The 260,649-nt window shown below is 42.4% G+C and overlaps 2 protein-coding genes across 4 annotated transcripts; both read right to left on the bottom strand.

The window, feature by feature from the left end:
• Positions 1 to 61,755: 61,755 nt before the first annotated feature.
• Positions 61,756 to 251,777, bottom strand: TMEM131L (transmembrane 131 like). Of its 3 annotated transcripts, none has more exons than XM_073605325.1 (35): positions 251,554 to 251,777; positions 249,215 to 249,285; positions 214,903 to 214,946; positions 199,449 to 199,511; positions 196,670 to 196,793; positions 180,845 to 180,961; positions 179,844 to 179,954; positions 177,933 to 178,013; positions 177,699 to 177,840; positions 175,322 to 175,377; positions 171,013 to 171,118; positions 167,995 to 168,100; positions 159,893 to 160,046; positions 156,168 to 156,335; positions 153,804 to 153,873; positions 149,058 to 149,178; positions 147,953 to 148,073; positions 145,065 to 145,174; positions 144,857 to 144,929; positions 143,886 to 144,010; positions 138,505 to 138,647; positions 138,237 to 138,423; positions 135,664 to 135,849; positions 134,978 to 135,127; positions 123,531 to 124,162; positions 110,254 to 110,402; positions 106,746 to 106,870; positions 104,526 to 104,683; positions 101,002 to 101,184; positions 100,408 to 100,486; positions 91,762 to 91,844; positions 89,701 to 89,821; positions 75,941 to 76,029; positions 63,095 to 63,264; positions 61,756 to 62,269 (listed from the first exon to the last, which is right to left on the bottom strand). In XM_073605325.1, the coding sequence occupies exons 1-35, from the start codon at positions 251,669 to 251,671 to the stop codon at positions 61,994 to 61,996; spliced, it is 4,812 nt and encodes a 1,603-aa protein (XP_073461426.1). In that variant the 5' UTR covers positions 251,672 to 251,777; the 3' UTR covers positions 61,756 to 61,993. The 3 variants fall into 3 exon arrangements, with proteins under 3 accessions (XP_073461426.1, XP_073461418.1, XP_073461434.1); XM_073605317.1 differs by having other exon boundaries at positions 61,760 to 62,269; positions 106,746 to 106,873; positions 251,554 to 251,776; XM_073605333.1 differs by lacking the exon at positions 180,845 to 180,961 and having other exon boundaries at positions 61,760 to 62,269; positions 106,746 to 106,873; positions 251,554 to 251,776.
• Positions 79,629 to 82,985, bottom strand: LOC141112476 (uncharacterized). Its single transcript, XM_073605343.1, has 3 exons — positions 82,275 to 82,985; positions 80,450 to 80,609; positions 79,629 to 80,361 (listed from the first exon to the last, which is right to left on the bottom strand). The coding sequence occupies exons 1-3, from the start codon at positions 82,642 to 82,644 to the stop codon at positions 80,223 to 80,225; spliced, it is 669 nt and encodes a 222-aa protein (XP_073461444.1). The 5' UTR covers positions 82,645 to 82,985; the 3' UTR covers positions 79,629 to 80,222.
• Positions 251,778 to 260,649: the final 8,872 nt, after the last annotated feature.

The raw sequence follows: 260,649 nt of genomic DNA, 5'->3' as shown, positions 1-260,649 counted from the left end.
ACAAAGTTAATTGCATCTGAGACAGTTACAGGTTATTACACTCCAAGAATAATCTTCAGCATCTACTTTATCTAACACTGGTTTATTTAACTGTTGGATTACAACTTATTATTTGTAAACAGCTAGCAGAAGACAGAAGACAAAGAAAAGACTGCCTCTTTTATTGCAGGGTCTTGCATCCTAATTTCTGGTTAATAGAGAGTTTACACTCTAAAGCAGGGGGAGCTCCCTAGGGATTGCATTTTGTTCTGTGTTTAATAACGTTGTCTTCTTGTGGTCACAAGGGCGCACTGGAAGTGGGAAGGTGCCCAGAAGTAAGGTATTTCCTATTCTATCATTAGTCCCACTTGGAGACGCACTACCCAAAGACCGTGTCATATAATTGATGTGTACCAATTATTGTGTGTACTTATTGGGCTGTTACACTATGTTTGTGTGACAGACCAAATATTGTAATATTACTTTTATACCACTTTAAAGTAAAGTTATGGTTCTGGTTGAGTACAACTTGTGTGGAGTGTTATTCCTTTTCTCGCAGGTGGAACATCGGGTACCCAGGTAATAACAAAGGTATACTGTTATTATATCGTACATTGTGGGGTTATCCTTTATTATTAGCTCCACACTAACACTGCACCACAGCTGTGTCAAGGGGATTGAGTCAAGTTATAGGGGGTGTAAAAACAGAGTACAGGCCCAATCAAAATAACAGCAGCTCCTTCGGGGGTCAGTGCTACAAAAGCAAATTTTTTTCTCAGTTTAGGCCAATATGTATTCTACATATTTTTGGTAATAAAAATCGCAATAAGCGTATATTGATTGGTTTGCACAAAAGTTATAGCGTCTACAAAATAGAGGATAGATTTATGGCATTTTTATTTTTTTATTTATTTTTTACTAGTAATGGCGGGGATCTGCGATTTTATCGTGACTGCGACTTTATGGCGGACACATCGGACATTTTGACATAAAAAATGCACTAATTACTTTATAAATGTCACTGGCAGGGAAGGGGTTAACACTAGGGGGCGATCAAGGGGTTAACTCCGTTCCCTGACTGTGTGTTCTAACTGTAAGGGGATGGGACTGACTATAGGAGATGACAGATCGTGGTTCCTAGCTATTAGGAACTCACGATCTGCATCTCCTCTCCTCACAGAACAGGGATTTGTGTGTTTACACACACACGTCCCTATTCTGCCTCTCGTGCCTGTGACTGCTCGTGGACGGCGGTCACGAGCATCGCCCCCCCCCCCCCCCCGCAGTGCAGCGGGCGCATGCACGTACCTCCGGTGCACCTGATATACTTAAAGGAGCCGACATACAGCTACGATGGTTCACGGGATCGTGCCGACCTGCCGCAGTATAATGACGGCGGCTGGTCAGCAAGAGGTTACAGTAATTTACTATACTTTCAAAAACTGTACTCAAGCAGGGGGCTTAATAGACAAATTACTGAAGTTTGAAGTTTATAACTTCCAACCAGTAATTTCACAGTAAAAAGTTAAATAATTTATTATCTTATAACATATAGCATAATAATATATGACTTAGCTGGTACCTTTTCAGCAGCAGCAGATTCTCATTCTCCCTCTTAACCATGTGAGAAAAACATGGGATTGTGGATAAATCTTATACCTATAAACACATGTTTTATCCTTGTAGTGAAGAGGGCTGGGCTGGAAGGGAGTATTTGTCTTTTAGACACATTCCCCCTTGTATGACACTGCAGTGAGAGGCGTGCCTCCACTGCAGCATTTTTAGTGGACAGCTTGGGCTAATGGTACTTTTCCATTGGTCCAAGACTCCAAGCTGTCCATTGAGCTCAGTGCCTCTGACAAGAAGTGAGAGGCACTGTGAGCTCATCCTCTCAGTCTGCTGCAGAGTGTGCCAACTTGTATTTAAACTGGCCGCTCTGTATGTAGCTTCTGACAGGCTGCACAAGGAGCCCAGTATCTCAGGAACGATAGGTCATAGGAGCCCCAGTTGTGGGGTAGGACTTCAGCTACCTACCCCCAGATTTGGTGTCTCTGTGACCCCAGGTCGCTAAGCTATGATCCTCGAAGTCGATCGTTTTTTTTTTTTTTTTTTTTTATGTATGTAGCACTCTAAAGTTTAGGCAGGGTTGCTATCAAATTTAGTTGGTGGGCGGTAGTTGCCTTGGCCAATCATTAGGATGTTCTTTGGTCCCTTGGCCTGCTGGGAGAGCCTATTTATTTGGGTGGAGTCAGGTGATCGGGGCTCTGTGCCACCTGGGCGGCTGTCTGAGTGGATGTGTGTTGTACTGCCCCAGGCTGCTAGGCCAGAAGCCTGAGGCCTATCCCAGGGCCATCTGGCTGCTAGGCTGTCTGAGGCCTATCCAGAAGCAGGAGAGCAGCGTAGGGTTGGGACTGCTGGCTTGCAGTCCAACCAGAAGTTGTGGTTCAGCCGGACAGGGAACCAGCTGTGGTCGGAGGTAGAAGGGGAACCTGTCGCCACTATGGGACCATCCACCTTGTTGATAGGAGGTGATAGGGAGAGAAGGCTACTGGGTGGATTTTTAGATTAAAAACTAGATCGCCTTGGGGGTCTGGATTTGCACTTACATTAAGCATGCCTCTCCGCAGAGCCTCCTCTCTCCTCTCTCTTTCTCTCTTTTCCTCCTCTGGTGTCTTTTTTCACATACCTGGATTATTGGTTTTTTTTTTTACTTTTTTGTATTTAATGTTTTTTGTATCTCATGGTGTGTTTTAATCATGTATATGTGCATGAGTGTATGCACGAGTGTGTGCACACATGTACTTATTATCACTATAAGGTGTGTGAGAAATAGTGGCATACATATGGATCACCTAATATGCAGTATAGCTGATTCCCCTTTTTTGGATAATTGCCTGCAGTCAATTAAGACAATTAATGGGTGGAGCCAGTGATCCTTAAAGCTACTATTTATTTCACAGTTTCTGTAATGTCTGTAATGTGGTTATGACTAAGGCCTCATAGGCTGAAACGCATCAACTGTTCTCATTTGCGTTTGGTCACTGTGGCTTGTCAATAAATATTACACTTTTTAAGAGCAATCACCGGAGTGCGGATCATCTTTTCCTCATTTCCCTACTCAGCCAGCGACTGTGGATCGAGCACCCAGGATCTCTGCCTTCTATGTGATGTATGGGTAGTAGCACTGACTTTTTTGTTTATATCCACCTTGTTACCAGAGACCACCGCGAGTAAGCTGAATTCAGTACCAGAGCAGTCTTCTCACCAGCTGGGGACTGTGAAGAAGTGGGAAAGCTTCAGTGAGTGCCAAGCCAGGGACCCAGTGGAACAGCAGAGGTGACACTTGCTGAGTTTCAGTGGGTGCCAAGCCAGGGACCTAACGGGTCAGCGGGGGTGATGCTTGAAGAGTATCTGTTAGTGCCAAGCCAGGGACCCAGCAGGGAAGTGGTGGTGACACTTGAGGAAGATACTGAGTGCTAAAAGTGGAAGAGCTCAAGGGATCCAGTGGCAATTGGATCCGAAGTCCAGTGAAAGACTGGGAGTTCGTGGAGTGGAGATCCACAGTGAGTGATTGTGGAGTAAACAGAGAACTTTTTGTGATGCCAATAGTTGAATATACTACTGTAAGTAACTACAAGACTGTTGCCATAGGAGACAGCGGTCCTACCTATACAGAAGTGGTATCCGGCTAGATGCCTTCCACTGTATAGCTGTCTACCTATAGAAGTCTCGGAGTCGGCCAATTATCATTGCATTCACTTAAGTATGTCCTGGCCCAAACCCGCTCTCCCACAGTTCTGTTTTCTATTTCTTTTGCATTCAAAAAGTGTCTGACTCTGGAGGTCACCATTAGGCTTTTGGAGGTCCAGGACTTTGCTACATGTTCATGGCAGGTGAGGCTCTGCCTTACCTGCCTCCCCTGACTACACGTCCCTGGCGTTTATGCAGTATAAACAGTTTTTACCAAGGGTATGGGAGTACCACAACATCAGCTGTAAAATTTTACCTTGCAGTGGGTCCTCCATTCACTCTGTCAAGAATGCTAATGTAGACTCATCCACCCTACTAACCACTCATTGTCCGCCATCCCTCTGAGCCAATCTCTCCACTGGCTTCTGCTTGCCCAATTAATAAAATGCAAAATACTTACTCAGTCCTGATCTACATCACTAACCTGGTCTCTAAAGATCAGCCAAACTGTACTCTCTGTTCCTTCTGTCATGCTCACCTCTGGGATTTTTCCATAGTCCCAGCCTCTGAAGCTCCCTACACCAATCTGTCCAGCTCTGCTGGCGAGACCTGAAATTCATCTTTTCAGGAAAGCCTATCCCACTTCAACCTTACAACTGAACGTTTTTTTCTTCATGAGCCTATGCCTCCACAGTTATTACTTTTTGTACTATTTGCCCCTCCCTTTTAAATTGTAAATCATCATGAGCAGGGCCCTCCTAATCCTCTTGTCTTGAATTGTAGTGTAATTGTAGTGGCTCCCCGTATATTGTAAAGCATTGGTGCTATATACTGTAAGTCCCATATACTGCAATTATAATAATTACCTGACAACATTTTTTTTAATGTTATTTTTTAAATTTTTTTAGACCTGACTAAAACATATAGACCAATATATACACTAATCCAATCCTCAATATATATTTTATAATCCTGTGCTCTACCATCCTGCTGGGACAGACTCAGAAAAAGTGGAAATTTGCATTTGGTTTCTAAGACTCCTATGTACAAGAAAGTATGCATGTACATACTGTTGACACAGCACCATTGTACCCAAACAACCATACTTCCTAGGACAGAATTGACCACTATGTTTTACTGGAATTTTACAATAGTGTAAGTTCTACAGTTAAGTTAGTTTGCATTGTTTAGAATATGTGTGACCTGCTAGCAATATACAGTACATACCTTATGCTGTTGTGCAACATGAGCCAGATTATAGTTCTTAGGTTTAATATTATTTGGGGAGATAACATTCATGAAACAAGGTAACGTGTGAAAGGGCAGATGGAAAAATTCTACTTTTCTATATAATCCACCACCACCAAGAGATCGAAATCTGCTTACCAGATGTCTCAGAAGAGTCTGGTCATCTTCATGGATATTCTGGAAAGTGAATCCATGGAAAGACACTCTCCCTTCTCCAGATGACTCCTCAACACTATCCGCCACAACGAATCAGTGCATGCAGGTAAATACCCAAATACCCAAAATAAGAGAATTATATGCTCCACATAGTGAGAAAACAGTATGCATGTATTTTAGAACCCACTCACAAGAATTAGATAGTAAACATGCTAACGAAAATGAACCAGAAGTACGCCAGTAACGTGATCTGCACGTTTGGATGTTTTCTTACAGCGCTGTTTACTATTCTATTCTGGTGAGTGCACTTTTTGATTAGCATGTAGCTTTTAAAGTAGCAATAGGTGAATGTCTCTGTGTAGTAGCTGTAAAGGCAAAGGCTGTCTTTAGTCAATATTCAGCAGTGGTGGTGCTCCATGGACAGAAATGTGCACTCTCTAGTGCCCCTCAAAGCAAAAAAAAGCTATGTCCTGCACAGCTGGGGAAAATGCCGCTGTTTTCCCTCCTCCCCCTCCTCCCAGCAATAACCTTTCTGGGGAAAATAGTTCAAAATCTAGTGATCACCACAGCATAGTCTCTTCTCCAGACTACAGTTCTCACAATGTCTTGCTGCCTGATTCAGTTTATTGAACCCCCAGTGCTGCCAACCCCCCAAAGTGAAACGTATTGACAGGACGCCCAAAATTTACAAACATCACTCATTTTTTACTGACCAAAAAAAAAATCATGACATTTGCTGACAGAGCCACATTTTTTACTGACATGTCAAAAAAGTACATAAAATGGCTGTTTTAAGTGTAAAACAGTGCAAATAACAATATTTAATCTACACACATGTAGCTAGTGCTATTAGCAATATGTTTAAGTTATAAGAAAAGTCCAAAAAACCTATTTGTCCATTTACATGAAGGTCAGGTTAATATAACCCAGCCAACACAGAGTTCCCCCTTACAGTGCAATTGGAACTCTGATGTAAAGGGAAACTCTGATATAAGGTGGTCTATGGTCACCCCCTTATTTCAGAGTCCACAACATTCCCCTTTACATCAGATTTCCTACTTACATCAGGCTCTGCAGCATTGCCCTTTACATCAGAATTCCCCTTTACATCAGGGTCTGCAGAGTCCCCCCTGGCACTGTACAGGGGAATCTTGAAGAAACTGATGTAAGGGGGAACACTGGGAACTCTGATGGTGGGGGGGGGGGGTCTCTGCAGACATGATACAAGAGAGGGTCAGAGACTGCAGACCTGATACAGGAGATGGTCAGAGACTGCACACATGATACAAGAGATAGTCAACGACTGTGAATATGATATACGAGATGGTCAGAGATTGTGGACATGATATAAGAGATGGTCAGAGACTACTGACATAATACAGGAGATGGTCAGAGACTGCAGACATACTACAGGAGATAGTCAGAGATTGCAGACATAATACAAGAGATTACAGACAGACATGATACAGGAGATGGTCAGAGATTGTCAGGTGGGATCCTGTATGGCATGCACAGCTGCTGGGCAGAGGAAGAGTGGGGGTCAGCAAAGTGCTCCTTGATGGTACTAGGCGGTTTGGACTTAGTAAAGGAAGGTCTTTTCGGGGTGACAGTGGACTCACCCTGAGATGTATTTTTGTTTGCACATAGAGCCACTGCTCAACCATCTTTAGTGCCTTCTGGGGTTCCTTTGGGGACTGATCTGCCGGCAGTTTGGGTGCAGTGTGCCCAATTTTCATTATGGCAAGTAAGAGGGGATGGCCTCAGGATGCTGCGGGTGGTAGCAGGGAGCATATCAGGTATGCTGTGCCGGCAGAATCAGAGAAAATGACTAACTGTCAGGTCACCTGAGGCCTGGTGAGAGATGCACACTGTTGGGGTCAGTAGTGCACCACTAAGGTAGTGGACCCTATGGCTGACTGCTGCAGATGGAGCTTTGGGTGGTTCAGGAAAGCAGGTCCTCTGGAGCACTAACACGGATCACACTGGGAGTTAGAGCATTAGATTCCCCAGGGTGCGGAATCTAAGAGCCAGCACGTGTTCACCAGGGCCCCTAATGGTGGGGATGGACTTCGCTGCAACTGGCTCCAGGTCGCGGCCCCCAGGGTCTCCCAGCTCACGCTCACGGTAAGGCTACTGGTGGATAGAAAGGAAGCAGCAGACTGGGACAACAAGGTATAGTCTGGAGATAAGCCAAAAGGTCAGGGCAATGAGCAGACAGGGATAGTTAAAGAACATGCCAAAGGTCAGGGTATGAAGCAGACAAGGATAGTCAAGAACAAGCCAAGGACAGTAAACAGAATCAGACGTAGAGCACACGGCAAGAAGCACACAGGAAACCAAACATACAATATTGCTCGGGCAAGGCAGGCTTGGAGAATACAGTGTTAAATAGTGTATTCTGTAGAGGCTGGGGTGGAACCACACTGAGGGAAGATTACTTAACCATGCAGGTATGAGCGTGCAGGCTGATATGCAGACCAGACGTAAGCAGACAGACAGAGCATGAAAGTATTACTGCAGATTCATAACACCAGCGAGGCAGCTCTGGCAGTTCACCACTCACATCCCCACAGCCGGACACACCTCCTGCAGTCAATTGTAAAAGCTGCCAAAATCACTGCTCATGCGCGCCCAGCCCAGCCCAGCCCTTCACCTCCCTCCTCATCTGAGGCTCTGAGTGCTGCCAAGCCCAGTTGACTTTGGAACTGCGCATGCACAGTTCAGAAGCTGGCCCTGGCCAAATTTTTTTTTTGTGGGGGGCGGCTGTCTGAAACAGACATTTACAGAAAGTCTATTAATCGGTTGAAATTTACAAACTGTCAGTAAATTTACGGACGCTTGGCAACCCTGCTCCCTCCTCTTGCTGAAAGAGCTGATAACCAGTTCAGCACTGCAGCAGCTGCAGCCAGTGTTTCTCTCTTTCCATTTTTAGCCAAGCACCTGGGTACACACACAACTTCTCCAAATTTCTTGGAGTGAAATCAGACTTGTTAGACAAACACAATAGCTTGGAAACTGTTCCAAAGGCAAACCTGCAGCAGTTATCTTCACCCTGCTGTCATTTTCTCTAATTATTCTGAGAGGGGTATGCCACCCAATATATCAGAAGCATGGATAATCTCCTGATGTTTTTTTTTTTTGACTGCTCCCTATGTACATGTCCTGAAAGGGAGCAGTAGGCAAATACAATATCATTTAAGGCTGAAGGGGATTTCCTTTTGATTCTTCCTTGTACCCCAAAAAATCTGCAAATGCCATCACATTTAAATATGTAGTAATCAGTGACAAACACGTATATGGTAGAGACTACATTATCTCTTTAGGCCACAAAGCACTTTAGGAGACATCGATTTAACATCACAAAGAGCCAACAGGGCTACACGTCTCAGTGTGCTCAATGTGACATGCAGCACTCAAGGGCTCTCTGAGCCGAGAATTTAACCCAAATCCCACCTACATGATGGACCGGTGTTCTGCCATATAGTGTCCTCGTATCAGATAGTGTCCGCCTCGTGCGCCTGCGCAGTACGGAGGAGCAGGAGATGCCGAAAATGCCCGAAGTTGATCAGCTGACCATCAGCTGTACACGGCGCTCGGGCACCTGTTAGCGATGGCAGTGTAAGAGGGCCCCTCGCGGGCTCGCTTCGCTCGCCACGCTTCGGGCACGGCCTCGCTGCGCTCGGCAAATATTTATTCTAACTCTATGTCCACTTGGATAGTAGGGAATGATCCTGGACATAGGGTAAGAATAAATGCGCAGGCGCCGTGTACAGCTGACGATCAGCTGTTGAACTTCGGAGACTTTCGGAGTCTCTTTTGTCCTCCGTACTGCGCCTGCGCAGTACAGGGAGGACACTATATGATAGGGGACTGAATTCGATAAGACACCGGCATTCACTCTTCAGTTTCTAGACTCAGTCTGGGAGGTCACCTGCATACTTCTCAAGATCCATTACCTTTAGAATCCTGTAACTACATGGCAGCGCCTAGAGGCAGGAAGACACATCAACCTTTTTGGTGCAACCACCGTTATGTGGTTGTTTCAAACCTCACCCTTTTCTGTCAATACACATAATCCCCAAACTCCCCTCTCCCAGGCTCTCACTACTAAGCTTCCTTGCTGAAATAACTGGACATACTCCTTGTCTGGATGCAATAAAGCTTATACTGAAACACTAGGAATGCATCAACATAACAGGACTTGATCAACAGGTTATGTATGTTCTCAGACTCACAAAACTTGGCATGCACAACCAGCACTCTGCCACCACATCCAGCAGCCAGGTGCTCTCCCACTTGTTCAGCAGTACTTGTTCTCAGTAAGGAGCTGGTTATAGCCTTGATCTTTCTTTCTGTATTTGAAGAAGATAAGCTGTCCCTGGGGGGAACATCAGTGCCATGTTCTCTGAGGACCAGCAAACAACATCACTCTGTCTCTCACATGGTGGACTTTGATTTTCTGGGACCCAAGACAACACAGTACTGGTAGAAGCAGCAGTTTTAGGTAGTGATGATCTGCATCAATATGAAGGTTCTTTGATCCCATTGGGAAAGGGAGCCTTGACTGCAGGGAGCATGGCTCTGTTACTGGGCGTGGACAGGATTATGAACGTGAGCATTCTAAGATGATTGGCTATTTGGACTCGGGTGAGGGGGTGGAGTCTGAACTCTAGAAAGGTCTACTCTGAGGTAAATTCCTCACTTACCAGTTGAAGAGCAAGGAAGAACAGTTGCCCGCCCACCCACCCCATTCCCTCATATTCAGGTTGGTTGTCCCAGCTTCCTTTGGTGGTTTGGACCTTGCCAGCTTTAAATGTTTCCTTTAATGGGCTATGCCCTTGAGTGAAATTCTGTCAGTCTAATGTCTATCCAGAACTTATGGTAAGGACAGGCCTTTTAGACTAGGTCAAATGAAGGTTCAAGAGTGCTCACAGTACGGCTATGACTGACACTTGCTAAAATATTTACGTTGGAATATGATATGATATGCTGAAAATTAAATAAAGCTGTGGCCTTGCCCTTTGCAACTTAACCTATCATGTGTTGTTTATTGGGCAAGGTTTTTGGTCGATATGGTTGATTTATGGCTTCAAACCTATGTTCCTCAGCAGTCAAGACTGCAACAGTCTGTTTTAATTTAGGAGTGACTGGAAGGCTCACTTCAGCAACTTGAATTTAGTAACAGACAAAAGTTTCCACAACTGAATGCCAGAAGCAGCCAAGCCCACAGGCAGATCTGGCACTGGATTTGCAAGGGAAGGCATGGTGTCACAACCTCTGCAGTCTGTGACATAGTGCCAGAGAAGACTCCAAGGACTAACACTACTACAGGCAACACACTGCATGTGTCAGCATTATCAATTTGGTGTGCTGCAGACAGACCCCAACCTGCTAGTGGACAGTGTGCCAGGGACATCCGGAACAGTGAGACGGACCCCCCTGGTTGCAGCTGCAAGTGCAGTAAGCAATGTACAGGCTTAAGGTAGGAGGATTGTTTTGAGTACTCATGGGAAACTGGGAAGCTGATAGCTTGTAGATAACGCTGGAGGGTCAAGCAGTGTGAGGTGACAAACTGTGACTGTAGGCAGGAAGTACGAATGGATTTGGGTTCAAATTTCCTCACTACTTTCGTAGCAAAAGCAGCAGTGAGAAGATGCTTTCTCAACACTGTCTGGTATTGCTAGCCTCATTACCAGTGGAGTGATGTAAGCACTCCACAGTCCCACAGTGTACAGGGAAGCTGCAAGAAAGTGAAGAGACCTCCTGCAGCTACATGGAGCTAATTCTTGATTGAAGAGAAAAAAGTTGCTAAAAAAATAGGTTGAAGTAGAAATGTAGGCACATCTTAAAAAGCATACCTACAAAAATAGCTCCTTATATCCCAGGTGCCTGCCCTAAGAGCTTCAGGGAGTGTGGCCAGGAGGGCACAGAATATCACATATGGTGGACATGCTTGATAGTTAAAGTGATTCTAAACCTATTTTTTTTTTTAATAAACATGTTATAGTCACCTACCCTATGCAATAGTTTTGCACACAGCAGCCCTGGTCCTCCTCTTATGGGATCCCCCACCAACTCTCCTGACTCCTCCTCTTTGGTGAGTGCCCAATTGGAAGCTGCTTCCTATGGGGGAACTCATGCAGGTTCAGTCATGAACCACACTGCCTGCATCCATAGACACAGACCACATAGCTCGGCCCCACCCTCCACTCCGTCGTCACGGGATTTGATTGACAGCACCAGGAGCCAATGGCTGCCACTGCTATCAGTCTGCCCTCTAATGAGGATTAGTGCAGAGAGAGCCTCTGCTCTTGGTCACAGCGCTGGATCGAGATCGGGTTCAGGTAAGTATAAGGGGGGTTGGGGGGGACCCTGGATGCAGAAGGCTTAAGGCCTTAAAGTAGAACTATAGAGCAAGGGAGGGTTATAATAACCACTGTCAGAATTTTTTTCGCCATCGGTGTGCCCTTTGCAGAGGTTTGCCTTCAATTTCTGTGCCATAGTCAATCAGTTAGTGAGAGGAAATCCCTGCAAATGAAGGGAATCCCCTTGGGGCCCCCCAGGTCACCAGAACTAGCGTCCCTATTGAAAGATTTCTGCGATATTACTTTTCTGGGGACAACTCAAAATTTGGGATTTTCTTTTACTTTCACTTTCAATGATAAAGGTAAACAGGAAAAAATCTCCTAAACGGGGCACAGACAGCAATAAAAACTAACAAGCATTCTAATCCCTCTGCACCAGGGTTAGGCAACCTTTTGAGCACAGTGTGCCGAAAAATATTTTCAAAGACTGCCGATTTTATAACAAAAAAATGTCAACTTCACACTCAGTCACAAAAAGGATTTTTTATAAAGTAAATGCTGTAAACTACTTGAGTAATAGTGAGAAATTAACATCCTGCACTCACGCCTCAGATCAGCCCCAACTCCTGCAACTCCATACTTCAGATCAGCCCCAATTCATTCACATTCACACCTTAGATCACTGTCCCCCCTGCAAATCTATTTCACCACTGTACCCCCCTGCTCATCTGTCCCACCACTGTAACCCCCTGCACATCTGCCCCACCACTGGAACCCCCTGCACATCTGCCCCACCACTGTACCACCCTGCACATCTGCCCCACCTCTGTACCCCCTGCTCTTCTGTCCCACCACTATAACCCCCTGCTCATCTGCCCCCAATGTTCCCCCTTTCTCATCTGCCCCACCACTGTACCTCCCTGCACATCTTCTCCACCGCAGTACCCCCATGCTCTTCTGTCTCACCACTGAACCATCTTCTCATCTGTCCTAACTCTGAACTTATCTGCTCATCTGCCCCACCACTGTAACCCCCTTTCTCATCGGCCCCACCAATGTACCTCTTGCACATCTGCCCCACCACTGCACCTCCTGCACATCTGTCCCACCTCTGTTCCCCCTGCTCATCTGTCCCACCAATGTACCTCCTTTCTCCTCTGTCCCACCTCTGTACCCCCTGCTCTTCTGCCCAACCACTCTAACCCCCTGCTCATCTGTCCCACCAATGCACCTCCTTTCACATCTGCCCCACCGATGTACCCCCCATGCTCTTCTGTCCCACCTCTGAACCCCCTTCTCATCTGCTCCAACACTGAACCCCCCTGCTCATCTTTCCCACCACTGTAACCCCCTTCTCATCTGGCCCAACACTGAACCCCCCTGCTCATTTGTCCCACCACTGAACCCCCTTCTCATCTGCCCCTGAACCCCCCGCTTCTCGTCTGTCCCACCACTGTAACCCCCTGCTCATCTGCCCCATCACTGTACCCCCCTGCTTTTCTGTCCCACCACTGAACCCCCTTATGATCCCTCCCACTACTGTACCTCCTGCACATCTGCCCCACCACTGTACCCCCTTGCTTTTCTGTCCCACCACTGTAACCCCCTGCACATCTGCCCCACCACTGTAACCCCCTGCACATCTGCCCCACCACTGTACCACCCTGCACATCTGCCCCACCTCTGTACCCCCTGCTCTTCTGTCCCACCACTGTAACCCCTGCTCATCTGCCCCACCAATGCACCTCCTTTCACATCTGCCCCACCGCTGTACCCCCCATGCTCTTCTGTCCCACCGCTGAACCCCCTTCTCATCTGCCCCAACACTGAACCCCCCTGCTCATCTTTCCCACCACTGTAACCCCCTTCTCATCTGGCCCAACACTGAACCCCCCTGCTCATTTGTCCCACCACTGAACCCCCTTCTCATCTGCCCCTGAACCCCCGATTCTCGTCTGTCGCACCACTGTAACCCACTGCTCATCTGCCCCATCACTGTACCCCCTGCTATTCTGTCCCATCACTGTAACCCTGCTGCTCCTCTGTCCCATCAATGTAATCCTTTTATCATCTGCCCCACCACTGTACCTCCCTGCACATCTGCTCCACCAATGTATCCCCCATGCTCTTTTGTCTCACTACTGAATCACCTTCTCATCAGTCCTTAAACTGAACACCTCTGCTCACCTGTCCCACCACTGTAACCCGCTTTCTCATCTGCCCCACCAATGTACCCACTGCTCTTCTGCCCCACCTCTGTTCCCCCTGCTCATCTGTCCCACCAATACACCTCCTTTCACATCTGCCTCACTTCTCTACCCTCCCTGCTTATCTATCCCACCACTGAACCCCCTTCTCATCTGCCCCAGCACTGAACCCACCTGCTCATCTGTCCCACCACTGTAACCCCCTTCTCAGTTGGCCCAGTACTGAACCCCCTGCTCATCTGCCCCATCACTGTACCTCCCTGCTCTTCTGTCCCACTGCTGAAGCCCCTTCTCGTCTCTTCCACCATTGTACCTCCCTGCACATCTGCTCCACCACTGTACCCTCTTCTCATCTATGATATACGTGATATGCAGAGTGTTGAAAGGAAGCAGAGATGAGACACATCTACGTGTCCTGACACACTCATCCTGCTGATCCACCTCTTGCATCCAGCCCACATGCTTGTATGTGATGTATGTGATGTCACATACAAGCATCTGAAATGGATGCGCAATGATGAGCTCAGGTCAGGGGTATTTTCTGAAAGCAGTGGGCCTGTGTGCAGGCCTCCGCAGCTGAGAAAAAGTACGGCGCTCTGCGCCGCAGCAAAAGTTGGGTGTGATTTTCATTGCACTGAATACTGGCTGAGGCTTAAAGGTACACAGAGTGCTGGGGTTCATTGGTAAGTGACACAAAGGTTCAGGAATAATTTCAATAAAGTTCCCAGAAGCTCAACAGTAATTCCACAAACTGTCACTTGATTGTGGTTTTCTCAATCACAGTGAAATCCCTTCTTTCTGAGATTGGTAGTGGCAACCAAGTGAGTCATCTTCTTCCAGCTGGTGGGTAAGGCTAGCAGGAATGTGATTGGCTGTGGCCAATGAGAGTCCTCCTGGAAACAGTGAACCCCCCCCCCCCCCCCCAGCAGAATTGCACCCAATTTCTTCCCCATCACAAAAGCTGACGATCGCAGCTACAGCTAAGTTAGAGAACCAATTTTTCCCATCTTTTACAATGTGTGGGGGTGCAGTGCCTCCCCCTTAGTGCAGGTGCGGCGTGAGGAATTCTGAAATTGGAATGCATTAGTATCTCACTGACACTTCCCTGCGCTGCTCTGCTGATGGGGAGGGAGTCTAGTGCCGGAAAAAGAGGCTTTGAGTGCTGGGGGTTGCCTACCCCTGCTCTGCACTCTACAACAACTAAAATAAAAAAAAAATCCTTTAGTTATACTTTAAGGACTCTTTCACATGGGCGGCTGTTCTGCCTATGGTAAAAGCATGTTTTGTTATTTTGACATTCGAAGACTCCTCAAAAAAAACCTCAAAAATCTGAAATAAAAACTAATAATAACTTAACTACTACTAACCATTAAATTATAGGTATTGGAATTTTCTTTCAAACTTGGCTGTTAGTGAACGTAACGAATACAAATTTATCCAAAGTTACGAATTATCTGTAATAAAGAATGCCATATCTAAATGAATGGAACGTAACAAATTAATAATAATAAATAACAATAATAATAATAAAAACATATTATTATTTATTATTATTTAGTTTGGTTCCATTTGTTTAGATGCAGCATTCTTTATTTTGGATAATTCGTAACTTCAGCTTCGTAACTTCAACTTTAGTTAAAAAAATCTCCCTGGGGGGGGGGGGCAGGAGGCGGAGCCTAGCAGAGCAGACATGCATTGTTAGAGCTCCACACCGCTGAGGAGAGAAGAGAAGGACAAAGCGGAGCCTGCAGGCTCAAAAGGTATCCATTTGAACCTTTTTGCCCCAGGGAACAAACTGTGAAAGTTTGGGCAGGAAATATGGTACTGGGAGGAAACCGTGCCAGAAATAAAAATCACCTCACAAAGAGCTCACAGGCACTCACTGCAGCTGAAGCAGCTCCAGTCACCTCACAAGATACAGCATCAGGGCGCTCTCACAGACAGAAAATGTCACAGCAAGACTCTCCATTTGAGTCAGATACAGAACAAATCCTCTCACAAACTTCTCCACAAGCCTCCTCAGTATCCCCAGTAATATTATTACAATTTGAAAAGATGCTTCATAAGGCTTTAAAACAAACCTCAGACCAAATAACAAAAAGCCTAACCAAAGAAATAAGAGAGCTGGGAAACCGCACCGCAGCCTTAGAAATAAAAATGGATGAAATTGAAATTACAACCCAAGAAAATATAACAGAATTGGAACAATTAAAAAAAGAGAATTTAATACTTCAAACTAAGCTCGAAGATTACGAAAATAGAGCCAGACGTTCAAACTTGCGCATAAGGGGAATACCTGAAACTGTGACAGACCTGCAATCTACTATTACTGCTCTATTACAAAAACTAAAGCCAGATATCCCTATTGAACGTTTAGAACTGGACAGAGTACACAGAGCCCTCACAGCCAAAAAGAGAGATGGTCCCCCACGTGATATAATCACAAAATTTCATTATTACAGAACGAAGGAACAAATACTAATTGCTGCAAGAGAAAAAAAGGAACTTAATTTTCAAGGACACAATTATCAAATTTTTGCTGACCTATCCCAACTTACTATTACTAAAAGACGATCCATGAAACCCCAACTAATGGAACTGCAACGCCACAACATTATGTATCAATGGGGCTTCCCCTTTTCAGTCAGATTTAACTACCAAGGTACAATTTACAGAAGCAGATCAGCAGATGAACTACAACAAACCCTTTTAAAATTAAATCTGACAGAACCCACAAGCAGCAACACTCTCACACGCAGAAGAATGGCGTCATCTTCACCTTCAGGCAGCACCCAGAAAATTTCAGAACAAAATGGGAATCATCATTCTCACAAAAGAGGCCGTTATGCCACATCATCCATGGACCAAGAAGATTCAATGGACTGACATCCTAATTCCTGATATCTCTTCATTTATTATACCAAGAGATGGTTCTCTATAAAAAACCTATATTTATAACTGAATGTAACTGCATTCTGATAGTCACACACTGTGTGGGATCATGTTACATTCCAGTTATATTTCTTATTACTTCTGATTCATATAGCCTTAGAATATATAAGTGAAATAAGGAAATTCTTGTTCAGTTATATATTATCAGGTAATAACAATAGATTTATTACTTTTTAGGACAAATATGTTCAATAATCCAGAAGTAATGGAAGCTTTTTCTTTCTTTTCTTAAAACAAATATATTATTACCTAACTAGTTCGTAGAATTATGTTTTTGTTTATTCTAATCTGAAGCAATACAACCTCAATTTTACGAGTTAACATATCTAAACAGTTACATATGAATAAAATATGTAATTGTTTACTCTAAAATGGTTAAAATCCCAAAATAATTCAAACTATCTTCATCAATACCAAAGTTATTAACAGTACCTTTCTAACTGAATTATTTAGCCTAGGGCAAGACTAACCATATACAACCACCCTGGAATAAATAATTTCAACAAAAACTATATTCTGCACTCCAATTAATGAAACATCATTTTGATGTCTTTTGACATAGCACTTCTCTCCTGTAAGCGGAAGATCCGTGTACCCCCATTAGCCCTCCTCATTCTCCCAACCATATTATGTGGGAGTGTGACGAAGGCACTTATTCCCCTGAGAGAGATATTTATTCTCTTTCACGGGTAAATTGTGATTACTTGCAAAAAATAATTTATACAATGTATCATCTAATCTCATATGTTTTTTGTTTACTCTTTACTCCAGAATTCACTGGTTTCTTTTCTATCTATTCATCTCTTCAGTCCACACAGGTTGATCTGCGCAGTCAGCTCTGCATAACAAAAAGTAAGTCAAAACTATTTGATCTATTGCCATGGCACTACTGAATATACTTTCCCTGAATGTTCAGGGAATAAATGTCCCTCAAAAAAGGACCAAAGCCTTCCTTACTTTCCATAACAAGAAAGCTCACATAGTATGCCTCCAAGAAACACACTTCACCAAAGATTCTACTCCAAAATATATTTCTCCTTTTTATCAACAAATTTACACGGCTTCTGCCTGTACCAAGCAAAGGGGAACTCTAATTGCATTTCACCGATCCACACCATTCACCTTATCATCAGAAATTAAAGACCCAGAAGGTAGATACCTGATACTCATGGGTTATATAATGGATACAGCAATCACGGTGATTTCCTACTACGCTCCTAACAAACAACCTACACCATTCCTCTCACATATATTACAAGTGATTAATACACACAAAATAGGAACAGTGATAATGTGTGGGGATTCGAACCAGGTCCTCCTCCCATTTCTAGATAAATCACCTTTTACACCATCCAAAATAACCTCTAGATTACCTTTTTCTCAACTTCTTTCCAAATACAATCTGGTAGATTCGTGGAGAGAAAGTAACCCAATGAAAAAGAAATTCACTTATTTCTCACACCCTCATCAAACCTTCACCAGAATAGATCATATTTTTCTAACAATAGGAATGATACCAGAAATTATTGCATCAGATATAATTCCGATTCCGTGGTCTGACCATAATGCAGTATACACTACTATAGCCTCAGCCATACCAAAAGCGCATGACCCAACGTGGTACTTACCGGACATAATGCTCAAACACCCACTACATCAGATGGCCATTGAACAAGCTTTAAAGGAATACATATCAATTAATAATACAACAGACATCTCCCCAATAACACTGTGGGAAGCTCATAAGCCTGTCTTGCGTGGTACAATACAAAGACAAATGGCACTATTTAAACGGGAACGCAAAAATCTAGCAAAAAAACTAGAACTCAATTTTAATGCAGGCTACATATCATTTCAAGATAATCCATCTCAGAGTACAAAATCTCATCTGGAAAAATCTAGATTGGAATACGATCTATTTCTCACTGAATCAGTTGATAAATCCCTCAAACGCTCCAAACACAATTTCTACATGAATACAAACAAACCAGGTACATATTTGGCTCGGGCATTAAATTCAACTAACAAATCTTTCAAACCAATACGTTTGAAATTATCAAAAAATGTTTACACTTGTAATCCAGTTAAAATAGTCCATAAATTTCACTCACATCTCGCAACTTTATACAAGACAAACAATGAATTTAATCCTACAGAAGCTGAATCCTTCTTCTCAAAAATAACCTTACCTGAGTTATCTCAGAATCAAAAAAGCAGTTTGGATGAGCCTATAACTATAGATGAAGTTGCTAACGCCATAAAAGACCTAAAACTTAACAAAAGACCAGGCCCAGACGGCTACTCGGCTTTATACTATAAAACATTCTCAGAAATACTCTCTCCCATTCTCACTGAAACTTTTAACAAACTTCTAGATGGACATTCTTTTCGGCAAGAAACACTAATGGCAATTGTTTGTATGATCCCAAAACCCCTTTCTGATGATACTTCCTGTGTGAATTATAGGCCTATCTCACTGTTAAACCTCGATATTAAATTATTAGCAAAAATAATAGCAAAACGCCTCAATAGCATTATAGGAAAATTAATACATAGAGATCAAGTAGGCTTCATGCCAAATAGACAGGCAGGCGATAATATACGCAGGGCAGTGTTATTGGCACATATTGCTAAAAAACGGAAAATCCCTTTATGTTTTCTATCTCTCGATATTAAGAGGGCATTTGACACAGTATCCTGGCAATATATGCAATATTCATTACAAAAATGGGGTTTTGGACCCCACTTTTTAACATGGATCAAAGCATTATATAATAAACCCAAAGCCTATATAAAATATGCTGGATACAAATCTGAAGCCTTTAATATCGAAAGAGGTACCCGACAGGGTTGCCCATTATCTCCCTTATTATTTGCCCTTATACTCGAACCCATGGCCCAATACATCAGAACAAACCAAACTATAACTGGCATTGAAGTAGGAGGTATTACACACAAATTATGTATATTTGCAGATGATATATTACTTTTTCTATCATCACCACAGGTCTCTGGTCCTAACTTAATACCAGCTCTTGATGGATTTGCAACCCTATCCGGCCTTATGATTAATCCTAAGAAATGCCTAGTGCTTAATATTTCTCTCACAAACATGGAATTGATCCCGGCTAGGGCTGCACTCCCATTCACATGGGCAGAAAAATCAATCCCATATCTTGGAATTCATTTAACAGCATCTCATTCTGACTTATTCTCAACCAATTATCCTCCTGTATTAAGACAGATCACAAATCTAATAAAACAATGGTCGCAACTTCCTTTATCCTGGATAGGGAAGATTAATGCAATCAAAATGACTATTCTACCCAAATTGCTTTATCTATTCAGAGTCCTCCCTATTCCAATTCCTTCCTATTTTTTGAGAATAGTACAAAAAAGAGCAACTTCGTTTATATAGGGCTCTTCTAAACCACGTATACCTATACACACACTACATCTTCCCAAAAATAAAGGAGGCCTGGGATACCCTAATTTTACTAACTACTACAGAGCAGCACATTTGGCCAGTCTGTCCAAATACCATGCAAAACAGGAAATCCCATTATGGGTATTTATAGAGGCTTCAGAAAATGACCCTCTATTAATATCAAATTTATTATGGCTTGATCCTAAAGACCGCTTTAAAATTCATAATCCCATAACTAAACACTTCTTATCTCTCTGGGATAAACTAAAAACCAAATATCAGTTACAATCTCCACACAATCCTCTCCTTTCTTTTATCAGAAATCCGGCCTTTTATCCGGCATGGATCTACCCAAATTCTTTTAAAGCTTGGACAACATCAGGCATTCAGACACTAAATGACTTCATAGCATCTAAATCATTCCTTTCATTCCCATCGCTTAGAGAAAAATATGATCTACCAAACTCTGAGATATTTAGATATCTCCAAATCAAAAATTTCTATACACCATTCCTAAAGGGGGATACACCATTATCCCAATTATCCATTTTTGAATCAATCTGTACAAAAGATCCATTTGCTAAAGGTACAATTTCATCACTTTATAATCAATTATATGGAGTAGCAAATCTTAATAGACCCTCTTACGTTCAGAGGTGGGAGGAGGACCTGGGACGAACTTTAGAAGACACCGACTGGTCTAACATATGGCTCACATCTAAGTCATCTTCACCCAACATCTTAGCACTGGAGACAAATTATAAAGTCCTAACTCGCTGGTACCTTGTACCCGCTAGAGTGGCAAAATATTCACCTAATACCTCAACTCTTTGTTTTCGAGGATGCCCAGAAATAGGCACATATTTACACATATGGTGGACGTGCCCAGTAATCCAAACCTTCTGGAAGGAAGTCTTCGTGATTGCATCTAAAATATTTAAAAAAATAATACAACCAGATCCATATTTAACTTTGCTTAATCTAAAACCGGAATGGTTAACACTCTCTCAATTCAAACTTATGATCCAACTAATAACGGCTGCAAAACAAACAGTGGCCAAGGCATGGAAATCTCCTACATTGGTACTAGCAGAAACAATTCACAGAATGAATAATACAATGTCCCATGCTAAGATGGTAGCCATCGATCAAAATCAAATTCCAAAATTTGAAAAACTTTGGCATCCTTGGATAAAACAACAGTTCCTGTCAAACTTCAATGACTCTGTCCTGTTGCCATGGTAACAGATTAAATGACTTACAGAGACACCCATTCTAAGGCTTCAAAGAGAACTAAAAAGAATAATAAACTGACGAGCGGGACAACCTTGTGGACCATACCTCTACCTTTCAACCCTTTTTCTTCTTTCTCTTTCCTTTTCTCCACCTTACGATTAAAGCTCATTATCAGAATTTATTTGACCTATATACACTCTACTTGTAAACAATATGTATAGTAGGTATAAATAATTTAAATACCTACAAAAGTAACTAAGGAAATGATATATATCTTTAATTTAGGTTTACGTGAACCCAATGTTTAATATTTGAAATTTCATGATATTTACCTATATAAACCCTACTGTAAAACAATGAGCTTACTTTATAGATCCTTGTAAACTTACTTTATGTATCTTTATAACATTGTATACTCAATAAACTTCTTTTGACAAGGAAAAAAATCTCCCTGGTAAGCCTTATTTAGCCAACCAATAGAGGATGCACCTAGACATACTAAACAATTGATCTCCTTTATATTCCTAGCTGCTAGGATAGCAATCGCTTGATCATGGAGGTCTTCAACTATCCTGTTCGCAATGATAAACACAAAACTATCATAGATCATAATGGTAAATAAAAATTGTAAACTATCAGCCACTCTAAATGACAAATTGCTTTTATTTGAAAAGACCTTTTCTCGCATTTGTTTACAACATGTAACATGCAAAAGCATACAGTGGGGACGGAAAGTATTCAGACCCCCTTAAATTTTTCACTCATTGTTATATTGCAGCCATTTGCTAAAATCATTTAAGTTCATTTTTTTCCTCATTAATGTACACACAGCACCCCATATTGACAGAGAAACACAGAATTGTTGACTATTTTGCAGATTTATTAAAAAAGAAAAACTGAAATATCACATGGTCCTAAGTATTCAGACCCTTTGCTGTGACACTCATATATTTAACTCAGGTGCAGTCCATTTCTTCTGATCATCCTTGAGATGGTTCTACACCTTCATTTGAGTCCAGCTGTGTTTGATTATACTGATTGGACTTGATTAGGAAAGCCACACACCTGTCTATATAAGACCTTACAGCTTACAGTGCATGTTAGAGCAAATGAGAATCATGAGGTCAAAGGAACTGCCTGAAGAGCTCAGAGACAGAATTGTGGCAAGGCACTGATTTGGCCAAGCTTACAAAAAAATTTCTGCTGCACTTAAGGCTCCTAAGAGGACAGTGGCCTCCATATTCCTTAAATGGAAGACGTTTGGGACGACCAGAGCTGGCCGTCCGGCCAAACTGAGCTATCGGGGGAGAAGAGCCTTGGTGAGAGAGGTAAAGAAGAACCCAAAGATCACTGTGGCTGAGCTCCAAAGATGCAGTCGGGAGATGGGAGAAAGTTGTAGAAAGTCAACCATCACTGCAGCCCTCCACCAGTCGTGGCTTTATGGGAGAGTGGCCCGACGGAAGCCTCTCCTTAGTGCAAGACACATAAAAACACGCATGGAGTTTGCTAAAAAACACCTGAAGGACTCCAAGATGGTGAGAAATAAGATTCTTTGGTCTGATGAGACCAAGATAGAACTTTTTGGCCTTAATTCTAAGAGGTATGTGTGGAGAAAACCAGGCACTGCTCATCACCTGTCCAATACAGTCCCAACAGTGAATGAAGCATGGTGGTGGCAGCATCATGCTGTGGGGGTGTTTTTCAGCTGCGGGGACAGGGCGACTGGTTGCAATCGAGGGAAAGATGAATGCGACCAAGTACAGGGATATCCTGGACGAAAACCTTCTCCAGAGTGCTCAGGACCTCAGACTGAGCCGAAGGTTTACCTTCCAACAAGACAATGACCCTAAGCACACAGCTAAAATAACGAAGGAGTGGCTTCACAACAACTCCGTGACTGTTCTTGAATGGCCCAGCCAGAGCCCTGACTTAAAACCCAATTGAGCATCTCTGGAGAGACCTAAAAATGGCTGTCCATCAACGTTTACCATCCAACCTGACAGAACTGGAGAGGATCTGCAAGGAGAAATGGCAGAGGATCCCCAAATCCAGGTGTGAAAAACTTGTTGCATCTTTCCCAAAAAGACTCATGGCTGTATTAGATCAAAAGGGTGCTTCTACTAAATACCGAGCAAAGGGTCTGAATACTTAGGACCATGTAACATTTCAGTTTTTCTTTTTTAATAAATCTGCAAAAATGTCAACAATTCTGTGTTTTTCTGTCAATATGGGGTGCTGTGTGTACATTATTGAGGAAAAAAATGAACTTAAATGATTTTAGCAAATGGCTGCAATATAACAAAGAGTGAAAAATTTAAGGGGGTCTGAATACTTTCCGTCCCCACTGTATATGTCATATTTTGTATATGAACCTTTGTTTTCAAATCAATAAAAAATTATTGAAAATTAAAAAAAATCGCATTCTAATGCAACATAATGCAAATGCCATGTTAGCAACTGTCTATATCACTAATCAAAATTAGTTATACTGTAATTATAGGGAAAAAAGTGCTCTGCTCCAAGGCTGTCTTCACATCCTTCAATCAACTGACCACTGTACTGCACTTCCTCCAAGATATTCTGTGGTCGCAGTTTGCATCCACTGTAGACTTTAGGACTATAGTATGACACGATGCTGTGTGCTGTCATCAGCGAAGCACTTCCTCTTCTAAATTGAGCAGACATTACCCCCATGATCCCAGCCTGCATACAACTACCAGAAATGCTCCATTTGCAGGAAATGACTGTGGTTTGTGAATGTGGTTTCCCTAATCATTCATACAACCAATTTATTTGTCCTAGGACTTTAGATGAGGCACAACACATACGATAAATGCAGGATCGTTTTTAAGGCAGGGCAAAAGGGGCAGTTGCCCTGGGCCACATCATTGTTATGGGGCCCAAAGCAGCTGCCTCATACTTGCCAACTATCCCAGTTTAAATTCCCTTATCCCATGAAGTTTTAGTCCCGTGCTGTGTCCCGATATCTCAGTGTAAAGTGATGGTCTGTGAAAATCCACCCTCACAGTGGTGGTCATTGTAAATTCCCCATTACATTGGTAGAATCCCCCACTATATACTTGCCAACGGTTTCCAGCTTTGCTCTACATGATTCAAAATTTGCTACAGTGTACTGCCTCCTAACTAATCCCATCCCCACCACTGCCACTGATCCCCAATCAACCCCCCAGCATTGCCACTGATCCCGGGAGCCTAGGATCCTTAGGAGTTTTCTGTCTATTGATGGGTCCCCTCACCTCCCCAGTCCATGGTGTGCAGGCAGTGAGGAGATGATGTGCTGTAACCTTTAGCAACCAATCAGTGAGCAGTAATGCTGTGCACTAACCTCTTGCAATCAATCATTGAGCGGCAAGGATATGCAGTAACCACTAGGAACCTATCAGTGAGCAGTAATAATGTGCAGTAACATCTAACAACCAATTAGTGAGTGGTATAGATGTCCAGTAACCTCTAGCAATCAATCAGTGAGCAGTATTGATGTACAGTAATTTCCAGCAACCAATTAGTGAGTGGTATAGATGTCCAGTAACCTCTAGCAATCAATCAGTGAGCAGTATTGATGTACAGTAATCTCTAGCAACCAATCAACAAGCAGAAGTCATGTGCTGTAACCTCTAGAAAATAAACAGTGAGCCATATTGTGTGCTGTAAGCTCTAGCAGCCAGTCAGTGAGCAGCAATGATACACTATAACCTCTGGCAACCAATCGCAATCGCTGCCTGATCTGATTCAGTAAACTGATTTTGAGTCTAGCTGCTATTTATTGTATGCCTCAAAGCATGTGGATTAGCGAAATTGCATGGAAGAGGGGGCCCAAGAAAATGTTTGCCCAGGGTCCAGTCAATAAAGACGGCCCTGGATAAATGAATAACTAGTTTCCAACATTGTTGTTTAATAAATAAATAAATATTGCCTACAAAATTAGGATAAAATGCAGTGGTATTGCACATAGTGCTCCCTTCTCAAGGTAAAAAAATGTTTTGACTTTAGAACCACTTTAAAAAAAGGTCTGTTTACTCTGTAACTCATGCAAAAATGTGCACACACTCAAGTGAATTAATCTAAGCAAAGACTCATCCGCGTCTTCGCCCTGCTCTTCTTAAAGCCCAAGTTTAGGTACAAAAAAAAAAAAAAACAGCAAAAGGGATGTTATTTATATTTAATATAAAAGTGTCCCTTGAGCTGCTGATGGCTGAGACAGGCACTTATAAAGAGCGCCAACTATGCCTACCCTTTCTGTCCCCCCCTCTAGAAGCTGTTCTACAGATTTCATGAATAAAAAACACTAAGTGGACAGTGGGTGAATTAATAAATAAATAGTCCTTTCCCACCATTCATAGAAAAAACTTTTGTTCATGGAAGCTATTGTACCACTTCTATGAATGGAGAAGGGGGTCTGAAAGGACAGGCATAGTCTGTACTCTTAAAGGAGTGCCTGTTGCAGATCAGTTGCCTCTATCAACCCCCACGGCACCAGATAAAAACTCCTGTGGGGTATGGGAGGGGGCAAAGGACTTTGGATTTTTTGACACCTGACACCAGTACAAGAGACCCTTTGCACTAACCACTTGCCGACCGCCTAACGCAGATATACTGCGGCAGAATGGCACGGGCAGGCAAAATCACGTACCTGGTACGTGATCTGCCTCCCGTGGGCGGGGGGTCCGATCGGACCCCCCCCGGTGCCCGAGGTGGTTGGCTTCTGTCTGGCAGCAATCAGAGGTGAGGGGGAGACCATCCATTCGAGGCCCCCCCCTCGCGATCGCTCCCAGCCAATCAGATTCTTCCTCTGCCTCTGTATAGTAAACAGAGGCAGAGGAAATTATGTCATCTCTCCTCGGCTCGGTATTTTCCGTTCCGGCGCCGAGGAGAGAAGACATCCGAGTGAGTGTAAACACATACACACACAGTAGAACATGCCAGGCATACATTACACCCCCATCACCCCCGATCACCCCCTAATCACCCCCCCACCCCCCCACACTGACACCAAGCAGTTTTTTTTTTCTGATTACTGCATTGGTGTCAGTTTGTGACAGTTCGTGTGGTAGGGCAGTTAGTATTAGCCCCCTTTAGGTCTAGGGTACCCCCCTAACCAAGTTTTAACCCCTTGATCACCCCCTGTCGCCAGTGTCACTAAGCGATCATTTTTCTGATCGCTGTATTAGTGTCACTGGTGATGCTAGTTAGGGAGGTAAATATTTAGGTTCGCCGTCAGCGTTTTATAGCGTCAGGGACCCACATATACTACCAAATAAAGGTTTTAACCCCTTGATTGCCCCCTAGTTAACCCTTTCACCACTGATCACCGTATAACCGTTACGGGTGACACTGGTTAGTTTGTTTATTTTTTATAGTGTCAGGGCACCCGCTGTTTATTACCGAATAAAGGTTTAGCCCCCTGATCGCCCGGCGGTGATATAAGTTATGTTTTAGGGTCAGATATGGTCTGCATCGCCCCAGGCAGCGTCAGGTTAGCGCCAGTACCGCTAACACCCACGCACGCACCGTACACCTCCCTTAGTGGTATAGTATCTGAACAGATCAATATCTGATCCGATCAGATCTATATTAGCGTCCCCAGCAGTTTAGGGTTCCCAAAAACGCAGTGTTAGCGGGATCAGCCCAGATACCTGCTAGCACCTGCGTTTTGCCCCTCCGCCCGGCCCAGCCCAGCCCACCCAAGTGCAGTATCGATCGATCACTGTCACTTACAAAACACTAAACGCATAACTGCAGCATTCGCAGAGTCAGGCCTGATCCCTGCGATCGCTAACAGTTTTTTTGGTAGCGTTTTGGTGAACTGGTAAGCACCAGCGGCCTAGTACACCCCGGTCGTAGTCAAACCAGAACTGCAGTAACATTTGGTGACGTGGCGAGTCCCATAAGCGCAGTTCAAGCTGGTGAGGTGGCAAGCACAAGTAGTGTCCCGCTGCCACCAAGAAGAAGACAAACACAGGCCCGTCGTGCCCATAGTGCCCTTCCTGCTGCATTCGCCAATCCTAATAATTGGGAACCCACCGCTTCTGCAGCGCCCGTACTTCCCCCATTCACATCCCCAACCAAATGCAGTCAGCTGCATGAGAGGCATTTTCTTTATGTCCTCCCGAGTACCCCTACCCAACGAACCCCCCCAAAAAGATGTCGTGTCTGCAGCAAGCGTGGATATAGGCGTGACACCCACTATTATTGTCCCTCCTGTCCGGACAATCCTGGTCTTTGCATTGGTGAATGTTTTGAACGCTACCATTCACTAGTTGAGTATTAGCGTAGGGTACAGCATTGCACAGACTAGGCACACTTTCACAGGGTCTCCCAGGATGCCATTGCATTTTGAGAGACCCGAACCTGGAACCGGTTACAGTTATAAAAGTTACAGTTACAAAAAAAAGTGTAAAAAAAAACCACAAAAAAATATATATATAAAAAAAAAAAAAAATAGTTGTTGTTTTATTATTCTCTCTATCTCTATTCTCTCTCTATTGTTCTGCTCTTTTTTACTGTATTCTATTCTGCAATGTTTTATTGTTATGTTTTATCATGTTTGCTTTTCAGGTATGCAATTTTTTATACTTTACCGTTTACTGTGTTTTATTGTTAACCATATTTTTGTCTTCAGGTACGCCATTCACGACTTTGAGTGGTTATACCAGAATGATGCCTGCAGGTTTAGGTATCATCTTGGTATCATTCTTTTCAGCCAGCGGTCAGCTTTCATGTAAAAGCAATCTTAGCGGCTAATTAGCCTCTAGACTACTTTTACAAGCAGTGGGAGGGAATGCCCCCCCACCGTCTTCCGTGTTTTTCTCTGGCTCTCCTGTCTCAACAGGGAACCTGAGAATGCAGCCGGTGATTCAGCCAGCTAACCATAGAGCTGATCAGAGACCAGAGTGGCTCCAAACATCTCTATGGCCTAAGAAACCGGAAGCTACGAGCATTTCATGACTTAGATTTCGCCGGATGTAAACAGCGCCATTGGGAAATTGGGAAAGCATTTTATCACACCGATCTTGGTGTGGTCAGATGCTTTGAGGGCAGAGAATTTTTTCAAAAAAGAGTACCTGTCACTACCTATTGCTATCATAGGGGATATTTACATTCCCTGAGATAACAATAAAAATGATAAAAAAAAAAAAAAAAGGAAAGGAACAGTTTAAAAATAAGATAAAAAAGCAAAAAAATAATAAAGAAAAAAAAAAAAAAAAAAAAAAAGCACCCCTGTCCCCCCCTGCTCTCGCGCTAAGGCAAACACAAGTGTCGGTCTGGCGTCAAATGTAAACAGCAATTGCACCATGCATGTGAGGTATCACCACGAAGGTCAGATTGAGGGCAGTAATTTTAGCGTAGACCTCCTCTGTAAATCTAAAGTGGTAACGTGTAAAGGCTTTTAAAGTCTTTTAAAAATGTATTTAGTTTGTCGCCACTGCACGTTTGTGCGCAATTTTAAAGCACGTCATATTTGGTATCCATGTACTCGGCCTAAGATCATCTTTTTTATTTCATCAAACATTTGGGCAATATAGTGTGTTTTAGTGAATAAAAATGTAAAAAAGTGTGTTTTTTCCCCAAAAAATGCGTTTGAAAAATCTCTGTGCAAATACTGTGTGAAAAAAAAAATGAAGCACCCACCATTTTAATTTGTAGGGCATTTGCTTTAAAAAAATAAATAATATTTGGGGGTTCAAAGTAATTTTCTTGCAAAAAAAAAAAATTTTTTCATGTAAACAAAAAGTGTCAGAAAGGGCTTTGTCTTCAAGTGGTTAGAAGAGTGGGTGATGTGTGACATAAGCTTCTAAATGTTGTGCATAAAATGCCAGGACAGTTCAAAATCCCCCCAAAATGACGCCATTTTGGAAAGTAGACACCCCAAGCTATTTGCTGAGAGGCATGTGGAGTCCATGGAATATTTTATATTGTGACACAAGTTGCGGGAAAAAGACACATTTTTTTTTTTTGCACAAAGTCACTAAATGATATATTGCTCAAACATGCCATGGGAATATGTGAAATTACATCCCAAAATACATTCTGTTGCTTCTCCTGAGTATGGGGATACCACATGTGTGAGACTTTTTGGGAGCCTAGCCGCGTACGGGACCCCGAAAACCAAGCACTGCCTTCAGGCTTTCTAAGGGCATAAATTTTTGATTTCACTCTTCACTGCCTATCACAGTTTTGGAGGCCATGGAATGCCTAGGTGGCACAAACCCCCCCAAATGACCCTATTTTGGGAAGTAGACACCCCAAGCTATTTGCTGAGAGGTATAGTGAGTATTTTGCAGACCTCACTTTTTGTCACAAAGTTTTGAAAATTGAAAAAAGAAAAAAAAAATGTTTTTCTTGTCTTTCTTCATTTTCAAAAACAAATGAGAGCTGCAAAATACTCACCATGCCTCTCAGCAAATAGCTTGGGGTGTCTACTTTCCAAAATGGGGTCATTTGGGGGGGGTTTATGCCCTTAGAAATCCTGAAGGCGGTGATTGGTTTTCGGGGCCCCGTACGCGGCTAGGCTTCCAAAAAGTCCCACACATGTGGTATCCCCATACTCAGGAGAAGCAGCTAAATGTATTTTGGGGTGCAATTCCACATATGCCCATGGCCTGAGTGAGCAATATATCATTTAGTGACAACTTTGTGCAAAAAAAAAAAAAAAAAGTGTCACTTTCCCGAAACTTGTGTCAAAATATAAAATATTCCATGCACTCAACATGCCTCTCAGCAAATAGCTTGGGGTGTCTACTTTCCAAAATGGGGTCATTTGGGGGGGTTTTGTGCCATCTGGGCATTTTATGGCCTTCAAAACTGTGATAGGTAGTGAGGAGTGAAATAAAAAATGTACGCCCTTAGAAATCCTGAAGGCAGTGATTGGTTTTCGGGGCCCCGTACGCGGCTAGGCTCCCAAAAAGTCCCACACATGTGGTATCCCCGTACTGGGGAGAAGCAGCAGAATGTATTTTGGGGTGCAATTCCACATATGCCCCTGGCCTGTGTGAGCAATATATCATTTAGTGACAACTTTTTGTAAATTTTTTTTTTGTCATTATTCAATCACTTGGGACAAAAAAAATTAATATTCAATGAGCTCAACGTGCCTCTCAGCAATTTCCTTGGGGTGTCTACTTTCTAAAATGGGGTCATTTGTGGGGGTTTTGTACTGCCCTGCCATTTTAGCACCTCAAGAAATGACATAGGCAGTCATAAACTAAAAGCTGTGTAAATTCCAGAAAATGTACCCTAGTTTGTAGACGCTATAACCTTTGCGCAAACCAATAAATATACGCTTATTGACATTTTTTTTACCAAAGACATGTGGCCGAATACATTTTGGCCTAAATGTATGACTAAAATTGGGTTTATTGGATTTTTTTATAACAAAAAGTAGAAAATATCATTTTTTTTCAAAATATTCGGTCTTTTTCCGTTTATAGCGCAAAAAATAAAAACCGCAGGGGTGATCAAATACCATCAAAAGAAAGCTCTATTTGTGGGAAGAAAAGGACGCAAATTTCATTTGGGTACAGCATTGCATGACCACGCAATTAGCAGTTAAAGCGACGCAGTGCCAAATTGGAAAAGTGCTCTGGTCAGGAAGGAGGTAAATCCTTCCGGGGCTGAAGTGGTTAAATGTAAGTAACTTTACCTTGTGCTATCTTTTTGGTTTTCTTTAAACGTTGGTTTTAAGGTACAGTCACAGACAGGGAGTCTAAAAGGATACAAATTCTGTGATATGCAGTTTATAGCCGTGGCCAAAAGTTTTGAGAATGACACAAATATTGATTTTCCAAAAGTCTGCTGCTTCAGTGTTTTTAGATCTTTTTGTCAGATGTTACTATGGTATACTGAATTATAATTACAAGCATGTCATGAGTGTCAAAGGCTTTTACTGACAATGGCATTGTTTATGCAAAGAGTCAATATTTGCAGGGTTTACTCTTCTTTTTCAAGACTTCTGCAATTCGCCCTGGCATGCTGTCAATCAACTTCTGGGCCACCTCCTAACTGATGGCAGCCCATTCTTGCATAATCAATGCTTGGAGTTTGTCAAGATTTGTGTTTTTTTTTTTTTGTTCACCCGCCTCTTGAGGATTGACCAAAAGTTCTCAATGGGATTAAGGTCTGGGAAGTTTCCTGGCCATGGACCCAAAAATTGAACTTAGTCTTATCGGTAACTTGTTTTCCAGAAGTCTTTCAGGACAGCACCTGAGAGATAGTGACTCCTCCCACCGGACCACAGGAAACACCTTCTTCCTCCAGAACTTTAAAGGGAGGCACCACCCTACCACACCTCAGTTGTAGAAGAGAACCTCTGGCCCTGGTTGAAACACATAAGTCCTGCCTTCCACCCAGAACTAGGCTGTCTCCTGATCGCCGCTCTACACACGACGGCAGCTTCAGAGCGCTGCGTACTACAGAGAGCTGTGTACTACAGAGAGCTGAGTACAGTAGGATCTTCAAACTATGTTCTACACTGGAATGGACTGCTGTAATGTACAGTAAGGATCCAGTGCAGGGTTGTCCACAGACATAGGAGAGCTGTCAATCGTACTGTCAAGATCTGTCCAATGACTTTTCCTGCTGATTGTTCTGCCGGTGATGCCCATGACTGTCATAAACACGAGGGCTTGTTCACACCAGATTCCTTCAGTGAGTGCTTCTCTCCAGACTGACACGCTGAGACCGCCTCCTGTCGAAACGAGGATCCAGACGCCATCATCCACCTGTCCCTGCAAAGGGCTGTATCTGCACGCTCACAAGATCTTGCTATTAAGGAGGTCCACCTGGTAAGGGTCCATCCTTATTATCCCTTGAAGTCACCGGTTGTTGAGATTCTCCTTCACACTTCTCTCTCCCTCCTCATCTACATGGGCTGTGCTAAACGAACTGTGGATACGTGATCCCCCCTCATGGTGTATCTTCACTGAACTTTTTATGAATGGACACAATTCACTTTCACTACCTCTATTTGTTTACTATTTATTAGTTACTTATGAAAATTTTTTTTTGAGTTATCATATATTTGATCATTTTGGAGCAAGATCACTGAATTCATATTCATTTGTGTTTTTCACTATTTACTTATATGTGTTTTTATAATTTATTCACAAGTTTTTTTTTTGGTATCCGATAATATTATTGGCAATTAACATACTTACCTTAGATTGATTAAATCATCCATCTAGATATAATTTATTCACACATATCAGCCATTGGATTGCAAGCGCACTTAGCATATTCTTCCTAGTTTATTACACCGATATTAGTGTTTTTTTGATGCAGCTGCAATTTAAGGTGTTTTAATAGCTCTTTAGCACGGTTTCTTTTTTCTTTATATCAATGGGATTAAGGTCTGGGAAGTTTCTTGGCCATGGACCCAAAAATTCAACTTACTGGTAATTTGTTTTCCAGAAGTCTTTCAGGACAGCACCTGAGAGATAGTGACTCCTCCCACCAGACCACAGGAAACACCTTCTTCCTCCAGAACTTTAAAGGGAGGCACCACCCTACCACACCTCAGTTGTAGAAATGAACCTCTGGCCCTGGTTGGAACACATAAGCACATACGTTAGTCACAGCATAGTACATCAAATTAATAGGGCGGATCGTTGCTGTCCTGAAAAACTTCTGGAAAACAAGTTACCGGTAAGACTAACTTGAATTTTCCCAAGGCGTCTCTCAGTACAGCACCTGAGAGGATAACAGAGACTTACACCCTTAGGGCAGACAACAGCCTGCAGGACCTTCCCGCCAAACGCCTGGTCGCTGGCAAATGTGAGATCCAGTCTGTAATGTCGCACAAAGGTGCGGAAACTTGACCAAGTTGCCACCTTGCAAATTTGTTCAGGGGTGGCACCAGCTCTTTCTGCCCAAGTGGCTGCAAGCACTCTGGTTGAGTGTGCACGAATTCTATCTGGTGGAGAGAACCCTGCAAGCGAGTATGCTTTCAAGATGGATAATTTCAGCCATCTGGCTAATGAACCTTTAGAAGCTTGGCAACCTTTCTTGTTGCCCAAAAAAAGGACAAATAATGAGTCTGTACGTCTAAAGTCCTTTGTAATTTCTAGAAAGCGTAACAAAATCCTTTTGACATCTAACATATGAAAAAAGGTCTCCTTCTCCCCCAATGGGTTAGCACAGAAGGTTGGGAGCACAATGTCTTGTGAGCGATTAGGTATTGAAGCTACCTCTGGTAAGAACTTTGGGTCTGTCTTAAATATAACTCTATCTGGAAACACTGACAGGTAAGGTTCCCTAATTGACAGAGCGTGTAGCTCACTGATCCTGCGTGCTGAGGTAATGGCGATTAGGAACATAGCTTTAAGAGTGAGAGATCTGAGTGACGCTTCCTCCAGAGGTTCAAATGGACTCCTTGTTAGGGATTGCAGGACTACTGACAAGTCCCACTTAAGGAAATTCCTGACCGGTGCTGGCCTTGATCTTGCAAGAGCTTTAAAAAATCTGACTACCAAAGGTTCAGAAGCCACAGATCTTTCTAAGAACACTGCTAGCGTAGCAACCTTTACTTTCAAGGTACTGACTGCTAGTCCCCTATCTGCTTCATCTTGTAAGAACTCCAAGATGGAAACCAGGCTCCTTGGGTCTTGGGCAGATGAATCACACCATGAATTATAGACCTTCTAAACTTTAGTATAGATGGTCCTTGTTACCTTTTTTCTACTTGATAGTAATGGTGTAATCAGACGGTCAGATTAGAAGCTGCTCCTCAGATACCAGGCTGCGAGAGAAAGGCTGGCCACTTCTGGATGATTTACTGGACCCTGGATTAGCAGATCCTGGCTGACAGGTAGATGCCAACAAGGCTTGATTGCCATTCCCAGAAAGGTTGAGAAGCAGGCCCTTTTTGGCCAAAACTAGTAATTAGGATGACTGGTACCTTTTCCCATTGAATCTTCCTTAATACCAGTGGGATTAACTGGGGGGAAAGCGTAGCAAAGGTGAAATCTCCATGAATGCGCCACAGCGTCTATCCCTAGCGATCCGTCGTGATTGTTTAACCATTTCAGCCCCGGAAGGATTCACCCCCTTCCTGACCAGAGCACTTTTTGCGATTCGGCAGTGCGTCGCTTTAACTGACAATTGCGCGGTCGTGCGACGTGGCTCCGAAACAAAATTGATGTCCTTTTTTTTCCACAAATAGAGCTTTCTTTTGGTGCTATTAGATCACCTCTGCGATTTTTATTTTTTGCGCTATAAACAAAATAAGAGCGACAATTCTGAAAAAAACGCATTATTTTTTACTTTTTGCTATAATAAATATCCCCAAAAAATATATTAAAAAAATGTTTTTTTCCTCAGTTTAGGCCGATACGTATTCTTCTACATATTTTTGGTAAAAAAAAATCGCAATAAGCATTTATTGATTGGTTTGCGCAAAAGTTATAGTGTTTACAAAATAGGGGATAGTTTTATGGCCATTTTATTAATATTTTTTTTTTTTTACTAGTAATGGCGGCGATCAGTGATTTTTATTGTGACTGCAACATTATGGCGGACACATCGGACATTTTTGACACATTTTTGGGACCATTGTCATTTATACAGCAATCAGTGCTATAAAAATGCACTGATTCCTGTGTAAATGACACTGGCAGTGAAGGGGTTAACCACTAGGGGGCGGGGAGGGGTTAAGTATGTCCTAGGGGAGTGATTCTAACTGTAGGGGGATGGGCTGTGTGTGTCACTACACTGATCTCTGCTCCGATGACAGGGAGCAGAGATCCAGTGACACTGTCACTAGGCAGAATGGGGAGATGCTGTTTACATCTCCCCGTTCGTCCTCTCCGCGAGGCGATCGCGGGTATGCCCGCGGCGTTCGAGTCTGCGGGACCCGCGACCCGACTCACGGAGATCGCCGACAGCGCGCGCACGCGCACACGGTGGCTGATTCAAAGTAACGTACGGGTACGTTACTTTGCGCAGCTATGCCATTCTGCCGACGTATATCTACAGGAGCCGGTCGGGAACCGGTTAAGGAAAAGAACTGAGGAACCTGTGCATTCTCCTTTGAGGCAAACAGGTCCACCTCTGCTATCCCCACATACTGGCAATGTTTGCGAAGATCTGCGGATTCAGAGACCACTCTGCTTCCCGAATGGGGCACCTGCTCAGGAAATCCGCCACTCTGTTCAGGGTCACCTTTAAGTGGATTGCTGACAGGGATAGCAAGTGCTTCTCTGCCCACAGAAGGATTTCCGTTACCAGAGCTTGTGAGATCTGCTCCTTGTGCCCCCCTTTAGATGTTTAGATAAGCCACAGCTGTGGCGTTGTCCATTAACACTTGAAGGGGATAAAACCGGAGATCCTGCGCGAATACTACCAGAGATATAGCGATCGCCTTCGGTTCTCTCCAATTTAAGGACCTTGTCGCCTCCTCCTTGGACCAACTTCCTTGAGTGAAGTTCTTCTTTAGGTGGGCCCCCCATCCCCAGGAGCTGGCATCTGTCTTCAGTCTTCTTTCGACTGGAAAGGAATGGACTTTCGACTGGAATCTAGACCCCTTGATAGGGTCTCCTGACTATTCCACCACCATAGTGACCTCTTTACCATGGTTGGAATCTTCACCTCCGTGTCCAGGGGTCTTAAGCCGTGGTCCCATGACCTCAGGAGAAAAGATTGTAGACACCTGAAGTGCAGTCTTGCCCACTGAATAGCTGGCATTGTTGAGGTCAGTACCCCTAATGCTGACATAACTTATTATGTCTTATTGTTATTGGCTGGTTGGTCTGCAGCATAGACACAGTGCACTGGACCTTGTCCTTTTTCTCTGGGGGGAGAAAAATCTTCTGTTCTGTTGATTTGATAGCCTAGAAAGCAAATCTCCTGTGACGGATTTAGGGAGGATTTCTGAAGATTTAGAATCCATCTTAGAGTTTCCAGATGGTTGCGTGCTTTGGTTAAGTTGTCCTGCAACTTCTCCCCTGAGGGGGCGAAGAATAGTAGGTAGTCTAAATAGGGAATCACTGCAATTCCCTGAAGTTGAAGCGGGGCTAGAGCTTCCGCCATCACCTTGGTAAAGATCCGAGGTGAGGATGACAGCCGAAAGGCAAGACCCTGAACTGCAGATGATGAATCACGCCTTCCCTCTTTACCGCCAGCCTGAGATACTTCTGGGATACTTCTGAGATACTTCTGGGGACTGGAGTGAGATTGGGATATCTAACCTTAGGCATACATGTGGTCCTGCAGCATCAGTTCCTTTTTTTCTTCACTTAGGCCAAGGGTAACATGTATGGCTCTAAGAAGCCCATCAACTTCTTCCAGGGATAGTTTAAACTTGGAGGGGGCCACTTCAACCCCTTTACCCTCCTCCTCCTCCGAACTGTCAATGGAAGGTGCAGGGGATTGTTTTTCCCTGGTAGAAGGACCTTCTGACAGAGTCTCTAACACCGGCATGGGCAGTGAACCCTGAGGGCTGACTAGCAGCCGGACTAACTAATGAGTCACAGAATGTCTGAATCGTAGCATATAGTTCCTTCTTTACTGAGGCAACCAAATCATCACAAATGGAAGCAGATTCCTCTTTAACTACTTGGCGCCGGTGCTATAGCCAAAAGACGGCTGTAGCGTGGGCCTTAATTGCTGGGAGGGCTTCCATGGATGTCCTCTCGAGCAAGCGCCAACTGCGCGACCCTGCGGATCGCACGCGGCACGCTCTGTGATTATCGAGTCTGTGAGACTCGGCTGATCACAGGCCCGAGTAAGGGGTTGATCCCAGCCCCTTACCACGTGATCAGCTGTCAGCCAGTGAGGGAAAAAAAAAGCCGATCACCGGCTTCTGTCAGAGGGACATTGGTCCCTCACTCAGAAAGCCACGGCTGTGCCCACCAGTGCCACCTGCCAGTGCCCACTGTGCCACCTACCAGTACCCACCAGTGCCCACAATGCCAACTACCAGTGCCCACAGTGCCACCCAGCAATGCCCACCAGTGCTGCCAATCAATGCCCATCATTGTCTAATAATCAGTGCCACAGATCAGTGCTGCCTATCAGTGTCACCTACCAGTGCCCATCAGTGCCACCCATCAGTGCCACCTATCAGTGCCAACCATCAGTGCCACCTATTGTCGCCTCATCAGTGCTTATCAGTGCCACCTATCAGTGCCCATTAGTGCCGCCTTATCAGTGCCTATCAGTGCCCATCAGTGCCGCCTATCAGTGTTCATCAGCGCAGCCTATCAGTGTCCATCAGTGCAGTCTCATCAGCGCACATCAGTGAAGGAAAAAAATTACCTGTTTTCAAAATTTTATAACAAACTATGAAACAGTTTTGGGTTTTTTTTCATAATTTCGGTCTCTTTTTGTTTTATTTAGCAAAAAATAAAAAACCCAGCAGCAATTAAATACCACCAAAAGAAAGCTCTATATGTGTGAAAAAAATTCTATAAAATTTCATTTGGGTAAACTGTAGCATGACCGCGCAATTGTCATTCAAAGAGTGACAGCGCTAAAAGCTGAAAATTGGTCTGGGCAGGAAGGGGGTTTAAGTGCCCAGTACAAAGTGGAAAAATGCTGCGCTAAACCCAAAATAATAAGATAAAAACAACAAAAGCAGCTGACACACAAACAAACCAAGTCAACTAGAAATTTAAAACACATAAACTGCAGCGCTAAGAATGTCTAATATATGCTAGATAAAGGAGAATGTGAGTAAACATCACCATGTCAAACATGTACTCAATAAACATATAAAAAAAAAAAAGTGAAAAATAAATAAATCAGCATTGAAATGTGAAAAGACAACAATATGTGATCAAAGTGTCTATAGTGAAATATGGAACAGCAAATAATGAGAGTCCATAGGATAAATAGTAAAGGGGTATCTTCTCCAATGGGAGGATAGCAATAGACACCAAACGGCATGTAGATTCTTTAAATGCAGGGGCGACAGTGGACACCAAAGGCATACAGATGTTTGATAGAAGTAAATGGATACCCTTACCGGATCCGTAGGACGCAGATACTTTATAGCAGTGCGTCAAAAAAGGCATCGGGAGAATCTCCCGTGATGTCCAATCGGACGGTGTCTTGTGGGCCACGGGCACAGATGGAAGATGGTGATCACAGGCAGGAGTTGGACGACTGTCGCTCACGTTTCCAATTCCAGAGTAGAATGATCCAGAGATGGCGATTTAATAAGGAGCTGTGGGAAAAGAAAAAAGGAAGCTCCACATGGTGCAGGTAAAAAAAAAAAATGGGATTTATTGTATAAACACCATATACGGTTAAAAAGTGATCACAAACAGATAAAAATGGCAATGTGGGAAGCTGAAATGCTAGCCCTACGCGTTTCGACTGAACAGTCTACAACAGGGGCATGGGGGGGGTATGCCTTTGGTGTCCACTGTCGCCCCTGCATTTAAAGAATCTACACGCCATTTGGTGTCTATTGCTATCCTCCCATTGGAGAAGATACCCCTTTACTATTTATCCTATGGACTGTCATTATTTGCTGTTCCATATTTCACTATAGACACTTTGATCACATATTGTTGTCTTTTCACATTTCAACGCTGATTTATTTATTTTTCACTTTTTTTATATGTTTATTGAGTACATGTTAGACATGGTGATGTTTACACACATTCTCCTTTATCTAGCATATGTTAGACATTCTTAGCGCTGCACTTTATGTGTGTTAAGTGCCCAGTAAGCAAGTGGTTAACTAAAGAAGTGATGCAAGTACTGCATAAGGTTTTTTTCCAATTTTCTCCCATCTTGGCCTTGCATGACGGCATCTCTTTTTGCCTGGATCAGAGCTTTTGGCCTGAGAGAGAAAAAGACAAAAAGGGAAAAAAAAACAGGGGACCCTTATTGAGACCCAGTCTCTGCTTGCGGACCACCCAACAAGGTGCAATAGGGGGAAAATATAGCCTCCAGTACCCAGACAGGTCCTCCCCACCAGGGGGAAAAGAAAAGAGAGACCGGAAACCCCAGGTAAAGGAAATGGGCAGACTTAATCCACTGCCCCCTACCTGAGCCTTACTGGTGCCTGTACTTGTCCCCACCGCTGCAGACGTCGCGTCATCCATAGCGGGTGTGTAGCGCTCCGCTCGTGGGCGTCAGCTTCTGCCCTGCCTTCTCCCCATGTATGCCGCTGGAAATGACGTCAGGCGCTGACCCGTGACCTGCTAATAAGAAGTGTGAATTCCTCTCGGCCAATGCAAAATGGCGGTGGTGCAAGCGGCCACCGGATCTACTGCGGCTCTCCCTGAGCACCTAGGGGGTAAGAGGAGCCCAAACCTACCGCTACCAAAGCCCTGGTAAGATGGGAGGGCTGAAAATCTCTTAGAAAGGAGGAAAAAAACATTGTCTCTCAGAAGCACCCAAGAGATCCTGCCTCCCCTCTAAAAGATGTTCCCTCCAGGCTGGAGGAAACACAAAAACTGAGGTGTGGTAGGGTGGTGCCTCCCTTTAAAGTTCTGGAGGATGAAGGATTTCCTGTGGTCCGGTGGGAGGCGTCACTATCTCTCAGGTGCTGTCCTGAAAGACGCCTTGGGAAATTTCGATGTTTTGTTCTCCAAGCCACTTAGTTATCACTTTTGCCTTATGGCAAGGTGCTCCATCGTGCTGGAAAAGGCATTGTTTGTCAAACTGTTCTTGAATGGTTGGGAGAAGTTGCTCTCGGAGGATGTTTTTGTACCATTCTTTATTTATGGCTGTGTTCTTAGGCAAAATTGTGAGTGAGCCTACTCCTTTGGCTGACAAGCAACCCCATACATGAATTGTCTCAGGATGCTTTACTGTTGGAATGGCACAGGACTCATGGTAGCGCTTTTCTTTTCTTCTCCGGACAGTTTTTGCCGGATGCGCCAAACAATCAGAAAGGAGATTCATCAGAGAAAATAACTTAACCCCAGTCCTCAGCAGTCCAATCCCTGTACCTTTTGCAGAATATCAGTCTGTCCCTGATGTTTTTCCTGAAGAGAAGTGGCTTCTTTGCTGCACTTCTTGACACCAGGCCATCCTCCAAAAGTCTTCACCTCACTGTGCGTGCCAAATGCACTCACACCTGCCTGCTGCCATTCCCGAGCAAGCTCTGCACTAGTGGTGTCCCAATCCTGCAGCTGAATCAGCTATTGGTGACAGTCCTGGTGCTTGCTGGACTTTCTTGGACACACTGAAGCCTTTTTTTTTATACAAATGCAGTGGAAATTATTTTTTTATGGGATTCATTTCATTGTCACGGCAAAGAGGGACTTTGCAATTCATTTCAATTCATCTGATCACTCCTAACATACTGGAGTATATGCAAATTGCCATAATAAAAATCAAGGCAGCAGACTTTGTGAAAATGTATATTTGTGTCATTCTGAAAACTTTTGGCTATGGCTGTACAGGTCTTTTTTGTCTAACATAAGCATGAACACACAGTGCAGCCACTTAACAAGTAACAGGAAATTAGCTAGTTTCTGTGCATCTAGTTCCTCCTGTGCCATGTTTGTTGTTAATTATAGCTTAGTGTGCCTTATGAAAAATTCAGCACCAATATGTATTTCAGCTTAGTCATAAATGTGTCCCTTGCAGATGCTAGGATATACTTCTTTTTAGGAAGAAAATCATCAAATCAAGTAATCTGACTAGGAGCAGTAAGGCATCTTCTAAATGATGCTACAATTGGTAAGATTGAATATTCATTGCTAGAATACATGAGGAACATTCCCTAGTTAGGGTTGCAGCAGTTACTACCTACAACAACCTAGGAAAATGTAGAAAGTAGTTAAGTGAACCACTTTCTCTTTGAAACTTATCTCAGGTCTTTTCCTTACAGACAGCACATAATTTAACCTTGTATTTCATAATCAAGGAATGATTACAATAGCAGTGATCCAGGCTGCATGGGATCCAGGTTTAAGAGCTTTAGGACCCCCCCCCCCCAACTGTTGGAAGTGCAACAGCATGTACTATGCACTCCAAACTGTAGATGGAGGTTTAGTGATCTACCAGCAGACATCTGTGTGATTATATATGCTTGTATATTCTGCACAAGGACATTTTTTTTTCTTCTTTCTCTCTGCTCTCATCTGTAAAGCCGATTTCTACATTTCTCAAGATCTCAGTGCCTCCTCTTATCACATAACCAACATCAACAAGGTTGGATTTCCTTTTCATTTCCCTTTAACTGAAAATTGCACGGTCATGCAATGCTGTACAAAAACGAAATTTGCGTCCTTTTTTTCCCACAAATAGAGCTTTCTTATGGTGGTATTTGATCACCTCTGCGTTTTTTTTTTTTACGCTATAAACAAAAAAAATACTGACAATTTTGAAAAAAAAAAAACAATATTTTTTACTTTTTGCTATAATACATATCCCCCAAATTTAAAAAAAAAAACAAATTTCTTCATCAGTTTAGGCCAATAAATATTCTTCCACATATTTTTGGTAAAAAAAAAAATCGCATAAGCGTATATTGATTGGTTTGCGCAAAAGTTAGTGTCTACAAACTATGGGAAAAGTTTATGGCATTTTTATTATTATTATTTTTTTTTTTTTACTAGTAATGGCGGTGATCTGCGATTTTTAGCGGTACTGCGACATTGCGACGGTCAGATCGGACACTTTTGACACATTTTTGGGACCACTGACATTTATACAGCGATCAGTGCTATAAAAATGCACTGAATACTGTGAAAATGTCACTGGTAGGGAAGGGGTTAACACTAGGTGTTGTACACAAGTTGATCTATCGATCAACTTGTGTACAACCAGCCTGTTGTTTTTTAAATCTAAATGATTATAGCCGACAACACTAATAAATGTGTTCTAATGGCAGAAGGCTCACTACTGGCAGAACACAATAACACTAAGGGAGGGATTTCCTCATCAACACTGACTGTGTTGATGGGGGAAACAAGCAATTTGGTGGAAGGAAAGAAAATTGCATAATCCATGGTCTGCCTTAAGCTGGCCATAGATGGTTCGAATCTAGGCCAACTCAGCAGGAACCAACCAAGATTTGAACCATGTATGGGCAGACTGAATGTACCCAAGTAACCAGCCTGCCGGATTTTACATGTGATTATGGCAAATTGCTGCTACAGGTGGGAAAACACAACGGCTCTTCAGGCAGAAAATATCTCCGTCTATGGCTGGCTTTACTCTACTCCACTCTTTTAGGGCTTTACTCTATACATTATTACAAGAAAAAAAAGTGTGTTTTGTGCTCTGCCCCAATGAAGAGGTTTGTTAACACCCAGTAGAGCCACATACATTTGTTAGTGGAGTATGGGATGGCCAAAACTCATGTCTGCTTCTATTGCTGTCTGCCTCGCCATTGGATATTTTCTCTTATTATAGCCTGAAGTCGGAGAGGAGGGGCTGATGATGATGATGATGATGATGATGCTGAAGACCAAGCAAGGCTATTTAAAGGGACCTGCAGCACAAGGATTAAATTGAGCCTTATGTGTAAGCATTAAACACAAGCATTCTATGGGAGTATGGGTCTATAATGAAGGTGAGCGGTCAGTCTGCACAGAGGTGGAGCTCAACACGGTGTGATTAACACAATAAGGTGGACTGGCACACTGCATCACTTATATTGTTTGCATCTATGACTAATAAGGATCACGGAGCATCTACCATATTGATTTGTGGACAAATTTGATATTCACATTATATTTACATCAAATGAATTATAGGTTTCTTCACTTAAAGCACTGGGACTTTATTTAATGGAATAATAATGGGGCTTCAGTACTTTTTAGCTAGTTATCTATTCAGATGTTGGCAGCAGCTCACATTTTTCTCCTAGGTATTAAAGAGTTGGCAGCGCATAAGTATTGTTTGCTTTGTATACATAAAGTCACACACTTCTTCCTACCTGGAAGTACTGGGTATTTATACTCCCAAAAGTTAAGAGAGCATCTATAAAACAAAGGAAAGCCGAGCTGCTTGCTCTACAAAGTTTTGCTTTCTGCATACTAAATAAGTCATTATTAAACTAAAAATAATTTACAACATGTAAACCTATTTTGTGGTAAAATCAGTTTTACATGCTTATAGATATGTTTCAGTATCTGTGCTTCTTACTGCTTATACAACCAAATGTTCTGCATAAGATGATGAAATTATAGCCTTTATAAAATGACAATAAGCCAGGCTATGAAACACAAAGGGTGTTTTTCTTTCAGCAATTTGAAAGGGTACAGGAACAGTTCCTTCGTGCACATCCGTTTTAATGTGGTTTTATGAACCATGAAAACACTTCCTCATCTGAAATCTCAGTAGAAAACCAAAATCTTATTTGCATTAATTGTATAATGTGTATGTACACTTCAGGTAAACCTATTACAAAGAGGTTATGTGTGGGAATTTCTCTTGACATGGAGGGTATTGCCATAGTTGCCAACAGTCCCGATTTTCCCGGGACAATCCCGATTTTGGGACCCTCGTCCCGATTTAATCTTGTTCCGATTGTTTTCACGGGATTATGGGTTTGTACCGAGAAAATCGGGAATGTTTTGTGAAAAAACGGCAACGGCTCCACAAAAATGGCCGCTGTGGCCTCCACGAGTGTATTTCCCCCTTGTGTTCAGTGCAGGGGAGAGGGGCAGCCAATCGGCTTCTCTCTTCAGTGTACAAATAGAAAATTCTATTGTACACTAAAGCCTATTGGCTACAGGAATTGGCGACCCCTCCCCCCTTTCCACTGAACACAAGGAAATGTTCAGCCACCGCCGCCAACCCTCTGCTCTGCCCCGTGTGTCACAGTGTCCCAGAGCGCCACTGATGGAGGATGGAGCGGGGCTCGCTGGCTGCAGGTGTCCCACTGTCCCAGTGCAATCATGGTCGTGGCTCCCCCCTTGCAATGAGCAGGGACACAGTCACGGACACCCTGATGGAAGGACTGGGGCTCCGCTGGCTGGGGAAAGTGCGCTGAGGGTCTTGGCTCCCCGTCCCCCCGTGTCACCACCATACCTGCAACCCCCTCCCTCCGTGTCACCACCATACCTGCACCCCCCCTCTCCCCTGTGTCACCACCATACCCGATTCCCCCCCTCCCCCCCATGTCACCACCATACCTGCACCCCGCTCTCCCCCCTGTCACCACCATACCTGATTCCCCCCTCCCCCCGTGTCACCACCATACCTGCAACCCCCTCCCCCCATGTCACCACCATACCTGCACCCCCTCCCCTCATGTTACCACCATACCTGCACCCCCTCCCCCCATGTCACCACCATACCTGCAACCCCCTCCCCCCATGTCACCACCATACCTGCACCCCCTCCCCCCATGTTACCACCATACCTGCAACCCCCTCCCCCCATGTCACCACCATACCTGCACCCCCTCCCCCCATGTTACCACCATACCTGCAACCCCCTCCCCATGTCACCACCATATTTGCACCCCCCTCCCCCCATGTCACCACCATACCTGCACCCCCCTCTCCCCTCCCTCCCCCGTGTCACCACGATACCTGCTTCCCCTCCTCACCCCCGTGTCACCACGATGCCTGCTTCCACCCCTCCCACCACCATACCTGCAACCCCCTCCCCCCGTGTCACCACCATACCTACAACCCCCTCCCCCCGTGTCACCACCATACCTGCTTCCCCCCTCCCCCCATGTCACCACCATACCTGCTTCCCCCTCCCCCCATGTCACCACCATACCTGCTTCCCCCCCTCCTTCCGTGTCACCACCATACCTGTTCCCCCCCCTCCCTCCCGTGTCACCACCATACCTGCTTCCCCCTCCCCCCGTGTCACCACCATACCTGCTTCCCCCCTCCCCCCCGTGTCACCACCATACCTGCTTCCCCCCTCCCCCGTGTCACCACCATACCTGCACCCCCTCCTCCCCATGTCAACATCATGCCTGCACTCGCCCCCCCCAAGGTCACCACCATGCCTGCACCCCCTCCAGCCTACTCACCACCATGCCTCCACCCTTCCCCAAGTCAGCCTGTAACACCCCAAGTCACCATGCCTCCACCCACATACCTCTCCCCCCTTGTCACCACTCTTGAGATGTAGCTAGACTGCAGCCAACACTCCATCTGCAGCTAACACTCCGCTGGGGACACCTGATGTAAGAGGTACTGTACTGGGGACACCTGATGTAAGAGGCACTGTACTGGGACCACCTGATGTAAGAGGCACTGTACTGGGGACACCTGATGTAAGAGGCACTGTCCTGGGGACACCTGATGTAAGAGGCACTGTCCTGGGGACACCTGATGTAAGAGGCACTGTCCTGGGGACACCTGATGTAAGAGGCACTGTCCTGGGGACACCTGATGTAAGAGGCACTGTCTTGGGGACACCTGATGTAAGAGGCACTGTCCTGGGGACACCTGATGTAAGAGGCACTGTCCTGGGGACACCTGATGTAAGAGGTACTGTCCTGGGGACACCTTATGTAAGGAGGCACTCTGCTGGGGGCACCTGATGTAAGGACAGACTCTGCGGGGGGCACCTGATGTAAGGACGGACTCTGCTGGGGGCACCTGATGTAAGGACGGACTCTGCTGGGGGCACCTGATGACATCTAGTGGCAGGTGACATGCTCAGGGGTCCCACTGATTCTACATTATGGTGAGTTGAATGATTTCATTCTATATTACAATGTAATAATAGAAATAATGCACTTCAATCATCCTGACACCATAACAACCATGGTGTCGGGATGATTGAAGCGCTAACACCAGGTGTTTGGAGTATCTTTATCTGCTGATTGTTAAACTCTGGAATACACATTACTATTGTGGTGTAGGATCTGGGTCTGCTGTCCCTCCATCCCTCTCCCTCTACCCCCCTTTCCCTCTCCATCCATCATTCATCCCAGACTCTAACCACACCCCTTTTTGAGCCATGCCCATTTAAGCCACGCCCACTATTTTGCGTAAACCATGACCATTTTTTGGCACGGCGCATTTTCCCCCTATGCCACGCCTACAAAATGCATGCCCCGCCCCCTAATTATAGTGTGACTCCGCCTACAGCCAAAAAAGTGTCCCTGTCATGTGACCAGCTCTTCCCCCAATCATTGAGTTCTTGCTGCTTCAAGCAGAGAGAACTCCATGGGATACAGTCAGCTCAATATAATTGCCTGTGTTCTGTCAGAATCGGCGACCCGTCGGGTTAGGCAACGAAAGTGACATTCCGTCACTTGCGCATGCATCCACCACTACCAGTTTGGCTAATCTGACAGAACAACTGCAGTCAGAAGAAGTGGCAGCGGACATCTTACTACACCCAGCTACATCTTGAATTTCACAGTAATTTTAGCAATAAAGTGAACGTATATAAATAAATATATATATAGTATATTGACATCTGTGATGCTGTTTTGATGTTACATTGTGAAAGCAGCTGGATGCCAGAAGTAGGAAGGTGGCGGAGGCCATGTTGGTACACCCCTCACTGCTCAGCGCTAAGCCTTTAGGTTTACAAAATTAAACATCTAAAGAGCATCACAGATATTAATATACTATATTTATTTATATACACTCACTTTATTGTTAAAATTACTCTGCAATTAACGACATAGCTAGGTGTAGTAAGATGTCCAGCTGACAGAACGTCACTTCTGTTACCTAAACTGATGGGTTGCCGATTCTGATGGAACACCTGCCTTTTATGAAAGGGGTGCAAAATGTAGGCTGTGGTATTGAAGAGTACTGCAGAGTATAACAGAGGGCCCCTCCTGCATGTCTTGGACCTCCATGGCAGATAGTTACATAGTTAGTCAGGTTGAAAAAAGACACAAGTCTATCAAGTTCAACCAAAAAATTATAATCCCATATACACAAACCTACACCCACAGTTGATCCAGAGGAAGGCAAAAAAAACCCCCCAGCAAAGCATGATCTAATTTGCTACAGCAGCAGAAAAAATTCCTTCCTGATCCCCCGAGAGGCAATTGGATTTTCCCTGGATCAACTTTACCTATAAATGTACATTTTCACAGCTCTAATGCCCCGTACACACGGTCGGACTTTGTTCGGACATTCCGACAACAAAATCCTAGGATTTTTTCCGACGGATGTTGGCTCAAACTTGTCTTGCATACACACGGTCACACAAAGTTGTCGGAAAATCCGATCGTTCTAAACGCGGTGACGTAAAACACGTACGTCGGGACTATAAACGGGGCAGTGGCCAATAGCTTTCATCTCTTTATTTATTCTGAGCATGCGTGGCACTTTGTCCGTCGGATTTGTGTACACACGATCGGAATTTCCGACAACGGATTTTGTTGTCGGAAAATTTTATCTCCTGCTCTCCAACTTTGTGTGTTGGAAAATCCGATGGAAAATGTCCGATGGAGCCCACACACGGTCGGAATTTCCGACAACACGCTCCGATCGGACATTTTCCATTGGAAAATCCAACCGTGTGTACGGGGCATTACTGTGACGAAACCTTTCCGTATTTGGAGATGAAATCTTTTTTCCTCTAGACGTAAAGAGTGCCCCCTAGTCCTCTGTGATAACTCAACCCCAAGTTCACGATATGGACCACCTATGTATTTGTACATGTTGATCATATCCCCCATTAATCTCCTCTTCTCAAGAGGGAAGAGATTCAGTTCCTCCATGCCTCTTATCAGTCCGGTTGCCCTTCTATGCACTTTCTCTAGTTCCCCCGATATCCTTTTTGAGAACTGGTGCCCAAAACTGAACTGCATATTCCAGATGAGGTCTTACTAATGATTTGTACAAAGGCAAAATTATATCTTTCTCACTGGAGTCCATACCTCTCTTAATACAAGAAAGGACTTTGCTCGCTTTGGAAACCACAGCTTGGCATTGCATACTATTATATGATCTATCAAAAACCCCAGATCCTTCTCCACTATTGATTCCCCCAGTATGTATGATGCATGCATATTCTTAGTCCCCAAGTGCATAAATGTACATTTATCAACATTAAGCCCGGGTTCACACCTATGCGAATTAGATGTGTGTTTCCGCACATCTAATTCGCACAGCAGGAGAATGTGACTGGCTCCCTATGGAGCCGGTTCACATATCTCTAGGGGCGACTGCGGAGCGCACTGCACAAAAACGCTGTGCATCTTTGGCTCCGTTTCAGGGCCGAATTCAGGCATAGAATCGGCCCTTATTCGTCCCTGAAACGGGGAACAGGGACGCACAGCGCTCCTGTGCGATCCGCAGCCCGATATAGTGTGAACCCGGGCTCAACCTCATTTGCCACTTAGTTGTCCAATTAGACAGTACATTGAGGTCGGCTTGTAAATTGGAGACATCCTGTAAGGACGTTATTCCATTGCATAGCAATGACAGAAATGTTATTTTTAATCCCAGACCCTATATCATTTATAAACATGTTAAAAAGTAAGGGTCCCAGCACTGAACCTTGGGGTACACCACTGATAACCTTAGACCATTCAGAGTAAGAATCATTAACCACTACTCTCTGAATTCTGTCAGTTAGCCAGTTTTCTATCCATTTACAAATTGATCTTTCGAAGCCTGTAGACTTTACCTTACACATTAGCCATGTGTGGGGAACTGTGTCAAACGCTTTTGCAAAGTCCAGGTAAACCAAGTCCACAGCCACCCCTCTATCCATGGTTTTACTTACCTCCTCATAAAAAGAAATCAGGTTTGTTTGACAACTCTGTCTTTCATGAATCCATGCGGTTTGTTGCTTAAAATATTTTTCCCAACAAGAACTCCTCTATGTGGTCTTTTACTAAACTCCCCAGTATCTTCCCGAATATAGAAGTTAAACTAACAGGTCTATAGTTACTTGGTAAAGACATTGATCCCTTTTTAAATATGGCCACCACATTGGCCCTGCGCCAATCCAGTGATACCATTCCAGTTATTAACGAGTCCCTAAAAATTTGAAACAATGGCCTTGAGATGACAGAGCTCAATGTCAGAATGGAGAGTGGTGGGAGATCAGCAAATGTCCATTTGCTGATCTTTCCCTGTGAAGAATTACCCGGAAACTGCTCAGCTTTTTGGGTTCAGAACTATGAACCTTCATCCTCCTGGGCAGGGAAGAAGCTGGTCGAGCAGTCTGTGCATGGTCAGCTTCAAAAGAGTGAAGAGGTGACATTAGAAATCTAGTAGATCTTTACATTCTCCTTAATGAGTACCTTTCATCTGCATTTTGCCATCACTGGAAGCCCCTGATCTCCCCTGTGAAAAAAACCTGGAAGTCCTCAGCTCTCAGTACTTTTTGGTTCTAAAAGTTTAACTCCAGCCTCCCTGGCCAGGAAACAAGCTGATTGAGCATGGTTTTTGCAGAGTCAGATTCAAAAGAGTGCAGAGGGATATTAGGGGTCTAATGAGAAAAAACATTAAAGAGAACCTGCCACCTGCAATATGCTATCATCTAGGGAGCATATAAGCCCTCTAGTTAACAGCAATAAAGTTAAATAAAAAAAAAAACAAAACAAAACAAAAAAAACCCAGCAACTTTAAAAACGAAAGTTAAATAAAAACTATTTTTTTATTTTTAAAAGCCCACCACTCCCACATCCATAGACAGGAAGGTCCACGTGTTTTCTGCATATGCCTTCGAAAACGATTACTGTGCAAAACAGACATGTTGTAGGGTTGTGTACGCCATATTTAATATTTCTAGAGCTATAATTCACTGTTACCACTAAAGTCTTTTAAAGCATTGCCTAGGAACAATTTTAGATACTGTTTTTTTTTTCTTTTGCCATTTCAGGGGCACTCGTAGTTTTAAGGCTTAATTTATTTGCCATCTATTTACATGACGGAAGCTCATCTTTTTTTTTAATCAATAATGTTTATTCAATTTTGAATATACAAAAGGGTGAACAGTATTTAACATACGAAGCTCATCTTTTATATGTGCACTAATATTAAGTGTATTTTTTTTTTTTTACTGGAAAAGGCCATGTGTTTTCTGTCCCTCAGGCACATAGTTCGTAAACAAGAAACCCGAAGGACAGCACTGAAAGGCAAAAGATATAATAAAAAAAATTATATACAGATACCAGATAGGGTGGAAATCTCCTGGAAGACTATCGGAAACAGTCACTAGTAAGTCTAACTACTTTTTCCAGTGGTCTTCCAGGACAGCCCTTGAGAGGATAAATGAGCCTCAAGAACTGGGGGGACCACAGCTTGGAGTACCTTCCTTCCAAAAGCTTGACCCTGGCTAGACAAGAGATTGAGCCCATAATGGCGAACAAATATAGAGAAGTAGGATTCTAAAATTGCAATTCTAATCCACTGGGCCAAGACAGATTTGGAGGCCTGCTTGCCCTTGTGGGTACCTTGATATAGAACAAATAAAGCATCTGAAAAAGTCCTTAGTAGCCGACAGGTAGGACAAAAAACACCTACGAACATTTTAAAGATTGAGCTTTTATTCTTTATCATTTGAAGGCCTGTTACAGAATGAGGAGAGCACAATATCTTGTGATGTGTGAACTGCCGAGACCTTTGGAAGAAAACCTGGATCCATTTTCAGAATTACTCAATCTTCTAGGACCATCAAAAAAATGTTCTTGGATGGTGCCTGCATTTCCCTTATTCTGCAAACTGACGTAATCGCCAATAAAAATACAGATTTTAGCATTAATCTCAAAGAAGCTCCTGGAAAGGTTCAAAGGGAGACTCTATGATAGCTCGTAGGACTAGCAGACTAGCGACAAGTCCCAAATAGGAGACTTCCTCTCCTTGATTGGTCTTTTCCTGGATAAAGCTTTACAAAATCTGGAAACAAGAGCATCCTCATGGAGAGGCCTTTGCAGAAATACAATAAGGGTTGCTATCAAGACCTTAAGCGTGCTCAAAGACAGCTCTTTGTCTGCCCCTGTCTGTGTAAAATCCAGGCTGGAGACCATATTAAATTGAGAGCTTCCCATTTCCAGATATCCAGGAATTAAACTTCTTCCATATTTACTGATAAATAGCTCTTGTAACTGGCTTGTGACTCTGCAGGAGTGTACCTATTTTCCCCAATAACCCTTTAGCCCTCAGGGTGTTTTTCTGTAACCAGGCAGCTAATTTCAGTGTCTGTAAACAAGGATGCAACACTAGACCTTTAGACATCAGATCCCATCTGGTAGGAAGAATGTACAGCGGGGCCATGGCTAGAGAGTAGTGCAAAGAAAGCCATGCCTTCTTCAACCAGTATGGGGTAATCAATTGTGGAGTCGTGTCTTCCTAAAGAAACATTTGCAAAACACTTGGAATTAGATGGATTGGAGGGAGTGGGGTGTGGCATGAACAGACACGCTGACTGAGCATGCTGCTCAGTGATCCCCAGGCTCCAGAAAGATAGGCTGTGGTGTTCAGCAGGCTCCAGACCGGCTAAAGCATGTCCTTACACCACCGTACAGCTGCACTTTTGCCTGGTGGTGGTTAAAAGAGCCAGGCTAAGGGGTTTAGAGTTTACCTCTTTGCGCAGTGTGGATCCTGGGAGCGCAATTAAAAGAACCCCGGTCCAGGAGGGAAGGAAGTTCGACTCCCCTGATATATGGGGGGGGGGGGGGTGTACAGAGAGGGCCAGATGCGATCCCTCCGTACAGGGCCAAGGAGTGACAGGCTTTAAAAGGGGTGTTGCAGCACATGGCAATAGCCAAATACCTCTGAGCCCAAAGCAGAGAGCTGTACAACCCTGGAAAGGGATCTCCCAGGAGAAGGGAGAGACACCTCGGTTTATGCAGGTGAAACGGAGTGTCCAGAAGGGGAGTGTATTGGAGGGGATCCGAGTCTTCAGGAGATGGAAGGAATCCCTGGAAGTTGAAAGTCGTGGTACTACAAAACCCAGCAGTGAATCAGCAAAGGACTTGTGATGAATCCAGAGACGCCCTCTACAGGGCAGGTGCAGTATGTTAACCTTTTGTATGGTGATCTTAATAGTGAACTAAGTGCATCTCAATCAGAGTTAATAGTGGATTGGGACTAAAGAGAACATTTGAGAGCTCTTCCTACAAAGAAAGACATTCAATTACTTATAACCGCTGTTGAATCATCCTGCAAACAGGCTGTGGGGGGGGGTAAGGGAGGACATAGGGGCACTGAGTAGAGGAAATGGAGATGGGCCAGGATGATATTAGACAAGGAGTGGCTGATATCCAAGATATGACAAAACATCATGAGGAAGTGTTGAATTCTCTGTTAGATCAAATGGATAATCAAGAAAATAGAAATCGTAGGCAAAATATACATATAAGGGGCCTGCCTGAAATAAAACAACATTTTGAATTGCTTCCAAAGGTGATCAGTCTGTTCCAGTTAATTCTGGGGCCATCTGCACCAGGTAAAATTGAAATAGACAGAGTCCATCGTGCCCTCGCCCCTACCCCCCCAAAATGCAGAAAAACCAAGAGATGTCATTTGTAAACTACATAGATATCCAGTGAAAGAAGCCATCATGAAAGCAGCCCACAGTAAATCCACGGTTGATTTTGAAGGTGCACAAATAGCCTTATTTCCAGATTTATCACATAGAACTCTTATACAACGAAGAATGATTAAACCCTTGTTGGAAGTTCTACAAGCAGCTGAGATATCCCTTTAAGGTTGTAGCAACCCGGAATGGGAAAACAGCAACACTTAAAACGAAAAATGACTTGCAACACTTCACAGAGGTGCTGGAGCTCCCCCTGGTGGACTTTCCGGATTGGAGCTTGAATAACTATAATGACCAGAACAATGGCAACAAGTGCCAGTTAAAGGTGGATGGAAAATTGATGTGGATGTTGATAAGACAGGACTAATCCTGTCATAGAAAGATATTCCTGAGTAGTAGTGTAAAGTGAAAAAGGCTAAGAGGATAGGAGCAGATTGCCTAGAGTTGACTGGGGGGGGGTGTTTTGGGTGGTGGGAGGTTGTTTTTTCCCCTCTGTTCCCTCTTAATCCCTTTTATTAACCCCCCTTTTTTTTGGGGGGGGGGGATGTTGTTTTTCCCTCTGTCCTCTCTTAGCCCCCTCCCCTCCCAAATATTTTTTGTTTTCTCCCCTTTGGTGGGAATTTTTGAGGCAATATGCTGAAAAACCGAAAAAAAAAAATTATATGAAAATATAAACGGAAGCCCAGGGTTCACGAGGTTCCCTGTGCCTATTTTTTATTTCATCTTTTCCCCAAGAGGTCGGTCCCCAGACAAGGGATTTTGTTTTCTGACAAGAGGTGGAGAGGGGCTCCGGGCACAGGTGGTGCACCTCTGCCCGGACACACCCTCCCTTTAGGGGGATGTGCCACAGAGAGTGGCATAGTAGGTTATGGTTTTTAGATGTTTTTTTTTTTTTTCGCCTCATCCTTCCTCTTATCAGATGCATCCAAGGCGAGAGAGCTCAGAAGGCCGGACGTAGACACCGATTGGGCACAGAAGTATAATAAGAGACTCATGGGAGCAATGAGAGAATGGCAGGTAGAGTGAAGATTGTATCATATAATGTGAGAGGGCTCTGTTCGATTGGTAAGAGGGGCCGCCTCTGGCATGAACCGCATGAAGGCAGAGATAATTTTTTTTTGTAAGAGATGCACTTCGTGGCAGGGTCGACCCCACGTATGCCTTTTTCCATATGTTCAACGGTTTCATGCACCTTCACCCATTCCTAGTAAGGATGAGCTCCGGCGTGTTCGCACACTCCACGTGCCAAGCCCTCCAGGAAGTCGTTTCGGCTCTGCGCTAATCACAGGCAGTGAGACATTTCCCGATCTCTGCAGCCGCACATCGGGAAAATGTCTCACTGTGATTAGTGCAGCACCGTGCCAACTTCCTGGCTGGCTCGGCACGTGGAGTGTGCGAACACGCCAGAGCGCATCCTTAATTCCTAGGGCTACAGGAGTTACAATAGCTAAACACAAACATTGTCCCCTAGTACTTACAGAAATACAAGTAGATCCTGAGGGCCGCTTTCTTTTTGTTAAAGGAAAGATCCAGGGCTAGTGTTATACCCTAGCTCCTATTTATGCCCCCAACAGCCATACTGTTAAATTTCTAAAACTTTGGATATCCTGGGGAAGTTTCGGGAAGGTCTATTGGTTATTGGAGGGGATTTTAACATTACCTTGGACCCTAGTCTAGACATCTCTTCGGGAAAAACCTTTGTGTCTCATAAGGTGTTAAGATATGTTAAACAGCGCCTTTGCTCTCTGCATTTGGTGGACAGTTGGAGGGTACTGCATGAGCGAGACAGGGACTTCAGTTATTACTCCAAGATACACAATGTATATTCAAGGATTGATATGTTGGTAATCGATTAATTTTATCTGAATTATGTAAATTCATCAACTATTGAGTCAATCACCATGTCAGACCACGCTCCAATAAGTTTAACGATATGTCCGGCATCGATTGGGCGCCTGGAAAGAACATGGCGATTGAATGACTATATTTTGGATGATAAAGAGAATGTGGAATCCTTGTCCCGCACATTAGCATTATATTTTGAGACCAATATATCAGAGGTGGGGTCTGACAAGTCGTATGGGAAGCCCACAAGGCGGTCATCATAGGGGAGTTCATTTCAATGGGTTTGTGTATTAAAAAAGAGACAGAAGGAAATGGTCGGGCTCTTAGAGGAAATACATAAACCCATTTAAAACCTGGGGACGCGCAGAGACTGGAGAAACTATGGGCAGACTTAAAACAGCTTCTGGATCGAAAAGTTCAAAATAAATATAGATACTTTGCCCACCGATTCTATGAACAGGGGAATAAGGGTGGGAAACTATTGGCTAGGCAACTAAAGAAACAACAGGATTCACGCCATGTTCACACTATAAAGACAGGCGTTAAGCAGATAGTGGACTCCTAAGCAATAGCAGCTGAGTTTCATCGCTTTTATGCGTCTCTATATAACAGACTCAGTTCCTGTAAAGGTGGAGGAGGGTGGATGTTTGGATAGAATTCAGGAATATCCTGAGGCCTCAGGGCTAAAGACCATTCCATCTGTGGCCTTGGAGGAAGTGGAAAAAGCAATCTCCATTGAAGTACTGGGCGGAGCGATAGCGGGTTTTCCATCAGGTAAAAGCCCGGGACCTGATGGTTTCACAAATATGTATTATAAAAAGTTTTCCTAAATCCTGTTGGTTCTTCTTTGCAGATACCTTAACTCTATCTCGGTCTCTAACCTGTTGCCTCCAGAGGCACTGTTGGCTTATGTGACGGTTCTCCTGAAGGTAGGGAAAGACCCTCAGTGCTGTGCCAGCTACAGACCCATCTCCCTTCTTAACCCTGGCTAAAATTGTGGACCTAAGGTTACAAGAACATATAGTTAAATTGATTCACCCAGATCAAACAGGTTTTATGAAGGGCCGAGAGGCTAGAGATACTACTATTCAGGCCCTGCATGTATTGCATTGGATGCATAATGGACCGAACCAGACCCCGAGTGTAGTAATTTCAATGGATGCTGAAAAAGCATTGGATAGGGTGGGGTGGGAGGTTATGGTCGGAGTTTTGAGGGAGATGGGTCTGAGAGCGCGGATGATGGGATGGGCGATGGCACTGTATGTAGATCCTAGAGCAAGGGTTAAAGTTAATCCGATTATTTTGAGATACGGAGTGGGACTAGGCAGGGATGCTGTCCCTGTCCCCATTGTTATTTTCTATGGTGCTGGAGCCCTTCCTGCGCACGATTAGGGGAAATAGGAAGATTGAGGGGATTTGTATTGGATCAACGGAACATAAGATCTCAGCTTACACAGATGATCTACTGTTGTACCTCTCTTCTCCTTAAGTCTTTGATGGAATGGATGTTGGAAATAGACAGGTTTGGCCTTATATCTAATTTTAAAATAAATATTGAGAAATCAGTGTTGATGCCGAGCCACCAAGACAACCTTGCAACAATCTTTTCCTTTTGTTTGGTGCCTTAATTCTATATTCTATTTAGGGATCTATATCTCTTCAGATATAAAGTGCCTATATGATTTAAACTATGGACCCTTGATGGTATCCATAATAAAAGACTTGCAAAAGTGGAGAAGTTATACTCCTATTTACGTTTTACATACCGTATCCATAACACTCCCACAGACATTCTCTAAATAAATACGAAGGGCTTTTATGACCTTTGTGTGGGGAAATAAACATCCCAGGTTGGCACACGAGATTTTGAGGAGACCAAAATTGGAGGGTGGGGTGGGACTCCCGCATATAGCGTTTTATTACAGAGCCATGGCCCTGGTTCCTATAATGGGGTTGTTGGAATATGCATCACCACTGACGAAGACAACACTATCCATTTGGGATAGAATGAACAGTATGGGAAAGTTTGCCCCCCCCCCCCCCCCCCCCCCCCCTAATATCCCCTAGAACACCACTGGAAGGATTTCCCTGTTCTCCATTCTTTCCTAAAACTAGGTGCCCTCTTAAAATCCTCTATGAATTCCAACATTAGCTGGTGAAACATTCCACCTCTGCTGAAAAACTCCTAACTGATACTCACACTTTTAGACAAGGCTTCTCTATCAAAATGTTATGTCACCCAACAACCAAGCTTGAAGCAGATATAACGGTTCCAGAAATCCTGCAAGTTATTCAACAACTGACAGTACATAAACCAGGGATCCTCAAACTACGGCCCTCCAGCTGTTGTGGAACTACACATCCCATGAGGCATTGTAAAACTGTCATTCACAGACATGACTGGGCATGATGGGAATTGTAGTTCTTGAACAACTGGAGGGCCATAGTTTGAAGACCCTTGACATAAACGGTCAGGCCCTGATGGTTTTTCACCACTGTTCTATAAAATGTTAGCCAACATAGTGGTCCCACTCCTCATGAACATGTTTACCAAATTAAACAATACGGTAATCATTCGCTGGCCATGCTAAAGCCCAGCCCTCAAATTTTCCACTCGCCTACTCGCATTTTCGAGTGGAAAGTGAGGGCTGGCGAGCGTGAGCTGCCTGGGAGCAGGGGAGCGAGCACTGCCGGCATGCAGGGTTGAGTGGAAGCCATTCTCCCAGTGATCGTAGAGGGGAAGAGAGAGGAGAGCAGGCGGTCGGATTATCAGAGAGCAGGGACATCGCTGTAACAGCTTACATTTCAACTGCCGTTAGATCCCGCAGCTCCCAGTCACATACAGCCCTGCCTCCTGGCCCTGGTACTTTGATAGACAGATCACCCGTCCAATCCTGGGACGTGTGGCGTATATCAAATCGCCAGGCCAGGAGGCAGAGCTGTATGTGACTGTGAGAGGTGGGAACTAATGGCAATTGAAATGTAAGTTGTTACAGCAATGTCCCCACTCTCTGATAATCCGGCCGCCTGGTCTCCTCTCTCTTCCCCTGCACAGGTAGGCTGCATTGATGGATACAGGATGGCGGTATTGTTGGGCATGGGTGAAGCGGCATTGATGGATACAGGTAAGCTGCAAATTAATTCTGCATAAAACATTTGTCATTTCATGAGATAATTTATGAGGGCATGTTTAGGGGCGGGGCAACTGGTGGCGAGTAACCCTTGAGGCCTAGTAGCTCAGGACTTGAAATTTTGAGCCCTGCTGAAGCCAATATAGTTATGCTCCCGCAACCAGCTAACTTTCGCCCTCATTGTTGAGCATTAAAATATTAACCAAACTCCTGGCTAAACAACTGAACTCCTTGCTCATTCACAGAGGCCAGGTAGTCTTTATTCCTCATCGTCAGGCAGCTTATAAAATTGGACATGTTTCTTCTCAACTTAGCCAAGCAGAGATCATAGCAGATGAAGCAACTTTGCGGATATGCTTAAAACATTCAATACTTTGTCACAGACATATCTGCACACTGCTTTAAACCAATGGGGCCTCAGTAATGCTTTTCTGAAATGGGTCAACGCTTCATACGACACCCCATCAAATATCATCGAGCCTCCTCCTTTTCCAATTTGTTGTTAGATATGCCACTTTTTATTCTTGCATAAAGAGCCACTTGCCACACATACAGCCATGAGCAAAAATATTGGCACTGTCAGATAATGCACCACTTCGCCCAGAAAATTGTTGCAATTACAAATGTTTATTTTTTTTCTTTGTACTGGTACGACACAAAAAGTGGAGAAACAAAAAGCCAAATCTCATACATTCCAAGCAAAAATTCCAAAAATGGTCAAAATTATTGGCACCCTCAAATTTAGTATGTGGTAGCACACATTTGGGAAAAATAACTGAAATCAATAGTTTCCTGTAACCATCAATGAGTTTCTTACACCACTCTTCTTTTGCCAACAGCTCCAGGTCTCAGATTGGAAGGGTTCCTTTTCCCAACTGCTGTTTTGAGATGTCTCCACAGGTGCTCTATGGGATTTAGATCTGGACTCATTGCTGGCCAGTTCAGTACCCTCCAGCGTTTTGTCTTAAACCATTTCTAGGTGCTTTTTCTCTTCTGGTTTGGAGGACCCATGACGCTATCGCTGGTAGAGCTTGCATGCCTTTGTTATGGTCTACTTCCTTTAAGACATACAAGGAACCTACTACATCCCACTGTAGGTGAGAGGGCTTCTCATCATACATCCAGTCTCTGAAGATGTAAAGGGACTTTTTACCTGGGATTTTAGGACATACCTGTGATTTAAATTCACTTGTCAGTATTTTAATAAAAATGTCAGAAGGTGTTGCACTAGGCTGATGCTTTGCGGCCACAGCAGGAAGTATATCCCATCGTATTTGGCAGCACTACGAACCACAAAATGCGACCCAATTGCTTGTGGTTGTGGCACAGTGGTGAGCATTTAGGGGTTAAAACAGGCAGTAAGAGGGCAACACATTGCCTCCTCACTGCCTGTCAAATGCCTCTGAAAAGCAATCCACGCTTTCCTTGACACTAGTGTAAACAAGCCCTGAAAATACAGTCCCTGCTAGCTTAGAAAAGCAGTTCTGATCAAACAGAGTTTAGGGGCCAGGATTAACCCCTTTATGACCCCCTAACACATATATGTGGTGTCCAGGAAGCGGGCTTTAAATCAGACTGCTGCATATATGTCTGTGCTGAAAGCTTGCTTGAGTACGTTAAGAAAAAAAAGATTAACTAAGTCAATGCTTTGCCTAACTTAGTGAGTGCCAGTGTCAGCGTAAATATCAGTTATTGGCAGTGTGTCAGTGTAATTGTGTTAGTGTGTTTTAGCTAAGAAAAAAAGGTTTTATATTTAGTGTCAGTGTGTATAGGTAGGACAAAAAAAACAAAATATGTACTGTACTACTGTTTCCTGGCCTTACTACACAAAGAACAAATTATACACACATTTAGTATCCTCACGAGTAAAAATTATTTTGAAGATTTTTTGGTGGTGGTACATGCTAATGGATTTTAAATATTAAGCTACATTAGAAATTTTTTTTTTTTTTTTACTATTTTGGCCCAGTTTTCATTTGAATAAAAATAAATAAATCAGGATTTATCCATTAAAATTTCCCACCAAATGAAAGCCCAACTTGTCCTGAAAAAGCAAGGTATAATCCACCCAGATACACTAATTAGTTGAAATATGTAGTTTTTCTAACATGTCAAAGTTGCAAAGCTGGGCTTGGGTGTTCAGATTTGTTTTGACCCTGGTCAAGAAGGGGTTAAACTTAACATACACAGTATAAACATACAATCACAACCACATACATACATATAGCCTTTTAAAAAAAAATACAGATTTACTTACCTGGCTGATCCAGATGCCTTTTCCGCTTGATTGCTTTTCACTTTTCAATACACATTTAGCACCCGCATTACCGAGTGACATGTTTGTTTAACCCTTTCATGACTAAGTCTATTTTTGAAATTTGGTGTTTACAAGTTAAAATCCGTATTTTTTGCTAGAAAATTACTTAGAACCCCCAAACATTATGTATATTTTTTTAGCAGAGAATCTAGAGAATAAAATGGAGATTGTTGCAATATTTTATATCACACAGTATTTGTGCAGCGGTGTTTTAAACGCAAATTTTTGGAAAAGGGACACTTTCATGAATTTTAAAAAATCCAAACAGTATAGTTACCCCAATTTTTTTGTATAATGTGAAAGATGATGTTACGCCAAGTAAATAGATACCAAACATGTCACGCTTTATAATTGCACACACTCGTGGAATGGCGACAAACTATGGTACCTAAGAATTTCCATATGCGATGCCTTAAATTTTTTTTTATGGTTACCAGGTTAGAGTTACAGAGGAGGTCTAGTGCTAGAATTATTGCTCTCGCTCTGACGATCGCGGCGATATGTCACATGTGTGATTTGAACACCGTTTACATATGCGGGCGCGACTTCCGTATGCGTTTTCTTTGCTGTGCGAGCTCGCGGGGACGGGGCGCTTTAAAAAAAAAATTTTTTTCTTATTTTTAAATTCATAAATTGTGTTTAAAAAAAAAAAAATGTTTTGATGACTTTTATTGCTGTCACAAGGAATGTAAACATCCCTTGTGACAGTAATAGGTGGTGATAGGTACTCTTTATGGAGAGATCGGGGGTCTAAAAGACCCCCCATCCCTCCTTTACACTTCAAAGCATTCAGATCGCCGAAAACGGCGATTCTGAATACTGTGTACTTTTTAAAAACCGGCGCCATTGGCAGCCGAGTAAACGGGAAGTGACGTCATGACGTCGCTTCCGCGTTTACAATTTGAAGGCTGGAACGAAGCCGCCCACAGCTTCGTTCCAGCCCGCCCAGAGCCGCCGGAGGCATCGGATTGGTCACCGAGCCTCCGGATCGACCGGGAGGCCCGGTAAGAGCGGCGGGAGGGGGGGACGTCCCCTCCCGCTGCTCCGGTATAACAGCTGAGCGGCTTTTAGCCGCATCGGTTGTTATACACGGATAGCCGACTCCAAACAGCGGTACTGGGATGATGCCTGCAGCTGCGGGCATCATCCCGGTATAACCCCCGAAAGCCGAGTACGCATATCTGCGTACGGTCGGCGGGAAGGGGATTTATACATGGCTGCATGCTAGAGAGAGGTGGAGCATGTCATGACTCAGGAAGAAGCCTCCCCCATTCACCGCTCTGTACATTACTGATTCCCCGATTCGAGCTTCCACTCTGCTGACATACAGTTTGTTACTTCTCTGCCATTTTCTAACCATTAGAGTGGAGGCAAGCACCAAATTGTGTCGGCAGAGTGGAAGCTTGATCAGAGCAACAGTATGCCTTTCTCAACTAGGATGCTGCAGTACCCCTGATGAACTCAGAGGGCACCCTCAGTTGAGAAAGGCTAGGAAAGTGATGGTGAACCTTGGCACCCCAGATGTTTTGGAACTACATTTCCCACTATGCTCATGCACTCTGCAGTGTAGTCGATCATCATGGGAAATGTAGTTCCAAAACATCTATGGTGCCAAGGTTTGCCATCACTGGGCTAGGCTATTTATTAGAAGTGTTAAAATCCTGAGTATTTTAGCCTCCCTAGTATATTCAGAGTAGTGCTGCTATAAGCCATCAGTATTTTTATTAGAGGCATTTTATGAATCAAATGATCAGAGCACTTTAAGGTACTAGCAGACACATACCTTCTGGTGAGTGTGCTTTTTCTAGTTGCTAACTTTGTTAATACTTATAGCTCTAGTATCAAGCTTTTTGCTGTCAAGGTCCATTTACACTTTAGTGGTCTGTTGCAGCGTGCTAATATGCATTGCATTATGGTAAGCCATTTATTATAATGATGTAGTATACAGTTTCAGAAATACAAAAAAACAAACAGGGTCAGTAAAAAAAAAAAAAAAAAAAAAAAAAAAATTTATTATCCATATAAAAAGTGCCAAAATATTCACCAACATTGTATCCTATTCCAACGACTTGCTCACTCTAGTGACCAAAAACCGCACATACAACTAATCACATTGCTTTGCACGCATATCCTGTTCACATATTCCCACAGTAGCCAGAGTCCCTTGACACTGGATATGTTGCATTTCTGTTAGCAGATGTCCAAATGTCCAGATTCATATAGGCATGGAAAGGATTGAATCTTGAAGAATACTCCTGCTTGCACATCATGGAGTGACTTCCAATATGGTCAGAATGTGGAGGGGAGCTGCTAACAGGGCAGAAGCCATCAAATACATCATTCTGTGGAGCCCAGATGGATCCAAACAGTCCAGACATGGGAGACAAACTTCTAGTGCTGGAGAGGTATGGCTGTAAATACATAACAAATATCAAAAGCTAAGCCAGAGAAGACCTTTGCTGGTTAAAAAAAAAAAAAAAAATATGTCCGACATTCTGCCCGTGTGTTTGTCGGTCTGTCCGACCGACTCCTGATCATTGGAGTGTTCTGGCGGGGGATCATCCCCCTGTCAGAACACAACAGCTCAGCGGGGGGGGGTGATCACTGAACTAACCTCGCATGGTTAAAAAAAACTGTAGTGTGTACCCGGCTTAGGGTTAAGCCTGGTTCACAACGCTGACAGATCGCCATACATCCACACAAGCGATGTTGATGCAGTGATCCCCCCCCCCCGCTGTGCCTTTGTATTCTGATAGTTGTACTCTCCCCCTTCCCTGATCAGATACTTGTTTTCCAGCATGTCCCTTCGACAAAAGTGAGACATTATAGCAGCTTCTGTCGGACAAAACGCTGTAAATACTGACCGAATGTTTTGGGCCCCTATTTACCCAGCATTAGCCTGCGTCTCTTGACCCCAGACACACACACACTTGTTATCTAGTTTTTATAAAATCTGAGAATGTTTTAATTGCATTTCTATTGATACAAAAGTGACTGTTGCTGACTTCTATTGTAACAGACCGTTTTCCTCTTGAAATAAAGAATAAAAAAAGAAAAAAAACAAAAAATTGCAAAAATGAACACAGGTATTTGTTACTAAAATGTTGTCAGTGAAAACAAAAAAAATGTTAACATCCTGTAGTGAAATTACAAATTAATAAAAAATAAAATGTTACATAGGGGGTTCACATACAAGGTAAACAGCATAAAACTGTATTCTAGTGGCATTTACTTACAGAAGTGCTAACATAACTTGCTGGTTCCCAGGAGTTTGGCATGGAAGGTGCAGGTGGAGGGGGTGGTGGAGCTTCTGGTGGGTTTATGTTCCAAGTAGACTGACAATGATCAATGAAAGCTGGATTCTGGACTTCAGGGCATGAAAAGCCATTGTGGTAGTTCATGTTTTCTGGAAGAACAGCACAGTATTGACATACTCTGAATATTTTAAAGTTAAAAAAGTGGATTGTACGAAACTGAGATAAGAGAATAATAGCTCAGACAGTACAATGGCGAAATTCACCCACAATTACTCAAAGATCTTACAAGGCAATGCATTTTGTCTTAAATGGTATTAACCTTTTAATGGATTACTTAAGAGCCAGGATTCAACAATCTGTAGATTGAGGTTTTCAAGCATGGGTCTCACAAATGACAGCTAGCACTCTGTTATCCAGCTGCCAGCTGTCAGACTGGACTATGGTTCCCAATCATGCGATTACCATGGCAGCTATGACAGCTATTTGATAGTAAAGCAAACCTCTCCAAACTACTGTTATCACTGTAATTCCTTCTGTGTGCACAGAAAAAAAAAAAAGAAATCTGTTGAGAACCTTAATTTACACATTGCTATATATGTCCCATAGTTGGGAGCTCAGCTTAGGGTTGGAGACCAAACTTTATATGTGCCTTGACATGCATTTGCAAATGTAAGCTACAATAAATAGGATTTTTGTAGTCCGCAGAAAAAATCCTTTGCTTGGAGCCCATTTAAGTTGTAAACCCTTACATATACCCGGCAAAGTGGTTGGCTTCAGATGATACCCAGAGATGAAACAGATTCACCTACGCAAGTTGTACCTGTTTATCTTAAGTATTCTCTTCTCTATATCAGTTCAAAGTCCAGAATTTATAAAGCTCAGCTGAGAGGTCAGAAAAACGTGGGCAGAGGGCTGAAGAGTTCAGTGAGGAGAGCGCTTCTGCAGGAGATCCTTTCCCTGTCACCATTTTTCTCTTGGTTTCAGGCCAACTTGTCAGAAGCAACTCATGCAGATAGAAGGGGGACGAGGTAGCAGACAGAAATGACACTTAGTGATCCTAATAAAGACAAGTACACACTACAGAGGGATATGCTTAGTTCATTTTTCATGTCTGAGGTCTGCAACCACTTTAAGGGACCACTGAAATCTTTATGCTTTTCGTTTATACTGCACCCTACAGGAGAAATGGACAGTAGCAAAAAAACAAAAACAAAACACACCACCAAAACTTTTAGCCAGCACAGAATAATCTCACCTACTACCAGCATGAGTGTTTTCTTGCCATGTAGTACAGAGAGCATGAACATAAATACAAGCTAGGACTTGTGTGCCTCAACAAACGCCAAGAAGGGGGCTTTACTTTGAACACAAAACTCCCAACTTCATTCTCATCCATAGAGGGACACAGCAATTCTTTGACATCCAAAAGTAGTCCAACACAGCAAAACGCTAAGATGCCCAACAAATGTCAGAAAATTGAGGAGTTGACTGAAGCAGACATCAGATGCCCAAGACGTCTGCTCAAGCTTGGAGAACATGTGAACAGAAGGTCACGCGATATTCTTCCAATCAGGGAAACACAGTTGTTTGATGCCTAAAAGCGCTTGCAGGTCAAGTAGGTTAGAACCTAATCCTGGAAACCATAAGCATTGATGATGTTTTGCCTTAGACAGTTTTCTGGCAGGAGAAACCAAAGCTCCCTTCCAGAGTCCCTCTGGTATGACAAAAAGAGAATCAGTCTTTTGAAAGAAGCAGTAGCTGAGATAGTGACTGTCACAGCCCAACACACATCACGACAATGGAAAGAGTTTGCCTTTTGGTGAACTGGAACCAGACAGAGGGACGTAAGAACAATGTCCTGGTTGAGGTGAAAGGCATGACCTACCTTAGGCAAGAAGGAAGTCCTGGGCCTCAAAAACCACCTAGTCCCTAAGCAAACAACTAAGTTTGAAAAACTAGTTTTAGAAAGGAGCACATCGCACTGATAAGAGCTAAAATGTTCTTAATTTGAGAGTAATAGAAGTTAAGTCCTCAAGGGTAAGTTCATCAGTCAAGGATTGGGTCAATTCAGTTTTTGCACCTAATGACTCAGAAGCTTTCAAAGTCTGTGAGTAAATCAGATAAAGAATCTGCAGTGCAAGGCGCAGGAACCTGCTTGTGTCTTCTACAATCAGAGTCGGCAAATAATTAGGTAATTTGGGTCAAAGACTTGAACGACTGTAGTTAAAACCTCAGCTGAAAAGGTTAAGAAACTGGCCACACCCAACGAAGCTAAAGAGGACCCATAGCTGTTAGTAGAATGAGAGCTGGGGGCACCTGGTACAGTATCAGATATGTAGCTGTAAAGCAACATAAGGCTCAGGGTATGATGCAAGGCCTCAGGCACTCACAAAACCCAGATAGCTGCTAGCAGATGAAGGTGAGATAGCCGCAAGTGACCAAAGTCACTAGTTGGGCAGCAGGAACAGCTTGAAGTTCTATGTGGCTCTTCACAAGAAGGAACACCAGTGAGAAGACCCTTCAAGGCTGTAAGAAGAAAAAGCATGCGGTGCACATAACACTCCTTCCAGCTGATAACTTTAGCACTCAGTCCCACAGTGTAAACCCTCTTCTGGGGTGGAAAATGCTACTCAATAAGTGAGTCTTCAGAGGCAGGACAAGCACTGTAGAAATGTTAGTGGCTGTGGACCTGGAAAGAGCACTGAAGACCAGATGCAGAACTCCACAAGGCAGGCAGGGGACAGCTGCACCACATAAATTATATGGAGAAAAGGGGCTGACAAAAGAACGTTAGCCTTTACAGCAGCACAAGACACTAGAAAAAAGAAAAAAAAAAAACCCTGAGGCATGCTGGTAGAAGAGGTCATCATGGGATGGCCTACAATTTTTTTTTGTCGATTGGCAGTAACCAAACCACCTGTATAATCTGAAGTTTAAAGACTTCCTCTATACTTCATTGGACAAGAAAGAAAGCCCCTTTTTTTTGATGAAGTGATTCCATCAGCAATTTGATCCACAGACAGTAAGTTTTTCATTAACAACTTGGCCCTTTTATCCCTATACCCTCTCGAGTCTCAAAGCATATAGGTGGTCTCAGTTCCATTCGTTCTACCTTTTAACGCTTGAAGCCTACCCTCAACGTTTTTACCACTTTTATCAGGACAGGTGAGGCTTGAATTTGGTAGCAAATTTGGATACATATATTCTATTTCCTTTTTTCTTATTAGTAAAAAAATGAGAAAAAGCATTTTCCTGCAATTTTTCCCAAAACAACGTTTACATAACTTGTACAACCCCACATTTTTGCCACAAAATATAAATAAAAAAAATCTGCTGATTAAATTTTGACTTTAGATGCTATGCTGTGGCACATGCAGCAAGAAAAAAAACTATATCTATAAATTAATACTCTAACATTATAAGATTAAGGCCCCATACACACTATTAGATTTTCTGCTGATTTTTGTCTTCAGATTTACCAAAACCATGTAGTGCAAGGGCCTGCCTGATTGCATACAAATTGAAACTCTTAAGGTTTGACCTCATATTATATGGTTATGGTAAATCTGAAGACAAAAATCTGCAGAAAATCCAATAGTGTATATGGTGTCTAAGTGTGGTTGACAGGGACACAAATTAGTATAAAGGCAACTTTTTCAAAGGTGTAACCATTGCTAAAAATTTGAACAACACTGTGTTTACTTATGTGAGTATTTAAAGGTCATGCAGTGACACAAATGTCATCTAGATCATTTGGGATCATAGTTGGGACCTGATTCTTAAAGTATAACTAAAGTTAAAGTGAAAAAAAACAAACATTTTTTTAATCAGCCTCACTGTGGGGAGATTTCCAATAACTTCCTGTTTTGGCTATGGGAGAGGAAGTGAAGGGAAATCTTCCTAATGGGACACAGATAGCAAAAATAGCACAAAAAAAAAAATGACAGGGGTTATAAACCTCTCTTACTCTATATAAGATGGCCCATAAATGCCTCTATGCTGGTATTGGAAGTAAACATTAGCTTTTGGGCTTAGGCTTTATAGCTACACTTACAGCTGTCACGCCTCTGAAAAGTGATCCGCCGAGGCGTTTAACAGGTGGGGAGGAGGCAATATGTCAGTTCTTCACAGCCTGTTTCAATCTCGTAAATGCTGCACCACAACCACATGCATTGCAACCAACTGCAGTGTGGCCCCACTCAATTGAATAGTCAACGTTGTTGAATGCAGCTGGTTGGACGGCAGTAAAAGAGTAGCTCAACCATATGTTTTTACCACCTTCAACTGCAAGCGCAAACTAGCCTTTAGTGCTGGATGCCAGCTGTCAAGGACAGATAGTGGTTCTAGTCTGCACTCCCACAGGGGCCCGCAGAGACCAGGTCCCATTTTAACTGCTTGCCGACCAGCCGCTGCTGGTCGGCAGATTGGCACGGCTGGGCAAAAACGACGTTGCCTTATGTCGCTTAGCCTTTTGGCCACTAGGGGCGCGGGCCTGGAGCTGATGCAAGTGCCAGTGATCGCTCCAGCGATCGCTCGTGACAGAGCGAGAACCGGAATCTGTGTGTGTAAACGCACAGATCCCGGTTCTTTCAGGGGAGGAGACAGATCGCGTGCTCATACTATGTATGAACACCGATCTCTCTCTCCTCCTAGACAGTCCCATCCCCCCACAGTTAGAAACACACATAGGGAATACAGTTAACCCCTTGATCGCCCCCTAGTCTTAACCCCTTCCCTGCCAGTGACATTTACACAGTAATCAGTGCATTTTTATAGCACTGATCGCTGTATAATTGTCAATTGTTTCAAAAATGTGTCAAAAGTGTCTGATGTGTCAAAAGTGTCCGACATAATGTCGCAGTTACGATAAAAATCGCAGATCGCCACCATTACTAGTAAAAAAAAATAAAAAATGCCATAAATCTATCCCCTATTTTGTAGACGCTATAACTTTTGCGCAAACCAATTAATATACGCTTATTGCGTTTTTTTTTAACAAAAATATGTAGAAGAATACATATCAGGCTATACTGAGGAAAATATTTGTTTTTTTGATTTAAAATGTGGGATATTTATTACAGCAAAAAGTAAAAGATATTTTTTTTTCAAAATTGTCGCTCTTTTGTTTATAGTGCAAAAAATAAAAACCGCAGAGGCAATCAAATACCACCAAAAGAAAGCTCTATTTGTGGGAAAAAAAGAGCGTCAATTTTGTTTGGGTACAGCATCACATGGCCGCGCAATTGTCAGTTAAAGCGACGCAGTGCCGAATCGCAAAAAATGGCCTGGTCATTGAGCAGCCAAATCTTCCGGGGCTGAAGCGGTTAAAACAGACCTGGGACAACTATCCGCTATCCCAGTGCGGTTTTAAACGACACTGGGGACTCAAGTGTTTAACATACAGAAGGAACAGCCAGACAATAAATATCTCATTCTTGCCATAACCATAATGAAAACCCGATCATTTTCTAAACAAGTATTTCAAAACCATGTCAGAAAATCAAGCATGAACAAACAACCAATATTAACTGTGGAATTGCTGCCCCGAATGTCATGCAAACGTAGTTCTACTTCTTGTGAAATAGGAGGAAGGCAACAGTTTCATTTCTCAATCCAGTTTGTTTGTTAGAGGGAAAGTTTAGTATAGTTTCAGTAAAAACATATTGTGAATATTATAGAACATTTACACTGTTGCATGACTGCTCTTAAATTTTTCTGCTGTATTACACAGAAATGTACAGATTAGCCACCTGAAGCTGTGCATTCCACTACAATCTCTTTGCCTCCCCCTACTTAACAACTACTGAGATATTAGCAGCAGGAGCGCATGGTTTTTAATGAAATGGCAGTATCACAGATTTGTATTGGCATATGGCTTTCTCCATGCACAGTGAGGGAAAAAAGTATTTGATCCCCCTGCTGGTTTTGTACATTTGCCCACTGACAAAATGATCAGTCTATAACTTTAATGGTAGGTTTATTTTTAAGTGAGAGACAGAACAAAAATATCTAGAAAAATGCATTTCAAAAGTTATAAATTGATTTGCATTTTAATGTGCAAAATAAGTATTTGATCCCCTATCAATCAGCAAGATTTCTGGCTCCCAGGTGTCTTCTATACAGGTAACGAGCTGAGATTAGGAGCACTCTCTTAAAGGGAGTGCTCCTAATTTCAGCTTGTTACCTGTATAAAAAGACACCTGTCCACAGAAGCAATCATTTAGATTCCAAATTCTCCACCATGGCCAAGACCAAAGAGCTGTCCAGGGATGTCAGGGACAAGATTGTAGACCTACACAAGGCTGGAATGAGCTACAAGACCACCACCAAGCAGCTTGGTTAGAGGGTGACAACAGTTAGTGCGATTATTCATAGTTAGTTACTTAGTTAGTAAAGTTGAAAAAAGACACCAGTCCATCCAGTTCAACCTGAGTACACACTCACATTGGTCCCTACCCTCAAGGAGCCCACAATCCAAGGTCCCCAACTTACATTCATATACTAGGGCCAATATTTGGACAGAAGCCAATTAACCTACCAGCATGTCTTTGGAGTGTGGGAGGAAACCGGAGTACCCGGAGGCACAGGGAGAACATGCAAACTCCAGGCAGGTAGTGTAGGTGGGATTTGAACCAGCGAGCCTTTTTACTGCTAGGCGAGAGTGCTACCCACTACGCCACTGTGTCTCCCCAAATATTCGCAAATGGAAGAAACTCAAAATAACGTTCAATCTCCCTAGGTCTGGGGGCTCCATGCACAATCTCACCTCATAGTTTCAATAATCATGAGAATGGTGAGGACACAGCCCAAAACTACATGGGAGAATCTTGTCAATGATCTTGAGGCAGCTGGGACCATAGTCACCAAGAGAACAAATCGGTAACACACTACGCTAGTACTGAAATCCTACAGCGTCTGCAAAATTCCCCTGCTCAAGAAAGCACATGTACAGCCCCATTTAAAGTTTGCTGAATGATTCAGAGGAGAACTGGGTGAGAGTATTGTGGTCAGATGAGACCAAAATCAAGCTCATTGGCATCAACTCAACTCGCCGTGTTTGGAGGAGGAGGAATATGACACCATCCCCACCATCAAACATGGAGGTGGAAACATTATACTTTGGGGGGGTTTTTCTGCTAAAGGGGACAGGACAACCTCACCGCATCAAAGGGACGATGGATGAGGCCATGTACCATCAAAATCTTGAGTGAGAACCTCCTTCCCTTAGCCAGAGCATTGAAAATGGGTCATGGATGGGTATTCCAGCTTTGACAATGACCCAAAACACACGGCCAAGGCAACAAGAAGCAGCACATTAAGGTCCTGGAGTGGCCTAGCCAGTCTCCATACCATAATCCCATAGAAAATATGTATAGGGAGCTGAAGGTTCGAGTTACCATACGTCAGCCTTGAAACCTTAATGACTTGGATAGGATATGCAAAGAGGAGTGGGACAAAATCCCTCCTGAGATATGTGCAAACCTGGTGGCCAACTACAAGAAACGTCTGACCTCTTGGATTGCCAACAAGGGTTTTGCCTAAGTACTAAGTCAAGTTTTGCGAAGGGGTCAAATACTTATTTTACTCATTAAAATGCAAATCAATTTATACTATTTTGAAATGCATTTTTCTGGATTTTTTTGTTATTCCGTCTCTTACTGTTAAAATAGACCTACCATTAAAATTATAGGCTGATCATTCTTTGTCAGTGGAAAAACATACAAAATCAGTAGGGGATAAAATACTTTTTTCCCTCACTGTAGAATATATGGCATTGCAAGGGACATCACAGGACTCATATACATGACTACATGGAATAGGCTGCCACCTTCAGGGGAATAGGCCCTGGCCAAAGAAGCAAAAATCCTAGTTGAGGCATAACCCCTCCCTGTTTGGCTAAGCCTCAGTTTTGTAGCAAGCAATTCGCAAGACAGACAGAAGGGGAGGGAACTCTGTGCCCTGTGATGTATTCCAAGAAAAAGATTTCAAAGGAAAACCAAAATAAGTAATGTAATTGTACATCATAATGTCCTAAAGCCTTAAACTTGAAGGGTGGAAAGCCTTGAACTTGAAGGGTGGGAAGCCTTGAACTTGAAGGGTGGGAAGCCTTGAACTTGAAGGGTGGGAAGCCTTGAACTTGAAGGGTGGGAAGCCTTGAACTTGAAGGGTGGGAAGCCTTGAACTTGAGGGGTGGGAAGCCTTGAACTTGAAGGGTGGAAAGCCTTGAACTTGAAGGGTGGGAAGCCTTGAACTTGAAGGGTGGGAAGCCTTGAACTTGAAGGGCGGGAAGCCTTGAACTTGAAGGGCGGGAAGCCTTGAACTTGAAGGGCGGGAAGCCTTGAACTTGAAGGGCGGGAAGCCTTGAACGTGGAGGGTGGGAAGACTTGAACTTGAAGGGTGGGAAGACTTGAACTTGAAGGGTGGGAAGACTTGAACTTGAAGGGTGGTAAGCCTTGAGCTTGAAGGGTGGAAAGCCTTGAACTTGAAGGGTGGAAAGCCTTGAACTTGAAGGGTGGGCAACATAGCAACAAGGCCTAACACAACCAAGACACAAAACAGAAAATAGGGAACCACACTACAAAGGAATCACAGATCTATCTCTCCCTTGCTGACAGAGTGACGGGCTGCCTTGTTTACATAGGCAGACAGCCATTCTGTTTCTCCAGAAAGCGATTGCGGGTGGCTGGACCCGCTGATCGACTCCCACCGTGTCTAATCACAGCGGGAGTGCGGCTTCGTGGCATGTGTGCGCCCTGGAGCCAATTGAGGAAATCGTGTACAGGTACGAGTTCACTGCTGACGTTGTGATGACCCCTAGTGGATGCTGATGTGGGTTCCTGTTGCCAGTGCTAATGTGTATCTGCGAGCTATGATCCTCTGTAGTGGAGGATCGTGGCTTTTTGGTAAGGAGTGACCCCTTCTGTTCTTGGTGGTGGATTCCTTCCCGTTTTTCACAGATGAACATTTGTCAATCACTTGGACTTTCATTTTCATTTTTATATTGGTGGTTTAGGGCTACCTCTTTCACTGCAGTCTAAGATATAATTTTTTGGACTATTAAGTAGTTTTCAAGAGGGTTTATTTATTTTCATTCAGATTTTGTCACTGCTTAATTTATGTAACACTTTTCACTTATTTAGCGCGATTCTTTTTTCTTTTTATTAACAATTGGTGTTTTATTGTTAGAATTGCTGCTTTATTCACTAATTTTTTGTCATATCCCAATATCATATAGCGCAGTTTTTCTCTCTTTTTTCTAAACCACACTACAAGGCCGTCTGCAAACCTACCATCCAAAACAGGAGTACGCAGAAGCATTAACATCTACCTGAGTCAATAGCTAGTCTGCCAAGAGATTTACAGTGTCACCATAACACATTCTTCAATACTATCCACCTTTATCCAGTGCAAGAGATGAGGAAAACAGGCTGAAGTGGAGGAAAGGCAATAGTGATCCCAAGGAGTCATCAAGGCATCAACTGCAAATGTCTGAGGATACCTGGTATTGGACACAATCCTGTCCAGTTTGTTGTTGAATCTGAACACCAAGAGATGCACAACTGGCATTACCCAGCGCAAAAAAATCTCACCTCTAGGGTGGAAGGCCCATTCTCACACAGTCAGCTGCTGATGAACTCCTTGGGAGTCAGGTGCACTGGCAGAACTAAGGACTCCAGAGGTTGGCCCACAACAGAAAATTACGATGCAGGTCCCTTAAAGTGATTTCAAAGTGTCTCTCTCTTTTTTTTTTAATAACATGTTATACTTACCTGCTCTGTGCTGTGGTTTTGCACAGAGCAGCCCAGATCCTCCTCTGCACGGTCCCTCTTCGGCGCTCCTGGCACCTAAGTCCTGTAGAGTGCCCCCACAGCAAGCAGCTTGCTATGGGGGCACCCGAGCCGAGCTACAGCTCCGTGAGTCCATTCAGACATGGAGCTGCTGTTCGGCCCCACCCCCTCTCTCTCTCCTGATTGGCTAACTGCCTCTGGGTGTCATGCTTGTGGCTGTCAGAGTTTTGCTATGCCTCATGGGACTTGTAGTTCTGCAACAGCTGGAGGTCCGCTAATTGCATATCCCTGTTCTAGACATTTGACATAATTTTCTGAGCAGATATATCCCTGAGCAGCAGGTCATTCAGGTACTCCACAATAGGGATACCTTAGGTCTTCAAAAAAACAAGAACTGGAGCCAACACCTTGGTAAACACCTGGGGGGCTGTGTAAAGTCCAAAAGGTAGCACCACAAACCGGTAGTGGCAATCCCCCTATGTGAGTCGGAGAAATCGCTGTTGAGGCTAAAAAGTTGGGATGTGTAGATAGACCACTGATGCAAGGAAGTTCTCCTGATTAAGCAAGGCAATCAATGACCAGGTGGATGACTTCTGGAATTTTTTGTACCTTTAGGAATTGGTTTAGACAATTAAGGTCCGGATTTGGCTGAATGTCTCCATTTGGCTGGGGAACCATGAACAGGTTGAAACTAAAGCTGTGAGACCTTCTCCTCAGCCAGCATAGGTGAAACGACTCCCTGGGAACAGCTGTCTTTACAGGGGCACAAAGAAAATTGCTTTGTGTGTTTGTGTGTGCATCTGAAGATACCCTTGAGTGCATAATATGTGGAGGAGGAAAGCAGTGAAAACCCAGCTTGTAAAAAAATCCACCTCTGACCCATAAGGGGTGTAAGGAACAGGCCAGGATTTATAGGAATAATGCCCATGAAGTATCTTCAGAAACACAGGGAGGCACATCCATCATCTAAGGACACAAGCTAAAAACCTTGGCTTAGCTGAGCTGAGAGGGGATGTGCCTGGGTGGAGATTCCTGACTTTTTTAGCCAATGTTCATTCACCTAAAGGTGGCTGCATAACCCAATTAGTCATGAATATGGACCCCTCTGTGTCCTGTGACATACAATTAAGACATAACTTTTGTAATAAACGTTTTAATTAAGCATTAAGTTAAAAAACCATCTGTGTGTAGCAGCCCCCCTCATACTTACCCGAGTCCCTTCTCTCTGCGGTAATGTCCACGAGTGTCTTAGCTGTCCCAGACACTCCTCCTGATTGATTGACACACAGCAGCGGTGCAATTGGCTCCCGCGGCTGTCACTCAAAATCAGTCAGCCAATCAGGGGAGAGGGAGCAGGGCCAGTTCGGGACTCCGTGTCTGAATGGATACACAGAGCTCTGACTCGGCTCAGGTGCCCCCATAGAAAGCTGCTGGCTGAGGGGGAACTCACCAGAGGGAGGGAGGGGCCAGGAGAGAAAAAGAGGGACCCGAGCTGCTCTGTACAAAACCAACTGCACAGAGGAGGGAAGTATAACATGTTTGTTATTTAAAAAAACAAAAAAACAAAAAAAAAAAACAAAAAAACATAAGCCTTTACAATTGCTTTAACTCTGCAGTGGAAATGTATGTTGTGTTAATAGATGTTTGCTATACTGGAAATATGTTCCTGATTACTGTAATATTTATACTTTTATTATTGCCAGGAAGTATAGATCTGCTATACTCCAGAACTGTGACACTCATATAGCCACTCTCACTTTACTTCTGTACCTCTTAACACTCAAAGTGGTTGTACACAATGTACAACCACTTTTTACTATAGGTAAGCCTATATTATTGCGATGCATAGCAGCCCATTATGCTTTACCTTTGCAGGGAAATAAAGAGGAAGTAAAACTCACCAGGGTTTACTTCCTCTTTAACTGATATTTACACTGCAGATACACTACGGACCATGTTCTTGTGCGATTCAGGCATGAATTGTCCCTAACTGCTGTGGTTACTGGGCTTTTCACAACCAACATTGCACTTTGCAATGCCCTCTATTCTTTGTGATGTTTGTTTGTATCATGTTCTATCCTTGTGGAGTTTGTAGCCTAAAACAAGTCAGTTGCTATGTTTTGCATTTTAACAAAAAAAAAAAAAAAACACATACATCTTTACTGTTTTACCTCTCTAAGGCTGGCCGTACATGGTCGAATTTCAAAAGAATTTTCTTTTGAAAGTCAGAAAATTTGTGCGTTTTGTGATCCGATGGCGCCACCATTGATTTCGAAATTCGGCCAAACAAGCCTTCAACTTCACCTCAAGTTGCTACAGAAAAGGAATTTCGTGGCTGGGAATCTTCTTTTCTTTACGGGAATTTTCTTTTCTTGCACATGCGCATTTCTTTTTCGATTACATTTCTCGCACGATTCTCCCATCATTGATTAGAAAATAGTTTGTTTTTCCAAAAATTTCCAACATATCCGATTACTCAAATTTAATTGCTGCACGAAAATCGGCTGTTGCTGCAGCCCACTAATGGTGCAAAATATGAACGAAAATTCTTAGATAAGATTTTCAAAAGAAAATTCTTTCGAAATTTGACCCATGTATGGCCTGCCTAAGGCTTTGCAATTCTGGTCAGCTAATCTTATGATTTACATGTCTTTTCCACAGTGCACAGCCAGACAAGTGACACACTTATTTACTGGTTCAGCATTGTTACTCCCTGTCACCTCTCCACCTGCGGCCTGATTATTCCAATCAGCATCATAATCTATGTGCTAGAAGTTGACTCAGGAAACATTAATGGTAAACCAGAAGTAGCATAGTGGTCTTCTTGATTAGCAGATGTATGCTTTAAGCAAAAATGGCTGATCAAAGTTCCAAATAATTGGCAGGTACAACAGTAAAACATATGTACTGTATCTGAATTTAGCTCTCTACTTGAACTCTGCATAAATAAAACATTACTTTTCCAGTATAACAAAAAAAATAAACAAGCAAATCTTCCATTGTACATAGCATTGCTGACATAGGACAGAGGCATTACCTTCACTATAAGAGTTAAACTCATTTAACTCCAAGGAACCATACATGCCAGAAAACTGACCATCACGTGTTGAATTCCAATTGATGAAGCTGAAACACACAAAATAGTTACATTCAAACAGGAACTTATTACGCAGAAGATCAAATGAGCAAAGGGACACTTTTAGAAAAATAGCAAACAAAAATGATCAGGTGCAATTCATTCTGGGAGTTCAACCCCATCCATGCCAATATCTGTTAATTTGCTTACTAATTTCGGATACACATTAAAGTAACTTTATGTCAGTGCTACTGTATACTTTCTAGTCACCAAGCATTATATTGTCAGATAATCTATGTTGGGAGGTTGGCAACATTTTCCACATTGACGCATGGTTCACATATATGCAGGTCCAGTTTCGGTGCAGAGTCCAGGGCGGTTTCTATTCAGATTTAGGTGCAATTCAGGACATGCACCGCAGCCGACCCGCATATACAGTGGGGACGTAAAGTATTCAGAACCCCTTAAATTTTTCACTCTTTGTTATATTGCAGCCATTTGCTAAAATCATTTAAATTCATTTTTTTTCCTCATTAATGTACACACAGAACCCCATATTGACAGAAAAACACAGACTTGTTGACATTTTTGCAGATTTATTAACCACTTAAGGACCAGCCTCGTTTTGGATTTTAGGTGTTTACATGTTTAAAACAGGTTTTTCTGCTAGAAAATTACTTAGAACCCCCAAACATTATATATGGTTTTTCTTCTAACACCCTAGAGAATACAATGGCGGTCATTGCAATACTTTTTTTTGCACCGTATTTGCGCAGCGGTCTTATAAGCGCACTTTTTTTGGAAAAAATTCACTTTTTTGAAAAAAAAAATAAAACAACAGTAAAATTATCCCAATTTTTTTTTATATTGTGAAATATAATGTTACGCCAAGTAAATTGATACCCAACATGTCATGCTTGAAAATTGCGCCCGCTCGTGGAATGGCGTCAAACTTTTACCCTCAAAAATCTCCATAGGCGACGTTTAAAAAATTCTACAGGTTGCATATTTTGCGCTACAGAGGAGGTCTACGGCTAGAATTATTGCTCTCGCTCTACCGGTCGCTGTGATACCTCACATGTGTGGTTTGACCACTGTTTTCATATGCGGTCGCTACTCGCGTATGCGTTCGCTTCTGCGTGCGAGCTCGTCGGGACAGGGGCGTTTTAAAAAATTTTTTTTTTATTTTTATTATTTATTTTTATACTGTTTAAAAAAAAAAAAAAATGTGTCACCTTTATTCCTATTACAAGGAATGTAAACATCCCTTGTAATAGAAAAAAAGCATGGCAGGACCTTTTAAATATGACAGCCACTTTAAGGTCTCTCCAGAGATGCTCAATTGGGTTTAAGTCAGGGCTCTGGCTGGGCCATTCAAGAACAGTCAGAGAGTTGTTGTGAAGGCACTCCTTCGTTATTTTAGCTGTGTGCTTAGGGTCATTGTCTTGTTGGAAGGTAAACCTTCAGCCCAGTCTGAGGTCCTGAGCACTCTGGAGAAGGTTTTCGTCCAGGACATCCCTGTACTTGCAACCAGTCATCCTGTCCCTGCAGCTGAAAAACAACCCCACAGCATGATGCTGCCACCACCATGCTTCACTGTTGGGACTGTATTGGACAGGTGATGAGCAGTGCCTGGTTTTCTCCACACATACCACTTAGAATTAAGGCCAAAAAGTTCTATCTTGGTCTCATCAGACCAAAGAATCTTATTTCTCACCATCTTGGAGGTGTTTTTTTTAGCAACTCCATGCGGGTTTTCATGTGTCTTGCACTGAGGAGAGGCTTCCGTCGGGCCACTCTGCCATAAAGCCCCGACTGGTGGAGGGCTGCAGTGATGGTTGACTTTCTACAACTTTCTCCCATCTCCCGACTGCATCTCTGGAGCTCAGCCACAGTTATCTTTGGGTTCTTCTTTACCTCTCTCACCAAGGCTCTTCTCGCCGGATGGCCAGCTCTAGGAAGGGTTCTGGTCGTCCCAAACGTCTTCCATTTAAGGATTATGGAGGCCACTGTCCTCTTAGGAACCTTAAGTGCAGCAGAAATTTTTTTGTAACCTTGGCCAGATCTGTGCCTTGCCACAATTCTCTGAGCTCTTCAGGCAGTTCCTTTGACCTCATGATTCTCATTTGCTCTGACATAAACTGTGAGCTGTAAGGCCCGATTCACACATGAGCAACACGACTTCAACGCGACTTGTAACAATTTACAACATGACTTCAAGTCGCCCTCAGTATAGGCGACTTTGCCTGTGTCCAATCATAGCTAATCAGCTTTTGTGACATAATTCTTGTTCCTGTTCTCTTCCTGTTTCAAAGTCCCCTATTAAACCGAGGAGAATGTTGTCTTTGCGTTCTTTAATGAGAGCTGTCATAACAGCTGGTGTAGCAGTGTTGGTGGAAGAGGAGGAGGAAGAAAGGAAGCAGAGGATAAGGATGAGAAGAAGACGTCGATATTGGATACATCCAATGATCGTAAACAGAGATACCAGAGGCCAGTTCTGGGCCATGTTCGAAAATTTGCGTGGTTATGATGACAAGTTTTTTAATTATACCAGGATATCTATCGCAAGGTAAGTAAAATGTGATATGTGGATATGCAAAAAAAACAAAGGTTTAATAGTTCTTTACATAATTTTGCAAAAGGTTAATATATATATATAATAATTAAATAATATATAATGTTCTCATTCAAAAAGATTTGCTGATGTGGCTGCACTGATGGGCATTAATGGACACAGATAAAGGCACAGATAAGGCGACACTGATAGTAATAGATAAGGTAGCACTGATGGGCACTGATAAGACGGCACTGATGGTTGGCATTAATGGGTGTCACTGATGGGCAGTGATAGGTGGCTGTCACAGAAGTTCAATGATAGGCGGTACTGGGAGGTGACACTGTAGGCACGGATGGGTAGTACTGTGGTCACTGGTATGTGGCGCTGATGGGCACTGGTTAACTACACTTTGATTTATATATTTGTTTTATACTCCAAGATAAAGTATTTCTGAGCCCCCTTTTAGATATCTGTTTTTTTATCATTGACCCTAGAGAATAGGGCATATTCAATTACCATCTTTTTTTGTTAACAGTTTTGACGAATTGCTTGGTCTGCTTTCCATCCATCTGAAGCGACAGAACACATCATGGAGGAGGAGTATCTCACCTACTGAAAGACTGATTATTACACTAAGGTAATCTATATTTAATTGGATGCACAAAAGTAGCTGTGCTTCTCCAATGGGTCACATGAGTGCAATTCTTTTGCACTCCTGTGACCCCTTTTCAGCATACAGTGGTCAGAAGTCGGCTCGGCGCTGACATCACCAAGATCAGTTCAGGCAGCGCATTATGTTGACTGCTAAACTTATTTATCCACCAGCTGCCTGAACTCCTCTTATCAAGCCGCTCAATGCTACTCCACAGTTCAGCGCTCCTCGGAGTCTGGAGGAGTAGAGCTGGAGTGAAATTCAGCAACTCTCTGCTAAGGGAGAGTAGAGAACAGAGCTATCGACAATGTTTGCTGACTCAGTTCTGTGTGAAGAAGCGGCAGTGGACAGATGCAACATTGGTGCGATGCTGCATCCACCTAGCTAATTATCATTCTTCACAAAAACAAAAATGAACAAATGTAACACACAAACATACATAAATTTCGTAAAACATTTTAATATAAACATAATCAAAGAATAAGCCCAAACATTAGATCTATTTTGTAAAATTTAATTTTGATTCATAATTGTTGATATGAAGGTACATATTCGGAATAGGAGGTGGCACTGCTGGTGGAAGGGCTTTGGGATGGTGCACCAAGGGTGGAGGGAATCGGGGACGGTGAAGGATACGGGATTGGTGGACGGGAAAAATTTTGCATATTGCCATACTCATCCGAGTATGGCCTGAATTGAGATGGATAGTACTGTTGGCTTCTGGGTGGTGGAGGGTTGGAGTAATAATAAGGACCGGATGTGGTGGCGGTCCAAAATTTGGGGAGGAGGCAATAGATTGCTCATTTAGTAGATCCATCACCGCTTTCTTTGCGTTATGTCTGTCTTCTGGTATTTTCTTAAGCATTCCAGCCACCATGAGCCCGAAAGCATGCTCTTCAGAATCCAGATCGTCTAATTTTTGATTTAACCGATCCATGAGGTCTGCGAATCTCTGCATGTTGTCAACACGCCTGCCACGTGGTCTAGCAGTGCGTGTTGACCTTGCTTGCAGTGGCTCAGGCCTTTGGACTTGACTAGGGCCAGCTGTCTCCTGTGTATCCAATGTTCATCTCCTGGGTCATTTTTTCATCCAATGAGCAATGTTCCTGCGAGCCTTGAGGTTCCGGAGGTGCCTCCTGACCTTCCTGAGCCACTTGCCAACTGGATTGTGTTCTGTAATAAAGATATAATACTGTCAGGCACAACCTTCTTTATATAACTGTATTGTAGCACTTTTATAATATGAAATATGTTATCTCACTCTGTCAGCTCCATGCTCGGTCTCAAAAATTCCAGCTCCTCTGCATGGACATAGGGTACCACCCTTTTACTGCCTGATCCACTTCTGGCCTCCAGGATTTTGCGTAAATAACGCTTATAGCAGACTCTCAGGCCCTTCCATCTAACTTGTATTGCTGAAACTGCAAAAAAGAAATAGAAAAATAACCAATTATGTATTTTGTCTTTCAGGTACCTTGCAACCGGTCATTCTCTAGTTAGCCTACATTATCAGTTCTTGGTGGGCAGGTCGACAATCAGTTACATTATCCGAGAAACCTGCCAAATCATATGGGACGTGCTGAACCCAATTGTTATGAAGAGACCGACACAAGAGAAATGGCAGGATATTGCAAGAGTATTTTGGAGTCGTTGCAATTTCCCAAATTGCATTGGAGCCATAGATGGCAAGCACATACATGTCATTAAGCCTGTTGGTAGTGGAAGTATGTACTTCAATTATAAAAAATATTGCTCTTTTGTACTACTTGCCGTGGCAGATGCAAACTACTGCTTCAGCTATATAGATATCGGATCATATGGAAGTAGCTGCGATTCCCGTATTTTTATAAATTCATCTCTTGGTCAAATGCTAAGAAATAATCAGCTACATATTCCTGACAACTATCCACTTCCTGGCACTAGTGAACCCCCACTACCCTATGTGTTTATAGCTGATGAGGCTTTTGCATTGGGGCAACACCTAATGAGGCCTTACTCGAACAGGAATCGGAGTACACCAAAGAAAGTCTTCAATTACCGTCTCACAAGGGCAAGAAGGGTGGTTGAGTGCACCTTTGGAACTCTGGCTTATAAATGGCGTGTGTTACACACGCCTATTGCCTTAAACCTCGAGAACGCAATTATTGCTGTCAAAGCAGCATGTGTGCTCCATAATTTTGTTCGGGTATGTGATGGGTACTGTTTTGAGGATTCCCTAATGCATGACCTTGAGAGTGCACACCTCAGTGCTACTAGGGGATCTAGCGATGGTAACAGTGTTCGAGAGGCATTTACTTCATACTTTGTTTCACCGGCTGGTGAAGTAGAATGGCAAATGGATGCTATTTAATAAACCAATTACTCAGTTATTTTAATATATATTTTTCTGATCTTGCTGTTTGTTGAAAGCCTGTATAGGTATTGAGTTTAATTTTGTAATAATTTTGTAATACTTTACTATACTGTGGATAATGTATCGCATACTATTAGTTGGTTTCATATAAATAAACTGTTATAATAAAATAAATCATACTTTGTTTTGGGCTGTATTGATATTGATCATTCATTATGACATGTATGACATGTGTTACCCGATGAATATAGTCACACGACAAGGCATACACCATGATTTGGCTATGTTTCCACTTGTGCGACTTTTCATGCGATTTGGGCCAGAAAAGTCGAATGTCATGTGGTACCCGATGAATATAGTCACACGACAAGGCATACACCATGATTTGGCTATGTTTCCACTTGTGCGACTTTTCATGCGATTTGGGCCAGAAAAGTTGTATGTCATGTGGTACCACAGTTGTTCTCCATGAATTGCAATGAGCACCGTGCATATCTGTGCGACCTCAAATCACAGCGACTTAAAATTATGTCCCTGCACTACTGCGATTTGAGGTGCAACGTTACACAGATATTGCTTCAGGTCGCAGTAACGAAACAAAAATTGATGGAAATGCGCGCATGTTTGGGGACACAATAGTGGAAACATAGTCGTCCATATTCGTCAATAGTATGGAATGTTTAATTGCACAACACCTGCATAATTAACAGACATATGAAAATTGTTAACTTACGTTTTTCACTATGTTGGCTGTTGGTCATCATGTCCCAATCTTCAAAGGACCCACGGCAGATCTCCAGCCACGCATTGTCCTTCTTGATTTGATCTCTATATGTGGGATCGTCTTTGTCATAGAGACATGGGCGCTGTCTCACAAGCCTTATCAGACATTCGTTATCAATTGGCTCGCGGTGAACCACCTCCCTTCTGCTCACTGACATTCTGCTCAATACTACTGTCGGCAAGACACAATGGTGACAATGACATGTGACAGAGTGATGGAGGAAGGAAGGGAGGGAGGGGGCAGCATGAGCTTTTTTTTTTCTATTTCCTGTCAAGTCGCTTGCATATAGATGGGGATCCGACTTGCAGGCGACTTCCATTGAGTTGAATGGGTACAAGTCACCTACAAGTCGGATAGAAGTAGTACAGGAACCTTTTCTGAAGTCGGAGCGACTTCAGTAGCGTCAATTAAGACTCTCCCATTGACTACAATGCTAATCTTAATGCAAAGCGACTTGGGGCGACTTGAGGGCTCACAAGTCGGATCCCAAGTCGTTGTAGTGTGAACCGACCCTAAGGCTGGGTTCACACTGGTGCGACACGACAGCCGTCCTACTTTGGATCCGACTTTGCCCTGCGACATGAAGCCGGCATGTGTCCGACTTTCAATGAACGGGGATCCGACTTGGATCCCCGCCAATGCCGGCACTGTGTTTGGTATGAATCTTTAGGGGGGAACTCCGCGCCAAATTTTAAATAAAAAACCGGCATGGGTTCCCCCTCCAAGAGCATACCAGGCCCTTGGGTCTGGTATGGACCTTGAGGGGAACCCCCTACGCCGATAAAAACGGCGTGGGGGTCCCCCCCAATCCATACCAGACCCTTATCCGAGCACGCAGCCCGGCCGGACAGGAATGGGGGTGGGGACGAGCGAGCGCCCCCCCCCTCCTGAACCGTACCAGGCCGCATGCCCTCAACATGGGGGGTGGTGCCTTGGGGGAGGGGGGCGCGCTGCGGCCCCCCCACCCCAAAGCACCTTGTCCCCATGTCGATGAGGACAAGGGCCTCTTCCCGACAACCCTGGCCGTTGGTTGTCGGGGTCTGCGGGCGGGGGGCTTATCGGAATCCGGGAGCCCCCTTTAATAAGGGAGCCCCCAGATCCCGGCCCCCCACCCTATGTGAATGAGTATGGGGTACAGCGTACCCCTACCCATTCACCTAGGAAAAAAGTGTCAATTTAAAAAAAAACACTACACAGATTTTTAAAGCATTTTATTAGACAGCTCCGGGGGTCTTCTTCCGACTTCGGGGGTCTCTCCGGTTCTTCTCCACGCTCTCCGGATCTTCTGCCGGGCTCCTCCGCTCTCTTCTGCTCTTTTGCCGCTCTTTTGCTAAAGCGGAGGAGCCCGGTCTTCGGTCTTCTGCCTTCCACCTTCTGCCTTCTGCCCTCTTCTCCTGATGTTGACACGACGCTCTCTGGGGCTAGAATGCTCTCTGTGCGCTCTGCTCTGACTTATATAGGCGGTGACCCCGCCCCCTTATGCCGTCACAGTCCCTGGGCATGCTGGGACTGTGACGTTTTAGGGGGCGTGGTCATCGGGTGATGACCACGCCCCCTAAAACGTCACAGTCCCAGCATGCCCAGGGACTGTGACGGCATAAGGGGGCGGGGTCACCGCCTATATAAGTCAGAGCAGAGCGCACAGAGAGCATTCTAGCCCCAGAGAGCGTCGTGTCAACATCAGGAGAAGAGGGCAGAAGGCAGAAGATTGAAGACCGAAGACCGGGCTCCTCCGCTTTAGCAAAAGAGCGGCAAAAGAGCAGAAGAGAGCGGAGGAGCCCGGCAGAAGATCCGGAGAGCGTGGAGAAGAACCGGAGAGACCCCCGAAGTCGGAAGAAGACCCCCGGAGCTGTCTAATAAAATGCTTTAAAAATCTGTGTAGTGTTTTTTTTTAAATTGACACTTTTTTCCTAGGTGAATGGGTAGGGGTACGCTGTACCCCATACTCATTCACATAGGGTGGGGGGCCGGGATCTGGGGGCTCCCTTATTAAAGGGGGCTCCCGGATTCCGATAAGCCCCCCGCCCGCAGACCCCGACAACCAACGGCCAGGGTTGTCGGGAAGAGGCCCTTGTCCTCATCAACATGGGGACAAGGTGCTTTGGGGTGGGGGGGCCGCAGCGCGCCCCCTCCCCCAAAGCACCAACCCCCCATGTTGAGGGCATGCGGCCTGGTACGGTTCAGGAGGGGGGGGGGGGCGCTCGCTCGTCCCCACCCCCATTCCTGTCCGGCCGGGCTGCGTGCTCGGATAAGGGTCTGGTATGGATTGGGGGGGACCCCCACGCCGTTTTTATCGGCGTAGGGGGTTCCCCTCAAGGTCCATACCAGACCCAAGGGCCTGGTATGCTCTTGGAGGGGGAACCCATGCCGGTTTTTTATTTAAAATTTGGCGCGGAGTTCCCCCTCAAGAACATCTGAGCACAAGTCGCGTGCCAAAGTCGGATCATGCAAGACGGCAATCCGACTTTGATCCGACTTCAATGATAGTCAATAGGCTGAAGTAGGATCAAAGTCGGACCAAAGTAGTACAGGGAGCATTTCTAAAGTCGGAACGACTTGTGTCGGACCAGTTAGGACGGCTCCCATAGGGAAACATTAAATTTCACACGTCATGCGACATGAGCTCCCAATGTCGGAGCGTTTGTCGGACCAGTGTGAACCCAGCCTAAGGCCTTCTATAGACAGGTGTGTGGCTTTCCTAATCAAGTCCAATCAGTATAATCAAACACAGCTGCACTCAAATGAAGGTGTAGAACCATCTCAAGGATGATCAGAAGAAATGGACAGCTCCTGAGTTAAATATATGAGTGTCACAGCAAAGGGTCTGCATACTTAGGACCAGGTGATATTTCAGTTTTTCTTTTTTAATAAATCAGCAAAAATGTCAACAATTCTGTGTTTTTCTGTCAATATGGGGTGCTGTGTGTACATTAATGAAGAAAAAAAATGAACTTAAATGATTTTAGCAAATGGCTGCAATATAACAAAGAGTGAAAAATTTAAGGGAGTCTGAATTTTTTCCGTTCCCACTGTATGTGAACCGGCTCCATTGAAAGGTGGTTCACATGTTATGTGAATCGGATACTGTTCAAAACCCAGCGGGTTGAACGAAAAAAAAAAACGAGTGGTGGCTTTACAGGTACTATAGCACTAAAAATAGCGCCTCTCCTTTCACTCCCGTGTGAAAGCCTGAGTGCTGGAGCGGTGCGCTTGCAGGATGGTAAAGAAAAGTCCTGCAAGCAGCATCTTTGCAGCACTGTGGGAGCGGTGTACACACCTCAGATAAGCCCCGATTTCTGATTTCTAAGGTCTGATTGTAGAACGATTTGCTCCACACAAAACAAACAGGTTTTTCAATGCTTTTAGCTCATGTTCACAAATGAAGGGAGAAGATAATAGAGGCAGTTCATCTTTCAGAAATATACACAAGTCCCATTCATCACCTTTATAGCTAAAAACTTTTGCAATTAAAGGATTTACAACAAATTTCACTCTTTTACGGCCTAGAAAAGCCCTTTGTTACTCTCAGGAAACATGGGCAATAACTGATAACTACTAAGATATAGAAAGAAAGGACTGTAGGCCTTGGGCCTAGGGACTTTAGAGGTGTTGATATCAGAAAATTTTTATATATATGTACACTGGTTCACAACCATGTTAGGATAAAAAACAGATTTTTATTACAATTAATATAAAAAAGGCCTAACCACGGGCCAATACATATATAACAATTTCCAGAAAATACATAAAGTGCTACTGTATTTTATGATGCAAATACCAATTTCTTCCCGACATGTTTCGCTCAAATCGAGCTTCCTCAGGGGATTGTGTGGTATTAATTATAAAACTGAAAATTACATAAACAAAGAAAAATCATCAATACACAAATATATATAATTAAATATTAAACAGATTACATAGTCAAAACAATATAACAAAATTCCAAAATATCAAATCAATAATATAAAGTAAAGTCAATATACATTATTATTATCTCAAGTTGTTAAACTAATATTTAATGAAGGAAAAAAAAAAAAAAAAAAAAAAAAAAGGGGGGGGGGGGGGAAGGAGGAAAAAGGGAAAGGGGATATTCATAAACCCTTACCTGGGAGCGATATATTTTTATTTATAAAAGAGGAAAACTGAAGTTTTGCCAGATATGTTGGTAAATTTTTACTCCTAGGCTAACCTCCCGCTCATTAGGATACCTGGATCGCTAGTTTGCTTGCAGAGGTGATATATATATATATAGTCGAAACTTTTTATATATAAAAATTAATAATAGTGTCCTAGTAGAGAGAGACAGGACATATGTGGTTAGTAAAAATTGTTAAATATTTAAAATAAAAAACTAGTTAATTATGTATAGTCAAAAAATGCTGCTGCATTTGAAAACAACCAATATTATTTCTATAACTCATACCTGGAAGTATTTTAAAGGGTAGAATCAATTTTAAAGGTAAGGAACATCCTGGGTGTTTATTGGGACAGGAGCACCAGCCATAGGATGTAATACAGAGAGGAAGGGAACCTTCAATATAGAAGAGAGATGGGGATCATCTGGAAAGGAAGGGTTAAATCAGCCTTAGCCTGTATCCAACACAACTATCATGAAGTAAAAAAAGATATGCTTAATGTTAAAATTGCCTTGTGCCAAAGTTAGGCAAAAAGAAAGTGCATACAAAAATCCTATAGTTGTGAATAAAGAGGAGTTGCCTACCTTGTACATATGTTAGAGGAGTTCAATAGAGTGGAGGAGAGATACTTCCCTCCTTCCTCCGTAATGTCCGGCAGAATAGTGACAGGGAGTAAGAGATCTCCCTGTTTAAATATCATTCTCCGGAGCGGACAGCGTCTGACGTCACTATCGCTCCCAGGTAAGGGTTTATGAATATCCCCTTTCCCTTTTTCCTCCTTCCCCCCCCCCCCCCTTTTTTTTTTTTTTTTTTTTTTTTTTTTTTTTTTTTTTTCCTTCATTAAATATTAGTTTAACAACTTGAGATAATAATAATGTATATTGACTTTACTTTATATTATTGATTTGATATTTTGGAATTTTGTTATATTGTTTTGACTATGTAATCTGTTTAATATTTAATTATATATATTTGTGTATTGATGATTTTTCTTTGTTTATGTAATTTTCAGTTTTATAATTAATACCACACAATCCCCTGAGGAAGCTCGATTTGAGCGAAACATGTCGGGAAGAAATTGGTATTTGCATCATAAAATACAGTAGCACTTTATGTATTTTCTGGAAATTGTTATATATGTATTGGCCCGTGGTTAGGCCTTTTTTATATTAATTGTAATAAAAATCTGTTTTTTATCCTAACATGGTTGTGAACCAGTGTATATATATATAAAAATTTTCTGATATCAACACCTCTAAAGTCCCTAGGCCCAAGGCCTACAGTCCTTTCTTTCTATATCTCTATATATGGGATGTGGTGTTTTATATTTTGGTCTTTCCTGTCTCTATTTTTCACTATGTAATTCTTCAGGTGTTATCCACCTACCTCTCAATTTGAAACAGGAATTGCCAAATTTATTGCTATATTTTCAACCCAAGCGGTAATTGGTTGTTTAATATTGATTATTGTTAATTGTCATTTCATAAGTGAATATCTATTTGTGTTTTTTTTTTTTTTTTTTTTTTTTTGTTTCAGCATGGCAAACTACTGTGGTAATGCATTCGAAGGGTTTATGGAACAAATTCATAAATCACAAAATCTTACAGGAGGTGGTCTTACTATGGACCGTTTTTTTCTCAGACTCCAGAGAATGTTAGAAAAGAAAGCCAGAATACATTGGAACAAATGGTACTTTTCCAGATATATAGAAGAGAAGGTCGCCCCGTGGGGGCTTAGAATTCAGATCTTCCCCACTATTAATAACATGGGACAAGACTTTAAACATAAATGGGAGGAGAACCTTCAAAATTGCTCCCTTATAATGATGGAACTACTATGTGAACATTTTGGCTCTGAACTAACCTCTCTGGACAAAGAGATTGAAAGGCTCTATAGGGACAATGATTCTATTGTCTCTAGTGAGCTTTTCCCTGATCGAGAAACTATGTGGGAAGTATCTCTCCTCCACTCTATTGAACTCCTCTAACATATGTACAAGGTAGGCAACTCCTCTTTATTCACAACTATAGGATTTTTGTATGCACTTTCTTTTTGCCTAACTTTGGCACAAGGCAATTTTAACATTAAGCATATCTTTTTTTACTTCATGATAGTTGTGTTGGATACAGGCTAAGGCTGATTTAACCCTTCCTTTCCAGATGATCCCCATCTCTCTTCTATATTGAAGGTTCCCTTCCTCTCTGTATTACATCCTATGGCTGGTGCTCCTGTCCCAATAAACACCCAGGATGTTCCTTACCTTTAAAATTGATTCTACCCTTTAAAATACTTCCAGGTATGAGTTATAGAAATAATATTGGTTGTTTTCAAATGCAGCAGCATTTTTTGACTATACATAATTAACTAGTTTTTTATTTTAAATATTTAACAATTTTTACTAACCACATATGTCCTGTCTCTCTCTACTAGGACACTATTATTAATTTTTATATATAAAAAGTTTCGACTATATATATATATATCACCTCTGCAAGCAAACTAGCGATCCAGGTATCCTAATGAGCGGGAGGTTAGCCTAGGAGTAAAAATTTACCAACATATCTGGCAAAACTTCAGTTTTCCTCTTTTATAAATAAAAATATATCGCTCCCAGGTAAGGGTTTATGAATATCCCCTTTCCCTTTTTCCTCCTTCCCCCCCCCCCTTTTTTTTTTTTTTTTTTTTTTTTCCTTCATTAAATATTAGTTTAACAACTTGAGATAATAATAATGTATATTGACTTTACTTTATATTATTGATTTGATATTTTGGAATTTTGTTATATTGTTTTGACTATGTAATCTGTTTAATATTTAATTATATATATTTGTGTATTGATGATTTTTCTTTGTTTATGTAATTTTCAGTTTTATAATTAATACCACACAATCCCCTGAGGAAGCTCGATTTGAGCGAAACATGTCGGGAAGAAATTGGTATTTGCATCATAAAATACAGTAGCACTTTATGTATTTTCTGGAAATTGTTATATATGTATTGGCCCGTGGTTAGGCCTTTTTTATATTAATTGTAATAAAAATCTGTTTTTTATCCTAACATGGTTGTGAACCAGTGTATATATATATAAAAATTTTCTGATATCAACACCTCTAAAGTCCCTAGGCCCAAGGCCTACAGTCCTTTCTTTCTATATCTCTATATATGGGATGTGGTGTTTTATATTTTGGTCTTTCCTGTCTCTATTTTTCACTATGATAACTACTAAGAATGACATGTACCTGTTCTGTACTGGTGGTGGATCCTGTGCTACACATGTCACTGTGTTCTCAAGATTGTAGTTGAGATCATTGGTTAGGCACACAGACTGTGCAGGCCATACATCTTCCTGCCTATATAAACCTACAGAGACAGGAGGTAGAGGAGGTAAGAGGAAGCCAAAACTCATTAGAAGTCTGAAACCAATAATTTGTTGCAAATGTTACCCTACAATTATACACAGTGTACCATTATTTAGATTTTGAACACATTAAATTACAAAATTAGTAAAAGGCTAGAATTCTATAAATAAAGTAAAAAAAGAAAATTTGATCTGTAACATCTCTACAGCTAGTTGGGGGGAAAAAATTAGCACATTAGTTAAAAGGACAAATTTTATATTCCTCCATATTAGTCTCCAAATTAGACCGTGTCAATTAAGCCACCAGAAGACACAAGCGACCGTCACCCCCCTTCCCGAAAAAGGAATATTCTAAGGCTTCCCCATACAGCCAAGCTAGGGCTCTAACAGCACTAGAAGGCTGCAAAGGGGCAGGAATTGGGGAGTAAACCTTGCTGGGAGGGGGGGGGGGGGGGGAGCAGCTATCAGAAAACATAGCTCCTGAATTAATACTAAAGTCAATTTTTTTTTCTAGAAAGTGATTAGAACCGTTAGGTTATTATTGTTGTCTGTGCCCCTGTTAGCGAGATCCACCTTCTCTATTTTTCCTGTTTACTATTATCATCAAAAGTGAAATAAAACGCCAAATTTTGGCCTGACACCAGAAGAGTACCGTATTTATCGGCGTATAACACGCACCCCAATTTAGGAGGGAATTTTAAGGAAAAAAAACTTTTAGGAGGGAAGTTGAAGGGAAAAAAACTTACATTTAAATGCCCTTCATTGCAGCCTTGTCAGTGCAGCCATGTCAGTGCAGCCATGTCAGTGCAGCCATGTCAGTGCAGCCATGTCAGTGCAGCCATGTCAGTGCAGCCATGTCAGTGCAGCCATGTCAGTGCAGCCTTCCCCAGTGCAGCCTTCCCCAGTGCAGCCTTCCCCAGTGCAGCCTTCCCCAGTGCAGCCTTCCCCAGTGCAGCCTTCCCCAGTGCAGCCTTCCCCAGTGCAGCCTTCCCCAGTGCAGCCTTCCCCAGTGCAGCCTTCCCCAGTGCAGCCTTGTCAGTGCAGCCTTGTCAGTGCAGCCTTGTCAGTGCAGCCTTCCCCAGTGCAGCCTTGTCAGTGCAGCCTTGTCAGTGCAGCCTTCCCCAGTGCAGCCTCGTCAGTGCAGCCCTCCCCAGTGCAGCCTTGTCAGTGCAGCCCTCCCCAGTGCAGCCTTGTCAGTGCAGCCCTCCCCAGTGCAGCCTTGTCAGTGCAGCCCTCCCCAGTGCAGCCTTGCCCCAGTGCAGCCTTGCCCCAGTGCAGCCTGGGATCCCCTGTCCCTGCTTCCAGGGCTTCAAAATCGCGGTCCGCGATTTGAAAATGGCGCCGCCGGCGCCGAAGTACACAGAGCCGGTCCTCGGCTCTTTCCGGCGGCTCTCGTTTACTTTCGGCTCCACTCATAGTCCCGAGCGGAGCTATCCGAGTAGGTTCGGATAGCTCCGCTCGGGACTACGAGTGGGGCCGAAAGTAAACGAGAGCCGCCGGAAAGAGCCGAGGACCGGCTCTGTGTACTTCGGCTCCGGCGGCGCCATTTTCAAATCGCGGTCCACGATTTTGAAATTTGGACAGCTCGGGATCGGCGTATAACACGCACCTGCGACTTTCCCCTGATTTTAAGGGGAAAAAAGTGCGTGTTATACACCGATAAATACGGTAATTGAGGAGAAAACTTCCAATGGGGACACTGGTTATGGTGACCCTGGTAAAACCCTGGGATTCCCTCACTTTGAAGGGATTACCTCTAATCTTCTGTTTTGGCTATGGGACAAGAAGTGAAGGAGAATCACCCTTAAGGAACACAGATGGCAAAAAAAATGACAGGTGTTATAACCCTCCCTTACTCTATCAAAAAGGGAAAACAAGTTTTGCTTTTCATTACACTTTAATAATAATAAAAATATATATATTTTTACAAAGTTCACTGTACCTTTAGTTTTTTCAGTATCTGAGCCCTCAGAAAAGGGTGAAGACAAGATATCTGGATAGTGGGAGATGGTGTTTATGTCTGAACTGCAATGATAAGCACACAAGATGTTTCAAATCAATTATAAAGACCTGAGTTCTTCATTTTCTTTAGTTTACAATAGAGCTGCACGAATAATTGTTAAGAATCGTTATCGCGATTTTTTCCCCGTTGCGACCTTGAAAAAAGTATTTCCCGATTCTTTCTATGCAGAGAATTCTCTCCGTTCTTCTAAAGCCGACAGCCGTCAAAACAAAGGAAAAAAAAAAAAAAAAAAAAAAAAAAAAGAAAAACAGGCAGTCTGGCAAGAATCACAACATTCTTTAGCAGTGAAACTTAAGTATAAACATTGTAACAATTTGTCCTTTAGATCAAAGGAATACACTTTGGTGTGAAAATGAGGAAAGTTTAACCACTTAAACACAAAACCTTTTTCTGACATTTGTTGGTTTCAAGTTAGAATCATTTTTTTTGCTAGAAAATTACTTAGAACCCCCAAACATTACATACATATTTTTTAGTAGAGACCCTAGAGAATAAAATGGTGGTTGTTGCAATTCTTTATGTCACACTGTATTTGCGCAGCAGTCGTTCAAATGCAATTTGTTGGGAAAAAATTACACTTTAATGAATTAAAATAAAAAAAACTAACCAGTAAAATTAGCCCAATTTTTTTTGTATGATGTGAAAGATTTTACGCTGCGAGAATCATGATCTTTTTATTCTAAGCAAAAAAATCACGACTCTCATTTTGGCCAGAATCCTGCAGCTCTAGTTTACAAGTTAAAGTGGATGTAAACCCTCACATATTGTAAACCCAGTGAAGTGAACAGCCTCTGATGATACACAGGGATGAAACAAATCTCCCTACATAAGTTTTACATGTATATCTGCTGTCGTCAGCTTTATATATTCTTTAGAAAGTTCACATTGTGTTACAGATTTTCTCTTCCTGTTCAACACTGAGTGTGAAGTCTGGGCATACAGCCAAGACAGCTGATTGGAGGAAAGGCACACAAGTAAAGCTGTCTGCTAATCTACAGTGGGGACGGAAAGTATTCAGACCCCCTTAAATTTTTCACTCCAAGTATATATACTACAGTATAATCAAACACAGCTGGACTCAAATGAAGGCATAGAACCATCTCAAGGATGATCAGAAGAAATGGACAGCACCTGTTAAATATATGAGTGTCACAGCAAAGGGTCTGAATACTTAGGACCATGTGATATTTCAGTTTTTCTTTTTTAATAAATCTGCAAAAATGTCAACAATTCTGTGTTTTTCTGTCAATATGGGTTGCTGTGTGTACATTAATGAGGAAAAAAATGAACTTAAATGATTTTAGCAAACGGCTGCAATATAACAAAGAGTGAAAAATTTAAGGGGGTCTGAATACTTTCTATCCCCACTGTATTTACATTATCTCACAAAAGTGAGTACACCCCTCACATTTTTGAAAATATCTTATTATATCTTTTCATGTGACAACACTGAAGAAATGACACTTTGCTACAATGTAAAGTAGTGAGTGTACAGCTTGTATAACAGTGTAAATTTGCTGTCCCCTCAAAATAACTCAACACAGCCATTAATGTCTAACCCGCTGGCAACACCCCTAAGTGAAAATGTCCAAATTGGGCCAAATTAGCCATTTTCCCTCCCCTGTGTCATGTGACTCGTTAGTGTTACAAGGTTTCAGGTGTGAATAGGGAGCAGTGTATTAAATTTGGTGTTATTGCTCTTACTCTCTCATACTGGTTAAGTTCAACATGGCACCTCATGGCAAAGAACTCTCTGAGAATCTGGAAAAAAAAAAAAAGAATTGTTGCTCTACATAAAAATGGCCTAGGCTATAAGAAGATTGCCAAGACACCGAAACTGAGCTGCAGCATGGTGGCCAAGACCATATAGCGGTTTAACAGGACAGGTTCCACTCAGTACAGGCCTCGCCATGGTCGACCAAAGAAGTTGGGTGCACGTGCTCAGGGTCATATCCAGAGGTTGTCTTTGGAAAATAAACGTATGAGTGCTGCCAGCATTGCTGCAGAGGTTGAAGGGGTGGGGGGTTAGCCTATCAGTGCTCAGATCATATGCCGCACACTGCATTAAATTGGTCTGCATGGCTGTCATCCCAGAAGGGAGCCTCTTCTAAAGATGATGCACAAGAAAGCTCACAAACAGTTTGCTGAAGACAAACAGACTAAGGACATGGATTACTGGAACCATGTCCTGTGGTCTGATGAGACCAAGATAAACTTATTTGGTTCAGATGGTGTCAAGTGTGTGTGGCAGCAACCAGGTGAGCAGTATAAAGACAAGTGTGTCTTGCTTATAGCCAAGCATGGTGGTGGGAGTGTCATGGTCTGGGGCTGCAAGAGTGCTGCTGGAACTGGGGAGCTACAGTTCATTGAGGGAACCATGAATGCCAACATGTATTATGACATACTGCCGCAGGGCAGTATTCCAACATGATAACTACCACAAACACACCTCCAAGACGACCACTGCCTTGCTAAAGAAACTGAGGGTAAAGGTGATGGACTGGCCAAGCATGTCTCCAGACCTAAATCCTAATGAGCATCTGTGGGGCATCCTCAAACGGAAGGTGGAGGAGTGCAAGGTCTCTAACTTCCATCAGCTCTGTCATGTTGTCATGGAGGAGTGGAAGAGGACTCCATTGGCAACCTGTGAAGCTCTGGTGAACTCTATGCCCAAGAGGGTTAAGGCAGTGCTGGAAAATAATGGTGGCCACACAAAATATTGACACTTTGGGCCCAATTTGGACATTTTCACTTAGGGGTGTACTCACTTTTGTTGCCAGCGGTTTAGACATTAATGGCAGTGTGTTGAGTTATTTTGAGGGGACAGCAAATTTACACTGTTATACAAGTTGTACACTCACTATTTTACATTGTAGCAAAGTATCATTTCTTTAGTGTTGTCACATCAAAAGATATAATAAAAAATGTGAGGGGCGTACTCACTATTGTGAGATACTGTATAGCAACTTCCCACACACAAATTTCAAGCTGCTTTTCTCTCCTGTGCTGGAGAACTTGCCAGAAGTTATCAGGCTGACAACAGAGCTACAGAGCAGGAGAAAGCCATAGGACTCAGTGCTTTGAAGAGAGATAAGAAAACACTGCAGATATAAGTGCCCAGCTCAAGTTTCATGAATCGGGTTTACATCCACTTTAACCACTTACCGACCAGCTCACGCACATTTACATTGGCAAGTTGGCTCATTCCCGCGAATCGACGTATGGGTATGTTGGCTCCTTTAAGAGCCATATAGCAGGCGCGGGACCCGATGTGCATGGGCACGAGAACCAGAACGGGGATCTGTGTATGTAAACACCTAAATCCCTGTTCTGACAGGAGAGGAGAAACGATCTGCTGTTCCTACTAATCAGGAACAGCGATCTGTCTCCTCCTCTAGCAAGTCCCATCCTCCCACAGTTAGAAACACACATGAGGGAACACATTTAACCCCTTAATCGCCCCCTAGTGTTAACCCCTTCCATACCAATTACAGTAATCAGTGGCTATTTTTAGCGCTGATCGCTGTATAAATATCAATGGTCCTAAAAAAGCCTCAAAAGTGTCCAATCTTTCCGTCGCAATGTTGCAGTCCCGCTAAAAATCACTGATCGCCGCCATTACTATTAAAAAAAATTTAAATGCCATAAATCTATCCTCTATTTTGTAGACGCTATAACTTTTGCGCAAACCAATCAATATACGCTTATTGTGATTTTTTTACCACAAATATGTAGAAGAATATATAAATTGGCCTAAACTGATGAATTTTTTTTATTTTATTATTTTTGGAAAATTTATTATAGCAAAAGTATTTTTTTTTTTCAAAATTGTCGGTCTTTTTTTTAATCTATAAAGCAAAAAAAAAAAAAAAAAAAAAACACGGAGGTGATCAAATACCACCAAAAGAAAGCTCTATTTGTGGGGAAAAAAGGACATCAATTTTATTTGCAATTGTCCGTTAAAGCAACACAGTGTCGTATCGCAAAAAATGGCCTGGTCATTAAGGGGAAAATCTTCTGGGGCTGAAGTGGTTAGGGAGAAAGTGATGGCCACTGTATAAAATAGTTCAGTGACTCATTTAAATAGCACATATCCCTAAAAACACCAATGCATTTTACCAAAGAGCGTCGGTCTTCTGTGCCAACTATAAATCTGCTTTTTCAAATCTTCTACGCTAGCAAGATATTCCTGGCCAACTGATTTCAGGGGGGAAATAAGAAGCTCAGTCCGGATAAATATTCTATTTCAAGTGTTAACATTTTAAAAATCTTTAACGGTTTTCCCAGCAGGTTATTAATTTTCTCTCCTCAATACCCTTTTAATTAAACAGGAGAAGAAGCATGACAGCTGAAATAAATTAATCTGGGATGTCTGCTACACATATACAGTTGTGGTGAGCCGCGAGATCACTTTTAATCGGTGGCGGGAGAGGGCCCCCCACCACCACCGCGATACGGTGCCCTGCGCCGCTTACCGGAGCCGTCGGCAGCGGCGGAGGCGATTGCGTTCCTTTCCCTAGATGTGCATGGAGATGAATGAGGGGAAGATGCCACCCCCCCCCCGTCTCCATGACACTGCAGGGTGGAAGCGACGTTAAAGCCACATTTTTTCAATGTCATTTTTTTAAATGACTGTTTTTTTTTGTTTTTTTTTATTGCATTTAAGTCCAAATATGAGATTTGAGGACTTTTTGACCCCAGATCTCATATTTAAGAGGACCTGGCATGCTTTTTTCTATTACAAGGGATGTTTACACTCCTTGTAATAGGAATAAAAGTGACACAATTTTTTTTTTAAACAGTGTAAAAATAAATAAAATCAAGTAAAATAAATAAGAAAAATAAAATTATAATTTTTTTTTTTAAAACGCCCCGTCCCGACGAGCTCGCGGGCAGAGACAACAGTGGTCAAACCACACATGTGAGGTATCGCCGCGATCGTTACAGCAAAAGCAATAATTCTAGCCCTAGACCTCCTCTAACACAAAACATGCAACCTGTAGAATTTTTTAAACGTCACCTATGGAGATTTTTGAGGGTAAAAGTTTGACGCATTCCACGAGTGGGCGCAATTTTGAAGCGTGACATGTTGGGTATCAAATTACTCTGTGTAACATTATCTTTTACAATATAAAAAAATTGGGCTAACTTTACTGTTGTTTAATTTTTGTATTAAAAAAAAAAAGTGATTTTTGTTCCCAAAAAAAGCGCGCTTGTAAGACCGCTGCGCTAATATGGTGTGAAAAAAAGTATTGCAATGACCGCCATTTTATTCTCTAGGGTGTTAGAAAAAAACAGTATATAATGTTTGGGGGTTCTAAGTAATTTAAAACGAGGCTGGTCTTTAAATGGTTAAGATTAGAGACATATGGATCCAGCAAAGGCATACTCCCTTTTTTATTGAACTTGCTTCTCCATAGGATACTGCTGAGCAAACCTTTTTGGTGAAATGAATATCTTGTCAGGGTGAGCCAGATTCACATAGAAAACATTGTTTAAATGAAGATGTACAGGAAAGAATTGAGGATGTTGGTGGACGCCATGATCCAAATCCTGTAAGCTTTGAAGTTGAGGACTCGGAAGTAGTAGCTTTAAATTAGACCGGACTACTTACGCGAGGATATGCAAAGGCCTTTTGGGTCGGGGATAAACTTCCACTTGCAACCAAGGCAACCAAATTGGCAAATTCTGGAAAACGGATGCTATGAACCAGCGAGAGAAGATTAGAATTCCTCCCTTATCACAAAGGGAACTGGAGTAAGGTGCTCCGGAAGTAACGGAGATACAAGAGAGTTGGATGGAGGCCGAGCTGCAGGGAACACACTCACCCCAGGAGGTTCATTGCATGGGACTGCTTCCAGGTTCCTCCCTACTCAAAGAAAGCATTTGGAACACCTCACCCCCTACATCCTGACCCCTTTGCTGTCAAAGAGACATGCCCTGCTGGGAACGATGGACCAAGTCAGCCAAGAACGCACCGTGCCACCAGAAAAGGCAAAAAAAGGTATCAGTAGAGACTACCCCAGAGCACTCAACATTCCATGCAGCAAGCTTCACCCATCACAGGGGGCAATGGAACTTCAGGGACTGCACTACGCAGCTGGGGTACATTACTGTGGATCTGTACAGTACCCTACCAGTCCACAAGGCAATATACCGTTCCACAGGGTTCAGTGATGACTGACATTACAAGCCATCCCCTTGGGCCCAAAACTGGTTGGGTACCATTCCTCTTAGCATAGAAAAGATGTGCGAAATGGATCCAAAAAAAAAAAAAAAGTCTGTCTTCTAATGGAACACATGCAACCATTGAGAAGCTAGCAATTTTTCATGCAGTGACTGCACAGACATAACCCCTTACCTAAGACACTAGAGAAAAAAAAAAAAAAAATCTGAAGCCTTGTCTAGTTGTAAGGGGTTATGCTTAGGAGGGAATTGCCTGTCTTTTTTGCCAGTGTCCAATCATCTGAAGATTGCAGCAAAAATCTCATAATGGATATGAAGATTGCCCTGTGGTCCTGGGGTGTATGTTAAAAGAAAGGAATTTTGACTTACCTGTAAATTACATATCAGAGAGTCCAGTACAGGACACAAGCAGCATATTCATACAGGTTATAAGCATGTACCTTCAGGTGACTGGGCACTGGCAAAGCTTTAGAGGACACGCCTTCTGGTCGTCTCCCCTATAACTGTACCCCACTCTGTGAGAGTCCCTAGTTTTTTTAGCAAGTAATTGAGAGTAAACAAAGGAAAGGGTACTCTGTGTCCTGTTTTGTACTCCAAAACATAGAGTTTACGGGCAGAGTATTTATACAGGTACAAACAGGGCCATGGATAAATCCATGGAAAAAAACAAGCTTAACTTACCACCAGCCTGCAGACAACCAAATAACCTGTCTAACAGTATGCGTTAAAAGCAGGGGTTTAGTCTGCACACATTTGCAAATGCATGCGCATTAAGCTTGTTTTTTTCCATGGATTTATCCATGGCCCTGTTTGTACCTGTTGTTAGCCTTCCAATGCTTTTTACTGCGATAACCAGCTATAGATGTGAGCAAGTGGCGTTTTTTGTATCACTGGCGTATTTATACACCATGGAACATCCCCAAGGAATGAATAAGAGTAGTGAGTAACAATGAGGCAAACAGAAGTGCTCCAACAGGCTCAGCAACAAAGGTCAGAAGGCCCAACCCCCGACTGCTGCAAGAACATTTCGGCCATAACCTGCATCAGCAGAAAATTAGGATGTCTATCTGGTAAAACGTCTAAAAAGCATGAACAGAAGACAAAGTGGCAGGCTTACGCAACTGAGCTCCCGTGTGAGGTCCTGAAGACAGGAACCAATCCATCTACTGGAGCTGTAGCTTTAAGATATACGCTAATGGCTCTTATTAGGATACCACCTTCAGGAGAAAAGATGGTCTTGGGCGTAGAACAACCTTGTCATTGTTAATTTTTAGGAAAGGCCATTTACAGGAAATGGCCATCAGTTCAGAAACACATTTGGCAGACGTGAAAATCTACTTTGTACTAGAGATCTCTACAGCAGTAGTGGTCAACTTTGATATGGGGGGGGCCTCAATTGCGGCCCCCAACATCAAAGGGTCACACACAAAACATGAAATTAGGTTCCACTGGGTTCGTTTGGTGCAAATAAAAACACAGATTTATTCTCCTGCTCTATTTTCTTTAGCAAATGAAGTAGGATATGCACTGGAGGGAAGGGGTAAGATAGTCTGAACTGTGACCAGGAGATTATTAAGGCATCAGGGGCTAGAGGATCGTGGTTCTGGCAAAAAGGTAGTTTGTTGTTCGATCTGGAGGCTAGGATAACCACATCTGTAATCCCCCATTTTTGGCCTATCAGAGTAAAGGCATCTGGATGGCTCATTCCCTGATATAGGCAATGGCGGCTAAATCCCCTTTCCAGTTGTTTACTCCTGGAATATGGTTCACAGAAATTGCTGGACAGTGGGTTTCTGTCCGTAAGATGATCTGGTTCACTTTTTTCTCAATGCAGCCAGACTCCTGGTGCTCCCTTGATGGTTAATGTAAGCCACTCCCTGTGGCCTTTGGAAAAAATAATAAACTAGTTAAGTCAAGGTTGATTTTCTTCAAAAAGGAGAAAAAGTCCAACACCTTTAGACAATGTATGATTAGGACAGTGTTATATTGGCTTCATACGTGCAACAAAAAAAACACAAAAAAAACAAACACTACTGAAAAAAAAATTGACACAAACTTATTGGCTGATGACTTCTTGGGCGCTCTATCTGTTTGGATTATTATCAGTTAGATTGTTCTCAGCTATCACTGAGGGCTACTGAACCACGCCCCTCTATTTTAATAAAAGTGGGGTGGAGTACTGTAGTCCTTTCTAGCTTCTGTTTTAATAGATACAGTAGGGTGGGCAAGTGCTGTCATCCTAGACTTCTAGTGTGTTATTGGCAGAATCGTCAAATAATAACAAGAAAAAGCATTAAAAATATAAAACTAATGTCACCACCAAATCTAAAGGCTAGTAAAGTACAATATACATCATTTTTGTTTCGATGAAAGTCTTACCTTGTGTTACAAATGTTGTGCGACAGATTTAAAGCAATAGGGCTCTCTGCAGGAAAACTACTGTGTGACATGTTTTCTCCTAAAAATAAAAAAACAGTATAAGAAAGGTATGCAAAATAACCATATGCAATTTCCATGCTAACCACAAGCCCTGAAAATGAATTCATTTTTGAATAATAAAACCTTTTTCTTAGTCGCTAGAGTAGGATGTCTAATATTGGAATCAGTACAAAATTTTGAGTCCTAACTAAAGCCAGTTAGAGCTAGAACTGGCAAGGCAGACAAATCTGTACTTGATCTGATTACATCGGAATTTGGATGAGTTGGTCTAAATAAAAAAAAAAAAAATAGACAAACCTGACCATATCAATCTAACCATAAACAGATCTACAAACATTACTTTTAAGCTTCCTGGCTTGTTTTATTTTTTGCTATATATAACCTGGCTTTTTAGTAATGTAAGGCAATGTGGCTACAAATGACCAAATCAAAACCACATTTGTGTAGCAGAAGTATAGTACAATATATTTGTTATATACAGACATGAAAAACTGATTCGATGTTTGACAGTGTTAAATAGGGATAGTCACTTACTCTGTGGGAGGTAGAACCTGTTGGGTATGACAGTTTTCTTGTCTCCATCAGAACTACTAGCACTGCTCCAGCTTCCCCAGCTGCCTCGGCTAGCCCGCACACTGCCGCGAGAACTGCCACATTCAGAGCTAGAGTCAGAAGAAAACTTCTCAACAGATTTCTTTTTGAGAATCTGATAGCATTCTGAAAAGGAGTATATATACACGTCAGACATAAAAACAGAAGATAGTATGTTGCAATAAACTGAAATTATCACTGTGAAAAATTTAACAGTCAAAAAAAAAAAAACAAAAAAAAAAAAAAAAAAACAGTTTCAGACAGTTATATGGGCCACTGCTAACCTACAGTGCCTTGAAAAAGTAATCACACCCCTTGAAATTTTACCACATTTTGTCATGTTACAACTAAAAACATAAATGTATTTTATTGGGATTTTATGTGATAGACCAACACAAAGTGGCACATAATTGTGAAGTGGATGGAAAGTGATAAATGGTTTTCTAAATTTTTTAGAAATAAATAGCCGAAAAGTGTGGCGTCCTTTGTATTCAGCCCCCTTTACTCTGATGCCCCTAACTAAACTCTAGTGAATTGCCTTCAGGAGTCACCTAATGAGTAAATAAAGTCCACCTGTGTGTAATTTAATCCTAGTATAAATACACAGCTGTTCTGTGAAGCCCTCAGAGGTTTGTTAGAGAACCATAGTGAACAGACAGCATCATGAAGGCCAAGGAACACACCAGACAGGTCAGGGATAAAGTTGTGGAGAAGTTTAAAGCAGTGTTACGTTATAAAAAAAAAATATATCCCAAGCTTTGAACATCTCACGGAGCACTGTTCAATCCATCATCCAAAAATGGAAAGAGTATGGCACAATTGTAAACCTACCAAGACCTGGACGTCCACCTAAACTGACAGGCCGGGCAAGGAGAGCATTAATCAGACAAGCAGCCAAGGTAACTCTGGAGGAACTGCAGAGATCCACAGCTCAGGTGGGAGAATCTGTCAACCGGACAACTATTGGTCGTGCACTCCACAAATCTGGCCTTCATGGAGGAGTGGCAAAAAGAATGCCATCGTTGAAAGAAAGCCATAAGAAGTCCTGTTTACAGTTTGATAGAAGACACGAGCAGGACACAGCAAACATGTAGAAGAAGGTGCTCTGGTAAGATGAGGCCAAAATTTAACTTTTTGGCCTAAAAGCAAAATGCTACGTGTGGCGGAAAACTAACACTGCACAACACCCTGAACACACCATCCTCACCGTGAAACATGGTGGTAGCAGCATCATGTTCTTGGGGATGCTTTTCTTCAGCAGGAACAAGGAAACTGGTCAGAGTTGATGGGAAGATGGATGGAGCCAAATACAGGGCAATCTTGCGAGAATTATGTGTCACTTTGTGTTGGTCTATCACATAAAATCCCAATAAAATACATTTACGTTTTTGGTTGTAACATGACAAAATGTGGAAAATTTCAAGGGGTGTGAATACTTTTTCAAGGTACTGTATAAATGCTTTTCTGTGCAGTCATTGGTTCTATCACTCTCTGCTGAAGCATTAGGACTGCTTTACGGCTAAAATTATATTTTTCTGGAGGATCAACACTGTTTCCTGACACATTTGAAATTTTTTTGCAGTCTAAACATTTATGTCACCAACCAGCAGTTTTTACAGATCATATATCACTGATCAGTGCTGAATTATAAACGTGGAAGAACCTATGGGTGAATCTGGCAATATAATAGTGGAGGGCACTGTGAATGTTAACCATTCACATTTTTTATCCAGTCAATTTAAGGGTTAAAGTTATGGATGAATATCAAAAGTTAGTAGAACAAGATCTTACTAGGCTGGCTTCACGTGCATCTGTGCTTGGTTCCATTGCCAAGGACAATTTGTCTCCTGAGAACAGGAGACCCTTATGAAGTTAAGTAAAGATCCCGATATTGTTATAAAAGGTTCAGATAAGGTGGACTCATAGTTGTTCAGGGTGCTTTGGCATACAAAAAGGAAGCCCTGCGTCAACTGTATAATGATGTCCCCTATGAAAAACTAAAAAGTAACCCAACAAAACTATATAAAGGAAGATTGACAGCCTTAATAGAGAAAGGAGTTAAGATTGGGGTTTCCAATAAGGAAGAAGGTGAGATCCTAGTACCCCAATTTCCAGTTATGGCAGTTTTCTACCACCTGCCTAAAACCCACAAAGGTCTTAACCCCCTAGTGGGTGGACCTAAATGAGAGATTGGGCCAATGGGTGGATACTCAGTTATAACCCTTGGTTAGCGAGTTACCCGGTTTTTAAGGGACACTAAACAGTTACTAGATATATTGAAAATTGTAAATGGGGGGGGGGGGGGGGGGACGACGACGACTATATCTGGGTGACGTGTGATGCGGCTAACTTTTACTAATGCATACCCAATGCTTTAGGATTGGAGGCCAACACATTCTATTTAGATAGATACAGTGGTCGTCAATGCGTTCAGAAGGAATATATTTTTAATTGTTTGGGTTACTTGCTTGCACATCATATTTTTCCAATTTGATGGAGAATTCTTTTGCCAGAGACGTGGAGCGTTTATTGTCGCTAGATTTTTTCCCTCTCTCACCAACCTAATTATGGGTTGGTGGGAGAGGGTGCATATTTATGGTGGAGGGAATCCTTTTAGGTCCCAGATAAAGTGGTTTTGTTGCTATAGAGATGACTGAAATTAAGAACAGGGACGCACCGGACCTCTGCTGTGAGCCGCTCCGCACAGCAATGTGAACCAAGCCTCAAACATTGACATTATCATGTTTTTATATATTTTTTCACTATCCTTTTTATTTATAATATATATAAGCTGTATGTAAACGAGTGAGCTACCAAACATACAGTTCTGGCTGCGACTTGAATAAGGCGTCTACTATCTCCCTACATCTACCTTGCTGTTTTGGCCACTGGAAATACAGGCACAGTTGATAGATGTAATTGTACACATTGGATTATACTTTGTATGTGGAACTATGAGGTAGTATGTTAGGAAGTTTTTTCAGACACAGGATGATGAGATTGTACAATGTATGTGGTTTTAGAACCAATCAACCCTATTGCTTGGATACTCCATATGCCCCTTTTTTGTATGGGAGGAGTCCTCTCATCAGGTGAAATCAGGCTCATTGTTATACAGATAGTATAGAATTGGTATGTCTGTCCTGGGGATAGGAGTAAGCGCTAGTTGTAGCGTGAAACGTGTGAACGTTCAGCTGTACCCCACATGGTCTGTGATGATTTTATGGTACATGCAATGAAGGTTGAAGTAGTGCAGCGGATTCCAGATTATTTTCTTCTCTTACAGATCATATAGGAGATCTAAAAGACTGCAGGTAACCTGTGTTAATGACAGGTGTTTAAAATACAGGCCAAGTTCAAAATCTCAGCTTGTATGCAAAGAAAATGAATTGCATATAAAAAGGACCTCACAGTTTAAAACCTCTTTGCAATATCCAATTGGTGTTCCTATTTAGCAGACAAGATACCTGTATCTCCACGTGGTGGCATTCGGCTGTTTTTTGATTCTATCCTGCAGACGTCACCATTTGGCAATGCACTCCAGGTTTTCCCTCTGTTTGTAGCTCTCGACTCCGGTCTGTCCACATCTTGATAGCTGTGTTTCAAAGTACTTTGTTCTGCAACTCTGGTAATTTTAAAGAAAAACAGACAACGCTCTTAAGTTATTTAAAGTCAGAACATTCCCATCTTGAACCAGTTTATTAGAACCTATTACTTCAATCTTGCCCAGCCACTGTCTCCCCACTTGCTCTTTATTTTACCTGCCTTCGTATAATGGTATGGTTAGTCACTTTAAAGAGGCTCTTCCATAGCACTTTACAGAAGGCTATATAAAATAGATGCATACGTAGCTAATATAGAACATACCAGTAGTGGTATGACAGCCCTGCCCAATACAGCTTACTGCCCAAAGAAGCAGTGAACGACATACAAAAGACACATCATATTATATGAACATGGTTTTAGTTTTAGATACAGTGCAGACAATTTAAAATGTACCCCCCAAAAAAAAGATAATCTGCCATGCAACTGGTAGAAGCCTGAGTGAAGAGTTAAGCCGGCCATAGACGGGTTGAATCTTGACCAGTTCAGCAAGAAATGGCCGAGATTCAAACAGTGTATGGGCAGGCTGAATGTACCAAGCTGATCGATTGTTCAGCTTGGGTACAACCAGCCTACCTGATTCACTTGCGATTATAACTAGTGTCTTCTCCCGGGGGGGCATGACTTCCCCCACCGGGAGAAGATAAATACTCTATAGGAGGGATTCCCCTGTCAGCACTGTCTGTGTTGACGGGGGAATTGTGCTAATCGTGCGAAATTCTCATCGCCTATGGCCTCCCTTAAAGTGTTTCAATGAGTCTAGGAAGATACCTACAGCTCTGCCTCCCTTTTTCACTGCCCTAAACAGAAGTGCCCAAGTAACTGTATTATTAAACCTGCTGGGATTACGAAGATCCCTTGGTGGTGGACCATTTATACTGTATTAGTAAATGCGCTGCAGTCAGGAAAGACTTAGTCCTGGAAAGGGTGCTAGAGAGGAGAGGAGTCAGGCTGTTGAAATGCTTACCATTTGTTTAGTCACACAACAGATCCTGACTACCTCAAATGAAGACAGTTTTTGGAGAAAGTAAAGAGCAGCAACTGACCACATGCTCTGACTTTTATCCCCACGGTAAAACTGCCTTTAGGATTTATCAACTACATTGTAAGGGACTACTTAAACAATCCATTCAATGTATATCCAGGTTAGTAAATATAAAAGGAGATTGGACTTAGACAGTAAAATGTGTGTCTAGCTGAAAGAATGAAAAAGTCCAGCAACACTAGAAATGTGTTAGCCGGAGGCTTGCTGGCACAAACCCTATATATGAAGTTGTATCATTTGTACAGGTAGTATTATAAACTTAACACAGTGGGAGAAAGGACAAATATATAGTTTGCTTTAAAGGGAATCCATAAAAAAACTGCCACTCAGCAGCAAATATGATACTCTTCATTACACTGCAAATCACATGTACATGAAAACCCAGGTTGTATTGTGTGTACACTGCATGCATTTTTAAAGGTAGTGATGCAACCCATCAGTTTAAGAATGTATCCACAAAAAAGAAATAAGACTGACTTAAAGAGGAACGTCACTCTCTCAAATCATTAATATTTGTAATCCTTATGCTGCTAGCATTAGTATGAAAATAGATAGGAAAGTATGTTATATTAACTTGTTTTAATCTTTTATTTACATTTCTTCAGTTACTTCCTAGTTTCCATGGATAGGCAACAATTGTCATACATCCCAGGAGTCTTAAGGATGGTGTTTGCTGAGCTTAACACACCCCCCTGCTTGTATGACTGAGCTAAGGGCAGATATATTCCAGGAAGCAAATGCTACATGAATCATTTGCCCTTACTCAAAATGACTGCAGCCAGAAATGCTAGGGGATGTTTTTCAAAGTAATTTCTCATTAAAATAAAGCATGGGGACATGGATGGATGGATGGGGGCGTTTGCATTGAATAACAAAAATGTATAAAATAGGGTATTTTTGGTTGTGGTGCTCAGATGCAGTGTAGAGCCACTTTAAAATCAATACAGTTTCCCTTTAAGTTTAATACTGGGAATGCCCTTGAGACCAGAAAGGAAAATCATTATGGTATAAAAGTCTATAGATAGGAAGAAACAGGTACCTTGCAGGGAAGACACTGTTCTTCTTTTTATTTTTTCTAGCACACGTCCTGTTTTTATTCCAATTTAAATTTGCAAACACACCATCCCTTTTCTCGGATGGGTTTTTCCGCCGAAACTGCTCCTCCTGCTGGAAGATATAAAACACCCTCTATATAAATTGACATATAATGTATACAGTAGTCATCGCTAAAACAAAAAATTAATACTATACTGTATGCACTGTTCAGAGAAGATTACTTGAAGTGGTTGGAAAGCCTTGCACATAAATAGTCCCACGCAGTATAAAAGTGATTGATGTGCTCCAAAATACAAAAATCGATGTTTTTATACCTTTAATTTGGGCGATTTATTGCCTGTCCCAAGACCACAATCCTCTTCCCTTCTGGGCCTGAGAGCAGGAAGGGGGTGCATACAGCATTATGGGAAGTTGCATAACAAAAAATAATTAAAGCAAATTCTTTCCCTGCAGTCCGTTCAGATCACAGGAAGGCATACTGCTGGCAAACACAAGGAGTGGATAATGGCAAAAAAAAAAAAAAAAACACCCCCAAAAAAACCCATCTGTATCTAACATGTCTCAGACAAGCAGTACCAAAAGCATGTTCATAAACAAAGAGGGGTGGGATCGGTGTCCCTCAATGGCCTGAAAAAAAAAAGCAGATATTCCAATTCTTTCTCGTACAGAGACACAGAAAGTCCTTTATATTGTCAGGAAGTTAAACAAAACACAACTGGAGACTGCCTGCAGCCCAAATTCCACCTGAAACAAACATTGGATGAGGCTGAAGCTGCTGCCTGATATGGAAACCTAACACAACTAGAGTGAGGACACAGAAAATTAACCTAGTGCCCCAGAAAAAAGGGTCACAAAACAAGAGAGGAATAACCACGGAAGAAGCACCAATCCTTCAGTGAAAAGTTGACAACCTTAACCCACCAAAGGGTGGAACAATAACAAATTCCAGTTAGGGAAGAAAAAAAAAATAGCCAACAAGGTTAACAAGGAAAGGAAACAAGGTCCCTGGTAGAAACAAGATATCGGACCTGAAAAAAAAAAATCCTTGTAAGGGCAAGACCAGCTGTCCTACCATGAAGACTCCAAGCCTTTACTCACCTGACCCTATAAAAAGGTCAAGAAATGAGAACTCCATACCTCATGATATTGTCAGAACAAGATGAAAAGTGAAGATGAAAAGAAGAAATGAGCTAGAAACTACAGGTATTCCTCACTTAACGATCAGGTTCCGTTCCAACGTGTATAACTGATGAATAGTGTGAACAAGAATTCTGAATCCAGAAAAGAGAGATTTAATCCCATTCAAGTTGGAACAACTGATGGGGTAAGGTGCAACAGCAACACCCTAACATGAGTAGGCAAGAGAAGAGCTATAACCCAAACATAGATTAGTGAGATGTGTTATAACCCTGATGAAGGGGAGGATGAGCTAGACAACCTCACAAGTATGCAAGAGGCATCTCTGGGGCAAGCCCTAATAAGGATCCAGCTGAAAGAATATATCTTGCCTTTCCTAGACATTAAGAGTCAGCAAGTTGGGAAGGGCTTGCTTCCTGAGGATTGCCCTTAGAGTGATCAGCTTGGGTAAGACTTTTACCTACGATATTATCCATAACAGGAATCAAAAAGTATTGAAAGATAAGTGCTGTGCTATAAACATAAAAAACAATATACAGTACATAAAGCACTCAGCCCAACATATATGGTATTATGCTATTACAACCATGCATGTGAAACCATTTATTGTTTTTTAGGTTTATATTTCAGCATTTATCTATATATACATTTTCGATCACTTACACAAACAGATGGTGCATGTAGCTGCAATAACTGAAGTTGTGCAAAGTATTTTTTCACACATAACTGGAATCAGACCATCTCTGATCATTCCATCAGGGACTGACCAATACTTCTTGGCAGTGAAGACGCAGCAGTGTCTAGTGGTGTCCGAACCAGGTGACCTGACCAAAGAAGGATCCCAAAAAGTAGAATGTACCACCCGTTTTGGAATTCTAGAACGTGGCCCCAAAGACAATGATTCTCTTATGAGAAGAAAACCCCAAAGATGGGGAGAGAAGTTTTTGTCAAACATCTGATGGGGAAATTGAGTGATCAGGCCACAAACTATCCAATCCCTAGGAGTAGACACATATGCTTGTTCTGACCCCAACAGCAGAGTAAGATACTGAGGTGGACAAAGAGGAGATGGAAGACAAGGAAGTGACTCAACAACCAAAAGAGGGTTGCCCTCATTAACCAATGCTCCAAAAGAGGAGAGACTGGTATATACCTGTCTGATGACAAGGGGTTTGGGGGAACCATGTTGTGGGCCCCTCAATCAAGGAGCTATGCTAATTACTGTCGCCTACAGGTGAAGGCAATTTCCAACACAGAAACCTGATAAAAGCAAGACCCTTCTGGATTTTGCGTGCGTATAGCCCCTTGAGAGCTCACAAAGAGTGCTCTCTTCACAGAGGTCGTCACCCTCCCACATGAGGGGATGCCAAGAAAAGAGACAAATAAGTGCCCACCAGGTGTGCAGGGGCCACAATGAGGATAAAAAAAAATTAAGGGTTGACGACAGGCAAAGTTGGTCCTAGATGACTGGGTAGGTCAGGGGTTCCTATGGTAAAAGGATGGACGGACTCTGAGGTGTACAGTTATCACTCATGACCTTGCATGCCTCAAGTAAAGAGAATTTTTCAGGAGGGCAAGTGTAATGGCCAGGATGGGACATAGCATGAGAGAATGAATTAGCACAGAAAACAGAGGCTTAGCCTCTAGGTTGAGGAGGCCCCGAGGGGCAAGGGCATTAATCTGTGCAGTGGACAAGAGCGTGAGTAGCTGAAGCTGCCAGGGGTAAGGGGCTATCCTTACATTCTGAAGAGGTGCTCTCTGCACCCAAATGCCTGAAGATCCACTACCTATGGACCTGCAAGGATTAACAAACATCCCACAACTTCTTGCTTTTAGCTTTGTGGAATAGATATGTCTAGATGCAGAAACAGAAGGATGAGATTGTCTCTTCCTTGGACTTCTCATGCCAAGGCAAGTCTGTCCCTCTGTCAGAGTACAAAGTACACAGTGGGATAGATCCCTGCATTATCATCGCTTGTGTGGATGTGGGGATCTGTCAGGTTTTTTTTTTCGATCAACCCACTGGTTTAACAAAAAAACCTAAAAACAAAAAAAAAACAAAACAAAACAAAAATGGTTTTCCCAGCTTTAACATCTGCGGTCAGTATCTGTGAGGAATTTGGCCAAGTAGTGGCCCCTGAGGAGAAGGCAGGGGACTCTGGCTTACCAAAAAGAACTGACCTGGATTCTAATAAGGTAACCCTATAACCACAGAGTCACAGGATTCCAGTTTTCAGATGTCACTTGAGGCCGATTCTAATTTTGCACAGCAGATTTCGTTTTATCAAGGTTAAAGAGAATCTTCAACTACAGGACAACATAAAAAAACAAAAAAACAAAAAAAACAAACATACCTTGATTGGAGACACATCTGGTTTACCACAGGTCTTCTCCCGTATACTGTTTTGAGGATTCTTTTCTGCAGAAGCTTTTCTGTCTGTGGACTTTTTGGGTGTTTCAACACATTCCTTGTGTGCTGTGGGGGAAATACGATGCTTGTTTCCTGTAAGAAGCCATAAAGTGGATAATACCACAAATTTGTAAGATCTACAAACAGAATAATTAACCCAGGGTATAAAATCTCCATAAATACCAAAATGGTCTTTTTCTTACCACCTAGAGCTTGAAGCCCAAATTCTTGGGCTTAAATTAAGGTGGCTAACCTAATCAGATTTCTTTTAAGCTCAAGACCAATAGAAGTCCACAGTAGGTGAAAGGTTGTAGCGATATCTGGTCGCATTCTAACCTACTTTTGATTTAACAGAGAGCATTCGGCGCAGTACAAATCCCATATCAAAATCAAAAATCAAATAAACTCCAGACAAGTAGCTAAACACTGATGAAACACACATATAGAACTTGTTTTAAGTATTTGTATTTCTGTTTATTGATTCTTGAGATATACACAGATACCACAAAACAGTCTTGAAACTCGATTGTTCTTACAACAGCAGACCGATGAGCTAATTTCTTTCACTTCGTTCTCTCCTACTGTCAGTATGACCCCGGTTAGCGCATCACTACTGTACACAGTAGAGACAAAAGGGACAATAAATTGAACCACAGCATCCAGCAAGGAACCAAGTAACTAACACATCATCTGGTAGCAGGTCAGATAATAAAGGTTCTTCAGCCACCGTAGTTGGAGAACAAAGATAAATAGTGCAGGTGGCAGGATAGGCAAGTTTTAAAGATGTATTAAACCAAAAATATAATATTGCAGCTTACCAATAATTAGATGTTATAGCTGCATTTGTTTTCTTTTTTTGCAGGCCTTTTTTCCCTCTGTTTTCACCTGTGATCTAGCCAGTAACACACCTCCTGTATTAAAGTGCCCCCACTCTGGATGAAGGAGCAACAAAGACACCTTTGGACTGCAGCAATGTCAGTCTTTGGGGAGGGGAGTGTTAGATCTACTAGCAGATTTAGATTCACTAAACAAATTAAAGCCAAACTCCAGATAACACTTTATAAGCAGATACAGCAACTGTTTGTTCCTTTTGGGATAAAAGTTTTACATAAATAATAGCTGATCATTGTAAGCATCCATTAGTGGTAAACGATTTGCCTCAAACCTCTAATTGCTACAACGGCTGTTGAAAAATAGCAGACTTATCGGCTGGATCACCAAGCTGCAATATAATAAATGTTTGCTTTTGGGTTTAATACCACTTTAACTTTTCCTTCCAGGCAGTGCTTTTTTTTTTTTTTAACTAGCGACAGAATCAATTTAAGCGGATTATAAGCTAGTTACAAAAATATATTCTATTCTTAAACACTGAAGGTAATAAGCAATGGGTGTTTCTTAACAATCTGACCATGTGTAGCACCCTCTACCAATAGGTAGGTGCTATTAATAGAAATTTTACTAGGAGACAGTCAGCACAGGCAAATTTAGGCAGGCCTATGCTGCAAGCTAGGCCTGCCTGTTTTGATCTGGGGGCTGGGAGTTGTTAGAGTAGAAGTGGGTGTGGCCATCTGTGCTCTTGTTCTGAGGCGCCTCCCCTGCTTCCAGGGAGAATGTTCTGGAAGAGGGGTAGGGCCTGGGACTGGAGTGGTAGGCAGCTCATGTGGGAGCCCTGACCAATCCCCAACTGGAATTGGCAGTGGACGGGCCTCCTATATAAGCTGAGGTAACATGCCACTGCGGGGAGTTGTCAGCTGGGTGAAGAAGTGGAGAATGGAATACTAGACAGCAGAAGAAGGGCACCACCATCAGGTGGGGTGGGTGTGTGCGCAGATTGCAGGAGGAGGCCCAGGGAGAACTTCACCTTTACATGGTCACTGGCGATGTCCTTATCGTTACACGGTGATCGATAAGGAACTCCTGGAGCAGAGGGGCAGGTGAAGCTGTCGGAATGTATAGTCTGGTCAAGTTCTCCATCAAGGACTCAGGGCAGAGAAAGGTCGGTGAGTGTTCCACAATGGAGAGCTGGATGCGCCAGGAAGTCTGTGAGGGAACTTTGTTTTTACACGGTCATTAGCAAAGTCCTCGTCATTACACGGTCAATGATGAGGAGTCCTGGATCAAAGGAGAGACTGTGGTGATATGTGTCAAATCTATGTGGCCTGAGAGCACAGGATTTGCAAGCTGGGCTGGCTGGGAACAGTAGTCCACCATCCAACATGTGCTTTTAAACTACTAGGCCTCCAGGGAGAGGTGCTGCAGGCGAGCAACCAGAGCCAGCTTAAAGCGGGATTCCGGCCAGCAACATTTTTTTTTAAAGTCAGCAGCTACAAACACTGTAGCTGCTGACTTTAAATAAGTAGACTTACCTGTCCTGGGTGCCTGCGATGTCGGCCGCCCCGTCCCTCGGCTCTCGGCACCGCTATCCTAAGGGAAACAGGCAGTGGAGTCTTACGGCTTCATTGCCAGTTTCCTACTGCGCACGCGCGAGCGGCGCTCTGTGAATGGCCCATGGTTTTCTGGGAACACACACAGTTCCCAGAAGGCAACGGGGCCACTCACCGAGGAGCAGGACACGACGTGGAATAGGAAGAGGCAGATTATGAAGACTGCCTAGCAACAAGGGTTTAGGTAAGTTTAAAATTTTTTTTTTTTTTCAAATTTAAAAAAATTTTTTTTTAGGATTTTTAATGCAATTTTTTTTTAGGGTGGCCCTCCACTTTAAGGAACTGTTCAGAGTGGGTCCTTCTTGCTTACAGAAGATGATTTGGCATTTATATTACATTGGAAATTACAGGATAAGTTTGAGCAGGAGGAAAGGATCTCTGGGAACATCACCCTTACATGGTCAAGAGTGATGTCCTCATCCTTACACGGTCATGGGTTAGGAAGTCCTGGGAGCAATAGTCTGCAGGAATTAAGCAGAGGAGGAGCAATAGTCTGCATAGTGATGCAGGAGAAAATTTCATAGCAGGTAAACACGCACATTATTTCTTCAGGCTCTAATTATGTGCTAACCAGTAAGATTTACAAATATGATGGCAAAGTGAACTATTCTATGGGCATCCCATATACCCCTTTCACCCCAACTAAGTTGTACCCCCCAATAAACAAAAACAAAACCAGCAAAGGACTGCTCATTGTCTCTGCAAGTGATGTATGAAAGTCTGGCAGCGGGGTGAATTGGTGGATGTTTGTTACTAGTGGCAACTACACCGCTACACATGGAAAGATACTTTCTACATTTTCTACATACAAGCTGGTTGTAACATATTGAATAATTCTTACCTAAGCTGTGAACCAAAGCACCACATTCCTACTGTATCTGCAGAACAAGAAGGAATCAGGTGAAAAATGTCTGATCCTGCAGTCTGGTAACCTTTGAACCTTATGTAAACCCCAACAATGAACTTATCTTATTTGGTCTTTTGAAAATACCATTGAAACAGCTTTGATAGATCTGACTGATGGCTGCAAAAAAAATACCTGGTTGATACTGCCAGAAATCTTGTGAGCCGATAATTTCCTATGCCCTCTGCCTGTGCAGTTATCAGTGACAATGTTCTCAGCTATCTTTAAAGTGGTTGTAAACTCTTACACACCACTTTTCCCTACAGGTAAGTGTATAATGAGGCTTACCTGTAGGTACTGGAAATACTTCCTAAACCAGCTTCATTTGCAGGTAAGTGCAATATAATGGGCTAGTTATGGGCTAGTATGCGATGCATACTAGCCCATTATGCTTTTACTTTGCAGGGGATAAAAAGAGGAAGTACAACCATCGAGGTTTACTTCCTCTTTAGGAACTACTGATCTATGCCCGTCTATGTTAAGGGTGGGGTTCTGTAGTCCTGATACAGAAGTGTGGGTGAGTGGGGTCATCCCAGGCCTGGAAGTGTGTTAAGTGCAGAATCTTCAGGCGAACATAAAGAGGGAAAAAAGCACGAAGAAAACAAATGCGGCCAAGACATTCAAGGACTGGGGAGCTGCAATGATGGGACTGTTGTACGTTCCATAAAATCCATTTCTTGGGTTCCCATGACACCAGAATTCAGAGACTGTTGGGTTATACTGCTGCTTACAGAAGTACTGGACACTGGAAAACAAATTGAGGGCCAGCCCAGGATAATCTGTTCTACTTCCAGCATGCTCCTGTTATGTGTTATAGCAGTACACCAAGAGATCATAAACCTAGAGGGGTGGGGGCTGTGTCCCTCAATGAGCTCTAAGAAATTGATTTTACAGTTGGTACAGAAATCAAATATTCTCTAAGGGGTGAGCAACAGAAACAAAATACTAACAGGTCCACAAAAACAGAACTGGGTACTGCCTGCATCTTAAAGTGGTATTAAAGTCTTCTTTTTTACTTGTACTTACAGGTAAGCCTATAATAAGGCTTACTTGTAGGTACAGTGAATATCTCCTAAACTTGCACTGTTGAGGAGATATTTACACTGCATGCAGCCGGTGCCGTCCCTTCAGAGCTCCGTGCCGTGGCTCCCATGCGCATGTGTGGGAGTGACGTAATCACGGCTCAGCCAATCATATGGCCGGAGCACTCGAGCCCGGAAGGAAGACTGGGTGAAGATGGAAACCCTGCCAGTGGTGACAGCCTGCCACCAGGGTTTGTTCTATGGTAAGCATTTCATAATGTGCTAGTATGCGATGCATTATGCCGTTGCCTTGCAGGTTTTTTATTTTTATTAAAGGCGTGGTTTACTATCGCTTTAAAGAGCAGCCTGAAGTAACCAATGCCTGAAGATGGCATTAGACGTGGTCTTAACATCCACCTGGTAAAACTTAGAGAATATGTGCACAGAAAACCACCAGGTGGCAGCCTTGCAAATCTCAGCAACGGTTGCTTGATGCCAAAAAGCACAATAAGCATTCGCAGATCTAGTAGAAAGCACCTGAACATGAAAGCAGAAACCAGATCCTTAAGAACATAAGCTTAAATAATGGTTTGTCTGGGAAATGGTGAAACGAAAAGCAGCTTTCTCCTGTGGGGACCATCAGGAATGATAAAGAGCCAGTCTATATCTAACAGAAACAGGGGCTGTGAGGTAAACTTGCACAGCCTGAACTACATCCAAGCGATAAGCTACTTCTGATAAACAGGAGCTGGACACATGGTTGGAAGAACAATTTGTTGGTTGATGTGAAAAGCCAAAACTACTTTAGGTAGAGGGTCCTGGGTCTCAACCCCACCTTGTCCTTGTTTAGGACCAGAAAAAGCTCTTTACAGGATAAGGCCGCCAATTTATACAGACACTTACCACGCTGAGGTGATGGCAACAAGAAATACAATCATGAAAATAGGAGTGGAAAGCTTTTAAAGTGCAGAGAAAAATTCAGGTCCCAGAGTGCAAAAGGGGATCCACATGGAAGAAATGTAAACAAAATAATTCTGCTCTGCCAAAGCAAAGATAAGCAGCTAACACAACCAACAAGGGTAATAACAATAAGAAACAAAATAAGTGTAGCGCTATGAAAATGTGAAAAAGTCCAATGTAATAAACATTAAACTAGCAGTTCCAAATATGGCTGACAAAGAAGAGTCTTCCTGAGAAATAAGATGGAAAATCTTCAGGAGCTGGACCCCACTGTCGCCAATTTTATCACAGCGCTGTTTTTTATGGATCTGCATGTGAGTGTATACCCATTTTAATAAAATTTTCAGTTTTATAAGGATTTACACTATTTGGCCCTTCCTTTCTTTCTTCTATTCGTCATTTGGTTTTCAACACCGCTCTGAGGGACCTCCTAATCTACGTGTTGGTTGTTCCACACCCCTCGGTTCTGGCATCGGTTTGGTTGACACAGCAACGTGAGAGGCACCTCATCGCTCCTCCGGGCCGTCTGCAGACACTCACCACCTAAGCCTATCCGACCCCTCTCGGCGTATGCCCTGGCGGGTCCATTCAATCCAGTAAGCCTCTTCACTTTTGGTGGTGTTGTGTATGTTTCCACTCCAGATGATTTATGAATTTGAAGTGTCCAGCTCCTGAAGATTTTCCGTCTTATTTCTCAGGAAGACTCTTCTTTGTCAGCCATATTTGGAACTGCTAGTTTAATGTTTATTACATTGGACTTTTTCACATTTTCATAGCGCTACACTTATTTTGTTTCTTATTGTTATGATCCACATGGAAGACACCCTGCACAAAATTCTTGATCTAAGAATGGGAAGCCAGCAGTCTCTTAACTGGCTTGCAAGCACAGAGACCTGACCCTTGATAGTACTAAGAGCCAAATGCTGGTCCAGGCCAATCTGCAAACTGATCTGGATTCATTTTACTGCCAAATTCATTGAATGATAGTTTCTTGTTTCGTACAAAGTAAATTATGCCTTGTAGAAGAATCAATAGACCTTGCAGGGAGTACAATTTCTAGCTTTTAGCATTGTGGGGGGGTCATGGATTCAAAAATGCCACTATCCCTCAGAACCTAGGCTTCAACAGCAATGCCATTAATGTCAGCAACCATGAAGCAGGGCGGCAAGTAAGTAACAGACAGATCTGGACGATCTGAAAGAGCCTGCAGAGTACCTTCTAGGAGTCTCAGAAGGGCAGTGTACTACATCCGCCTGAGCCATATATGAGGATCACCAGAATATCCTCTATCTTAATGCTGCATAACATGAAACACATGACAAAGGATTCCTTGAGGAGGAAAAGTGTAGATCAGGGAGTACTGATCCCACTGAGCCACCAGAGCATCCACACTGCTTCTGCTAGAGGATCCACGTACCTGGAGACAAACCTGTCCATTTTGATGTTGAACCTGGAAACTAGGTGGTCAACATCTAGTGTGCCCAATCTGTGACAAAGGTCCTGGAACACTTCAGGGTGTAGCGTGTACTTGCAACCAGTGCACAAACTGTAGCCAACTAATTTTGGGGCCAATGAATCCTCCTTCATTAGAGCTCAGGTTTGGTTGCTAGAGTTCTAATATAGACTGTGATAAAACCCTACAGACACTAACAACACCATTTATACAGCCACTGAGCTCTGCAAATTTGCCTGTGTTGAAGAAATCCATCCAAGAGATTTTCACACAGACCATAATAGAACTCTAGCAACCAAACCCAAGCCCTGATGAAAGGGGGCTAATTGGGTTCTAAAACACATTGACTACTGTATTCCACTGGCTGAAACATCACTGACAAGAGTAAAAAGAAGGATATATGGACTTTTAACCCAATTGTTTTGTGCTTGGTTTCTTCTGTTCATGTATACCACCCCCCCCCACCTCTGTGAGAATATCACCCCCACTTCCTGTTTTCTGAGCAGCCATTTGACAAGAACTACTACCAACCTGTATTTGAAGAAAGTTGAGCTTCAATTCTAGCACTACAGAAACATAATATGGGAGGACATCCAGCAAAAATACAGACTATCAAATGTATCCAAATCAGATATGGTCCCGATTAGCAAAAATAATACTATACATAAACCATTGCCACAGACAGTGACAGAACATAAGAGATTATTATAGGACCCAAGTTCAGTCATCTTCTGCAGCAGATCGGTGTCACTAGCTGCTGACTTTATTCTCTACCTGCCTCTATCTAGGGTGAAGGTTAAGGGTTATGTATCCATTAAAAATGATCAGATGTAATTTTGAAAAAAAAAAAAAATGGTGAGCCAAACCATACAAGTCCTGTGTTAACCTCCTATGTTCCATAACTGTCTATGGAGATGGTTTATGTATAGTTTCAAGTCCAGCGCCTTTATTTTATTCCATTCCAAGCAATGAGTCTGTTCCAGTGCTGACTTTTGAAGATTTAGCACCCAGCAGAACCTCTGCAAGGTCTAATCAGTCAGGGATACGTTGTCCGCCAGAACCTGCACCAATTATTCCCACAGCAGGAGGATGTCCAAGTATCCCAAAAAGGGAATGCACAGAGAGTGCAGTAAGGCTAGCAGAGGGGCCAGCACTTTGGTGAATACCCACAGTGCAGAGAACAGGTTAAATGGCAGGACCACAAACTAAGTGTAGAGGTCCCCCAAAGCAAAGCAGTAACTGCACAAAAAAAAAATGGAGATATGCAGGTTCCCTCGATGTCCAGTGGTCAGAAAGTCTCCCTGATGAAGGCAAGCTCTAATAGGACCGGGTGGATTCTATTCAGAATTGTTAGACCTAAATACAGACATTTAAAGGCCTTGAGATCCAAGATGGGACAGATATCCCCTTCAGATTTGGGAAGAAAAGGTTGGAGCAGAATCCCTGGAGTCATTCTGCCATAGGAACTGGGAGCAGCCACACCCTGCACCAGAAGGCCCACCAGGGAGATTTAAAGATCTGCTATGCTGTGACAGAAGCAGGTTGGAAGCAAAACTCTTGCTTGTAATCCTGTGGAAACCACCACAGCATCTCATGGCCTCTGTAGTCATGATCAGCAATCCGTAGTGCTATGTGGCTTAGGGTCCTGCATGCCTGCAGTGAAATCCTCTCTGTGTAGAGCGGAGAAAGTGGCCACAACCAATGGAGCTAAAGAAGACTCCAAAGACAGTACAAATTAAGAGAGGAGAAATTCTAGTTCATTGGTGTAAGGCACTTCAAGGTGGACACTGAAAGCAGCCCTGGAACGATTAGTCTAGTGTAAGCTGAAGACACCCGGTACAAGTTCACTATGTGTCCAGAATCGGACATGCGGCACCACAAGGTGGAATGTGCTCAGGGTACAAGGCTAGGCCTCAGGTACTCCTGACCTGAGGTTCTTGTGCAGCAAGTGTAGGGTCAGGCAGCAAAAGGTGACCTAGACATTGTAGACGGGCAGCAGGCATCGAGGAGAGCTCCATGTGTCTCTTGCAGTAGGAGCAGCAACGTGAAGGTACTTCCTCAAGGCTGAACGGTGGAAAAAAAGAGCACAGTATACCTGTGAAATTCTATACAGCTGACATCAGCCCAGACTCACAAGGCAGGTCTTCCAAGACAGGGCAATACTAACACAAAGGTTCTGGACCTGGAAAGCTCTCTGCGTCTGACTTTTACTGAAACGCACAGGTCTAGAAAGTATCACAATGCAGGGTCCAGTGCCCGAACGTCACTTTCCAAGCAAGCCCCTCAACAAATGGTCCAGCAGGATCCAGGAACGGCACTCCAAAGTCAGGTCAAGCTGAGGAAAGGCTGAACCAGACAGTTGCATATAGAAAACAGCTCAGCAGCAATGTTGCAGTAATCGTGATTTTAAGAAAAAAGGGTAGCTAGCAAAAAGCTAAGACCTTTCTCTGCAGAGAGGAGAAAAGATGTCCATCCTCTTTGGACACTAAGAAAATCAAGGTATGCTGGAAGTAGAAGGGAATACACTGGGCTGGTCCAAAATTATTATTATTTTTTTAACAAGACAGCCTCTGTGTTCCTGTGTCCCACAATGGATGAAAAACAAATGTTACATTTTGAGAACAATGCCAACGACAAGGATTTAGATCTTACGAGGTGGTGTGCACTTTTACCAGCACTGAATTGCTGTTGGATGGCATTCACTTTTGTGCATTTTTTTGAGCAAAGACTGCTGACAAGCTGAATGTAAGCAATAAAATGTTCATGTGATAACAGTTCTTTCAGCACAGGATAAGAAAAATCGAAAGGTAAGACATTATATCTGCAAAGCCACTTTGCACTTGTGCATATACTAAAAGAACTAAATGTTCTAAAAGAACTTTTAAAAGGGTAGTTATTAATCATCCAAAAGTAAGCAAATATCTAAATGCCTCTTTAGAAATGACTTTAAAGTATGGTAAATTTTTACGCAGTTATATTGGTCCAGCTTGGAGCAATCTAATTATGTACTGTATATTATAATACATGGGTATTGGCCCTGGAAGCTGGAAATCACGGAAGTAGAAACTGTACTCCAATTGTCTCCAGTCGCTTCAGCATCCTATGCCGAGTGGCTGGCCTGATGCATTCTGAACACAGGAAGATGGCTGCTTAGCACAGGCGCCATTGAGAGGGTGCTTTTGATTTACTGAATGAATGAATGCAAAGACTTGTCCGATTGGACAAGGTGGAGAGGCAGGGTGGTGATGTTATGCTCTGCACCCTGTCAAATCAGGCAACAATTTGCACTCATTCATAAGATGCAAAGCATCCTCTTAATAGCGCCTGTGCTGAGCGGGCCAACCTCCTGTATTCAGAATGCATCAGTTCAGCCACTCAGCACATGACCCGGAAGCAAGTGGAGATCACTGGAGTAAAGGTGTCTATTTCAGTTCATTTCCAGTTTCCAGGCATTTGGCCAGGAATAGTATAAAAACGGTACATAGTTCAATTGTTATGTACATAAAATTACATTGCTGTAATTTTATATATGCCACATTCAGAATATCAGGGGGTAATCTAATATAGCAGTGGGGCTGGCCTCTTTAGAATCACCTGGAGCAGACAGATTGAGAGATTATGCTTACATGTATATATGAATATTTATCTGCACACACAGTATCTCACAAAAGTGAGTACACCCCTCACATTTTTGTAAATGTTTTATTATATCTTTTCATGTGACAACACTGAAGAAATGATACTTTGCTACAATGTAAATTAATGAGTGTACCGCTTGTATAACAGTGTAAATTTGCTGTCCCCTCAAAATAACTCAACACGCAGCCATTAATGTTTAAATCACTGGCAAGAAAAGTGAGTACACCCCTAAGTGAAAAAGTCCATATTGGGCCCAATTAGCCATTTTCCCTCCCCGGTGTCATGTGACTCGTTAGTGTTACAAGGTCTCAGGCGTGAATAGGGAGCAGGTGTGTTAAATTTGGTGTTATCGCTCTCACTCTCTCATACTGGCCACTCGAAGTTCAACATGGCACCTCATGGCAAAGAACTCTCTGAGGATCCGAAAAAAAGAATTGTTGCTCTACATAAAAATGGCCTAGGCTATAAGAAGATTGCCAAGACTCTGCAACTGAGCTGCGGCACGGTGGCCAAGACCATACAGCGGTTTAACAGGACAGGCCTCGCCATGGTTGACCAAAGTAGTTGAGTGCACATGCTCAGCATCATATCCAGAGGTTGTCTTTGGGAAATAGACTTATGAGTGCTGCCAGCATTGCTGCAGAGGTTAGAGGTGTGGGGGGGGGGGGTCAGCCGGTCAGTGCTCAGACCATACGCTGCATGAAATTGGTCTGCATGGCTGTTGTCCCAGAAGGAAGCCTCTTCTAAAGATGATGCTCAAGAAAGCCCGCAGTTTGCTGAAGACAAGCAGACTAAGGACATGGATTACTGGAACCATGTCCTGTGGTCTGATGAGACCAAGATAAACGTATTTGGTTCAGATGGTTTCAAAATATTGACACTTTGGCCCCAATCTGGACATTTTCACTTGGGGTGTACTTACTTTTGTTGCCAGTGGTTTAGACATTAATGGCTGTGTGTTGAGTTATTTTGAGGGGACAGCAAATTTACACTCTGTTATACAAGCTGTACACTCACTACTTTACATTGTAGCAAAGTGTAATTATTTTTCAGTGTTGTCACATGAAAAGATATAATAAAAGATTTACAAAAATGTGAGGGGTGTACTCACTTTTGTGAGGTAATTATATATATATATATATATATATATATATATATATATATATATATATATATATATATATATATATACATACATACATACACACACATACAGTTGTGCTCATAAGGTTACATACCCTGGCAGAATTTATGATTTCTTGGCCATTTTTCAGAGAATATGAATAACACAAAAACATTTCTTTCACTCATGATTAGTGTTTGGCTGAAGCCATTTATTATCAATCAACTGTGTTTACTCTTTTTAAATCAGAATGATAACAAAGCAAAGGAATTGTGAAAGGATCTGCGGGAAAAGGTAGTTGAACTGTATAAAACAGAAAAGGGATACAATTGAAAATGCCAATCAGCAGTGTTCAAACTCTAATCAAGAAGTGGAAAATGAGGGGTTCTGTTGAAACCAAATCAGGTAGACCAACTAAAATTTCAGCCACAACTGCCAGGAAAATTGTTTGGGATGCAAAGAAAAACCCACAAATAATTTTAGGAGAAATACAGGACTCTGTGAAAAAATGTGGTGCGGCTGTTTCAAGATGCACAAAAAGGAGGTACTTGAAGAAAGAGTGGCCAGATTTGGCCAGAAGAAATCCATTACTATGCAAATGCCACAAAATATCCCGCTTACAATACGCCAAACAGCACAGAGACAAGCCTCAAACCTTCTGGCACAAAGTAATTTGGAGTGATGAGACCAAAATTGAGCTTTTTGGCCACAACCATAAACGCTTCGTTTGGAAAGGAGTCAACAAGGCCTATGATGAAAGGTATACCATTCCTATTGTGAAACACAGAGGTGTTTTGGGGATATGTGAGCTACAAAGGCACAGGAAATTTGTTCAAAATTAATGGCAAGATGAATGCAGTACGTTATTAAAAAATACTGGAGGAACATTTGCAATCATCAGCCTAGAAGCTGCGCATGGGACGTACTTGGATATTCCAACATGACAATGATCCAAAATACAAGGCCAAGTCGACCTGTCATTGGCTACAGCAGAATAAAGTGAAGGTTCTGGAGTGGCCATCTCAGTCTCCTGACCTCAATATCATTGAGCCACTCTGGGGAGATCTCAAAAGTACAGGAACTGGAGGCTTTCTGCCAAGAGGAATGGGCAGCTTTACCATCTGAGAAGATAAAGAGCCTCATTCACAAATACCACAAAAGACTTCAAGCGGTCATTAATGTTAAAGGGGGCAATACACGATATTAAGAACTGGGCTATGTAAACTTTTGATCAGGGTCATTTGGGTAGTTTCTGTTGCCATTATGATTTAAAAAAAAGAGTAAACACAGATGATCGATAATAAATGGCTTCAGCCAAACACGAACTTTGAGTGGAAGAAAAGTTTTTGTTTTATCATTCATATTCTCTGAAAAATGAAATCATAAATTCTGCCAGGGTATGTAAACTTATGATATATATATATATATATATATATATATATATATATATATATATATATATATATATATATATATATATATATATATATATATATATATATATATATATATATATATATATATTTATTTTTTTTTTATACACACACACATAGTTGCATTGGTCCAAGCTGGACCAATGTAATTATAGAAAAAATGCCATAGCTTATAATTCATCTTTAACCAGCGTTTTTTTTTTTTTTCAATAACATTGGTGATAAGAATACAAAACTAATTACCCTCCAACTTCCGAGGAACAATCTGTGGTTCAGTCTGTGACTTATGCAGACTCCTGGATATGAGGTCTTCAGGTATTTTACTGGATACAGAAGAAAAATCACAAAAGTTCTGTTGTTTAGGCTCAGTCATGCTTTCTGAAGTTTTATAAGCCGTTTCCATAGGAAACATACTAATTATTGGCTCCTCCTTAAAAGTGCTTTCATATGCAGTTCTTTGTGGGAGAAGTGGGAGGGATAGCAGTGCAGATTGTTCTTTACCCAGACTGTTATCTGAGCCAGTTAAGTGCTTTTGATTACCCGTATCCATGCTATCTAGGGAGTCCAAATCTGTCCATTTTTCAGCTAAAGCATCACTGAAAGTAGAGTCTTTTGGCGAGGGGGGTCGCAAGTCTGAACTGATCTGTTGGCTTGCGTCACAAGTTGCTGTATTACTGGCTACACTTGATTTCTGTTTTATGCTGTAATACACCGAGCACTTGTGCTGCTTCTTCTGAGAGTGGCTGTAGGTAGCAGGACCCCTCTTGGATGCATTCTGGCTGCGGACCGGTACAGCAGCAGCAACAGCCAGGTAGCCCTTTCCTTTCCCCTTATCAGGAGGACTGCTGGAGTCAGTAAAACTTTTACAGCTGCCCCTGTAATGATGCAATCAAAAAGAAGTACATTATAAAACTTTACAGGAGAGTGAAAAAAGTGTAATCTGCAAAACCAAATGAAAATGTGGTTCTGGAGTAAATGAAAAAGCAGGGCTGACACAATCACATATGTATCAGAGTACACAAAGTCTACCTCTGAACATTAGGAGCAGAAAAGAACACACCCTTTTTGTTCTCACCTCGTTAAAGGGTTCCTGGTCCTACTAATATCTAAAAAAAAAAAAAAAATCTAACATTGTTTAGTTTTAAAGTGTTAGTTCACCTCCCCCCCCCTTAAACAAAATAATCATTTTTTTTCAAATATACATTTAGTTTATTTTGCTGCTAAAAAACCCCGTTGGGAACCTTTCCATGTCTGCGCACCCCAAAGAAATTACTTTGGGGTGCGCAGCTCTTTTGACTTTCATATATGTGTTTTTCTATGATATAGCTCACCAACCCCCCAACCCAACCCCCAAAATGCATTGCAACATTCCAAGCACATTATTCAGCTCCTGCAAAGAGCTCCTTTGCCATTCCATACCTGCAGGCTGTACACGACCTGTTTACAAAAACTTTTAGTAGGCAGGACGTTACAACTGTGCACCCAGCATAGAAGGAACAAGTGCGCTGGCTGACAAACAGACTTCTGTTAAAAGGACATGAAGAAAAATTGTCCGGCCATCAACAGGGGGTGCCACTGTCAGAAAATATCCCAGAGGGGCGCAATCCTCTATACCGTCTAAGTGCAGATACCTTAAGGTGTCTACTATTCATTTTATCAGCCAGAAAAGCAATTTATCATCAGGTGTATAGATGTATGGGTTAAGCCCTGCTAGGCTGCCATTCTTATTTCCAGTAAAAATGAGTTATCTATTATTGGTACATTTACTGAACAGCATGAAGGAGATGAGCAAGAGAAGTGAAGGCCCTGATAACCAAGTGACTTCTGTCGAAGGGTTGGAAATTTTTTGGATGATCTGCAGTGAGCGCCCCTGTCAGAATACAATGTGCTGACAGGGAGGATTCCTCTATTTACCTTATTTGTTTGGATGGAGGAATCTGTTTTTTTTTTTTTTCCCCTCATTCAGCCGTCTAGCTGAACAAAAAAAAAAAAAAGAAGAATTGTGCATGGCCAAATCTTAGACCTGCCTTCTAGGAAATAAATATTTAACGTTGATGTCTATCATTATTAAACATCACTTTGGCTACTTTCAGACTGGGGTGTTGTGGGTGCGGCAGTAAAGCGCCGGCGCTTTACCGTCATTTTTGCGGAGGTTTGAACCCTTTTTCGGCCGCTAGTGGGGGTTAAAAGTGCCCTGCTAGCGGCCAAAAAAGGGTTAAACCTGCCCTGCAAAGCGCCGCTATGCCGGCGGTGCTGCCCATTGATTTCAATGGGCAGGGACGCTTTGGGAGCCGTGTATACACCGCTCCTACAGCGCGGCAAAGATGCGGCTTGCAGGACTTTTTTTGGCGTCCTGCCAGCGCACCGCTCCAGTGTGAAAGCACTCGGGCTTTCACACTGGAATGAGAGGACAGGCTCTTTACAGGCGCTATTTTTTAGCACTACAGCGCCTGTAAAGCGCCTCGGTGTGAAAGCAGCCTAAATGAGGAATAAATCAGCAGAGGTTGATACAACTTTCTAACACTCCAAAGCGCCTGAGGTTTTAACATTTGGCTTCCAGCCAGCTTCTGAGGAGAGTGGATCTGACATTCCTCCTTTCTCTGCATCAAAAGATATTACACTTAGAGTTACCCTCTGCAATTTGTTTATTCTTTCACTGTGTCCTCTGAAAGTGGGAAAACTGCCTAGAATTTTACCATCCATAAGTGCTACCAAAGTTCCACCCTCTCTCTGGCACATTGGCTGTGATTGACAGTAGCGGGAACCAATGGCCCCCGCTGTCTCAGCAAATGAGGAGAAAGACCTAGGAGAGTTGGATTGAGATGGGGCTCAAGTATGGGGGGGGGGTCTGGGAGGGTTGCTGCACACAGGATTTTTACCTTCATGCACAGAATGCTTGACGGTAGAAAAACCTTGAGCCTTTACAAGCACTTTAATTTACGCACGCATTCAATGCGCTATATTTGTGTACTTTTAGTTCAATATCAATTATGTAATTTTTTTTGTCACATCAATTGCCAATGGCTCCTGCTGCTGTTTCTGTGCCTGTGGAAGAGGGACAGAAAACAAATCAAAAATGGAGGCAAGTATTTAACCGCTTCCCGACCAGCCGCCACAGTTTTACTGCGGCAGAATGGCACAGGTGGGCAAAGAGACGTTGCCTTACGTCAGCCGCGACGTTCGGATTAGTTTTATAACCGATCAAGCTCCAGGCCCAGACCAATGATTTCGGGCCTGGACCTGCTGATCGGTCCCGACGGATGAAATCCTCCCTCTGTCTGTGTAAGGGTAAACACACAGGCAGGGGAAATTATGTCATCTCCCCTCCTGGAACTCTTTTCTGTTCCAGAGAGAGGAGAGAGGACATCCAAATGTGAGTTGCACCAACACTACACAGTACACATAGGCATACATTTCACCCCCCGATCCCCCCCCCCCCCGTCACTGTGTCACCCAGTGCAGTTTTTATATTTTTATTTTATCACTGTACTGGTGTCATTTGTGACACTAATCAGCATTAGGGTACTTAGTAGTAGCCCCAGATAAGTCTAGGAACCCCCTAATAAAGGTTTATCCCCTTGAACACCCCCTGTCACCAGTGATCACCGTATTAGTGTTACGGGTGACGCTGGTTAGCTAGTTTTAGCACTAGGCAGGGTCTGTGTCGCCCCAGGCAACGTCAGATTAGTGCCAGTAGCTAACACCCACGCACCATACACCTCCCTTAGTAGTAGAGTGTCTGAACAGATCAATATCTTTGATCTGATCAGAACTATATTAGCGTCCCCAATAGTTTAGGGTTTCCAAAAACGCAGCGTTAGCGGGATCAGCCCAGATACCTGCTAGCACCTGCGCCCAGCCCAGCCAATTGCAGTATCAATCGATCACTGTCACTTACAAAAACACTTAACAAATAACTGCAGCAGTCACAGAGTCAGGTCTGATCCCAGCAAATGCTAACAGTTTTTTTGGTAGCGTTTGAAGCAGTCACTGACAGTCAGGTGCTTTTTTTTCCTGCGAGTCTCACTAGTCCACCAGTAAATTTAGAGGCCAAAATGTCCAATCGAAGGTAGACTAGTGAAGAGGCCTACATGTTTCTGAGCATGACAGATGAGAGTGAAGAGGAACTCACCCATCAGTCATATTCAGGCTCAGAATACGAACCTGTAGACAGCAGCGGCACCCTGACAGATAGCTCTGACAATGGAGTAGTGGTCCTCCCAAAGGTCAGGCATACCCGACCCAGTTCTTCTGCTGTTGTTGAGGTGCAAGAACCACAGGGCTTTCGCATGGAGCAGAGAGCCAGTACTAGTGCCGCTCATCCTTCTGGTGAACTGGCAAGCTCCAGCGGCCTAGTACATCCTGGTCGAGCATCCAGCACTGCAGTATCACATGGTGACGTGGCGAGTCCCATAAGTGCAGTTCAAGCTGGTGAGGTGGCTAGCACAACTAGTGGCCCGCAGCCACCAAGAAGAAAAATACAGGCCCGTTGAGCCCATAGTGCCCTTCCTGCTGCATTTGCCAATCTGAATTGGGTGCCCACCACTTCTGCAGCATCCATACTTACCCCCATTCACCGGCCAATCCGGAATTCAGGCGGAAATAGTTGCTTTTATGTCACTTGATTTTTTGTTCGCTCTTTTTCACGGAAAATCTCTATAGATCTATTGTGGACCAAAGCAATTTGTATGCTGGTCAATTCATCGCTGCTAATCCCCAGTTGACCCTTGCCAGAGATTGGAGACCTAATACGGTCTCCGAATTTAAGACCTTCCTGGGCATACCCCTCCTCACGGGCATAACTAAAAAAAGTGAGTTGCGGTCATATTGGTCCACTGACCCAATTCACCATATGCCCTTGTTCCCTGCCTCCATAACCAGGACGCGATACGAACAGATCTTGCGGTTCATGTATTTCAATGACAATGAACTCTGTCGTCCTCGGGGCGACCCTGAATACGATCAACTCTACAAAATTCGGCCCCTCGTAAAGCACTTTAACCCGCAGTTTGCAGCCTTGTTTACTCCCAATCAAGTTGTCTGCGTTTAGGAGTCCCTGATTATGTTTTCTGGCCACTTGTCATTCAAGCAGTATCTTCCCAGCAAGCATGCCAGACATGGGGTAAAGGTGTATAAGCTCTGTGACAGAGCAACAGGCTATACATATAGTTTTATGGTGTACGAGGGAAAAGATAGTTATGTAGAATCAGCGAACTGCCCAGACATGGGAGTGCTGGTAAGATTGTGTGGGACTTGGTGTCATCGTTATTTGGAAAGGGGTACCACTTGTAAGTGGACAATTATTACACGAGCGTGCCACTTTTTAGTCACTTGTTTGATCATGGAATTGGCGCATGTGGCACCGTGCGATCTAATCGCCAGGGCTTACACCAGTGGCTTGTAGATTCCCGTCTTAGGCTGGGGGAGAGAGCCTGCTTAAAGTGTAATAATTTGCTCACTGTGAAGTGGAGGGATAATAAGAATGTTTTCGTTCTGTCCTCCCTTCACGCAGACCCGACGGTCCAAATTCCTATGGCGACTGGTGTTGTGGAGAAACCCCTCTGTGTTCACAAATAAAACCTTAATATGGGAGGGGTGGACCTCAATGACCAGTTATTGGCACCATACCCAATTGCCTGTAAGGCCAGATGTTGGTATAAAAAAAAAAGTGTCTGTAAATTTATTCCAATTGGCTCTGCTGAATGCTTATGTGCTATACAAAGCTTCAGGACGAACTGGATCCTTCCTTAAATTCCAGGAAGATGATATCACAGCCCTTCTGTTTCCAGATGGTGCTGTGGCCCAACTTCTCAATCCAAATGCAGTGAGCCAGCTGCATGAGAGGCATTTTTCGTATGTCCTCCCTGGTACCCCTACCCAAAGAAATCCCCAAAGAAGATGTTGTGTCTGTAGAAAGTGCGGCTTTAGGCACAACACCTGCTTTTATTGTCCCTCCTGTCCTGACCAACCTGGTCTTTGCATTGGTGAATGTTTTGAACGCTACCACACACTAGTGTAGTATTAGCGTAAGGTACAGCATTGCACAGTTCTAGGGCACACTTACACAGGTTCTCGAAAGATGAGATAGCCATCACATTTTGAGAGACCCTAATCTAGAACGTTTACAGTTTATATAAAAAGTCCAAAAAATAAAAAAATAAAATAAAAAACACAAAAAATAAAAAAGCCAAAAATAGTTGTGGTTTTATTTTTCTTCTCTCTCTTATGTTCGCTCTATTGTTACTTTAGAAAAGGAGATACCCCCCAAACAAACTGGGACTTTAACAGCAACAAAGTATAAAATACAATATAATTTATTTATCAAAATATACATATATGCACAAATATGGAATATCAAACCACTAAAATAGATAACAACGATGAAGAAATTCCCATATAGTCCGGATGGCCCAACACGCTTCAGGACACAAATGTCCCTTTCATCCGGGTCAATAGTCAGGAAGGAATTACACCTGAACGGTCATCATGTAAATTCACTGCTGAACTGGGGGCAGCAATGGCATCGCAGACATACACCACTGATGTCGCAAGGACATATGTTGTACCGGGTGGGTCACCAGACATCCACACAAGTCCACCGCTAAGGCAGCAACGAATGGCGCACAAAGGAATATACACTCAAATTGTATAGAGAAACTCTCCAGATTGTGTAATCTTAAATAGAATCCACAGTGGAAAACCACAGTAGTCAGAGGCATACATAAAAATGTGTCAATCTTCAGATTTGGAGATAAATCTTGTGGTGTATTTATTTCACAAATCAAACATGTAATGAGCCAAAGACTTCCTCCATGTGGATCCTTTTAAGCCCTTAAAAGGCAGACGTCAGCCCTGTCACTGCCTGTGAGGGCGGGTGCATGCATCTGATGCCGGAGGATCCACAGTGATGTATGTCTGCGATGCCATTGCTGCCCCCAGTTCAGCAGTGAATTTACATGATGACCGTTCAGGTGTAATTCCTTCCTGACTATATCCCCTGATGAAGGGACGTTTGTGTCCTGAAGTGTGTTGGGCTGTCCGGACTATACAGGAATTTCTTAATCATTGTTATCTATTTTAGTGGTTTGATATTCCATACTTGTTGCAGTTAAAGATCAGTTTCCTTGGGGGGTATCTCCTTTTCTAAATTAACTCTACAAGGGATGTTGGCAACCCCAAATTGGTATGTGTTGAATGTTCTCTTTTTTATGTCTCTCTATTGTTACTGTATTTTAGAACTGTAATGTTTTATTTTTATTATGTTTTATTGTATTTGCAGGTATATGTCTTACTGTTATACTGTAATGTTACTTTGTTTTATTGTTAACTATCATTTGCTTAGCAGGTACACCTTTCAGCCGCAGCATGGGTTTCTTTTATTCTGACAGCAACGGCGTTTGCTCCCACGATACGTAAAGCCGTGACTCCAGCACTGTAGGAGGTGATTTCACCAACACAGTTAAAAAGAGAAAAAAAGAGCATATATGCCGAAGCATGGGGGCAGGAGGAGCGATTTTCTCCTAACATTAGGGGCGGATTGCCCCATACTGAGGCATATATTTTTTAGGCACAGATTGCGTTAAAAAATTTTATTTTTACTATGTTGTATTTGCTTTGCAGGTATGGTATGCCTTACTGTTATACTGTAATGTTACTTTGTTTTATTGTTAACCATCATTTGCTTAGAAGGTACGCCATTCAGCTGCAGCACCCCTTTATCTTGACAGCAACAGCGTTTGCTCTCATGATACGTAAATCAGCGACTCCAGCGCTGTAATGCCCCGTACACACGGTCGGATTTTCCGACAGAAAATGTGTGATAGGACCTTGTTGTCGGAAATTCCGACCGTGTGTGGGCTCCATCACACATTTTCCATTGGATTTTCCGACACACAAAGTTTGAGAGCAGGATATAAAATTTTCCGACAACAAAATCCGTTGTCGGAAATTCAGATCGTGTGTACACAAATCCGGACAAAGTGCCACGCATGCTCAGAATAAATAAAGAGATGAAAGCTATTGGCCACTGCCCCGTTTATAGTCCCGACGTACGTGTTTTACGTCACCGCGTTTAGAGCGATCGGATTTTCTGACAACTTTGTGTGACCGTGTGTATGCAAGACAAGTTTGAGGCAACATCCGTCGGAATAAATCCTAGGATTTTGTTGTCGGAATATCCGAACAAAGTCCGATCGTGTGTACGGGGCATAAGAGGTGATTTCACCATCACCAAAAAAATGGTGCATATATGCCCATCATTAGAAGTAGGTGGATGAAGGGTGGTATTCTAATGGTGGGCATACCCACTGATCTCTTTTTTTTCGTTCAGCCCACAGGCTGCATGAAAAAAAGAACATTCGCTGACCAGCTGCACTGGTGGTCACCGACGAGTTGCACTGGTGGTCACTGACGAGACCGCACTGGTGGTCACTGACGAGACCGCACTGGTGGTCACTGACGAGCCATCTTGGGTGCTGGCATGCCCTTCCTGTCAGATCGAGGGCAGCAATTTTAGCAGTAGACCTCCTCTGTAAATCTAAAGTGGTAACCTGTAAAGGATTTTAAAGGCTTTTAAAAATGTATGTAGTTTGTCGCCACTTCACGTTTGTGCGCAATTTTAAAGCATGTCGTGTTTGGCATCCATGTACTCGGCATAAGATCATCTTTTTTATTTCATCAAGCATTTGAGCAATATAGTGTGTTTTAGTGCATTACAATTAAAAAAAGTGTTTTTTTTTTTTCCAAAAAAATGTGTTTGAAAAATCGCTGCGCAAATACTGTGTGAAAAAAAAAATTGCAAAACCCACCATTTTAATCTGTAGGGCCTTTGCTTTAAAAAAATAATGTTTGTGGGTTCAAGTAATTCTCTAGCAAAATTTTTTTTTCATGTAAACAAAAAGTGTCAAAAAGGGCTTTGTCTAAGTGGTTAGAGGAGTGGGTGATGTGTGACATAAGCTTCTAATGTTGTGCATAAAATGCCAGGACCGTTCAAAACCCTCCCCAAATGACCCCTTTTTGGAAAGTAGACACCCCAAGCTATTTGCTGATAGGCATGTTGAGTCCATGGAATGTTCTATATGTTGCCATAAGTTTCGAGGAAATGACAAACTTTTTTTTTTTTTTTTGCACAAAGTTGTCACTAAATGATATATTGCTCAAACATGCCATGGCTGCTTCTCATGAGTATGGGGATACCACATGTGTGAGACTTTTTGGGAGCCTAGCCGTGTACAGGACCCCAAAAACCAAGCACCGCCTTCAGTGTTTCTAAAGGCGTAAAATTGTGATTTTACTCCTCACTACCTATGACAGTTACTGAGGCCCTGAAAAGTCCAGATAGCACAAAACCCCCCAAATGACCCCATTTTGGAAAACAGGCATGGTGAGTAGTTTGCAGCTCTCATTTGTTTTTGAAAATGAAGAAAGAAAATACAATCTTTTTTTTCTTTTTTCAAAACTTGAACAAAAAGTGAGATCTGCAAAATACTCAACATGCCTCTCAGCAAAAAGCTTGGGGTGTCTACTTTCAAAAATGGGGTCATTTGTGGGGGGTTTGCGCTATCTTGGCATTTTATGGCCTTTGAAACTGTGATAGGTAGTGAGGAGTGAAATCAAAAATTTACGCCCTTAGAAATCCTGAAGGCGGTGCTTGGTTTTCAGGTCCTGTATGCAGCTAGGCTGCCAAAAATTCTCACACATGTGGTAACCCCGTACTCAGGAGAAGCAGCAGAATGTATTTTGGGGTGTAATTCCACACATAACCATGGCATGTGTGAGCAATATATCACTAAGTGACAACTTTGTGTAATTTTTTTTTTTTTTTGTCATTTTTCAATCACTTGTGACAAAAAAATAAAATATTCAATGGGCTCAACATGCCTCTCAGCAATCTCATTGGGGTGTCTACTTTCCAAAATTGGGTCATTTGGGGGGGGTTGTACTGCCCTGCCATTTTAGCACCTCAAGAAATAAGAAATGAGACAGGCAGTCAAACTAAAAGCTGCGTAAATTGCAGAAAATGTACCCTAGTTTGTAGACGCTATAACTTTTGCGCAAACCAATAAATATACACTTGACATTTTTCTTTATACAAAGACATGTGGCTGAATACATTTTGGCTAAATGTATGACTAAAATTTAGTTTTTTTTTAAATAACAAAGAGTAGAATATATCTTTTTTTTTTTTTTTTTTTTTTTTAATTTTTGGACTTTTTCCGTTTATATCGCAAAAATAAAAATCGCAGAGGCAATCAAATACCATCAAAAGAAAGCTCTATTTGTGGGAAAAAAAGAACACAAATTTCATTTGGGTAGAGCATTGCATGACCGTGCAATTACCAGTTAAAGCAGCGCAGTGCCAAATTGTAAAAAGAGCTCTGGTCATTGAGCAGCCAAATCTTCTGGGGCTGAAGTGGTTAAGGGAGGGGGGAATGGGAGGAGCTGATCATGAAATATTTTTTTTTTACCTTAATATAGAGAAAGCAATAAAAGGATAGTTCACCTTTACAAAAAAACTGCCTATGCAGGTAAGGGATGTTTGTAGATTAAAACAAACTGTGCAACTCTGACTAAAGATAAATGATACCCTAGCTGTAGGTGGAGGCCATTTACATACCTTATAAAGCCTGACTGGAATACTCCCAGGGTGTTGCTAAGTACTCCCAGGACATTGCTAAGTGAGGCCTAGTCTTCACTGCTCACCTCCACCATCACAGGAATGAGCTATTTCTCCAATTCAAACCTCCTCACCTACTCTTTTTCTCCTCTGATGCAGTAACTCTGAGCTCAGCATTTGAAAGCTCATTCCTTTGATGGAGGAGGATGACTAGGTCTCACTTGTCCTGGGAGTATTCCAGTAAGGTTTCATAAGGTATGTAAACAGCTTACACCTATAGCAAGGGCTTTATTCAACTTTAGTCAGAGCTGTATAGTTTGTATTTATCTATAGATGCCCCTTATCTGCATAGGCAGTTTTGTGTTAAAGCTGAACTATCCCTTTAAGGTAAAAAACCCCATGCCTTTAGAACCACGTTAAGCTATGATCCTATCATTTATTCATTTTTTGGTCCAGCTATCCCTTTTCCACCACAGTGAGAGCTCTAATATAATCAAATTCATCAGCTGGATGTTTTTTTTGCAATGTGCTACTGCAGCACTGAATAAAAAGAAAACTGTGTTCCAATGCACCAAAAGACTGAAAGAATTTGGCAAAAACAGATATGCATGAGTTGTCAGATATAGCATAAACCAGTTAATATATATACTTGCAGCCATGGTAAAGCTACCTTTGGGTTGGTTGGGATTAATAAAGTTCTTCCTGAAAAAAAAAAATACACAGCTCTGGCTGCGAACTCACCTACGTTTTGGCACTGTTCCCCCAGTAATTGTTTTCAGCCACTAGATATCCTCTTCAAGATTGAATGACACTGCACATTATTTAACATGGAAGACTGAGGACATCCTGTGAGCATAGGGCATTATGAACCTGCCTCCTGCATTTACATACAATGATGTAGACAGCAGTATGAACACCATCACCCCAAAGCTGCTCACTGCATCATCAATGTCTTCCCCCTTGGCAGGAAATGGTCCCAAGAGGACCCTCAAGTGTAGAACTGGATTTTTAAAGGGATAAGACATGACAATTATAGTTTTGCCAGACCAAAAAAAATGTATTTCAAAAAACGTACCTGTAGGATTCGGAGGTGATTGTATCAACTGCAGTAGAATTTTGCTGGGGGGGCGAGCTGGCGTTGTTTCTTTGTCTTATCTTTAAAAAGTCTGAAAGAATATACTGTGCTTGCTGAAAGGCAATTAAAACAACTCCAACAAGAGACAAACTGCAAAACAAAAAAAAAAAAAAATAAAGCAATGAATTACAAAAATATGGGTTGACTATAAAAGGTTTATTGTTCTATGTCACATTGCTGCTGCTAGATATAATGGTACTTAGCTGCCTAGCCAAAATAGTAGAGCCCCCTAGCAAAATGTATATTCCTTTTATGCTCATCACTTTGAACTCTATTCAGGAAGAGCAGAAAACGATGGCAATACTTGGGAGCCTGTCATGTGGGGCTAGCCTAAGGAGAAAGACTGGTCTGCAGCGCTACACATGCAAACATACTGTTCCTGACATCAGAAATGATATGAGCCTAGGCTAGAAGATGAACAGGATGTGTCATTGCATACCTCAGTGATATCACACCGTTTCACCAAATATTAGCCAGGACCTGACCACACCTGTTCCTGGGCCCCATTGGTTGCTGACACTATAGTTAGAAGTATGGACACCATAACCAACTTTGAAACCAACTGTCTGGTAGAAACATACAGGAAGACTCTTAGAACATTACTTAAAAAGACCATCTTCATCTACCTAACAAAGAGGACGGTAAGTCTCCAGAAAGACTCTTCCCAGCTGGGCCCGGGAACTCCATCAGCACACAGGGGTAACAGGTGATGGGGGAGAGTCACATTGAGGGTGAAGCGGAACTCCAGATTGGAAGCACTCACTAGTGTGAGCTCCCGAATTACCCAGGATGATGTGAAGTCTGGAATGAACCTGTCCAGTGCAAGATGAAATTATGTTAGTTTTCTGTCTCCATGTACAAATTATAACAAGATACAAAAACACACTATAATAACATGCTCATTCTCCAACAAGTTCATAAAGTTGAAATGCAGATCCATGTATTTAGGTAAGCATCAGAAAAAGCAAGCAAGCATCTAGGTAAGCATAAATTCACCTTTACAACTGAAAGACAATACTGTTCACTCGAAATTTATGAGGTCCACCAGCTATCAGACTATACTGTTTACAAAAGTACTCTGGGAAAAAAAAAAGACTGCAGGCAGCTGTTCCGCCTGAAAATCATTGTATACCGAGAGGCCACTAGACATCTTGATACACAGACACACTGTTCCTAACCAATGTGATTACCATTCATTGTAGTCACAATGCAAAAAAGCCATTTAACTTGGTACATTCCTCCCTTTTCTCTTAAAGCAGAGGAAGGAGAGAAATCTATGAATTGTAAATTAATGAATGGGCATGCATCAGGAGATGCTCATCCTTTCATTTTCATTCATATTAAAATAATTTTTATTTTATTTTTTCTTTAAGCCCTTTCAGTGTTCCTTCTCTCCACTTTCTGCTCCTACACATCTCATCACCAGGGCCATCTCTTTAATGAACGGTATATATAAAGTATAACTATAGGTTAACCTTTATTTTTTAAACTTATGGTCAGTGTGAAAGGGGATTAGAACACTTGTTATGTGTTTGTCACCTGTGCACCCCATGGAGAGATGCACCCTCTCTATTTGTCCTGTTTATGGTCATCACCAAAAGTGAATGCAAGTCCCAAATGTTGGATTGCCCCCTGAATAGGAATAGAGGGGTAATCTTCCAGTGGGGACACTAATTCTGGTGACCCTGATAACATCCAAGGATTCCCTCACTTAAGAGGGATTTCCTCTAACCTCCGGTTTTGGCTACAGAACAGGAAGTGAATTATCCCCAATGCAACCCCCAAATACAAGCATTTTCAAAAAATTCTGGCAAAAAATGAGATCACTTTAGGGAGTCTACTATCCAAAAAGGGGTAATATGGGGAGTTTTCATGCTGTCCTAGCATTTTTATTTTAACGCAAGGGGATTTTTTTTTTTTTTTTAACCAAAATGTTTGGTCTATTTTCCTTTTTAAAGCAAACAATAATAAAAAAAAAAAAAAAAAAAAAAAAAAAAACACAGTGGTTATTAAATACCACCAATAGAAAAATCAAGTGTACATGAAGCCTAAATGTTTGCATACATTAATAAACGTTCAACAATATTATTGCTACAGCATAAATACCGGTATATTTAATGTGTTTTTATTAAAGCTGGAATTTGGAATATGCAAATTTTGTCTGAATACAAGAGGCACGTATTGTTGTTGGTGTGCTCTATGTATTTCTTTCAGATCTGGGCAATAAACTAGTGTGAAATTTTGGCTCTGTGCAGGAGCTTCCTGTAAAAAAGGCAGCTCAGTGCAGCTCACTCTCCTCCTGCAGGGCAACTGGTCTTGTATCTAGCACCTCCCATATTTTCCTTCAGGTGGCCTATGGTGAATTGGGTCAGTTGGTTCCCTCCCATACCTCTGCTGCCTGCAAAGGCTATATACAACACAGTGATGATGTCACTGTTACTTTTCCAAGGGAATATTTGGGTTTGTAAAAGCATCAGGTGGATACAGAGTGGATTTATACCCTTTCTAGCTCTGATGAGGTATAAACAGTATTTAAACAAATGTTTTGTGACCAAAACTCAGCTTTAAAAAGTGAAAACCGTAGCTCTTGGATTCCCATATGCACTGTACATGAAAGGAATACTTAAATTCCAATTTAGTTTGCATTTAGCTTAGTAATTTCTTCATAGCTCACATTACTGGTACTCCTATATTAGAGCAGGCCTGCATCTGTGGATGTGTAGCTTAGACCTATTAATTCAAATTTATGTTATAATGAACGCTGCTTTTAGTTTAGAGTTAAAATCAGGTTTTAAGCTGATGCCGCAACATCCCACCAGGCCTTTAAAGGGGATCTGAATGACAGAAGGCAGTGTTCCTGATCATGGGACGCACTGTGACTGGCTGTCACAGCAGTCCCATGATCAGGAGCACCTTCCACTGTCTCCCAATCAAACTGTGAAAGCTCAGTCGGTGTTCTGGCACCACACAGTGTGCGGAAAAAAAGCAGTGTACCACAGACACATATGTGCAGCACATGGGTGTTAAGACCCAACATTCTGCAGAACATGTGTTAAGAAGTTGGCGAGACGTATATTAGGTACTTTTGCCATTTGGCAGAGCTAAGCACTGTTGAATCGTTTTTGATTGCACGAATGAGCACATCAATAGATATGACATTTACTTTATGCCTGGCTGACAGACTAACATGGATACTTACACAATGTTGATTTCCCGTGAGGCATTCTGGCTAAGAGAAAACGTGTGACAGTCTAGAACTTCGAACCCAAAACCTTGGCAGTTGTATCCATTAATTTTCATGGCCACAATAGTCAAGGGCAGAGAACCAATGTTTTCAACCTTAAACATTTTCGTGATGGACAGAACATGCTTGCTATCCTTTAACTCTGCAGAAAAATAAAACAAAGTTTTGGTAAGTTTTACACTCTTGTAAAACAATGACAACCCATATTAATAAAATTACTTACGTTGTCTACAATCCATTAGCGTGGATTCTGGGACTTTGAATCGAAGGGACCCTCCGACTCCTGGCAGTCTTCCTCCAACACGCAACATCTCTCTTGCTCCATGACCCTCAACGGTGATCACATCCAGAAAAGTCAAATTGTTCCTGTCAACAAAGGTGTACTTAATATTAAAGAGAAGCTTTAGTACATGGACACATAGGATAACACCATTTAGTTTCTAGGAGCTTAAAAAAATACTAGTGTGCATGGAGCCTTTAGGTTTTTGGGTCAAATATCATACAGCATTTAGCGTTTTTCAATCTAAAAGTTCAACTGAAACTGTTGTCCGAACCTATGAAATAAAAGCTTACCCTTTTCTTTCTGAGGTTGCATATTCTTATTCTAACGCAACTCTTCATTAAAGCCCAAATCCAGGAAAATAAAAATCTGCCCTTGTAGTGGGGCTCCTCACCACACATGTGCAAGGGTTAATTGCTCGTTATGTACAGGGGATTGTAGAACAGCCTCTATTACAGCTCTAGTTTAAGGTTTTATTTTACCTTAATGCAAAGAATGCATTGAGGCAAAATAACTTTTGCTTTTACATTCACTTTAAAGTCTTATTCATATCTTAGCTACATAATAATGTTATATAATAGCTACTTTGAAAATGATCCCACTGCCCCAGTTGCTGTACTATTTCATAGTTTTAGAGTTCTCCCTTTTCCCTTACACCTACCCTTTTCTTAGAAGTGCTTCAACAAGCTATAAAATTCACTTTTTACACACACAGTAAAACCTTGGTTTGCGAGCATAATTCGTTCCAGAAACATGCTGGTAATCCAAAGCATATATCAAAGCATTTTTTTACAGGGTATAAAAGAGAAGAAAGGCACCTCTAAGTGTAGCAATAAGTTGCTAAATGTTGTACCTTCATTAAATGTAACCATATTGCTACACTTAGAGGCTCCTCTCTTCTTTTTTATACTCAGTTGTGACATGACGCTACTCTTATATCAAGACATCGCTTGTATATCAAGGTAAAATTTATTAAAATATTTTGCTTGTCTTGCAAAACTCTCTCAAACCAAGTTACTCTCAAACCAAGGTTTTACTGTATTGTTATGTTACAGCCTTATTCCAAATTGGACTGAATTACCGGTAATTATTTTCCTCAAAATTCTACAAACAATACCCCATAATGACAATGTGAAAGAAGTTTGTTTAAAATCTTTGCAAATTTGTTAAAAATAAAAAAGGAAAAAAAAAATCAAATGTACATAAGTATTCACAGCCTTTGCCATTTTGCCACTCAAAATTGAGCTCAGGTGAATCCTGTTTCCACTGATCATCCCCCAGATGTTTCTACAACTTGATTGTAGTCCACCTGTGGTAAAATTCAGTTGATTGGACAGGATTTGGAAAGGAACACATCTGTCTATATAAAGGTCCCACAGTTAACAGTGCATGTTAGAGCACAAACCAAGCCATGAAGCCCAAGGAATTGTGGGTAGACCTCAGAGACAGAATTGTATCAAGGCACAGATCTGGGGAAGGGTACAGAAAAATGTCTGCAGCATTGACGGTCCCAATAAGCACAGTGGCCTCCATCATCTCTAAATGGAAAGAGTTTGGAACCACCAGGACTCTTCCTAAAGTGGGCCACCCGGACAAACTGAGCGATCGGGGGAGAAGGGCCTAAGTCAAGAAGGTGACCAAGAACCCGATGGTCACTCTGACAGAGCTCCAGCACTTCGCTGTGGAGAGAGGAGAACCTTCCAGAAGAACAACCATCTCTGCAGCAGTCAACCAATCAGGCCTGTATGGTAGAGTGGCCAGACGGAAGCCACTCCTCAGAAAAAGGCACATGACAGCCCGCCTGGAGTTTACCAAAAGGCACCTGAAGGACTCTCGGACCATGAGAAACCAAATTCTCTGGTCTGATGAAGCAAATATTGAACTCTTTGGCCTGAATGGCGAGTTCCATGTCTGGAGGAAACCAGGCACCGCTCATAACCTGGCCAATGTCCCTACAGTGAAGCATGGTGGTGGCAGCATGCTGTGCGGATGTTTTTCAGCGGCAGGAAATAGGAGAATAGTCAGGATCGAAGGAAAGATGAACGCAGCAATGTACAGAGACATCTTTGATGAAAACCTGCTCCAGAGGGCTCTAAATCTCAGACTGGGGAAAAGGTTCATCTTCCAACAGGACAATGACCCTAAGCACAAAGCCAAGATAACAAAGGAGTGGCTATGGGACAACTCTGTAAATGTCCTTAAGTGGCCCAGCCAGAGCACAGACTTGTGATTTAACATCTTGGGAGAGATCTGAAAATGGCTGTGCACCGAAGCTCCCCATCCAACCTGCTGGAGCTTGAGAGGTCCTGCAAAGAAGAATTGGAGAAACTGCCCAAAAATAGATAGCCAAGCTTGTAGCATCATACTCAAAAATACTTGAGGCTGTTTTTGGTGCCAAAGGTGCTTCAACAAAGTATTGAGCAAAGGCTGTGAATACTTATGTACATATGATTTTTGACTTTTTGATTTTTAATAATTTTTCAAACAAACTTCTTTGACATTGTCATTACGGGGTATCGTTTTTAGAATTTTAGGAAATAATGAATTTAATACTTTTTGGAATAAGTCTGTAACATAACAAAATGTGGAAAAAGTGAAGCACTGAATACTTTCCGGCTGAACGGTAGCCCCAACTAACAGGGTATCATATGATTTCTAATATCACAGATTACTTACTTTGGATGCCCCCTATCAGTTTCCCCAACCCATACAGAGACACAATCCAATCAGGCAGGTTTCACTAAGTATACAGGATAACACGTAATATGCCTGCAGACCAATACCTCTAATCTCAACACCAACCATAACTCTCAAGTCAGCCTTACTCTTGGGCTGCAAATTCACCTAGTAGACCAAACACAACCTAATTACACAGAAGCATCTTAACATATTCGTCACTACAATCTTCTAACATATCTTCTGTAGAAATGTTTATGCTACTTCCAACTCAAGAACTACATAGCTGTAGTTTGGAGATCCCTGCTGTAGTGGATAATGGCACCCCAAAAACACACATGAAGGTACAAATATTACTAACAAACAGGACTGGGGCACTCTTCTCTCCAGTTTTTATGATTGATGCTATGAGAACCTATCTGAGCCCATTAGTCTTTAGAGAGCACTCTCATAACTATACCACTATTTTACATCAGGGTCGAGTGCTACAACACTTTAAGCTAATTTTGTATAGAAAGGATATAACGGATGAATGTTAATATGCTTGTGATCCATCTTATGTTCTCAAATAAAAGCCATGAAAAGGTATTAGTCCAAACTTTAGCAAATCGTGCACCACCTGAGAGTTACAAGGAGTACTGTTGTGAAGGAATCCTTCAAGCCCATAGAAAATTGCATAGGTATATTCCAAAAAAAAAAATCACTTTCTTGTGCCACAAGCTCTGCAAACATTGTCAATACACATTAAGAAGTTGGAGGGGCGAAAATACGTCATGTGGAGACGCTCGGTGATGATATTTTCAACAGTTGGAACGCTCGCTGATCCGATCCGATATTATATGCTCATATCACAGTCACATTTTGCAAGTGCATTTGCTTTTAATGTTTTAATAAAGTTAAACAGAATTATGGAGGATGAGGTAAACAGTTCAATCTACGTATTTGCAGACGATACTAAGCTAAGAAGGGCAATAACTTCTCCACAGGATGTGGAAACTTTGCAAAAAGATCTGAACAAATTAATGGGGTGGGTGACTACATGGCAAATGAGGTTCAATGTAGAAAAATGTAAAATAATGCATTTGGGTGGCAAAAATATGAATGCAATCTATATAATGGGGGGGGGGGGGGGGGGGCTCTGGGGGAATCTAAGATTAAAAAGGACCTGGGGGTCCTAGTAGATGGCTGCTCCTAACAACACAAACAGAATATTGGCATACATTAAAAAAGGGAATAACTCCAGAGATAAAACGATAATTCTCCCGCTCTACAAGACTCTGGTCCGGCCTCACCTGGAGTATGCTGTCCAGTTCTGGGCAACAGTCCTCAGGAAGGATGTACTGGAATTTTAGCAAGTACAAAGAAGGGCAACAAAGCTAATAAAGGGTCTGGAGGATATTAGTTATGAGGAAAGGTTGCGAGCACTGAACTTATTCTCTCTGGAGAAGAGACGCTTGAGAGGGGAATAAAACTTTTTCGCAGAAGAGAGTTTAACAAGACTCGTGGCCACTCATTTAAATTAGAAGAAAAGAGGTTTAACCTTAAACTACGTAGAGGGTTCTTTACTGTAAGAGCGGCAAGGATGTGGAATTCCCTTCCACAGGCGGTGGTCTCAGCAGGGAGCATCGATAGTTTCAAGAAACTATTAGATAAGCACCTGAATGACCTCAACATACAGGGATATACAATGTAATACTGACATATAATCACACACATAGGTTGGACTTGATGGACTTGTGTCTTTTTTCAACCTCACCTACTATGTAACTATGCTATGGAGATCTTTCTTATAGTATGAATATATTGCATTGAATATGGCCATTACATTGGATGAGTGGAGGAGGATAAAAGGAGAAAGGCCATTGAATACATCAGGACGATAATATGCCATTTTGACTCTAAAAGTAAACAACCATCGGTGCGTGGGGAAACACGGGAGGAGAGCACAGCACTGTGGATCCTGCACCGAGAAAGGAGTTTTCTGCACTATGGCACTTTGAATTGCAATTAGTTATCACTTTCATACGTGTATTTATGGACTTTATTAGTTGTGGTTTGCACTAATACACTTTGTATTGTATGTATGAGGGAATTTAGGAGCAGTGCTGTGTTTTTTTGAAGTTGGTTTTAATAAGCTTTTCACAATCCACACAACAGCAGCAGCTCTATAGCTCACATTTACCATGAATTTTAGTTGGTTAGCACTGTTAGAATATTACTACAGGACCACAGCGAGGGTATATTACCAAAATATAAACATTAAGCTTTGCCATATACAAAAGAACAAGCTTTTCTTCTGAAAGTCAAGTTGGTCTGTAAATCTGTACTTCAAAAGTTCGTTATTCTATTTTTCTGTTTTGAAAACAGCTGTCTGCATGATCTGTCAGTTACTTCCTGCACAATAATGTGACTGTTGATGCAGGTGGGGTGACCAGAATATGCTAGGGATTCTGCTGGTGTTACCGATGATGCTGGGGGCCCACAGGGTATTGAAAAACCACCGTTATCAGCAGTGATCGCTGATAGAAAGCCCCACATATCCAGAATTTACCTAAAATAAAGTATAACTAATTACATGCAAGATGGAATATCTGGGTTCAAGTACAAGCATGTTGGTGACATTTTTAGCAGTTATAAAAAATACATACCGGACAATTATAAGTGAGGTAACTTTTCGATAATCCAGAGGTGCAAAGACTATTCCAACTTTCTGACACTCCCAAGGTGGTAAATGCAACTCAAGTACTTCACCATTGCATTTCTGAGATTTTTCCTGTAGGATAGGAAGAAGGCATTGTCTTTTCAAAGTTTTGATATGTAAACGTTTCTCAAACTTTTATTTCCATCGCCAACTCTTGTGACCTAGATGCCTCCAAGTACAACACACTAAGATGTTTTTTGTTTTTTTTTCGTTCAACTGTCAGCTCTGATTGGAGCCACTGTACTTACGATCTCTCCCACTGACCTTCTGTGTTCTACCCCCCCCCCCCCCCCCCAGAACACTCCGGTTCTCCAGCATGCTCATCTGGTAGAAGCCAGCCAAATGGAAAGTTTCTGTCGGACTGGCTGCCATACACATGGGTCATATGTCGGCCATTTTTTAACCTTGCCGATGTCACCGGTATTTGGCCCGTTTGTACAGGTGAGCCGGGTGCTGGTCCAGGCATGTGGGCGGATCCCGACGATATGGTTGCGATCTTTCCCAAGCCTGGACCAGCTCTGTGACTTCAGCCAGCTGTCTGCTGAAAACGGGTTACAGGAGTGCAGAACAAACTGCACTCCTCTGCTCCACAGGAGAAGTACAGCCAAATGAGCTTTGGCTGTACTTCTCCTTTAAAAGATCAAAGTCCAAACCTTCATAAACACTCAACCTTGCCTTGCATACTATCACAAACACCACAGCATGAATCCTTCCTTCTCTTTACTTTCATATCATCAACCTAAGAACAAAACCTTACAACACCACAAAAACAAAAGCTTGACGTCGCCCTCAAGTATATATATCAATTAAATGTGATTCAATATACATAGATATCGCCTTCCATTTCAATGTAAAACGGATGCTGTGTTATATCATTTAACAAACCTACGGTTTTATATAAAAGCCTACATACATTACCTGCGTGTGACATTGCTTTTGCAGCCTGAATTCGCCTGTTGTGAAGTCAATGTCCTGCTCAATTGCACCATACCTAAAAAGTAAAGAATTTTAAAATATAAAAAAAAAAAAATGGACACACAAAACTAATATGTTGGGGTGCTGTGATGAAAACCAAAATAAAAACACAAGGGCCAAGCACATGCAATAATTAGGCTAATGTACATACCATTTGCCAAGAAGGCTGAGAGCAGCTTGAGGGTTGGGGTAATGTGAGAGAGGTAGTAGTTGCACTGTTACTGGAAAGGGAGATGGGTTCTTCAGCACAACATATTTCACCTAAAACAAAAACACCAAAAAACATGAAACTAAATTGCAAAGATATAGTGCCTTGAAAAAGTATTCATACCCCTCGAAATTTTCCACATTTTGTCATGTTACCAAAAACGTAAATGTATTTTATTGGGATTTTATGTGATAGACCAACACAAAGTGGCACATAATTGTGAAGTGGAAGCTAAATGATAAATGGTTTTTAGTATAGGGGTCGCCAGGGTATGGCTATCGAGGCTGGAGCCCCGAATGTGGAGCCCATAACCCCGAGTCTCAGCGGGTTGCGGCTGCGGCATTGGAGGTGGAGGAGAGACAAGCGGGCGGGTCGCGGCTGCGGGGGGGGCATTGGAGGTGGAGGAGAGAAGAGCGGGTGGGTCACAGCTGGTGGCATTGGAGGTGGAGGAGAGAAGAGCGGGTGGGTCGCGGCTGGCGGCATTGGAGGTGGAGGAGAGAAGAGAGGACGGGTTACAGCTGCGACGGGCAGCATTGGAGGTGGAGGAGAGACGAGCGGGCGGACGAGCAGAGATGACATCATCTCTCTCTGCCCGCCATCACTCTTCTGCCCTCACAGCCAGGCCCCTTCAACGTGGGAGAGATGTGTGCCGGGGAGCAGAGAGATGATCTCTCACTGCCCTCCACACATCAGCGCTCTTCTGCCCTCACAGCATGGGCCTTTTAAATGTCAGAGGTGCGGCGGGGAGCAGAGAGATTATATCATCTCTCACTGCCCGGCCCGCTCTCCTGCACTCACTAAATGGGCCAGTGCTGTCAGCCTGCCACCAATGCAGCTACAATGCACATTTGGTGGCACTGGCTGGCATGGCAAGTGACAATTGGCAAGTGACAATCTGCAAATGGTGGCAAGTGACAATCTGCAAATGGTGGCAAGTGACAATCTGCAAATGGTGGCAAGTGACAATCTGCAAATGGTGGCAAGTGACAATCTGCAAATGGTGGCAGGTGACAATCTGCAAATGGTGGCAGGTGACAATCTGCAAAAGGTGGCAGGTGACGTGGCAAGTGACATGCCCAGGGCTCCCACTGATTCTTGCATTATGGTGAGTTGAACCACTTCATTATAGAAAAAATGCGCTTCGATCACCCTGACACCATATCAATCATGATTGATCATGATGATTGAAACGCCAACACCAGCCTTCCTTTTCCCGCGAAAAATTGCTTACCACCGGCGTGCAGCCCCCCCCCCCCTCCAGTTGGTGACCGCTGCTATGCTTTGCAGACCTAGCAACGCCCCTGGTTTTCAAAATTTTTTTTACAAATAAATATGTGAAAAGTGTGGCGTGCATTTGTATTCATCCCCCTGAATACCCTGTAGTACCAACTTTCACTGCAATTACAGCTGCAAGTCTTTTTGAGTATGTCTCTACCAGCTTTGCACATCTAGAGAGTGACATTTTTGCCCATTCTTCTTCGCAAAAAGCTCAAGCTCTGTCAGATTGGATGGTGAGCGTCTGATCAGCAATTTTCAAGTTTTGCCACAGACTCTCAATTGGATTTAGGTCTGGACTTTGACTGGGCGATTCTAACACATGAATATCTAAACCATTCCATTGTAGCTCTGGCAGCATGTTTAGGGTCATTGTTCTGCAGGAAGGTGAACCTCCACCCCAGTCTCAAGTCTTTTGCAGGTTTTCTTCGAAGATTGCCCTGTATTTGGCTCCATCCATCTTCCCATCAACTCTGACCAACTTCCCTTCCCTGCTGAAGAAAAGCATCCCCACAACATGATGCTGCCACCATCATGTTTCATGGTGGGAATGGTGTGTTCAAGTTGATGTGCAGTGTTCGTTTTCTGCCACACATAGCGTTTTGCTTTTAGACCAAAAAGTTCAATTTGTGTCTCATCTGACCAGAGCACCTTCTTCCACAGGCTTGCTGTGCCCCCCACATGGCTTCTCGCAAACTGAAACTGGGACTTCTTATGGCTTTCTTTCAGCAATGGCTTTCTTCTTGCCACTCTTCCATAAAAGCCAGATTTGTTGAGTGCACGACTAATAGTTGTCCTGTGGACAGATTCTCCCACCTGAGCTGTGGATCTCTGCAGCTCCTTCAGAGTTACCATGGGCCTCTTCGCTGCTTCTCTGATTAATGCTTTCCTTGCCCGGCCTGTCAGTTTAGGTGAATGGCCATGTCTTGGTAGGTTTGCAGTTGTGCCATACTCTTTACATTTTCAGATGATGGACTGAACAGTGCTCCGTGAGATGTTCAAAGCTTGGAATATTTTACAACCTATCCCTGCTGTAAACTTGATCACCAAGGTTCTCCAACAAACCTCTGAGGGCTTCACAGAACAACTGTATTTATACTGAGATTAAATTACACACAGGTGGACTGTATTTACTAATTCGGTGACTTCTGAAGGCAATTGGTTCCACTAGATTTTAGCTATGAGTATCAGAATAAAGGGGACTGAATACAAATGCACGTCACACTTTTCACATATTTATTTAAAAAAAAAATATTGAAAACCATTTATCATTTTCCTTCCACTTCACAATTACATGCCACTTTGTGTTGGTCTATCACATAAAATACCAATAAAATACATTTACATTTTTGGTTGTAACAGGATAAAATGTGCAAAATTTCAAGGGGTATGAATACTTTTTCAAGGCACTGTAGGCATTAACCCCAAAATATAGATCAAATATACTATTCTATATATAAAAATCTGAACACAATTTTTTACGAAAGACATGTTGGCGTGTAGACTCCAAAAGATAGCAGCAATAGTAAAATTATGACAAAGTGCGGTTTAATTACCGAGTTGTTACTTAGTGCAGTTGCAGTGAAATTCACAACAAGATCAGGCTCAGCAATCAACTGGGGTAGAAAAATATCTTTCTTCTGTTGGGTACTGCTGCCATTCTCTACATTCTTCCGCCTGCACACAACAAAAAAAATACATACACATCAACTTGAGTTTTAAGTGCTGAACAGCTTCTAGGTATGTTTAAAAGGAACACTAAAACAATTGAATTACCCTTATTCTTCAAATGTAAGTCGTACACATATCCACTATGCAACCCTTGTGTGCACTGCTATATGCACACTACACATCCCATAGGCCCTAGTCCAACTCAGGAGTGAGCAAGAGAGGGTGGCAATAATCCTACATACAGTGGGACCATGGACAACAAACCCTTTAACACCAAGTTGGATCACAGAAGCAAAAAAAAGGGATTTGGAGGAGGCTGAGCGCAATAGAAGGTACTTTTTTGCATTAAAGGGGTTGTAAAGGTTCGTGTTTTTTCACCTTAATGCACCTGTCAGTGACCGGCCCACAAGTCTCCCCATTTTACTTACCTGACCCCTCGAACTTGACCCACGGGGACGCCCTGTGTCTCTCTGCCCGGGGGTTCTCGGCTGTTGATTGGATAGATTGATAGCAATGCAGCCATTGGCTCCCGCTGCTGTCAATCAAATCCAATGATGCGAGCTCCGGGGGGGCGGTGCCGAGACCTGCATTCGGCCTCTATGGACGCCGAATGCTGGACTCGGGAGCGCGCCCGCAAGATAGCCCCCTCAAAGAAGCGTTTCTCCAAGGGGGTTATAAGATGTGAGGAGGAGCCGCAAAAGCCGCCGAGGGACCCCAGAAGAGCAGGTTCGGAGCCACTCTATGCAAAACGAGCTGCACAGTGGAGGTAAGTATGATATGTTTGTTACTTTAAAAAAAAAAAAAACATTTTTACCTTTATAATCACTTTAATACCTACTGGTATTTTTTTTTTTCAATCAGGGCTTAGTGTTACTTTAAATCTTCTTTACTTACCGATAAACATACAATTCAAAGCACGCTAATCAGTGGACCAAACTTAATTTATAAACTGAAATAAACTAAAAACAGCAGCACATATGTGACTCCTACCTGCATGTATCAGCATCATGCATCTTCTGAAACTTTGCATAGAGTTCAGACCCCAACTCATAGTCTATACTCCAGGCAGACATCCCAAGGGAGAGGCTATGATGCCAACGCGCACTTTCTTCTAAAAAAAAAACAAAAAAAACAAATCCCCAAATTATTGTCTGGGCAGGATAGCAACTTAAAGAAATTATATAGTCGCGGCATACACTTTCATTTTATAACATCAGCATTGTAAAAGCAAAATTATAGGTATTTTTGAGAGTTCAATGTAAGCTTTCATGTGACTGCCGGCCATCTCTTTCCACAACTTCCTGGATTCCCTGCTTTGTTTGTAGCTTCAGCTGTTGACTTTTGATTTCTAAAGACTAAATACCCAATGGTACCTTACTGCCTGCAAGCAGTAATTCATGTAGTTCAGAAGGCAGGCTCTGTGAAATCTGTGACACAGCAGTGCCTACTATAGGGCATAGTGTATATATGCGTCATGGAACTCCAGGAAGTAAATGTGTGGGGATCTTTCCCAACTTCAAGATCATTCAAATTAATAATACACACAAAAGAAAAAAAATAGCAGGAGCGTTAATCAACAGTTTGGTATAGCCCTCCAGCTGGTGATATTTAGACAAGTCAAAGGGTGCTGCTGCTCTCTATGGATCCTCTGGGTGGTAGGAACACATCTAGACAAAACACAAGAGAAGAGAGCGCAAAGCTGCCCTAGTGTAATTCGGCTTTAATATGGTAAAGTTAAAAACACTACAATTGTCAAACTCACATAGTGCGAAGATAGATACAGCATAAGGATTCCACTGTGGCTGCACTCCTATAACCACCTCAAGATCTTGACAGGGGAAGGGAGAGCCGTGGACATTCAACCTAGCTGCCCGGATCCTGGCAGCACATCTGAGGCTATCCACCACCACGATGTGCAGATCCTAATGCGCTTGCGCCCGGTCCAGCCAACGCTGCTCTTCGAGGACACACGAACCCACACGAGCAGGATACAGGGGGGAAGAGTGAGGACGTCACACAGTTGCCATGACAATGCGTTTCAGAGGCATGGCCTCCTTCCTCAGGTCATACTTCATATTCCCATCGCACACGTTCCTGGATAAGCTCTCAAAGTTTGAGTGCTGCAGCAACAACTAGCTGGATACAGGTTCAAATCACCAAGTAGATATTTGCCAGCACACCATGGATCGACACAAAGTAGCGTCCAAACGGATTATTTATTGCATGATCACAACACAAGAAGAGTGTAACATTTTGGAGTCCTCAGGTCAAGCGCAAGCGCATTAGGATCTGCAAGTTGAGCGTGGTGGTGGATAGCCTCGGATGTGCTGTCAGGATCCGGGCAGCTAGGTTAAACGTCCATGGCTTCCCCTTCCCCTGTCGGGATTTTGAGGTGGTTATAGGAGCGTGGCCACAGTGGAATCCTTAGGCTGTATCTATCTTCACAAAACGTGAGTTTGACCATTGTAGCGTATTTAACTTTACCATATTAAAGCCGAGTTACACTAAAGCGGCTTTGCGCTCTCTTCTCTTGTGTTTTATTCAAATTAATAAGTATGCTAGAAATACATTGAGGAAATGAATATATGATTTTAAGTTTTGACCATAGATTTACTTTAACAAACCAGCTGTTATAGACACGAAAACGACAAATCAACCAACAGCCTTTCCCCACTGCCTACTGATCCGAGCATATACCAACTAAAAAGCTCCATTCTAAAAATCAGTTATTAAGATTAAAAGAATGGCCAAAGCTTTTTTGGCCATACTTGTCTTGTGGGTCACAAAAGCACACTTACGTTTGCACTTTTGTGACCCAGAATCAGCCGACAGACCCCACAGAATCGATCCAGGATGTGGAACGGAACCAACAATGTTGGGATCCACCCAGATGCCTGACTGAGACAGAGCTGACCCAGTGGCTTCTGCCCCCTCTTCAGCCTGGCACACCAATGAGCACTAGAGGGGCACAGCTGACAGTCACCGCTCTTTGTTCGGTGCAGACTGAGAACTGAGCAATCAGTGGTCATGCAATCACTCAGTTCGCAGCCTTACAGCTGGCAGGAGGACAGCCGCAATAGCGCAGTGATGCTACAGCCATAAAGGTGAGCATGAAAGGTGTTTTAACACAATCCCACAATTCTCCTTTACAGCAGTATTAAAACCAAAAATTAAACATTTATTACATGGGAGCTTACCAAATATTACATGTGGGGTCTCCATTAGTATCCCTTTTTTACCTTATTTTCACCCAGTGATCTGCCCAGTAGGTCTGTTTTTTTCAATTTACTTTAACAGACCAAGCTGCTCAGAGGGTTGAGATAAACCATTTAACACTTACAGTGGTAAGCCTTTATTCATTTATATAAAACATGGATGGATTGTGTAGAGCCGCGTGGACACGGTTCAGTATATCGCAAACTTTTTATGGCATGCCTTTGATTTCCTCTGGACCAGGTGGGGCTGCAAGACCTGGTCACAGAGGTAGAATCCATCCATGTCTTTTTGTATGCATTACCACAGAGGCTTTTTCTTTCTTTGTAGCTGACCCCCTACTCTGTTACAGCCACTGTACCCTCTAGGTGGACTGTTGTCAGCATATAGACATATTTTCTGTCTGCGAATTTGATGGCCATGAGTTCCTCCTCTTGGTAACTGAGCGGTTTTACCACATGGTCCCACACTCTCTCATGACAGCAGCACGCAGAGATCTAAAAAGGGGCACTCTGGTACAGTAATTGTACACAAAGTTGGTAGCATTGATGGAGAAGAGGTTGAATTAGCTGCCAAAGTTTCCCATTGACTTGAAGATGGTCTGATTAGTTTAAGTTACAATAAGCTCTAGGTAGTCGTCACCCACAAATACCTTGAGAAAATCCACATAGCTTAAATCTGCAACACTGATATTTATGCCTGGTGAGGCTATAAAATGTTGGTATTTCGGGGAGGTGAAAAATCCCACCAGAATCCACTGAGCGGTGTACTGCTGTGCAGCAACTGGTGTGATGCTACCCCGTACATCCTCTCACTCCCTGCTAGTACTGGGCCTCACAGTCGCCGGAGCTACCCGAAGTGACACTCTCACCGTCACTGAAGAAAGCTTCAATTTCTCAGACCAGACCGACTCAATTTCACTGTCCAAGCACAGGAGGGCATATGCATCTTCAATGGTAAAAAGACTTTTTTTTTACATATAGGCCGGCTACAGATCAAACACTATGTAAAAATAAATCAGAAGCCTTTTGGTTTAATTATAAAACACAGAGAGACACACACTTTTTTATTTTAAATTCTAAAAACAAAGACAGTGGCCTCAATGCTGGACTGGCACAAACGATGGCACTATAACCAAACAATCAGATATATTAATAAAAAAAAAAAATAAATAAAACTTTTTTTTTTTTTTTTTAAATACAAACACAAACAAACAAAAAAAAACTGAAAGGGACACCAAACACCAACACTGAGGCTATAGGTGCACAATCAACCTCACACCATAAAATAATACATCTAAAACTTTAGAATTGTTTTTTTTTTTTTGCATGGATATTAACTGACAAGAACACCAACGGTGGCAGAAACAATGACACGGACACTATCGGTGATAGGAACGCCAACGCTGAGATTAACAGTGGCAGGAACACTAACACTAGCGGCCACAGGGCCACTAACACTGACATTAGTGATGACAGGATCACTAACATTAATAATTCCACTAACCTTAAAGGGATTGTAAAGCTTTGTTTTTTTTTTTTTAAATAATAAACATGTCATACTTACCTCCACTGTGCAGTTCGTTTTGCACAGAGTGGCCCCGAACATCCTCTTCTGAGGTCCCTCAGCGGCGCTCCTGGCTCCTCCACGCATCGAGTGTCCACATTGGAGAAGCTCTCTCCTACGGTGGACACCCATGTGGGTGTGCTCCTGAGTCCTGCTTCTGTGTCCATTCACAGAATACAGGACTCTGCCCTGCCCCCAGTCATTGGATTTGACTGACAGCAGCGGGAGCCAATGGCTGTGCTGCTATCAATCTATCCAATCTGGACACGAGACACCAGCTAGAGCTGGTGTGCTCGTTCCCGGCCGGCGAAGGATTGGGGTCAGGTAAGTAAAACGGGGGCTCAGGGGGGCTGCAGCACCACAGGAGGTTTTTCAGCTTAATGCATAGAATGCATTAAGCTGAAAAACCATAAGGGATTACAATCCCTTTAAAGCTGAGACTGTCACTATTATGAATACTAAACACTGATGGTCAGCACCTGATCTAGCTAACATGAACTGATTTTAGATCTTGTTTTCCTTACATTCTGAGTAGGATAATAGGGAGGGGGTTTACAAGCTTCCCATTCATGTGATCATTGTGATTGGCTGTCAGAATGATCACATGATTGTAGCCAGTTCTCATGCCTCCCAATCACTAATCCAAAACCCGATATGGTCACTGATGTGGTCAGCCCAGTCTCTTCGCTGGGGGAGCGCTCCTAGCCTGAACACATTTAAGCATATATACAGCCCCATGGATAAAGATCCACTTCCATGAGGCTTCATATATGCATACACTCAGCAGGAAGGGTATACATTCTGTTATGTTATAAAGAAATGAAAATTAAATGTTTGTACTGGTTACAGTAAACCAACAATGTGCATTACAGTTGCTTGTATTAAACTAGGTAAAGCTAGTATTCTGATGCAATTAGAGATATGCATTTTAAGAAAGTATAAAATAAAGTAATTTACCAGAAGATAAGCGCCTGATAATGGGATGAACTCCACACCGTGCAAAGGTTTTAAGATGTTGGTTTTCAGACTGAAATTGAATTGGAGAAATGTCAAAATTTAAACCGAATTATTTAAGCAAAATGCTAGAAACATACAGAAGAGACCTCCAGTGAAAATGAGATATAGGATTGGTCTACCAAGCAAATACCATTCTAAAATGAGGCGCTGTTTAAATCTTTAAATACAGCCATTATTGCTGTTGTTAAAGTGGGGTTCCACTCAAATTTTTAACTTAATCTTACCCCCTTCAGTTAATTGCATAGATGTTCAAATGCAGCACGAAAATTTTTTTTATCGCTGTAATTACCTTTATATTGTACTTTATTGTGGCACTTCCTATCTCTCCTCCCATGGGAGTAGGCGTGTTTATTGCCTTTCCCCGGCGCCGCACTGTCTCCTGGGAGCTTAGTGTCAGGCTTCCCAAGATTCAGTGTGGGAACAATGATCATGCGTGTGAACAAGCTGTCAATGAACAGCATTCACCGCATCCAGGAAATCAATGCTTGTGGGCTTCACATGCCCACAAGCAAGATGGAAACAGCCAGCATCACATTTTTAAAGTTATTCTTCAGTACGAAAACAAACAGAGGCAGAAATATTACACCCAAACTGAGTATTATTTTGGGATTAGCAAAGTGTCGCCGGACTCCCACTTTAACAGCACCCTGGTGGATGCAGCAAAGCAATATATCAAAGGTGCACTCTAAAGGCTTCAGTCCATTTTTCTTTTTTTTCTCTTTACATAATACTGCATAGTTAATTTGTGTAAATGCTGAAAATGTTTTATCAAATTTTTTATCCTAATGTGCAGAAGGTAGAAGTATATAATTTATTCTACACATTGTCAGCATCAACAATTGCTTGTCAAAATCTTCTCAGCCGTCCTATGTATAAGCTCTGCACTCCCCTTTTTTTTATCTCATGGGGAGTTTGTACTCAGCCACAGAACAAAGCACAAACCCCTCAAATAAAAAAAATGGACAGTGCAGAGTGAATGGGTGGCCCGGCTAGGAAGATTTTGACAAGCGGCTGGTGAAGCCGACAAGTAGCACAGCCAATATCTAGAAGTAAAAGGCTAGGGTTACATGGTTACTAAACCATTAAATTCCCCCCAATCAACCCCCTCAACTCGAAAAAACAAACAAACACAACACTGTATACATTTCTTTAGATTTAGCAGCCTCTTTGCCAGCGCTGTGACATTGCAAGTTGTTCCTCTTGAGGTTTGCGGCTAATGATCTTTACTACAGCACTGAAGGGCAAGTTCATTATGTAAGTACATAATGCTGTTTTAGAGCCACTAAGTGCAGCAGTTCTGAAAAATCCAGGCCGCTGTGATGATACACCCTCAAAGGAAACCTGTCCACAACAGACTGGGTCCACAAGAGGTGGATTGAATGATGACGGTTATTTTTTAACCCAGTGCCATTTAGTTGCCAGAAACGAATAACTGGGAGAAAGACAGACTGAAGTCGAGTGCTGTGTTTTTTTTTTTCTAACTTGACTGGGCATATTAATAATGTGGCATTAAAACTTAAAGATATGCCAAACCAGAAAAATAATCCCACCTCCTAAACTAATGTATTGGCCAGTATGCGCCCAGAGACAAATGCCTGGAACACAGACTTCTTGCATTCCAGCCAATCGTCCCTGTGTGGTAGCAGCGAGGCTGGACGGGACACTTGTGTCCACTGCCTGCAGCTAAATGCCAGAGCCTCATGCACCAGGGCTAAATGCCCAGTGTGCACGGGGAATCACTCACTAGTTATATAAAATAATGATCTCTGCACCATTCTGTGCAGTGGCATCCAGAAGGATAGAGGCTCAAATATTCATAACATAACTAACATGAACCTATGAAACCAAGTAATACTATCATAAACATGAGTGTAGTGTATGGGTGCATGAAAATTCACTTTTGTAGCATACTACGGTGGACAGCCATTCATGTCCATGAAAAGCTGTATGCTGCACCTGGGCTGCCCTGGCAGAGGAAAGATCCTGGCATTTATGTTGAATGGACTCAGCCGTTAGTGTGCAAAGACCCTCAAGGCCCAGCTTTTGGTCAGATAGTAAACTATTCACAAGTAGAAGTTATTTTTTCTTTACCAATGGAAATTCATTTTTATTTAAATTCTGTATACGCACCATTTAAGAACAAGTTTGAAAGCAGACAAAGTAGCAAGGTGACCGCCACAACACACTTTGCCTGAACACAAGCTTAAGTATATTTTACCCCCACACTGTTAGCCCTACACCTTTTTTTTTCCTAAAAAAAAAAAAAAGCACAGCTCTGAAGTTTATTACAAGAAAAATACTCACAGGGCCAGCATAGTGGATCAGCACAGGAATCTCAAATGTTACACCTAATGAGGTAACTATCATAATGTTGGTCAACAAATTCAATGGCAAGTCTTTGGCTTGGATCTTCCATGTAAATATGTTCCAGCAGCCAGGAGGTATAGTAAACAAGTGAGTAAAATTAAGTATCTGTAATTGGAAAAGAAAACAATAGTAGGTAAAGCTTCAGTCTAATTATATAAACCAGCTTGAAAAAAAAATAAAAAATAAATCAACATTCAATATTTCACCGCTACTCTCAACAAGCCCAAGTGAACAAACAATAAAGAGTGGCCTTAGCCTACAAGTCTCCTTTAAACCATACACCCTGATGCATTTCGCCCTGCCCATCGGGGCTTTGTCATAGGGCCTATGACATGTAGGCTGATGCTGCTCTTTATCTTTTATTTACTTGGACTGGTCGGGAGCAGCAGCGATCCATTCCTCCTTACATTTACTAACCCCCTGGATTGGTATTAAGATAAGCCTGCATGCCATGTTCTGGGATACAGATATATGCTTTCATCTCTACTTTGATCGGTGTCACAAGCAATAAAACAGGTCGCATTCAACATTACACCATCACTCTTAGCACAAATCAAACATTACTTAAAGCTAATCTCCATGTTTCGCTTAAAGAAAATGTACACCCAACATTTCATTTACCTGATATGTGCCTGTTGTATCATGTACTTGTGTGAAAATGTATCCTGTTCTCTTTGTATTGCTTCCTTCGTGTGATATACCTGATGTTCCTGCCAGTCCCTCTGCTTTCCTATTAAAAACTGACCACACTAAGCAGGACAGCACACCATGGTTAGTTCTCTAGGTATGCTGAGAGCTTAGCCTGCTCTCTTCCAATGATCAGACTTTTCATGACACACCCCCCCTTCCCCATGCACAGCATTTCACTGGAAACACTAGTGTGCTCCTGTTTCTTCTCCCCTAGGCACTTATGCAGCTGATAACAGAGGGTATTTTATCACGAGAAAAAAAAGTATATATATATATTTATTATATATATATATATAGATATATCTATATAGATATATCTATATATATAGATATATAAATATATAAATATATCAACAGATCCGCGCTTTCAGACTGATTTACACCTGCAGCCCCCCTATATGTAAGAAGGGGACACCTAAGTGATCCCCCAAAAAACTGAAAATCAAAGTATAGGGAGTGGCGCTGTGTTGGAACAAAGGGTGTGGCTGTAAAATAAACAAGTGCTCTAGTGTGTAATATAATTGCTTCTTAGAAGTGAAAAAATTGTTATAATATGAAACTCCCAAAAATCAACATATCCCTATATTAGTGAAAAATCCTTATTTAGTGATAAAGGGAATTTGCTACTATATGTGCAAGCAGTAACACAAATTTTAAATCATCACCATTATATAACATATAAGGGTTCATGCTAGCGCTGCGTCCCCGGACTGTGTGGAGAGCATATGAGCCTGTGAGCTCCCTCTCCTGTCTGGGAACACTAATTTGAAATTGTTTTTTCCATCAGTGTGATATCAGTCTTTTGTGACTGGACTGTTGAATATAAATAAACAAATGCATTTTAAACAGAATCACGCTATGTGGAACCCCTTTTTATATTTTTTTAACACCAAAGTGGATATCTAGTGGGGACCTATATTACATCAAGGGACAGGGAGTCCCCATCTCCCTGTATGCAAATAGCTGCTTTGGATTGGGACGCGTGGAAGGATACTGGCACCCATATAATCGGAGAGACAGGATCAACATCATACGCTCGTACCCCTGCAGGGGTGGAGTGCTCCGGTGAGTGTAACCACATTGGGGGGTGACTGCCAATAATTACAGCACGGCTCTTTATCACCAAAGAAGAACCTTCTGCACAATTTCTACGGGGATTTGGTGCATGGCACATTATATTACTGTTATGAACTCTTTGCAACAAAAGTATATGGGATTTTTTTTGATACATAGTTGCGGTTTTTACACATCATTAACGATTTACTATCTTAAATGTTTTTTGCACATTAATGCACAATGGTTTGATAAGCACAGTTTTTATACACAGCACCATTTGGCACTTGTCACTTTATATTTATTAATTAGTGGATTTATATATGTTATATAATGGTGATGATTTAAAATTTGTGTTACTGCTTGCACATATAGTAGCAAATTCCCTTTATCACTAAATAAGGATTTTTCACTAATATAGGGATATATTGATTTTTGGGAGTTTCATATTATAACAATTTTTTCACTTCTAAGAAGCAATTATATAACACACTAGAGCACTTGTTTATTTTACAGCCACACCCTTTGTTCCAACACAGCACCACTCCCTATACTTTGATTTTCAGTTTTTTGGGGGATCACTTAGGTGTCCCCTTCTTACATATAGGGGGGCTGCAGGTGTAAATCAGTCTGAAAGCGCGGATCTGTTGATATATTTATATATCTATATATATAGATATATCTATATATATATAATAAATATATATATATACTTTTTTTTCTCGTGATAAAATACCCTCTGTTATCAGCTGCATAAGTGCCTAGGGGAGAAGAAACAGGAGCACACTAGTCTTTCCAGTGAAATGCTGTGCATGGGGAAGGGGGGGCGTGTCATGAAAAGTCTGATCATTGGAAGAGAGCAGGCTAAGCTCTCAGCATACCTAGAGAACTAACCATGGTGTGCTGTCCTGCTTAGTGTGGTCAGTTTTTAATTTTCAGTATATATGTATATATATATAGATATAGATATATATATGTGTATATATATATTTTTTTTAATTAATAATATGTACACACAAATGGTTTGCCTTTCATTTCCATTTTAAACTGAATGGGTTGTTTTACAGGGTGAGGGTTTAAAATTACTTTAACTTTAAATTGTTCATTTAGACCAAGCTGGCCCAAACTATTTACTTCACTAACCATGGCAGCAGCTGAGTGCTCTGTAAAAACTGTATGCAGCCTTAGCTACATACAGTATACCGCACTGTGTTTCGGCAGAGGAATTAGAACATCCCGCTCTGATCTTGGAACAAAACCAAGTCAGGCTGAGGGCTCCTCAGCTATTCAGAGGGCGGTTTGTATGTTATGAATTAATGCAATGCTTCCTCTGATTGGCTGATACAGAGTTCATGGCACCATCCGCCCACCTCTCCGCAAAATAACTCAATTCAATAAGACGAGTGAGATGAGTGATTTTTTTGGTCAATCCCATAAAGTTTTGTTTTGGCATCATCTGAAATAACTGCTTTTCTTGCTCTCCTAATTAAACAAGTCACTGAAGCTCAGCGACCACCTACATGTCGTCAGATATATTATGAGGTGTGATAACCCTTATAACATTCTTTCATTCAAAACATCTAACAAATCTAAAAAGTACTACAAAGTGTGAGAAATTTAATTGTGGTATGTGGACATTTTGTATTTAGTGCAAAAGTAACACATGGTAATAAACATGAAGACAGGCAGTGAAAAATATAGAAGCTATCAGACTTTGTGACCTCTGACCCTCTGCCTCATTAATAGCAGTCGCCATATTTCTATCCTGGTAGATTCCTGGCAGTTTGGCTCTCAGGAATAAACAAACACTCTTAAGGCTAATTATGCCAAGTACTGAATTATAAGACAAAAGTAATTGGTGACCTGGAGTAAGACTGGGATTTTGATTTAGGAAAAAAAAAAAAATCAAACCACAATACCTTGAAAATTCCCCTGACTTGCTCTGGCACAAACACATCACTGAGACTGATATGAAAGTTCAGACGACTTTCTAGCCACATGGACCATAATCCAACAGGGTCCTGAAGTGTCTGCATGTGAAATGATATTTTTGAAGTATCAAAATTAAGGTACCTGAGGAAAGAATTACAGCTGATGAGACATGTCACACAATACCAGGCATAGAAAAGAATACCAAAATGAGGGGAAAAAATAAATACCCATGTAAAAAAAAAGACATTTCAAAAAGCAACAGAAACTTTTCACAAGCAGAGTAGGTTATTTTAGCAAGGTATCTCTAAGCTACTCTTAATTATTTTTTCAAAATGTAAAACAGTAAATAATAAAAAGACATTTCTGGAACTTACAGCTTCAAAAAACAAAAAAAAAAAAAGAATTCTGACATGCCTGTAAATTCCATATCTTAAAGTCCAATACGGGCGTCAGGTTGGATGCTCAAACCCTGGGTTATAGGCCCCCACATTCAGGTGATTGGACACGCTCCCTTTCAGCGTACCCCTATAACCCTACCCACTCAGTGAGATCTCCTTTTTTTTTAGGGGATGGTGGTCTGTGTCCTGTACTTTACTTCAAGATACGAAATTTACAGGCAAATCAAAATTCCTTTTATTTTAACCAAACAGTACAGGACACAGGCAGTAAATTTAAAGACCCTAGGATGTCCCCCAAGCAAAGAATCAGAAGGGTGGGCAACAACAAAACAAAAGTGCATTGAAGAACCCGGAGACCAAAAGCTGCTCCTGCAGATACCAGGACATCCACCTGGTAGAACCTGGAGAGTGTGTTAACTGAAGTGGCAGACTTATACCTGGTACACAGTTCCTTTTCGGGAGGACCCATTGGCCATGAGCGTCGATCGGCAGATGTTTTCCTGGCATGCCTGTTCTACAGAGGTCGGACATTCAGGCTGCCATACAGAAATCTCTGTTTCTGTTGAACCGACAGCTATTCGGCTCATGCGTGTAAGGCTTAAAGCAGAGCAACTGGCACCTGATGGCAGAATGACCAGGAAAACCCCACTAATCTTTTGAAGTCAGCACATAAGTGTATTGGAGGTACTATATCTTTTAGAGGATAGGCTCTAACAACCTCTCCGCTCTTCTCAAGACCTCCTGCTTTCAAGCTCTCTCATCTCCTCCTCCCATGCTCATCTCCAGGATTTCTCCAGAGCCTCTCCCATCCTCTGGAACTCGCTACCGCCATCTATCCGGCTATCCCCTACTCTTGCTACCTTCAGGCGATCCCTGAAAACTCATCTCTTCAGGAAATCCTATCACGTCTCCAACTAATCTCCTACCAGTTCCACTAGCTCATTCCCCACAGTTACAACCTTTTGTACCACCTGCCCCACCCTATTAGATTGTAAGCTCTTCTGAGCAGGGCCCTCTTAATCCTCTTGTATTATAACTGTATTGTCTCCCTTTTATATTGTAAAGCGCTGCGTAAACTGTTGGCGCTATATAAATCCTGTATAATAATAATAATAATAATAATAACAATAAAAGCCACCTGGGAATAGTTGACTTGGAGGCAATGTGTCCTTTTCAAGACTGTTGGCAGAACAAAAAGGACATCTAAAACTGGAAAGTTTAATAAAAGACCACATAGACGAGTTCTTGCTGAAAAAAAAATTTTAAGCAACAGATAGCATGTATTCATGAAAGACAGAAGTTGTCTTTTTATGAGGTGGCAAGTAAAACCTTGCTTGGACAGAGAGGTGGCTGTGGACGTGGTATACTTGGATTTTGAAAAAGCATTCGACACAGTTCCCCACACACGGCTAATGTGTAAGATAAAGTCTCCAGGCTTGGAAAGATCAATTTGTAAATGGATAGAAAACTGGCTAAAAAAACAAATTCAGAGAGTAGTGGTTAACGATTCTTATGCTGAATGGTCTAAGGTTATCAGAGGTGTACCCCAAGGTTCAGTGTTGGGACCCTTACTTTTTAATATCTTTATAAATGATATAGGTATAGGGGCTGGGATTAAAAGTAACATTTCTGTCTTTGCAGATGACATCAAGCTATGCAGTGGAATAACATTCTTACAGGAGGTCTCCAATTTACAAGCAGTGCTCAATGCACTGTCTAATTGGGCAACTAAGTGGCAAATGAGGTTTAATGTTGATAAATGTAGAGCTATGCACTTGGGGGCTAAGAATATGCATGCATCATACATACTGGGGGGGGGGGGGGGGGTACAACTGGGGGAATCCATAGTGGAAAAGGATCTGGGGGTTTTGGTAGATCATAAGCTCAATGACAGCATGCAATGCCAAGCTGCGGTTTCCAAAGCGAGCAACATCATTTCTTGTATTAAGAGAGGTATAGACCCCAGAGCGCAAGATATCATTTTGCCCCTGTACAAATCATTAGTAAGACCTCATCTAGAGGTCTTACTAATAGAGAAAGTGCAGAGAAGGGCAACCAAACTGATAAGAGGCATGGAGGAGCTCAGCTATGAAGAAAGATTAGAGGAACTGAATTTATTCTCTCGAGAAGAGGAGATTAAGGGGGGATATGATCAACATGTACAAACACATAAGTGGTTCATGTAGTGAACTTGATGTTGAGCTATTCACTTTAAGGTCATCACAGAGGACAAGGGGGCACTCTTTACAACTAGTGGAAAAGAGATTTAACCTCTAAATACGGAAAGGTTTCTTCACAGTAAGAGCTGTGAAAATGTGGAATAGACTCCCTCCAGAGATGGTTCTGACCAGCTCAGTAGACTGCTTTAAAAAAAGGCCTGGATTTTTTCCCTAAATGTACATAATATAACTGGGTACTGACATTTATAGGTAAAGTTGTTCCAGGGAAAATCCGATTACCTCCCGGGGTATCAGGAAAACATTTTTTCGCCTTACGAGTTTTTGTGAAATCTCCATTAATAGTTGTAAAATAAACAATGGGACCCAAACCTCGATGTTCTACAAATATTCACTTCAAAGGATCCCTTGTTTAGATATGCAATGAGGGCCGTGGCCAGCCCGTCATGAATACTTAATTTCCCTGAAAATGTCTACTTACAAGGTTAAAACTCACGCTCAAAAAGTCTGTGCCAAAGATCTGCATTAAAGGGGGTTGACTTATGCAAAGTATAGGGATTGCAGATGTAGCCCATCCTTAACCAGGAATAGGGAGGCCCACCAATCTGAGCCATGCCATGCCAACCAATGAGGCATCAGCCGGTAATGAAATACAGAGACTAGATGGTAGGGGAGAACACACACTTTATGGTAGAGCAGCCACTAGCATGGAACTTTGGTGGGAATGGTAACTATGGGAAATGTCTGCCTTGCACTTGTAACTAAATATATTTGTCATATGTCTTTTCTGCCCTACTGTTTGTAGATTAATGTTTTAAGGAATATACTCTGTATTCCTTCATGTAATCCATGATCATTACCATTTTTCTGTACAAAAAGATAGATTGCTGTGCATTAGTTTAGACTTTCTACTACTCACCAATAAATTTTGTTATTGTGTTAAAGCTTTTACTCATGTTCAAAGAACTCTCATTTAACCCACATCATATCTGAGAGATATCAAATCTCAAATATAATAAAAGGGTAACACACTGCTGTAGCAAATCGGATCATGTTTTGCTGGGGCTTTTCGCCTTCCTCTGGATCAACTGTGGTTTAAGTATTGTGTATATGGGATTGTATTTTTTATTTTTTTTTTAACTAGATGGACGTGTGTCTTTTTTTAAACTTGACTAACTATGTCTGTTTTTTTGTATACAGCTGGTGTTTTTCAGATAGACACGGACAGCCTTAGGTACATCCAAACGATGGAGAGCAATTTCCTTAAGGTATGTGAGGTGAACACAAGGAAGGTAACACAATGTCTTCATTAAGGTGGAAGGCTGACACCACCTTAGGGAGAAAGGAGGGTTTTGGGCGCAATATTTTCTCGTTCTGAAGGATGTGCATAGACACCGTAAAATAGAGAGATGCTAGCTCTGAGACATGTCTGACAGACGTGACAATCACCAAGAGGGCCACTTTGTAGGAGAGATCACCCAAGGGGAATTCCTTAATATAACCCCAATGCCTAAAAAAAGTTGAGATGTTGGGTTAAATCTACATAAAAACCGGATGCAGTGATCTGCAAATTTCATAAACCCATATTTTAATCACAATAAAAAATAGAAAACATATAAAATGTTTAAACTGAGAAAATGTACCATTTGAAGAAAAAAAGAAAGGTCATTTTGAAATTTATGACAGCAACACATCTCAAAAAAGTTGGGACAGGGCAAAAAAATCTGGAAAAGTAAGTAGTACTAACAAGGAAGAGCTGGAAGAACATTTTGGAACTAATTAGGTTAACCACTTAAGGACTAGCCTCGTTTTGGATTTTAGGTGTTTAAAACAGTTTTTTTTGCTAGAAAATTACTTAGAACCCCCAAACTTTATATAATTTTTTTTGTAACACCCTAGAGAATAAAATGGTGGTCAATGCAATACTTTTTTTCGCACCGTATTTGCACAGCGGTCTTATAAGCGCACTTTTTTTTGGAAAAAATTCACTTTTTTGAATAAAAAAAAAAAAAAAAAAAAAAAGACAACAGTAAAGTTAGCTCAATTTTTTTTTATATTGTGAAATATAATGCTATGCCAAGTAAATTGATACCAAACATGTCACGCTTCAAAATTGCGCCCGCTTGTGGAATGGCGTCAAACTTTTACCCTTAAAAATCTCCATATGCGACGGTTAAAAAAATCTACAGGTTGCATGTTTTCAGTTACACAGGAGGTCTAGAGCTAGAATTATTGCTCTCGCACTACCGATCGTGGCGATACCTCACGTGTGGTTTGACCTCCGTTTTCATATGTGGACGCTACTCACGTATGCGTTCGCTTCTGCGTGCGAGCTCGTCGGGACAGGGTGCTTTTAAAAAAAAAAAAATTCTTATTTATTTTACTTTATTTTATTTATTTTTTCACTGTTTAAAAAAAAAAAAAAAAAAATTGTATCACTTTTATTGTAAAAGTTGAGTGTAAACAGCCCTTGTAATAGAAAAAAGCATGACAGGTTCTCTTAAATATGAGATCTGAGGTCAAAAAGTCCTCAGATCTCATATTTGGACTTAAAGGCAAAAAAAAAAAAAAATTGTCATTTGAAAAAATGACAAAAAAATATGCCTTTAAGACGTATGGGCGGAGCTGACGTTATGACGTCACTTCAGCCCTCCTATGGTATGGAGACGGGTGGGGGCCATCTTCCCCTCGCTCGTCTCCATACCACAGACGTGAAAGGTCCCGATCGCCTCTGCCGCTACAGACGGCTCCGGTAAGCGGCGGAGGGTGCGGGAGAGCGGCGGGAGGGAGGTGGCAACTCTCCCGCCGCCGATAATGGTCATCTCACGACGAATCCACCGCAGAGACCACCATTATCGTATACAGGACCGCCAGCCCTAAAGATGGATACCCCGGTTGTGGCAGCAGCTGCTGCCGTTACCGAGATATCCACCTTCAAACTAATGACGTATATATACAGTGGCCGGTCGGTAAGTGGTTAATTGACTCTGGGCACAAAAAATATATTTCTTTAAATATATTCCTCTATAGCCACAAAGCATACTAACCTATGCTTGGTGCATATGCTTTTCCAAACCCAGATATTAGCTTGTAAAAGTAGTTATCACTGGGCTGCATATAGTATGTGTACTGAGCAGAGCTGTTGAAGGGACCCAAGTATGGACATTCTGGCCTCCGTACTGCCCTCCACCATGCCCTCTAGCAAACAATTTATTTACCCATTTCAAACAGGTACATCGCAGACACAAACATTTGTGGTAAGGAAGCAAGCCAGAATTTGAGAAAGTGTATCTGGTTTTCGTTTGGAAAACTGCAGTTGTTCCAAAATTTTATGTTAAAAGCAAACAAAAAGGTTTAAGTATTTTGGAACCACATTTGTCAGGCATTATTAAATGTGCTGGTAAGTTTTTGTAAAAATGTTTGTATGAAAATCTACCAGGGCATGGCCAGCTTTAAAGCTTCAGACTTGTTATACTTACCTGTTCTTTGCAATGGTTTTGGACAGAGAAGTCCTGCTGATCCTCCTCTTCTGGGGTCCTCTGCCAGCACTCCTGGCTCCACCTCTTCAGTGAATGTCCCCATAGGAAGTTGCTTCCTATGGGAGCACTTGTGTGGGTTTGATCTCGAGTCACTGTGTCTGCATCTATAGCCACAGACAGTGTGGCTCAGTCCCGCCCTCTATTCCCTCATCAGAGAATTTGACTGCCGCTGCTATCAATCTGCCCAGTGAGGCGGGACAGATCAGAGAATGATGGATCAAGATTGGGCTCAGGTAAGTATAATTGGGGCCTGGGGGGGGATTCCTGAACACAGGAGTTTTTTTTACCTTAAAGCTGGCCATAGATGGTTTGAATTTCAGCTGGTTAAGCAGGGACCAGCCGAGATTCAAACTATGTATGGGCAAGGCTGATTGTACCCAAGTTTATTGATCAACTTGTATACAACCAGCATGTCGGATATTTCATGCGGCTATAACTGCTATAATCACCGAGTGCTCTCCCAGCAGGGAACACTATAGCTTCGCAAGAAGAATTCCCCATCAACACTGACTGTGTTGATACGGGAAACAAGCAATTTTCTTTCCTGCAACCCGTGGTTGCAGGAAAGAATATCACACTATCTATTGCCAGCTTTATGCAGAGAATGCATTAAAGTGATTGTAAAGGAAAAAAAATGTACCCGTATTTATCGGCGTATAACACGCACAGGTGTATAACATGCACATTAATTTTAAGAGGGAAGTTTCAGGGAAAAAAAAATTCAATTTTAAATAAGGAACTTTGAAGCAAAATAAGGGTCAGCGCCCATCTGCAGTCTCACCATTGCCACCAATGCAGCCCCATCAATGCCCATCTGCAGTCTCACAAGTGCCATCAATGCGACCTCATCAGTCCACATCAATGCAGCAGCCTCACCATTGCCATCAATGCAGCAGCCTCACCATTGCCATCAGTGGAGCCTGATCGATGCCCATTTGCAGCCTAGAGGGGACAGGGAGGGGGGTGGGACGAGCGCCGAAAGATTATATACAGTGAGAATCTCCTATGATAGACAGAACTGTGGTCCAATGGCGGCCCAGGAGCCGGGACTTCCTATTACAGAGGCCACCAAGTAAACAGGAGATTCTCACTGTATGTAATCTGACAGCGCTCGTCCCGCCCCCCTCCCTGTCCCCTCCGAGGCATCTAAAATTGAAGTATTGGCGTATAACACGCACGTGCTATTTGCACCCAATTTTTAGGGTGAAAAAGTGAGTGTTATACGTCAATAAATACAGTATTTAAAAAAAATACACGTCATACTTACCTGTTCTGTGCTGTGGTTTTGCATATAGGGAAAAAAGCTTCAGCCTTTACAACCACTTTAAGGAAAAAAACTAAAGCCTTTAGAACCACTGCTCTGTATTGACCATCCACCTGTAAACATTCTGCTACTGATAAAGACAAATAAAACATTTAAAGCCGTTTATACTTTAAGATGAAGCAACATGCTTCCTTGTGTTCCCAACGTCCAAAGGAAACATTGACTAAACAGTTAAATATGGAAGTATAATGTGAAGTACATGTTACTGATACACATTTGTATATTCATTACCATCGAATGAAAGGGTTAATATGAAATGGACAGAAAACAGCACCAAGCTTGCAGCAATTTTATACTACAATTCAGAACGCTGGTGAAGAACACTACAGAAACAAATGTGCATTAATACTTCCAAGCCCAAGTATGTCAAAGATTGTGTGCCCAATTCATTCTTTTCCACACAAACACCCAAATCCCATAATATAAAGACATGCTACAACTAGTACATTTCTATACCTACAATAAATTCTACTGTTTAATTACTAGGAAGCATGTCCCCTTTAGTGTTTACTAGCAGGCCACAAGAATGCAGTAATAGCATATCACTAAACAGAAATCTGACATGTACCGAAGCCAAGCTATGAAGTGAAGCTTCATGTTGTGACCAAGCAGTAACTCATGACTCACGCTGTAGAGTAAATAGAAACATACCCTTCTGTTATGTTGTGAGAACTACACAAGGATGGCGGGGGAGCAGCTTGTACAACACTTAGCTTCTTTTCTTTGGAGCAGACAAACTCCAATTCTTGTGAGGCTCCTGTAAACAAAACAAACAGCTGCAATAAAATGCTTATAAACGTACTTCACGCTTGCATTTATAAATTATCCATAAATACAGACAATGAATCCATTGCATACTCTGACAAGTAGTAGTTCGCACAGGCAGAGTGTTGGAAGACACTTGCCAGGACAAAAAAAATAGCGGCTGACATTCTGCCTGTGTGTATGCCGCTCTGTTCGGCTGGCTTTTGTCAGATGTGCATGCCGGAAAACCAGCAGCTGACCGACTCCCGATTAGCGCTCTCAGCCAATGGCAGCGCAGATCGAAGTGTTCTGGTGGAGGGGCGTCCCCCTGTCAGAACACAACAGCTCGGCAGGGGAGATCACTGGACTAAGCTCGCATGGTTAGTTCAGTGGCTTCCGACCGGAGCTGTTAGTCTTTTTTCATGCAACCCGCGAGGTTGCATGAAAAAAAAAAAAAAAAAAAAAACCTGTAGTGTGTACCAGGCTTTAGGCTGGCCATACATTATACAATCTTCCTTGAGGTCTATCAAAACCATTAAACTTAATTTGTATGCAATCAGGCAGGCCCTTGCACTATATCATTGAAGGCAAATCTAAAGGAAATTGTATAATGTATGGCCAAGCTGACGTTATTTGCAGTAAAAGCTATAAAGAGCACCAAAAATACTCAAATTTCCCCCCAGGCCAGCATGGCCCACCTAGTTCCTGCTACTTTCAGAGCCAGGTGTATAGATTAAAATGTCATGGGTGCTCAACCTGTGGCCCTCCAGCTGTTGCTGAACTATAAGTTCGATGAAGCATTGCAAGGCTGACAGTTACAATACACAAAAGAAAAACAGTTACGTCCTCACTGAGGTAAACGGGGTAAACAAGCAGTTAATAAAAGGCGAAAATAGGCTTGTCATAAATGGCTAAAAAAATGTGTTTATTGTATCAAAAAGTACAAAAAAGGGGAAAATTAAATAATAAAATGACTCTTGTGAATTGCACAGTATACCAAAAACAATGCAACAATGCCCCATCACCTAGTACAATATTAAAACAATGTGACTGTAGTAATGTCCGGACCTCAACATCTATGTGAAATACAAACATCAGCGAGGTAATCCCCGCATATCAATAATAACCAATGCCAATTATGCCAATAAGTGAAGCCCACATAAGCCCCAGGGCTCTACACTATAACCTCCACTGGCCGATTGCAAAGGACAGTGGTGTAGTCTATAAGACATTATTTGCAGTGTGGCCAACAGTTCACAGCACACTAATTTAAATAGCCCAACTCCGATGTTATAACCGACAGTGCTGGATGGAGGGGGGGGGGGGGGGGGGGGGGTTGCCTTTCATTAATCGCTTGGTTATCCCATTTGAGGGCTTTATCCCCAATGAAGACGTAGCTTTTTCTTGTGTGTATGCTCTTTTTTGGTTAGTTCCCAAACACCTAACAGGTGATTAGGCATCTAAATTGTGGTGAACTATACATATCCCCTGATCTTTTGGTTTTGACAGTTGCAAGCATGACTCTCAAGGGAAGAGCGAAAAGCGCCTCTAAGTGTAGCATTTATTTGACATGGCAAAGATAACAATAAACACTTACAGGAGGGAGATATGATTCCAGCTCATCTTTTAGATGGAAGCGTCCCAATGAGAGGTTCAGCGTGCCGCTCCAGGGGGCCCAAGACCGCTGTGTCTCAGGGAAGGAATCCGGCAAAGTCGTGTGGTTCCAGGTATGATCGTGTGAATGGCAGCGCGGAGCGCAGCACCGCGGATGGTGTGTGACATCACCGGGAGGCTTGGAAACACATACTGAGCATGTCAAGTGGGCAGTCTTGGCTCCCCTAGAGCGGAGCGCGCTGAACCCCTCTCATCAGGAAGCTTCCATCTAAAAGATGAGCCGGAATCATATCTCCCGCCTGTGAGGTTTTTATGGTCATCTTTGCCAGGTCAAATAAATGCTACACTTTTCATTCTGTCTTTTCATACATCCACTACAGAGTCGACTCTGCTCCTGAGAAAAGCCTCAGCCCTGAGTATACAAGCATTACAGACATCCATCTGTGGCCCAGCCCTTTTCCATTGGTCCAGCATTACCTTTTAATTGAACTTCTTATAGACCTTGTTGGATATTACATCACCTTTTACAGAACCTTACGATAAGTACTTGCACTTGTTCTTACACAGCCCTGTATAAGGGTCTACCCTAAGCGCATGTCACATATGTCTTATGATGGCACTAGTAGTTCCGCAGCAGCGGGGGGCTACAGGTTGAGCACCCATGGACTAAATGCTTTTGCCACAAGCATGCTTGGTTCCTTGGCCACAACTTTAGTAGCAGCAGAAAATAACAGAACTTTTTAGGGGGCCACTGGTTCTTTGTTTTTTATTTATTTTTTTTTTTTAAATAAAGGTTTTCAGCCTGGGGAAGGGGGTGCAGGGGAACTTCCTAGGTCAATTTTGATTAAAAAAAAGGAGATACCAGGCAAATAGCTAAATACATAGTCAAAATGGCTTTACTGTATGTCTAATGTTTGAAAATCTGGTCCATCGGTGTTTTGGTTTACCTACCTGTCGCACAATATACACACACACACACAGTGATGACACACTCCCCCCCCCCCCATGTTCAACAGTTCAGGTTTCTTAGGTCACCCCTCTCTTGCAGTCTGATTAGGGCTGACCTATTAATGGCAACTATAAATCGGAAGTAGCAAAATGACCATTCTGACCTACAGAGATGAGATGTGTAAACATTGCAAAGGTTTGATGGGTAAAACTGTATAAAAAACATATATACTTGAACAGTCTATTTTGCGGTTTGCCAGTTAGGCTGAACATACAAGTTTGAGGTGCTTGGACCTAGGAGGGGTGTAAACACAACACATTTGGAACAATTTGAAAAGGGAAAACCTTAAACTTGCTAAGTACCTGAGCAAACAATGGTCGCTGCTTTTGTAAAACTTATGGAAGAGCTTAAAAGCATCACAGGCTCAAAATGGATAGAAAGTGCATCATCTAAAAAATGATGGACATCCTGCAGAGAGAAAACACAGTATGGATTTTGTGCATGTACATTGCCCATTATCAACACATTAATAGAACAAAAAGTCTACAACTCATTGGCAACATGAAAGAGAGTGAGAGAGCAATAGAGCTTGAGCTCGAGAGAGAGCGATAGAGCTCGAGTGAGAGAGCTCGAAAGCGAGCGTGCAAGCGAGAGAGCCCGTGAGAGAAAGCGAGCATGTGAGAGTGAGTGTGAGAGAGAGGGCGCGAGCTCGAGAGCGAGACACAGACAGACACACACAGTGCTCTCAGAGCCTACACAGGCCAAAGCTGAGCAACTTTTTATCCAGATGGCTGAGCTATTGTTATTTGTGCAGAGACAGGCTGAAAGTCCAAATAAACCAAAATTTAGCCAGAGTCCTGTGCGATGCCAAGAACCCCTGTGTGTTAAACCTGTTGTAGAACTCTTTTGTTGAAGTAGGTGAAAGTCCCTAAACAGAATTTGACAAATTAACTAAATGTTTGAAGCTCTACCCATGACTAAATCTTTGCAATTGGCTGAAGATGAATGGTCAGATGATGGGAGTTCCTTCTGCTTGCTGTCTGCTGATCCTATATAAAACATACATTTTTTTGATAACGTGTAGTGGCCCTGCAAGAGTTGAATTTCAGAAAAACCCTTAAAAAGGGACAGTGCACCATTTTGCTGGAACTGAGGGCCCATTCACACCAGATGCAATTGGATGCATTTTTGACTGTTTTCCCACTGCATAGACAGTCCAAAATCCAAGTTATCGCATAGGCATAGCTCACATCATTGCAGTGCAGTAAAAAAAATAAAAATTAAAAAAAAAAGTACAGCAAGCTGCCTTTTCTGCACAGCAAACACGCACAAGCATATGTAAATGCACGCAACTGCACCACATCGAACTGTACATAAAAGCCCAAATTAAGGGAAAAGGAGAAGTGACCTCAAAGGACAAACTGAAGGGAAAAACACACGTCAACTGCATGTAAACATGCATTAAAAACAGGCATTAATGCATGCAAAAGCATTTATGGTGTGAATGGGCCATGAAAATTGCTGTGAAATTTTATGAGGTGTGCCTGCAATATAGAAAAAACAAAGAGAAAAGATATCTCTCAAGAGGACAAAAAACCCCCCGGCACTGTCTGAAAAAGCAAGCCAGGATTTTATTAAACAAATAGATAAAGCACCACACAAAAATGTTTACAACAATTCATAGAAAAGGGGGGCTATGGTGAGTGACTAACACAGGCCCTAACAATAAAAATGACAACGTTGTCCATTAAAAACAAGGGGAGCCGCGGCTATGCATACCACAAGCACACTCCATTCACCACTCATACACTGATGATAATGATTCAAAGGCAGTTAGGCTGAAGTAACAGGATCAGTGAATCACTCTTCAGGAGCATGGTATAGCGGGTGTGGGGGTAGTTGTGGATGGAAAGAAAAGTGGAAGTAAATAGGGCCAATAGAACCTGATAAAGGGCAACAGGAGCTGGCCGGGATCATGGAAATATATTCCAATGGCACACAGCAATTATGACCGGCAGTAACTAACAGTTCATGTGTTTAAGCAGGTAGACGTAATGACATAACAGCATCAAGCACAGCTAAATGAGCCCGCAGCATCTGGCAGTTCTTGCATATAGATGAGCAGATAAATAGCAATAAATAGCAGCAACAAGCAGAAGAAGGGGGAGGCTGGCTTAGAAACAATGCAGAAGAAAAATTGTCAAACAGAGGGGGATATGTCTCTCACCACCCAATCAATAGCTGACATCCATGTATCGCCATGCTCATCCCCGCCTGGTGGCTTGGAGTGTGAGTCCGTGTGAAGCCCATTTGCTGCTTGAAGACCTGTGTCCACCGAGCGCTGCGCTCGCCGTGCGAAGTAGGCTGGTCAGGTACAGGAGATGCCGGTCGTCAGCTGTTAAGTCCAAGCTGATTGTCCATCCACAGCGTTGCACGTGGTTCCGCGTGCAATGCTGTGGATGGACGATCAGCATGAGCATGGCGATACATGGATGTCAGCTATTGATTGGGTGGTGAGAGACATATCCCCCTCTGTTTGACAATTTATCTTCCGCATTGTTTCTAAGCCAGCCTCCCCCTTCTTCTGCTTGTTGCTGCTATTTATTGCTATTTATCTGCTCATCTATATGCAAGAACTGCCAGATGCTGTGGGCTCATTTAGCTGTGCTTGATGCTGCTATGTCATTACGTCTACCTGCTTAAACACATGAACTGTTAGTTACTGCCAGTCATAATTGCTGTGTCCCATTGGAATATGATATGCATAGCTGCGGCTCCCCTTGTTTTTAATGGACAACGTTGTCATTTTTATTGTTAGGGCCTGTATTAGTCATTCACCATAGCCCCCTTTTTTCTATGAATTGTTGTAAACATTTTTGTGTGGTGCTTTATCTATTTGTTTAATAAAATCCTGGCTTGCTTTTTCAGACAGTGCCGGGGTTTTTTTTGTCCTCTTTGTTTTTTCTGTATGCTTTAGGACATCCCTGACTGGTATCCTGCATCTTTTATGCGGTTGATTGCCTGATATAAGCCTGTCTCTCTAATTATCAAGTACGGTGGTTGATCTGGGCTAACTTCACTTATTTTGTGCCTGCAATATAGGGCACTAAAAAAGAAAAGATGGTGCTAAAGTTAAAAAATTCTGTAGCTGAAGGAAATTTTACCCACGTGTTCAAAGAGTAACTGCCAGTTTGGTATTGTGCCATGGGCTGGTAAATGCATTATTTGGCAGCTGTGACCCCCAGGTACATAGAATGGAAAGCCAGCTCTGCACTAAAAGAGCCGATGGCTGTCCAGAAGCATGAGGCGAGTGCTGTTACCCATATTGGACCTGCTGACATTTTGCAACCAATCTTGCTACTGATGATGTGGACAACTTTCTCATCGCCTTTGAAAGGGTTGCTATGTGGAAATCATGGCCAAAAAAAATGCTTCCCTCAATTATTACATCCCCTTCTGTTAAAGTTTTGTTTAACTTGTAGGTTGGGGCCGCAATGACTGACGAGTTTAAACTCATCTTCCCTAGCAACAAGTAGGCGTGTGTCATCAGGAGACAAAATCTCTGATCAAATAGAAGAGCAAGTGCATAGCTGGTGGTGCAATGCATGGGGACATGCTGTTGATAGGTGTCCACTATCCTTGGGTACACTGCAATATAACCCTCAGAACTCTGCCCCACCAAATTTCAATGGAAACCCTCTCTGCAGTTACCCCTAGCAATTGTGGAAGAGCACCGCTTAAGCCTGTAGGGGACAACAAGACGCACAGTGCACCTGCTGCTGTTTCCAGCAGAATGGCAAGTCAAAAAAAACACAGGCACTGGTGGAGCTGTCACTACTTCTGTGCTCTCAAATGCAGGTGGCTGGTAAGACTTTCTTCAAAAGAAAAATCAATGGGACTGCTACATCAGTCATTAGCAAAACTATCTGCCATGACTGGCAGGAAAACTATCTGCCATGATTTGAGGGGGGGGGGGGGGGGGGGAGAGAACCAAGTTGGAGGCAGGAAAGAGAAAATGTAAGAGGCTGGTGTTCTGACACCACGGAAAGATCCAGTTAATGCCTGGTTTCAGTGGTAAAAAGTGGGCAGGAAAAGCCCTCAAACCAGTTGGCAACTGGAGTGAGTCCTGGAAGCTCTACCCTTGCTGCTAAATCTCAAAAAAAGTTTTGTATCCAAAAGCTAAAAAATTTTTTGGCTATAAATACACTTTAATTACCCATACGCTATGCAGGATCTAGTGCCCAAAGCAATATTATAGGCCATTTCCATGGAATGGGTCTGGTTGCAGCTCCTAAGGTTTACCAAGGTTGCACCAACCTGTATGCACTGCTTCTTTGTTGTATTAGAGGACAGCGAAGCATTAATTGAAGAATCCAACAACGAAATAATACCATAGTTAAGCTAAGAGTGATTTCTTCATAAGGGAGAAGAGGTCCATCACCTTAGGACACTAGCAAAAACCCGAGGACTCTCAGAGCGGGGTAGGGTTATACAGAAGGCGTCCACAGGACTCGTTCTCAAAATCTTTGCCAACATCCAAACAAGAAGGTAAAAGCCTACAACCCATGGTCTATGAATGCTTAGCCTGTGACCTGTACTGTATGCTCAAGATAAAAAGTTCTGGATATACATTACACTTTCATTACCAATAAAAAAATAAAATGCAATTACCTGCATGTGAACCAGGCCACTCCCAGAGTTTAATACATACATAGCCATTGAATCATCTGCATAAAAGAATGGATGAGTATCATTTGACAAACAAAATGTACATATTCTTCTCACTACTGTAATACATCTACATTCAGCAATTTCTATTAATTTACCAAACAGCCCACCAAAAGGAATACTTTGTTTTTGATAGATAGAAGTTGTAGATATGTTTTTTTTTTCCCTCAGGTGATGTGTTTTCAAAGTCATAAAGAGTTAGAGTCAGTTCACCTTTACAAAAAAATGGCCTATGCAGAAAAGGGGCGTCCGTTATAAAAATAAAAAAAATAAAAAACTTTGCAGCTTTGACCAAAGTTGAATAATTGCCTTGCTATAGACGTAGGCAACGCTTAGCAGCATCCTTGCAAAACATCCAGGGAGGTTTAAGTTCAGGCTTCATGTGGTACATAAATGGCCTACAAAACTCAAAAGCTGCTGTTCTTGAAGGGGACCCACCTCGTCCTCCCCTCTCGTCCAATAAGAAAAGTCAATGCATAGTGTATATACTGCATGCAACATGATCTCAGAATGGGCTAGAGAATCTCGTTATTTATCCGGCTCTCCCTCATTCAGCGATTGTGTTACATGCAGTGTACATTATGCGCAGACTTTTTTCCATGGATGAAAGGGGAGCTAAGCCTGGAGACAGAAACCTAGAATACCTGAAGTTTAACGTCAGAAAGAGGACTGGGCACCCTGCATAGTAAATTTCTACAGGATCCAGCAGCCTTCATCACGTTGGACATACTTTATTACATGCAAGATTGGCAACTTTAAAGTTTTTTTTTTTTTTAGTTAATAACCAACATGTTATATACTTACCTGCCTTGTGCAGTGGTTTTGCACAGAGCAGCCCAGATCCTCTTCTTCTCAGGTCCCTCTTCAGTGCTCCTAGCCCCTCCCTCCCGAGATGCGGCCTGGCACCGTCCCTTTCTCTCCTCATTGGTTGACTGGCTTTGATTGACAACAGCGGGAGCCAACAGCGCCATGCTGCTGTCTCAACCAATGAGGGAAGTCCCCAGGCAGCCGAGTCTCTCGAGCAACAATCGCTGGATTTAGATCAGGCTGCAGCACACAGAAGGCGTTTTTATCTTAGATCTTACGATAAAAAACCTTCTGCCTTTATAACTACTTTAAGCTACAGGAAAAAATAATTTGTAATTAAAACTTTAGCTTTAAATTTCATTCTTTAAAACCTCTTCAGTTTCCAGCATTTTTATTTTTATTTTTTTTTACAAGTGCCGACAGCTTTTTTATAGTACTGTACATTCAGCAGCCTCCTAGCCTCGTCACTACAAATTATGGGCTGACAACCAACCAGACTTCTTATATCTGAGAAGTCACTTTAACCACTTCAGCCCCAGACCATTTGGCTGCCCAAAGACCAGTGCGTTTTTTGCGATTCGGCACTGACAATAGCGCAGTTGTGCGACACTGTACCCAAACAAAATTGATGTCCTTTTTTTCCCCACAAATAGAGCTTTCTTTTAGTGGTATTTGGTCGCCTCTGCGGTTTTTATTTTTTGCACTATAAACAAAAAAAGAGCGACAATTTTGAAAAAAAACGCAGTATTTTTTACTTTTTGCTAATAAATATCCCCAAAAAATATATAAAAAAACTATTTTTTTTCCCTCAGTTTAGGCCGATATGTATTCTTCTACATATTTTTGGTATAAAAAAAAAAAAAAAAATCGCAATAAGCGTATATTGATTGGTTTGCGCAAAAATTATAGGGATAGTTTCATGGCATTTTTAATTTTTTTTTTTTTTATTAGTAATGGCGGCAATCTGCAATTTTTATTGGGACTGCGACATTATGGCGGACATTTTTGGGACCACTGTCACTTATACAGCGATCAGTGCGATTAAAAATGCATTGATTACTGTGTAAATGACACTGGTAGTGAAGGGGTTAACCACTAGGGGGCAGTGAAGGGGTTAAGTGTGCCCTAGGGAGTGATTCTAACTGTGGAGGGGAGTGGCTTCAACACACAGGACAGTGATCACTGCTCTTGATCACAGAGAGCAGTAGATCACTGTCCTGTCACTAGGCAGAACGGGAAATGCTTTGTTTACATAAGCATCTCCCCGTTCCTCCTCTCCATGACACGATCGCGGGCACCCGGCGGACATTGAGTCCACGGGACCCACGGTCACGCCTCCGACGGCGCGACACCGCTTCTTAAAGGGGACGTACCTGTACGCCCTTTTGCCTGCCAGTACCATTCTGCCGACGTACATCGGCGTGCGCTGGTCGGCAAGCGGTTAAGGGAAAATTACCCTTTACCAGGCTATAGTACACACAAGAACCAAATTGCTTTTTTCACAATGTCTCACCATTTTGGTCAGATGTTACAAAGATCATAAAAATGTTCTCTAAAATGTATTTCCTGAGGGTCTCCAGGTCATGTTGGCCTCCTTCCAATCTGATCGCAAAATAGACCTGCAGCAGTAGTGACTGCCCAGACAAGAAGCAGCTCTGCAAGTCACAAAAGAAAAGGTCCAGGTGGTCAGAAGACAAGCAAACGTGGGGGGCAATATAAAAACACCCTCTGGGTGGATATCACCTACCCTGCAATGCTGATGCTGCTGAAGGGGAACACTGCACTTCAGACGAACCTGCCATACACTGGAGGAGTTTATGGCTTCTGCCTACATAAGGAAATGCATTAAAAGCAAGGAAGTCAGCTTAACTCAAAACAAGAAATTCATTGTAGTAAAATGGAATGCAATCTCAAACTTACAGTATAAAAAACACACAATCCCATAAGGTCTAAACATAAAAACCTGTCTAAATATTGATATACTGTATACATGTGCTTGTAACTCTTTCTAGCCAATATTTGGGAAAAAAGTAATAGTTTTAGGAAATACAATCATTTCACTAAGAGCTAAAGACTGTACCTCCATGCACCCGATTCTTAGTGAAGATTGTAGGCTAATAGATACATTTTGCAAATTTAACAAAGTGAGTAAACCCCTTTAGCTAACACATTGCAATGTTGGAGTTTCTAATATATTAATATATATTGTAAAGCGCTGCACAAACTGTTGGTGCTATATAAATCCTGCATTATGATAATATTAAATGGGGTCCAACGGACAAAGAAATGGCAAAAGTGTGTGTTAAATATCAGTTCCTCCAGCTGGATGAAGCTTCCAGTTTAATCTGTATTCTCATGAAAAGCTCACAGGCGGTTTTTCTCCTTCATGAAGAAAGGTAAAACAAATCCTAACGCCTGAAGACAATTTTGCAACTTTGAGCCTCGGTTCACACCAGAGGCGGCACGACTTGCAGGTCGCCTCACCGAGGCGACCTGCACACGACTGCCCGGGCGACTTGCAAAACGACTTCTGTATAGAAGTCTATGCAAGTCGCCCCCAAAGTCGTACAGGAACCTTTTTCTAAGTCGGAGCGTTCCATTGTACTGAACGGGACGCTACTTGTCAGGCGACCTAGGTCGCCTGACAAGTCGTCCTAGTGTGAACCGAGCCTTACATACATTAGTAAAGCTGTACATATCATTGCAACTACTTAGTGTATCCAGGTGAACTATAGCTTGTTTTTTTCAGGACAAATTGGGCTTTTGTTTAGGGGTAAATGGTAATGTTATCTCCTGTTTTTTTTTTTTGTTTTATTATCAAAGGAAAACTAGCCCAAAAAAGTTTTGAAACTTAGCTGCATATTGCTTGCCATTACCATAAGAAACAAAGAACAACCCAAAATAAATCCCCCTGCTCCTGACGACCACAGAAATAGCAATTTTTACATTGCTGTGATCATCAGGAGCAGGGGAAATTACGATGCATCTTTCACTCCATTCAAGAAGGGAAAACACACAAGGGCGGGTTGTACAGTGACTGATCCACAGGTAAACAGGAACAGGACCTCCATTCGTAAAACAACTGAAGCTCTAACGGGAGCACACTGTGCAGCGTGCTCCCAGCGCAAACACTTGTACGCATATATACAGTCTCACGGAAGACAACCCAATTCAGTGAGGCAGCATATAGGTTATTCAGTTGGTGGCCAGGGGCTAAACTAATAACAGACTGCATATAGGCTATGGAACCACAGAATAATTCCCCTCCATTATTTCCTCGCTCTGGTTCAGTGTACCATGTCTTTCAGAGAACGCAAACATTTGAAAGGTAGGTACCATCATCTTGAAAAGTACAATAGTGTAATTATGAAAATTAAAGAGGAACTAAAAGGCAAAACTTTTTTTCCCATTTTGGATAGAGTAAGGGAGGATTATAACCCCTGTAAGGTTTATTGTTGCCCTATTTGTCCCAAACGGGAGCTTTGCCTTCACTTCCTGTCCCATAGCCAAAACAGGAAGTGGGAGGAAATCACTGCAAATTAAGGGAATTTCTTGGGTACCCCCAGGTCACCAGAGTTGGTATCCCACGTTAAAATGGAGCAGCACTTTAACAAAGCAACTTTTTTAGTTACCAAAACTAAATGAGGAAAACTCATACCTGTGATTGTGAAAGATGGATATTTGCAATCCGTGGAAACATGACTGCTGTGTTTTGAAGAGAGTGCTTAGAGTCACCAGGGACGGCAGGAAGTACACCTTGCCCAAAGACCTATAACAGAACAAGGCTATTTAGAATAACCTGTGTCAACACTTATTCAATAAAGCTGCTAGGTAATGTAAAGTATATCTAAGGGATATCTAAAGTAGGATTTCAGATTTAGTCAAGCTACCTGACCTATATATTTAAGACAGGAGGGACTAGAACAAACTTGCCTGCTCTTGAATGAAGGATCAGACTTCACTTGCCAGGTTATTTATTTATATTTTTGTAAAAGACAGGGAAATTTCTGTGCGCAACAGCTAACACTTAAAGTGAAAGTAAAGGCAAAACCCAACTAACTCTATACCTACTCTCGGCCACATTCTAAGCCTAATCTATCTAGTACTGTAAGGAAATTTAAAAAAAAAAATAATAATCGCTATTCTTACCTGTTTTGCTAAGCTGTCAGCGGTGGCTTCAGTGTGTAGGAGAGGCAGCCAACAATGGAAGCCCCATAGTAAGTCTATGGGTGACATTACTTCCCTTGCATTTCCCAGCCTTGTTAGCTTTCTCCTGCACACAGAGGGCACCACTGAAGACCGGACCAGAGCGTCTGCAGAACAGGCAAGTATAGCAATTTTTCTTTACAGAGTTAGATAGATTAGGGTTAGAATGTGGGTGAGAGTAGGATTCCTTTCCAGTTAGTAAGGTTTTGCCTTTACTTCCAATTTAAAGTCAGAAGCAATCTCGAGCCAGCAATGCAAGTAAAAGATTGCCTGGGGAACCCTTGCCTTTATTTTATACCAAATCTTAAGAAAAAATATATCAACTTAGTTAATAATCTACATAAAAAAAAAAAAGTTATTTACGCTCTTTCTGAACACATCAAAAGATAAAATGTTTTTAAGGATTTTGCAAACTGGAATTTTCTCAGCATGAAAAGGCTTCATTCAGCTCACCTGATAGGACAGAATCCCATTTGTAGTAGTATTTATAAATAAAGAGCCCTCAAAACTTCCTTCTTCATCTGGCAGAAACATGACTGTGAACAATGATTTCCCTCTGGCTGGGATGACCTAACAACCCAGAAAATCAAAACAAAAAAACTTACACTCAGATCAAATGGATTTTGGTAACCATTTAATAACAATTTAAGAAGTTAAAAAGTAAGGTCTATACAGCAGTGGTCTCCAAAGTGTGGCCCTTTGCTTGTCTTATTCTTCCACTGACACCAACAATGAGGCATAATTCCTGCTACTAACATCAGCAACAATGGGACACTATTCCTCCCACTGACCCCAACGATAGGGGGGGAGGGGTCTATTCCTCCCACTGACCCCAACGATAGGGGGGGAGGGGTCTATTCCTCCCACTGACCCCAACGATAGGGGATCTATTCCTCCCACTGACCCCAGCGATAGGGGATCTATTCCTCCCACTGACCCCAACGATGGGGGATCTATTCCTCCCACTGACCCCAGCGATAGGGGATCTATTCCTCCCACTGACACCAACGATGGGGGATCTATTCCTCCCACTGACCCCAACGATGGGGGATCTATTCCTCCCACTGACCCCAGCGATAGGGGATCTATTCCTCCCACTGACCCCAACGATGGGGGATCTATTCCTCCCACTGACCCCAGCGATGGGGGATCTATTCCTCCCACTGACCCCAACGATAGGGGGGGAGGGGTCTATTCCTCCCACTGACCCCAACGATGGGGGGGGGTCTATTCCTTCCACTGACCCCAACGATGGGGGGGAGGGGTCTATTCCTCCCACTGACCCCAACGATAGGGGGGGAGGGGTCTATTCCTCCCACTGACCCCAACGATAGGGGGGGGTCTATTCCTCCCACTGACCCCAACGATAGGGGATCTATTCCTCCCACTGACCCCAACGATGGGGAATCTATTCCTCCCACTGACCCCAACGATGGGGGGGAGGGGTCTATTCCTCCCACTGACCCCAACGATAGGGGGGGAGGGGTCTATTCCTCCCACTGACCCCAACGATGGGGGGAAGGGTCTATTCCTCCCACTGACCCCAACGATGGGGGGAAGGGGTCTATTCCTCCCACTGACCCCAACGATAGGGGGGGAGGTATCTATTCCTCCCACTGACCCCAACGATAGGGGGGAGGGGTCTATTCCTCCCACTGACCCCAACGATAGGGGGGGAGGGGTCTATTCCTCCCACTGACCCCAACGATGGGGGGGGTCTACCCCTCCCACTGACCCCAACGATGGGGGGGTCTATTCCTCCCACTGACACCAACGATGGTGAGGGGGGTCTATTTCTCTCGCGGACACCCACGATGAGGGGGCACCATTCCTCCCGCGGACACCCACGATGAGGGGGCACCATTCCTCCCGCGGACACCCACGATGGGGCACCACTCCTCCCGCGGACACCAACGATGGGGCACCACTCCTCCCGCGGACACCAACGATGGGGCACCACTCCTCCCGCGGACACCAACGATGGGGCACCACTCCTCCCGCGGACACCAACGATGGGGCACCACTCCTCCCGCGGACACCAACGATGGGGCACCACTCCTCCCGCGGACACCAACGATGGGGCACCACTCCTCCCGCGGACACCAACGATGGGGCACCACTCCTCCCGCGGACACCAACGATGGGGCACCACTCCTCCCGCGGACACCAACGATGGGGCACCACTCCTCCCGCGGACACCAACGATGGGGCACCACTCCTCCCGCGGACACCAACGATGGGGCACCACTCCTCCCGCGGACACCAACGATGGGGCACCACTCCTCCCGCGGACACCAACGATGGGGCACCACTCCTCCCGCGGACACCAACGATGGGGCACCACTCCTCCCGCGGACACCAACGATGGGGCACCACTCCTCCCGCGGACACCAACGATGGGGCACCACTCCTCCCGCGGACACCAACGATGGGGCACCACTCCTCCCGCGGACACCAACGATGGGGCACCATTCCTCCAGCGGACACCAACGATGGGGCACCATTCCTCCCGCGGACACCGATGGGGCACCATTCCTCCCGCGGACACCAACGATGGGGCACCATTCCTCCCGCGGACACCAACGATGGGGCACCATTCCTCCCGCGGACACCAACGATGGGGCACCATTCCTCCCGCGGACACCAACGATGGGGCACCATTCCTCCCGCGGACACCAACAATGGGGCACCATTCCTCCCGCGGACACCAACAATGGGGCACTACTCCTCCCGCGGACACCAACAATGGGGCACTATTCCTCCTGCGGACACCAACGATGGGGCACTATTCCTCCTACTGACACCAACAATGGGGCACTATTCTTCCCAATGATGGGGCAATATTTCTCCAGCTGACACCAACGATGGGGCACTATTATTCTAACGGATACCAATTAAGAGGCACTATTCCTCCCAACACCAAAGATGCATTGTTTACTCCCACTGACGCCAGGACATTTTCTACTTCCAGTGGCCACAGTCCAGCCCTGCTAAAGTCTGAAGGACAGTGTACTGGCCCTTTGTTTAGAAAGTTTGGAGACCCCTGCTATACAGAGTATTCCGCTAAAATATACAAATGCCGAAGAAATTGGTTAAATAAACCATATAAGAATTATAGCTCATGCACAAATGGAGGCGTTAATCTCATTCCTCCTAAAAACCATACACTAGCATCTATGACCACAAATTTAAATTAAATCGTATATCTTTTTACAAAAAAGAAATAAGAAAGCTAGCTTTTCTCTTCGGCTAGATTTCCTCTGGTCATTATGCACTGGACGTCTATGGCACAAATAATTTGGGCATTTAAATTATGCTTTGGGATGTCTTGAACACAGCAAAAATAAATTTAGCTGCAAGGCAAATATCATTCAGACGTGAGAAAGTCTTGCAGGGAATGGAATGGGAGTAAAACAGAAGGGTGTGTCACTAAGGACACTGCATTTCAAAACAGCCCTGGAAATGCTTTTACAACCCTCACATGTTAAAACTCACACATAACACACATATGACTCTTAAAAGGGTTTCACTACAGCAGCCAAACTCATATCTGCATTGTTCTATTTCAAATTATTGGCATGGAGCTAGAAAGAAAAAACGTCATTCCCAGGGCACCCACACCTTGAAAAGCATGAGGATTTCACTGGAGACAAATTTACAGAACAGCAGACTACTACTTTATTTTCTCATCACTCCATACTTACATAAAAACTCATCGAAAATGCATGTGTGTTGATGTGCATTTAACATGCATATTCATGTGCTTTCATGTCATCCGTTGTAAAGTGACAGATCCACTTGCAAGTTATTTATTTTTTTTACTTTCAGTTGCATTGCCTTTACACGCATTCATGTGTGCTGTGTTAAAATGTAGACAGGTTGCATGTACATGTACACAACATTGTGGTTTAAACACAGCACACAGAAAACCATTATTTTCTATGTGCCCCTGCAGTGACCCGCATTGATCTGGTGTGGATTGGGGCCCTGCATATGATATGAACAAGCCCACAAAGTACAACTGCATACCAATTTATACAAGCAGCAAATCCAGTGGTGCACAAGGCTCAAAGTAATCAAATATATTTTTCACCTTCCCTGACCGAGCCAAATCAGATTTCATTTTGACCTCACATTGGAAGGATTTCAGCAACATGCAGGGCTGCCAATCCAGAGGGCAGGACTGGGTGCTGAATGACAAGCTACAGGCTTGTCAGTCAAGAGTGATAATGCCGTTAAGCCAAGCACCCTGCATTCATTTTTTCATCCCCCCGTAGTACAAGCAGGCAGCCTACATGAGTGTGTCAACTCTGCTCTGAAGAGTTAGAAGCTGTGCAGCATTGTTGCCATACCATCACAGGAAGGCTGACTTCACTGGCAAGATCAACAGATACAGTGCCTTGAAAAAGTATTCATACCCCTTGAGATTTTCCACATTTTGTCATGTTACAACCAAAAATATAAATGTATTTTTTGGCTATTTTATGTGATAGACCAACACAAAGTGGCACAACTGTGAAGGAGGAAGGAACATTAAATGGTTTTAAATTTGGTTTACAAATAAATATGTTAAAAAAGTGTGGCGTGCATTTGTATTCAACCCCCCCCACCTTTCGTTGCAATTACAGCTGCAAGTCTTTTTGGGGATGTCTCTACCATCTTTGCGCACTAGGAGAGTGCCACCATCATGTTTCACGGTGGGGATGGTGTGTTCTAGCGTTTTGCTTTTAGGCCAAAAAGTTAAATTTTGGTCTCATCTGACCAGGGCACCTTCTTCCATATGTTTGCTGTGTCCCCCACATGGGTTCTCGCAAACTGCAAACAGGATTTCTTATGGCTTTCTTTCAACAATGGTTTTCTTCTTCCCATTCTTCCATAAAGGTCAGATTTGTGGAGCGCACGACTAATAGTTGTCCTGTGGACAGATTCTCCCACCTGAGCTGTGGATCTCTGCAGCTCCTCCGGAGTTACCATGGGCCTCTTGGCTGCTTCTCTAATAAATGCTCTCCTTGCCCAGCCTGTCAGTTTAGGTGGACGGCCGTGTCTTGGTAGGTTTGCAGTTGTGCCATACTCTTTCCATTTTCGGATGATGGATTGAACAGTGCTCCATGAGATGTTCAAAGCTTAGGCAATGTTTTTTATAACCTAACCCTGCTTTAAACTCCTCCACAACGTTATCCCTGACCTGTCTGGTGTGTTCCTTGGCTTTCATGATGCCGTTTGTTCACTAAGGTTCTCTAACAAACCTCTGAGGGCTTCACAGAACAGCTGTATTTATACTGAGACTAAATTACACACAAGTGGACTCTATTTACTAATTCGGTGACTTCGATTGGTTCCACTAAATTTTAGTTAGGGGTATCTGAGTAAAGGGGGCTGAATACAAATGCATGCCACACTTTTCAGATATTTGTAAAAAATCCTGAAAAACATTTCTCATTTTCCTTTCACTTCACAATTATGTGCCACTTTGTGTTGGTCTTTCACATAAAACACCAATAACATACATTTAAATTTTTGGTTGTAACATGACAAAATGTGCAACATTTCAAAAGGGTATGAATACTTTTTCAAAGGCACTATATTTGTGGGATTTTGCAGGGGGGCTAAGAAAATTGTACACACAAGTGCACTTATAATTAGGCCCATATTTGTATGTAATGGGAGGCTATTTGGTCTACTTCAAAGACAAACTCCAGTCAAAACAAATATGTTAATGTTGATGCGTCTCTAAAATCAAGAACATACTGCAGCTTACCATCGCTTAAATATGGTGTCTGCACTAGTTTTATTTGTTTTTCAGGCTTATCCTAAAAACCCCTTTTACACTGGAGGCATTTTTCAGGCGCAACAGTGCTAAAAATAGCGCCTGAAAAAAGCCTCAGCTGCAAACCCAGTGTGAAAGCCTGAGTGCTTTGACAGTGGGGCGCTGCGCTGGCACGGCGTCACAAAAAGTCCTGCCAGCAGCTTCTTTGCAGTGGTGTAGGAGCAGTGAATACATCGCTCCTGCCCATTGAAAACAATGGGGCAGCGGCGTTTTGCGGGCGGATTTAACCCCTTTTCGGCCACTAGTGGGGGGTTAAAATGGCCCCGCTAGCGGCCTAATAGCGCCGCTAAAACAGCGCTAAAAATAGCGCCACTTTACCGCTGACACCCGGGGCGGCTCAGTGTGAAAGGGGTCTTATTTTTACTGAGTGATCCTGCCAGTAGCAAATCCTTTTCTAGGAGGACAACACTCACTAGGGGAAACTGTATCTGAGGAGTAACAACATGGATCTCCTAAGACAGGAAGTATATTAGAGCTGTAGAACACCTCTCTCTTCTACATAACATAAGGGAACATCTTCTGCAGTGCACAGACTGACTTGAGAACAGCTGATATCAGTCAGCAGAGGACACAGGAATTAATCAGCCCACAATATTGCTGGCAGAATTACCAGGCTTTTTTTGCACTTACTGAAAAGATAGAATAGGTTTCGTTGGTATATTTAATAGACCAAATAACAGAATAATGACAGGTTACCTTTAATAGCCAGTTACTATGCAACAAAACTGGGAAAACCGTGCAACAGTTAGGAGAGTAAACTGTTCAGTGTCACACTGTAGAACAGTGTAGAACAGTGTTCTTTACATCGTTTGTCAAAACTATCTGATCTCCAAACAAGTAGTGCCTATCTGCTCTCCTCTTCAGCATGCAGCTCCTTTTTTTTGCCATCTGTGTTGTGAAGGAAATCCCTAGTTGTCACCAGAACTAGTGCTCCCATTGGAAGATTTCCTCTATATGCCTGTTTTTGTGACTGCTCAAAATTTGGGATTTTCTTACACCTTCAGTGTTAACGGTCACCAGGACAAATTAGAGAGGGTGGATCTCCCTAGCGAGGACACAGATAGCAATAATTAGGGCTGTTGAAATTAATCACCGAATCAATGCATCGGCATTCGACCGTCCACGATGCAGCATCGATGCTATAGCTTTAAGGCATCGATTATTGAGGATGACGTTATCCTCGCGCCGCGTTATGCCCCGCCTCCGCGACCGAATGGAGCCAAAAGCCGCCAAAGAGCCGCGGGAGTAAGCCGTGCTGGCTTTTCCCGCTTGCTGCCCCTGACTGATGTCATCCCCTGCTGCCCTGCGAGGAGCGACGCTGTGTGCACGTTCACGGGGACATGGAGCGCCGGTGGCTGGAGCTACTGCTGCTAAGAGTGGCGGCCGGCTTGTGGAGCATGGAGCTCCGAGGAGGAGAGTGGAGCCGCGGCGTATCAAGCCAGGTAAGGGGGCCGCATGGAGGACACCTCTGCTCTTCCCCCACCTCTACACACTGAGCATGCAGATAGGGCAATAAAACAAAAAATTGTGTGCAGTGCTTTGTGGTGATAATAAATGCACAAAAAAAGTCTTATTAAGTAGTGAATAAATATAGCCCTGAAATATATAATCTGTGATCTGATTAAAAGAAATCTTTTGTGTATTCAAAGTAATTCCAGTGCTGAGTGTTCTCTGCCGTGTTCAAACATTCGTGATTTCTGGTGAATGATTTGAACACAGCAGAGAACACTCAGCACTGGAATTACTTTGAATACACAAAAGATTTCTTTTAATCAGATCACAGATTATATATTTCAGGGTTATATTTATTCACTACTTAATAAGACTTTTTTTGTGCATTTATTATCACCACAAAGCACTGCACACAATTTTTTTGTTTTATTGCCCTATCTGTATGCTCACTGTGTAGAGGTGGGGGAAGAGCAGAGGACTGTGTGGATGCAGGTCGAGAAGGATGGGAATTGGTCCTTGGTGACACTGGGCAGGGGAGCGCTATGGTAATAGTATTATATGGGGACAGGTTAGTGGGGAGGGGGGCGGGGTATTAGTCATCTTGGATAGGACAGTCTGGCACCTCCCTTACCACGTCCAGCAGGTCTGCAGTCTCTGACCCTCTCCTGTATCATGTCTGCAGTCTCTGACCCTCTCCTGTATCATGTCTGCAGTCTCCGACCCTCTCCTGTATCATGTCTGCAGTCTCCGACCCTCTCCTGTATCATGTCTGCAGCCTCTGACCATCTCCTGTATCATGTCTGCAGTCTCTGACCATCTCCTGTATCATGTCTGCAGTCTCTGACCATCTCCTGTATCATGTCTGCAGTCTCTGACCATCTACTGTATCATGTCTGCAGTCTCTGACCCTCTCCTGTATCATGTCTGCAGTCTCCGACCCTCTCCTGTATCATGTCTGCAGTCTCCGACCCTCTCCTGTATCATGTCTGCAGTCTCTGACCCTCTCCTGTATCATGTCTGCAGTCTCTGACCCTCTCCTGTATCATGTCTGCAGTCTCTGACCCTCTCCTGTATCATGTCTGCAGTCTCTGAATATCTTCTGTAGTCATTTGGGGGCAGTCTGGAGCTCCTCTTTAAGTTGTCTGCTGTGTTTACACTTTGCTACATGCAGGGAGTGTTGTCTTTTTTTTTTAAGAACAGATAAAATTTAAAAAATGGAGTTCTGACTACTTAAATTTTTTGGATGAAAACTGTGCGCAGTAATCGTGATGAATCGTGGACCTGATAATCATAATCAAATCGAATCGTGAGGCCAGTGAAGATGCGCACCCCTAGCAATAATACCCTGACAGGTGTTGGTCAATCCCTCTCCACTCTATATAAAACAAACAAAAAAAAAAAGTTCGAAAAATACACTCAAGCAGCACCATCCTGCTCTGGTAGCCCTACCCACTAGAAGCACAAGCCAACACTGGCCTCGAGCAGAGCTGGTCTGAGATTTAACCATCAGATCACTACACCCAAACCACCTTTCTTGCAGTAGGACAGGTCAGGGTTGCGTAAAATGGCTTAGTAATGGTAAGCACAGAGTCACTACATCCTGTATATATGCCATTATGTGTGCATAGAAAAATAATGTTTATATACAGTAGCAAGAAAAAGTATGTGAACCCCTTGTAGTTATCTTGTTTTCTGCCATATGAATTGCGTGGTCATGCAACACTGGACCCACATTAACCACTTAATTCCTGGCGTATAGTAAAATGATGTCCGCAGATGGGATCTTCCATCCTGGGCGGGCGTCATATGTTGTCCTCCGCCTCCCGCCAGTATAGGGGGCGTGCGCGCGTGCCCACCACGTCACTGAGGAGCGGATGCACATGCTCGGCAGCAGAAATGTCCACTAGCCACCCTCGATCAACCCTGACAGAGCAGGAATGTGGATCTGTGTGTATAAACACACAAATCTACATTCTGTAAGGGAAGGGGAGACAGATCGTGTGTTCCTAGTATATAGAAACAGCGATTGGTCTCCTCCCCAGTCAGTCCCTCCCCCCCCCACCCCCCAGTTAGGAAACACAGTGAGGGAACACATTTAACCCCTTGATCGCCCCATAGTGTTAACCCCTTCCCTACCAGTGACATTTATACAGTAATCAGTGGCTATTTACAGCACTGAGAATATATAAAACACACAGCGCTGTGATACTAAATAGCTGATAATTACACATAAAACCAAGTGAGGCTTCTATCAAAAGAGAGTGTTTTCAGAGTCACTTAAAAAGAATAAATAATGATATTTGAAGCGCTTCACAATGCGCATAAAAATGAATATATATGAATAAATATAAATACTCAAATAAATCCAGCGGTGAGTAAAAATTCCTAAAAAATTCAGCAATCAAAATAGTGTAAAATTATAAAAAATTAGTGCCACCAAATGTGTAAAAAAATCCACATAAAAATAAATATATAAGGATGTATTCAGAAGGTTCAATTATACAAGTGTAGAATCCGATTGGTATAAAGCTTTGACCCACTAGAAAAGCTGTTTAAAAACACTTGCTTAATTAAGGTGCTCATTGACATTTATAGTAACAATGTTTTTTTTGCTTCTGTTCACAACCAATGTGAGAATCATAAACAGATCTCATTTGACAGGCAGATAAGAGAAAAAAAACAATCATTGTGCAATAGTTAGGATACCAAGGTACACAGGCAAACTTCAATCCACTCACGTGTGCCTTATAATTTTTTTACACATTTGGTGGCACTAATTTTTTATAATTTTACACTATTTTGATTGCTGGATTTTTTAGGAATTTTTACTCACCGCTGGATTTATTTGAGTATTTATAGTTATTTATTTATATTTATTCATATATATTCATTTTTATGCACATTGTGAAGCGCTTCAAATATCATTATTTATTTACAGCACTGATCGCTGTATAAAGGTCAGTGGTTTCAAAAAAGTGTCAAAAGTGTCCGATCTGTACGCCGCAATCCCGATAAAAATCGCAGATCGCCGCCATTACTAGTAAAAAAAAAATATAATAATAATAATAATAATAATAATAATAATAATACAAAATGCCATAAATCAATAACCTATTTTGTAGGCGCTATAACTTTTGCGCAAACCAATCAATATACGCTTATTGCAATATTTTTTTACCAAAAATATGTAGAAGAATACATATCAGCCTAAACTGAGGAATTTTTTTTTTTAATTGGGGATATTTATTATAGCAAAAAGGAGGAATTTTTTTTGCAACATTGTCGCTCTTTTTTTGTTTATAGCGCAAAAAATAAAAATATGCAGAGGTGATCAAATATAACCAAATAAAGCCCCATTTGTGGAAAAAAGGACATCAATTTTGTTTGGGTACAGCGTCGCACGATCGCGCAATTGTCAGTTAAAGCAACGCAGTGCTGTATCGCAAAAAATGGCCCAGGCAGGAAGGGGTTAAATTTATTTATTTATTTTTTTGACAGATAGCGCTTTCTTTTGGTGGCATTTAACCACTGGGGTTTTTATTGTTTGCTTAACAAGCAGTTTCAGTTATAAAATTTTGCAAACAAGTAATTTTTCTCCTTCACGGATGCGCTGATGAGGCGGCACTGATAGGCGCCACTAATGGGCATTGATTTGCACTGATGGGGCTGCACTAATAATCAGTGCCCTGATTATCTGTGTACATGTCCCCTGGCAGGATTGCTGGTTACCGGCTCTCCGCTGTGACAGTGCATGAGGAAAGTACTGCCGATAACCAGCAAGTCTGTTTACACTTCGATCAGTTGTGACTGGACACAGCAAATCACAAAGCGCACAAGGCGCGTGGTTTCCATCCATGAACGCCCTCCCAGAACAACAGAACTGCGCTGTAGCCATCTTTTGGCTATAGCGTGGTAAGGAAGTGGTTAAACATTTCACAGTGCTAGAGGAAATAGTGAGTGAGCCCAATGAAAAATTACTTCAATGGCTGCTAATTGTAGTCAGTAGTTTGTAACGATTTAGAGCTACTTTAATAAGACACTGAAACATTTTAGGATTGGTCTTCATAAGAAGCATCAGCCTGGTGTGAGCTGTGCTTCTAAAAAAAGGAGCTCTCTGAAGATATATGATCAAGAGTAGTTGATCTGCATAAGGCTGGAAAGGCATATAGTAGTCTCAAAGTGCTTAGGCATCCATCCAAATTGTCTATGAATGGAGACAGTTTAGTACTGTGGATACTCTTTCTAGAAGTGGGACCTCAACCAAGATGAATTCCAAAAGGTACAACGCAGAATCCTCAATGAGGAAAATAGGATGACATGACCACGCCCCTTATGACCTCACAGTCCCAGCATGTCCCGGGACTGTGATGTCATAGGGGGGCGGGGTCACCGCCTATATAAGTCATAGCAGAGCGCACAGACAGCATTACAGCCGGAGAGAGCGTTGTGTCAACATCTCTGGAAGAGAAGAGGGAAGAAGACGATCCAGATGTCCGGGCTCCTCCGCTAGCAAAAGAGCGGCAAAAGAGCAGAAGATAGCGGAGGAGCCCCGAAGTCGGAAGAAGACTCGCTCATCCCCACCCCCTCTCCTGACCGGCCAGGCTGCGTGCTCAGATAAGGGTCTGGTATGGATTTTGGAGGGGGACCCCCACGCTGTTTTTTAGGCGTAGGGGGTTCCCCTTAAAATCCATACCAGATCTAAGGGCCTGGTATGCCCCTGGAGGGGACCCCATTCAGGTTTTTATTTAAAATTTGGCGTGGAGTTCCCCCTCAAGATTCATACCAAACACAGTGCCTGGTATTGGCGGGGATCCAAGTCGGATCCCTGCACGAGAGTGAACCCGGCTCGCAAGGTGTCAATCTCGCCGATAAAAGTGGCGAGATTGACACAATATCAGACAACAATACAAAAGTTGACCAAAGGGTGGTGGTAAAGAGCTGAAAAACCACATGATTTGGTGAAAGTTGGCTGGAAAAGTCCTGCCGTCTGTATGCAAGACAAACTTCTGGCCAACGCCCTTTGTACAAAAATCCAAGGGAAAGTTTGTACAAAGTCCTATGGTGTGTATGGGGCTTTGACCTCAAGAGAGCTGTTCACACCAGACATCCTACAAATGTGTGAGCTGAAGAAGTTTTGTAAAGAGGAATGGTAAAAATTCCCTCCTGAACAGTGTGCTGGTCTGATCCAGAGCTACTGAAAGCACTTGCTTGAAGTCATTTCTGCCAAAGGAGGTTCCAGCTATTAACTCCAAGGGTTCACTTTCTCCTCTAGCACTGTGAATGTTTAATGGGTGTATTCAATAAAGACACAAGAAACTATAATTGTGTGTTATCTACTTGAGCACATTGTGTATGCCTACTGCTGTGACTTAGAGGAGGATCAGATCACAGTTTATGGCAAATTACTGCAGAAAACCAAATAATTCAAAGGGGTATACATACTTTTTCTTGCCACTGTAAAGTTTATGCTATATGGCACAAAAGTGTTCTGAATTTTATGATCACCTTTCTAAACCCTGATTAAAACTGTTTGAGCTCCTATTAACACAGATAACCAGTCTTGATCACACAAGACCTTACAGAACAGTGGCAATTTAGATCTTGGTCCAAAACCTGGAAAATAGAATATACAAAGAGACCTGTGAAACTATTAGTAAATAATACTAGGGAAGTTACCCCTGGCATTGAATCAGATTTCACCCTTTATTCTCTAACCTGCAAATGAAAGACAATTGATTTGCTGCCATGGGGGACTGCCCCAATTTTACATTAGCTACTATACAAAATGTTTTTAATCTGACAAGGATATCATTTTTTTAAGCCAATGTAAACAAACAACCACAATATAATATGGTATATATTTAAAATACAAACTAAAATTTATACAAAAACATTAAATCAAAAATATGTGCCTCACTACCACAGAGGATCCAATAGTGACCGTTTCAAAGACATTTTAATTACAATAAAAATAAGCTGCCAACATGAGTGGATCCAGCATACATTAATGTATTGTTAGCAGAGTTTATTAGGGAATAAGGAAAGGCTGCTCTGAGGTCTGTGTTATGTAACATGGCCATGGCTATCGCCTCCTGTACTCCGTGCTCCAGAACCTCCTGAAATTACCATGTTACATTTCTATTCACCACAGAATAGAAAAATGATATAGAAGCAAACTGTACCAGTCATGCAGAAAAGAGTTAATAATAAGAACACAGTCTTTATTTTTAAATATACTTGCTAGAACAAAAAAAAAAGTAAAAAAGAATGCAGACAAAAATAAAGCCTCAGTAATGATGCCTGGTCAGCCTGGCAAGCAATATTTCCACCATCAGCACTTTCTTACACAGGGCCTTCTGTTTTACCACTTAATGTCATATTACCGTTTTAAAACTTTTTTTAAAAAATGTCACCTTGTTTTTCAGGTTAAAAAGAAAAAAAAAAAAATCTAACTCCCGCATGCACTAGGCTATATATTTTGACGACTATTGCTATTACTAGTGATTTAGGTTACAGGAATGCATATGTCTTGTTTTTCAGTTTCAGCCTCCAAATCACTGTATTCCTAGAAGCACATCTGCAGCACATTAGAGGCTACAAAACAAGGGGAGCAATGTTCTCGCTTTGGATTTCAGGCACATGGAATAACCATGTTGAAAACTGACCTCACGTGGCCTACTGGTATCTTGCACGCACCCAAAACTACAGCTGATTAAAAGGAACAAAGAAAAATCTAGGACTGTCACCAAAATAGCATCACACAAATCTTACTCACACATAATACCTTAGTTACAATACAGCAGACTACTGCTGTTGCTTAATGTGGTAGAAAAAAGTTGGGTATGACATAATCCGTGGCTGCAAACAAAGCCTCTAATTAGGGCTCTTAAAGTGATTATAGCCTTGTAAAACAACCCATTCAGTTTAAAATTTAAATGAAAGTCAAAACACACTTGTTATATAGCAATACAAAGAGAACAGGATACTTTTTCATACATGCAGCAGGCACATATCAGGAATAGGAGAGACTGGTTGGAGAACTCCTACTGCTGAAGTCTTCAGAAGATGCAAGAAACCAGCGGGAGACTGCCGAAATCCACATGTAACAGTGTTAGATTTCATGTAAATTGGTCTTAACCCCTTTTCGACCAGCCGCCGCAGGTGTACTGCGGCAGGTTGGTTCCCCTGGGCAAACTGATGTAACTGTACATCGGTTCGCCTTTTGACCACTAGGGGGCATGTGCACACACGTGCCCACGGTGCGACACCGAAGCCGATGCCGACCACAGGTTGCAGGAAAGAAATTTGCATGATTCCCTCATCAACACAGACAGTGCTGACAGGGAATTCCTCCTGCCGGGCAATAGTCTTCCATTTTCTTCCATTCAAAACTCACCAACATGGACAAGACCAAAGGGCTGTCAAAGGACGTCAGGGACAAGATTGTAGACCTGCACAAGGCTGGAATGGGCTACAAGACCATCAGCAAAAAGCTGGGTGAGAAGGAGACAACTGTTGGAGTGACTATTTGCAAATGGAATAAATACAAAATAACCATCAACCGCCCTTGGTCTGGAGGGGCTCCATGCAAGATTTCGCCTCATGAGGTAAGGATGATCATGAGGGATCAGCCCAGAACTACACGGGAGGAGCTTGTGAATGATCCCAAGGCAGTTGAGACAACAGTCACCAAACAAACCATAGGTAACACTATACGCCGCCATGAATTGAAATCCTGCAGCGCCCGCAAGCTCCTCCTCCCCAAAAAGGCACAGTCTGAAGTTTGCCAATGAACATTAAATGATTCAGAGAAGGATTAGGAGAAATTGTTGTGGTCAGATGAGACCAAAATTGAGGTCTTTGGCATTAACTTTACTCACCGTGTTCAGAGGAAGAAAAATTATGACAATGGCCCCAAAAACACCATCCCTACAGTTAAGCAAGGAGGTAGAATTATTATGCTTTGGGGCTGTTTATCTGCTAAAGGTACAGTTTGACTTTGCCGCATTGAGGGGCCAATGGACGGGGCCATGTATTGTAAAATTTTGGATGAGAACCTTCTTCCCTCAGCCAGAACACTGACGATGGGTCGTGGGTGGGTCTTCCAGCATGACAATGACCCAAAACATGCCACCAAGACAACAAAGGAGTGGCTAAAGAAGAAGCACATCAAGGTCATGGAGTGGCCTAGCCAGTCTCCAGGCCTTAATCCTATAGAAAATGTATGGAGGGAGCTGAAACTTCGAGTTGCCAGGCGATAGCCAAGAAAACTTATGGATTTAGAGAAGATCTGTAAAGAGTGGACCAAAATCCCTCCTGTGATATGTGCACACCTGGTAACCAACTACAGGAAATGTCTTACCTATATGTTTGCCAACAAAAGGTTTTTCCACCAAGTACTAAGTCGCGTTTAGCTTGGGGATCAAATACTTATTTTACTCACTGAACTGCAACTCAATTTAGAACTTTTGTATCATGTGTTTTTTTTCTGGCTTTTTGGTTGATTGTCTGTCTCCATCATTAAAAATACACCTATGATAACAATTATAGACCCTTCATTTCTTTGTAAGTGGGCAAACTTACAAAATCTGCAGGGGATGAAATTATTTTCCCCACTGTACAAGCTACCAACAATTAAAGATAATGTAAAAAGTAATTTAGCCAGACTGTGGACCAATCCTCTGGCTGTTATAAGTGATCATATACAGTATTTAGCTTCTTAAAAATAACATTACTGCTAACATTAAATCAATGCGTATGCATGTAGTCAGATGCTTTTGAAACATTCATTGTCTTTTTAACACTGATAACCCTGGTAACAGTGTTGTGCAGACAAACAAAAAAAACCCAAAAAACCCACAACAAAACAAGAAAAAAAAAAAGAACTGAACTGCATGTTGGGAAAAAGGGTCTTGCTAGAGGCTGGATAATTGTGCCAAGAAAAGTTAGATGTTTTGGCCATCATCCAGGACAGTTTCCAAGAGCACATCAACACTCACCCTGCTATGTATGGGAGACACATGGAAATTTCTACCACTTGTAAACACTGAATCCACTTCAATATTAGTGTCCCTGCTAGGGTTGAAAGCACAGAATGACTGAGCTTTAGGGAGTCCCACTGACCTAAAAAGAAAAACAGAAAAATAAATAAAAACACATATGTTGCATCACTATAGAAGCATCATATTAACACCAAGAAAAAAGTCCCAGAAGCATATAAAACACAGTGATTGAGGACTACTGACAGAGCAGGGAATTGGTAGAAGCATAGCAATATTTTTTGCCTTGTCCCTTTGGGGACATTTCCCTTAAATTCCTGTGCCAGGGACACAACAGTGTAGGGAAATCTTTTTGCCAGCTGTCACCAAAGCAGTTGTCCCCATTGAAGGATTTCCCCTCAACCCCTGTTCCAGTGAAATATATACAGTTTTGGACTTACTATAGTCTACTTTTCCACCAAAATGGTCACCAGAACAAACAGGGGTCAGTTCTTATCAGTAGGGGAAGCGGCCTGCAATAAAAACCTGAGGCTTAAATAAAAAATGTTGGCTAGAGTTACATTTTAAGACTATTCCATTTAATTTACCGGCCCCTTACTTGGATCTGTGATCACCCAAGTCCCAGTGACTCGGTGATCACAGCACGCACCCTGCAGGGGGTGCGCGGGGCGCGTGCACAGGGGAGGCCATCATATGACGGCCTCCCTGAAATTCAGGTCCGCGCTATAGCCGAATGATGGCCACATGCCAAGAGGTTAAAAATAACAAACATGACATACTTACCTTCTCTGTGCAGTGGTTTTGCATAGAGCAGCCCAGATTCTCCTCTTCTCGGGTCCCTGGCCGCAGCTCCTGGTCCCTCCCTCCTGTCGCGTGCCCCCACAGCAAGCAGCTTGCTATGGGGGTACCCGAGCCGAAGCTGTGTGTGTCCATTCTGACAAAAAGCCACAGTTCGGCCCCACCCCCTCTCTCCTCATTGGCTAACTGACTTTGATTAAAAACAGCAGGAGGCAATGGTGCCTCTGCTCTGTCTCAGCCAATCAGGAGGGAAAGTCCCAGACTGTTGAGGCACTCGCGCACATCACTGAATCGAGATGGGGCTCAAGTGAGTATTAGGAGGATTGCAGCACACTAAAGTTTTTTTATCTTAATGCATTGAATGCATTTAGGTAAAAAAAAAACACTTCTGCCTTCAGAACCACTTTAAAGTAGAACTATAGGCAAAACTTTTTTTTTCTATTTTGAGTAGAGCAAGGGAGGTTTAGAACTACTGCAATTTTTTTTTTCGCCATCTGTGTATGCTGAGATTGTCCATCTTCCTGTCTCATAGCCAAAGAGGAAGTGAAAGAAAAGCCCTGCAAATTAAGGGAATCTCTTGGGGACCCCAAGGTCACCAGAGCTAGTGTAGTGTCCCCATTGGAAGGATTTCCCCTCTATGACTTTTCTGGGGACAACCCAAAATGTAAGATTTTATTTTACTTTCACTTTCAATGCCAATGGTAAATTGGACAAATAGAGAGGGGGAATCTTCTTAACAGGGGCAGAAGAAAGCAATAAAAACCCACAGGGGTTCTAATCCATCTCAACATTATCCAAAAAAAAAAAAAAAAAAAAAAGAAGAAGAAGAAGAAGAAAAGTTTTGCCTTTAGTTAATTATACTTAAAATCTGATAAATGGTTTTGATTAGTTCTGTAGCATCTCTGGGGCAGTTTCCCCTCCCTTCCTTTTTCATAGAATGATGTGTTTAGGATAGAATGTAAGATAAAATCAACAGTTAGAGCCCATTCACACAGGGACAAGTCGCCTCCCGTTCTGTGCTATGGAACCGTTCTAAGGGGAGCGACGCAAGTCGCTCCGACTTAGAAAAAGGTTCCTGTACGACTTCGGGGGCGACTTGCATAGACTTCTATACAGAAGTCGTTTTGCAAGTCGCCCGAGCAGTCGTTTGCAGGTCGCCTCGCTGAAGCGACCTGCAAGTCGTGTTGCCCCTGTGTGAATGGGGTCTTAAGAACACACACTGTTAAAATCCTTCCACCAATTGACTTAAAAAAAAAAAAAAAGGTTTTGTCGTTCCCTTTACTTTCGGTGTCCTGACAAAATATGCAACTTGGCAGAATACAGAACCACGTCACTTACGGTTTCTTAAAACCCACAGTAATTGCAGATTGTGTTTGAACACAACAGCGGCAACCGAATGCAGTCAGGTAAAGGAACATTTGGGTATCTTCACAGCACAGCGGCTATCAAGGATGAAGTTGTCGCCGCCTCGGAGGTGGTCATCTTGTTGGAGTGGAGTAATGATCTCCGCTCATAATACCGTGCACCAGACTGCATTCGGGTTGCCGCTCTTGTGTCAAAACACGTATTCCTCATCATGTGAAATGACTTCATAGAAATCTGCAATGAATCACGTTTTGAATAAACCGGAAGTGATGTGGTTTGATATTCTGCCGAGTTGCCTATTTTGTCAGAACACCGGTCCACGTTACAAAGTTGACACCAGTATAGAAAACGAGAAGAGCTCTCCCCAACAGGGACATACAGTATACAGCAAAGAGCAATATAATTTTGGTAGCTTGGAAGAGGACCAATACCCTGTAAATTTTCATTTGCAATTCAAGATTTCATTAAAACAAAATATCCTTTTGCAAATATATGATTTGTGTTCGTAATACTTTTCTATTTTTTTGTATGAAAATTCTTAATAAATATATATAGATCCTTAAAGTACCAAAATAAAAAAAATTCATGCCACATTCTGTGCTAAAGAAATACTTACTGAGTACCAAAATCTAGTACAGAAGGCAGTAGGTGTAGGGCCCTCCCACTAGGCCTTGCTATACTGAAAGAAAACAATAACAGAAATGATCAGATTTGAAGCAAACAGCTGCACGGCATACTACATTGACCTATTACAAAGTTACAAGACTTGTGCTGTATTAGCCTATTACAGTGAAGAACAACATTTACTAAACCATATATTCTCCCTATATGGCATGCATTATGCTAAAATTTCTAGGAGACTATCCACCATATATCTGTTTAATAAGGCGTGCCAGTAGTGAAAAAACGTAAATCAAGGAATGGTCTTGCCAAGCTAGTATTTTAGTATTGCGCAGCTGGATGGTAGAAAATACATAAAAGCCTGGAGGATCAGGCTACCAATATCTATAAACCATAAAACATTTCATAGCTTCTTAGCACAGCCATTTAGACCTTTAAAGATGGAGGAACTGTTACAATTAAGCCCCAGTAGGGGGAAAAAACATGTCTAAGAGAGGCGCAGGGTGGAGTTTCCTCAACAGTGCTGGAACAATAAAGTTGCCATTCTTTTACATGGTGGAAACTGTTAGGTGTCAAGAAAACCCTATACAGGGGGTCCCCGGGTTACAAACAAGTTAGGGACTATCGGTTTGTTTTTAAGTTGAATCTGTTTGTAAGTCGGAACAGGTACATTTTTTAAGTGTAGCTCCAGCCAAAAAAACTATTTTTAAGCTTTTTGGATAGCATAGGGAAGGGTTAACACCCCTGTAACATTTGTTATGCTGTGTGTGCCCCTGTTCAGAAGATTTCACCTCACTTTCTGCCCCAATGACAATTGGATTTTGAAAATGTTGGGTTGTTGTGGAAACAAGCCTTGGTGATAAAGCATCAGTGGAGGTGCCTTTTCCCCATTATAGCTCTTACAGAAGTGAATTTCCCTTCCTAGGGGTAGATTTCCTCTCACTTCCTGTTGTCTCCCTCCGTTTGTAAGTAGGAGTCGTTTGTAAGTCGGATGTTTGTAACTAGGGGACCCCCTGTACATGTATACAGATTTTTTTTTTTTTTTTTTTACCATATTAACTTCTTGTGTTTTTTTTATGCCACACTTAAATTGTGCTAAGCAGAAGAGTACTTTAGGAAGTTTTGTCATCTTTGGGTACACAATGTAACTTTACTAGTGTAGGTAATAAAAAGATGGTGTTGTGTAAATTTGCATGTTTCAGCATGAAGAGCACAGTTCAGGAAGCACATAGGTTCATACACCAAGACCACAACTTCTGTAGTCGCCCTTCCACTTCCGATATGAATTCTCTAACTTTCACTACAGAAAAAACACATTCAAACTTTTACAAGAACTTATTTTTTTGTACTTACAATATACTATTTTGTCTGCCAAGTACAATTTACGCTTGTACCATTCAGTACCGTAAAATGCATTGACCACAATGTATACATATTGCTCACCACTCTTCTGAGAATGCCAGGTGATTTACTATCATGCAGTTCCTGTGGCTTCCAAGAATTGAGTCAATGCCAAAAAAATGCAGCATCAAGTTGAGCCCTGGTTCACACTGATGAGATGTGGAAAACGCAGCAAATCCTGTGCATTTCCCACACCGCATTGCAATCAGTCACACAGTGTGAATGCCAGAATCAGATCACATGGGTGTGAACACCCATGTGATGTGAATCCGGCGCAAACAAAAAAATCAAAAGGGTCCTGCACCATTTTGGTGCAGATGCAACGTGAGCCATACACACCACAATGCGGTGCGATTCCTGTGCAAAATCACATGCGGTGTCCCACAATGCACAAGTGTGAACCCAGGCTGAATCCTATATATTATATTAAAGTCATTGGAACAACAAGACACGCAAGTAACAAGAACTTTCTAGAGCGAGATTCAGGAAAGCAAGGCTACTTTCCCTTTAGTACAGATTTATTTGATATAGAACTTTTGATTACTCACATACGTTATAGGAGACAATACTCTGAAAGGCGGAGAATTATATTTCTTCATAATATATCAAGAAAGCAGAAGACTATTAAAGGATAAGTCCACCCTAACAGTAAAATCACTACATCTATAGACATCCACGATCTAAACACCAACCTACAGCAGACAATGGCTGTGAAATTAATGGGATGCAACGTCACTTATAGAGTTACTATGGGGCTTCTATTGTCGGCTGTGTCCTCTTTGCACCCACATCCAAAGAGAAGCCGCAGCTGACAGCTCAGTGTGTGATCAGCTTCAGAAAAGGTATCTATACTACTGATTTCTTCTTTACAGGGCTAGATACAGTGGATATAAAAATTCCACACACCCCTGGTAAAACTGGTTAAACTAATACTTTGTTGAAGCACCTTTTGATATTATTACAGCACTCATTCTTTTTGGGTATGAGTCTATCAGCATGGCACATCTTGACTTGGCAATATTTGTCCACTCTTCTATGAAAAACCACTCCAAATCTGTCAGATTGCAATGGCATCTCCTGTGCACAGCCCTCTTCAGATCACCCCACAGATTTTCAATTGGATTCAGGTCTGGGCATTCCATAACTTTAAAACAAATATTGCCAAGTCAAGATGTGCCATGCTGATAGACTCATACCCAAAAAGAGTGCTGTAATAAAATGAAAAGGTGGATGAATTTGCATAAATTCGCATCTGCCTGCAAGGAGAAGTAAAAATAAAAACCTAAAATAATATGGTTGCATAAGTGTGCACACCCTTAAACTAATACTTTGTTGAAGCACCATTTGATTTTATTACAGCACTCAGTCTTTTTGGGTATGAGTCTATCAGCATGGCACATCTTGACTTGGCTTTTTTTTAAAGTTATGGAATGCCCAGACCTGAATCCCATTGAAAATCTGTGGGGTGATCTGAAGAGGGCTGTGCACAGGAGATGCTCTCACAATCTGACAGATTTGGAGTGTTTTTGCATAGAAGAGTGAGCAAATATTGCCAAGTCAAGATGTGCCATGCTGATAGACTCATACCCAAAAAGAATGTGTTGTAAAAAAAAAAAAATCAAAAGATGCTTCAACAAAGTATTAGTTTAAGGGTGTGCACACTTATGCAACCATATAATTTTATTTTTTTAGTTTTACTTCCCTCCACCTAAAAGATTTCAGTTTGTTATTCAATTGAGTTGTACAGTTTACAGGTCACATAAAGGTGGAAAAAGTTCTGAAATGAATGTATCTTTGTCTCATTTTTTTTACTTCACAGAAACCTGACATTTTACCAGGAGTGTGTAGACTTTATAGCCACTGTATCTAGCCCTGTAAAGAAATCAGTATACATACCTTTTCTGAAGCCGATCCGACCTGATCCCACGCTGAGCTGTCAGCTGAGGCTTCGCTGTGGAAGTGGGTGTAGAGTACACAGCCGACAACAGAAGCCCCATAGTAACTCTATGGGTGATGTTATATCCCATTCATTTCACAGCTGTTGTCTGCTGTGTCCTCTGCAGTGCTTCCGCCGCTGGAGATGGGACCAGAGCAGCTTCAAAAAAGGTATGTATACTAATTTCTTCTTTACAGGCCTAGATAGGTTAGTGTTAGATTGTGGATATCTATAGATCGTGGATGTCTGTCTGTAGCACTTTTAGTGTCAGAGTGGACTTCCACTTTAAGGCCAATGTGTACAAACACACTAAAAACTGACCCTGATTGGAGAAGAAGGTGCAGTTACTAAGTCCTAGGCATATAACTGTATGGTATGTATGTGTTATAAGAGGCCACAGCAGCCAATACTTATCAGCTAATAAGAAAAAGATCAGTTCTGGCAAAGGCAGTCACAAAGAAAACCAGTCAGAAGGATTCTGAGAAACCTTCAGTTTGGATAGTTGAATACACCGGGTTTAAAAATCAATGTGATCGATTTTCAACTGAGCCTCGCAGTTTGCACAATTGGCCAAAATCATACTAGGGTATTCTGTATGTAGTGTGCCCATAATAAAGCTGGCAATACACTAGTAGATGTTTGATGAATGAACAGTCATGCGCAAAATCTCATTTGATGACAAAACAAAACAGTGCAATGCCTTTAAAGTACAACTCAAGGGAAAACTTTTATTTTTATTTTGGATAAAGTATAGGAGGGTTATAGTCCCTGTCAGATTTTTTTTGCCATCTGTGTCCCATTGCAGAGCTTTCCCTTCACTTCCTGTCCCATAGCTAAACAGGAAGTGAGTGGAAATCCCTGTCAGAAGTCCAGGCAAAACCTAACTAACACTAAACCTGCTCTGTGCCACATTCTAAACCCAATCTATCTAACCCTGTAAAAGCAAAATTTACTGTACTTACCTATCCTGCAGCCGATCCGGTCTGGTTCCAGCATCATCTCTCAGTGGCAGCTTTGCTGTGTAGGCGGGTGCAGGAGAGGCATCCGACAATGGAAGCCCTATAGTAAGTCTATGGGTGACGTCACTTCCCATTCATTTCACAGCTGTTGTCGGTCCTCTCCTGCAGACAGCATCAGCCGCTGGAGACCAACCCGGATTGGTGCAGAATAGGCAAGTACAGCGAGTTTTGCTTTACAAGGTTAGATAGATTAGGTTTTGCCTGGACTTCTCCTTAAAAGGAATCCTTTGGGGATCTCCAGGTCACCAGAAGTAGTGTCCCCATTGAAAGATTACCCCTCCAATACTTTGGGGACAACTCAAAATTTGGGATTTTCTTTTATTTTCACATTGGGGCTCCTCTGAATGCATTGAATCTACCAATATACATTCTTAATAAGTTGATGAAAGAAGTTTTTTCATGCAGGCTGTGTCCATTATACCACATCATTTATGATTTAAAATCAGTTACATTACAGGCCACTTATTGTTATGTGCATTTGTCTCGGTACTGTAATGTCTATAGAAAAATGCAGGAAAAGCATGGACAGTCTCATAGTTACAATGGCAATTCTGGAGCGGTTAGTCGAGTGCTTTGTGAACACTGCTAGTCATGGTTCTGAAAAGCATAAACCATAAAGACGCTGGATTTATGGTGGATTCCACTGTTATTTCTCAGGGATATCAAGTTGTTCTGGAAGCACATAAAATGGAGGATGCAGCATCAAAGGCATACACACCAATCATACAAGTTTTTTTAGTGCTGATGAACAGCAAATACTGAACAACTGACGCAATTTTTACATAATCAATCGATCTAGAAATGCAAATACTCTTTTCCCCACCCGCCAATATGGCCCAAAACTCCTGCAATCCTGTTCATAAGGTACCAGCGCATAGCTTGGTAGACATGTTTCCCTTCTATATGGTATTCTGCTACCTATATCGTTCTCTCCGCATACAATGTACCATGGAGGAGGCCAACTCCAGACCAACAGAGTTGAGTGGACCACCAACCTAGACTTAGCAAACCAGGTACTGACAATCAGTATTACTCCAGACACAAGAGTATGATCATTTATAGTTCATCCTATCCATGAACTGTAGTATCACACTTAGCAGTTCTCCTAATCTATAATTGTAGCCTTCTTGCCTGTATATGCATTGTAAAATATTTGGTTTTCACTCCAAGATCTTAATTTGAAATTCTGCAGGTGTTCAGCGAGGAAAATCAGATAACACACTATAAAACTTAGTATGGAGTATCACTCTCATCAGTGTTATTTAAAACGCTCACCCCTAAAGTCATATTCAGCAATGAAGTGCAGCATGGCACCTACTTTCACTCAGTACACAAAAGGGAGATACCAATGACCAGATAAAAACAGACATTTCTGCTACTTCTGCACCTTTCACCAGGCATCACTACAGGCATATTGCTTACATGTAATCATAAGCAAAATGGCATTTGTAATGATTGGCAGACAAACCCAGTGCTTCCAGCACAGAGGAGAATAGGCTGGCCGCTGGTGTGTGAGAGCAGCAGTCCAATTCTCCTATGTTCGGCCAGAACAGGGCTTTTTAAGGTTGAATTTGCATCTACCTGCAAATAGATGAAGAGCCCCAGTGGGGTTCCAGAAAATAGCTGCGAGAGGCAGCGCCATTAAAAGCAATGGGAGGCTACTGAATTTTGCAACTAGTTGTGGCACTCGCATGTAATCGCACATACATCGATCAAATGCAAGTGAATAGCCCTGGATGCAGAGAGAAATTACACGTAAGTGGCCATGATTAGCTACGAGCGCTGGTACCAACCCATTGCTTTCAATGGGGCTGCCTCTCACAGCCAACTGGGGTTCTCACATCTAATCACAGGCAGGGTGCATTCGCAGATGTGAATCCCCTAACCCTTGCAGCAGTAAGACAAAAAGGCATATTCTTTACTGTATAGGTAGTCCAAAAGGATTACAGTTACAATATATGAGGAGGATTCAAATAAACTTTAAATAAAATAGAGATTTGTTAAGAAGCTCACTGTTAAATGATGAAATGCAAAATGGAGAGAATTTGCTCTTCTAGTAAGCTGGCAGAAAGGAAAGTACTCTAGATTGAAATATCCAACATAGCACAGCCTCCCAAACTGTCACTTTAAAGAGGAACTGCATTCTGCTCACTTAATTTGTTATAAAAACATCTTTGCCATTCTGACACTTCCCGCCAACCACTTTGCATATTATTCTATATATACTGTGATTCTGTACTTGCCAAATATGCTGCAGAAATCTCCCTCCACTGAGTCTTTCTGCAGCCATTTTAAATGTGGGCAGCTGAAGGTGCTGTCTGTTCACTTCCTGGATTTACACAGACCTCAAGATCTGCAGCTTTCATTGGCCCTCTTTTGACTCATCCCCCTCCATTCCTGGCAAACTCTGAGAGTGAGAGAGCTGTGCATGGTGTCATAAGCCCAGGCTAATGACCAGACAAGAAAGAGGAAGTGGGCTGTATCCAACGTTAAAACAACAAGGACAAATTTAATTTAAAAATTGAACAAAAATGACATAAGTGCTATAGGCAATGTAAATGCAAGGGACAGAAAATCTTATCTGTTCTCTTGGTCTCTTATTACATTAGGATTACTTCCAATGAAGTATCTATAAAATACAAAATATGAGTGTCTGTCATTTTACAGGCCTTAAAGTGGAGTTTCGCCTAAAAAAATAAAATAAAAAAAGTCAGCAGCTACAAATACTGCAGCTGCTGACTTTTAAAATACACTTACCTTGTCCAGGGTGCCCTTGATGTCCTCACCTGAAGCCGACCCTTCCCTCGGCTCCGGCATCCTCAGTAAGGGATTTAGGAAGTGAAGCCTTGCAGCTTCACAGCCTGGTTCCTTCCTGCACATGCGCGAGTCGCGCTGCATGTTCTGAGTGGTCCCTGCTGTCTTCTGGGACCTGTGTGTCTCCCAGAAGACAGCGGAGGGGGGCAGAGGAAGGGCCGGACATGGCGTAGATGGCTGCGGATACTGTGGCGATCTTTTTCACCGGAAGTGGGAGCAAATACTTGGATTAGACAGGTATATGCTCCCCCCTTAAAGGTGCCAAATGTGACACCGGAGGGGGGGAGGAACCGGATCAGCGGAAGTTCCATTTTTGGGTGGAACTCCGCTTTAATGCTAGCATAGGACAGTTAAAATGTTTGTGATAGCTACAGGCCTATTATAAATGTATAACCTCACTGCGCCTATTAATTCATTTTTTTCCCCCCAAGAGTTTAATTCCTATTTATAACAGAACTTGGCAATAAGCCTTATTGGGAACATGAAGAAGGAACACCGTATAACAGCCAAACAATGTTTCACAGTGTTTAATTCTACTGACACAATGTATTCTTCATTTTAATAATATACAATATAAACAACGATTTCAAAGTAACAGGCAACAGAGTGAAATATTCAGGTCCTTAGTGAAGACTTCTGACGCTTGTAAGCTGCAAAGGGTGGAAAAGGCTTGCCCAGACAAGACCTGAACAGTGTCATGTCTTACTGCATAGGAACCCTACACATTATCCCTGCTTTATAGGCCTTCGCAGTATGGAAAGTTAGCAGCTTATCCAAATGCTTTTTCAAAAAGCAACAGTAATTTGTGATCTTGGGAAAGTGCTTAGGACACAGACACTTTCTATCTTGAGTTTTGATCCAGGTGAGATTACAAGCATGTATAAATAGTATCAAGAACTGCAATATACAGATTAATGTTACTTTATCCTCATTTTAACATATATTTTCAGAGTGGAATGTAGTGTATATCTAACTGCACAGACAGATAATATTTGTGTGTAGAACGCAAAGTGTCTCTACCACTGAAAAAAATGTTTTTTTCACCCACACTAAGCAACTAAGAGGTTTGCTTCATCTTAAAATGGATGTAAACCCTCTCATATACCCAGTGAATTGAATAGCCTCAGATGATACACATATCCTCCTACATAGGTTTTACTTGTATATCTGCAGTCTTCCCATCTGTACACCCCTTCAAAAGAATCATATTAAAATCCTTCTCCCTCTGTTAGTATCTCAGAGGAGGGGGCAGAGAGCTGCAGTTACAGTGTGTGAGAGATGATTGGAAGAAAGGGACACACCCCCCCTCCACAGGAAGGAGGGAAGGATACAGAGCAGTGTTCTGAATAGACAAGCTGTGTGCTGAGCTCCCTCCCGTCACAAATTTATCTTGTGTCTTGGGAAAACTTCTCAGAAGAAACTCATGCGGATAACAGAGGAAGGACGCACCAGGGAGAAAAGACACTTAGGCTTCGTTCACACAGGCGCGATTTCAAATGCGACTTGAGTCGCACAGAATCACATGACAATGGACATCATATCGTTTTCAATGGTGAACGTTCACATCAGTAAAACTCAGCATGACATGGTCTTGAAAAAAGGTTCCTGTACTACTTTTGTGCGATTCCTGCATGATTATGGCCCTATAGAAAATGCAAACCACATTCATGTTGCACTACATAATCGCTTTGAAAGTCGGATCAAAATCGTATCATAGGGGTTCACATATTAATTTTTTTTTTTTTTTTGTTGACCACCAGAAGAAAAAATTCTAGGAAAAACACTAACTGACTGAGTATTGTGAGAAAGGCAAGTAAAACAACTTTTAGCAAAAAACAAAAAACAAAAAAAAAAAGGAAAAAACAAACATGTTACTTTGCGCAACATGGGTAAAGTACGTTTGTATTAAAACTACATTTGAGCTTATTATCCTACTTTTAAGCAGCATCTTTAGGGTTCATTCACAGGAAAAACATAAGTTCAATGAGCTGTACCATGTACCATGGCAGGTACAAGTTACAGTCAATGAGTAAAATTGCTGCACCTTTCTTAAAACAGTGCCACTCCCTATTGTTTACTGTGTTTTCAGAGTACTTTGACCTTAATGTTGACTGAACAAGCCCAAAGGGGTATGTGCATGGTAGAGGTGCACAATTAATCGTTAAAAGATCACGATCTCGATTCACCCCCTCCGACGATCTATGTTGTAGAGTGTCTCGATTCTTTCATGTAACAAGTATAGAGTTCTCTTCTTACTCTGGCAGTCTGCCAAACCTTCTGCCAAGATTTTAACAACATTGTAACTCTTCTGTCTTAGATCAAAGGGATAAAACTTCTGTGTGAATATGCAGGAAGTTTAACCACTTAGGAAGTCTAAACCTTTTTCTGACACATATATTTTTTTAGCAGAGACCCTAGAGAATAAAATGAGGATTGTTGCAATATTTTATGTCACAATGTATTTGCACAGTGGTCTTTCGAACGCAATTTTGTGGGAAAAATACACTTCAATGAATAAAAAAAAAAAAAAACTAAACAGTAAAGTTAGCCCAATTATTTTGTTTAATGTGAAAGATGATGTTACGCAGTGAGAATCATGAGAAAATCGTGATCTATCTTCTAAGCAAAAAAATTGCGATTCTCATTTTAGCCAGAACCGTGCAGCTCTAGAGCATGGTAAACTGTACAAGGGTTGCCAACCACATTGTGTAGCCGCACACAAATGTCATTTACCATTCAAGTTTCAAGAAATAACCACCTCCACAATTTGGGTGCTGAGACTTTAAGCGATTTTAAACTTCTAGTCAAAGTCCTGCATAGTAAAAAGGCCATTAGACTGCCTATTAAGAAGTCTCTTCTGTGAGCCAATGTTGCTAGGTGCCTGGCTTCAAAGCTAGGCCCAACTAATGGAGATCCACCACCCATTAAGAATGCCTTAGGGGCAAACAAGAGCATTCTCCCTAGGCAAGGAAATGCTAATTTGACTGCATTTATTGGTGTAGTCATGAAAGTCAGGCTCAGTAATAAAATTAAATCTGTTTAAGCCATCGTTCACATTGGAGGCGGATTTGAAATCGTGCGAGTGCAACTGAACTCGCACGATTTCAAACCGCATTTTATTGCGAGTTTGGGGGTGATCTGAAAAACATCTGTGCAGATTCACGCACAGATGTCTATCGAAATCGCCAAAATCAGTGCAGGAACTAGTTTTGGAGATCGGTGCAGCGCTGTACTAATTTGGACGGTGCCGTTGCCGGCAATAGGCTTCGATTTGTCATGTCAAAACGTCTCAATGTGAATGGGGGCTAAAGGACAACCTTATCTTTAATTAAGTTGTGCTTTAATTCCCCTAACCCCTCCTTGAGTGCAGTCCACTCCGTAACGTGCTATCCTTCTACCTGAAAACAGCCTGGAGCCACACAGCTTTAATAGGAAAAAAAAAAAAAAAAACACTTGCAGCAAAAATCTTGTTCCTGCGCATATGCGCTGCAGCCCCATTCAGTCCAATGCAATAACCGCATTCACGGAGCCTGCAGTGGTCCTGTGGCGTACAGCTGTCCCAAAAGAATGAATAGGACAGCAGCGTACATTTGCAGTATAAAGTGGGGCATGCAGCCTGCCTACAGGTGCACTCTTTGCTTTTAAGATCTGTTTGGAGTGATTCTGAGATTTGTGGTGTTTCTGACCTGCTCCAAAGCAACATCAAGCTGTATGAGGTGAAAACCATTCCGGTGCAAATGCCTTTGTACATAAGCCCTAAATTAGGGGCATAGAAAAAAAAGTCAACAGACATCCTGTGGTGTCTACCAACTTTTAGGCAGTCCATTTCTTTCCAAAAATTTACCATGGGTGATAGGTTTGCTTAAAGAATACCTGCATATTTGGTGAAAACTGTCCTGTAAGGCATGCCTCCAGCCCACAAGGTGCTGCTCACCTAGAGAAATATTTATCTTCATCCTAAATCCATCCATCTTCACTGTGTGGCATTGCTTCAGAAAGTTTCCAAGTTGGATCCATTCCATCCAGTGCATGCATGCTGTAGTTCCTCTGCCGTAATCCTGAACTGCAAGTGGTGTCCTCCCTGGCTGTACTGTGTACATTTCAGGACATATGGACAGAAATACAAATCCTTTGGCAATAGACAGCTCACATGTGTATTTCATGAGTCTCTAGCTGCTTGCCTGGTGTTCAACTTTAATGCTTCTTATGATGAATCGCACAACATTTTTCTTTAGGACGTCAAATAAGGTTCATGCAACAGCTATGGCTCCTAATGGACATTTTACGTTTTGGACATAATCCCATCCTATACACACATTTCATGGTTACAGGTGCAGAAGCACAGACCATTCATATTTAGGACAAACAGCTGCACTCATTGCTATAACAGTAATCAGAAACACGTTGTGTAAACACGCTGAGACTGCTCCTACATAACAGATTGGGTGCCAGATTTATGAGATGATTCACTTAATGGCACACAGACTGCAGCAAATTCAGCCCGAGAGCCAAAGCAGAGCAGCTTCACATGTTATGTTATATAAACAAAGCAAATCAGTAAATATCAGAGTTTCCACCGATTCATATTGCAGATCATAATCTAATAGCTGTACAGTTCTTCCATCTGGTACAAACCAAATATATAGAACTGCACTTTAGTAAACAGTCACATGGAACACCTACGGGTCTGAGTAACCAGTGACAGCAAGCAGTCACATCCAATTGTATTTATTCGTTACATAGGATAAAAAAAAAAAAAAAAAACATTCAATGAGTTCAATCAAATAAAAAACAAAATAGGAAGTGTAAAAGGACTGCAAAATCAAGTTGTTATCAGTGATACTGACTGCCATCCCTGAGCTTCGGCCATTCTACATCTGTATCAGATGGCACACAATTGCCGTATTTAATCGGCGTATAACACATACATTTTCCCCCTGAAAACAGAGGACAAACAGTGCCTGCGTGTTATATGCCGATACAATGTTTTACCATCAGGGGGCGGGGATCAGGCGGTCCGCCCCGGGAGCCACCCATTGGGGGGGGGGTTCAGGCCAACCACCCCACCTCTCCTGGCCCTGGAACAGCGTTGCCTGCATAGTCTAAAGTTGATAAAAAAAATATCACTTACCAGCCCCTTCTACACCGCTCCTCCTGTGTCAGTGTCATTATAAAACGAAGCTGTAAATATCTCACTAGTTCAGTTTTTTCTGTCTGCTCTCCTCCTAGCTTTGAGGAAGAGAGCAGTCACATGACCATCTATGTAATATCCGAGAGAGCAGTCATGTGACCAGGTCAGTGGAAAAAAACCAAGCTATTGAGGTATATGGAAGCTTCATTTTACAATATGAGCGACACAGGAGAAGCAGTGTGGAAGAAGCTGGCAGTAAATTTTTTCTTAACTGTAGAGAATGCTGGCAGCGCTGTCCCATGAGACTGGGGGTCTCTCCTGGGAGTGCAGGGGGAGGGGGACTGTGTATTGGGGAGGGGGGCTGTTTACTGGGGAGGGGGGCTGTATACTGTAAAGGGGGCTGTGAAAACAATTTTTCTTTAAAACTTCCCTCTTAAAATTGGGGTGCGTGTTATATGCCGATAAATACAGCAATTACTAGCAAAGGAAGGTCCATCTGCATCTAGAATACAGGCCCAGTTCAGTTAACAAACAAAATAAAATAATCTAATTAAACATTTTTATAGTACTTTAGTAAAAACAAAGGTGTCAGTTGCAAACATATGAGGCAGCCACATGCCACAGAGAGGTTGTCCTACTCTATTCTAAGAGATCACCAACAGGGGAACACAAATGGCTTTCAAGACACTGAGCACTAAATATATTGCTATGCTCATAGATTAGAGGATGACATATTTGCAAACGATGCTATTCAGACCTCTATTTTATTAAACTGTGATGAACTGTTTTTAATCAACTATTCTCTGCTAATGAGGCTGAATGCCTGGGAATTTCAATAGCACACTTAGCTTTGAAATGGATCACACACTTTGCAATAGCTAGTACAGTCCTGAACACACACACCACAATTCATGTACTACAGGAAAGCCTGGGAACTTAAACAATAAAAGGTTTTTTTTTTCTCTCTCACTATTTAAAATAATAAACATGTAATACCTACCTGCTCTGTGAAATGGTTTTGCACAGAGCAGCTCAGATCCTCTTCTTCTGGGGTCCCCCCACTGGCGCTCATGGCTCCTCCTCTTTGGTGAGTGCCCCTTATGGGATGCCGCTTCCTATGGGGGCACACATGCAAACGCTGATCTTGGCTCCTCCTCTTAGTGTGTCCCCATAGCAAGCCTTTTGCTATGGGACACAGGGTGTCCCCTCTCTCCCAGGATGTGTGTTTATGGAGCCACACTCCATAGACACACACAGTGAGACTTAGCCCTGCCCCCCACTTCCTTCTTACTGCATTTGATTGACAGTAGCATGAGCTGATCCAATGGCTCCTGCTCGAGTACTGTGTGAAGAGGAAGAGAGGGTAGAAGAGATGCAGCTGGTCACAGCCCTGGATTTATTCTCCCCTCTCTTCCCCCTCACACAGGAAAGGGGGAGAACAGAGAAAACATTTTTTACCTTAATGCAAGGAATGCATTGAAGGTAAAAAACTTTTTCAGCTTTAGCATCACTTTATGTTAAAATAACCCAAAGCCCTACGCTCCTCCATAAAATTGACTCCTCTGTTCCTGACACTTGTTGGCGGTGTTTATGGGCTCCTGGCACCATGACCCACATCTGGGGTACATGCCCGAAAATTTTCCCATTCTGGGATAAAATTTTACACTTGTTTGATCGACTCGAGATAAAACTCTTAATCGAGATAAAACTTTTAACAAACCACAGATCACGGTATTATCCATGTTGCCAGGCTCCTGTAAACGAATTAAGAAAACCCTGGTTAGGCATTTCATCACCGCTGCTCGCTCAGTAATAGAAGACGCTGGCAACAGGTCGAAGCACCAATCGCTGGCCGAATGGGCTTGCAAAATGGATATAACTGACCATTTGGAACGTATGATTGTGTGGGAGGAGGATAAAACTGAATCCTACAAGCTTATGTGGACTGTGTGGTCCCATTTTAGATACTCTTCGGAGTCTGACCCATTCATCTCTTCGAAAGTGTGAAACCTTATTTGCTCCGGATAACCTCCCACTGGCTTCCCCTCCCCCTCTCTTCTTCCCCACCTTCTACTCTCTCACTTTGCTTTCGCTTCCTTCCTAATTTTCTCCTTATGTCCTCACTAAAGGCTTGACCATATTATGTATTACCTACAAGACCATATTTTACGGCACGTAGGTTGGGCCGGTAGGCCCCTTATTTTTTTCAAATACCCTTTCCTGTTCAGTTGACAAGGTATGGGATGTTGTTTATTTGCTATAAACCACCTGAAAAGGTTTTGATAATATACCTTCTATATACATGCTTCACTACTGTTATGTAACATTATCTTTCAGTTTGCATCACACATTGTGTGTCATAATTCAGAAATTCAGAGTTGTCAAACTGTGAGCATACTTGTCTTAATATGATTTGGCTCTGTTTTGAAGGCATATATTGTAAACACTTTGCTAATAAAACTTGATCAAACAAAAAATAACCAAAAGCTTTTCAACCACTTTAAAGAAAGGTGAGATCTAAGGTAAAATGTTAACTTTTTAGAACCCTTAAAAATTGCAGATAAATGGTAAGCCTCAAGTTTTTATTTACTGAACTTTGTATTTTGCCCGTTACTCATGGAAAAAAAAAAAAAAAATGGTATTGTTAGATGCAAAATCTTCAACATTATAAGCTGAACAGGAAAATTGAGTCTGTTGTGCGACACGTAAATCTGAAATAAAGAAATATGCATGGAAAATGCACACAAACTGCAAACTTATATACAGTATAAGGGTGAGCTCCATTAGAGATTATTAGGCCTTGGTTTGGATATAAGTGTACCCACAAGTGTATATCCCTCAGTAAAAGCTAGTTAAGTTAAAAAAAAAAAACTTCTGAATCCAGTGCCATCCACGGAACTATAATGAATGTATCCTGGAGACTAAGAGGGTGAGCCAGAGAATGAATATCAAAGCTCTGGAAACAATTCAAAAAGTAACACCCAAGGTTTTGAGGCTCCATGGATGTTCTGAAATAAGTTGGCGGTAAGGTTAGGAGCACTGGGTGCCTTCTATCTGGAATGAACACAACCATGTATTCAAACTAGAAGACAGATGTAACAAACATCATGCATTATTTAATCAAAACAAAAAAGACATGACCACTTACTTTTGCTCTTGCAAATGGTCCCCTGTGTTCTGACTGGAATCAGTCTAAAAAGAACAAAACACAAAGACATAAGAAAAACACAAAAACAGAGAAGTACTAAACAGAATCACTAAAAAAAACTGTCAGGATCTCAAAGTGTATCTAAACCCAAGAAGAAAATATTATATTGCAGCTTACCAGTCTTTTTAGGTGGGATAAATGCATTGGTTTTGTCAGCATTTTTTTTTTCTCCCTTTTTATCTGAAGATCCTGACCATAACACACTTCCTGCTACTATAAAGAGATAGCAGTGATTGTTTCAAGGTGCCAACATCCAATATACAAAATACAAAAAGAGGGGTTCCCCTCGGGTAGGACTTTAACGGCACTAGAGTAGAAGTCACACATCAATAAGATAAAAAAATAGTAATATATTTATTGGTTCTAGAAATAACAAGATTAAAAACATATCATGGAGTGTACATGTCAACCATAACTTATATTGCATTACATTATATATATAGATCCTTCACCCGACGCGTTTTGGAGTCCGCAAGAGATACTCCTTCCTCAGGGGTAGACAGGATATAGAAACTAATTGCAACAATCAGATGCTTATAGCACACTCCATAAGGTTAAAAACAGCATCAAAAAGCAACACAATGGCCACCGGAAACCGCCAACGCCCTTTAGAGACCCAGTGTATAAAAATTATAGTGGCAAGCCCGAGAATCATCAAACGGGCTCAACGTACATAGGGCATAGAAAGGACCAGTTGAGGCCCATAAAGAGAATCCTGGGTCTTATGCTCAGGGGCAAAAAGAAAAAAAACAGATGTCCTTCTTCTGAATATAAAGGAAACACTTAGAGGCTATAGGTGTCCTGCTTGTGTCTCTCAGTATGGGCTCATGTGGACAGGTTGCATTGGAACCTGTCCACATGAGACCATATTGTGGTGATGCTTTTCTTCAGCAGGGACAGGTAAGCTGGCCAGGGTTGATGGTGAAAAGATGGATGAAGCCAAATACAGGGCAATCTTGGAAGAAAACCTGTTAGAGTCTGTAAAAGACTTGAGACTGGGATGGAGGTTCACTTTCCAGCAGGACAACAACCCTAAATATACAGCCAGAGCTACAATGGAATGGTTTAGATCAAAGCATATTCATGTGTTAGAATGGCCCAAAGTCCAGACCTAAAACCAATTAAAAATCTGTGGCAAGACTTGAAAATTGCTGTTCACTGACACTCTCCATCCAATCTGACAGAGCTTGAGCTATTTTGCAAAGAATGGGCAAAAATGTCACTCTCTAGATGTGCAAAGCTGGTAGAGACATACCCCAAAATGACTTGCAGCTGTAATTGCAGCAAAAGGTGGTTCTACAAAGTATTGACTAAGGGAGGCTGAATACAAATGAAGACCACACTTTTCAGATATTTATTTGCAAACAATTTTGAAAACCATTTATTATTTTCCTTCCACTTCACAATTATGTGCCACTTTGTTTTGGTCTATCACATAAAAACCCAAAAAAATACATTTATGTTTTTGGTTGTAACATGACAAAAATGTTGAAAATTTCAAGGGGTATGAATACTTTTTTCAAGGCACTGTATACTGCTATGCGGCTTTCACTGAGGAAGTGTCCATTAAAACATTGTGAAAAAACACAAAGCCTGTTTTTGAACTGCTCTTTATTTTTGTTAACTGATATATTTAAGTGCCTGAGATTCCTTCTACATCTCAGCATGTGCAACAGAATGTGCGCCACATTTAGGGCCGCCTATTCATATCAATGGGCTGCCCTATGCACTAAAATCACACAAAGGAAGTGCATGACCTTTTTTATTTTTTAAATCATGCCCCACCAAATACATGGTTCACTGGTATCAGTCCTTCGATTTGGTAGCTACATTCGTTTTCATTTTTCAGGCTAGGCACATTTTCAGCAAGTACAGAAAACACCTGTTAATCTTGTCAGAAACACAGCATTCTTGTTGCTTCCTGTGAGCTGAAATTATATAAAGGTTATGTAAACTAGTTATCCTAACAGCCTCAATAAATACATATAAGGCCTCATGCACACGAGATGTTCAAATAACGTTATGAAAATGCCAGTAGCTTTGCAGTGATTTTTTAAAAACTTTTTACAGCTTTTCGCAACGTTTTTGCAATAGCGTTTTTCCGCGTTAGCATTTTTTAGCGTTTTTTTTTCAAATGTTTTTTTCTTTTTCAATGGATGAAAAACGTTAAAAAACATTGGTGAGCGCCGTTTGAGCGCTTTTGAGTGTTTATCAGCGTTAGAGCATTTTTACAGCTGAAAAATGTCTCTCAGAACCCACTGGTCCTGGGTTTTTTTTTACAGCTTAAAAACGCCTATGCCATTTGCAGCTCAAAAACGCCTAGGTGGGCATGAAGCCATAGACTAACATAGACAGGCATTTTTAAGCTGTAAAAAACGCTCAAAAAAGCAGCTGCAAAAACGTCCGTATTCATGAGGTCTAAATATAAAATGGAGACAAGCAGATACAGGGGGTATGCAAAAGTATCACCCCCCATTAAAATAATCACATTTTGTTGCTTTGCAGCCTGAAATTATGACAAACACACCAGCTGTATTTACTCAGTGCAACAGAACACCGAAATGTCAGGAGAAAACAAAAAACAAAAAACAAACAAAAAAAAACAAAAAACAATCACTGAAAAAAGGATCACCCGCCTCCTAAAAATGACTTGTAAACTCAATCAGGTGTAGCTAATCACCTTCTCAATGGCACACAAAGCCATTTGACTTTGAAATGAGATCAGCTGTAGTCATTTTGATTAGCTCAGCATGAAAAGAGCTTTTCTGGAGCATTTCAGTCCCTGGTTGTGCAACTGCAAAATTTCAAAAGGATTTATCAATGCATAGAAGCACAGTAAAGTCTGCTATTAAGAGGTGGAATGTATTTGGTGCAACACAGACCCTCCCGGGATCAGGACATTGCTCCAAACTGGATGAAAGAGTCAGGAGGAAACTGGTCAGAGAGGCTACCAATAGGCCTACAGCAACTCTGAAGCAGTTGCAGGAATTTATGACAAAGAGTGGTCATTGTGTGCATGTGACAACAATATCACAAAGTCTCCACAAATGTAGCTTGTATAGGAGGGTTGCAATAAAAAAAACACACACATGGAATGTGTTATGGTCAGATGAAACTAAAATTGAATTATTTGACCTGAACACCAAACAATGTGTCTAGCAGAAATACAACACAGCTCACCATCCAAATAACACCATTCCTACAGTAAAGGTGGTAATATCCTGTTATGGGGGTATTCCTCTGCAGCAGGGGCTGGAGCACTTGTCAGGATAGAAGGAAAAATTGATCGGGCAAAATACCATTAAATTCTTAAGGAAAATCTGCTGCCTCCTGTCAGAAAGTTGTCAATGGGAAGAAGGTTTACCCTTCCAACATGGCAATGACCTTGGCACACAGTAAAAATGACAACACAGTGGTTGTACAAGAAAAAGTTGAATGTCCTTGCATGGCCTAGTCAGAGCCCAGACTTAAACCCCATTAGACCCCTTTCACACTGAGGCGTTTTTCAGGCGTTTTTGGGCTAAAAATAGTGCCTGAAAAATGTCTCCCTGCAGTCTCAGTGTGAAAGCCCGAGTGCTTTCACACTAAGGCGATGCGCTGGCAGGACGTTTAAAAAAACTCCTGCAAGCAGCATCTTTGGAGCGGTGTACACCGCTCCAAAGATGCGTTTTGCCGACGATGCCCCAGTGTGAAAGCAGCCTTAAAAATCTGTGGAATGACTTGAAGACTGCAGTCAACAAACTGTCAGCATCACATTTAACTGAACTAGAGCAGTTCTGCAAAGAAGAGTGGGCAGATATTGCAAAGTCTAAATGTGCAGTTAGTAGAAACATATCCCAACAGACTAAAGGCTGTAATTAAAGCAAAAGGTGGTTCAACAAAAAGTGACACAAGGGGGTGATCTTTTTTCCAACTCAGTAAATCTGTTTTTGATTTTTTTTCTGACATGGTGTTATATCTTTCACTTGGATGTTATAAGTTGCACTAAGTGAATAAAGCTGGATAAAACAAAAGCTGTGTCATTCTTCATTTCAGGCTGCAAATCAACAAAATGTGAATATTTTAAAAAGGGGGGTGATTCTTTTCTATACCCACTGCATATGAAAGATCCAGCCTGGCTGGCAAACATTCAATCCAATATTCCAGTCGCACACGTTCCCGGACAAATGGCAATAGAACATTAATGGGTGCTGTAACGATTACCAGTTGGGTTCTGGAAGCATCAAACAGAAATACATCTTCGCCAGCACACCATGGATCAGGAAACAAGATTGTCCAAAAAAGGTTTTTAATCGAAAACGGTCACATCACAAGGGAGGTGACCTCCCTTGTGATGTGACCGTTTTCGATTAAAAACCTTTTTTGGACAATCTTGTTTGCTGATCCATGGTGTGCTGGCGAAGATGTACTTCTGGCTGGCAAACATGGCTACTGCCATACAATAGAAACAGTAGAGGAGCAAATGTAGGCATCAAGGGACAGGAGGTGTGTTATTCCCAGGATTACCAAGTGAACATAAAGGGATCAAAGCCTGAAAAAAACCCTAATACTAAAGGGTCCTTTCATACGGGCGGTCTGCCTGGCGGACTCCGCTTTGGTCAGCGAGGGATCGCTCCACTGAGCAGGCGGATGACAGGTCCGTCTCCGCTCACTGTGCTAAGATGGTCGTCAGAGCCCTTCTCTCTCCTCTATGGGGAGATCAGATAATAACAGACCGCCGCCTGTCCATTTTCATCCGATCCCATCTTTCACAGACAGGATCAGATTGGATAGCAGCAGATGTCAGAGGACATGTTACCGCTGACAACCACAGCTCCATAGGAGTGATTGGAGGCTCCGATCAGATCCACCTGAAAAACGGACAGGCGGACCTGATGGGAAAAAGTGTGTGAAAGGGGCCTAATGCAGCTTTAATTAACACATTTCTGTCACCAGCAGAGAAAAATACAATTTACTGCATTATACCACAACCTGTGGGTTGCAGGAAAGAAATTTGCTCCGTGTATGGTCCGACAGAGTGTCATTTCCCTACTTAAGCATTTGTCCCCATTGGGCAAATTCACCCTCACTTCTTGTTCTAGGGACAATTTTACAATTTTGGATTCCCCCTCACTTTCTCAGTGACAATGGCTCCCAGTACAAATAGAGAGGTACATCTCCCCAATGGGGGCAAATAAAGCAATTAAAAGGGTCTAAATCTTCCCAACACTATCCAAAACTATAAAAAGAAAAAAAAAGAAAAAAGAAAAAGGAGGTTATAAAAATACACTTTAATTTTCATCTCTGAAAGGAATGTACCTTTTACTATAAAAAATGATGCATGCATTATTTCAAGGCATCAGTCTGCTCAGTAATGGAAATAAAGTTATGTAACTTAATGTAAATGGAGATGTACACATCAGCCAAAAATTTAAACTATTTAGTCTGAAACCTAAACTGCCAGTGTGACAAACCATCTACACAACTATCCGCAAAGTTTGGAAGGAACATATGGGTGTTATAGAGTCCAGCTATATTTCACAATGTTACTAAGATGGCACAATAAAACAACATCATTAACCAAATTGCTCTCATGCTATTAAGCCCACATTGTGTCATGAAAGAAATCTTTTTAAGCTATTTTAAGAGGTGAAATCGGCAGCAGTCCACATAAAGAGTAATGTTTTGAGCTTTGCATTATGTTCCTGCCATCTCTTAACAAAACACTGAAGTGATGGAAACCATACACGTTTCCTATAGGGAGTCTACATAGGATGGAATGTTGAAAAGAACGGCTTCCAACATTTGAAAATCTCTACACAGACTTTAATACTCCTTTTAATACACATATACCTCGTGCTTTGATTGGTATCTGCAGGTCCATGACCATATTTTTCATAGATTTACCTTTCTGCAAGTTGTAAGAAAGACACTGTAAACTGGGAATGTGGGAGAGGCAGTTAAATAGGTTGTAAACCTCTGAAAAAAAAAAAAGGCATAATTAGCTAGTATGCCTTGCATACAAAGCACATTATGAAATAATTACCTTAGAACAATGCCCTGCGGTGCCACCCACACTCTGCTCCCGTGGCGGACATCTTTCCCGGAGTTACTCCTGGGTTCATGGGCTCTGGTGCTGTGATTGGTCAGAGCCGCTAAGCTAACACTCCCGGTACCAGCGGTCACGGCACAGGTCCTGAAGAAACAGCACGAGCAACTACAATTAAAGAGGAAGACTTTACTTTCTCTTTAAAGGACAGGATCCTCTCCCCTCCAATCAGGAGAAGCAATGCAAGGAACTTGTGGCAATGGAGTAGTGGACAGTAACTGGCTGCCCCTTTTCCATTGCCCAGAAGGTAAGAGCAGCTAGCTGATCCTCCAATTTCCAGTTTTAATTTATTTGTTTTTTTTTACATCGTGAAAAAGGATAGAATATATGACAGTGGATGTATGCCAGTGAGATTATATATATTATACACACACACACACACACACACAAATTCTCCAGCTCAGCCCTGCTGTAATACTATACATCCACATTATCCACAGATGTGCATCCTAAAAAGTACCGTATCTAATGACTACTCCATTAGAAATAAAGGAAATTTCCCACACCGACCTCAAATATATTGACATTTTACCCAGGGTCCTCTCGCTGCCTGCCTTTTCTTATGTTTGTCACCATGGGGGAAGCATGAGCTAATGCACCATTCCTCCCAGAAAGAACTGTGAAGCTCAGTTCTGCCCAATTAGCCTAGAGAAGTGGTTCTCAACCTCAGTCCTCAAGTACCCCCAACAGGCCCGGTTTTGGGAATTTCTCTCAGATAAAATAGCTGTCCAAAATACCAAGCCATTGTCTGATTTAAAGCATCTGTGCAAGATTAAAGGAAAACCTGCAAACATGGCCTGTTGAGGGTACTTGAGGACTGAGGTTGAGAAACACTGGACTAGGGTACAGAAAGAGGGGAGGGGCCCACCTGCCCTGTAAAACCCAGGTGGGTAGGGCATAGTACCAGGTGATCCCAATTTCCCGTATAGAACAGAAGTATCACTCACAAATATTGTTTGGCAGCCATGACAGATCAGGATGACATCAACATTGTACTGTACTAAGCAGGAAGTGGAGCTTGCACAATGAATTTGCTAATGTAGGTTCTCCCATATACATACATTAAATACTACATACAGTTGTACTCATAAGTTTACATACCCTGGCAGAATTTATTATTTTTTTGAGAATATGAATAACACCACAAAAAAGTTTCTTCTTTCACTCATGGTTAGTGTTTGGCTGAAGCCATTTATTATCAATCAAATAAATGACCCTGATCAAAAGTTTACATACCCCAGTTCTTAATATTGTGTATTGCCCCCCCCCCCCCCTTTGACATCAATGACAGCTTGAAGTCTTTTGTGGTATTTGTAGATGAGGCAGCGCTTTATCTTCTCAGATGGTAAAGCTGCCCATTCCTCTTGGCAAAAAGCCTCCAAGTCCTGTAAATTCTTGGGCTGTCTTGTATGAACTGCAAGTTTGACATCTCCCCAGAGTGGCTCATTGATATTGAGGTCAGGAGACTGAGATGGCCACTCCAGAACCTTCACTTTATTCTGCTGTAGCCAATGACAGGTCGACTTGGCCTTGTGTTTTGGATCATTGTCATGTTGGAATGTCCAAGTATGTCCCATGTGCAGCTTCCTGGCTGATGAATGCAAATGTTCCTCCAGTATTTTTTGATAACATACTGCATTCATCTTGCCATCAATTTTGACCAAATTTCCTGTGCCTTTGTAGCTCACACATCCCCAAAACATCAGTGATCCACCTCCGTGTTTCACAGTAGGAATGGTGTACCTTTCTTCATAGGCCTTGTTGACTCTCCAAATGATGTGTTTATGGTTGTGGCCAAAAAGCTCAATTTTGGTCTCATCACTCCAAATGACTTTGTGCCAGAAGGTTTGAGTTTTGTCTCTGTGCTGTTTGGCGTATTGTAAGCGGGATACTTTGTGGCATTTGCGTAGTAATGGCTTTCTTCTTGCCACTTGACCATGTAGCCCATCTTTCTTCAAGTGCCTCCTTATTGTGCATCTTGAAACAGCCACACCACATGTTTTCAGAGAGTCCTGTATTTCACCTGAAGTTATTTGTGGGTTTTTCCTTGCATCCCGAACAATTTTCCTGGCAGTTGTGGCTGAAATTTTCAGTTGGTCTACCTGACCGTGGTTTGGTTTCAACAGAACCCCTCATTTTCCACTTCTTGATTAGAGTTTGAACACTGCTGATTGGCATTCTCAATTCCTTGGATATCTTTTTGTATTCCTTTACTGTTTTATACAGTTCAATTACCTTTTCCCGTAGATCCTTTGACAATTCTTTTGCTTTCCCTGTGACTCAGAATCCAGAAACATCAGTGCAACACTGGATGAAAGATGCAAGGGTCTGTCAGGGGTCCAGAAACTCATTGACCTTTTATACACACACACTAATTACAAGCAAACAGATCACAGGTGAGGATGGTTACCTTTAATAGCCATTCAAACCCCTTTGTGTCAACTTGTTTGCATGTTATCAAGCCAAAATCACCAGGGTATGTAAAAGAAATCATCAATTCTGTCAGGGTATGCAAACTTATGTGCACACCTGTCTACATAGAAACAATGAAGGGAATTTACTAAAACTGGAGGAGACAGAATCTAGAGCAGCTCTGCATGGCAACCAATCATCTTCTAGCTTTCATTTTAACCACCCGTTCACCAATACATTTTTAAAAATGTTTGCACACATGATAAAATATACATTTTTTGTTAGAAATTACTGTAAACCCCACAAAGCAGTATATATTTTCTAAAAGCAGATACCCATGACAATTGTGGTAGTTGCATATTTTTATGTTGCACAATATTTGCGCAGTCATTTATCAAATGCATTTTTTCAGAAAAAAAAAAATATATACACAAAAATGTACCTTGGTAGATAAGTGGTTAAAGGATTAAAAAAAATCCAATACATTGCAGCTTACAGACCTTAGATGTGGTGACTGAATTTTTTTTTTTTTTTTTAAAGCCAAGAATATATTCAGCAAAAACAGAAATACCTGTTTATTATGCGATCAATACATTTTCACTTCCTGTGAGCTAAACCAAGGAACATATTTTGTCATAGCCAAGTTCTGTAAACTAGCAATTGCCCCACCCCCCCACGTAAAAGGACATTAAGAGATACACACGTTTGTAGTCCATATAAGGAAAGCAGTCTAGGGTGATGACCATAACTCTATAGATACTATAGTGCAGGGGTAGGCAACCTTATAGGATAAGTTCACTTTAAAAAAACAAAAAAAACAAATAATAAATGCAGGTCTCCTGCTGATCGGTCAGGTTATCGGCTTATTTGTACCTCTTACGAGGAAGCCGAAACATTCTGACATGAGGACTCAATGAACTACCACAGCGCTCACAGCTCCATAGTAGTTCATTGAAAGCTACAAGCCGACAGACACAAAGGATGGCGGATCTTGTAGATCTCCATTCACAGAGTGTTGTTAATGAGTGAGGCAGCCGAGTGGGTGCTCGGCCACATCTTTTTTTAATTCTGAAATCAGACACAGGGAGAAGATCCCTGGTCTGCTGTCACAGCAGGGAAGTCAAAGATCACTGGGTGCAGTGTTGCCTCCTCACACCTGATTTAAACCTTTAATTGCCGTACTACCGTGTTGCAATCGTGTGCATTGCATGGCAATTATGGGTTTAAATCAGGTGGTGAAGAGGCAACATATCGCCTCCTCACCACCTGTCAAACACACTCGGATCGCTTTTCGGAGGAGCAGCAGTGTATGCTGCACTTGTGAATGAGCCCTTAGTTGCATTCCGCAGTGGCACCCTTAGGACCTGTTCACGTGTAAAGTTGGGGGGTGGTAAAACCCTGCGGTTGCGTTTACCACCCCCAATCCCTACCCCCTCTTGCTGCTGAGGCAGCAGCCAAAAGGCGTAAACATGCTACAGCAGGAATTAAACCCCCTGATGCTTTTGGTGGGTGCTACCGCCTGCCAATTGTGACCCACTCAGGTAAATGGGGCCACTCTGCAAGCCCCTCCCAACTGCATGCTTCTGCGAGGTCCAAGGGTTTAAAGCAGGTGGTGAGAAAGCAACATAACACTACCTGCTTTAACCCCTTGTTTGTTGTACTGCACAAGGATGCAGGAAACTTCCAGAGTGGCCTCATTCACTTGAATGGGTCATCTTTGGCAGGTGCTACACCCACCAACCATGACAGGGCTGCGACATGTGTACACCACTGGTCACTGCAGCTAAAGAGGGTGCGGTTGGGGCAGGGTGGCAAAAACACATCTTAACTAAGGGGTTTTACCACCCCCAAATGTAAATGGTCCTTATTGTTCTGAGCCCCCTAGAAGGCTGCTTTTACACTGATGTGCCCTGATTTACATAGGCGAGGTGCAGTGCATTTGCGACTTTCCTGGGTTAGCTGCACTTTGCCATAGATTTATATGATATCCTACATGTGTGCTGCACTTTCTAAAAGTGCATCAAAACGCCTGCATTCAGAAAGTGCACCAAACCCACAGGATATAATAGAAGTCTATGGATAAATGCAACAAACCTGTAGGAAAGCTGCAGGTTCACTGCACTGCACACCGTGTGGGTAACCTGCAGCTCATCAGTGTGAAAGCAGCTCTATATTATTATGCGCAGTGTATTGCTTCACACAGACATGAAGATCTCTTCTTTCCTGCTGCTGGCACCATTCAGGAGACAGCTAGTAGGGACAAGAGGTGGAGTGCAGTTGGTATCACTCCGCATGGGACAGGAGCCAGCACTACAGAGGAGAGATTGGCTTATGTGGCTCTTGCTCCCTACTACGGATCCAACTTTACAAGTAGTCCCTCTGCCTTGCACTCTGATGCTCTGGGATGGCGGGTCAGCAAGCTCAGACCATGATCTACAGGTTGCTGGCCCCCACTATAAAGGATCTCTATAGTGGAGTAGTGGCTTATCCACCCAAGGAAAGAAAGTGTGTTATTTACACAATTACCAGGAGAAAGTACTGCAAAATAAGCTAGGAAAAAAAAAAAAAAAAAGTTAAGAAAATGCAGCCACCACAACAAAGACTAGTAAGCTGCAATATATTCGATTTTATCTTGGGAGTTTAGAAATACAAACTGAACAGGCTGAAGTTAGAAGATTCTGTCCACTCCAGTAAATTCAACTCAACGTTTCTAATTGAGAAAAGATTACTTACATTTCTGGGGAAGGTTCCCCAGACGACACCAGTTGTGGATGAAACGTACGTCGGGAGGTTGACGCTGACGTCACCGCGATCCTATTGTGAAAGGGCGCTCGCTATGCCGGCAAATTGCTCTTTTTATCCTATTTTATGTAAGTTTTCTACCTTCTTTTAATAAATGTCCTATCAGATTTACGCTATGGCCATTTCTCCTTTGTTTATATGCCTCTGAGCTCGAGTGGGTGGATCTCCTATTGCACTCCCGCAGTCACGCTGCATACAGACAAGCTCCACTACCAGCTGGATATCCCTGTTTTGGGTCTGCAAACAAGGCTTTACTGCTTGCTTTGTGGTAAGCGCAAAATCTATGTGGTGAAGGATCACTGTGAGCAGTGTTTTAATGCAGTTTTCACAATCAAGTCCTCTCCGTAGAATATTGAGGGGCTTTTCTTTGGGACTCTCCTCACTTTCACTAGAGGTTTCTGATTTTCTTCAGTCAAGATCACTCATGAACTCTGATATGCATATATTGATTCACAGCCTTATTTGCATTGTTTGTCACTGATCCTTTATGATTTGATCATTGCATTTTTTTTATTTCTTTGGTGTTGGTATTTCATGAGAGGAATTTTTCAGATTCATATTTTATCATCTCATGACATGTATGATTCATTTGTGTATATTCACATTCAATCTATGGTATAGCGCAGTTTTTTTCTCTATATTTGGTACTTTTTGGTGTGTATCCCACAGTTAAACTGCTGCTCTTCGGGGGGTTTTTTTTGTATAGTGGCAGCGCAGTATTTTTCCTATTTCTCATAAGTCTAGTACACAAGGCAAAAAGGCGGGCGACATCGGTCGGTTCAATAAAAAACTGTCGACATTTGATCCGTGTGTATGGCAGCCGTTCCGTCAGAAGACAATAGCTCAGCAGGGGGAGGTCACTGTATTAACATAGGATTGTTAGGCTCCATTCACACTAATGCGTTTGATGCTTTTTGCATTTTGCAGAAATGCATGGGAATTTTTTAACATGGGTTCCTATGGAACATGTTCACATCAATGCATTTTTGTGCCTCTGCGTTTTTGGAAAGGGCCAGGGACTTTTTTCATGAAAAATGCAGTGTTTTGCATGTAATAGAATTCAATGGACCAACATCAAAAACGCAAGTACAGCGTTTTTACAGCGTTTGACGCGTTTTGCGGTTTTTTTTTTTCTGTATACAGTTTAAAAAAAAAAAAAAAAAAAAAAAAAAAAGCAAAAACGCTGTAAAAGCGATGTTCAAAAAAACCACAAAAAACACTGCAGAAATGCTCAAAAGCAACATGCATAGGTGCGAATCGAGCCTTAGTGCAGTGGCTCCGACGGAAGCGGTCAGGTTTTTTTTTTTTTTTGGTTCAATCTGCTGGTTAATCTCCTGTCACAGCACAGAGGAAACTGGACTCGCTTCCTGGCGGTAAGTCACATACAGTTGTGTGAAAAATTATTTGCCCCCTTCCTTATTTTTTATATTTGCATATTTCTCACACTTAAATCATTAAGATAATAAAAAAAAATTGTAATATTACACAAAGATAACCCGAGTAAATCCAAGATGCAATTTTTAAATTATAATTTAATTTATTAAGGGAAAAAAGCTGTTCAAACCTGCCTGGCCCTATGTGAAAAAGTAATTGCCCCCTCCCATGATGAATCATGAATGAACTGTGATTAACCTCAATTTTTTGGAAAGCCACACCCAAATTTGCGATTAACCACAAATTTCACTTGCCACAACCAGGCCTGATTACTGCCAGACCTGTTAAATCAAGAAAATCACATAAATAGAAGCTGTTTGACAAAGTGGAGCACGCTAACAGATCACAAAAAGCCATACATCATGCCACAATCTAAAAAAATTCAAGAACAGATTAGAAACAAAAGTAATGTACATGTATCGGTCTAGGAAGGGTTTCAAGGCCATTTCTAAGGCTTTGGAACTCCAGTGAACCATGGGAAGAGCCATTATCCACAAATGGAGATAACTTGGTACAGTGGCGAACCTTCCCAGGAGTGGCTGGCCTACACAAATCACTCCAAGTGCATGACGACAACTCATCCAGGAGGTCATAAAAGAACCCAGAACAACATCTAAAGAACTGCAGGCCTCACTTGCCTCAGGTAAGATCAGTGTTCATGATTCAACAATAAGAAAGAGACTGGGCAAAAATGGCATCCATGGGAGAGTTCCAAGGCCAAAAACCACTGTTGACCACAAAGAACACAAAGGCTCAGCTCACATTTACCAAAAAACATCTTGATGATCCCAATGACCTTTAGGCAAATATTCTGTGTTCTGATGAGACAAAAATGTAACTTTTTGGAAGGTGCGAGTCCCGTTACATCTGGCATAAAACGAATACAGCATTTCAACAAGAACATCATACCAACAGTCAGATGTGGTGGTAGTATGATGGTCTGGTGCTGCATTGCAGCATCAGGACCTGGACGACTTACCATAATTGAAGGAACCATGAATTCTGAGCTCTACCAGAAAATCCTAAAGGATAATGTCCGGCCATCAGTTCATGACCTCAAGTGCACTTGGGTTATGCAGCTGGACAATGACCCGAAACACAACAGCAAAGTCCACCTTCAAATGGTTCAAACAAAGCAAAATTTAGGGTTTGAAGTGGCATAGTCAGCGCTCGGACTTAAATCTAATATAGATGCTGTATCATCCAGCATTACACAGACCATTAATGCTGGAAAGCCCTCCAATGTGGCTGAATTAAAACAATTCTGCAAAGAAGAGTGGGCCAAAATTGCTCCACAGCAATGTGAAAAAGACTCATTGTCAGTTATCGCAAACGCTTGATTGCAGATGTTGCCCCCAAGGGTGGCACAACTAGTTATTAGGTTTAGGGGGTAATGACTTTTTCACATGAAGCCAGGCAGGTTTGGACAGATTTTTTGCCTTAATAAATCAAACCATCATTTAAAAACTGCATTTTGTATTTACTCTGGTTATCTTTGTGTAATAATAAAATTAGTTTGATGATCTGAGTAATTTAAGCGTGACAAATATGCAAAAAATAAAAAAGGGGAGCAAATACTTTTTCACACAACTGTATGATAACAAATAGGCCCTGAGTGAGGTCAACGATTACGGATATGTCCCTGTTACTGTTCAGTGTATATAGCTGCTGCTGGGGGTGGGAAGAGTTAAGAGAACTACACACAGGAATATAGGTCTGCTGTGTTTTTGGGGAGATTTTAGACCTTGCCATGAAGACACTCCAATAGTGGTGCTGCATGTCCATTGTGTATACGTGACGTGTGTATTCTTTCATACAACATTCATTTAAAGCAGCAAAGTACAACCTACAGAAGAAGAGCACTATGCATGTACAAGAACCCAAGAGTGCTTACCATCCACTCAGTCACAGGAAGTGGCTTTATATTTAAAACGTACGCATGATGACAAGTTCTATAATTGGCTTTCCACTGAGAACATTCTCATACCAATCTTGCAGACAACTAAAGACTTAACTGAACATATGCAATACATTGTTTTACGCGGTCAGTTCTTAACTTTTATAAGCCCTACATGTCAAAAGAAACAGAACAGGAACAGAGAATATAAGTTCTTTTATAGGTCTATCTTACATCATAACTAACTATAGGTGTTCATGCATTGGTATAATATTATTCTATTTCTATATCGAATTTAATATTTCATATGTACATTGGGCAACCATATTTGCTCATTACACATAAAGGCTGTTTTCAAGTCACAGAAAACAATACATTCCCCATGTGTAGTTATCCGATTTTCAGTTAACAGAGTGACTAACACTGCACTGAGCCAACGAGGACCTACCTCTAGTGCAGTGCCCCCCAAACTGTGGCCCTTTTCTTGCCTGGATCTTGGAGTACCTCCCCACTGACACACATAATGGGGAGCTATTCCTCCAATCGATGCCTATTCCTTCCACTGTTATCCAGACTATGGTATTATTCTACCTCCCACTGACTTCAGATGCTAGGTAGAATTTAGCTCTCACCGACCACCAACCTTGTGACATTTTTTACGCCCACACACCACTGAAACAGGGAGTTGCCTATTACCATTGATCACAGGGCCTATATTTACTGTCAACTAACGACAGTCTTGCCCCTAAAGGAAAGTGAACTGGCCCTCTGAATAAAGTTTCCCCTGTTTTAGATGTTACAATACAAATCTTTATAATTAAAAGTGGTTGTAAACTTCAGACATGAAATATGAACAAAGCATATTCCTCCCTCTATAGTGTAACAAATGTAACAGGGGAGGGATCTTCAACTGATTGACAGCTTCAGCTCTGTTCCTGTGTGAAGAGGGGCCTGTCTCTTCCCTCCAATCAGCTCTCAGAGCTCTCCTCACGGAGCTCTGCAGAGTGTAACTTAAGCTCTATCGGGGGGGGGGGTGATAAATTTTATTTGGGTACATCGTTGCATGACCGCTCAATTGTCAGTTAAAATAACAGTGCCGTATTGCAGAAAATGACCTGGTCATGAAGGGGGGTAAATCTTCTTGAGGGGAAGTGGATAACATACTTCTGGGTGTATCGGATCTCTTGTAGGCAGGTGGATGGAACCTCAGAGGGAACCAGGTATTCAAGTGGCCCAGGAGTGTTAGCTGCAAGGAAATTTTTAACCACTGTAGCTCTGAAAAAGAGCAAAGACTAGTGCCTTGGAAAGAGGACAGGTAAGCCTCTCTACAGGCAGCATTTATTTTTTTCTTCCAAGAGGCTTTTAAAACCAGGATCACATGATTAAAGCTCAGTAAGCGCATGGTACTTCACTATACATGCATTGAGGTGTCATTTAAGTTGAATGGCATCCCAATAAAGCTGTACTTCAGTGCATCATGCCACCTTATATATGTTGCTGTCCTCTGCGTTTAAAAAAAAAAAAAGGGTCAGGGTTGGCATCCTATTAAAATGAATGGTCTGTCTTTAGTTAACACACGTTATTGCACTGTGAAACTTCGAATCTGGCCCAAGTTTTTGGCTAGGTCATTCACACAACTTAATACCAAGTTTGAGCTTTCTTGAGCTTAATGTATAAATATAGCATATTTTCAGTAAGTAAACATTCTGGGTTACTATAGTAACATTTACCTAAAATGATTTTTTGACAAGTTATTTTAAATTTCTTACTAACTTGAAGCTCCTTATTGTGCTGATCGTTCTTCATATACGGATTTGCAGTTGCTCTCTTCTCCAATGATCATGTTTCTATTTTAGGGTATAGGATCAGTATGTGCTGTAATGACTGGGGACATTTGTGCAGGCTTTTTTTTGTCCTTGGATGGGTAAAAGGTGAATATGCAGGGCACACTTGTACAACCCTATCTTTTCCTTCACAAAAGGGGCAGAGGTAGGTAGGCTTTTATAAGGCTGGTCATACATGAAAACTAAAACGATTCCTCTTTACACTATACAGCACGGACGTACATATATCCCACTGTGGCTCTTGTACTGCAAGCAGCCGCTGTTTAGGTGAAAATTTTCCAGCAGGTTTTTGTTGAACAAAACGGAATTGTGATCTAAAATAGATTTGATTACATTAAAGAAGCAGAACGCTTGCTTGCAGATAGTTCTACTTATCACAAGTTAAGCTCTGATCCTCTACCTGAATTCCAAAAGGATATAAACCTACTCATTGATGGGGCTATTCAATCCAATATCATTAATAAGAATGAAGCCTCCTTCCTACGTAGGGATTTCTACCGGACCCCATATTTTTATCACATACCCAAAATTCATAAAAATCAAACCAATCCTCCAGGGAGACCCATCATCGCTACTATGGACAGTATTACTTCCGGATTATCAAAGTACATAGATCACCATCTACAGCCCCTAGCACAAAGTCTGCAATCATATATTCGAGATGGAACCCATCTTTTGGATCTATTAAAACCCTATAGATGGAAAGACCAATATATGTGGATATCTTTAGACGTGAGCTCTTTGTACACGTCGATTCCTCATACCTTTGGAATAGCAGCACTCAGCCACTTTCTATCCCAGGACCCATATATGAGCAATAAACAGGCCTCATTCATCCTGGACTGCACTAAATACTGCTTAACACACAATTATTTTACATTTGATGAACAGCACTATTTACAGGTCCAAGGAACAGCTATGGGGGCCAATTTTGCGCCCTCATATGCAAATTTAGCAATGGGATTATGGGAACACAGATACATCTGGCATAATAACCCATTCCTCAGACATCTCATTTTTTACGGTCGTTTTATAGACGATATTATCATCATTTGGGATGGTCCAGTCGAGGTTGTCGAAAAATTTGTGGCCCACTGTAACAACAACCCACATAGTCTGAGTTTTACCCATGTTATGGATAAAGAAAAATTAGCCTTTTTGGATCTTGACCTTTTTCATGTTGACAATGAGATACATGCCAGAAATTTCTTTAAACCAACAGCAGGTAACTCCTTATTACATTACAAGAGCTGTCATTACAAAAAATGGAAAGATAATATTCCAAAGGGGCAGTTTTGTCGATTACGGAGGAACTGTACCAGAACTTCTGACTACATGGAACAAAGCCAGTTACTGAGAAAAAAAACTTAAGGATAAAGGATATCCAGAGTCATTGGTAGACCAAGAACAAAAACATTATTCACAATCTATACCTGTAACCCAACACAAAAATGAAGAGGTCCACAACCAAGCTGGGCGCTTCATTACTAGGTTCCATACTAAATTTTCACAAATGGAGGCAATCTTCAGGAAGTATTGGCCAATCCTTCTTGAGGATTCACACCTCAAACCAGTTTTGCCTAATCATCCAAAAATTACCTACAGAAAATCTCCCAATATTAAGAATAAAATTGCGCCTAGTAATTTAAAGCCCATAAAAGAAATTGCACCGGCACAGGCCCATATGATTCCCCTTAAGGGCATGTTTCAGTGCAAAAAAAACCATGTGTAAAACTTGTGGTTTTGTCAAGCATGGAAAAAAGCATTTTTCCACAAAAGGAAAAACTTATATGCTTGATCATTTCTACAACTGTGGCTCAGATTTTGTAGTTTATGGTCTGAGTTGCCCATGTAACCTCATGTATGTGGGGCGCACCATACGCCCACTAAGGCAAAGATTTGGTGAGCACAGAAGAAAAATAGAAGGAAGGAGGGACAAACATAGTGTCCCCCGCCATTTCTGTGAACACCATGCAAAATCCACTGAAGGTCTCGAGGTATGGGTTATCGAACAAATACCAAAAAATCTCCCCGCAGCTGAAAGATTTTATAGATTATGTGAAAGAGAACCTTTTTGGATTTATTCCTTGGATGCCCTAAACCCTGGTGGAATAAATGAAGAATTAGAAATATCCACCATTTTATAATAATATTGGCCCCCTTTTTTTAATAAGAACATCACCCACATCCTCTAGTTACACTACTGTAAAACTATCTCCTGATATCAGTATAAAAAAGAGCTGTTTTTATAATGAATTTTTATTATTACTCATTTTTAATTATTTTAATTCTCCCTGTTTTTAATAGTACTATACACCACATTTACATATATGTGCCTATATATAGAGACATTATTATTGTATTCCTAATATAGGTATTCTCCATATACCCGTTCTTTTAATTATATATGATGGGTTCATGCCCATTAATTATAATTATAGACACTAGTGTCAGTATGCACAATAAATACATTTAGTCACATGTGATTTTACTTATTAATATATTATATCTGTAGGCATCCGAGTTTAATATACATCTAACCACACGTGATTTTATTCATATTTTTATTTTATTTCAGGTTTAGATTAAAATTAGCATATACATTAGCTTACTTATTTATATATGCACACCATTGCACTTATTCCTTTGTAATATCAATTGTAACCATTAGGCGGCGGTGCTAGGTGAGCACTTAAAAAGGCTGCAATGAAATGTATCTTCCCTAGCTTGAAAAAAGAGCACGCTCTAATGCGCATGCTCTGAAACGCGTCGCTTGACAGTACAGTGCATATCGTGGATCTGCGTTCCAGAGCCCTAGCCCTCCAATGATTGCCCGGCAGCCTCGTTATGGATCGTAGTTGTATTCCGGAAGCTTACATCGTACACACCAGCCTGAAGCAGGAGAGGAACACGGCTGTCTAACAACAGAGGACGCTATCCTATATGGCTGCTACTGAGACTCCTCATGCCAGACTAACAAGTTTTCTAATGTGAGTGCTCTTAATGAAAATGTGTCATTAAAATATACGGTTTACTAAGAGGCGCCTTTGCTGTTTTCTCTCTCTCGTTGAACAAAGAGAGGCCAGCAGGGCCACCTACTGAGTGCAATTTGGCTATGTCCTTAGGAACCAGATGAAATTCATACAGAGTAGGGGACAGCCTAAGAGAACATTGGCTGCAAGTGCCGATCGAATGCTTTCCATCAAGACTGCCTTCTGTTGTCCAGTTCCTGCTAAACCAGTCAACTTTCGGTAGATATATACCAGGCTTAAAGTGATTGTAAAGTCTCGCTTAGAAAATAAATAAAAAATAACAAAAACATAGGTTACACAGTAGGTGAGGTTGAAAAAAAGACAAGTCCATCAAGTCCAACCTATGACCTATACAGATGTACACGTTATACTTACCTCTGTGCAGTTGGTTTTGCAGAGCAGCCCGGATCCTCCTTTCTCGGGTCCCTCTTTGCTGCTCTATCAAGTGCCCCCCCAGTCAGCAGCTTCCTATGGAGGCACTGGAGCCAAGTCACAGATCCCTGTGTCCATTCACACACAGAGCCCAGCCCCCTCTCTCCCCTGATTGGTTGGCTGACTGACAGCCGCAGGAGCCAATGGCGCCACTTCTGTGGCTGGGACAGCCAATCAGGAGGAGTGTCCCGGACAGCGTAGACATCGCTGGAGAGAGATGGGGCTCAGGTAAGTAAATGGGGGGGTGCTGGTACACACAAAACGTTTTTATCTTAATGCATAGAATGCATTAAGTTAAAAAACCTTCTGCCTTTACAACTCCTTACATGAAAACCTAGAGTATGTCTAGGGTGAACTTCCACTTTAAAGTGCAACTGCACTTTTGCTGAAAAAAAAAAAAAACATTCCCCTCTGGATGATCATTGTACATTGCAAGGATTTTAACAAACTTTGTTGCAGATTCCTACCTTTTGTTATTCTGAAGATATAGTTGTTTTTTCTTCCATGTCTTTTGGATATTGCTTCTCTATGGGAGTGACTTTTCCATTAGTGATCAGCTGCTGCATTTGCAGAACTGAGGAAAGTGTCAGGGTCTGCATCTCTTTAGACGTAATTAATGCAGTCCATTTCATTTGGTGATGGTATGTGATCAGACATTGGAATATTTGCAGCCAATTCAGATTTGACAGTGGGAGGAATGTTTTTTTGTACACTAGGATGAACTCTAAACTTTAGAACCTTTGGGCGTTATATATGAAAGGCAAATCCACTTTGCACTACAAGTGCACTTGGAAGTGCAGTCGCTGTAAATCTGAGGGGAAGATCTGAAATGAGGGGAAGCTCATCCAATCATGTACAAGCTGAAATGCTGTTTTTGATTTTCCTTGCATGTCCCCCTCAGATCTACAGCGACTGCACTTACAAGTGCACTTTCAGAGCAAAGTGGATTTGCCTTTCATAACTAACCCCCTTTGTTTGCACTTGAGCAAAGCTTTTTATTAGTATTTATTAATATGACTTATGCACTTTATGGTTGTTTTAGTGACTTTATGCTTTACACCTAACACAGTGTGTTGTTTACTGCATGATTATACACTTTAATGAGTGGTTTTGATTTTAGGTGACAGAAGTATGTACCTTTGTTAGACCTTTTAGGATTTGTTGATCCATTATTTTGCTGGCAGCCTATTTACACCATAACATGGACTTTCCTCATTATTACTAAGGGGGTCATTGATGGATTACAGTTCTATCTAAGGTCTCATACTCCTCTAAACGCATTTTCTCCTGGCAGGAGAAAAGCGACTTTTAAAAACCTGGTAAAAGCAATGTATTACACAAGCATTTGTGCACCTAGTGTTTAAATGTGTTCCACATTTTTTTTTTGCCCAACGCTTCCCTCCTGAAGGCTTTGTCATGTTTTTTTTTTTTTTTTTTTTCTGCCTGTAAACGCTCCTCTTCTAATACGCCTGTGTGTGTCGAATGCATGTGCAGTTATTGGGCATCACCACTGAAATCAATGGAAGCGGTTAACAAACGTCAATGCCTAATGAAAGTAGTATGCTGGTTAATTTTTGAAAAGACACAACACTTCTGCTCCTGTGTAAACAGCACTGTGTGGTACCATTGTAATATTCATGCGGTATAAACGCATGGTATGGACACTTATGAATCAGCCCTTTAAAGTGATCGTAAACCGCAGCTGGTGAAAAAAAATAAAAAATTCCCGCAAGGCAACGTCAAAATGTGCTAGTATGCATGCACTCTGAATATCTCCTTAACAGTGAAGGTTTAGAAGATATTCATAGTACCTACAGGTAAGCCTTATTATAGGCTTACCTGTAGGTATAAGTGGTGGTGTAACAGAGTTTACTACCAATTTAGGCGGCATTTTTAAGTCCATTGTGCATAACCCCCAAGTCTATAGCATCAGCAAGCACCAACTGGTTGACTGGTCTAAGTGGGGAATATGTCCATCTGAAAGATTACAAAACCTTGTCTGTTGTGCGTGGGGTCAAATCTACATTAACCGATGATGAGAAAAATTGAATTACAAGAAAAGATATTCGAGCAGACTAAAGTGGACCTTTCTACCATTCCCTATGTTTGGCTTGCATGTTCTGCATTTGGTAAATACAGTTTTAGTTGGATTCCTTCCTGGTTTTCTGAAGTCTCACAAGATCAGTAAAGTATCAGGTGATTTCTCACCAAATTCTAGAATGCTATGACTTGTTTACCTGTTGCCATAGGTTAATTACTTGACTCGACACGGATATCAACCTGAAGATCAAATGACAGCCAGCTAAATATCTAAGTGCACGTTTGAGATCTAGCAGCTTGTCACCAAGGAGCTGGCTGTGAAAGTCAGGAGGTAACTGCTGGCTCCCGACGATCCTGGAACCAAGATGGGGGCATGAAAGCAAGCTTGGGGAAAGGTTGTCAACAAGAAAAACATCACTGGACTCCAAGGACAAGCAAGTGTGTTTTTTAATATAAAAACTTTTATTGCAGTGGCTGAATTTAATATTTGACATATACAGTCGATGGACACAAACAACCAGATGACTGAGTAGTGGAACAGCTCATAAACCTCCCAAGCAAGCCCTCCAGAATGACAATATTAAATGGCATTAGGTCTTTAAAGGATAAGTTCACCTTTCGGAACATGTTCCACCCGTATTTAGGGAGAAACATGTAACATATTCCAGCTGCAGCCGAACGAGACATCTTCTCTGGGCGCCTGCTATCTTTCTTTGCAAAAGACCTGGCTGTGTGGGGCTCTCCCTACCTAGCCACGTTATTGATTTACAGTCCTCTGTGAATGGGAAACTACAAGGCCCAAGAGCCCCTATTGAGGTGCAAAACACACAAATATAAACACCCTACTAAGGTGAGCAAAACTAAATCTAAACACCCAATATGGATGAAGACCTAACAGAGGAAATAAAGTGCTTCATCCATATTGGGCGTTTAGATTTATTTATACCCACTTAGGGCTTTATACATTCATATTAGTGCGTTAGCACCTTAGTAGGGTGATCATTTTCATTCCTAATTTAGGAACCTTATGTTGTTTTTTTTTTTTCCTTTAGTTTTGATGGTCACTGTAGGTTATATTGTTTATACATTCAAGTCCTGTGTTAGTGCAGCACCACCCAACTTTCTTCTGACTTTAGTTTTCTAAATGTAGGGACGCATTGAGGTGTTGGCAACAGGAGTTTTCCTCCTTTTTCTCTATATTGGTGGCAGCACAACAGGGTTATTTTATTTATTTATTTATTTTTAACTATTTAAAGCAGAGCTCCGGCCAAAACTTGAAAGATAAAAATGGATGGTCCATTAAAAGATAATACAAAATCAGTCTTTTTGCAATATTCAACATCATTTCAGAGATTTTCCCCTATAGTACTTTTGTTTACCACTAGATGTCCTTAGTCTGATGGCCAGTATCATTCAACCAACTTCCACTGAGCCCAGGATGTCCGTGACCCACCCTGGCCTGTGAGCGGCAAATGAAGGAAAGTTGAACAAGAAAATTGTATAATGTATGGCCAGCCTTAGGCCCCTTTCACATTTGTGCGACTTTTCCTGCAACTTGGGACTGTAAAGTTGCATGACAAGTCATTCTCCATGATTTCCAATGATAACCATTCATAAATGTGTGTCTTCAAGTCGTGCCGACTTCAAGGTAGTCCCTGCACTACTTTGGTCCAACTTTCATGCAAGTAGAGGTCCATAGTCCTCCCTGAAGACCTCCCGGAGACATTCCCTGAACTCGTGTCAAAATCGGGTAAAAATCATGCAACTTAAGTTACGTCAGTGTGAAAGGGGCCTTATACTGCTTCTTCCTCTCACACTTCCTGTTGTACACAGACTGCAAGCTATTGACACCAGTTCAATCTCAGATACTTATACTGCTTGCATTTTAAAAATAATACATTTAATGACGTATTAAAAGATTACAGCACTGCATTAATTCGCGTCTTTTATAGCTGGCAAGAGTTCAGCTGTACATGACACTGATCTTTTACAACCCCCTAACCTCTCTAAATTTTTAGAGTAAAATACCTGCATAAAACCTAACAGCTCAGGTAACTGGCTATGGTTTGCTATGTGTTACACTCTGTTCAAACAATCTCTGTAAATCAACTTTAGATCCACCAAAACTATGCCATAGGGCAGGGATATGCAATTAGCGGACCTCCAGCTGTTGCAGAACTACAAATCCCATGAGGCATAGCAAGACTCTGACAGCCACAAGCATGACACCCAGAGGCAGAGGCATGATGGGACATGTAGTTTTGCAACAGCAGGAGGTCCGCTATTTGCATATCTATGCCATAGGAGGACCTAGCTACCTAAACTATCCAATCAGCCCGTATACAATTCAGGATGGTCCTTCCACTTGTTGGTAGTTCTAACGGAGATTGTACAATCAGATTACAATGTGTGTAGTGAGCTTAACATTTACTGTTCCAGAAGAAAACTAAAAACTCTAAATAAAAAAAAATAAAAAAAAAAAAAAAACGGGGAAAAAAAAAAAAAAATGTGTATATCTCCTCATATCCTTCAAAGCAAAACGTTTCCTTTAATACTACAGGTTACACAAGCCAGTTTGTCTGAAAAACAAAGAAACTCGCCAACAAAAACGTGCAGATTTTCTTTCCAAACAAAGAAAGCACATGTAGAAACCTTCCTTTGTGAAAGAGCCATTATCCCCATGGGCTGCAAAAATATAAAATCCACTAATGGTTGGACTAGAAATGACATCTTACCCAGTGGGGGAAAAAAACTTCATTCTAGGGAAAGTGGAAAACAGATTTGTTAGACCCAGTACTAATATTTAAAAGTCAGTGTCCTTCATTTGTAAAGATTTTGATAGAATGTATAAGATGGGTCTCTAATATACGCAGGTGGAGCTTACACCCCTTTGTTCACCCTCTTAGCAGCAATACAGAACAAAGAATTCAAGGCTCACTCCTTGCGATGGCATTTGGGAAGTACATGAAGGATTCAGCATCTGCTCAGCCCTTCCCCTTTGCTCTGGGAGTGCTTGTGTCTTTGTGTGACAGCTCGGTCACAATTACAAAAGACGGCATTGACAGAGATGTTAGTTCCAGCCACTGTACATACACCATAGCCACTCGGGCAATCTGCTCACACACACACGTCTCCCCACCAAAATGACACATTAAGAAGTCCATGTTTTGAGATTTTACACGGCGTTCAGCACATCACAGGGGTGAGAGCATTTTTTGGGCAGTTCTGAGAACAATGGAATTTCTCAGCAGACTTCTCTCATTAACATGTAGCAAGCATGTATGGAATACTACATGTTCACTTGTGAGCAATCTGTATCAATGACCAGAAGAAAAGTATTACTAGAGCTTATAGTAATTAGAAGTGTATTAGCACAAAGGGCAACTAATTGGAATCAAGGAAAAACACAAATCTAGGATTACCACCATGAAACCTATCAGCTAGAAATACTAAGCCCCTTTCATGTTAAAGGACGCAGGCAAAAAAAAAAAAAAGTAGCCGTGCAAAGCTTCTGCGCTTTTAGACGACTCCAAATGTATTCCTACACTTTGTGTTTATGATCTGAGTCAAGACAAACACCTTTTCCAAATAGTGAAAAAAACAAAAAACAAAAAAAAAAAAAAACCTTGCATAGAAGTTGCTGATTAAACTACCCAGCGCCGCCTGTCAAGGAACAAAAATCCACGAACAAACAGCCCTCCATCGGATCCAATGGACAGAACGAAAATCATTCTTCAGCGGCACACACAGTGAAAGCGGCTGCACACAATAAAAGTAAACGCACAAAAGAACATCTGCTCTTGATGGAAAGAGAAAACCTATGCTCAAGACTGCCAATGCTCAAAAAGCTGCTGGAGTTTAGCCCCCGAAAATTACTGCTATAGACACATTGTATGCCCCCAAAAAAAAAAAAAAAAAAAACAACACTAAATAAAAGGACATGCAGATACCAGTTTAGTAAAACAGGCCTCCCCACCCTCCCATATCTTATCTGACAGAGCAAGGGAGCTGTAAGCTGTCTGGGCCACAGAGACATTGCCCTACTTCGAAACTAAACCACAGTACAACAGCATGTAGATAAAAGTAGCTTCCCTAGTCTGATGTTATAGAATCATAGTAAAGTATATAAATGTTTTCCTGCTGTGAAACTTTAGTCAGAAAATTAAGTCCTGCTAGATCACTTCAGGCTGATCCCTTTTGCAGGTATAGCTGTGTAAAACATTACAAATAAGTGTCTATACTGTTTGAAATCCAGTAATAGACTGTCTTACCCTGCTCTGCACATGCTCAGTTGCTCTCCATTTAAGGCACTGACAAAATTGTGAAGGACAATTCGCTGACAGCCTTAAAGTGTTTGTATACCCTGTAATAAGGCATACCTGTAGGAAAAATGAATATCTCCTAAGCCTGCACGGTTTAAGAGACATTTACTTTGAATGCAGCCGCTGACGTCAGCGGTGCATGCGCTGTGAATGCCCGGCAGGGAAGAAGACTCCCGTCTGCATGTGTGGGAGTAACATCATCGCGACTCTGGCCACTCACACCGCCGGAGCCGCAAACCCAGAAGAAACACAGAGGGCAGAATGTCAGCTCCCTCACCGTGGACTGGGCTGCGATACGAGGATCTCATCCTAAAGGTATTTCATAATGAGCTAGTATGCAGTGCATACTAGCTCATTATGCCTTGGCAGAGTTTTTTTTTTTTTCTTTCCCTTTTGACATGAGGGGGTATACAACCGCTTTAAAGAGGATATGAACCCTCCTATCCTTTTCAGCCAAGAAAGCTGAATCTGTTTGATCTGCAACTGCCATAATGCTGCAAATGTAGAACATGTAAAACAAGTGTGACAATCAGCAACCCCAGATTTCCAGCAAAGTTACTGATTTGAAACTGTTAAATCAATGGGTTTAGTTCCCCTGTATGGATTTACTTATGCTCAGGGCCTCCGGGCTTCAGCAAAATGGCAGCCTCCAGCAAGAAGGCAATTTACAGCACACTCTAATTTAGGTGCCATAATAATGTGGAATAGATGTTCCTTGCTAAAGGAGCATTATTTTTTATTAGGTTCTTATGGGTAAAGTTCTGCTTTAAAGTGGAACTTTAGTCAAAAAATGAAGTCCTGGATCACTTCAAGCTGACCCCTTTTGCAGATATAGCTGTGTAAAACATTACAAATAAGTGCCTATACTGTTTAAAATCCAGTAATGTACTGTCTCACCCTGCTCTGCACATACTCGGTTGTGCTCTATTTTTAGGCACAGCGCCAAAAATGTAGAGGCCGATCTGATGTGGACTTAAGATTAACTGCTGTTCAGGGGCCTGGGCTTCAGCAAAATAGCAGTCTCCACCAAGGAGGCACAAGAACAATGCTGGAGGCAATTTACAGCACACACTAATGTTGGTAGCATAATTATTAGTGTGGAATTTATGTTCCTTGCTAAAGAACATTATTTTTTTATCAAGTTGTTATGAGTAAAGTTTTTTTATTCTTTAAGCCGGCCATAGACTAGCAGATTTTCAAATGCATATTTGTCCAAACATTTTTACTGGTACATTGGATGACTTGACGAATGTCGTTGGGAAAGTACTTCAAAAAGATTCTTGCTTTGAACATTCCATTCTAGAGTGAATGGACTTTCACAAATGAAAACCACCATTTGCAGAGGTGGTTGGTGATGGGATATTCACGGAGTCAGTCCTCCACACTGTAATGTAAAGGGGTACTGTGATATAAAGGGGATGCAGTCCCCTTTACTTTAAAGTGCCCCTAGCAATCACAGCCCCCCATTTGTACCAGGGCACACAGGATTCAGCCTGAGTGTCCTCTCCGGGGTCTCCCGCCTCGCTGCCGATGTCATCATCAGCAGGGCAGGGACAGGATTCAGCCTGAGTGTCCTCTCCGGGGTCTCCCGCCTCGCGGCCGATGTCATCATCAGCAGGGCAGGGACAGGATTCAGCCTGAGTGTCCTCTCCGGGGTCTCCCGCCTCGCTGCCGATGTCATCATCAGCAGGGCAGGGACAGGATTCAGCCTGAGTGTCCTCTCTGGGGTCTCCCGCCTCGCTGCCGATGTCATCATCAGCAGGGCAGGGACAGGATTCAGCCTGAGTGTCCTCTCTGGGGTCTCCCGCCTCGCGGCCGATGTCATCATCAGCAGGGCAGGGACAGGATTCAGCCTGAGTGTCCTCTCCGGGGTCTCCCGCCTCGCTGCCGATGTCATCATCAGCAGGGCAGGGACAGGATTCAGCCTGAGTGTCCTCTCCGGGGTCTCCCGCCTCGCGGCCAATGTCATCATCAGCAGGGCAGGGACAGGATTCAGCCTGAGTGTCCTCTCCGGGGTCTCCCGCCTCGCGGCCGATGTCATCATCAGCAGGGCAGGGACAGGATTCAGCCTGAGTGTCCTCTCCGGGGTCTCCCGCCTCGCGGCCGATGTCATCATCAGCAGGGCAGGGACAGGATTCAGCCTGAGTGTCCTCTCCGGGGTCTCCCGCCTCGCGGCCGATGTCATCATCAGCAGGGCAGGGACAGGATTCAGCCTGAGTGTCCTCTCTGGGGTCTCATATTAACAAGCAGGTGATTACTCGCACGTGAATATGAAAAGACTAATGCTCTCTGTTCAGATCTCCAGCTCCTCCTGCCCCCTGCTCTGCCAATAGGATGACACTGCTGAGTGAGCAGAAGAGCCAGGAGAGGAGAAACAGGCATAGCGGGAGGTGAGTGACAACCACAGTCTGTGTTAGCCCTGTACAGACCACCGCCGCTTACCTCCCGCCGTGTGGCCCAGTCATCAACAGATTGCTGCCCAGCAGGCCATCCAGCGGTGTCCTTTGCTGAAGTTTCTTCCACGGTGGAATGGTGATTTCCTTCCCTGGGGACCAGCCACAGTACAACACTCGTTATCTATTAAACAATGAGTATTGCATATTCACAGCGTGACAAGCTAGACCAACGTAAGCATGCAATACAAATAATTCATGAAGTTCACATTTAAAAGGACATGACCTCGACTCATGGTCATAAATTCACAAGAAAACATTTTATGTAACACTGCAGAGTTTAGATTTTAGAGATTTTATCACTAAACCACACAAAGCTCATGTCTGAGGTCACTATACAGAAGTCATCTTTTTGCCTATACCAGACAATTCACTTAAGTACAGGTTTTAAACTAACCAATTAATCTGATCGTTTACCATATGAAAAATGCTGACTTTTTCATACATGCTATATAAGTACCTGAAATAAATAAATGAGGTCTATGTTTTCAAAGAACACGGACAGATTATAGTTCTGGGGGAAACAAAAAAAAAAAAAACAGACAAGATTTTCTAATCATTCAGACGGACCAGTCTGGCAGTTTGTGTTTTCTGGTGCTATAGACTTCGAAGAAACAGATGCACTCAGACCCACAATGACCCCCTATGGCTATGGATGAGGAGACAATGTAATACGGGTCAATGTGAAGTGGAAGACTTTGTCACCAAAAACAACTTCCTTCAAAAATGGAATTGTCCCATCAGGAACAATATTTTCCCATGAATGGAAAGTTCATATTTAAAGTGGAAGTAGATCCTACAAATACTCTATGAACATTAAAACAACCATAACACATGTACTTTGATAAATGCAGAGCTCTCAGTTTACATTTGTCCAGCAATTCGTACTGGAAACTGCCAGCCATTTACAGGTGACATCATACAGCCTATGGGGTCACTCAGTCTATAGTGCTATCCCAGTAGGCTCTGTAACAAGACAGCACAGTAGCCAAGTGGTTAGCACTTACTTCTAGTAGCACTAGGGTCGTTGGCTCAAATCCCAAACATGGAACTTCCTGCTTGGGGTTTGTATGTTCTCCCTATACTTGCGTGGGTTTCCTCCAGGTTCTCCGATTTCCTCCCACACTCCAAAGACATGCTGGTCGATTAATTGGCTCCTATCTAAGTAGGTGCTAGTATGTGTGTGTATGTATGAATGGGAGTTGGGGACCTAAGATTGTCAGCTCCTTGAGGGCAGGAGACTGATACGATTGTATAATACATATGTAACTCGCTGCCTAGATTGACGGCATTATAGAAGTACCTGTAATAATTAAATCACAAGACAATGAAAACAGGAAGGGGGGGGGGGGGACAGAGCACGTCATGAGTTGCATTATTGTCATACTAGACGGCGAGCATTTTCCAATGTGTAGACCAAATGAAAACATGGCGTTACATTTTATCAGGTACATGGTTTACGTGACGGTTAATGTTCATATAGTAATTCCAAGGTGAGCTTCCACTTTAATAAAGCAAGTCAATGACAGCAACTTAGTAAACAATTGTAATTACTTAATCATGTTTTAGTACACAGTAAGCAGAAAATGAATAGTATACTTTGTATGAATTATTTATAAAACTTAGACGCCTGTAACACATTAATAATGATTACAGCATTCACTCACCATGAGCCACACAATGCAGCGAGGGATGCAAGCCTGAACAGCTTTGAACATCTTACAAGTACATATAAAGCTGTGGATCAGATTGTCATCTCTCAGGTAATTAACCCAAAACCAAAAACTTAACAGATGGCAGCTTACCCATTGTTAGATGTGGTAGCTGCATTTGTTTATTTTTTTTAGTTTTCCCTGGTAATCTAGCCAGTAACACACCGCCTGTATTAATGTGCCTCCACTCTGGATGAAGGAGCACAGGAGGCAGATGTGGACAGCAGCATTGTCAATCTGGGGGGAGGGGAGTGTTAAATGCACTAGCAGATTTAGATACATTAACAAATCGAGGCTGAACTCCGGCTAATACTTTATAAGCTCTTAAAGAGGAAGTAAACCCTGGTGGGTTTTACTTCCTCTTTGTTTCCTTGCAAAGGTAAAGCATAATGGGCTACCTTGCATCGCATAGTAGCCCATTATGTGTCACTTAATTGACAAAGGAGCCTGCGATGTCACCGCTGTCCCCTCTGCTACGGAGCGTCCATCTTCTTTCCTAGTATCGTGGCTCTGGCGCTGTGATTGGCTGGTGCCACAATGACGTCACTCCCGTGTATGTGCACTGGAACCGCCACTAAAGGCATATTGCCGTTAGCAGCGGCATGCTCAGTACGCCTCTGGCTATGGCACATGTGCCGTAGACAGCGCTGCCTGTCTTTTTGCAAATATCTCCTAAACCGTGTAGGTTTAGGAGATATTTCTTGGACCTACAGGTAAGCCTTAATCTAGGCTTACCTGTAGGTCAAAGTGGTCTGTAAGGGTTTACAACCACTTTAAAGCAACAAACAGTTTTGTTCCTTTCTGGGACAAAGCTTTTACACAAATAAAAAAAGTCGTCATTGTAAGCACCAGTCAGCGGTAAATGTTTTTTCTCAACTCTATAACTGCTATATCTGCAGGACAATTTGTTCTTTTGAAAAACAATGGACTTAAGCCCCGTACACACTATAAGAAAAATCAGACGATCGGACGGTTTTCCTCGATGTTTCACAGCAAGTCGGAACTGACCATAGAAATAATGTACAAAAATTCTCGCACGACAAAGGCTTTTTTTTTGTTGTTGTTTCTGATCATGCGCATTCTTTCGTATCCTATACATTAAACGAAAATTGTTCGTTCTGTTCCTGTACGAAAATTTTTTGAGTCTTTCCCTTCAGAAATATTCGTTCAGAAGGTTGGAATTGGCTATCGAAAGTTGTGTACACACTATCAGAAAATTGTACAATCGTTCCTTGGACGAAAATGTTTACCCAATTTTCTTATAGTGAGTACAAGGCATTATTGACCAGATCATCAGATGAAAATAGAAGAAAAAAATACCAAAAAAAATGAAACTACTACAGCCATCACATCCAAGAAATAGTAAGCTGCAATAGAACAATTGCTTTTGGGTTTATTAGGACTTTAAATCAGCTGCTGGAGATACACACTACAGAGGTGTACAGAGGTCTACAAAGAAATGAGTGGAAGCTTCCCTGAGACACATTCCATAACACAGACAACGCTGCTGCTGCTCCAGCACACGTAGCCCTATTGTAGTACAGCAAGCAGATCCCACTTGTTTACAGAGAAAGCATCCTGGAAGTTCTGTATTACCTCATATGGGATGTATGATATTCTCCGAGGGCCTTATTGATCCCCCCCCCCCCCCCCCCGACATACACACACATAACCAGACACACTTTTATACAATAGTACACTGACACATGTCAATCCCATTCACTGCTTTTTGTTACGTACTTGTTCACAACACAATTTCTGCGTCACTGATGCATTTTTACATTTTTGGTGTGTATTTTATACATTCCACTGCATTTTTTTGGACACATGTAAATGCAACACAATGCACATAATCCTGAATTAAAATAAAGATTTTTCACGTGTTTTGATGCTTTCTGGGAGCAAATGTGTACTTTTGTTGAAAGCATTGGAATTGACTGTACAGGTGTGAACTAATGCCATTGGAGTACATGGCAAACACTCTACATGCATTCTGGATGTGGTTCTAAAACACCCCGGAAAGCATCTGATGAGAAAAACAGCTCTTAAAGTGGTATTACATCCAAAAATGTAATATTTTGCAGCTTACCAATCATTAGATGGGGTGGCTGTAAGTTTCCTTTTTTTAGACTTTTTGCTGCCTGTTCTCACCTGGTGATCTGGCAATTAACACACCTCCTGTATTAGAGTGCCCCCACTCTGGATAAAGAAGCACAGGGTGCACAGCAGACAGCAGTATTGTTAGTCTTGGGGAAAGAGTGTTAGATGTGCTAGCAGATTTAGATACACTAACAAATTGAAGCCAAACAACTACTGACGTTGCAGCTACACAAGTAGTTAAAGCAACGGTTTTGTTCATTTTGGAAAAAAGGTTTTACATGAATAAATAAAAGCTGATCAATGCACCACTCCTGTCAGTAGCAAATGGTTTGCTTCAACTCTGTAACTGATTCATCTACAGGAGAGCTTGTTCTGTTGAAAAACAACAGACTAAACCTTCGTACACACGGTACAATTTTTGGCAGGGGATTGTCTGTTCACAGACTGTTGTCCTAAAATCTTACTGTTAATACGCTCCTTTTGACAATTTTTGTCCAACTTTCGGCCAACAAATGTTGGATGATGGGCTAGTAAATTTTCGCTGGACAACGGTTTGACGTCAGATTTTCGTACGGTCAGTACACAAATCCATCACACAAAAGGCGAAAGTACAAACACGAACAAAACACGCATGCTCGCAATCAATGCCCAAACATGAAACTAGCACAACGGGCCCAAAGGGTGGCGCTCAAGAGCTGAAATTCTATGTAGTACGTCACTATGTTCGTGATTGTTGCATGACAATTGTGTACCATTAGTATGCAAGACAAGATACTGGCACACGCCCTTTTGACAAAAATCAGATGCTCGGTTGGCCAACAACTGTACCGTGTACGAGGCTTTACTGGTTGGACCACCATAGAGGAAAGTAAGCCTAACAAAAAAAACAACACAATACAGCCACCACATCTAAGGATTGTTAAACTGCAATATAATAAATGTTTTTGGCTTTAATATTGCTTTAAATTAGTAAATGCACCCGACTCCAAATACAAAATAAACTACAGAAGATGATCTCTGTGGAAGCGATCTAAAAGCAGAAGGGGGGGGGGGGGGGTTCTCTCCAGATCTAAAAGCAGAAAGGGGGGGTCTCTGTAGATCTAAAAGCAGAAAGGGGGGGGTCTCTCTAGATCTAAAAGCAGAAAAGGGGGGGGTCTCTCTAGATCTAAAAGCAGAAAAGGGGGGGGGTCTCTCTAGATCTAAAAGCAGAAAAGGGGGGGGGGTCTCTCTAGATCTAAAAGCAGAAAAGGGGGGGGGGGTCTCTCTAGATCTAAAAGCAGAAAAGGGGGGGGGGTCTCTCTAGATCTAAAAGCAGAAAGGGGGGGGGGTCTCTCTAGATCTAAAAGCAGAAAGGGGGGGGGTCTCTCTAGATCTAAAAGCAGAAAGGGGGGGGGGTCTCTCTAGATCTAAAAGCAGAAAGGGGGGGGGGTCTCTCTAGATCTAAAAGCAGAAAGGGGGGGTCTCTCTAGATCTAAAAGCAGAAAGGGGGGGTCTCTCTAGATCTAAAAGCAGAAAGGGGGGGGGGGTCTCTCTAGATCTAAAAGCAGAAAGGGGGGGGGGGGGTCTCTCTAGATCTAAAAGCAGAAGGGGATCTCTGTGGAAGGGATAGAACAAATCTCTGTGGAAGGGATATAAAAGCAGGTGGTGATTGCTTTGGAAAGGATAGAAAAGTGTGATCTCTCACCTGAGAGGACAGCATAAGTTCAGCATCTTCAGCTTGCCACAGCTCCACCATGCTGGGGACTGGCTCAATCACTAGAGATTGTAAAAAAACAAGACAAAAGAGCCCATGTAATTGAAGTGATGGCAGCAGGATGAAGAGATCAGGCAGGGCGATGTGTATACAGATGTGATCAGGCAGGGCGATGTGTATACAGATGTGATCAGGCAGGGCGATGTGTATACAGATGTGATCAGGCAGGGCGATGTGTATACAGATGTGATCAGGCAGATGTGTATACAGATGTGATCAGGCAGGGTGATGTGTATACAGATGTGATCAGACAGGGAGATGTGTATACAGATGTGATCAGGCAGGGCGATGTGTATACAGATGTGATCAGGCAGATGTGTATACAGATGTGATCAGGCAGATGTGTATACAGATGTGATCAGGCAGATGTGTATACAGATGTGATCAGGCAGGGTGATGTGTATACAGACGTGATCAGACAGGGAGATGTGTATACAGATGTGATCAGGCAGGAGATGTGTATACAGATGTGATCAGGCAGGGTGATGTGTATACAGATGTGATCAGGCAAGAGATGTGTATACAGATGTGATCAGGCAGGGTGATGTGTATACAGATGTGATCAGGCAAGAGATGTGTATACAGATGTGATCAGGCAAGAGATGTGTATACAGATGTGATCAGGCAAGAGATGTGTATACATATGTGATCAGACAGAAGATGGGTATACAGATGTGATCAGACAGAAGATGGGTATACAGATGTGATCAGACAGAAGATGGGTATACAGATGTGATCAGACAGGAGATGTGTATACATATATTATTATCAGACACGAGATGTGTATACATATAGGATCAGACAAGAGACGTGTATACATATATTATTATCAGACAGGAGACGTGTATACATATATGATCAGACAGGAGACATGTATACAGATGTGATCAGACATAAGACGTGTATACATATATGATCAGACATAAGACGTGTATACAGATGTGATCAGACATGAGACGTGAATACATATATGATCAGACATGAGACGTGAATACATATATGATCAGACAGGAGACGTGTATACATATATGATCTGACAGTAGACGTGAATACATATATGTTCTGACAGTAGACGTGAATACATATATGATCTGACAGTAGACGTGAATACATATATGATCTGACAGTAGACGTGAATACATATATGATCTGACAGTAGACGTGAATACATATATGATCAGACAGGAGACGTGTATACATATATGATCAGACAGGAGACGTGTATACATATATGATCAGACAGGAGACGTGTATACATATATGATCAGACAGGAGACGTGTATACATATATGATCAGACAGGAGACGTGTATACATATATGATCAGACAGGAGACGTGTATACATATATGATCAGACAGGAGACGTGTATACATATATGATCAGACAGGAGACGTGTATACATATATGATCAGACAGGAGACGTGTATACATATATGATCAGACAGGAGACGTGTATACATATATGATCAGACAGGAGACGTGTATACATATATGATCAGACAGGAGACGTGTATACAGATGTGATCAGACAGGAGATGTGTATACATATATGATCAGACAGGAGATGTGTATACATATATGATCAGACAGGAGACGTGTATACATATATGATCTGACAGTAGACGTGTATACATATATGATCAGACAGGAGACGTGTATACATATATGATCAGACAGGAGACATGTATACAGATGTGATCAGACATAAGACGTGTATACATATATGATCAGACGTGTATACATATATGATCAGACGTGTATACATATATGATCAGACGTGTACACATATATGATCAGACATAAGACGTGTATACATATATGATCAGACATAAGACGTGTATACAGATGTGATCAGACATGAGACGTGAATACATATATGATCAGACAGGAGACGTGTATACATATATGATCTGACAGTAGACGTGAATACATATATGATCAGACAGGAGACGTGTATACATATATGATCAGACAGGAGACGTGTATACATATATGATCAGACAGGAGATGTGTATAGAGAGATGATAGGAGCAGTGTGTTGGTGAATGCAGGCAGCCCATGTGGCAGTGATGCTGGGTACACATGGTCACCAGGAGCTGTCACAATGTGCAGACAAAGCCCCCATGTGTCAGCACACACACAGCCCACAACAATGGGCAGCCAATGGGTTCCCTGAGCCGCCTGCACCGCTCCTAGTCTGCAGGCCCATTTCCTCTCCTGCAGGCAGCCCGGGCTCTCTATTGTCCATGCACGCTCCGCTCCTCCTCACCTTGCCCTCCTCCTTGCCGAAAGCAGGGCAGCAGGACGTGGAAGACCCCCAGCATGAGATTGACGGCCGTGGCAGTACAGCAGCGGCTGCCCCTGTGAGGGAGAAGCAGCCCCGCCATGCTGCTACTATATCTCGGGTTCTCTGTGCTCGCTCGGGTGTCACAACAGCAGCGGAGCGGGGCGGGCCCGCCGTGCACACGTGGGGCAGTGTATGTGAACGCGCCCTGGGGAGTGTGTGCGCTGTCACCGCTTGCGTACGGCGCTGGGCGGGACTAAACCCTCCCAAACAAAGAGGCCAGGGCCCGCCCACTACAGTGCCAGACAAAAGTAGACGGTGTCATGGCACGTGGTGTGTGTTGGCAGGCTGTGTGCCAGGGCCCTGGGTTGTCAGGGTGCTCTCTATGGCATAAGGTGTTCATATAGTGTGCTCCTACAAGTGCAGGCCAATTTGGATAACACATAACAAAACAAAAAAATCCAATTTGTAGATGCTCTGTCCAGCGAGACAAAATCCTAGGTCTCCTCTCCTGAGTGTACCTCCATATCAAGCTGGATCTATGGATTTGACTGACAGCAACACAAGGCAATGGCTCGTCCAGTAAATTCAAGAAGAGGAGAGAAGAGCTGGGGCAGACAGGCACAGCATTGAATAGACTCATGTAAGTTCTTAAAGCAAGAGTTCCACCCAAAAGTCGACCTTCCTCTTCAAGGAATCCTCACCCCATTCTATGCCACATTCAGCATGTTGATTTATTTTTTTGGAGGGAGTGGGTACCTAGTTTTGACAGGTATCCACCTCTGCCCGGTCTGCCTATGTGACTCAAGCAGAAGTTCTCCTCTCCACCTCCTTCCCTGCAATCTTCTGGAACACATCTACAGTTGCCACCTATCTGGGATTCACCTGGACAGTCCGGGTTTTGAATCTTGTGTCCAGGTTTCAGGCAGACTGAAACCCAGACACATTATTCAGACCGGCTGTGGCTCTCCAAGTAACCAAGATAGTCACACACAAATCTGTTGCCATCTTGGGAGCTGCGGGTGGCTGTCTGGGGGCAGATTCGGCATCACTGGGGGCTGTCACAGTCAGGTGTCCACACTTGAAATTCCGGCACTGGGGAGAGACAAGGGAGAGAAGCGAGGGTTCAGGCGGCAGCATCTCTGCATCCTGCGACAGGTGAGGCCCCTTTTAGACTTGTGCGACTTGGGACTACAAAGTCGCATGACAAGTTGTACACCATGATTTCCAATGAGTACCATTCATATCGTCGCACAGCCTTCAACATAGTCCTTGTACTACTTTGGTCCGACTTTGATGCGAGTTACACAGGCATTCCCTGAAATCGCGGTAAAATGAAAGGGGCCTAAATGTGTATTTATTAAATGTCAACAGCTACACTTTTTGTAGCTGCTGACTTTTAATAAACTTAAAAACAACTGGAACTTTCCTTTATAGTGGTAGTAAACGCTGCTAACATCACTTATTTTTAGGGGCCCCCAGGTGGGTTATGCCATAATGTACTAGTATACACAGCTCATTCGTACATTATGGCACACTTCCTGGTTAAGCAGAGACCTCCATCGCTGCGCTGTTATCAATCCAGCAAGTCCTGGGCTCTTCCATTCTCATCCAGTCCTCCATGCCTTAGGCCACTGGATTGGCTGGGCCACAATGATGCCACTACCACCTATGCACACTGGAGTTACATCACAGCTGCCCAGATCAGGGCTGCAAATGTTCACTGAATTGTGAATGCGCGGCTCAGTGAACATGACAGCTGACAAGCAGAAGGAAGCATTTAAGACAAGAGACCAATAGGGTCTCTTCTTTCATAAATATCCTGTCTGTCAGCAATTTTCTAACAAACTAACTTTACTACAACTTTAAGAGGGACTGGGGGAGCTGCTATTGAAAGTTTTTTTTCCCCCCTCACCTTCCAGGACAGCTACTTGAGAGATGATCGGCTCCGCCCTCTACGGGAAACACAAATCAGATACAAATTTAAAAGGCCCCTCCCTTTCCTCTGACCCTCAGTTGTTTTGTGTTTCCAGACCTTCCAGGAGCACCGACACGTTTTTTGTTTTGTTAAGGTCTGGTAACTGTGGTTGGTGGACCCCCCTTCTCTGGTTTCGTCCAGGACTAGTTGTGCCCAAGTCCTGGATGATGGTCTGTACCAGAAGGGTTTCCTATTCCTAAGGGTTACTTGCCTGTGTAAATGGTGGCAACTCCCTTCCATGTTTCCCCAGCGCTGCTGTGTGAAACTGTATCCTTCTACAATGCTTCATTTCGGTGTACCAAGATGGCGTCAGGAGGACTTCCGGTGACGCAGCAAGATGGCGCCGGAACCGGAAGTCACATGACACACTTCCAGACGCCGAGTTTTAAAAGGAGCATGGCGTGGAGACACTGAGGACATGCTGCAGGGGGATGGCCTGCTAAAAACGCCATTCTAAGTGCAGTTTTGCGGTCAGCAGCAGTCTTCTCTATGACCATTCTTCACTTGCTTCATGGAGCTTGAGCACAGGTCTGAGGATAGAGCATCCGTTCGTATTGAGCCAGCGGCAACATCCGGGTCCCATACTGCCCCCAAGGTAAGCCCTTGTCTGTGGATAGCTACAGCAAGGGACTTCTTTTTGTATGGAACCTTTTAATTTATGGTCCTTGTTTCTGCTTTTTTCTAGGCCAAACCGGTGAAGAAGAAATGTGGGAACTGTAGGGCCAGGCTCTCTGATAGTTATAAAAAGCTATTTTGTGAGGATTGTATTCCACCCAGAGCTAGTTCAGAGTCTTCCTCCTTCAAGGAGTTAATGACTTCTATGAAGGAGGTAGTGGACTCTTTTCGGTCACTTAATGACAGGGTTACTAGTCTAGGCCCTCCCTCTTCTAGACCCATAGCTCAAGATCCTTCAACCTCTGCCAGGTCCCTTCCCTTGTTAGTATCTGAGACTATTAGTTCACGTGATACCTCTGATCTGGAGGAAGGTGAGAATCCGGTCTCTTCATCTGATGAAGAAAAGTCTGCATCGGAGGAGGATACAGGTAGCTCATCTAAGTATCTTTTTCCAGGTGAGGATATTGATGAGCTACTAAAAGCGATTTATTCCTCAGAACAGATTGAGATGCCACAGCAAGCCCAATCTGTACAGGATAAAATGTATAGGGGCCTACAGGGACGGAAATCTAAAACCTTTCCGGTACATCAGTCTCTTAGGGACATGATTCTGTCTGAATGGAAAGAACATGAAAAAAAGTTGTTCCAATCCGGAGGACACAAAAGAAGATTTCCTTTTCAGCCTGAATTTGAGGAGGTTTTCTTTAAGTGTCCTAGATTAGATGCTCCTATGTCGCAGGTGTCCAAAAGGTCAGATCTTTCTTTTGAGGATTCTGGGGTCATTAAGGATCAAATGGATAGAAAGGCCGACTCATTGCTACATAGGGCCTGGGATGCTTCAGCTTTTTCTTTAGGCCCAGCGGTAGCATCCACCTGTGTGGCTAGAAATTTAGACATATGGGTTCAGCGCCTGGATTATCTTCTGTTATCTGACACCCCCAAGGAAGAGATTAGAGAATCCCTCCCACTCATTGCCAAGTCAGTCGCCTTCTTAGCTGACGCAGCAGCAGATTCAGTGAAAATTCGCAGCTAGGGCTTCTGCTCTCATCAATTCAGCAAGGCGAGCTATCTGGCTTAAATCTTGGGAAGGTGACCTTACTTCCAAAAATAAGCTCTGTGACATTCCTTTCGAAGGCAAACTATTGTTTGGTTCTTCCTTAGAAGAGGTCTTAACTCGTTCCTCTGAGAAAGGTAAACGATTTCCTTCTTCCCTAAGGAATAAGCCCCAGAATAAGAGGCCTTTTCGTGGCTTCCAAAACAAGGCTAATTTTAAAACCAACAGGCAACAGACTAAAAAGAAATGGTCCTTTAACAAAGACAAACAGAAAGGGGGGGCTCCTTTTGCTCCTTCAGCCCCTTCCAAAAATACCCAGTGACGCCAGGTTAGGGGTAGGGGGAAGACTGTGCCATTTCATCAAGGAATGGGCAGAGATTTCCACCAATTCCTTTATCCTTCAAACTCTGGAAAAAGGTTACAGGTTGGAATTCAAAAGTCTTCCCCCCCAGAAATTTTTTCTTACCCACCTGCCGAGAGACCAAGAGAGACGACTGCCACGTTAAATTTGATTTCTGTGTGGGAAACAGAGGGAGTTATTTCTCCTGTCCCAGAAATTCAGGAGTTCCGGGGATTTTATTCTCACGTCTTTCTGGTCAAGAAAGCTTCCGGCGGCTTTCATATGGTCATAAATGTAAGGGTCCTGAACCAATTCATAGTTTACAGACATTTCCAAATGTAGAACATTTATTCGGTAAGAAATCTGTTGTTGCCAAAGGTCTTCATGGTGACCCTGGACCTTCAGGACGCTTATCTTCATATACCAATCTGCCAGAGCCACCGAAGGTTCCTCAGGTTTGCAGTGCTCGTGGAAAACGAGCCGTCTCACTGGCCATTCAATGCCCTTCCTTTTGGTCTCTCGGCAGCACCAAGGATTTTTACAAAAATCATGGCCGAAGTCATGGCCTTTTTTCGGGTTCAAAGTGTATCAATCGTCCCATATCTAGACAATTTGTTGATTTTTTTTTTTTTTTTTCTCAGGACAAGGAGTCCCTTATTCAAGACCTACAGTTGGTTTTGCGGACCTTTCAAAAATTAGGGTGGAAGGTCAACCAGCAGAAGTCTTGCCTAGTACCATCACAGAGCATACTTTTCCTGGGTTATCTAATAGACTCTGTTGCCCTAAAGATTTTTCTTCCCGAAGAAAAAATTGTGAAAATTCTTCTCTCTGTGCAGGCCTTCAAATTGCTCCCTCAGACCTCCCTTCGGCGTATCATGCAGTTGCTGGGCCTAATGACGGCGGCCATTCCAGGAGTGCCTTGGGCCCAATTGCACTTCAGACCCCTTCAAACTTTTCTTTTGCTCCATTGGGATCGCAGGAAAAATTCTCTGGATCAGCAGGTAAAACTACCAGAAGGGAATTTTCTAGATCTCACCTGGTGGGAGCAGCGAGAAAATCTGCAGAGAGGGAAGGATTGGACACAACATTGTCCGGTCAAAATTACCACAGACACCAGTCTGTGGGGTTGGGGTGCTCACTTACAGGACTGGCAAGCACAAGGAGCCTGGTTGCCAGAGGAAGCGGGTCGCTCCTCAAATTTCAGAGAGCTTCTGGCTGTGAGGAAAGCACTTGTTTCTCTGGGAGAGAGAGTCTATTCAAAGGACCTATTAACATTTTCAGACAATGCCACAACAGTGGCATACCTGAACAAGCAAGGGGGCACTCGCTCGGAATCGCTTCTGTCATTGACACAGTAGATTCTGTCCTGGGCAGAGATCTGTCACTTCACTAAGAGCAGTCCACATCAAGGGGTCAGAAAATGTGCTGGCGGACTTTCTGAGCAGGGTGAGCATCAGTTCCAGCGGTTGGGAACTACATCAAGGCACGTTCCAGGAGGTGGTGCTAAGATGGGGTCTCCCCACAGTGGATCTTTTTGCCTCCAGTCTCAACAAAAAACTACAGGCGTTCTCCCTGGAGAGAGAAACAGAGTCCTTGGGGACGGATGCTCTGTATCTTCCCTGGCCCCTACCAGTTCGGAAGGACCTGCTCCATCAGGGACCGGTATTACATCCAAACCCTCAGACCTTCCATTTGACGGCCTGGAGGCTGAGCGGCGCATCCTACATTTAAAAGTGTGTTCAGAGAGGGTTATTCATACTGTCCTGGACAGCCGTAAGTTGGTTACAAGAAGAATCTATGGGAGAGTTTGGAAAACTTTTATTTCTTGGCAAAGGAAATCTGGTTTAGATTCTTTCTCCACTCCCTGTAGATTAGATTTTTTGCAGGGGGGGTTGGAAAAGGGGCTCTCTGTCAGCACCCTTAGGGTTCAGATTGCTGCCCTATCTTTATTTTCAGAGAGAAGACTAGTGGAAGATCCCTTAGTCAGGAGGTTCCTTTTAGCCGGATCTAGACATACTCCCAGGATCATCAAACATGTTCCTCCCTGGGATCTTTTGTTGGTATTAAATGCACTAACAAGGGCTCCTTTTGAGCCTTTGCATGAGGCCTCCCTGAAAATGATTTTTTAGAAGTTGTCCTTCCTTTTGGCTATTACGTCAGGGCGAAGGATTTCTGATCTAGAGTCTCTTTCCTGTAAAGATCCCTTCCTGAGGATTTTAGAGGACAGAGTAGTGATTAAACCTGATCCACTCTATTTACCCAAAGTTTCTTCCAGCTTTCATAGGTCCCAGGAGGTAGTCCTCCCTAGTTTCTGCACCTCTTCCAAAAATGCGGAAGAGGATTTGGTCTTTTAGACATAAAGAGATGTCTTCTGCTTTATTTAGAGAAGACCAGTGGGTTTAGGAGTTCCTCCCAACTGTTGGTTTTGTTCAGTGGCCCCAAGAAGGGGTCCAAAGCATCTAAAAGTTCTAATGCTAAGTGGATTAGGGGAGCCATCTGTGAGGCATATAAAGCGTCAGGTCGCACCCCTCCTTCTAGAATTAGGGCCCATTCAACAAGATCCATGGCCACATTATGGGCAGAAAGAGCGGGAGCTTCATGGAAAGATATCTTTAAGGCTGCCGTCTGGTCCTCCTCTCATGCATTTGTCAAGCATTATAGAGTTCAGATGCTTTCCAGCCAGGACCTTTCCTTTGGTAGGAAAGTGCTTCAGGCTGTCATCCCTCCCTAAGGTATTAAATCTTGCTTATCCTCTCAAGTAGCTGTCCTGGAAGGTGAGGGGGGGGGGGGGGAACCCCCGTTAGACTTACCGGTAACGGTATTTCCAGGAACCTTCCAGGACAGCGTCTATATTCCCACCCTATTCTATTTGTTCACTGGTCAAACATGTTTTTCCTGGTGGTGGTGTGTTTTATGTTTTCTATTTTTTTTTTTTTCCTCTGATGAGTGCACCTTCAGTGGAGGTTACTTGATCTTCTAAACAACTGAGGGTCAGAGGAAAGGGAGGGGCCTTTTAATTTGTATCTGATTTGTGTTTCCTGTAGAGGGTGGAGCCGATCATCTCTCAAGTAGCTGTCCTGGAAGGTTCCTGGAAATACCGTTACCGGTAAGTCTAATGGGTTTTTTTTTATCTTAACCTCCTGCCAAGCACTCACAGTAAATATACTGTGAGCAGGCGGCAGGCGCCGGCTTGGCAACGCACATGTATGTTGCCTGCTTGCTTGCTTGCTTCCAGGTTTTAGGCACTCGCGCCCCCTGCCGGCCCAACTTTGATTGGACACAGCGCAAGTTTGACAGCGGATTTCAGCCAATGGTTTCGCCTCAAACCTGATAATCAGCTGTGAAAATCACACAAAGAGTTCTGTATCTACAAACACACAGAACTCTGTGTACAGTGAACAGAAATCTGGCTGTTTCTTCTCCCTAAAAAGCAGGGAAAAAACAGCCAGATTAGTAAGTAAAAGCAGTACATGTTGGGCTCCATGCACACTAGGCTTAAAAAAGCACCAGTTCCCGTATCAGAAAAAAAAACCAAAAACGCTCATATAGAACGTTTTTGTACAAATGTTTAAGTGAGTTTGGAGCATTTAGTGCTCAAGGAGGAAGAATCAAAGTGCACAAGGAAGATGGGGGAAGGAAAGGCGGACAGACAAAAAAACGAGAGGCCAAACGGACACTGCAAAACGTGCCCCTATACGCATACAAAATTACTCGTTTACCCCTACTGCGGTTGTCTGTTTTAGAGTTATGCAGTAAAATGGATACACAGTGCTCAAAAAGAACCAAGTCCTCGGTTCTAATGCCACCCACCTAACATCTGGGTTTGGAAAGGCACAGAAAAAGGGGGAAGGCAACTTGGAACAATAGGGTCTCAGAATCTGAGAAACATACCGACGGCAAAAGTGAGAGGATATTGACAAGAATATGAAGCAAAACTGTACACTGGGAATCAGGAGCATGGGTTGTGTGCCTCCAACATTGTAAAACCCGCCAAACAGGGAATTCCTTCGTGACATCTTCCCAGACAAGTAGCCTAAACCAAAAGGACAAGGCGGACAAATGTGGAACTTACCATGGAACCCGATGAGCCCTTCTAGAGCAAATACAACAGGTAGGAAAACAGGGCCAGGGGATGGTCATGGTGTGATAAGAAAAAACTCACAGCGGGACACCTGCACCCATTTGTCCCAGACCTGGCAATATGATAGCCATGTCCTCAGAGAAAGCAATGCCCGAAGGAGATCTAACAGGTGTCAGAAACAAGGTTTCACAAATAGGTCGGACTAGGAAGGCCCTCTTGAGATGCCGACGGAGCCAGGAAGCAAAAGCAATCAAGCTGGGAATGAGAGAATGCATCAGCAATGTCATTAGCCACCCCAGGAACATGCTTAGCCATAAACCATACGTTTAACCACAACTATCTAAGCACTGGAAAATGCAGCAAGGATACAACCGGAGGGGATCTGGTGGAAAGGTGGTTGATTACCTGAACCATACTCATATTAGACCACAAAACTACCTGTCTGTTGCGCAACTTTTCACCCCACAACTCAATGGCGACAATTATCGTAAAAAGTCCTCGCAATGTGAGGTTGTGCAACAGATCCATGCGGCCCTTGAGGCCAGCCAAATCTTAGCAGACCATTCCCCTTGAAAGAAGGCACCAAAACCACCAGGAGCCCACAGCATCCATGAAAAAGCTCCAGCTGCAAGTTCGGCACCTCCTTCGGTTGCCAAAAGGAACAACCATTGTACAACTGGAGAAAAGATAACCAGACTTCCAAGTCATCTCACATTGGCCTAATAATGCGGATATAATGATGGGGGCAACCATGTCCTTCATGGCCCATAACAGGCATCTACAGAAGCCCCCCCCCCCGTATGGGAATGACTCTGCAGGCAAAAATTAGAGGACCCAACAGGGACTGGAGCTGTTTTAACTGAAGTTTTTTAGCCCCTTTTGACAAAGTAACAAGGGAGAGGAGCCTGGCCAATTTATTACTGGGCAAGCAAAACACCATTGCAACCATGTTGATTTCTATACCCAAGAAGTATAGGACAGTTACAGGGCCCTCAGTTTTGCCAGCAGACAGT

The sequence above is a fragment of the Aquarana catesbeiana genome, linkage group LG01 (genome assembly GCF_042186555.1).
Source record: "Aquarana catesbeiana isolate 2022-GZ linkage group LG01, ASM4218655v1, whole genome shotgun sequence".
NCBI lineage: Eukaryota > Metazoa > Chordata > Amphibia > Anura > Ranidae > Aquarana > Aquarana catesbeiana.
Note: the sequence above shows the minus strand (reverse complement) of the source record. Positions and strands in the feature narration are given on the sequence as shown.

Excerpts from the sequence above, each read along its gene's own strand:
- TMEM131L (XM_073605317.1), bottom strand. The coding sequence starts at position 251,671 with ATGGCGGGGCTGCTTCTCCCTCACAGGGGCAGCCGCTGCTGTACTGCC. Across the intron at positions 179,955-180,844 it reads ATGGGATTCTGTCCTATCAG|GTCTTTGGGCAAGGTGTACT; the intron begins GTGAGCTGAATG and ends GTTCTGTTATAG. Across the intron at positions 175,378-177,698 it reads TGTAACATCTGACCAAAATG|ATGATTCAATGGCTATGTAT; the intron begins GTGAGACATTGT and ends TCTTTTATGCAG.
- LOC141112476 (XM_073605343.1), bottom strand. The coding sequence starts at position 82,644 with ATGGAAGTCGCCTGCAAGTCGGATCCCCATCTATATGCAAGCGACTTG. Across the intron at positions 80,610-82,274 it reads CAGCCAACATAGTGAAAAAC|TTTCAGCAATACAAGTTAGA; the intron begins GTAAGTTAACAA and ends TCTTTTTTGCAG. Across the intron at positions 80,362-80,449 it reads CCGAGCATGGAGCTGACAGA|AACACAATCCAGTTGGCAAG; the intron begins GTGAGATAACAT and ends TCTTTATTACAG.